The following is a 288,358-nucleotide window of genomic DNA, read 5'->3' as shown; positions in this document are numbered from 1 at the left end:
GGTGAGCAAGCTTTGGATAGTGTTAGGAACTTTTTTCGAGTACAGTTACAGTATGTTGGCTTGTTTAGATAAATGATATACCTGAGGAGATTGATGGTGTAATCTCATCATGCATTCAGCTCTCATTATAAATTTAACATGCATCAATCTGCTTCTTCTAGGTTTTGGTCACAAAATTCTTTTTTTAATGTAATCTTATATTTGTGTTATTTCCCACCCATCTTTTAATGATTTTACTGATTTTTACTGCTTTTATAATCGTTCACTGGTAAGTATTACCAGGGAAGGCCAAGATAAGTAGAAATGAACACCAACAATAAAAGCAATTTCTTTATCTTGGCCAAAATCCCTGGGTAATACCAGGCTCCCTACCCTTTTCCTAGTCCACCTTTTTGGCTGGACATCTCTAGGAAAGCAAAGGAGTGGTGCTCAAGGGTTACTTCTTTTAAGTAACCAGGGGAGTAGCCAGTTCTGTCCATGTCCCTTTGGGGGTGTCTCGTTTACTTGTAATACCCAGGGATGTGGGCCAAGATATAGAAATTTCTTATATTGTCGGTGTTAATTTCTAGTTATATATATACACACACATACAAAATAAATATATATATATTTAAAATCTTACTGAAATAAACGTATGCATATGTATAGACGTTGTTCCATATTTCTCAGATGTTAAATAAATGTCATTTATTGTATGTGACGCATCCCTCTTTATCTGAAAGGGATGCAATTCTTTGTTCTACCAAAAAGTCACTTCTGAAGAGATTGTTTGCTACAGGAACATACTTTATTCTGAAAAGAAAAACTTTCATCAAAAACAAAAAATGTTTTACGATCTTCATTTGTTAAAACACTGGCTGGTAAAAAATCTCATCCAGGAGTCAAAAGCACTCTATAGGAACTATTATTGCATGTTTGATGACCAAAGATACTCAGGGTTATGTAGTTGTACCACATGTGCTTTCAACAATGTACCCAGAATACCAATCTTGGGATTAATTCTGTCTCTACCCATTCCTAAAGAACACTTGTCATGCATTGTTCTTAACTTTATTAGTGATTTACCTTATTGGTTATTATGGATCATATTTCAAGACGACTAAATTATTTTCGATTAATGTGCTTCCTTCTAGTAATGAAATGGCAATGCTCTTTATTAAACACATAATCTGATTAAAGGGTATTCCAGTAGGCCCTGACTAGGACAGAGGCTCTCACTTATGGAAGCTAATCTCTTGTCATCTTGGTACAAAGTATTTGTTCTCTTCTAAGCACCCTCGCTCCATGAGCCAGACAGAGAGAACAAATAAAAAAACAAAATTTGGAGGCTTTTCTTTGTAACTACAGTTCAGCACTACAACACAACTGGTTTGCCATCCCTCTTACTTTGGTTGCTTACAATTCCTGGTTCCATGCCACCCATAAATCTACTCCTTACTTTGCTGCCCTAGGCTATCATCCTCAAACTCATCATCAGATTAAAGAAACTGTTATACTTGCAGCGGATAGTCAAGCATCCACTCTTTTGAGATTTTGATTGCAACATTTTGCAGTGGTGGTAATGAGTGTCTCTCAGCTAAACATCTTCATCTTAGACATCCTCTAAATTTGGCCCTAAATTTTGGGCCCTTTCTGTGTTTTGTGTTGGGTAAACACAGTGGTCTTATTAATTAGTTATTTCACCTATTATGCATATTCATCAACGGCTAGATTTAGAGTTTTGTCGGTAACGACCCGCGTATCTAACGCTGGCTTTTTTCTGGCCGCACCTTTAAATTAACTCTGGTATTGAGAGTCCACAGAATGGCTGCGTTAGGCTCCAAAAAAGGAGCGTAGAGCATATTTAACGCAACTTCAACTCTCGATACCAGAGTTGCTTACGGACGCGGCCAGCCTCAAAAACGTGCTCGTGCACGATTCCCCCATAGGAAACAATGGGGCTGTTTGAGCTGAAAAAAAACCTAACACCTGCAAAAAAGCCGCGTTCAGCTCCTAACGCAGCCCCATTGTTTGCTATGGGGAAACACTTCCTACGTCTGAACCTAACACCCTAACATGTACCCTGAGTCTAAACACCCCTAACCTTACACTTATTAACCCCTATTCTGCCGCCCCCGCTATCGCTGACTCCTGCATATTATTATTAACCCCTAATCTGCCGCTCCGTAAACCGTCGCTACTTACATTATCCCTATGTACCCCTAATCTGCTGCCCCTAACACCGCCGACCCCTATATTATATTTATTAACCCCTAATCTGCCCCCCACAATGTCGTCTCCACCTGCCTACACTTATTAACCCCTAATCTGCCGACCGGACCTCACCGCTATTATTATAAAGTTATTAACCCCTAATCCGCCTCACTAACCCTATAATAAATAGTATTAACCCCTAATCTGCCCTCCCTAACATCGCCGACACCTAACTTCAATTATTAACCCCTAATCTGCCGACTGGAGCTCACCGCTATTCTAATAAATGTATTAACCCCTAAAGCTAAGTCTAACCCTAACACTAACACCCCCCTAACTTAAATATAATTTTCTAACGAAATTAATTAACTCTTATTAAATAAATTATTCCTATTTAAAGCTAAATACTTACCTGTAAAATAAATCCTAATATAGCTACAATATAAATTATATTTATATTATAGCTATTTTAGGATTAATATTTATTTTACAGGTAACTTTGTATTTATTTTAACCAGGTACAATAGCTATTAAATAGTTAAGAACTATTTAATAGCTAAAATAGTTAAAATAATTACAAATTTACCTGTAAAATAAATCCTAACCTAAGTTACAATTAAACCTAACACTACACTATCAATAAATTAATTAAATAAAATACCTATAATTATCTACAATTAAACCTAACACTACACTATCAATAAATAAATTAAATACAATTCCTACAAATAAATACAATGAAATAAACTAACTAAAGTACAAAAAATAAAAAAGAACTAAGTTACAAAAAATAAAAAAATATTTACAAACATTAGAAATATATTACAACAATTTTAAACTAATTACACCTACTCTAAGCCCCCTAATAAAATAACAAAGCCCCCCAAAATAAAAAAATGCCCTACCCTATTCTAAATTACTAAAGTTCAAAGCTCTTTTACCTTACCAGCCCTGAACAGGGCCCTTTGCGGGGCATGCCCCAAGAAGTTCAGCTCTTTTGCCTGTAAAAAAAAACATACAATACCCCCCCCCAACATTACAACCCACCACCCACATACCCCTAATCTAACCCAAACCCCCCTTAAATAAACCTAACACTAAGCCCCCGAAGATCTCCCTACCTTGAGTCGTCTTCACCCAGCCGAGCCAAATTCTTCATCCAAGCGGAGCAAGAAGAGGTCCTCCATCCGGTAGAAGTCTTCATCCAAGCGGGGCAGAAGAGATCTTCTATCCGATTGAAGTCTTCATCCAAGAGGCATCTTCTATCGTCATCCATCCGGAGCGGCAGCATCCTGAAGACCTCCGACGCGGAACATCCATCCTGGCCGACGACTGAACGATGAATGACGGTTCCTTTAAATGTCCCTCGAATTCCGATTGGCTGATAGGATTCTATCAGCCAATCGGAATTAAGGTAGGAATATTCTGATTAGCTGATGGAATCAGCCAATCAGAATCAAGTTCAATCCGATTGGCTGATCCAATCAGCCAATCGGATTGAACTTGATTCTGATTGGCTGATTCCATCAGCCAATCAGAATATTCCTACCTTAATTCCGATTGGCTGATAGAATCCTATCAACCAATCAGAATTTGAGGGACGCCATCTTGGATGACGTCATTTAAAGGAACCGTCATTCGTCGTCTAGTCGTCGGAGAAGAAGGATGGATCCGCGATGGAGGTCTTCAAGATGGAGCCGGTCCTCATCGGATGAAGATAGAAGATGCCGCTTCGAAGATGATGGTTGCCGGTCCGGATCTACTCTTCTTCCCGGATAGGATGAAGACTTTGGAGCCTCTTCTGGACTTCTTCAGCCGTCGGATGATGGATGTCTAGCCCCCGCTTGGGCTTAGATGAAGATTTTGGAGCCAGGACCGGTCGGTGATACCCGGTGAGGTGAAGATAAGGTAGGAAGATCTTCAGGGGCTTAGTGTTAGATTTATTTAAGGAGGGTTTGGGTTAGATTAGGGGTATGTGGGTGGTGGGTTGCAATGTTGGGGGGGGTATTGTATGTTTTTTTTTACAGGCAAAAGAGCTGAATTCTTTGGGGCATGCCCCGCAAAGGGCCCTGTTCAGGGCTGGTAAGGTAAAAGAGCTTTGAACTTTTGTAATTTAGAATAGGGTAGGGCATTTTTTATTTTGGGGGGCTTTGTTATTTTATTAGGGGGCTTAGAGTAGGTGTAATTAGTTTAAAATTGTTGTAATATTTTTCTTATGTTTGTAAATATTTTTTTATTTTTTGTAATTTAGTTCTTTTTTATTTTTTGTACTTTAGTTAGTTTATTTCATTGTAGTTATTTGTAGGTATTGTATTTAATTAATTTATTGATAGTGTAGTGTTAGGTTTAATTGTAACTTAGGTTAGGATTTATTTTACAGGTAATTTTGTAATTATTTTAACTATTTTAGCTATTAAATAGTTCTTAACTATTTAATAGCTATTGTACCTGGTTAAAATAAATACAAAGTTACCTGTAAAATAAATATAAATCCTAAAATAGCTATAATATAATTATAATTTATATTGTAGCTATATTAGGATTTATTTTACAGGTAAGTATTTAGCTTTAAATAGGAATAATTTATTTAATAAGAGTTAATTAATTTCGTTAGATTTAAATTATATCTAACTTAGGGGGTGTTAGTGTTAGGGTTAGACTTAGCTTTAGGGGTTAATACATTTATTAGAATAGCGGCGAGATTCGGTCAGCAGATTAGGGGTTAATAATTGAAGTTAGGTGTCGGCGATGTTAGGGAGGGCAGGTTAGGGGTTAATAAATATAATATAGGGGTCGGCGATGTTAGGGCAGCAGATTAGGGGTACATAGCTATAATGTAGCTGGCGGCGGCGTGCGGACGGCAGATTAGGGGTTAATAAGTGTAGGTAGCTGGCGGCGACGTTGTGGGGGGCAGATTAGGGGTTAATAAATATAATATAGGGGTCGGCGGTGTTAGGGGCAGCAGATTAGGGGTACATAAGTATAACGTAGGTGGCGGTCGGCAGATTAGGGGTTAAAAAAATTTAATCAAGTCTCGGCGATGTGGGGGGGCCTCGGTTTAGGGGTGCATAGGTAGTTTATGGGTGTTAGTGTACTTTAGAGCACAGTAGTTAAGAGCTTTATGAACCGGTGTTAGCCCAGAAAGCTCTTAACTACTGACTTTTTTCTGCAGCTGGAGTTTTGTCGTTAGAATTCTAACGCTCACTTCAGCCACGACTCTAAATACCGGAGTTAGAAAGATCCCATTGAAAAGATAGGATACGCAATTTACGTAAGGGGATCTGCGGTATGGAAAAGTCGCGGCTGAAAAGTGAGCGTTAGACCCTTTTTTGACTGACTCCAAATACCGACGGTAGCCTAAAACCAGCGTTAGGAGCCTCTAACGCTGGTTTTCACGGCTACCGCCAAACTCCAAATCTAGGCCCAAGTCTTTTATTTGCCCTTATTAAAATGTGCTGCTTAGAATTGGTTCTCTATACTGTTACGTCACCCTTCATAGCTTGATGGACAAACGGAATACATTGTTATCAAATTCTGACCCATAAATGTCATGTTAGGGGTATTTTTCATTCTTATTAATTAGAAGGAATACCCCATCATGGAGCATTCCTGGTTTCCCATCCACAATTTGCATGCCCCAGTCCTGGTCTGTGCATCTCAATGTGCTCATCCTTCTAAGCCTCATTTGGTCCCCCAGAGGAAACCTTGAAGTGGGACATTTTCACACTACCTTGGTTTCCTTTGCCACCAAGTTTTCTGAGCTGCTTTATTATTTTGCACTACAAGGAAAGCACACACCTTTTTCCTCAGTGGGGCACTCATTTTCAAGCTTCTATACCCACTTTTCTTCTGGGGATAAGAAACCCAAATTTTTAGTTTCATGATTCAGATAGATCATGTAATTTTTAACAAATTTCTCATTTACTCCTATTATCAATTGTCTTCATTCTCTGGGTATTTTTAGTTGAAAAAGCAGGAATGTACGCTTAGAAGTCATTCCATTTTTGATTTAGCACCCTGGCTAGCTTTTGATGATTGGTGATTACATTTAGCAACCAATTAGCAAGCGTTACCCAGGCTGCTGAAGCAAAAATGGGACGGCTTCTAAGCTTACATTCCTGCTTTTTCACATAAAGATACAAAAAGAACGAAGGAAAAACATAAATTATGCTTACCTGATCATTTCATTTCCTTCTTTATGAGGAGAGTCCACGGCATCATTCCTTACTATTGGGAAATACTAAACCTGGCCACCAGGAGGAGGCAAAGACACCCCAGCCAAAGGCTTAAATACTCCCTCTACTTCCCTCATATCCCATTCATTCTGCCAAGGGAACAAGGAACAGTAGGAGAAATATCAGGGTATAAATAGTGCCATAAGAGAAAAAACTAATTTTAGTCCGGCCATCGGAGTATACGGGTATACGGGTGGGGGCTGTGGACTCTCCTCATACAGAAGGAAATTAAATTATCAGGTAAGCATAATTTATATTTTCCTTCTTAATATGAGGAGAGTCCATGGCATCATTCCTTACTGTTGGGAAAACTATGCCCAAGCTCTAGAGGACACTAAATGATAATGGGAGGGGTAAAAGAGAGGCGGACCCTAATCTGAGGGCACCACAGTCTGTAAAACCTTTCTCCCAAAAGCTGCTTCGGCCAAAGCAAAAACGTCAAACTCGTAGAATTTTGAAAAAGTATGTAAGTAAGACCAGGTAGCTGCCTTACAAATCTGATCCATAGAGGCCTCATTCTTAAAGGCCCAAGAGGAAGCCACCGCTCTAGTGGAATGAGCCGTAATTCTCTGAGGAGGTCTACTCGTAAGCTAATCGTATAGCCCTCCTCAACCAAAATGATAAGGAAGTCGAAGAAGCCTTCAGACCCTTACGCTTCCCAGAGTAGATAACAAACAAGGAAGAAGTTTGCCTAAAATCATTAGTAGCTTGAAGATAAAACTTCAAAGCTCGAACCACATCCAGATTATGAAGTAAACGTTCCTTCGAAGAAGAAGAATTAGGACATAAGGAAGGAACCACAATATCCTGATTGATGTTACGATCAGACACCACCTTAGGTAGAAAACCCATGCGGGTATGTAGGACAGCTCTATCAGTGTGGAACACCAGATAAGGAGGTTCACATTGCAAGGCAGCAATTTCAGAAACTCTGTGTGCCGACGCAATAGCCAATAGAGAAAGAACCTTCCAAGACAAGAATTTAATGTCAACTGAATGCATAGGCTCACACGGAGTCCGTTGCAAAAACTTAAGAATAAGATTCCAAGGTGGAGCATTAGATCTGAACACAGGTCTGATCTAATCAGAGCCTTAACAAAAGAATACACGTCAGGGAGCTCTGCAAGCCTCTTGTGCAGCAAAACAGAAAGGGCCGAAATCTGTCCCCTCAGGGAACTGGCAGAAAGGCCCTTCTCCAGACCCTCCTGGAGAAAGGAAAGTATCCTGTCAGCCTTAACCTTATGCCAGGCTAAACCACGCTCTTTACCCCAGAATAAGTAAGCTCTTCACACCAGAATAAGTAAGCTCTTCACACCAGAATAAGTAAGCTCTCCACACCAGAATAAGTAAGCTCTCCACACCTTATGATAGATGCGATGAGTAACAGGCTTACGAGCCTGAATGAGAGTGTCAATAACCCTCTCAGAGAAACCTCTTTTGTCTAGGACTAAGCGTTCAAGCTCCACGCAGTCAGCCTCAGAGAATCTAGATTTTGATGAACAAAAGGACCCTGTTCTAGCAGATCCCTGCGACAAGGTAACTTCCATGGAGGAGATGAGGACATCCCCACCAGGTCCACAAACCACATCCTTTGTGGCCACGATGGAGCAATCAGTATTACTGGTGCCTGCTGCTGCTTGATGCATGCCACTACACGAGGAAGAAGTGGTAACAGCGGGAACATGTAAATTAGATTGAACCTCCAAGGCACTGCTAATGCATCCATTAGCTCTGAGAGAGGATCCCTAGACCGCGACCCATATCTGGGTAGCTTGGAATTGAGCTGGGACACCATGAGATCTATCTCTGGTGTCCCCCATTTGTTGCAAAGCTCCGCTAACACCTCGGGATGGAGAGACCATTCTCCCGGATGAAAGGATGGTCTGCTGAGGAAATCCGCTTCCCAGTTGTCCACACCTGGAATGTGGATCGCTAACTGTGAGCAGTTGTGGGCCTCGGCCCACTCCAGAATCCAAGATACTTCCCTCATTGCTAGGGAGCTTCTCGTTCCCACTGATGGTTGATGTAAGCCACTGAGGTTATGTTGTCTGATTGGAATCTGATAAACTGGGACGAACCCAGAAGAGGCCAAGCCTTCAGAGCATTGAAGATTGTCCGAAGTTCTAGAATGTTGATCGGGAAGCAGGATTCCTCTCGAGTCCACAGGCCCTGTGCCTTCCTGGCACCCCAAACAGCTCCCCATCCTGCTAGACTTGGGTCCGTAGTCACAATCTCCCAGGATAGTCTCAAGAAGGATGTGCCTTGGGACAGGTGATCTGGACAGGGTCACCAGGAGAGCGATTCTCTCAACCGATTGTCCAGAGAAATCTGTTGAGACAGATCCGAATAATCGCCATTCCACTGTCTCAGCATGCACAGCTGTAGTGGTCTGAGATGGAATCTGGCAAAAGGAATGATGTCCATGCTGGACACCATGAGACCAATCACCTCCATAGACTGAGCCACAGAGGGCCTTAAGAAGGTCTGGAGGGCAAGACAAGCGGAAGTTATCTTGTATCTTGGAACCAGAATATCGTCCAAGTATGGAGCTACTGCTATACCTCTGGTTCTGGCAACTGATAGCAGAGCCCCTAGAACCTTCGTAAAAACTCTTGGTGCAGTAGTTAGACCAAACGGAAGTGCAATAAACTGGAAGTGCTGGTCCAGGAACGCAAACCTTAGGAACTTGAAGTGTTCCTTGTGGATTGGAATGTGAAGGTAAGCATCCTTCAGATCTATAGTGGTCACGAACTGTCCTTCTTGAACTAAGGGAAGGATGGACCTTATCGTCTCCATCTTGAACGAGGGGACAGATAGGAATTTGTTTAAACACTTTAGGTCCAGAATCGGGCGGAAAGTTCCCTCCTTCTTTGGGACCACAAAAATGTTTGAATAGTATCCCAGACCTCTTTCTGCCAGAGGCACCGGGACAATGACTCCTAGGGAGGAGAGATCCCTCATGCACCCCAGAAAGGCTTCTCTCTTTTCTGGCTTTGAAGACAGGTTTGATAGGAGGAATCTGCCCCTGGGTAGATGAGACTTGAAACCTATCTTGTATCCCTGAGTGATGACCTCCAGATCTTGCAAGTCCCCAAACCAAGCTTCTGAAAAGAGTGACAGTCTGCCCCCTAAGTGATCCAGAGCCGGATCGGGGGCCGCCCCTTAATGCCGACTTTGTCTTGGCAGGCTTCTTGTTCTGCTTGGATTTATTCCAGGACTGAGCCGGCTTCCAAGTCCCCTTGGATAGCTCAGGCTTTGTGGAGGGTTGCTGACATTGGTATTTATCAGAACGAAAGGAACAAAAATGTGAACCTTGTCCCTTAGGTAAAAAGTCACCTTTGCCTCCAGTAACCGTGGAGATAATTGAGTTCAGGCCTGCACCAAATAAAATCTTTCCCTTAAAGGGGAGGGAAAGAAGTCTGGACTTCAAAGTCATGTCTGCAGACCAGGACTTAAGCCAGAGTGCCCTATGGGATAAAACAGAAAAACCTGAAGCCTTGGCATTCAGGCAAATAATTTGCATATTCGCAATAGAATTAGCCACCCTTAAGGCCTTAATTCTTTCCTGGATCATGTCAAGGGGACCCTCCACCTCGATCAACTCAGATAAGGAGTCGCACCAGTAGGTAGCCACTCCAGCAATTGCAGCAACAGCCGCTGCCGGTTGAAACAAATATCCTGTATGTTGAAACACCTTTCTTAACAGAGTTTCTATCTTCTTATCCATGGGCTCTTTAAACGACGAACTATTGTCAAGCGGGATAGTGCGTTTAACAAGCGTGGAGAGATCACCATCCACCTTGGGGATGGAATCCCACAACTCCAATTGAGTCCAGGACCGGGAACAATTTATTAAAGGAAGAAGGGTAAAAAGAAAAACCAATCCTTTCCCATTCATTCTTAATAATGTTCACCATCTTTACAGGAATCAGGAAAGTTTGTGGTACAACCCTGTCCTCGTAGACCTTCTCTAATTTAGGAATCAAAGGTTCCTCAGGCAATTTGGGCTCTGGAACCTCTATTATAGCCAAAACTACCTTCAACAGAAAGCGTAAATGTTCAATACTAAATCTAAAGTCTGGTTCCTCCTCAGCTGGAGGTTTAGAGGCAGCAGATTCTGACCCAGAAAGAGCACCCTCTGAATTATCAGCGGCGCTTTCATCATCGGATAATCTTGTATCAGATAAATACAATAAGCTAGTAGATGACCCCTGGGAAGGATAACAATAGTTGACCTTTCACTTGCGCTTAGCAAGGTGAGGTAAAGCACTAAAGGCCGCAGACACTATTGTTTGTAACTGCTCAGTAAAGTCTGGCGGGAAAAGTCCCCCTCCAGATGGAGGATTAGGAGTGCTACGGGAAGCTGCATGTGTATTAGGAGATGACTGTAGGGTGCACACTTCACGGGACGGAGACTCCTCAGAGGTGGACGGCTCAGTGGTATCAAAAATATTAACCTTCTTTTGACATGACTGTAGGGTGCGCACCTCACGGGACGGAGACTCCTCTGATGTGGACGGCTCAGTGGTATCAAACATATTAACCTTCTTTTGACATAATTACTTTATCAAGGCATGTGAAACATAGTTGAGCGGGCGGGTATACCGTGGCCTCCTCACAATATAGACCAATATTAGACTTGGGTAAAGAGGGAGTACCCTCTAACGCATCAGAGTCCTCCATAGCTTGAGCTTGCAAAGCAGACTATTGATTAATAAGAAAAAACTGCACCTTTATACCCCCAATGGCTAGGGCACTCACCACCTCCTATGACCCAGGCCAAACCAAGAAAAGAGCAAATAAGTGTGACCATACCTGGTAACGTGGTGCGCAATGCAGGACCTCCCCTGTTATAATGGCAAAATAAAGCGCCAAGCCTTTCAGGCTGCGCAGCTCCCAAAAACGAAAGTAAATCCCTGTACATTTCAAAATCTGCCTGAGCCTCATCTCACATATGTTGCAGCATAATTAAATAAACTTATGTGATTAATCCCCACTGTTCAATAATCCCCCTCCGGAGATATTAACCCTTGATTCCATACAGATAAAAGGAGCCACACTGTGACCCTGTCTTCTTGCATTATCATATGTGTAAAAAAAAAAATGAAACGATCTTACCGGAATCTATGCCGTGGAACAGAAACACAGCCTCTCAAGTTTGACAGTCTTGTAGCATCACTCCTGACATGGACTTGAGTGATGGAAGCAGGCAGTGAAACTCGTCAACACTGATTGCATAGAAGCCGTTAATATGAGTCTGGATGCGTTCGCAGAAAGACTCTCCCTGCATCTCCAGACTCTAACTTTTGTCAATGCTCTCACTGAGAGGCTGACAAGACTACTTAAAACTCCAGTCCCATTTCGAAGGGTAGATACCCTTCATAAGGAACTACTCTGAATCTTCTGACACTTCTCTGCCAACCTCCTGTGACGAAAGGCGAAGAATGACTGGGATATGAGGGAAGTAGGGGGAGTATTTAAGCCTTTGGCTGGGGTATCTTTGCCTCCTCCTGGTGGCCAGGTTCAGTATTTCCCAACAGTAAAGAATGATGCCGTGGACTCTCCTCATATTAAGAAGGAAATTGATAACAGGAGTAAATTAGAAAGTTGCTTAAAATTGAATGCTCTATCTGAATCATGAAAGAAAAAAAATTGGGTTTCATATCCCTTTAGGTAGTTTAGCACGGATTCAAATTTGTTACTTAATACAGTGGGGCAAAAAAGTATTTAGTCAGCCACCAATTGTGCAAGTTCTCCCACTTAAAAAGATGAGAGAGGCCTGTAATTTTCATCATAGGTATACCTTAACTATGAGAGATAAAATGTGGAAACAAATCCAGACAATCACATTGTCTGATTTGGAAAGAATTTATTTGCATATTATGGTGGAAAATAAGTATTTGGTCACCTACAAACAAGCAAGATTTCTGGCTCTCACAGACCTGTATCTTCTTCTTTAAGAGGCTCCTCTGTTCTCCACTCATTACCTGTATTAATGGCACCTGTTTGAACTTGCTATCAGTATAAAAGACACCTGTCCACAACCTCAAACAGTCACACTCCAAACTCCACTATGGTGAAGACCAAAGAGCTGTCGAAGGACACCAGAAACAAAATTGTAGACCTGCACCAGGCTGGGAAGACTGAATCTGCAATAGGCAAGCAGCTTGGAATGAAGAAATCAACTGTGGGAGCAATAATTAGAAAATGGAAGACATACAAGACCACTGATAATCTCCCTCGATCTGGGGATCCACGCAAGATCTCACCCCGTGGGGTCAAAATGATCACAAGAACGGTGAGCAAACATCCCAGAACCACAAGGGGGAACCTAGTGAATGACCTGCAGAAAGCTGGGACCAACGTAACAAAGGCTATCATCAGTAACACACTACGCCACCAGGGAGTGGCCAGACGTGTCCCCCTGCTTAAGCCAGTACATGTCTAGGCCTGTCTGAAGTATGCTAGAGAGTATTTGGATGATCCAGAAGTGAATTGGGAGAATGTCATATGGTCAGATCAAATCAAAATAGAACTGTTTGGTAGAAACACAACTCGTCGTGTTTGGAGGAGAGAGAATGCTGAGTTGCAACCAAAGAACACCATACCTACTGTGAAGCATGGGGGTGGCAACATCATGCTTTGGGGCTGTTTCTCTGCAAGGGGAACAGGACGACTGATCCGTGTACATGAAAGAATGAATGGGGCCATGTATCGTGAGATTTTGAGTGCAAACCTCCTTCCATCAGCACGGGCATTGAAGATTAAACCTGGCTGGGTCTTTCAGCATGACAATGATCCCAAACATACCACCCGGGCAACGAAGGAGTGGCTTTGTAAGAAGCATTTCAAGGTCCTGGAGTGGCCTAGCCAGTCCCCAGATCTCAACCCCATAGAAAAACTTTGGAGGGAGTTGAAAGTTTGTGTTGCCCAGCAACAGCCCCAAAACATCACTGCTCTAGAGGAGATCTGCATGCAGGAATGAGCCAACATACCAGCAACAGTGTGTGACAACCTTGTGAAGATTTACAGAAAACGTTTGACCTCAAAGGCTATATAACAAAGTATTGAGATGAACTTTTGATATTGACCAAATACTTATTTTCCACCATAATTTGCTAATAAATTATTTCCAAATCAGACAATGTGATTGTCTGGATTTGTTTCCACATTTTGTCTCTCATAGTTGAGGTATACCTATGATGAAAATTACAGGCCTCTCTCATCTTCTTAAGTGGGAGAACTTGCACAATTGGTGGCTGACTAAATACTTTTTTGCCCCACTGTAAATTATTTAGCAGATATTTAAACAGACAGACATGTATTCCTTTCTAATCTCCATATAATTGCAAAACAAATATATTTTTATTTATACACAATAATATTCACACCTAAATTACCTAGTATGCCCACTGCAATTACATACTGGTATATTGCTCTTTCTATCATTGTTACTTCAAAACTGATAATCTCCCTTAAAAACAAATTACTACAGATGAGTTAGGAGGGGTAAACAAAAGATCACAGATAAATTAGCCAAAACTATTAAAGGGACACTGAACCCAATTTTTTTCTTTCATGATTGAGAGAGAGCATGAAATTTTAAGCAACTTTCTCATTTTACTCCTATTATCAATTTTCCTTCGCTCTCTTGCTATCTTTATTTGAAAAAGAATGCATCTAAGCTAAGGAGCCAGACAATTTTTGGTTGAAAACCCTGGACAGTACTTGTTTAATGGTGGCTGACATTTAGCAACCAAACAGCAAGAACAACACAGGTTGTGAACCAAAATGGGCCGGCATCTAAACTTACATTCTTGCTTTTCAAATAAAGATAGCAAGAGAATGAAGAAAAAGTGATAATAGGAGTAAATTAGAAAGTTGCTTAAAATTGCACGCTCTATCTGAATCATGAAAGAAAAATTGTGGGTTCAGTGTCCCTTTAACCCAATCCTCCCTCGAAGAAAGTGGAACAAGAAGGTATTTCTGATGTATTTTACAGCAAAAGGAAGCAAAATAAATAATTAATGTATATTGCAATAAAGTTTCACTTTTAATAATGAAACATTTTGTGCATTGTTGAAATGTTTAATGGTCCTTTAAAGACATCAGTAACAGCCATATTTGCCCATTTATTTTGATTTATTCCTGGATGCACTATTCCAACTTTGAATTTGTGCTGCTGACCTTTGTTGTTGTTTTTTTTTACCTCATTTGTGGATCCTGCTTTGTACCTCGTAGCCAGATTGTTTATGAATTTTGCTTAAATCCTGATGTTGTTTGGACTTAGTTTCTGTAATTGTATTGACCCTGTCTGACCTTGCCTTAGGATTTGTATCTGTTCCTGAGTTACTCTGCATTTACTGTCCTAGCCTGTCTGACCTGACTTTTGGGTCACCCTAATTGACTGCTCAGGTTTTGGGTAATATCCACTTTGCTGGGATAGCATAAATACAGCCAATTTCCACCCACTTGGTCCCTTTCCTGAACAAATTCTTCTGAACCTTACACTTATAATGAGCTGTAGCAGCAGCATTATTTACAGGAACATACAGTATAATATGTGGATGTAATTACCCACACTGTTAAAGGTTCTTAGCGTTCTACCTCTTTATATGCGACCCCAACAGCCCTCTTAGCCAATAAAGTAAACTTTACCATTAAACAGGGCATCAAAGGCCAAAATAAAATGTAGACCTTTGATGTGCAAAATGTTGCACATTGATGCCTCTTGTCATTGGTCCACTCAAAGACATCAGCTAGCTCCCAGTAATGCATTCTGCTCATTCAACAAAATATAGCCAGAGAATAAAGCAAATTTAATAATAAAAGTATATTGGAAAGTTGTTTAAAATTGTATGCTCTCTATCTGAATCATGAAATAGAAAAAATATGGGGTTCCATGTCCCTTTAAACTATAGCATAATGACACACAAGCACCTCTCACTTCATATTGGAATAATATACTGTATTCCAAGGACACAATCAAGGGCGTGAATTTAAACAATAAACCATAGTCAGCCCTTCCAAACTGTTCGTGCATACACCACACAGTTATAAAATGTCAATATTTCAGCCCAAAAAAAACCAAAAAAAAACATATTTTCCTGTTTAACACAGACACATATATCCCATCTTTTTGTTACAAAGAAAAATAATAATTATAATATTATACAATTTGGTACAAAAATTGCTTCACAGCAACTTAATAGTATTCATAAAATAATAATATACATGTGCACATTTAAAACTGACAACGACATATAGCCTCACAACACCTGAGTATTTATGGTAGCAAACTATCGTTCTATCTTTGCTGTGGACGCCATCTAACGGCCATCCTGCATATTACACTGTAGAAAAAAATCTATTGATGCTTTGTTAATTAAAGGGACAGTTAAAATAAAAAACAAAGTTAAAATTAAACTTTCATGATTACTATAGAGCATACAACTATAAACAACTTTCCGATTTACTTCTATTGGCAAATTTTCATTTTGTTGCTATCCTTTCTTAAAGATAAGACTAAGGAGCAAGATTGCATTAAGCTAAGCAAGCTTTACTGTCTATTCAAAGATGTTGTGACACTATATATATATATATATATATATATATATATATATATATATATATTGAAAGGGTAACATACTAGCAAACATGAGTTGTGTTCAGTGTTACCACAGTTTGTGAGCGGCCTATCAGTGAAACAGTTAATAAGGGAACTACACTTCGCTTCTCTCTCTTTTTTTTTTTTTTATTTAAAATTTTTATTCAGTTTTAAACATTACATATCACAACTGGGGACTCGCAGGACCCCTACATAAATTGGTACATAACGGAAGTACAAATATACCAGTTTAATATTGTGTAACAGTGTATTCAACAATCCCTCTATCTAAGGAGAGGGAACCAAAATAATGTACGAGGAAAACAAATATATTCAAAGACAAAACAAAAAAAAAAGAAAAAAGAGAATGCAGTCGATACATCATAGTATGATCACATGGGGGGGGGGGCTGGGGAAGGAAGGGGAGAATGAGGTTAAGGAAGGAAGGGAAAGGGGACTGTCTGGCCAATCAACCTAACTTGGACTGGAGCGGAGTTATTAATTACTTGGCCCGTGGTTTCCATAGAGTGTCAAATGTGTCCTTCCAGTCAGCCAGGCCAATTCAAATAAGTCAACTTTATCTAAACTGTAATAAATGTCTTTTTCCATTGTGTACAGATAAGCCATAGTATCTAGAATCTCAGTCCAACGTGGAGGGGACTCTTTCTTCCAAGACCTCGCAATATTAGTTTTGACCGAGGACAGGAGGTATATGCATAGTATTTTTTGGTGTTTGGGAAGAGAATATATATTTAAGTGGAGTAGCGCCATAGCTGGACTCCTAGATATCGTGATCTTAAGTGCAGATAGAGTATGGAAACATAAGTTCCATAAGGGCCTGATTTTTTGGCACTCCCACCATGTGTGAAGCATATCGCCAGGAAGGCCACATTGCCTCCAGCAGAGAGGGAAGTCTGCGGAAACATTTTGGATAATCGCGTAGGGACCAAGTAACAATGAGATATGACTTTGTAATAGGTTTCGAAGGTTGTTATGCAGTGTAGTGTTTTTTTAGTTAATGTAAAAGACTTTTGCCAGGCGTTTACAGGAATGTGGGTGTGAAGTAAGGTGTTCCACCTGAGTAAGTGTGGTGCCGGGTCAGGTGGTATGCTACCGTCAAGTAAGCCATAGCGTCTTGATAGAGGCTTAAGCAGTCTGTGTCCCCCATGCCAGATGGACTCCCATGGGGTTAACGGGCGAGAAGCATTGGGGAGGAATCCCCAGCTAGATAGGAAACTCTTAATTCTAGTGAGTTCAAAGAGAAGGAAGGATGGGATACTTTCACAGGATACATCTTGAGCCAACAAGATATACCCATCTTGACTAGTCCTTGACCAGAAGTCCGAGACTTGTTTAACTCCAAGTCGAGCCCACATATTTGGGTGTGTTTCTGCTAGGCCTGATAGGAGGCCCGGGACAGATGTAATCGGGGAGGGGTGAGGTGCAATCAACCCACGATGTCGAATTTTATCCCAGACAGCCAGACATTCAAGTATTACAAAGTTAGTTATGCCCAGGGTTCGACTATGGGGTCCAGATTAGGTCTTTAAGAAAGATGTTGGATGGCAACGAGGCTTGTTCTATATCCCTCCATCTATTTTGCGCCTGGAGCACCCCCATTGGGATATATGCGTAAGCATAGCCCCTTCGTAGTATTTGACTATGGATGGGGAGGCCAATCCACTCAGGTGAATAGGAAATTGTAAAGTTCTGTGGGCAACTCTAGAAGTCTTCCCCTGCCATATAAACTTTGTACATTCACTTTGAAATTGTAGTAAAAGGTGGGTGGGTATTCTGATAGGGAGACACCGAAAAAGGTAAGTAAGCCTAGGGAGGAAAGACATTTTAAGAGAGGCTATGCGGCCCAACCAAGATATAGACTTGTGATCCCATTCATTTTTATGAGAACGTAGGTCTGCCAATAAGGGGAGGTAGTTGTCTTTAACCATCTGCCCTAAACTATTAGAGCTCCTCACTCCAAGGTGAGTAACCTGCTTGTTTGACCATTTAAAGCAAAATTTAGCTTGCAGTTCCAGAATGTAATTTTGAGGATACCCCCACCAGTATATCTCAGTTTTGGGGACATTAAGTTTGTAAAAGGACAGGGCACTGAAGGCTTCCAAAATCTCCATGAGTCTGGGGATTGTATGGAGTGGATCTGCAGAAAACACAGTTACGTCATCTGCAAACAATGCAACTTTATGTTTAGATCCAGATAACGTGATTCCCTCCAAACCCTCGTCAGAATGCATTTTTCTGCCTAAGGTTCGATGGCTAGGGCAAACAATAATGGGGAGAGTGGGCAACCTTGCCTCATGCCGTTAGAGATTGGGAACGGATCATATTGGAATCCCAATCCCCTGACTACAGCCGTCAGTCTGGAATACAGGGCTTGTACCACGAGACATGTGTCAGAAGGGAAATTGAAAGCTTTCAATGTCTCCCAAAGGTAGGTCCATCTAACCCGATCAAAAGCTTTCTCAGCATCTAAGGAGATGACCGAGAAAGGTTTATTCATTCTCGTCGACTCGCAGACAACATTGACAAGGCGCCTTGTATTGTCTGGGCCCTTGTGATTGAATATAAACGCCACCTTATCCGGGGTTAATTAAACTGGGTAAGAGTTTGCAAATACGGTTGACTAACAATTTTGAATATATTTTGATGTCTGCATTAATCAATGAAATGGGCCAATAGTTAGGGCACAATGAGGGATCTTTGTTTGGCTTGGGAATCATGACTATGCTAGCTTCCAAAAATTCTTGTTTAAAATTCCCTTCCTGTCTCGCTAAACAAAAAAATCTAAGAAGTATTGGTCCAAATCCATGAATAAATACAGCACCACTGAGTGTGCACGGTGGTAAGGAAAAACTGCAATTCCTCAATATATAAATGTTATTCATGCAATCCACCAGCACTTGTAGGTATAAAAAGTATCTTTTATTGAAGATCAAGTTAAAACAAGCAACGTTTCGTGACCTTATGTCACTTAGTCATGCTTTCTCATGGCATGACTAAGTGACATAAGGTCACGAAACGTTGCCACCAAGTGCTGGTGGATTGCATGAATAAGAAGTATTGGTGCCAGTTCTTGGCAATAGGTCTCATAGAATTGTGCAGGGAATCCATCCGGCCTGGGGGCCTTAAAAGGTTTCAGATGCTTAATTACCTGCTTGAGCTCAAGCAGGGTAAATGGACTAGTTAGTGACTCTTGTTGTTCCGAAGTCAGAGTCGGAAGGTTTAGAGAACTTAGACATTGTCTAATGTGTTGTGTGGGGCCATGGAATTTGTTTTCATTTTTCTCAATATTGTACAATTTGGAATAGTAATCTGCAAAACATTCCCCTATCAATGAGGGCAGTCTAATCACCTCGTTGTTATATTGAATTTGGTGAATTCAGGATGTATTATTCCGATGCCGTAGTTTATGGGCTAGCATGGTGTCTGCTCTATTGCCTTTGTGGTAGTATAGCTGCCTAAGTTTTGTAAGATTTTCTTGGGTGCGAGGCAGTTCTAATTGGTTGATATGTGCCCTAACGGCCGAAATGTGTGTTAATGTTTCGTTAGTAATGTTGGCCCGATTAGTGGTTTCTAACAGTCTGAGTTTACAGTGGGCTTGGGCTAAGGTGAGTCCCGCCAGCTTTCTAAGGTGAGCTTGCTTGCGAATAATGTAACCCCTAATTACGGCTTTAATAGCCCCCCAGAGTGTATCATCTGCAGTTTGTCCGTTGTCATTATGTTGGATAAGTTCAATTATATCTCTGCGCAGCTCTTCCCTAAAGGGAGTGTCTGCCAGAATGTTGCGAGGTAAAGACCACTTGCCTTTACCTGGGTGGTGGTCACTAGGACATAAATCAGCAAGTACTGGGTCATGGTCTGACCATGAATAAAGGGAAATGCTAGTGTGAGAAATTGAGTCTAATGTTGCTGCAGAACAGAACAAGTGGTCTAATCTGGAATAGGTTTTGTGCGCGGGGGAGTAATGGGTGTAATCCCTGTCTGTCGTATGGAGTGACCTCCACATGTCAAAATAACCAAATTCTGACATGATAATTTGAAAACGCGTGGAAAGAAGACACAGTTGGGTATGAGTTTTAGTCGGGGTCAGGGTTTTACGGTCCATTTTGGTGTCCCATATCATATTGAAATCACCTGCTAGTAGAACCCTGCATTGTCTGTGTTGTTCTATTAACCGTAGGATTTTCCTAAGACACGCAGGTTGGATGGAGTTGGGTAGGTATATTGAGACTAGGGTGTGCAGAACATGGTCTAACTTACAGAAAAGTATTGTGTATCTAGCTTGGGGGTCTTTTATTACCTGTATTTGCTCAAAAGCAATCCTCTTATGTATCATTACAGCCATTCCTCTATCTTTCTTTGTAAATGGAGAGTATTCTATGGTTGTGTAGGAACGCGAATAAAATCTGTGGGGTGAGTCTAGCTGCCAGTGAGTTTCTTGTAAGAAAACAAGATTGGGGTTGTGGAACTTAAGCATATGGGTAAGTAATCTACATTTGAAGGGGGAGTTAAGGCCTCTGGAGTTGTGCGTAAGGATTCTAAGGCGACTCATTTTCCAGGTCTGTTCCTGAAGTAAAAAATAGAAAGAGAGTAGGGGAGAAGGGAGAGATGTAACTCGAAACCCTGTTAAGTGGAGGTCTCTGACTGGGGAGGAGGGAAGGTGGAAAGGGGAAGGGAGTCAATCAACACTTAAGTCTAAAAGATGTATCGACAGTATGAGGTGGAAGTAGTCCACCTGGATGGAACCCTGGTGTGGGCTACCCTTTATGGGGGGGGGGAGCTAAAAGCAGAACTATGCAAGTGGGAGCCGGAATTCCAGCCCCACTCCATGAAAAAGTAAATTAAACTAGTCGTGAACTGTTAATACTTGTCAACCAGTAGGGCCTCAAATGAGGCATCAACAAATTTTATAACAACACTATATAAATAATTAGCTTAAACATAACAAACATTTAACTGTAACTTGTCAAATGGAGAAATGACATACTCTGTAGTATACCAACCCTGCTCCGCAGCATATAAGACATTACATCATATCTGTAAGAGAGAGGGTAAAAAAAACACGTCTACATAGCTAGATCTATATATTAAAATGTTGCTCAGAGAACTAATTCTCCAAGTGACTCTGATACTTCCATGTCAACCTCTACGGAGTTCAGCATGGCTTCGCTGGATCTCCTTAGTTATTTAATGAGTTTGGTTTGCAATTTGCAAGTAGTTTTTTGAGGGAGGCTTCCGTGATAAAGTGTTGAGGCTTAGCAGATAACACATGGTCGGGCTGAGAGCCCTCACCCATTGACTCAGAGTCACTCTGACAGTCATTGGATTCACCTAAGCGCTCCTTGGATGATTGTGTAAAGATGGTCTAGGACTGTCTTTGTCACAGATCCAGGAGTTTTCGGGTGTCTTCTAGAAGTATGAGGCATTTTCAAGTAGAGTGTAGATAGCTTGAACTGAACAACTATTCCAAAGTTAGAGGCAGTAAATAAGGCACATAAACCCCTCTGGTTGACAAAAGTAAAGGAGTGAGAGAAGTTCACACACATATATACAATAGTGTACGGAGCAGGGCTGGGTGGCCTCTCCTGACCCCTATCCCCTCATGACGGCACTGGTCGAACCTCAAGTCTCCAAAGTATCTCCAAGCGCAGTATGAGAACCACTCAGCAAGCCGCAGTAATCAGTACTCAATGCTAAATACTAAATATGCCCCCTCTGAACTCACGGAAATGGGGATACGACCTGGCGGAAGGGGAAAGGGAAGGTGGAAGTGACCAGCTCACGCAGGTGGGCCGGAAAGGGAGAGTCTCGAGGGGGCTTTCACAAAATCAGCACACAAATTAAAGCACTAATTGGGGGCTAACTAGATGTAAATATCAATGTATACAGTAGGAGAGTATTATAATTAAGGAGTAGACCCCCCTTAGGATCTGATGTCTCGGTGGCTAATTGCTTAAAAACAACAGTTGGCTATGCAAATAGTATAAATACACTCCACTGTGCGTATGGTAAAAGAGGCACATATGCTGGCGCAGCAGCTTGAATATAACACAATGTAAATATATAAACACAAACAAGCAGTGTCCAACCAAATTATTGCATTGCTGATCCTTTTCCCCTTTTACTTTTTCAAGGTATTGTGTTGTCAAGGGAGAGCTGTGACCTGTACGGGGGGGTTCTGGGGACAGCTCCTGTTAGGGATCAGAGAAGGTGCTGCACAGAGTCAGTTGCCAGCAAAGCTTGGAAATAGGACTAGGTAAATAGCCCCACCAGGAAACATTAAATAGGGTAGTTCCACTGAAGGGCAGTAAGTAAAATGTAGAGTGCCACTGCAAACTACAACAAGTTCCTATGGTAGTTTATTATATATATATATTTTTTTTATTATTATTATTATTTTTTATTGTGGTTTGTACTTTTTTGTGTCCCAGAGATGGGTAGGCCTCAGAGCTGGTATCAGAGGTGCAAGTCAGTCAGCAGGGATGACACCCCGCTTGCAAATGATGAATAGAGGCCCTTAGGGTAAAAGATAACCAGGATTAGGCTCTGACCATCCTGGACCCCCACATCAGACTATGGGCTGCCTCAGAAGGTAGCACAAATCCCTTATGGCAAGAATTACTGAGAGGGCCCTTCCCTGAACCTGCATGACACAATCGGGGCTAAATCAGCTCAGGGGCGCCAGCCACCAGGATCACCCCCAAGATATGCAGGTTGTAGAGGGCTGAGAGTCCGGTAGTCCAGAAAATCAAGATGGCGGCCGTCGGCACCTTCCTAGACTCCAAACTTTGTTCCTGGCCAGATGCGGGACAATTGTTGCAGGGGCAGCCAGGCAGTGTAACCACTACGTAGGCTGCCCTGTGTTCCTCTTCCACAGAGACAGGTTCCGCTCAGCTGCAGATGCCGACAATCCGCGTCGGTAGTTCCAGGGAGGCCAAAAGTCATGTGGGTGCAATTTTGGGTCGGTCTGTCCCTCCTAGAACCCAGTCAAGAAGACGTCTGATGTGCTGTGGCTGCACCGGAGCGGAGCCCCGACCCTCCGGTGCAGTAGTTAAAGGTGCAGCTGGCCTTGTTAGGGAGAGTAAGCAGAAGAGGTACTCGCTTGTCGTCTGGATCAGGCTGCTCGGGAATCCGGCCTCAGGCCTCAAGGTATTAAGTAAAAGGTGTTACCGGCCAGAGTGCGCACCCTTAGACAGCTGGCCCCCGAAGCGGAGCCCTGACCCTCCGGGGGACAATATACCCAGCTGCGGGTCGATCAGTCACTCTATGTAAGGATCTCCTGTTGTCGGCTGTGAGGCCTAATGGTGGGTAAGAAGTGCCGCCAATGCACACCAAAGTTTCTCTGAGGGGTCACTCAATTAGAGTAACACAAGTTCAGGCAAAAATAAACAGACTTAGCCTGCACTAGGAGCAGATATCCTAATTTTAAACACTTTTCCTAGCTGAGCTCCACAAACATGTGACTGCTCTGAATGGCGGTTAGCTCCGCCCCCAGCTTCTCTCTTTTTATATATGCAAATTACGACCCTAAGGGACTCTAAAGGTGAAAGAGGATACCAGGTGTAGAATCGGGGATGTAACTGCACCTCACTGAGGGCCACACTAGGCCAAAACATACATCTATGGTTTTGACATTTCTCTCATTCAGAGAGGGCTTGCCTGGTATTTTGGGACTGGACTGTACTGTTTAGTCAGAACCAGACTGTTATACTACAGAAGATCCTCATGTTGAGCAAAAAGAGGCTGCTCTTAGGGTGGTAACTATCCATATAACAAGCTTTTATGCTATAGTTTGTTCCCAGGTTAAGTGTTTCTCTTTTGATATATGCAAACTACAACCTTGCTGTCTGCATTGCTTAGTGTTTGCTAACAGCAAGGTGTGGTCCCCTAATTAACCGTTTTACTGCTGGGTTGCTTACAAAATGTGTTCTTAGAGGGAACACTGGATGTATTTATTGTTTAATAATTAGTACCTGATATTAGTTCTATTAGTATGGTCCTGCTCAGGCTTCTATTAATGATCATGCATAAGTAGTCTAAATATTTTGCATGGGCCAAACATTACAGAAACTTCACAATACAAGACTGGAAAAAACCCTGTTTAATGACTATTTTTGGTTAAAGGGACAGTGAACCCAATTTTTTCTTTTGGGAATAGAGCATGCGATTTTAAGCAACTTTCTAATTTACTCCTATTATCAATTTTTCTTCGTTCTCTTGCTATCTTTATTTGAAAAAGAAGGCATCTAAGCTTTTTTTTGGTTCAGACCTCTGGACAGCACTTTTTTATTGGTGGATGAATTTATCACCAATCAGCAAGGACAACCCAGGTTGTTCACCAAAAATGGGCCGGCATCTAAACTTACATTCTTACATTCTTGCATTTCAAATAAAGATACCAAGATAATGAAGAAAATGTAATAATAGGAGTAAATTAGAAATTGCTTAAAATGTCATGCTTTATCTGAATCACGAAAGAAAAAAAATTGGGTTCAGTGTCCCTTTAAGATTACTGAGTTTAATAGAAAAGGCTACATAAAACGCTAACATCACAGTATACACAACCTACAATTAAACATGGTGCAGGAATGTTCATGTATGGAGATGCTTTGCCTATCCTAGCAGTTGTTGACTTGCACTCTGACCAAAGAGAAGCACTAATCTGCAGAGGAATGCCATCCCTTATGGCTTAAATATGCAAAGAAGATGATTAATTTTCCACCAGGACAACAATCCCAAACACACATCAAAGCTTTGCCAGACTTATCTGAGGTCTAAGGAAGAGCAATGTTTGCTAAGTTGCATGTCTCTCCCCCCACAATTGCTGCACATCAACCACAGTGAACATTTGAAATAGCAAAACACACTCTAACGCAGGGTTTCTCAACCGCGGTCCTCAAGTACCCCCAACAGGCCAGGTTTTTATTATAGCTGATCCAGTGCACAGGTGGAGTAATCAGCTGGTCAGTAACACCATGGTTACTAATCTGCTCTCACCCATCAGCTGATTATTTCATCTGTGCACTAGTTCAGCTATCATGAAAACCTGGCCTGTTGGGGATACTTGAGGACCGCGGTTGAGAAACAAAGCTCCCCTAAAAGGCAAGATTTTCAGGATTACATCAGGTGAGAGCAAATATAAATAACCATGTTTACTAATCGGCTGATTATTTCACCTGTGCTCAAGTTCAGATATCCTCAAAATCTGACCTGTTAGGGAGGCCTAAGGACATGTTTAAAAACCAATGCTATAAAGGAGTGCTTTAAACATGTGTATTGTTAAAGACTGCACAATGCGAGACAGAGTTATAGATATACTTTTTTGCCAAACAAATATGTTTATCAGAAATTCTGAAATAAAAAGGTAGATAATGGTAGTGTACTCAAACTTTTGTACCCTACTATACACACATGGTAGGCTCTCAATGTATCCTCCAAATGTATTGTCCAATAAACAAATCTGCCCATAATGTGAACCATTGGTTCCAAACATACAGTTGTTCTCTTTTTATCTTTCCTCCCCTACTTGTTCCCACCCTCTCCAATTTTAAATTGGCCTAAGAACATAGAATGTAACAAAGTAAGGGAATACACTATGTGTGTCCTATAAGAAATGTTCACAGTAGCAAAAACTTTGCAATGCATTAGGTGTGGTTTGTTCATTTCAATGAAGTATCTAGATATGAACATAAACTTGGCAATATGATACAGTACGAGTATTAGACATGTACTCGCATAAACCATGTAATAGCACAGAACATTGATGGCCAGCTTCTTAACATATGTGGGTTGCCACAGATCAATATATTAGAATGCATGCACATAAATGTATAGCTATTAAACACACAAATAATAACAACATGTTTCTTTAAAAAGTCAGAGAACCAGATTTAGCTAAGTTAGCAGGATTCCCCTCTGCTATTCTTTACTCATTGCCATTGCAGAGGGCACTTCTGAGTTTTGGCCAACTATATTTTCTTGCCTACTAGACATCCCCAAACCACGTATTATTAATTCCAAGGGCTGCCAAAACTAGTTCTGTTAGCATTGGTCATCCCTGGAACTGAATATGCTGGAAACGAGCAAGCAGCATGCATTACATCTGACGTTTTTATAAACACACTGTGCTAGTGTCTGATGTCCAGTACAACATAAATGATGCTGTTCATTAGTAGAAAGTAGGATGTGCCTTCTCTATAAATATAGTTGGATAACAGCAAGTTTTGCCAGCAGAGCATAAATAGCTAGCAAAACAAATACCAGTAACAAAAAAGGCTGCATGTTTTCAGGAAAATACAACAAAGCAGGCCAGAATTTGCAGCAGTTCTATGCTCAGTATAGCAAATAACTACTGAGCAGTCTTAGAAAAATGGCAGAAAGAAAGCAAACCCAATAGCCAGACCTTCCAATGTTCCATAAAAAGACATAAACAAATGTATTCTATGTCAGAGCAGTGCTGGACAGAGGTGCCTATGAAAATACCCATGAGTAATTCTGTTACTTTGCCATTGATTGTACTTGTACTAAGTAGAGGACATAGGAAACATAGAATTGGCCAGAAACGAGTCACTGCAGGCTGAGAGTACTACTCAGTTACTAGCCAATGTATCATCTTAAGTAGGAAAAGAAGTGTTTAATAGTAAAATGCTCTTACCCTTTAAGACTAATATTTTTCTAATACACACAGCTCTATCCTCTCTACAGTGGACAAATGAAGTTGTTCAACTTGGTAGTATTTTATATCAACTTTACAAAGTTACTAAATGGTTCCTTTTTTCTAGATCATCACCAAGTAAACTTTGAAGCTGAGAACATAACATTAAAACTACAAGTGTTGGGGGCAGAGCTAGCTCTGGAACAGAAAAGATGCATATACACACAGCTCTGATAGAAATTGTTATAAAACTAATAGTTCTAACTGTTTGATGTATCTCAACTTGCAGCCTGCAATTTGGCTATTTACAGACACTTGTCAGTGAATTTTTGACGTTAAACCAGCACTCTAGGGAGATGGCAACCTACAATTTCGGTGGAGATATTTGCGGAGGTGACCTAGAAGCGGCCATCTTATAGCCTACGCAGCAGTTTATGGATCTAGAATTGAGTATTGAAGCACAGAGCTGCTGTGAACAGATACAAAATAACTCTAAGTGGGAGCTAAATTCTCCTAGTGTACGCGATGTCTACAGCCGAATATATTGTAAATAGGCTGGGTGCTTTGTTGGATGCGTGCCATGTGGCGTGGGAGAATTCGCTATTGAACGAGTGCAATCCTAGTAATGCTGATACCCCAGCTGCCACCCTTACTGTAAGCCCTGAAGTCTGTGGAGTTACCGTGGGAGAGCCGTTACATAGCGATCAGCAGAAACAGGATATGGGACCCACTCTCATTAAACGGAGAAACCTGACCACATGGGTTGCGGTTGATAAGGGAGAGCAGACGCCCGACTACACACTTCGAAGAACAGAGGATTTAATAGTTGAATATGGCAACTCACGGGTCATCCTACCGTGCCTAACTCCCGCATACATGCTAGTGGGTAAAGGCCTGTATGGCGAGATCGTTGTTAGTCTCCGGGAGGATACTGAGAAAAATGTCAGCTCCGGTTTTATGGCCACTGGGTCGATGGGCTCGGCAACAGCCGGGAGAGAACACCAAATGACCAACAGATGTCCCAGGGCTATTCATGACCACTTTTTTCATGATGACAGTTCTCCTACATATACTTCAACCAGGCGGGGAATAGGATAACTCTTTCTTTATAGGGTGAACTTTGTTTCCACAGTCTGTTGATCTACTGTGCCCAAGTGAAGTTCCTAAATTTGAGACTTCTTATTTCCTCTTAAAAATTTAAAATATGATGACCACCAGCTGAATCCACAAGTTGCCCTATAAGTTTGTTGACTAGTTTCATATATGGTTGTTTATTTACAGGTTCAGGGTAGTTTACCCACTGCTATTTGTTAGCTATTACTGTTCTATAGTTTTATACATATGTTCTTTAGACAAATGGAGGTTATTATAAACATGTTGACGGACAGATTTCCTCTGTGCAACTCTATTGTTATTCTGTCTGAGATTATTAACTATATAATTATAGCAGTATATAACTCCTCTATATATTATCCCATTCCCTATTAGATATAAGTGTATTACTTCGGGAGATTTTATTTACTTTATATATTTTATCCTAGATTGCTTGATATTACAAGATAGACCTAACTGCATATATTACCTATTAAGACGTTTTTGATACTGCTGTATATGCGTTACTGTGCCCTGCTCATATAATAATAACCTCTCACATGGTATAAATATCCGCTCTGACATAAACTGCATTGACATATTGTTTAGCATATATGTATTTATATGTATTTTTTCCAACAGGAGGTTTTATTGTTTGTTTTATGTATATATTATAACAGGTTGCTTATTTATTAGACATTTTAAGTTGCAGCTTTTAGCGTAACTCAATCACTTAACTCGATAGCGTGGCTAGCGGAACACAATGACAGTGACCATATGAACCCAGAGTTTGGTCTGCTCAGAGAGGGACGCCCTAACTCCATTTAGGAAAGTATAATTACTTAGCTACCTAACATCTAGATGATAAGGTACATAATATGCCCTACAGGTTAATATTGAAGTTACTCCATTTTAGTCACTCTCTTTTATAAGTCTGTTGGGGTAAACTATACGTGGCCAAGAACTTAGCCGTAGGCTACCTTACTTTAACCATAAATAGTACATTGGAAATCTCCTATACATTGCTTTTTTATATAATGTAAACAACAAGGTGCATGGGTATAGGGCCCATACCCAAGGGATAAGATCCGTTGCTGACTTAATGTTAATAACTAGCTGGTTTACAATAATTCAAAGTGACAGCACTCCACCATACCTCTTATATCTGCAACACAATGTATTAGAGGGTTTTTTCATGGCAAATATAGGTAAGCTACATTTTATTAGTATATCAATAGGAAAGGTGAAGTAGAGAAAGCATATTATACCCTATGATGAATGATCAACATTGAGAATTTCATCCAAAAGTTGTGTAATATATTTGGTGACAAAGTATAGCTTTTGTTACGGTTGCCTCCAGGCTGGCTGGAAGTTGGACCGTAGAAAAGGATGCTCCTAGCGCTCACCAAAGGAGCAGCAGCACCGTGGACACTATAACTACTGCGTAGCCACCATCAGTAATGCAGACTATATGAACCACCGCTACTGGGCTGGTATCTCGCCCTCTGCTCTGCGCCCTGGACCTACGACCAGGCTCCAGTAGGCGAACCTCTTCCTTCTGTAGCAATCCCTGTAGCTAAGGGAGTATGAAAAACATAGCAATCCCTGTAGTGATTATAAGCTGTCCCCTATAAACATGAGTCAAAGCTGCAAGTTAGAGGGTCAAAAATAGGTCTGATGTGCTGGAGCACACAGCCTCCTTTTTATTGAGGTTACATGCAAACAGGACACTCTCAGGGGGAGGCATAAAATCCCCCATCACACATTTGATATTAGATAGAGAGACACTCCCTTTGACAGGCCACAACATTTACTTCAGCAGATAACATTACACACAATAAAACAATGCAGTCCACCTTATCAATACTAGTCTGATTAGACAATGGGAAAGTTGATCACTAAACCTAATTAGAGCTAATCCCAGCAGACTTGTATTTAGAATAGGTTTCTTGAAGCTGAACAAAATTTAACTCTTAATGGCACACAATGAAACTGAACCAAGTGGGAGAAAGCCAGGGACAAGTCATTTCACAGGTCTGGGGACATAGTCTTAAAGGGGGCATTGTTCACCAAAGTCACAATATGTCCCCAGACGGTTCCCAAAGGGCCACACACACCCAACAAAAGTCAATATACTCTCAGGGGCACAATCTTCCAGGGGCCATAGTCATGTGGAAGGAGGCTGGCAAATAGGCTTCTCCAAAATCCAGGGAAGCAGGGCAATTTTCCATTTAAAGGGCCAGTTACAAACAGCAGTTTGTAACATATCTCCCCTTTTGGAGGGAGACTAACCAGGCACCTGACCTTCTGCCGGTCAGGGCCTAAGTTAGTCTCGCAACCCACCCACAAATAATCGTTAGCAGCAAAGTAGCCCCCCCACAATACGTAGTACTGGCCTGTAAGTTCCAGGTTGTAGGATGAAAGTGTAGCATCCTCGGCCTTCCTGGCGCAGCTGGGCAAATAGCTGATGGTACTTGGGGGGCAGAGGCCAGCGGCACTCTGCCCTGGTGCCAGCGCTTCTGCTGGGGTGAGGGGTTTGCAGGCCAGTTCTGTAACAAGGACAAGGTCTGTAGGGCAGAGGCCAGCAGCGCTCTGTCCTGATGCCAGCTCTTCTGCTGGGGGAATTGGGGCATAGTCCTGCCCGGTGGCAAAGGGAATGTGGGGGTCAGTGGGGGTTAACATCTCCACTGTTAACCCTGGGCCCAAGTTAGGAGTTAGCTGGGGAGGGGGAGATTGGCTTACCTCCTCCTCCTGATACTCCGGCGGCCGTTGGGAAGGGAGGTCGATGCTCTCCGCTTCCTGTGGAACATGCTGCGGCTGGGGAGAGAGACCGGTTGTCTCCTCTCCCTGGAAGGCACACTCCAGCTGGGGAGGGAGGTCGATGCTCTCCCCTCCCTGTAGCTGGGTCTGTCGCTGGGGATCTGGGCCGCCTGCCCAGCATCCCTGTAGGGCCGGTAGAGAGACTGCGGTCCCATCTCCACCTGCCTGCTGGGGGTCCTCCCAGGACCAGTCTATGAGGCCTGCTGCCTCTGGTATCTCTGGTTGGGGTTGGGGAAGGAGACCGGTTGTCTCTTCCCTCTGCACAGTATACTGCCGCTGGGGAGGGAGGTCGCTGCTCTCCTCTCCCTGTGGAACATGCTGCGGCTGGGGAGAGAGACCAGGTGTCCATACCCTCAAACTCCACAGTTGGCGCTCAAAGGCTCGTGCCGCTTTGTTCTCCGTATCCAATTCCCGGATGATGCGACTGACTACCTCCTGCACAGGGTCTGGACCATATCGGACTAGCCGCCTCTTTACCTCTGGAACGAAATCCGTGCCCTCATAGCGACGGATCCGGTTGAGGTGCTCTTCACATGGTTCTGACCAGTATCTTGTCAGCTCCATGCTGCTGTAGGTAGGGACGGTGCGCAGTGGCTAGCGTTGCCCTCAATTACTCTCCTACGATACCAGTGCTGTTGTGGTGCTGCTCCTTGCGCTAGGACGCCAATCCCACCGCTGCCGCCAAATGTTACGGTTGCCTCCAGGCTGGCTGGAAGTTGGACCGTAGAAAAGGATGCTCCTAGCGCTCACCAAAGGAGCAGCAGCACCGTGGACACTATAACTACTGCGTAGCCACCATCAGTAATGCAGACTATATGAACCACCGCTGCTGGGCTGGTATCTCGCCGTCTGCTCTGCGCCCTGGACCTACGACCAGGCTCCAGTAGGCGAACCTCTTCCTTCTGTAGCAATCCCTGTAGCTAAGGGAGTATGAAAAACATAGCAATCCCTGTAGTGATTATAAGCTGTCCCCTATAAACATGAGTCAAAGCTGCAAGTTAGAGGGTCAAAAATAGGTCTGATGTGCTGGAGCACACAGCCTCCTTTTTATTGAGGTTACATGCAAACAGGACACTCTCAGGGGGAGGCATAAAATCCCCCATCACACATTTGATATTAGATAGAGAGACACTCCCTTTGACAGGCCACAACATTTACTTCAGCAGATAACATTACACACAATAAAACAATGCAGTCCACCTTATCAATACTAGTCTGATTAGACAATGGGAAAGTTGATCACTAAACCTAATTAGAGCTAATCCCAGCAGACTTGTATTTAGAATAGGTTTCTTGAAGCTGAACAAAATTTAACTCTTAATGGCACACAATGAAACTGAACCAAGTGGGAGAAAGCCAGGGACAAGTCATTTCACAGGTCTGGGGACATAGTCTTAAAGGGGGCATTGTTCACCAAAGTCACAATATGTCCCCAGACGGTTCCCAAAGGGCCACACACACCCAACAAAAGTCAATATACTCTCAGAGGCACAATCTTCCAGGGGCCATAGTCATGTGGAAGGAGGCTGGCAAATAGGCTTCTCCAAAATCCAGGGAAGCAGGGCAATTTTCCATTTAAAGGGCCAGTTACAAACAGCAGTTTGTAACAGCTTTCTATTTTCGTCACCAGAGGAGAATACAGGTTCAGTTATGGTTAGACTTTTGTTGCAGAATTCATTTAATTATATGTGGCTATAAGCTCTATATTGTGAGCTACCTCCTGTCCTCTTGGTTTACATGTAACCCTAAATTGATCCTCCCATTGCATAGATATACCGGGTAGATATAGGAATTAACTATATGTGGTTATAAATTCATATATAATTCTTAGTCCAATGCTATATTTCTTTAATGCCAATCCCACTCTAAAAATTATGTCTCTCGGCTTCGCCCCTCACCCCCTATCCCTCTACTCCCCATCTCCATTCTCCCCCTCCCCTGATATCAGTAACATTTTTACTGAACATCCCTCCCACCCTTTCTATATGTTTTCGCACTATATCGCTGCTTCTCAGTAATCCCAACTCTCAAGGCATATAGTTATACCCTTACCCTATTTCAATATACCTTTGCGCTTACTATGTAAGCAGAGGAAAATATATCCTTTGGAAACTCACTCTAGTATTTTATATATGTCTGTAGGTTTCATTTCCCAATGTTATTTCAACATTTACTAATTCCTGTTACCAATATGACATACAATTAATGTTTCTCACATATATCTCCTAATCTAGTGATCCTGATAATCCTATTCCCAAGCTATTGTTCTGTTATTCTTTTTGGTCCAAGAGTGACCAACTAATACATTGGGAAATATTCCGTTATAAATATAAAAAAGAAGTTGGTCATTGTTTATACAGGGCAATGTTTCTAAACTAGTTACACTTATACCTAGAGATATTATGCTCATCTTTATACTACAGGTATACCTCACTTTACAGCGCTTCACTTTACAGCGATTCGCTAATACAGCGCATTGTGGAGCTGAAGTTCAACCTCCAAGCATTTTGAAACAGTGCTGTAAATCATTGTGAGATTGCGAGAAAAGTGACTGCCACCATTTTGTTATGCACAGTTCACTCTGTTTACAGCATTACAGTGCAATCTGTATCTGTCTTGTATTCTGGCAAATTTTTCTACAGTAATTGTCACTATTTTACAGGTACAGTATTTATTGAATACTAATTGAATACTGTGCTGTGCTAGTGTTAAACTAAACGTAGCACTATTGCACCCCTAATATATGTTAGTTCAAACATGTTTTTAAGATTTTAAACACTGAAAAGAAAGCTAAAACTGCCTTGTTTCACTTTAAGGCGGTTTTCACTTTACAGCGGGGCTCCGGTCCCTAACCCGCTGTATGAGCGGGGTATACCTGTATATGATACTGAAGGTGTAAGGTCGGTATTTTTCATCATTTTTATGTTAAATTTGAAACTACTGTTTTACATGTCAATATTTCTGTATATCTTATGGACATTGTTGACAGTCTGATACATGGATGGACATATGCTTATGTCCATAATTATCTTGTAACATTACTTGTGTGTATATGCTTATAACCTCAATAAAATACTTTTAAAAATAAAAAAAAAACTACAAGAGTTTATGCATTTCTAGACGTGTGCATTCGGAGGTTTCAGAAAACCTTAGAACGCTGCGTACTTTCGTGCTTTTCTGCTTTTTTTTTTATAATGCAAATCTTTATTGAAAACTCAAAAAGGTTACAGGCAGGTAAATACAGTTACTATAATAAATACAGAGTCAAATGTTGAGGTCAAGACTTTCAAGATTTTGTGGGTGGGGTGGGTGCCCTCTGGTGGATAGAAAGTAACTAAAGTCTTTCAAGCGCCATGATAACTCTCCCCCGTGGAGGAGGCCATCTTCAAACCGGACTCATAGTGCTAGTAGTCTGAGATATATTTGCATTCTTTTTCACAATTTAAAACCATAAAGTCTGAACAGTAAATCTTAAACTTTTGAGGATGCAAAGTCTGTTTCCACTAGTGAGTTTAGTAAAAAGAGGGGGAGGGTGGGAAGGGGGAAGAAAGGGATTAGGTCCATTTCAGAATGGGGGGAAGGGGGGGTTGGAGAGCAGGGACAATATACTCCAGAATGTTACTATGTCATACTGACTATTCTATTAGAGGGGGATGCCTTCCCATGTTAGGAGCATGAGTTCATGTAGTTCAGGCTTGCCTATCTTAAGGTAATGAAATCTTTCAAGTTGTGTGGTAACGAAAGCCCTCCATTCTGAGAGACTAGGTATGGTCTCAGTTCTCCACTTTTTGAAATTAATGACTTAGCTCCATTTAGCATTATAATGAAGAGTGACGTGTTGTGTGTACTGTTAAATTTTGGGAGGTCATGATAGAGTAGGAGTGCAGGATTTGGCTTTATTGGTGTTGCTAGTTTTTTGCTTATTTCAGCGAAGACCTCCCTCCAGAAGCCTTCCAGCTTGGGACAGCTCCACCAAACATGCAGTAATGATCCTACCTGTCCGCAGCCCCTCTAGCACCTCCATGACATGTTAGGATATTGCTTTTTAACTCTTTGGGGGTTAAGTACCATCTACTCAGAAATTTGTACTGAGTTTCTTGCGTGTTTGCCGAGATGGAGCATTTTTTGGTGATGTTAAAGATTTTAGTCCACATTTTAGGCTCGATCTCTAGCCCTAGTTCTCTGTGTCAGCTCTGCACGTATGAGGGGAGGTTGTTAAGCCCATTATGTTTGAGCATATCGTATAGAAGCGATATAAGGTGCTTAGGCGGGTAGGATTGTATGCATAATGTTTCAAATGGTGTCAGAGGTCTGTGGAATGAGGATTTGTGCCTATGTGAAGCAATAAAGTGTGTAATTGGGCGCAGTGGAACCATGCGGTAAAGAGGTCAGGGTCCCAGTCTTTGAATTCTTGCTGTGCTTTAAGCTTATGTCTATGCAGGGTATTGTAGATAGCCAATCTACTTTTACAGTTACGTGGTAACTTGTCTTCTGTTAAGGATGAATAAGTTTGGATGCGCGTGGTCAGGTTACCATGTAATGGCATTAAAGGTGAAATTGGGGTTGAGATGCCGCTCTGTGTGGCAGCGATCTTGTCCCAAGTGTCTAAAGTCTCCTTTATTAATGGGTAAGAGATCAGTTGGTGGGAGCGATCTTTCTGTGAGATCCATGCCAAAGAATCCATGTTACTGCAATTAAGAATGTCTGTGTCAAGTTTTACCCATGTCTTGTGTGGAACATTTTGACACCATTCAATGATTCGTTGCAGTGAGATAGCCTGTCTGTATGAATGCAAGTTCGGCACTCCCGTTGACCGAGTTTTGTATAACGTGTGCCTATTAATCCTAGGTTTTATTCCTTGCCAAGTATATTTTTACATTGCGCTCTGTATGTGTTGGATATGTGGGTTGTTTGGTGCTATGGGAATAGTTTGTAGCACATACAGAACTCTTGGCAGGTATTTTAATTATGTTTATGCGCCCTAGCCATGAGATATGTTTCTTTTTCACGCTGGACAGGTCAGCTATTATTTCTTCTTTGAGTTTTTTTTATTAAGTCTGATAGGGAGGACTTGATGAAAAATATGAACAGGGAAGGGGAGCTTATTTGTGTACAATGTTCAGTACATAAAAACAAGTGATAAGGAATATAATACATGATGGCTAGATGTAATATTATGAACATATAATTAAGACAGTGTATAGAAAGAATCTTCTCAGTGTCAATGCATGTTCAATATGTAAAAGGAAGTAATATAAACTATTTATGTTCTAGACAAGATACAAATAATAATATTTAAGCTGCCTACAGCTAAGATACCCAGTTGTAGTAGGAGTAAAATCTAAAACTCGTTATAGTAGGAGTTAAATCTAAACCTCAAAAGGTGCAAAAAGTGAAAAAGGTACAAAATACAATAAGGAATGATACATATGATTGCATTGATTGATACAATATAGTAAGAAATACAGCTTTATTGCATAAAACAGTTTGATATAATTGAGCTCATTAAAAGAAACATATAAAGTTATATTAGAATATAAAAATGATCTCACTGCAGTGGATAAAAGGTTGAATAAAATGAATTATTTAAAGGGAAACTAAACCCAAATTTTTTTTTCATGATTCAGGTAGAGAATACAATTTTAAATAACTTTCCAAATTACTTCTATTATCTAATTTGCTTCATACTTAAGATATCTTTTGTTGAAGAAATAGCACTGCACATGGGTGAGCCAATTACACGAGGTATCTATATGCATCTACCAATCAGCAGCTACTGAGCATATCTAGATATGCTTTTCAGCAAAGAATATCAAGAGAATTAAGCAAATTAGATAATAGAAGTAAATTAAAAATTTGTTTAAAATGGCTTGCTCTTTCTAAATCATGAAAGAAAAAATTTTGGGTTTCATGTCCCTTTAAAAAGAATTGATTAAAAAACAATTTCAGTGACCGGGTCTCTAAATAAAAACCTCAATGAATAAATTGCTAGTGGCAATAGTCTTTAAATCGTGAGTGAAAAATACTTGTAGAGGCTTTTTTATGCTACAATTTTGGAGTAGTTTGCAATGCGATCCTTACTGTAAAAGGCTTGTAAATTACAGTCAGAGTATTTTCAATGCGGCACTTCTTTTCAATTATTTAAATTATATAAAATAACGGTACCTGTATGTAGTATCACTCGTTTGGGGTTCCAAGCAAACTTACTCACGATTGAGGTCAGAATATTATTGGTAGGTGATTCCGGGTCACAAATGTTGTGACCAGCCAATGGCAGAGATGTTGTGTGGCCTGATTGGTTGAAACCGCTCAACCTCTATAGTGAATGATGAAAGTTGTGGTATGTTGCAAATGCTATTAGTAATAGCTAATGTGTTACTCCGGATGCGATCCAAATGCTAATAGTATTAGCTGGCGTGTCAGTAGAAAAAAGTCAAAGCATTCATTAGGCTTATATGGTTTTCCAAAGTCCAGACAATCTGGATAGAGTGAAATCCACACAGGCTGCCATGTTCTACCTTTGTGAGGTTTGCAGGGGTTTCACTTTCCAAACAAGATTGCTATGCAATCTAGACGATCACAAAGTAGAAGTGTGTGATATTCTGATGCCTAAAACCAATGGCTTAGAGGGTTAAACTGTTTTTATAACCAACGATTAAAAAGCTACGATAGCTTATTTGGTATTGTGGAGTTTCTTTAAGTAGATAATCCAAATGATTTATCAGTAGTTATGGGCTGATAAGTCATTTGGATTATCTACTTAAAGAAACTCCACAATACCAAATAAGCTATCGTAGCTTTTCCCTGAGGGTAGATCTTTGATAGTTTCTATGATTTTGTTGAGTGTGAGAGGCTCATCTAGAGTTTCTTTCCTCCTGTGAGAGTGATGGCAGAGTAAACTTGGAAAGGTATTCCTGTGCCGAGGGAGAATCATGCAAATTAGGTGTGTTCTCTATGGGGTTTGTGGTGGTATTATGCAAATTTTATAACGCTGCAAAGTAGTCTCTAAAGGTCTTGGCTATACCTTTCGCATCGTAGTAGGATTTACCGCGTGAGTCTACAATCTCGTGAACAAAGGTTTTTAACTTTCAACGGGCAATTGCTCGGGCTAGCATTTTCCATGTTCTATCCCTTTGTTTATAAAACTTCTGTTTCAGGAGAAGCGCCTTTATTTGGTGTTCTTCCTGCAAATGGTTTAATAAAGTGGTTTTGGCCAGTTCACACTCAGCAAGGTGGATAGCGCTTGAAGGGTCTGCTTTGTGTAGTGCTTCTAGGTGCGAAAGTGGGTTAGCAGGGTTTGAAGTCTTTCTCTTTTAAGTCTATTTTGCTTGGCCCTAATTTTAATAATCTCTCCCCTAAGGACCCATTTGTGCGCTTCCCAGACTGTGGTTAGTGGCAGGTTGTCTAACGAGTTAATTTGGAAATATTCTTGAAGTAGTTTATCAATGTCGGCTTGGGTGATTGAGTTATTTATCAAAGTATCATCCAGTTTCCAAACGTAGGAGGAGACTGGGATAGTGGGCCACTGTATTGTGCAGGAGACTGGGGCATGATCTGACCAAGTGATGGGATTAATGGAACAATCTGATATGAGTGTTAAACCCATGGTGTCGGTGAAGATGTAATCAATCCTTGAGTATTTATTATGTGGGTGTGAAAAAAAGTAAAGTCTTTGGTGTTCGGGTGTGTAATTGACCAAACGTCATGGGCTGACAAGTCCCTCATGAGAGAACTAATTGTTTTAAGTGTCCTATGTGAAGCGCTGGAGGAGGCATCAGAGGTGTCATGGAGGGGGTTCAGTGAGACATTAAAGTCCCCTCCCAGTAGGAGGATTCCTTTTTGAAATTTGAGTATCTGTTGCTCTATTTTTTTAAAGAAGGGTGCTTGCAGAGAGTTTGGGGAATATAGATTTACAATGGTCACTGGCCTATTGTATAAAAGGCCTGTGATAATGATATAGCGACCCTCAGGGTCCCTGACAATCTGCTCAGTCTGAAACGAGGTCCTCGCATCAAACAATATTCCCACCTTATTTTTCTTAGTGGTGCCAGACGCAAAATACGCCTGTGTGTAGTGTTTATAGAACCACTTGGGTTCATGCCCTTTTCTGAAATGTGTTTCCTGTATAAGTATTATGTCTCCCCCCCATTCTTTGGAGGTCATTAAGTACAATAGACCTTTTCCCTGGGTTATTTATACCCTTGACATTTACTGTAATCAGTTATATACCGTGTGTTTTGTTCCTAGGTTTATGTGGTGCCAATTTCCCAGGGAGAGGAGTAGATTGTCTAAAGGGGGGAGGGGAAAAGAGGAGAGGGGGGTTGGCGAGTTGGGGTTTGGAAAGCTAGTGTAGGAGAGGGGGTATGGGAAATGAAGATTGTTACCCCTCTGTTAAGTGCAGTGGGGTAAAAAAAGAAAAAAATAACAATACTATACAGTGCACTAACAAGTACAGTATTAACTATCAGAATATTTTTGTAACAAAGTAACAGAAATAACACTAGGGGTAGATACCCTAGACTGAAGCCTGTGAAAAGTGTGAAATGTTGAAATATTATGAGCTAACATGTGCTGTGTGGACTGTAGCAGAGCGTAGTGACATGCAGTGTAGTGCGCAGGGAGGCGCGTGCAAGGATGTGTAGTAAACGTGTGTGAGTACAGACTCCTAGATTTATCTGGGTGATTTGTTCTTGTAGGCTATGTGTGGTATTTTAGTGCTTATGTCAGCCTGGCAGTAATATTGTTTATATTCCATTGGGGATGTAACAGGAATAGTAATGCCATCTTTACATTAAAAAACATAATTCAAATCTTCTATAGAAATATAAAGATATTCTATGTAAGGTTATAAATGCCTGATCTAACAAATGTTAAACATTTCAATACTATTCTTCACTTATCTGGTTCGCATAGCAGTTTATATCCTTATGGCCTTTTGGAAAATTCTTACCCTATCCCGGCCTAATCAGGACCCATTTCGTTAGAGTCATTTGCGGTCTGGGTCTAGTGAGGGGGCCTCTGGGAGGTGGTGAGCAGATGAAGATGTTTCATCCTGCAGATGGGAAAGTGAAGCTGGAAGTTGAATGTTAGGGCCAAGGTTTTTGTTAAAGGCCTCCAGGTCCGGTATGGTGCGGAAGACGGATGTGGTGTTGTCATTGGTGGCAATTATGCACGTTGGGAAGCCCCATCGGTAGGAGATGCCATTGTCTCTAAGAACTACTGTTATGAATCTCAAGTCCTTTCTTTTTTGTAGTGGGGCAAAAGTCTGAATAGACTTGCGTTTCTATGCCCACATGTGTAAGAGGTGACTTGTTTCTGGCCCCCCTAAGGATCTCTTCTTTGTCTCGGAAGGAGAGCAATTTCACAATTACATCCCTCGGAGGGGTTTTGTTGGGAGGCTTTGGGCGAAGGGCTCTATGCGCTCTTTCTATTGGGATTTCTGGAGCAGAGGGAGAGTCTTTTTTATAGTATGGAATAGGCTTTGTAGGTATCCCATGAGGGCCGCAGGAGACACTGACTCAGGGACACCCCGGATCCTGAGGTCGTTTCTCCTACTCCTATTCTCCAAATCCTCCATGCGGTCCATGAGGTTTTGTGAGTGTATTTGGGTATTTTCTGCCTGCTGGTGGAGTTCAGCTCGTTGGGTCTCATGTTTCTCTTCAAGCTTTAAAACTCTGTTTTCAACCCCCTTGATATCCTGCTTGAGTTCTCCGAATAATTCCTTAACCTCTTGCATAGCAGTTCTTAAATCCTATTTAGATAAGAATTTTAGGTCATCTTTAGTGACATAATTGGTAAATTCAGGACTCACATCTTGTACCAGAACTTCTACATTCTGCCGGACTTTATAATGGGCGTCAGCGACAGGAGCTGGGAAGGGGTCTACCGGTTTCAAATAGTTGTTCATCGTTGAGAGTTTGCAGTCTTTGGTAAGCTTAAAAGATCTTCTATTTGGCATTACAGTATTTATTGCCTGCGTGGTTGTTATGCCCGCTGTGCACTTGGGGCAATGGAAATGTTGTTTCTGTGTATTAGTTGGATGTCCTAGTGCCTCACACGAGGACTTCTATTCCTCTCCCCGTGTAGGGTTATACACTGCGGCCAGTGCAAAGTCTATGCGCTTGTAGCTTAGAGCCACTTGTGTGACTTATTAATTTACCAGCAGGCCCCACAATCAGGGGTAACGTTAGGTTAGTGGCTTTTATATTTAATTGTGGGAGTGCTGTGATCCCCAACCTGTGTAGAGTGCTGCAGGTTCTGCTGTAAGTTCCCGGGATCACCAGCTTTGTCGCCCCTAGCTCTGACAGTGAGGAGCCTCAGTATAGTTATGGGAGTTCTTAGCAGGTAGGCCTCCTTAGGACCAGGGGTAACCTCTTGGCCTATAGGATCCACCGCGTTAGATTTATTAATAAGCTGTCCCTTTTATTATTTCCCCCCTCACACCATTTCCTGGCCCTCCTCAAGCCCTTAAATAACTCTGGGGGTGCAAAGTGTTTGATCCCCCTTTTACTTATTTATATAAGTGTTCGTAGGTCGTGGGGCTTCTTCCGTAAGAACCTTTCCTTGCCCCTAAAGTGTAGGGCGGGATGCGTGGGGTCAGTCTATGAGGATGGGCACTAGTATACCTGGTACTCACTGTTGAGCCTGCAGGCCTGTCCCCTACTTGTGGTGTCTGTCTTAATGGCAAATAGTTGCGGCCCTCCACAAGGTCCATATGAGTCACGGGAGCTGATCAGAAGATATTCCTAGTCACCAAGAGCTCCGCATTAGAAGCTGCACTCTTCCGTGCCCGCAGTCTCCTTGAGCGTGTATCAGAGTAACGGTGATCTTCTCTGAAGTAGGCCCAATGGCACCAGCGGTATGTTCGGCCTGTACGTTGGAGTGTGCGCCTCCTTGTGCTGTTAGAGATGGGATCCGTGTAAAGGGGGTGCTCCCTTGTCTGCTACATCTCCGGGTTTAAAGGTTGTTAGCCCATAGATAGGCGGCTTACAGACTCAGGGCTACGGAGCAACTAAATTACGCAGCCATATCCCTGTCCGGCTAGGCTCCGCCCCCGCTTTTCAGCTATTTTTGTAGCTCAATTGATACTTGTGAAACAGCAACACACTAAAATCTGGATTTACACAGATTTTATTGAGTTGCTGTTTCACAAGTATCAGTTTTGCTTTGAAAAGCAAGGGCTGCCTTCTTCTGCATTCAAAGGTATCTGAAACCTAAGAATGCACAAGTCTACGATTTTACCAACTCAAAGCTGAGTCAACTCACAAGTGTGCTGAAGTAATATATACAGTTAGATTTGTTTTCTACATTTTATTTTTAAAAATAAATCACAATTTTTCTCTTCAGGGTGGATTTGATTTAAATCACTAGTCAGTAGGACTGATTTAAATTATGGTTTTTAGAAGAATAAGTTTTCAGATTATTTTTCTGGTTATATCAGACCATTACTGATTTGGTTATATATCATTAGATATGCATAGATAGATCTTGAAATTAATTATTGGGAGGTGAACTATCTTCAGTTTAATAAGTTAATCATTAAATCTATGATCAAAGTTTCATATGCTCTTTATTGGAAGGAGAAAAATAATAATTACCTTAATAATAACAATTTCAAATAGTTTTATTTAACTAAAACAATAAAATATTTCATTTTAAATGCTTGCCCCTCTTTCTCTCCTCACACTTTGGTCCTTGTGCAGATATATTCCACTCCAAAAAAACAAAATTTATGCTTACCTGATAAATTTCTTTCTTTTGCGATGTACCGAGTCCACGGATTCATCCTTACTTGTGGGATATTATCCTTCCTAACAGGAAGTGGCAAAGAGAGCACCACAGCAGAGCTGTCTATATAGCTCCCGAGTCCACGGATTCATCCTTACTTGTGGGATACCAATACCAAAGCTTTAGGACACGGATGAAGGGAGGGACAAGACAGAAGCCTAAACGGAAGGCAGCACTGCTTGCAAAACCTTTCTCCCAAAAATAGCCTCAGAAGAAGCAAAGATATCAAATTTTTAAAATTTGGAAAAGGTATGAAGCGAAGACCAAGTCGCAGCCTTACAAATCTGTTCAACAGAAGCATCATTTTTAAAAGCCCATGTGGAAGCCACCGCTCTAGTAGAGTGAGCTGTAATTCTGTCAGGAGGCTGCTGTCCAGCAGTCTCATAAGCCAAACGGATGATGCTTTTCAGCCAAAAGGAAAGAGAGGTAGCCGTAGCCTTTTGACCCCTACGTTTTCCAGAATAGACAACAAACAAAGAAGATGATTGACGAAAATCTTTGGTTACCTGCAAATAGAACTTCAAAGCACGAACCACATCCAAGTTGTGCAATAAACGTTCCTTCTTAGAAGAAGGATTAGGACACAGAGAAGGAACAACAATCTCCTGATTGATATTCCTGTTAGTAACAACCTTAGGGAGGAACACAGGTTTGGTACGCAAAACCACCTTATCAGCATGGAAAACCAGATAAGGCGAGTCACATTGTAATGCAGATAATTCAGAAACCCTTCGAGCTGAAGAGATAGCAACTAGAAACAGAACTTTCCAAAATAGAAGCTTAACATCTATGGAATGCATGGGTTCAAACGGAACCCCCTGAAGAACATTAAGAACTAAATTTAGATTCCCTGGCGGAGCAACAGGTTTAAACACAGGCTTGATTCTAACTAAAGCCTTACAAAAAGCTTGAATGTCTTGGACATCTGCCAGACGCTTGTGCAACAGAATAGACAAAGCAGATATCTGTCCTTTTAAGGAACTAGCTGACAATCCTTTCTCCAATCCTTCTTGAAGAAAGGACAAAATCCTAGGAATCCTGATCTTACTCCATGAGTAGCCTTTGGATTCACACCAAAAAAGATATTTACGCCATATCTTATGATAGATTTTCCTGGTGACATGCTTTCGAGCCTGAATCAAGGTATCTATGACCGACTCAGAGAAACCCCGCTTTGATAAAATCAAGCGCTCAATCTTCAAGCAGTCAGTTGCAGAGAAATTAGATTTGGATGCTTGAACGGACCCTGAATCAGAAGGTCCTGTCGCAGTGGCAGAGATGACATGTCCACCAGGTCTGCATACCAAGTCCTGCGTGGCCACGCAGGTGCTATTAAAATCACAGAAGCTCTCTCCTGTTTGATTCTGGCAATCAGAAGCGGAAGGAGAGGGAAAGGTGGAAACACATAAGCCAGGTTGAACGATCAGGGTACTGCTAGAGCATCTATCAGTATTGCCTGAGGATCCCTGGACCCAGTGACGTACGGTAAGGTCAGAGGCTGGTGAGGCAGTTGCTATGATACGCCCAAGAAACATATATATGAACCCGACAGAGGCAGCTTAAAATTACGATTAAATTGGCAGACTGCAGGTCCAATTTACTGTGATTATTAAATTTGCTTCATTCTATTGGTGTCCTTTGTTGAAAGATATGCAGCAATGCATTACTAGGTGCTTACTGAAGACATTAAATGAGCCAATGACAAGAGGCATAAATGTGCAGCCACCAATCACCAGCTGCTCCATGTAATATATTGCTACTCCTAAGCCTACCTACCCTAGACATGCTTTTCAAATTACACCAAAATAAAAAAGAAAATTAGATAACAAAAGTAAAATTTAAGTTTTTAATATTGTATGTTTTATCTGAAACATGAAAGAAAAATGTTGTGTTTAATGCTCCTATAATGTAAAACAAATTAACATCCTTTTTACTGTAGCTATTCAGAGGTTTGGATCTGGAGGGATTCTCATATGGTGCAGATGTTTGGATTTGGCATGGAGAGATAATCTGCAAGTTGATATAGTTGGGTGTGATACATTACAGTGAGATGCTCTGCACGCTATGAATAATAATAATGAATAATGTTTTTGCTATAATTCTGGTTAAGATACAAAACATAAGTAAAGAAGTTTTTTGATGTCTTAGTGTGTGTGTTTGTGAGTCTGAGTATATGTGTGTTTGTGTCTATGAGTGTATGTGCGTGTGTCTATGAGTATGTGCATGTTTGTGTCTATGAGTGTATGTGCGAGTGTTTGTGCCTCTATGTGTATTTGTGTATCTAGGCAGCACTAACCTTTGAAAGACAAGTGAACGCCCTCAGATCCACACTAACACTTGCATATACACAGACTCTAACACAAACTAACAAAGACTGTGCAGACTGATATTCCGGTGAAGGTTGCTACCCTGCGTGGGCACATGTTAAAATTTGTGTGCAGTTTAATGGAGTGTGGCTGAAGTGAAATCAGAACAGATACCCAAATAGATGCCCACTTATAGCAGGAGGGATCTTTGTAAAACTGAAACATCTATCTGCCCATGGCATTCTAGCCACAGCAGTATTATATTATAGTTTTACCCTCACACTATAGCAAAGATATTACACACAAGCACCTTTCCACTAAATAGAAAACAAATATGCAACATAGCTATTGTTTCTGCTGATAAAGTGCCCACTTTTCATATTTACTACTTGTCCTCCAATGATGGCTAGCTTTGAACTCCTAGTTAATTTATCTTATTGCTGAAACATACAGTGGATTTGACCCCTGAAATGCTGTGTATTATTATTCAGCAATATAAATAGCTCTTCAGCAGAATGTTTTAAAAGAAGCAGAGTGCAGATTTCATTAGGGAAATAATAAACTTACTCAGTTCTCAATATTTTAATGTGATTTACTACAAGGTTCTATGATTTATTTTAATATTTATTGTATTGATTTTTTTATAATTTATTTGTATATTAAAGTGATGACCAGTTTCTTTAAAATTATTAAAGTTGCAAGACACCTAATTTATTTATTTTTCTTTATGATGTAGTGGTTCAGAATTTAGCAGCCATGCATCCAAAAAACTCAATTTTTGTGAGTATCTGGACACACACACAAATATAAATATATATATATATATACATACATATATAAATGTGTGTGTATGTATATATATATATATATATATATATATATATATATATATATACACACACACACAAATACATATATATACACACACACACACACACACAAATACATATATACACACACAGACATGAACACACATATAGAAATATATATACACACAAACATATATACACACACAATTCATAAATTTAAATTATTATTTTACAATTCTGCATACAGGAGATTTGTGTGCATCAAACTTGTGAAAATGAAAAGCATAATGATGTGCCTATGGGGTCTTTATAAACCACTCTAGGCTGTCCAGTCAGTTGTTGCCCCTTTAAATCACACTGCCCTGTGTATATTACAGTCCAAGAAGCAGCAGTAACAGGTCAGACAGAAATCCCTTAACTTCTCTAATCTCTTAGCTGACAAACACAAGCTAATATTTACAAGGCTGGCTCTCTCCTCTCACATAGCAAACTGACAGCAATTGTCCCACCCCTCCCCCACTTGTCCCACTCGTTACCGGCAGCATCTCTTCAGCTCAGTGCTATAAATTCCTCCAGACACTGAAGTGGTTCTGAATTCCTAAACATTTTCCTCTGTGTTTCTGGTCACAGCCAGCACTGTGCTAATACACAAAAAGGTCTGTGAGCAGCAGAAGCACATGGTGTTAAATGCTTTGGAATTCAGGACCACATTGTTAAGTTGAGCTGTTGAGGGGTCTAAAAGTCAAAATTCAAGCTCCCCAGAAAATCAAATAGGTTAGCTAATCATTTTTTTTTTTACCAACCTTACTGCTGTCCCTCCATGCAGCACTCAGGCACAATGCAGACATGTGATCTAAGCACTAGTACCAATTAGTGTTCATGCCCTGCTTACTTACTTCCTACTTGGAACGATCCCTATTCAGCTTTTCATTAGCATGGTGTGTGTGTTAAGCTGGCAGCTGCATTCCAATAGGGATCGTTCCCAAGTAGTAAGTAATAGTGCAGGTGCTATGGAAGAAAGTGAGAACTTGAAGCAGCAGGCAGCAGCAGTCTGCAGAAGACACACACCACGCTCAGTCTCGATAATAATATTGCTTGCAACACGTACCTCAGCATGTGAAACAGGCAGCCCCAGTACAGTCACAACCACCTTCTCTGCATTTCATTTTACACATGTGCTCACTCAGTGCTGGAGTGGTGGGGGACATGATGACATCAGGACAGGTCCTTCTACTGCACAGTGCTACATAAACAATCTCACTGACTTACTGAACTTCGCGCCTCTCGGCTCTCTCTTCCCCACCTACTATTATCATGATGAAAGAGAGAGCCGGGCGCTGATTGGCTGGGCTGTGGCAGAGGCTACCAATAGACACAGCCTCTATTGAGCTGTATGGCCTGTGAGTTAAGCACCACTGGGTGGAAGGCTTTAGCAATTCTCCTCTAACACATCCATATTGTGCAAAGGAGGGGCAGCGGAACGGCTCACAGCCTCTCCTTTGCACAATATAGAATCTTGATAGATGGTATAATTGGCTACAAATCTAAGTATATTTTTGCATGGTGGCAGAGGGCTGGGGGGGTACATTAGTATACAAATATATATATATATTATAAATAAAAATTATTATTATTTTTTATTATTAATAAAGTGTAATTACACACATAGGACAGGGGAGGCGCTGCCTCCCCTGCCTCCTATGACTGCACGTCACTGCCTGGACCTGGATCCGTAACAAGGAAGTTTGGCGTTCTGACGAGACGGCATCAGATCCAATTCTGGTGTGCCCCATAGCTAAACCAGTTGAGCAAACACCTCCGGATGGAGCTCCCACTCCCCCGGATGAAAAGTCTGACGACTTAGAAAATCTGCCTCCCAGTTCTCTACCCCTGGGATATAGATCGCTGATAGATGGCAAGAGTGAGTCTCTGCCCATTGGATTATCCTGGAAACTTCTATCATCGCCAAGGAACTCCTTGTTCCCCCCTGATGATTGATATAAGCTACAGTCGTGATGTTGTCCGACTGAAATCTGATGAATCCGGCCGAAGCCAGCTGAGGCCACGCCTGAAGAGCATTAAATATTGCTCTTAATTCCAGAATATTTATCGGTAGGAGGGCCTCCTCCTGAGTCTACAAGCCTTGTGCCTTCAGGGAATTCCAGACTGCACCCCAGCCCAGTAGGCTGGCATCCGTCATCACTATAACCCATGCTGGCCTGCGGAAACACATTCCCTGGGGCAGGTGATCCTGTGACAACCACCAAAGAAGAGAGTCTCTGGTCTCTTGATCCAGATTTATCTGAGGAGATAAATCTGCATAATCCCCATTCCACTGTTTGAGCATGCATAGTTGTAGTGGTCTGAGATGCAAGCGAGCAAACTGAACTATGTCCATTGCCGCTACCATAAGACCGATTACCTCCATACACTGAGCCACTGAGAGCCGAGGAATGGAATGAAGAGCTCGGCAGGTGGTTAAAATCTTTGATTTCCTGACCTCCGTCAGAAAAATTTTCATGTCCACCGAATCTATCAGAGTTCCCAAAAATGGAACTCTTGTGAGAGGAATAAGAGAACTCTTTTTCACGTTCACCTTCCACCCATGAGATCTTAGAAAGGCCAACGCGCTAAGTCTGTGCGAGACTTCGCTAGTTGGAAAGTCGACGCTTGAATTAGGATGTCGTCTAGATAAGGCGCCACTGCTATGCCCCGCGGCCTTAGGACCGCCAAAAGGGACCCTAGCACCTTTGTGAAGATTCTTGGCGCTGTGGCCAACCTGAAGGGAAGAGCCACAAACTGGTAATGCCTGTCCAGAAAGGCAAACCTGAGGAACTGGTGATTATCTTTGTGGATAGGAATGTGTAGATATGCATCCTTTAAATCCACGGTGGTCATATATTGACCCTCCTGGATCATTGGTAAAATAGTCCGAATGGTCTCCATCTTGAAGGATGGAACTCTTAGGAATTGGTTTAGGATCTTGAGATCTAGAATTGGTCAGAAGGTTCCCTTTTTTTTTGGAACCACAAACAGATTGGAGTAAAACCCCTGCCCCATGGTAAAAAGGTCTTGTTACGGTTACCCTTAGTCTCGCTGAGAGATGGACCGCTTAGTAGCCTGGATCCCTATTGCTAAAGAGGGGAGAAGCTGCTTTCCATAGTATTCTATATGAGTCTCGCAAATATAGAATAATCTCCCTTAGCTGCAGTACCGCTAGGATACCCTTCTGCCCACAAAAACGAGTCAACGCTGCGATTGAGGGTCAAACAAGAACTCAGGACTGGGATGCCCAGCCTGCTTTTTATTAAGGTTACATGCACACAGGGCACTCCCAGGGGGAGAGGGGGGGAAGCACAAAATCCCCCATCACACATTTAGATAGAGAGCACTGTCCTTTGACAGGCCACAATAGGATTACAGTACTTAAGATAACAAGTTTACAAGTTCATCTTATCAATTAGCAGTCTGGCTCCAGAGGTGATTAGACAATAGTTTCTAAAAGCTGAAAAAAAAGAGTTAACTCTTTATGAAATGATACTTGTTACGGTTTTCTTGGAGCCCTTCTTAGGCGCTGGCTTGCTGGTTCAGGCATTGCTGCTGGGAAATAAGCTCTTCACAACAAAATAACTAATGCTTCTGTAACAGTGCTCCCTTTCTGTGGAACACTCTGGCAGACACGGTCTGACCCCTTTTCGGGGCAGACTAAGGCTGTCCAGACCGCTGATTATGCGGGGCTGAGGTCGGTTTGTCTGGACAACCCGTCGGCGTTGCCATTCTGTTTCCCAGGTCTGTAAGTAATGGTGAAATTGAAGGGTTGCAACGATAAGCTCCAACGTAATAGCCTGCCGTTATCTCCAGAGACCCGGTTCAGCCACACCAACGGGTTATGGTCGGTGACCAGAGTGAACTCCTGACCATATAAATAGGGAGTCAATTTCTTTAATGCCCACACCAAAGCCAAACACTCCTTTTCGACCGCTGCATAGCTGACTTCGCGGGGCAGGAGCTTCCGGCTGATGTAGGCAACTGGATGCTCCCCTCCATCTTCGCCTACTTGGCTGAGGACGGCTCCCAGCCCGAACATGGAAGCATCTGTATGGACGATAAAACGTTTGTTAAGGGCTGGGGCCGCCAAGACAGGAGCGTTAATTAGAGCATTTTTGAGAGCCTGGAAAGCCGTTTCACAGTGGGGAGACCACAGGACCTGTCGAGGTAAGTTCTTCTTGGTCAAGTCAGTCAGGGGTTTGGCAAGTGTGCTGTAGTCTGGTACGAACCGTCTATAGTACCCTGCCGTGCCCAGGAAGGCTAGGACCTGAGTCTTAGTGATGGGGGTGGGCCAATTGGCGACAGCTTCTATTTTGGCCGGCTCTGGTCGCTGCTTTCCACACCCCACCCGGTGACCCAGGTACTGTACCTCGGCCATCCCAAAGTGGCATTTTTCTGGCTTCAGAGTCAGGCCAGCAGCCCGGATCTGATCCAGAACCATTCCCACATGAGCTAAGTGGTCCTCCCAGGACTCACTGTGGATCGCTATGTCGTCCAGGTAGGCGCAAGCAAAACTCTGGAAGCCATCCAGGAGCCTATCCACCAAGCGCTGGAATGTAGCTGGGGCATTCTTCATCCCAAACGGCATTACCCTAAACTGATATAAGCCGAATGGGGGTGACGAATGCCGACTTGGGGATAGCCTCCGGGGCCAGGGGAATCTGCCAGTAACCTTTGCAGAGGTCAATAGTGGTCAGGTAATTTCCCCTGGCTATACGATCGAGTAGCTCGTCTACCCTGGGCATAGGGTAAGCGTCCGTCACGGTATTTTCATTGAGCCTCCGATAGTCTACGCAGAACCGGGTGGTCCCATCTTTCTTGGGCACCAAGACAACTGGGGAGGCCCAGGGACTATCGGAGGGCTCAATTACCCTGAGCTGGAGCATCTCATCGATCTCCTTCTTCATTCCTGTCCTAACTGCTTCGGGGATTCGGTACGGAGCCTGGCGCAAGGGAGCTTGTCCCGGAGTATCTACCTGGTGGGTGGTTAAAGTAGTGTACCCTGGCTTCGGGGAGAAGGTGAGGTGTTTAGACTGGAGGAGTTGGTTGAGCTGCTCCCTTTCAGTGGGGCTAAGTCGGTCCCCTATCTGAACCTGCGCCACTATACCTGTGGGGAGGCTCTTTTCTAATAGGTCTGGAATGGGTAAACTGTCGGGGTCTTCCTGAGGGGAACAACATACGGCCGTCACGTTCTCTGGCCGCTCAAAATATTCCTTGAGCATGTTTACATGGAATGTCTTTCTAAGATTGTTGTCGTGGCAGCTAGCTATCACATAAGTGGTGTCTCCCCTTTTCTCTACGATCTGGTAGGGACCCTGCCAGGACGCCTGCAATTTGTCTGTCTTCACCGGCTTAAGTACTAACACCTTTTGTCCTATGGTGAAGATTCTCTTTCGGGCCCCCCGATCGTACCATACTTTCTGTCTTCTCTGGGCCAACTGGAGATTAGCCCGCACGGATTTGGCTAATTGCTCCATTCGGTCCCTGAGTTCCAGCACGTATGGCACAATGGGGACACCGTCAGCCTCCATCTCTCCCTCCCAGTGCTCCCGGATCAGGTTTAGGGGTCCCCGTACCTTTCTTCCGTAGAGCAACTCGAAGGGAGAGAACCCTGTCGTTTCCTGGGGCACCTCCCGATAAGCAAATAGGAGGTGCGGCAGGAAGCGTTCCCAGTCTCGGTATTCCTGAGTGAACGTCTTGAGCATTTGCTTGAGGGTCCCATTGAACCTCTCACACAGCCCGTTCGTCTGGGGGTGGTATGGGGAGCTCAGGAGGGACTTAATTTTGCAAACCTGCCAGAGTTGTTGGGTCAATTCAGCCGTAAATTGGGTGCCTCGGTCGGATAGGATTTCTTTTGGAAATCCTACCCGGGAGAACACCTGTACTAGTGCATTCGCTACCGTATCCGCTTGTATGTTGGATAGGGCGACAGCCTCTGGGTACCTGGTAGCGTAGTCCACTACGGTAAGAATGTATCGCTTACCGGAGGGACTAGGGGTAGCCAGTGGTCCCACTAGGTCAATAGCAACCCGGCTGAAGGGTTCCTCTACAATGGGCATATTTACTAGCTGGGCTTTAGGGTGATCGCCTCGCCTTCCTACTCGTTGACACACATCGCAGGTGTTACAGTAAGTTCTAACGTCAGCGTGCACCCCTGGCCAAAAGAACGTGTGAGTAATGCGGTGTAGGGTACGGGTAACGGCTAGGTGGCCTGCTAAGGGGATGTCGTGGCCTATTTTGAGGATTTCTTGACGGTATTTGTGGGGCACTACCAGCTGTCGCCTACGCTGTCCCCTTTTCTCTGTCCAGCGGTATAGTTTCCCTTTTTCCCATAAGAATGTTTCGTTATCTGCCCCGCCCCCTCCGGTCTCTGCTCGTTCCCGGTACTTTTGTAAGGTCGGGTCAGTCTTAGACTCTGCCTCGAAAGCATCTGGGGTGTCCCAGGGTATGGGGCCTAACCTGTCAGGCAAGGTCGGGGTAGGTCTTACCTGTGTCTCCCGCACTGGTGAGAGCTCTCGCTCCGTCCGGGCTTGGGCCCGTGTAGTCACTGGGTCCGCCTCGTTGTTGCATACTGGAGCATAGGCAGAAGTCATGGGGCCCAAATCATTGCCCAGTAGTACTTCGGCAGGTAAATTATCCATTAGGCCCACGTTCACAGCCCCCTTTCCCGCTCCCCAATCAAGATGCACTTTAGCTGTTGGAATTTTGTACACATCCCCCCCCGCCACTCTAACGGCCACAGTCTGTCCGGATCGCTTGTGCTCTGGCACCAAATGACTCTGTACCAGCGTGATAGTAGCCCCTGTGTCTCGCAATCCCTCGGTAGATCGCCCCTCGAGCCATACCCTCTGCCGATGGTGCTGGCGGTTATCTGAGGCAGCATATACAGGGTCTGCCTCGTGAAGCGGCCCCACATATCCCTCCATAGGGGCCTCTTGGTTAACACAGAGGGCCCGGGCCGGACGATAGGACCCAGAGGGGTAATTGTAATTCCTGGGTGTCTGGTGCGTATTAAGGGGGCAGCTAGCCATGAAATGCCCTGGTTGCTTGCATCGGTGGCAAGTCGGTCTGGGACGCTCAGAGCTGTTATTGGGTGGTCCTGAGTGTCGGACGGGCCTTGTGGGCACCGGGGCTCGGAATTCAGTACGAGGGGGTGCACGGTAAACCTCTCTGGGTTCGACCCGTGCTGGAGCTCGGTAGTTCATGGGTTCGTGAAGACGGGAGTCATAATGTTCATCGGCCAATTTGGCTGCTTCTTCTAAGGTAGAAGGCCGCCTGTCTCGCAGCCATTCCTTCCCTTGCTGTTCCATGCCATTATAAAAATGTTCTAAGAGAAACAATTGTAAAATTTCCTCCCCAGTCACCGCTTTACTTCCGCTCAGCCAGTGATTTGCCGCTCTCCGCATTCGGTGCGCCCATTCCATATGGGTATCGTTAGGCTTCTTTTCCGTGCCCCGAAACTGTCGGCGATACGTGTCCGGAGTTACAGCGTACCGTCGCAACAGTGTCTCCTTAACTAGCTCATACTGTGTCACTTCCTCAGCACCCAGAGTACGAAAGGCTTCCAGGGCTCGCCCGGATAGTTTCCCAGACAATATCGTGGGCCACTCTCTGTTGGGAATCTGGTGCAGGGCACATTGCCTTTCGAAGTCCGCCAAATATTCATCAATCCCTGTCTCGCTCTCTAGGAAGGGTCGAAATGCCGCATAGGGTATCTTGGGCCTCCCAGCATTTTCGACAGGGATGATTACCTGCGGGGCTTCAGCATTGCGGTGTGCATTCGCTAGGTTGAGTTCGTGGGCTCGAGTCTCTCGTATATCCTCGTCCGCCTCTGCCATCAACTGCTGTACCAATTCCATGGAGGGGTTCGGCCCGTATAATGAGAGCCTTTCCCGAACAATCCTGGTTTTTTCGTCACTAATCGTGGTCGGTGTTTCCGCCATTGTGAAGCTCTGATCCAGTTCGGTCAATTCTGTGATCAGCTCTCTCCTCGGCCGGTTGCTGGCGTACCCCCCTCTGCTTTCAAGTAAATCCTTTTGGGTTGTACGCTTCAATTTTTCGTAAGCGCTCTCCATCCGTTCTGTACCTCTCCTAGGAAATCCAGGAAAATCCCGCCGCTGCCGCCAAATGTTACGGTTACCCTTAGTCTCGCTGAGAGATGGACCGCTTAGTAGCCTGGATCCCTATTGCTAAAGAGGGGAGAAGCTGCTTTCCATAGTATTCTATATGAGTCTCGCAAATATAGAATAATCTCCCTTAGCTGCAGTACCGCTAGGATACCCTTCTGCCCACAAAAACGAGTCAACGCTGCGATTGAGGGTCAAACAAGAACTCAGGACTGGGATGCCCAGCCTGCTTTTTATTAAGGTTACATGCACACAGGGCACTCCCAGGGGGAGAGGGGGGGAAGCACAAAATCCCCCATCACACATTTAGATAGAGAGCACTGTCCTTTGACAGGCCACAATAGGATTACAGTACTTAAGATAACAAGTTTACAAGTTCATCTTATCAATTAGCAGTCTGGCTCCAGAGGTGATTAGACAATAGTTTCTAAAAGCTGAAAAAAAAGAGTTAACTCTTTATGAAATGATACTTGTTACGGTTTTCTTGGAGCCCTTCTTAGGCGCTGGCTTGCTGGTTCAGGCATTGCTGCTGGGAAATAAGCTCTTCACAACAAAATAACTAATGCTTCTGTAACAGGTCTTCTACACAGCGTAAGAACGCCTCTCTTTTTGTCTGGTTTACAGACAATTGAGAAAGATGGAATCTCCCCCTTGGAGGAGAATCTTTGAAATCTAGAAGATACCCCTGGGTTACAATTTCTACGGCCCAGGAGTCCTGAACGTCTCTTGCCCAGGCCTGAGCAAAGAGAGTGAGTCTGCCCCCTACTAGATCTGGTACCGGATCGGGGGCTACCCCTTCATGCTGTCTTAGTGGCAGCAGCAGGCTTTTTGGCCTGTTTACCCTTGTTCCAAGCCTGGTTAGGTCTCCAGGTAGGCTTGGATTGAGCAAAGTTCCCCTCTTGCTGTGCAGCAGGGGAAGAGGAAGCGGGACCACCCGTGAAGTTTCAAAAGGAACGAAAATTATTTTGTTTGGTCCTTGTCTTATTTGACTTATCTTGAGGGAGGGCATGACCCTTCCCCCCAGTGATGTCTGAAATGATCTCTTTCAGTGCAGGCCTGAATAGGGTCTTACCTTTGAAAGGGATGGTCAAAAGCTTAGATTTTGATGACACATAAGCCGACCAGGACTTAAGCCATAACGCTCTACGCGCTAAAATGGCAAAACCTGAATTCTTTGCCGCTAACTTAGTGAGATGAAAAGTGGCGTCTGTAATAAAAGAATTAGCTAGCTTAAAGGACCAGTCAACACTGTAGATTTGCATAATCAACAAATGCATGATAAGAAGACAATGCAATAGCACTTAGTCTGAAGTTCAAATAAGTAGCAGATTTTTGTTAAATAAATTGCAAAGTTATGTCTATTTCCACTCCCCCTGTACCATGTGACAGCCATCAGCCAATCACAAATGCATATACGTATATGCAGTGAATTCTTGCACATGCTCAGTAGGAGTTTGTGACAAAAAGTGTAGATATAAAAAGACTGTGCACATTTGGTTAATTGAAGTAAATTGGAAAGTTGTTTAAAATTGCATGCTGTATCTGAATCTTGAAGTTTAATTTTAACTTGAGTGTCCCTTTAAGAGCCCTAATTCTGTCCAGAATATCATCTAGTGGGGTCTCCACCTGAAGAGCCTCTTCTAGAGCCTCAAACCAAAAGGCAGCTGCAGTGGTTACAGGAACAATGCACGCTATAGGCTGAAGAAGAAAACCCTGATGAACAAATATTTTCTTTAGGAGACCCTCTAATTTTTTATCCATAGGATCTATGAAAGCACAACTGTCTTCAATAGGTATAGTTGTACGCTTAGCCAGAGTAGAAATAGCTCCTTCCACCTTAGGGACCGTCTGCCATGAGTCCCGCATGGTGTCTGAAATGGGAAACATCTTCTTAAACACAGGAGGGGGAGTGAACAGAATACCTGGTCTATCCCACTCCTTAGCAACCATGTCCGAAATCCTCCTAGGGACCGGAAAAACATCAGTGTAAACAGGAACCTCTAAATATTTGTCCATTTTACACAATTTCTCTGGAACTACAATAGGGTCACACTTATCCAGCGTCGCTAAAACCTCCCTGAGCAATAAACGGAGGCGTTCTAGCTTAAATTTAAATGCCGTCATATCTGAATCTGTCTGAGGGAACATCTTTCCTGAGTCAGAAATCTCTCCCTCAGAGAGTAAATCTCTCATCCCTACCTCTGAACATTGGGAGGGAATATCGGCTACTAAAGCGTCAGAAGGCTCAGCATTCATTCTTAACCCAGAGCTACTGCGCTTCCCTTGCAACCCAGGCAGTTTAGATAAAACCTCTGTGAGGGTAGTATTCATAACTGAGGCCATATCTTGCAGGGTGAAAGAATTAGACGCACTAGAGGTACTTGGCGTCACTTGTGTGGGCGTTACTGGTTGTGACACTTGGGGAGAACTAGATGGCAAAACCTGATTTCCTTTTGTCTGAGAATCATCCATTGCCAACCTTTTATAAGTCAAAATATGCTGTTTGCAATTTATAGACATATCAGTACAAGTGGGACACATTCTAAGAGGGGGTTCCACAATGGCTTCTAAACAAATTGAACAATGAGTTTCCTCAGTGTCAGACATCTTGAACAGGCTGGTAATGAGACAAGCAAGCTTTGAAAACACCTTATTTAATGAAAAAATAACAATTTTCAAAAACAGTACTGTGCCTTTAAGAGAAAAAGACATACACAAACTGCAAAACTGCTTAAAATTACTTCAAATTTTTCGAAATTTTTGCAGTAGACACACTAAGCTATGGTAAGATTGCACCACAAGCAATTTAACATTTAACCCCCAAATAAGAAAACCGGATTGACAAAGTGACAAAAACCGGTAAAAACCCCTGTTAGCACCTTGCCACAGCTCTGCTGTGGAGCCTACCTGCCCTTAGGGATTGATAATGTGGGGATGAAGCTTCAATTAGGCCCAAGAAGTTCCCCAGGGCCCTCTGGTTGAAGTTTGCTGCTTGTCTATGGAAAACAACTGCGCAACTGAGGCACAAAATTAGGCCCCGCCCACCGCACTCGATGTTACTCAGGCCTTAGAAAAATCTACCAAGCGTTTTTTCAGCCATGTGGGTTATCAAAACCACAAAAAAGCCAAGTGTACCCTAATACAATTGTCCCTTCAGATAATAAAAAACGTTACTCCCAGAAAAACATAATTTATGTAAGAACTTACCTGATAAATTCATTTCTTTCATATTAGCAAGAGTCCATGAGCTAGTGACGTATGGGATATACATTCCTACCAGGAGGGGCAAAGTTTCCCAAACCTTAAAATGCCTATAAATACACCCCTCACCACACCCACAATTCAGTTTAACGAATAGCCAAGAAGTGGGGTGATAAGAAAAAAGTGCGAAAGCATATAAAATAAGGAATTGGAATAATTGTGCTTTATACAAAAAAATCATAACCACCACAAAAAAAGGGCGGGCCTCATGGACTCTTGCTAATATGAAAGAAATGAATTTATCAGGTAAGTTCTTACATAAATTATGTTTTCTTTCATGTAATTAGCAAGAGTCCATGAGCTAGTGACGTATGGGATAATGACTACCCAAGATGTGGATCTTTCCACACAAGAGTCACTAGAGAGGGAGGGATAAAATAAAGACAGCTAATTCCTGCTGAAAATAATCCACACCCAAAATAAAGTTTAATGAAAAAACATAAGCAGAAGATTCAAACTGAAAACGCTGCCTGAAGTACTTTTCTACCAAAAACTGCTTCAGAAGAAGAAAATACAACAAAATGGTAGAATTTGGTAAAAGTATGCAAAGAGGACCAAGATGCCGCTTTGCAAATCTGATCAACCGAAGCTTCATTCCTAAACGCCCAGGAAGTAGAAACTGACCTAGTAGAATGAGCTGTAATCCTATGAGGCGGAGTCTTACCCGACTCAACATAGGCAAGATGAATTAAAGATTTCAACCAAGATGCCAAAGAAATGGCAGAAGTTTTCTGGCCTTTCTAAAACCGGAAAAGATAACAAATAAACTTGAAGTCTTTCGGAAAGACTTAGTAGCTTCAACATAATATTTCAAAGCTCTAATAACATCCAAAGAATGCAACGATTTCTCCTTAGAATTCTTAGGATTAAGACATAATGAAGGAACCACAATGTCTCTACTAATGTTGTTGGAATTCACAACTGAAGTTCGCAACACCGCCTTATCCTGATGAAAAATCAGAAAAAGAGACTCACAAGAAAGAGCAGATAATTCAGAAACTCTTCTGGCAGAAGAGATGGCCAAAAGGAACAAAACTTTCCAAGAAAGTAATTTAATATCCAATGAATGCATAGGTTCAAATGGAGGAGCTTGAAGAGCCCCCAGAACCAAATTCAAACTCCAAGGAGGAGAAATTGACTTAATGACAGGCTTTATACGAACCAAAGCTTGTACAAAACAATGAATATCAGGAAGAATAGCAATCTGTCTGTGAAAAAGAACAGAAAGAGCAGAGATTTGACCTTTCAAGGAACTTGCGGACAAACCCTTATCTAAACCATCCTGAAGAAACTGTAATATTCTCGGTATTCTAAAAGAATGCCAAGAAAAATGATGAGAAAGACACCAAGAAATATAAGTCTTCCAGACTCTATAATATATCTCTCTGGATACAGATTTACGAGCCTGTAACATAGTATTAATCACAGAGTCAGAGAAACCTCTTTGACCAAGAATCAAGCGTTCAATCTCCATACCTTTAAATTTAAGGATTTCAGATCCTGATGGAAAAAAGGACCTTGAGACAAAAGGTCTGGTCTTAACGGAAGAGTCCACGGTTGGCAAGAGGCCATCCGGACAAGATCCGCATACCAAAACCTGTGAGGCCATGCCGGAGCTACCAGCAGAACAAACGAGCATTCCTTCAGAATCTTGGAGATTACTCTTGGAAGAAGAACTAGAGGCGGAAAGATATAGGCAGGATGATACTTCCAAGGAAGTGATAATGCATCCACTGCCTCCGCCTGAGGATCCCGGGATCTGGACAGATACCTGGGAAGTTTCTTGTTTAGATGAGAAGCCATCAGATCTATTTCTGGAAGTTCCCACATTTGAACAATCTGAAGAAATACCTCTGGGTGAAGAGACCATTCGCCTGGATGCAACGTTTGGCGACTGAGATAATCCGCTTTCCAATTGTCCATACCTGGGATATGAACCGCAGAGATTAGACAGGAGCTGGATTCCGCCCAAACCAAAATTCGAGATACTTCTTTCATAGCCAGAGGACTGTGAGTCCCTCCTTGATGATTGATGTATGCCACAGTTGTGACATTGTCTATCTGAAAACAAATGAACAACTCTCTCTTGAGAAGAGGCCAAGACTGAAGAGCTCTGAAAATTGCACGGAGTTCCAAAATATTGATCGGAAATCTCACCTCCTGAGATTCCCAAACCCCTTGTGCCGTCAGATACCCCCACACAGCTCCCCAACCTGTAAGACTTGCATCTGTTGAGATTATAGTCCAGGTCGGAAGAACAAAGAAGCCCCCCGAACTAAACGATGGTGATCTGTCCACCATGTCAGAGAGTGTTGTAAAATCGGTTTAAAGATATTAATTGAGATATCTTTGAGTAATCCCTGCACCATTGGGTCAGCATACAGAGCTGAAGAGGTCGCATGTGAAAACGAGCAAAGGAGATCGCATCTGATGCGGCAGTCCTAAGACCCAACATTTCCATGCATAAGGCTACCAAAGGGAATGATTGTGACTGAAGGTTTTGACAAGCTGATATCAATGTTAAACTTCTCTTGTCTGACAAGGACAGAGTCATAGACACTGAATTTATCTAGAAACCTAAAAAGGTTACCCTTGTCTGAGGAATCAATGAACTGAATGGTAAATTGATCCTCCAACCATGAAATTGAAGAAACAACACAAGTCGATTCGTATGAGATTCTTCGAAAATGAGAAGACTGAGCAAGTACCAAGATATCGTCCAAATAAGGAAATACCAAAACCCTATTCTCTGATTACAGAAAAAAGGGGCACCGAGAACCTTTGAAAAAAATTCTTGGAACTGAGGCTAGGCCAAACGGTAGAGCCACAAAACTGGTAATGCTTGTCTAAAAAGAGAATCTCAGACACTAAAAGTGATCTGGATGAATCGGAATATGCAGATACACATCCTGTAAATCTATTGTAGACATATAATGCCCTTGCTAAACAAAAAGGCAGGATAGTCCTACAGAACCATCTTGAATGTTGGTATCCTAACATAACGATTCAATAATGACAGATCCGGAACTGGTCTGAAGGAATTGACCTTCTTTGGTACAAATGAAGAGATAAAATAAAACCCCAGCCCCTGTTCCAGAACTGGAACTGGCATAAATACTCCAGCCAACTCTAGATCTGAAACACATTACAGAAATGCTGAGCCTTTGCTGTGTTAACTGGGACACGGGAAAGAAAAGAATCTCTTAGCAGGAGGCCTTAACTTGAAGCCAATTCTGTACCTTTCTGAAACAATGTTTCTGAAACCAGAGATTAAGAACGGAATTGATCCAAATTTCTTTGAAGAAAACGTAATCTGCCCCATACCAGCTGAGCTGGAATAAGGGCCGCACCTTCATAGGTACTTAGGAGCTGGCTATAGGTTTCTATAAGGCTTGGATATATTCCAAACTGGAAATAGTTTCCAAACTGATACCGCTCCTGAGGATGAAGGATCAGGCTTTTGTTCCTTGTAAGGAAAGGAACTAAAATGATTATTTACCCTGGAAAGAAAGGGAAAGCAAAGATGACTTAGAAGACATGTCAGCATTCCAAGTTTAATCCATAAAGCTTCTCTAGCTAAAATAGCTAGAGACATATACCTGACATCAACTCTAATGATATCAAAAGATGGTATCACCAATAAAATTATTAGCATGTTATAGAATAATAATAATGCTATAAAATTATGATCTGTTACTTGTTGCTCTAAAGCTTCTAATCAAAAAGTTGAAGCTGCAGCAACATCCGCTAAAAATATAGCAGGTCTAAGAAGATTACCTGAACATAAGTAAGCTTTTCTTAGAAAGGATTCAATTTTCCTATCTAAAGGATCCTTAAATGAAGTACTATCTGCCGTAGGAATAGTAGTACATTAGCATGAGTAGAGATAGCCCCATAACCTTAGGGATTTTTGTCTCAAAAAACTCTAATCTGTCAGATGGCACAGGATATAATTTGCTTAAACGTCTAGAAGGAGTAAATAAATTACCCAAATTATTCCATTCCCTGGAAATTACTTCAGAAATAGCATCAGGGAGATAAAACACTTCTGGAATAACTACAGGAGATTTAAAAACCTTATTTAAACGTTTACATTTAGAATCAAGAGGACCAGAATCCTCTATTTCTAATGCAAATAACACTTCTTTAAGTAAAGAACGAATAAATTCCATCTTGAACAAATACAAAGATTTATCAGCATCAACCTCTGAGACAGAAACCTCTGAACCAGAAGAACCATTATCAGTATCAGAATGATGATGTTCATTTAAAAATTCATCTGAAAAAAGAGAAGTTTTAAAAGACTTTTATGTATACTAGAAGGAGAAATAACAGACATAGCCTTCTTAATGGATTTAAAAAATAAAATCTCTTATGTTATCAGGAACACTCTGAAAATTAGATGTTGACGGAACAGCAACAGGTAATGCAACAGTACTAAAGGAAATTTTATCTGCATTAATAAGTTTGACATGACATGCAATACAAATAACAGCTGGAGAAACAGATACCAAAAGTTTATAGCAGATACACTTAGCTTGGTAGCTCCAGCACTGTGCAGTGACTTTCCTGAAGTAACTTCTGACTCAGTTGCAACGTGGAACATCTTGCAATATGTAAAAGAAAAAAACAACATATAAAGCAAAATTGATCAAATTCCTTAAATGACAGTTTCAGGAATGGGAAAAAATGCCAAAGAACAAGCTTCTAGCAACCAGAAGCAATAAAAAATGAGACTTAAATAATGTGGAGACAAAAGTGACGCCCACATTATTTGGCGCCTAAATGCTTTTTGGCGCCAAAAATGACGCCACATTCGGAACGCCGACATTTTTGGCGCAAAATAACGTAAAAGAATGACGCAACTTCCGGCGACACGTATGACGCCGGAAACGGAAATAGAATTTTTGCGCCAAAAAAGTCCGCGCCAAGAATGACGCAATAAAATGAAGCATTTTCAGCCCCCGCGAGCCTAACAGCCCACAGGGAAAAAGTCAAATTTTAAGGTAAAAAATGTTAAATTAAAATGCATTATCCCAAATATGAAACTGACTGTCTGAAAAATAAGGAAAGTTGAACATTCTGAGTCAAGGCAAATAAATGTTTGAATACATATATTTAGAACTTTATAAACAAAGTGCCCAACCATAGCTAGGAGTGTCACAGAAAATAAGACTTACTTACCCCAGGACACTCATCTACATATAGCAGATAGCCAAACCAGTACTGAAACGAGAATCAGCAGAGGTAATGGTATATATAAGAGTATATCGTCGATCTGAAAAGGGAGGTAAGAGATGAATCTCTACGACCGATAACAGAGAACCTATGAAATAGACCCCTTAGAAGGAGATCACTGCATTCAAATAGGCAATACTCTCCTCACATCCCTCTGACATTCACTGCACGCTGAGAGGAAAACCGGGCTCCAACTTGCTGCGGAGCGCATATCAACGTAGAATCTAGCACAAACTTACTTCACCACCTCCATCGGAGGCAAAGTTTGTAAAAACTGAATTGTGGGTGTGGTGAGGGGTGTATTTATAGGCATTTTAAGGTTTGGGAAACTTTGCCCCTCCTGGTAGGAATGTATATCCCATACGTCACTAGCTCATGGACTCTTGCTAATTACATGAAAGAAACACAAATGTTTGTTATAAATCCTTCAAACTGAGTGCCCTTTATGCAAGCTAGTAAAGCCCCTTCTAAGACTAGGGTTACTGCTTACCCTTCCCTTTATGGGGATACTGTCAGCCTTTCTGAGTTATCACAGTCTCTGCAGAAAAAACATATTTTATGTAAGAACTTACCTGATAAATTCATTTCTTTCATATTAGCAAGAGTCCATGAGCTAGTGACGTATGGGATATACATTCCTACCAGGAGGGGCAAAGTTTCCCAAACCTCAAAATGCCTATAAATACACCCCTCACCACACCCACAAATCAGTTTAACGCATAGCCAAGAAGTGGGGTGATAAGACAAAAGTGCGAAAGCATAAAAAATAAGGACAAATAAAAAGAGTGTGATATTAAATCATACAATAGGGTGCGCTATGTTATGCAAAAAGAGTAATGCGTGTTATATATACTTGTGTGTCTACAAAAATAAATAGAAGTAGTGAATCTGCTAGTGGTCATATAATGTTCATATTGTGATTGTGTTAGCACTTATGTGAAAAGATAAGATTTAGCGTTGCAAAAACGTTCTTTAGTGTAAATCAAAAAACTTGATGTGTCTAAATAAATAGATGAATGGAATACTCACAAAAATATATAGTGTGTACTCGAAAATAACTTCCAATTAAATGTCATCCAATAAAATGTACAAAGAATAAAGAAAGGGGTGATAAAATAATAATATATTAAGTATTAAAAATAAAAATACAAACGAATTTGAATTCACAGTAAAGTCCAAAGTATATAGGAGATAGGTAAAATAGACGCTGTCAGAATCTGTAATTCTGGAAGGCTGCTCCACTCCAAACCGGTGGTAAGTCGGGTAAACTGTAAAATTGAGAGCACAAAGAGAGAGCGCCTAATGGTGTAATATCGTCAAGAACCAAATTGATACAAACAAAAACAGTATCTGCCAAGTGGATACTCACAAAGAGATTGGCACTCGCAAGTAGTGCATACAGGCGGGCTGACCTTTGTACAGCAGTCAGTACGCTGAATGTGTGGAAGTCGTATCGGAGATCTGTTATGATAGAAAGGAAACACAAAAGACCAATGGTGCAATATCGTCTGAACCCAGATGGACACAAAAAAGACACAGTATCAGCAAGATGTATACTCACAATGGAGTTGGCACTCACAAGTAGTGCATTTAGGCAGGCTGACCTTAATACAGCAGTCAGTACGCTGATTGTTTATAGCCGTTATCGGCTCAGGCTTGTCCCCTGCACACGGCGTGTGCACTGGATTATCGGCTGTGGCTCAGCTGTTCTCTGGTGGGAGGAAATCCTCTAGGTGTGACGTAAACAAAACAAAATAATGCACCTGGAGCTTAGTGAAAGCTCAGAGCATACACAGTGCATACAAGTTGTTATTCAGATTTGTTAGTAACAGAGTAAAAACAAGTGACTAAAAAATATTTAAAATCACCAGTACGGATAAAGGAAGTCAGCGGACAAAATGCTGGGTAAAAATAATTGAAAGGGAATTTATTTGGAGCTAAATACAACGCGTTTCTCAGCCGATAATGCTCACTGGCCGTTTCATCAGGTAAGTATAAAAGTATAGCGGGAAAACAACATTTAAAAAACAGAATTTATGCTTACCTGATAAATTACTTTCTCCAACGGTGTGTCCGGTCCACGGCGTCATCCTTACTTGTGGGATATTCTCTTCCCCAACAGGAAATGGCAAAGAGCCCAGCAAAGCTGGTCACATGATCCCTCCTAGGCTCCGCCTTCCCCAGTCATTCGACCGACGTAAAGGAGGAATATGCATAGGAGAAATCATATGATACCGTGGTGACTGTAGTTAGAGAAAATAATTCATCAGACCTGATTAAAAAACCAGGGCGGGCCGTGGACCGGACACACCGTTGGAGAAAGTAATTTATCAGGTAAGCATAAATTCTGTTTTCTCCAACATAGGTGTGTCCGGTCCACGGCGTCATCCTTACTTGTGGGAACCAATACCAAAGCTTTAGGACACGGATGATGGGAGGGAGCAAATCAGGTCACCTAGATGGAAGGCACCACGGCTTGCAAAACCTTTCTCCCAAAAATAGCCTCAGAAGAAGCAAAAGTATCAAATTTGTAAAATTTGGTAAAAGTGTGCAGTGAAGACCAAGTCGCTGCCTTACATATCTGATCAACAGAAGCCTTGTTCTTGAAGGCCCATGTGGAAGCCACAGCCCTAGTGAAGTGAGCTGTGATTCTTTCAGGAGGCTGCCGTCCGGCAGTCTCATAAGCCAATCGGATGATGCTTTTAAGCCAAAAAGAGAGAGAGGTAGCAGTTGCTTTTTGACCTCTCCTTTTACCAGAATAAACAACAAACAAAGAAGATGTTTGTCTGAAATCCTTTGTAGCCTCTAAGTAGAATTTTAGAGCACGAACTACATCCAAATTGTGCAACAAACGTTCCTTCTTTGAAACTGGATTCGGACACAAAGAAGGCACAACTATCTCCTGGTTAATATTTTTGTTAGAAACAACTTTCGGAAGAAAACCAGGTTTAGTACGCAAAACCACCTTATCTGCATGGAACACCAGATAAGGAGGAGAACACTGCAGAGCAGATAACTCTGAAACTCTTCTTGCAGAAGAAATTGCAACCAAAAACAAAACTTTCCAAGATAATAACTTGATATCTACGGAATGTAAGGGTTCAAACGGAACCCCCTGAAGAACTGAAAGAACTAAATTGAGACTCCAAGGAGGAGTCAAAGGTTTGTAAACAGGCTTGATTCTAACCAGAGCCTGAACAAAAGCTTGAACATCTGGCACAGCCGCCAGCTTTTTGTGAAGTAAGACAGATAAAGCAGAAATCTGTCCCTTCAAAGAACTTGCAGATAATCCTTTCTCCAAACCCTCTTGTAGAAAGGATAGAATCTTAGGAATTTTGATCTTGTTCCATGGGAATCCTTTAGATTCGCACCAACAGATATATTTTTTCCATATCTTATGGTAGATTTTTCTAGTTACAGGCTTTCTAGCCTGAATAAGAGTATCAATGACAGAATCTGAGAACCCTCGCTTTGATAAAATCAAGCGTTCAATCTCCAAGCAGTCAGTTGGAGTGAGGCCAGATTCGGATGTTCGAACGGACCTTGAACAAGAAGGTCCTGTCTCAAAGGTAGCCTCCATGGTGGAGCAGATGACATATTCACCAGGTCTGCATACCAAGTCCTGCGTGGCCACGCAGGAGCTATCAAGATCACCGATACCCTCTCCTGTTTGATCCTGGCTACTAGCCTGGGAATGAGAGGAAACGGTGGGAACGCATAAGCTAGGTTGAAGGTCCAAGGCGCTACTAGTGCATCCACTAGAGTCGCCTTGGGATCCCTGGATCTGGACCCGTAGCAAGGAACCTTGAAGTTCTGACGAGACGCCATCAGATCCATGTCTGGAATGCCCCATAATTGAGTTATTTGGGCAAAGATTTCCGGATGGAGTTCCCACTCCCCCGGATGAAAAGTCTGACGACTCAGAAAATCCGCTTCCCAATTTTCCACTCCTGGGATGTGGATTGCAGACAAGTGGCAGGAGTGATTCTCCGCCCATTGAATTATTTTGGTCACTTCTTCCATCGCAAGGGAACTCCTTGTTCCCCCCTGATGGTTGATATATGCAACAGTCGTCATGTTGTCTGATTGAAACCTTATGAATTTGGCCTTTGCTAGTTGAGGCCAAGCCTTGAGAGCATTGAATATCGCTCTCAGTTCCAGAATGTTTATCGGGAGAAGAGATTCTTCCCGAGACCAAAGACCCTGAGCTTTCAGGGGTTCCCAGACCGCGCCCCAGCCCACCAGACTGGCGTCGGTCGTGACAATGACCCACTCTGGTCTGCGGAAGCTCATCCCTTGTGACAGGTTGTCCAGGGTCAGCCACCAACGGAGTGAATCTCTGGTCCTCTGATCTACTTGTATCGTCGGAGACAAGTCTGTATAATCCCCATTCCACTGACTGAGCATGCACAGTTGTAATGGTCTTAGATGAATCTGTGCAAAAGGAACTATGTCCATTGCCGCAACCATCAAACCTATTACTTCCATGCACTGCGCTATGGAAGGAAGAAGAACAGAATGAAGTACTTGACACGAGCTTAGAAGTTTTGATTTTCTGGCTTCTGTCAGAAAAATCCTCATTTCTAAGGAGTCTATTATTGTTCCCAAGAAGGGAACTCTTGTTGACGGGGATAGAGAACTTTTTTCTACGTTCACTTTCCACCCGTGAGATCTGAGAAAGGCTAGGACAATGTCCGTATGAGCCTTTGCTTGTAGCAGAGACGACGCTTGAATCAGTATGTCGTCCAAGTAAGGTACTACTGCAATGCCCCTTGGTCTTAGCACCGCTAGAAGGGACCCTAGTACCTTTGTGAAAATTCTTGGAGCAGTGGCTAATCCGAATGGGAGTGCCACGAACTGGTAATGTTTGTCCAGAAAGGCGAACCTTAGGAACCGATGATGTTCCTTGTGGATAGGAATATGTAGATACGCATCCTTTAAATCCACCGTGGTCATAAATTGACCTTCCTGGATGGTAGGAAGAATTGTTCGAATGGTTTCCATTTTGAACGATGGAACCCTGAGAAATTTGTTTAAGATCTTGAGATCTAAGATTGGTCTGAATGTTCCCTCTTTTTTGGGAACTATGAACAGATTGGAGTAGAATCCCATCCCTTGTTCTCCTAGTGGAACAGGATGAATTACTCCCATTTTTAACAGGTCTTCTACACAATGTAAGAATGCCTGTCTTTTTATGTGGTCTGAAGACAATTGAGACCTGTGGAACCTTCCCCTTGGGGGTAGCTCCTTGAATTCCAGAAGATAACCTTGGGAGACTATTTCTAGCGCCCAAGGATCCAGAACATCTCTTGCCCAAGCCTGAGCGAAGAGAGAAAGTCTGCCCCCCACCAGATCCGGTCCCGGATCGGGGGCCAACATCTCATGCTGTCTTGGTAGCAGTGGCAGGTTTCTTGGCCTGCTTACCTTTGTTCCAGCCTTGCATTGGCCTCCAGGCTGGCTTGGTTTGAGAAGTATTACCCTCTTGCTTAGAGGATGTAGAATTTGAGGCTGGTCCGTTTCTGCGAAAGGGACGAAAATTTGGTTTATTTTTAGCCTTAAAAGACCTATCCTGAGGAAGGGCGTGGCCCTTTCCCCCAGTGATATCTGAAATAATCTCTTTCAAGTCAGGGCCAAACAGTGTTTTCCCCTTGAAAGGTATGTTAAGCAATTTGTTCTTGGAAGACGCATCCGCTGACCAAGACTTTAGCCAAAGCGCTCTGCGCGCCACAATAGCAAAACCTGAATTTTTCGCCGCCAATCTAGCTAATTGCAAAGTGGCGTCTAAAGTAAAAGAGTTAGCCAATTTAAGAGCTTGAACTCTGTCCATAACCTCCTCATAAGAAGAGTCTTTATTGAGCGACTTTTCTAGTTCCTCGAACCAGAAACACGCAGCTGTAGTGACAGGAACAATGCATGAAATTGGTTGTAGAAGGTAACCTTGCTGAACAAACATCTTTTTAAGCAAACCCTCTAATTTTTTATCCATAGGATCTTTAAAGGCACAACTATCTTCTATAGGGATAGTAGTGTGTTTGTTTAGAGTAGAAACCGCCCCCTCGACCTTGGGGACTGTCTGCCATAAGTCCTTTCTGGGGTCGACCATAGGAAATAATTTCTTAAATATAGGGGGAGGGACAAAAGGTATGCCGGGCCTTTCCCATTCTTTATTTACAATGTCCGCCACCCGCTTGGGTATAGGAAAAGCTTCGGGGGGCACCGGGACCTCTAGGAACTTGTCCATCTTACATAATTTCTCTGGAATGACCAAATTGTCACAATCATCCAGAGTAGATAACACCTCCTTAAGCAGAGCGCGGAGATGTTCCAATTTAAATTTGAATGTAATAACATCAGGTTCAGCTTGTTGAGAAATTTTTCCTGAATCTGAAATATCTCCCTCAGACAAAACCTCCCTGGCCCCTTCAGATTGGTGTAAGGGCATGTCAGAACCATTATCATCAGCGTCCTCATGCTCTTCAGTATCTAAAACAGAGCAGTCACGCTTTCGCTGATAAGTGGGCATTTTGGCTAAAATGTTTTTAATAGAATTATCCATTACAGCCGTTAATTGTTGCATAGTAAGAAGTATAGGCGCACTAGATGTACTAGGGGCCTCTTGTGTGGGCAAGACTGGCGTAGACACAGGAGGGGATGATGCAGTACCATGCTTACTCCCCTCACTTGAGGAATCATCTTGGGCAACATCATTATCAGTGGCATCATTTTCTCTAAATTGTTTGTCACATACATCACATCTATTTAAATGAGAAGGAACCTTGGCTTCCTCACATACAGAACATAGTCTATCTGATAGTTCAGACATGTTAAACAGGCATAAACTTGATAACAAAGCACAAAAAACGTTTTAAAATAAAACCGTTACTGTCACTTTAAATTTTAAACTGAGCACACTTTTTTACTGAATATGCGAAAAAGTATGAAGGAATTGTTCAAAATTTACCAAAATTTCACCACAGTGTCTTAAAGCCCTAAAAGTATTGCACACCAAATTTGAAAGCTTTAACTCTTAAAATAACGGAACCGGAGCCGTTTTTACATTTAACCCCTATACAGTCCCTGGTATCTGCTTTGCTGAGACCCAACCAAGCCCAGAGGGGAATACGATACCAAATGACGCCTTCAGTAAGCTTTTTCTGTGTATCTGAGCTCCTCACACATGCATCTGCATGCCTTGCTTCCCAAAAACAACTGCGCATTAGTGGCGCGAAAATGAGGCTCTGCCTATGATTGGAGAAGGCCCCCAGTGAAAAAGGTGTCCAATACAGTGCCTGCCGTTTTTTTAACATAATTCCCAAGATTAAAATAACTCCTCAAAGCTATAATCTATTAAAAATGCTTATAAAGTAATCGTTTTAGCCCAGAAAAATGTCTACCAGTCTTTAAAGCCCTTGTGAAGCCCTTTATTCTTATAAAGAAAATGGCTTACCGGATCCCATAGGGAAAATGACAGCTTCCAGCATTACCAAGTCTTGTTAGAAATGTGTCATACTTCAAGCAGCAAAGTCTGCACACTGTTTCCCCCAACTGAAGTTACTTCATCTCAACAGTCCTGTGTGGAAACAGCCATCGATTTTAGTAACGGTTGCTAAAATCATCTTCCTCTTACAAACAGAAATCTTCATCTATTTTCTGTTTCAGAGTAAATAGTACATACCAGCACTATTTTAAAATAACAAACTCTTGATTGAAGAAAAAAACTACATATAAACACCAAAAAACTCTTAACCATCTCCGTGGAGATGTTGCCTGTGCAACGGCAAAGAGAATGACTGGGGAAGGCGGAGCCTAGGAGGGATCATGTGACCAGCTTTGCTGGGCTCTTTGCCATTTCCTGTTGGGGAAGAGAATATCCCACAAGTAAGGATGACGCCGTGGACCGGACACACCTATGTTGGAGAAATACACCTTCCTATGTATTTTTAAATGTTGTTTTCCCGCTATACACTGTGTATGCTCTGAGCTTTCACTAAGCTCCAGGTGCATTATTTTGGTTTGTTTACGTCACACCTAGAGGATTTCCTCCCACCAGAGAACAGCTGAGCCACAGCCGATAATCCAGTGCACACGCCGTGTGCAGGGGACAAGCCTGAGCCGATAACGGCTATAAACAATCAGCGTACTGACTGCTGTATTAAGGTCAGCCTGCCTAAATGCACTACTTGTGAGTGCCAACTCCATTGTGAGTATACATCTTGCTGATACTGTGTCTTTTTCGTGTCCATCTGGGTTCAGACGATATTGCACCATTGGTCTTTTGTGTTTCCTTTCTATCATAACAGATCTCCGATACGACTTCCACACATTCAGCGTACTGACTGCTGTACAAAGGTCAGCCCGCCTGTATGCACTACTTGCGAGTGCCAATCTCTTTGTGAGTATCCACTTGGCAGATACTGTTTTTGTTTGTATCAATTTGGTTCTTGACGATATTACACCATTAGGCGCTCTCTCTTTGTGCTCTCAATAAAAAATAAGGAATTGGAATTATTGTGCTTTATACAAAAAAATCATAACCACCACAAAAAAAGGGTGGGCCTCATGGACTCTTGCTAATATGAAAGAAATGAATTTATCAGGTAAGTTCTTACATAAATTATGTTTTCTTTCATGTAATTAGCAAGAGTCCATGAGCTAGTGAAGTATGGGATAATGAATACCCAAGATGTGGATCTTCCACGCAAGAGTCACTAGAGAGGGAGGGATAAAATAAAGACAGCCAATTCCGCTGAAAATAATCCACACCCAAAATAAAGTTTAAATCTTATAATGAAAAAAACTGAAATTATAAGCAGAAGAATCAAACTGAAACAGCAGCCTGAAGTACTTTTCTACCAAAAACTGCTTCAGAAGAAGAAAACACATCAAAATGGTAGAATTTAGTAAAAGTATGCAAAGAAGACCAAGTTGCTGCTTTGCAAATCTGATCAACCGAAGCTTCATTCCTAAACGCCCAGGAAGTAGAAACTGACCTAGTAGAATGAGCTGTAATCCTTTGAGGCGGAGTTTTACCCGACTCGACATAAGCATGATGAATCAAAGACTTTAACCAAGACGCCAAAGAAATGGCAGAGGCCTTCTGACCTTTCCTAGAACCGGAAAAGATAACAAATAGACTAGAAGTCTTTCGGAAATTTTTAGTAGCTTCAACATAATATTTCAAAGCTCTAACTACATCCAAAGAATGCAACGATCTTTCCTTAGAATTCTTAGGATTAGGACACAATGAAGGAACCACAATTTCTCTACTAATGTTGTTGGAATTCACAACCTTAGGTAAAAATTTAAAAGAAGTTCGCAACACTGCCTTATCCTGATGAAAAATCAGAAAAGGAGACTCACAAGAAAGAGCAGATAAATCAGAAACTCTTCTAGCAGAAGAGATGGCCAAAAGAAACAAAACTTTCCAAGAAAGTAAATTAATGTCCAGCGAATGCATAGGTTCAAACGGAAGAGCTTGAAGAGCCCCCAGAACCAAATTCAAACTCCAAGGAGGAGAAATTGACTTAATAACAGGTTTTATATGAACCAAAGCTTGTACAAAACAATGAATATCAGGAAGACTAGCAATCTTTCTGTGAAAAAGAACAGAAAGAGCAGAGATTTGTCCTGAAGAAACTGTAAAATTCTAGGAATTCTAAAAGAATGCCAAGAAAAAAGATGAGAAAAACACCAAGAAATGTAAATCTTCCAGACTCGATAATATATCTTCCTAGATACAGATTTACGAGCCTGTAACATAGTATTAATCAGAGAGTCAGAGAAACCTCTATGACTGAGAATCAAGCGTTCAATCTCCATACCTTCAAATTTAAGGATTTGAGATCCTGATGGAAAAAAGGACCTTGTGAAAGAAGATCTGGTCCTAACGGAAGAGTCCATGGTTGGCAAGTGGCCATCCGGACAAGATCTGCATACCAAAACCTGTGAGGCCATGCTGGAGCCACCAGCAGAACAAACGAGCACTCCTTTAGAATCTTGGAAATTACTCTTGGAAGAAGAACTAGAGGCGGAAAGATATAGGCAGGATGATACTTACAAGGAAGTGACAATGCATCCACTGCCTCCGCCTAAGGATCCCTGGATCTGGACAGATAACTGGGAAGCTTCTAGTTTAGATGAGAAGCCATCAGATCTATTTCTGGAAGTCCCCACATTTGAATAATCTGAAGAAATACCTCTGGGTGAAGAGACCATTCGCCCGGATGTAACGTTTGGCGACTAATATAATCCGCCTCCCAATTGTCTATACCTGGGATATGAAACGCAGAAATTAGACAGGAGCTGGATTCCGCCCATACCAGAATTTGAGATACTTCTTTCATAGCCAGAGGACTGTAAGTCCCTCCTTGATGATTGACATATGCCACAGTTGTGACATTGTCCATCTGAAAACAAATGAACGACTCTCTCTTTAGAAGAGGCCATGACTGAAGAGCTCTGAAAATTGCACGGAGTTCCAAAATATTGATTGGTAATCTCACCTCCTGAGATTCCCAAACCCCTTGTGCTGTCAGAGACACCCAAACAGCTCCCCAACCTGTCAGACTTGCATCTGTTGAAATCACAGTCCAGGTTGGAAAAACAAAAGAAGCCCCCTGAACTAAACGACGGAGGTCTGTCCACCACGTCAGAGAGTGTCGTACAATCGGTTTTAAAGATATTAATTGAGATATCTTTGTATAATCCCTGCACCACTGGTTCAGCATACAGAGCTGAAGAGGTCGCATGTGAAAACGAGCAAAGGGGACCGCGTCCAATGCAGCAGTCATAAGACCTAGAATTTCCATGCATAAGGCTACCGAAGGGAAAGATTGAGACCGAAAGTTTCGACAAGCTGAAACCAATTTCAGACGTCTCTTGTCCGTCAGAGACAGAGTCAAGGACACTGAATCTATCAGGAAACCTAAAAAGGTTACCCTTGTCTGAGGAATCAACGAACTTTTTGGTAAATTGATCCTCCAACCATGTTCTAGAAGAAACAACACTCATAAAAGACTGGAAAGGTTCTTTCTAGTGAAAATGAGCAAAGGGAATTGAATCCAATGCTGTGGCCATAAGACCTAAACTTCTATGCATATATAGCAACTGAAGGAAATAATAGAGACTAAAGGTACCGACAGACGGAACCCAATAGAATTATCCCTTGTCTGATAGAGACAAAGACAGTGACCCATACTATCTGGAAACCTAAAAAAGGTGACCCTTGTGTGAGGAATCAAGAGCTTTCGAAAAAAAGATCCTCTAACTATGTCCTGAAGAGCAAGTGAATCATATGAGATTCTGCATCCTCAGAAAATAATCTGAATGAAAACAGAAAAATGAAAATATGCATTTATTGTATCTAATGAAAACAAATAATGCTATCAATGACCATAAAAAGGCAAAATAGTTTGAATAAAACTCCAAACCCGGTTCCTAAAAAAGGAACTGGAAGAAATACCCCAGAAGATTCCAGGTCTGAGCAGAGCTTGAACCCCATGGGTGCCCAACCATGCTTCAACAGTACCCAAAATATATAGGACAGAAACACACTAAAAGAAAGTGTTAGCCTTACTGGAAAAGAAATTTGGACAAAATAGAACCAAATAAATTTCAAAGAAGTCTTAACCTGCCCTTTACCAGCCAAGCTGGAATACGGCACGTACATCGCAATATTAGGGAGCTGATTTCGAACCCCAATTATAAACATGTTACTTGGGAAAGAACTCAGGAATTCGTTCCTTAATAAGAACAACCAAACTAGTATAAGCTTAAAGTTTTAGTCTTAGAACTCAAACTTGAAGCCCAGAGTAACAGTTAAGAATTGAATCCAATTATAAAACAAATAATTGATTATCTTAGAACAAAAGAAATATGGATTTTTTTTTATTTATTTTTTTAAAAATCACAAAATTCTTCTAGCTAAAATAGCTAAAGACATAGATTAACCCTCATTTGCGAAAATATTCAATAAAATGAAGACACAAATGAAATTATTAGCATGATAGACCAGTTAAAGGAACAGTCAATACAGTGGACTTGCATAATCAATAAATGCAAAACAACAAGACAAATGCAACAGCACCTAGTCTAGTAAATGTTGTCCCTTAAGAATGCTAAAATAAATCATAATCTGATACTTGATCTTAAAGTAAACAGAACAAAAATGAAGCAATTGCAACATCCAAATAAATCACAGGACCAAGAAAAGTACCTGAAACTAAATAATTTTCCATAAATAAGATACAACCATCTAAAGGAAAATAAATACTATTTTGCTATTGAAACAATAGCATAATTAGTAGGAGTAGAGATAGCCCCAATAAATTGGACAACCCTCCAAACTGAATTTAACTGCTGGCAAAGAATATAGTTTAAAACCTTAGAAGAAGGAATAAAAGAAAATTCTCAGCCTATTCCATTCCCTAGTATGAGCAATTGGAAAGAAAACTTCTGAAAACACAGAAGAATAAATAAGCAGAAATAGTGTCAGCTAGTCTTAAAGAACTAGTTACCTTAATATCCAAAATAATCAACACCTTTTCAACAAAGAACAAATGTACTTTAATAATAGAAAAATAATAAAAAAGTAGATTTGTTAGTGTCAATATCTGATGAAGAAAATTCTGAAAGAGAAAAAACATCATCAGAGAAGGATAAAACAGTATGTTGTTGGTCATTTGAAACTTCAATAATTAAAAAAGAAGTGAAAGAGACCTAAATATTTTATTAGAAGGCACGAAGTCAGACAAAGCCTTTAAAATAGAATCAGAAAAATATTTCTTATAAATCTTTTAAATATTTCTTGTACATAAGATGTAAGAATGGCAATAAAGCATAAATACTAATGGATTCTGCATGTAAAAGTATATCATAATAACTTATTACAAACCATAGCTAAAGATAAACATTTATAACATTTAAAATAAATGAACTTAGCTTTGGTAGAACTGAACTCAGTTAAGCGTTTTTCCAGAAGTAGCTTTTGATCCAGGGTCAATCTGAGACATCTTGCAATATGTAATAGAAAAAACAACATATAAAGCAAAATTGATCAAATTCCTTAAATGACAGTTTCAGGAATGGGAAAAAAATGCCAATGAACAAGCTTCTAGCAACCAGAAGCAATAAACAGATGAGACTTAAATAATGTGGAGACAATAATGACGCCCATATTTTTTAGCGCCAAAAGAGATGCCTACATTATTTGGCGCCTAAATGCTTTTAGCGCCAAAAATGACGCCACATCCGGTAACGCTGACACTTTTGGCGCAAAAACGTCAAAAAATGACGCAACTTCCGGTGACAAGTACGACGCCGGAAATAACTTAGAAATTTTTTTGCGCCAAAAAAGTCCGCGCCAAGAATGACGCAATAAAATGAAGCATTTTCAGCCCCCGCGAGCCTAACAGCCCACAGAGAAAAAAAGTCAAATTTTAAGGTAAGAAAAAAATTGATTATTCAAATGCATTATCCCAAATAATGAAACTGACTGTCTGAAATAAGGAATATTGAACATCCTGAATCAAGGCAAATAAATGTTTAAACACAAATATTTAGAACTTTATATAAAAGCGCCCAACCATAGCTTAGAGTGTCACAAAAATAAGATTTACTTACCCCAGGACACTCATCTACATGTAGTAGAAAGCCAAACCAGTACTGAAACGAGAATCAGTAGAGGTAATGGTATATAAGAGTATATCGTCGATCTGAAAAGGGAGGTAAGAGATGAATCTCTACGACCGATAACAGAGAACCTATGAAATAGACCCTGTAGAAGGAGATCATTGAATTCAAATAGGCAATACTCTATTCCCATCCCTCTGACATTCACTGCACGCTGAGAGGAAAACCGGGCTCCAACTTGCTGCGAAGCGCATATCAACGTAGAATCTAGCACAAACTTACTTCACCACCTCCACGGGAGGCAAAGTTTGTAAAACTGATTTGTGGGTGTGGTGAGGGGTGTATTTATAGGCATTTTGAGGTTTGGGAAACTTTGCCCCTCCTGGTAGGAATGTATATCCCATGCGTCACTAGCTCATGGACTCTTGCTAATTACATGAAAGAAAATGACTGAACATACCTCATTGCTGTATAGCAAGAAACCGTTCCTCAAACTGAAGTTTTCCTGTACTCCTCAGCTTCTGTGGGAACAGCAGTGGACCTTAGTTACAAATGCTAAGATCATCATCCTCCAGGCAGAAATCTTCATCTATGTCCTGCCTGAGAGTAAATAGTACAACACCGGTACCATTTAAAGATAACAAACTCTTGCTTGAAGATAAAATAAAAACTAACAGTTTATCACCTCTTTCACTTTACCCTTCCTGCTTAGAGCCGGCAAAGAGAATGACTGGGGGGTGGAGTTAAGGGGGGAGCTATATAGACAGCTCTGCTGTGGTGCTCTCTTTGCCACTTCCTGTTAGTAAGGATGAATCCGTGGACTCGGTACATCTTGCAAAAGAAATATTTGATTTAGTTAGCTTCTTGAAACTTAGGGCTAGATTTATCAAGGGCTAGGAGAATTCTCGTTTGTATTCTCCTACAGTTTTTCTGCAGCTCAGCCTTTGGAAAGGCGCACTAGTGCGCCCAAATTTATAAAAAAAAAATTGCAGGTATTAATTTGCGCTGTTTGCAAGCTAGGGCAAATTATGATGAATTTGTCCAAGCAAAAAAAGGAAGTTCTCCTGATTTATCATTTCAAACCCGTGTTCTTTAGAGGCAGGGATGCGCAATTTATTTCGCCCAACACCCGGAACATGCAGTTTCCTGCATAGGGCAAGTGGATACTCCCCATCTTTAGCCCTGCTGCAGGCTAGGAGTTTGCTGCAGCCTGAGTTACTGCTCAATCAACCTACACTGTAATCATCTTGTGGCTACATCATGTTTTATTTAGCTGTGGTCTAGCAGTGCACTGGACCAAGAGCCTGACACCCAGAGGTGTCGACTGCCCCTCCGTACTGCCTCCTGAACAGGACAACCACGATATTGGTAAATTTCCAGGTGGGCAGGGCATCAGGGACCGTTGAGTTTTACGTATACAGGGCAGCTCTGGAAGCCAGCTAAGGGCGCGCTAAAAGTTTATTTATTATTGCAGATGCTACAATATCTTAGATAAAAAATATTCCCTCCCAGGTAGTCTAGTAAGGGAGCATTTGGTCGGCTCCTCTGTCTGGTGCAGACCATACTAATCGCTCCCCTCCTAGTTCCAGCTGTCAGTTTGAGTGCAGCATGACTTGAAATGCTTCCTGTTTCTCCCATGCTGGATATCCGACATGAAGCCAGCAAGTTTTCATGCAAAGTGATCAGGCTACCAAAGAATAAAAGTCGCAATCGCTATAGAGACGTCAGTCCTTGTAAGTGTATTTCTACATATGTGAATTATGCATTGACACATTAATTTCCTGATTGTTCATGATTTATATATATATATATATATATATATATAACTTGAAATACAAAATTAAAGACTTGGTATTCTCATTCTCTTGTTGTTAATTGGGCATTATTTTCAAGTGACTGCATTTTCATGTGTCAGATCAGCACTTTTTTAGGTTAGTTTTTGGATTCACTCTATTTCAGTTTTATCACTATGCATTAAAAAACAGAATTTATGCTTACCTGATAAATTACTTTCTCCAACGGTGTGTCCGGTCCACGGCGTCATCCATTACTTGTGGGAAATGTTCTCCCCCACAGGGAAAGGCAAGGAGAGCACACAGCAAGAGCTGTCCATATAGCTCCCCCTCTGGCTCCGCCCCCCAGTCATTCGACCGACGGTTAGGAGAAAAAGGAGAAACTATAGGGTGCCGTGGTGACTGTAGTGTATAAAGAAAAAATTTTTCAACCTGATTAAAAAAAAACAGGGCGGGCCGTGGACCGGACACACCGTTGGAGAAAGTAATTTATCAGGTAAGCATAAATTCTGTTTTCTCCAACATTGGTGTGTCCGGTCCACGGCGTCATCCATTACTTGTGGGAACCAATACCAAAGCTTTAGGACACGGATGAAGGGAGGGAGCAAATCAGGTTACCTAAACAGAAGGCACCATGGCTTGCAAAACCTTTCTCCCAAAAACAGCCTCCGAAGAAGCAAAAATATAAAATTTGTAGAATTTGGCAAAAGTGTGCAGAGAAGACCAAGTCGCTGCCTTACATATCTGGTCAACAGAAGCCTCGTTCTTATAGGCCCATGTGGAAGCCACAGCCCTAGTAGAGTGAGCTGTGATACGGTCAGGAGGCTGCCGTCCGGCAGTCTCATAAGCCAAGCGGATAATGCTTTTCAGCCAGAAAGAGAGAGAGGTAGCAGTAGCTTTTTGACCTCTCCTCTTACCAGAGTAAACGACAAACAAGGATGAGGTTTGTCTAAAATCTTTTGTTGCTTCTAAATAGAACTTTAAAGCACGAACAACATCTAAATTGTGTAATAAACGTTCCTTCTTTGAAACTGGATTCGGACACAAAGAAGGAACAACTATTTCCTGGTTGATGTTCTCGTTGGAAACAACTTTTGGAAGAAAACCAGGCTTAGTACACAAAACAACCTTATCTGAATGGAACACCAGATAGGGTGGATCACACTGCAAAGCAGATAATTCAGAAACTCTTCTAGCAGAAGAAATAGCAACCAAAAACAGAACTTTCCAAGATAGTAACTTAATATCTATGGAATGTAAAGGTTCAAACGGAACCCCTTGAAGAACTGAAAAAACTAAATTTAGACTCCAAGGAGGAGTCATGGGTCTGTAAACAGGCTTGATTCTAACCAAAGCCTGAACAAAAGCTTGTACATCTGGCAAAGCTGCCAGTCGTTTGTGCAACAAGACGGATAATGCAGAAATCTGTCATTTTAGAGAACTAGCTGACAATCCTTTATCCAAACCTTCTTGGAGAAAGGAGAGAATCTTTGGAATTTTAATCTTACTCCAGGAGAATCCTTTGGATTCACACTAACAGATATATTTTTACCATATTTTATGGTAAATCCTTCTAGTCACAGGTTTTCTGGCTTGGACCAGAGTATCAATCACAGAATTTGAAAACCCATGCTTGGATAAAATCAAGCATTCAATTTCCAAGCAGTCAGCTGCAGAGAAACTAGATTGGGATGTTCTAATGGACCTTGTACTAGAAGGTCCTGTCTCAAAAGGTAGCTTCCATGGTGGAGCCGATGACATATTCACCAGGTCTGCATACCAAGTCCTGCGTGGCCACGCAGGAGCTATCAGAATCACTGAGGCCTTCTCCTGTTTGATCCTGGCTATGAGCCTGGGGAGGAGAGGAAACGGTGGAAACACATAAGCTAGGTTGAACGACCAAGGCGCCACTAATGCATCCACTAGAGTCGCCTTGGGATCCCTGGATCTGGACCCGTAGCAAGGAATCTGGAAGTTCTGACGGGACGCCATTAGATCCATGTCTGGAATGCCCCATAATTGGGTTAACTGAGCAAAGACCTCCGGATGGAGTTCCCACTCCCCCGGATGGAAAGTCTGACGACTCAAATAGTCCGCCTCCCAGTTGTCTACTCCTGGGATGTGAATAGCAGATAGATGGCAGGAGTGATTCTCTGCCCATTGGATTATCTTGGTTACTTCCTTCATCGCTAGGGAACTCTTTGTTCCCCCCTGATGATTGATGTACGCAACAGTCGTTATGTTGTCCGATTGAAATCTTATGAACCTGGCTTCCGCTAGCTGAGGCCAAGCCAGGAGCGCATTGAATATAGCTCTTAGTTCTAAAATGTTTATCGGGAGAAGCGACTCTTCCCGCGACCATAGGCCCTGAGCTTTCAGAGAGTCCCAGACCGCGCCCCACCCCAAGAGGCTGGCGTCGGTTGTGACGATGACCCACTCCGGTCTGCGGAAACTCATTCCCTGAGACAGGTGATCCTGGGTCAACCACCAGAGAAGTGAGTCCCTGGTTACCTGGTCTACTTGAATTTGGGGAGACAAGTCTGTATAGTCCCCATTCCACTGATTGAGCATGCACAGCTGTAATGGTCTTAGATGAATTTGAGCAAAAGGAACCACATCCATTGCTGCGACCATTAGTCCTATTACTTCCATGCATTGAGCTATGGAGGGTTGAGGAATAGAGTGAAGAACTCGACAAGCTTTTAGAAGCTTTGTCTTTCTGACCTCTGTGAGAAAGATTTTCATTTCCACAGAATCTATTATTGTTCCCAGAAAAGGAACCCTTGTGGACGGTGACAGTGAACTTTTTTCTATGTTCACTTTCCACCCGTGAGATCTGAGAAAAGCCAACACAATGTCTGTATGAGCCCTCGCTTTGGAAAGAGACGACGCTTGGATTAGGATGTCGTCTAGATAAGGTGCTACAGCGATGCCCCTCGGTCTTAGGACCGCTAGAAGGGACCCTAGCACCTTTGTGAAAATTCTGGGAGCGGTGGCTAAACCAAATGGAAGAGCCACAAACTGGTAATGTTTGTCCAGAAAGGCGAACCTCAGGAACTGATGATGAGATTTGTGGATTGGGATATGCAGATACGCATCCTTCAGATCCACGGTAGTCAAAAATTGACCCTGCTGGATTGTTGGTAAGATTGTCCGAATGGTTTCCATCTTGAAGGATGGAACTCTGAGGAACTTGTTTAATATCTTTAAATCCAGAATTGGCCTGTAAGTTCCCTCTTTTTTGGGAACCACAAACAGGTTTGAGTAAAACCCTAGACCTTGTTCCCCGGAGGGGACTGGGTTTATCACTCCCATCTTTGATAGGTCTCTTACACAATGTAAGAATGCCGGTTTCTTTATCTGGTCTGAAGATAAGCGAGACAGGTGGAACCTTCCCTTTGGAGGAAGTCCCTTGAATTCTAACAGGTATCCCTTGGAAACTATCTCTAGTGCCCAGGGATCCAGAACATCTCTTGCCCAAGACTGAGCAAAGAGAGATAGTCTGCCCCCTACCAGATCCGGTCCCGGATCGGGGGCTATCCCTTCATGCTGTCTTGGTAGCAGCAGCAGGTTTCTTGGTTTGTTTACCCTTGTTCCAGCCTTGCATGGGCTTCCAAGCGGGTTTGGGCTGGGCCGCGTTACCTTCTTGTCTAGCGGCAGTGGAGTTATTAGCCGGTCCGTTCCTGAAATTGCGAAAGGAACGAAAATTAGACTTGTTCTTAGCCTTAAAAGGCCTATCCTGTGGGAGGGCATGGCCCTTACCCCCAGTGATGTCTGAAATAATTTCCTTCAATTCCGGACCAAAAAGGGTCTTACCCTTGAAAGGAATATTCAGTAACTTAGTCTTGGACGACACGTCTGCCGACCAGGATTTTAGCCAAAGCGCCCTCCGCGCTACTATAGCAAAACCTGAGTTTTTCCCCGCCAATTTCGTTATTTGAAAGGCGGCATCCAATATAAAGGAATTAGCTAACTTTAATGTGTGAATTCTGTCCATGACTTCTTCATAGGAAGTCTCTTTCTGGAGCGACCTTTCTAGTTCTTCGAACCAAAAGGACGCCGCTGAAGTGACAGTAATAACACACGTAGCTGGTTGAAGGATGAACCCTTGCTGAACAAAAATCTTTTTAAGCAATCCTTCCAATTTTTTTATCCTTAGGATCTTTGAAAGCGCAGCTGTCCTCTATAGGAATAGTTGTGCGCTTCGCTAGTGTTGAAACAGCTCCCTCAACCTTCGGGACCGTTTGCCATGCGTCCCTTCTAGGGTCTACTATGGGAAACATTTTCTTAAATATAGGAGGTGGGGCAAAGGGTACACCTGGCTTCTCCCACTCCTTTTCCACTATGTTCGCTACCCTCTTAGGTATTGGAAAAGCGTCGTCGTGCACTGGGACCTCTAAAAATTTGTCCAATTTGCACAACTTCTCTGGTACTACCATGGAATCACAGTCATCCAGAGTAGCTAATACCTCCTTAAGCAAAGCGCAGAGATGTTCTAGCTTAAACTTAAATGCCACTAGATCAGGTTCTGCCTGTTGAGAAATTTTTCCTGAGTCTGAAATTTGACCCTCAGACAGCCCTTCCCTCACAGCCAATTCCGATTGATGTGAGGGTAAAATAGATAAGGCATCGTCAGCGTCTGATTGTTCATCCTTTTTATCTGTATTTAAAACTGAACAATCACGCTTTCTCTGAAAAACTGGCAGTATGGATAAAAGATTTGCTATAGAATTATCCACTACTGCTGATAATTGTTGCATAGAAATAAGCACTGGCGCGCTAGGTGTCGCCTGCGCGGGCAAAGCTGGTGTAGACACAGAAGGAGAGGATGTAGAGCTATCCCCACTACCTTCATTAGATAAATCATCTTGGGCAACATTATGAAAAATAACAGAGCTGTCCTGATTTTGTTTGGACGCTATGGCGCAATTATCACAAATACTCGAAGGGGGAACCACATTTGTCTCTATACACACAGAACATAGGTTATCTGATGGAACAGACATATTAAACAGATTTAGGCAGGCAAACAATGCAATAAAAACGATTTTAAACAAAAACGTTACTGTCTCTTTAAATAATAAAATGACACATTTATTTCTGAATGTTCAAAAAACTATGAAGGCAATATCCGATTTTTCTGAAATTTGGACCCCAGTGTCTTAATGCTTAGAAAGTATTGCACAGCAAATATGGAGACTCTAGCTCTTAAAACAAGCAAACCGGAGCTAATTGTTGGATTTAACCGTTTTTACACACCACAATCCCAGCTACAGCTTTGCTGCAGCTTTTTACCTTCCTTAGAGGTCACCATTCACAGAAAAAAGCCTTTTGGAGTCACTTTCTGAACCACAGGACCCTCTCACATGAATCTGCATGCACTGCCTTGAAATTCAACTGCACAGCTGAAGTGCCAAAATGAGGCTTCCTCCCTCAGCACACTAGAGTGAAGGGGCCTTCCTGACTAGATTTAGGTGTCTAAAACAAGCCAGATCAATAAAAAACGTTCCCAAGTGTATGTGAGCTTATAAAATATTTCAAATGGTATAATATTGTAATAAAAACCAATCGATTTAGCCCCTAACAGTGTCTACCAGCATAAAAAACAAAAAGGGGAAGCCTGTTATCTTTTTTGCTGAGGTGAAAGAAAAATGGCTTACCGTTTCCCCTGAGGGGGAAAAATGACTGTCATCTAGCATTAGCCTGTGTTGTTAGAAGGAGACTAGTCATACCTGAAGCAGATGAGTCTGCAAACTGTTACCCCCAACTGAAGTTCTCTTGTTTCAACAGTCCTGCGTGGTAACAGTAATGGATTTTAGTTACTTGTGCTAAAATCACAGCCCTCTTAAACAGAAATCTTCATCACTTTTCTGTTATAGAGTAAATAGTACAAGCCAGCACTATTTTAAAATAACAAACTCTTGATAGAAGAATAAAAAACTACAACTAACACCACAAACTCCTCGCCATCCCCGTGGTAGATGCTACTTGTTCAGAGCGGCAAGGAGAATGACTGGGGGGCGGAGCCAGAGGGGGAGCTATATGGACAGCTCTTGCTGTGTGCTCTCCTTGCCTTTCCCTGTGGGGGAGAACATTTCCCACAAGTAATGGATGACGCCGTGGACCGGACACACCAATGTTGGAGAAATAAGGATAGATTTATCCAAACCGTATGAGTTTTTCTTGTACTCTCAGCCTTTTATTTTACTCCCTTATTGTATTAGTTTGCAAGTTCTATCATGGTGAGCCAAGGTAAATTAAATTTAATCTAACATGTTGTAACGTCCATATCTTGATTCAGTTCCCTAAGAAGCATTCATTCAACTTCCCTCCATTTTCTTTACTCTGATTTAATAATGTAACAGGTAGGTGTTGGAGTCGTATACACACCTGAAAATGTGAGGTTTCAGGCTTTTGTATTCTGTAGAGACCCACAAACTCTTTAGATAGTATTTTAGCAGATCTCCAAGTCCTCTGCAGACAAACAATGCGAGATCTTGGAAACACTAAAAATGACATTTCAGCAGATCTCTATGTTCCCATTTATCAGACACTGAGGTGATGCAGATGATTATGTAATAAAACTTTCCAGCAGGTCACTTGGTACCCAGTTATTTGACACTGCATGAATCTGGGAAGGTTATGTAATGCAATATTCTGGATTTGGCTGTGCTTGCAAGGGTAAATGACTGAGCATGTATGGGTAAATGTGTGCTTGCAAGGGTAAATGACTGAGCATGTATGGGTAAATGTGTGCTTGCATAGGTAAATGACTGTGAGCATGTATGGGTAAATGTGTGCTTGCATGGATAAATGACTGTGAGCATGTATGGGTAAATGTGTACTTGCATGGGTAAATAACTGTGAGCATGTATGGGTATATGTGTGCTTGCATAGGTAAATGACTGTGAGCATGTATGGGTATATGTGTGCTTGCATGGGTAAATAACTGTGAGCATGTATGGGTAAATGACTGTGACCATGTATGGGTAAATGACTGTGACCATGTATGGGTAAATGACTGTGACCATGTATGGGTAAATGTGCGCTTGCATGGGTAAATGACAGTGTAAGACACTGTGCGCACTTATAGGTAAATGACGGTGTATGTGACTGTGTGCATGTATGGGTAAATGACTGTGAAATCTGTTCTGTTTAATCTCACTACCTACTTGCATTTGTTGATTGTATTAAAGTATTGTTAGGTCTGTCTCCTTAGTTTTTATCAATAAAAACCTTATTTAAATAGTTTTGGTTAAAATTAGTTTTTTAAAAAAATTCCACACCCCTGAGAGGTAGTATTTTTTGCCCTCTTCCAGTAATCTATGACATTTGCATTTTACATGGGGCCAATTTGCGCATTAAAGGGCCACTAAACCCAAAATCTTTCTTTCATGATTCAGATAGAGAATATAAATTTAAACAACATTACAATTTACATCTATTATTTATTTTGCTTCCTTTTTAGATATCCTTAGTTGAAGAAAAATCGAAGTACATGGTGAGCCAATCACACGAGGCTTCTATGTGCAGCAACCAATCAGCAGCTACTGAGCATATCTAGATATGCTTTTCAGAAAAGAATATCAAGAGAATAAAACAAATTAGATAATATAAGTAAATTAGAAAGATGTTTAAAATTGCATTCTCTTTCTAAATCATGAAAGAAAAAATGTGGGTGTCATGTCCCTTTAATTTTGGTGTGTTACCACAATACATTTTTACTTTAACTTTGTTATAATAATGACTCTATATAACCATAACATATTTAAATTGTTAATAAAATTTTCGTTCTTAGTGGGGCAATTTTGCATTCTACATTTGGCATATGTATCTAGCCAAAGATAGACCTGCTAGAATCAGAAAGTACTTCATCAGGAATAGCTGTGAACATGACACAAGCTCAAAGACATAATGATTTCCATAGTACCTAAGGAGAACTATAATGCGTGTATTTGTAGAACTTTGTGCTCTCCAAAAGGTGCAAAAAAACGATAAATTGGTGCGACTAAAACTAGCAAATTGAATCCTTTTTTAAGTGCACCGGTGCGCCTTGCCGAACGAAGTGAGAGGAATGTATTTCGGACTTGCCCAATTTTAGGAGCACTTTGCATTAATAAATCAGAGGATTCAGTCGTATACAGATTTATAGGCGCAATTTTAAGAGAATCGCTTTAAAAAATCCTGCTCTTAGTATGGGTTCATTCTGTGTACATAGATTTGCAGGGAAGCAATTGCATTAAAGGGACAGTAAAGTCAAAATTAAACTTTTATGATTCAGAAAGAACATGCAATTTTTAACAGTTTTCCAATTTACTCTTATGTAATTTGCTTAGTTCTCTTGGTATCCATTGTTGAAAAGCATAGGTAGGCTCAGAATTAATGCACTACTGTGAGCTAGCTGCTGGTCACTTTCTCACCCAATGTGTTCAGCTAGGCCCCACTACAGCATTACTCACCTTCAACAAAGGATACCAAGAGAATGAAGTAAATGTGATAATAGAAGTAAATCTGAAAATGGTATGCTCTATCTGAAACCCGAAAATTTTCTTTAATAATTATGTCCCTTTAAGGTATATTTCTCAACTCTGTATGTTTATTCTATATTTTTTTTGTTGTGAAAAGGCATGTTATTTCTGCAGACACAAATTCACAGTTTTGAGAACTACAAAATCAATTATGTGATAATATCTTCAGGATAAAAAAATACCCAAAATAATCTGATTGAAACTTCTGGGAGTGAATGGATTAAACATTACAGCCATGAATATTATACAACAGTAACATAATTAAAAACTAATCTATATTTCAGGATGAATAACCATTAGATTATAATGTACCGTAAACATAAACTATCTTTACATAGATTTATTTTTACTCAAAAATATTTTTTTTTAAAAAATATCCTATTTAAATAAAAAATCTGATTTTTTTTTAAATCATTGATTTTTATCCCCCCTGCTTCATACACAATTAATAACATAATTTATGCTTACCTGATAAATTTATTTCTCTTGTAGTGTATCCAGTCCACGGATCATCCATTACTTGTGGGATATTCTCCTTCCCAACAGGAAGTTGCAAGAGGATCACCCACAGCAGAGCTGCTATATAGCTCCTCCTCTCACTGCCATATCCAGTCATTCGACCGAAACAAGCCGAGAAAGGAGAAACCATAGGGTGCAGTGGTGACTGTAGTTTAATTAAAATTTAGACCTGCCTGAAAAGGACAGGGCGGGCCGTGGACTGGATACACTACAAGAGAAATAAATTTATCAGGTAAGCATAAATTATGTTTTCTCTTGTTAAGTGTATCCAGTCCACGGATCATCCATTACTTGTGGGATACCAATACCAAAGCTAAAGTACACGGATGATGGGAGGGACAAGGCAGGAACTTAAACGGAAGAAACCACTGCCTGTAGAACCTTTCTCCCAAAAACAGCCTCCGAAGAAGCAAAAGTATCAAATTTGGAAAATTTGGAAAAAGTATGAAGGGAAGACCAAGTTGCAGCCTTGCAAATCTGTTCAATAGAGGCCTCATTTTTAAAGGCCCAGGTGGAAGCCACAGCTCTAGTAGAATGAGCTGTAATACTTTCAGGAGGCTGCTGTCCAGCAGTCTCATAGGCTAAACGGATTATACTCCGAAGCCAAAAAGAAAGAGAGGTTGCCGAGGCCTTCTGACCTCTCCTCTGTCCAGAGTAAACAACAAACAGGTTAGATGTTTGGCAAAAATCTTTAGTAGCCTGTAAGTAAAACTTCAAGGCATGGACTACGTCTAGATTATGCAAAAGACGTTCCTTCTTTGAAGAAGGATTAGGACATAATGATGGAACAACAATCTCTTGATTGATATTCTTGTTAGAAACCACCTTAGGTAAAAACCCAGGTTTTGTACGCAGAACAACTTTATCTGAATGAAAGATCAGATAAGGAGAATCACAATGTAAGGCAGATAACTCCGAGACTCTTCGAGCCGAGGAAATAGCCATCAGAAAAAGAACTTTCCATGAAAGAAGTTTGATATCAATAGAATGAAGGGGTTCAAACGGAACCTCTTGAAGAACTTTAAGAACCAAGTTTAAGCTCCATGGAGGAGAAACAGGTTTAAACACAGGCTTAATTCTAACTAAAGCCTGACAAAATGCCTGAACGTCTGGAACTTCTGCCAGACGCTTGTGTAAAAGAACAGACAGAGCAGAAATCTGTCCCTTTAAAGAACTATCTGATAATCCTTTGTCCAAACCCTCTTGGAGGAAGGACAATATTCTAGGAATCCTAACCCTACTCCATGAGTAATTCTTGGATTCACACCAATGAAGATATTTACGCCATATCTTGTGGTAAATTTTCCTGGTGACAGGCTTTCGTGCCTGTATTGAGGTATCAATTACTGACTCGGAGAAGCCACGCTTTGATAGGATCAAGCGTTCAATCTCCATGCAGTCAGTCTCAGAGAAAGTAGATTTGGATGATTGAAAGGACCTTGTATTAGAAGGTCTTGTCTCAGAGGCAGAGTCCATGGTGGAAAGGATGACATGTCCACTAGGTCTGCATACCAGGTCCTGCGTGGCCACGCAGGCGCTATCAATATCAACGATGCTCTTTCCTGTTTGATTTTGGCAATCAGACGAGGGAGCAGAGGAAACGGTGGAAACACATAAGCCAGGTTGAAGAACCAAGGCGCTGCTAGAGCATCTATCAGTGCCGCTTCTGGGTCCCTTGACCTGGATCCGTAACAAGGAAGCTTGGCGTTCTGGCGAGATGCAATGAGATCCAATTCTGGTTTGCCCCAACGGAGAACCAATTGAGCAAACACCTCCGGATGGAGTTCCCATTCCCCCGGATGAAAAGTCTGACGACTTAGAAAATCCGCCTCCCAGTTCTCTACACCTGGGATATGGATCGCTGACAGGTGGCAAGAGTGAGTCTCTGCCCAGCGAATTATCTTGGAGACTTCTGACATCGCTAGGGAACTCCTGGTTCCCCCTTGATGGTTGATGTAAGCCACAGTCGTGATGTTGTCCGACTGAAATCGGATGAACCTCAGTGTTGCTAGCTGATGCCAAGCCAGAAGAGCATTGAATATTGCTCTTAACTCCAGAATATTTATTGGGAGGAGTTTCTCCTCCTGAGTCCATGAACCCTGAGCCTTCAGGGAGTTCCAGACTGCACCCCAACCTAGAAGGCTGGCATCTGTTGTTACAATTGTCCAATCTGGTCTGTGAAAGGTCATACCCTTGGACAGATGGGCCCGAGATAACCACCAGAGAAGAGAATCTCTGGTTTCCTGATCCAGATTTAGTAGAGGGGACAAATCTGTAATCCCCATTCCACTGACTGAGCATGCATAATTGCAGCGGTCTGAGATGCAGGCGCGCGAATGGTACTATGTCCATCGCCGCTACCATTAAGCCGATTACTTCCACGCACTGAGCCACCGTGGGGCGCGGAATGGAGTGAAGAACACGGCAAGCATTTAGAAGTTTTGATAACCTGGACTCCGTCAGGTAAATTTTCATTTCTACAGAATCTATTAGAGTCCCTAGGAAGGAAACCCTCGTGAGAGGAGATAGAGAACTCTTTTCTTCGTTCACTTTCCACCCATGCGACCTCAGGAATGCCAGAACTATCTCTGTATGAGATTTGGCAATTTGAAAGCTTGACGCCTGTATCAGGATATCGTCCAGGTAAGGAGCCACCGCTATGCCTCGCGGTTTTAGGACCGCCAGAAGTGAGCCTAGAACCTTTGTAAAAATTCTTGGGGCTGTAGCCAACCCGAATGGAAGAGCTACAAATTGGTAATGCCTGTCTAGAAAGGCAAACCTCAGGAACTGATGAGGATTCTTGTGAATCGGAATGTGAAGGTAGGCATCCTTTAAGTCCACTGTGGTCATGTACTGACCCTCTTGGATCATGGGTAAAATGGTTCGAATAGTTTCCATCTTGAATGACGGAACTCTGAGGTACCATTTAAAAATAACAAACTTTTGATTGAAGTTAAAAAACTAACTATAATACACCACTCTCCTCTTACTACGTCCATCTTTGTTGAGAGTTGCAAGAGAATGACTGGGTATGGCAATGAGGGGAGGAGCTATATAGCAGCTCTGCTGTGGGTGATCCTCTTGCAACTTCCTGTTGGGAAGGAGACTATCCCACAAGTAATGGATGATCCGTGGACTGGATACACTTAACAAGAGAAACATTCTATTTTGTACTAAAAACATTTATTTGTCGATGTCCCTGACAAAATTCTTACATCTAGTATTTAAAAAAAAATATATATATATTTTTCATTGAAATCTGTAACATGTATATAATAAACAGTGTATGAGGCAATTGTTCTAAAGCTTTAAACAACAAATTAAAGACTATAAATTTATGATTTAAAAAAAAAAAAAAAAATCCTGTTTTTACCATAAAAATATTAAGGTAACGATTAGGAATAAAACATCTAACCCTACAATAATATTGATTTAAAAACTAAATTTATGCTTACCTGATAAATTGATTTCTTCTATGGTAACACAAGCCCACGGATTCATCCTTTACTTGTGGGATATTATCCATCCCTACTGTTAGTGGCAAAGAGCACCACAGCAGAGCTGTCTATATAGCTCCTCCCTTAGCTCCCCCCCCAGTCATTCCACCAAAGGTAGAGGAAGAAAAAGGAGAAACTACAAGGTGCAGAGGTGACTGAGTTTAAATCAAAAAAATATAATCCGTCTTAAAATGACAGGGCGGGCCGTGGACTCGTCTTACCATAGAAGAAATCAATTTATAAGGTAAGCATAAAGTTACTTTTCTTCTATAAAGGTAAGACGAGTCCACGGATTCATCCTTTACTTGTGGGATACAATACCAAAGCTACAGGACACGGATGAACAGGAGGGACAAGACAGATGGTTAAACAGAAGGCACCACTACCTGAAGAACTTTTCTCCCAAAAATAGCCTCAGAAGAAGCAAAAGTATCAAATCTGTAAAATTTGGAAAAAGGTATGAAACGAAGACCAAGTCGCAGCCTTACAAATCTGTTCAACAGAAGCATCATTTTTAAAAGCCCATGTGGAAGCCACTGCTCTAGTAGAGTGAGCTGTAATCCTTTCAGGAGGCTGCTGTCCAGCAGTCTTGTATGCCAAACGGATTATGCTTTTCAGCCAAAAAGAAAGAGGTAGCCGTAGCTTTTGACCTTTAAGTTTTCCAGAATATACAACAAACAAAGAAGACGTTTGACGGAAATCTTTGGTTGCTTGCAAGTAAAACTTCAAAGCACGAACCATGTCCAAGTTGTGCAACAGACGCTCCTTCTTAGAGGAAGGATTAGGACACAGAGAAGGAACAACAATTTCCTGATTGATATTCCTATTAGTAACAACCTTAGGAAGGAATCCAGGTTTGGCATGCAAAACAACCTTATCAGCATGGAAAACAAGATAAGGCGAGTCGCATTGCAATGCAGATAATTCAGAAACTCTTTGAGCCGAAGAGATAGCAACTAAAAATAGAACTTTCCAAGATAGAAGCTTAATATCTATGGAATGCATAGGTTCAAATGGAACCCCTTGAAGAACTTTAAGAACTAAATTCAAACTCCATGGCGGAGCAACAGGTTTAAACACAGGCTTGATTCTAACTAAAGCCTGACAGAACGACTGAACGTCTGGAACATCTGCCAGACGTTTGTGCAGTAGAATTGATAAAGCAGATATCTGTCCCTTTAAGGAACTAGCTGATAGCCCCTTCTCCAATCCTTCTTGGAGAAAGGACAAAATCCTACGAATCCCGATCTTACTCGATGAGTAGCCTTTGGATTCGCACCAATAAAGATATTTACGCCATATCTTATGATAAATTTTCCTAGTGACAGGCTTTCGAGTCTGAATCAAGGTATCTATGACCGACTAAGCTTTCAATCTCCAAGCAGTCAGCCGCAGAGAAACTAGATTTGGATGCTGGAACGGACCTTGAGTCAGAAGGTCCTGTCTCAGAGGCAGAGTCCATGGTGGAAGAGATGACATGTCCACCAGGTCTGCATACCAAGTCCTGCATCACCGAAGCTCTCTTCTGTTTGATTCTGGGAATCAAACGAGGAAGGAGAGGAAATGGTGGAAATACATAAGCCAGGTTGAACGACCAGGGTACTGCTAGGGCATCTATCAGTACTGCCTGAGGATCCCTTGACCTGGAGCCGTAACAAGGAAGTTTGGCGTTCTAAGGAGACGCCATCAGATCCAATTCTGGTGTGCCCCATTGCTGAATCAATTGTGCAAACACCTCCGGATGGAGTTCCCACTCCCCCGGATGAAAAGTCTGACGACTTAGAAAATCCGCTTCCCAGTTCTCCACTCCTGGGATATAGATTGCTGATAGATGGCAAGAGTGAGTCTCTGCCCATCGAATTATTTTGGTAACCTCTATCATCGCTAGAGAACTCTTTGTTCCCCCCTGATGATTGATATATGCTACAGTCGTGATATTGTCCGACTGGAATCTTATGAATCTGGGCGACGCCAGCTGAGGCCACGCCTGAAGCGCGTTGAATATCTCTCTCAGTTCTAGAATATTTATCGGGAGGAAAGCCTCCTCCTGAGTCCACAATCCCTGTGCTTTCAGGGAATTCCAGACTGCACCCCATCCCAATAGGCTGGCGTCCGTCGTCACTATGACCCACGCTAGCCTGCGGAAAAATATTCCCTTGGAAAGAAGATCCTGTGACAACCACCAAAGAAGAGAGTCTCTGGTCTCTTGATCCAGATTTATCTCAGGAGATAAATCTGCATAATCCCCATTCCACTGCTTGAGCATGCAAAGTTGCAGTGGTCTGAGATGCAAGCGAGCAAACGGAACTATGTCCATTGCCGCTACCATTAGACCGATTACCTCCATACACTGAGCCACTGACGGCCGAGAAATGGAATGAAGAGCTCGGCAGATGGATAAAATCTTTGATTTCCTGACCTCCATCAGAAAAATTTTCATGTCCACCGAATCTATCAGAGTTCCGAGGAATGGAACTCTTGTGAGAGGGATGAGTGAACTCTTTTTTATGTTCACCTTCCACCCGTGAGATCTTAGAAAAGCTAACACGATGTCCGTGTGAGACTTGGCTAGTTGGTAAGTTGACGCCTGGATTAAGATATCGTCCAGATAAGGCGCCACCGATATGCCCGCGGCCTTAGAACCGCCAGAAGGGACCCTAGCACCTATGTGAAAATTCTGGGAGCCGTGGCCGTGGCCAAACTGGTAATGCTTGTCCAGAAAGGCGAACCTGAGAAACTGGTGATGATCTTTGTGGATAGTAATGTGAAGATACGCATCCTTTAAGTCCACGGTGGTCATATATTGACCCTCCTGGATCATTTGCAAAATAGTCCGAATGGTCTCCATCTTGAAGGATGGGACTCTGAAGAATTTGTTTAGGATCTTGAGATCCAAAATTGGTCTGAAAGTTCCCTCTTTTTTGGGAACCACAAACAGATTGGAGTAGAACCCTTGCCCCTGTTCTGTTTCTGGAACTGGGCAGATCACTCCCATGGAATATAGGTCTTCCCTATTTCTAAAGCCCAGGAGTCCTGAACGTCTCTTGCCCAAGCCTGAGCGAAGAGAGAAAGTTTGCCCCCTAGTAGATCCGGTCCCGGATCGGGGGCTACCCCTTCATGCTGTCTTGGTGGCAGCAGCGGGCTTCTTGGCCTGTTTACCCTTGTTCCAAGTCTGGTTAGGTCTCCAGACTGACTTGGATTGAGCAAGATTCCCCTCCTGCTTTGCGGCAGGGGAAGAGGGACCACCTTTGAAGTTTCGAAAGGAACGAAAATTATTTGCCTTATTCGTCTTATCCTGAGGAAGGGCATGGCCTTTCTCTCCAGTGATGTCTGAAATTATCTCTTTCAGTTCAGGCCCGAATAGGGTCTTACCCTTGAAATGGATGGCTAAAAGCTTAGCTTTTGATGACACACCAGCAGACCAGGACTTAAGCCATAACGCTCTGCGCGCTAAAATGGCAAAACCTGAATTCTTTGCCGCTAATTTAGCCAATTGAAAAGCGGCATCTGTAATGAAAGAATTAGCTAGCTTGAGAGCCCTAATTCTATCTAGAATATCCTCTAATGGAGTCTCAACCTGAAGAGCCTCTTCCAGAGCCTCGAACCAGAAGGACGCTGCAGTAGTTACAGGAACAATGCACGCTATAGGTTGGAGAAAAAAACCTTGATGAACAAATATTTTCTTCAGGAGACCCTGATATGGCGTCTGATATGGGAAACATTTTCTTAAAAGTAGGAGGGGGAGCGAACTGAATACCTGGTCTATCCCACTCCTTAGCAACAATTTCCAAAATCCTCTTAGGGACCAAAAAAACATCAGTGTAGGCAGAAACCTCAAGGAATATGTCTATTTTACACAATTTCTCTGGAACTACAATAGGGTCACAATCATCCAGAGTCGCTAAAACCTCCCTGAGCAATAAGCGGAGGTGTTCTAGTTTAAATTTAAAAGCCGTCGTATCTGAATCTGTCTGAGGGAACATTTTCAGCAAATCCCTCACTTCAGAACATTGTGAGGGTACATCAGATATAGCTAATAAAGTGTCAGAGGGCTCAGCGTTTGTTCTCACACCAGACCTACTGCGCTTCCCCTGCAATCCCGGCAGCTTAGATAAAACCTCAGTGAGGGTAGTATTCATAACTGCGGCCATATCTTGCAGGGTGAAAGAATTAGACGCACTCGTCGTTTGTGCGGGCGTTAATAGTTGTGACACTTGGGGAGAATTAGATGGCATAACCTGATTCTCTTCTGACTGAGAATCATCCTGCGACATACTTTTAGAAGCTAAAATAAGTTCTTTACAATTTATTAACCTTTCAGTGCATGAGGGACGCATTCTAAGTGGAGGTTCCACAATGGCTTCTAAACATATTGAAAATTGACTTTCTCAATGTCAGACATGTTGAACAGGCTAGTAATGACTACAAACAAGCATGAAAACACTTTATTTAGTGAAAAAAATAATCTTAAAAAACGGTACTGCGCCTTTAAGAGAAAAAAAGCATACACGTTCTGCAAAACAGTCTAAACATGCCCCAAATTTTTCAAAATGTTGTATGTAGACCCACTATAGGTAGTTAAGATTGCACCATAAAAATTTTTAACAATTAACCCCTTAATGTCAAAACCGGATCGAAAATAGGCCCAGATGCGGAATAAGACCCCTCAGCATCTTGCCACAGCCCTGCTGTGGCCCTACCTGCCCTCTGGGATCGAAAGTGTGGGGTAAAAGCTTCAATTTGGCCCAAAACATACACCAGGGCCCTCAGGAGTTAGAGCTTGCTGCCAAACTAACTGCGCATCTGAGGCGCAAAAATAGGCCCCACCCATCTCACTCGATGTTTCCTGAGCCTAAAAGAACCGCACCAGAGCGGTTATAACTAGCCATGTGGGTTCCAAGACCCAAAAGTTAAGCCATGTGTGCCCTAATAAAGATGCCCAAAACGTTTATTGCCATCAAAACGTTAAAGCACTCCCATCCAAAAAAACGTTTGCTCACAAACATTTTGCATTCAGTATCAATCATATATGTAATTGGCCCCATAAGCAAGCTAAGCAATGCCCATCTTTTAGCTCTAGGATTACTGCTTACCCTTACCCTCCTGGGTATAATGCCAGTCTTTCTGAAATACACAGTCTCTCCAGAAAAAATATGACTGAACATACCTCATTGCTGCATAGCATGAAACCGTTCCTCACACTGAAGTTTCCTGTACTCCTCAGCTTCTGTGGGAACAGCAAATGGACCTTAGTTACAAATGCTAAGATCATCATCCTCCAGGCAGCAGTCTTCATCCATTTAAAAATAAACTCTTGATTGAAGAATTAAAAACTAATATTTTATCACCTCTTTCACTTTACCCTTCCTAGTACTTAGAGTAGGCAAAGAGAATGACTGGGGGTGGAGCTAAGGGAAAAGCTATATAGACAGCTCTGCTGTGGTGCTCTTTGCTACTTCCTGTAGGGAAGGATAATATCCCACAAGTAAAGGATGAATCCGTGGACTCGTGTTACCATAGAAGAAATCAATTTATCAGGTAAGCATAAATTTAGTTTTTAAATCAATATTATTGTACCTTTATAGAAGAAAAAATATTTGTAACCACTAATTTTTGCACCCTAAAAAAATGAAGGTTCTCTATCTAAATCTAGGGGTTGTGAGTTAGTTATTATATGTAAAAGGTATGTTAAAGATAAGGGCTCTCTTAGCTCCTACACCCATACAATATATTCCTAGTTTAGTAGTACATAATATGATCACTATTTTACGGCAATTATTTGTATTTTAGAGTGTCTTAAAAGGACAGTCTCCACCAGAACTTTTATTGTTTAAAAAAAAAATAGATAATCCCTTCATTAGCCATTCCCCAGATCAGCATAACCAACATAGTTATATTAATACACTTTTTACCTCTGTGATAACCTTGTATGTAAGCATCTGTTAACTGCCCCCTTATTTCAGTTCTTTTGACAGACTTGCATTTTAGCCAGTCAGTGCTGACAGCTAGGTAGCTTCACGGACGTGAGCACAATGTTACCTATATGGCACACATGAACTAAAGCCCTCTAGCTGTGTAAAACTTTCCAAATGCATTCAGATAAGAGGCAGCCTTCAAGGGTTAAGAAATTAACATATGAGCCTACCTAGGTTTAAATTTCAACTAAGAATATCAAGAGAACAAAGCAAAATCGATGATAAAAGTAAATTGGAACGTTGTTTAACGCCTTAATGACCGAGGACGTATGCCATACGTCCTCAGAAAAAATACAGTTAACGCCTGAAGACGTATGGCTACATCCTCGGTTTGGAATGCAGCTGGAAGCGATCCTGATCACTTCCAGCTTCTTTACGGTTATTGCAGAATGCCTCGATATCAAGGCATCCTGCAATAACAATTGTTACCCCTCCGGTGCAGAAAGAGACACTCTGTGGCCCTCTCTACCCCGGACATCGATGGTTTCTGAGCCTGAGAGGGGGGCGGGATCGGGATGGGACAGTCGGGGGCGTGCACGCGTGTACGGGGGGGGGGGGGGGGGGCGGCGGTGGGCGCATGGGGAGGGAGCGGGTGGGAACCGCTACATTACAGAAAATATAAAGTATAAGTGGGAGAAAGGGGGGGAGAATGTAATCTAAGGGATCTGGGAGGGGGTGGGGGTTGGTCTGGGGGGGAAGGGGAAAGCTGCACTACAGAAAAAAAACAAAAAAAAACAAAAAAAACAATACATTATATTGTAAACTGGGTACTGGCAGACAGCTGCCAGTACCCAAGATGGCTGCCAAGAAGGTAGAGGGGGAGGTTAGAGAGCTGTTTGGGGGAGGCAGGGAGGTTGGGGGCTAAGGGGGATCCTACACAGCAGCATATGTAAATATGCAAAGGAAAAAAAAAGAAAAAAAAGGATGCCTTTTATTTTAGTACTGCCAGTACTTAAGATGGCGGGGACAATTGTGGGGTGGGGGAGGTAAGAGAGCTGTTTGGGAGGGATCGGGGGGGGTGATGTGTCAGGTGGGAGGCTGATCTCTACACTAAAGTTAAAATTAACCCTACAAGCTACCTAATTAACCCCTTCACTGCTAGCCATAATACACGTGTGATGCGCAGCGGCATTTAGTGGCCTTCTAAATACCAAAAAGCAACGCCAAAGCCATATATGTCTGCTATTTCTGAACAAAGGGGATCCCAGAGAAAAATTTACAACCATGTATGCCATAATTGCACAAGCTGTTTGTAAATAATTTCAGTGAGAAACCTAAAGTTTGTAAAATAAATTGTGAAAAAGTGAACAATTTTTTTTATTTGATCGCATTTGGCGGTGAAATGGTGGCATGAAATATACCAAAATTGGCCTAGATCAATACTTTGAGATGTCTTCTAAATATATATATATATATATACATGTCATGGGATATTCAGGGATTCCTGAAAGATATCAGTGTTCCAATGTAACTAGCGCTAATTGTTTTAAAAAAGTGGTTTGGAAATAGCAAATTGCTACTTGTATTTATGGCCCTATAACTTGCAAAAAAGCAAAGAACATGTAAACATTGGGTATTTCTAAACTCTGGACAAAATTTAGAAACTATTTAGCATGGGTGTTTTTTGGTGGTTGTAGATATGCAACAGATTTTGGGAGTCAAAGTTAGAAAAAGTGTGTTTTTTTCCATTTTTTCATCATATTTTATAAAATTGTTTATAGTAAATTATAAGATATGATAAAAATAATGTTATCTTTAGAAAGTCCATTTAATGGCGAGAAAAACGGTGTATAATATGTATGGGTACAGTAAATGAGTAAGAGGAAAATTACAGCTAAACACAAACACCGCAGAAATGTAAAAATAGCCTTGGTCCCAAACGGACAGAAAATGGAAAAGTGCTATGGTCATTAAGGGGTTAAAATGACATGCCCTATCTGAGTCATGAAAATGCATTTTTGACTAGACTGTCCCTTTAAGACCCCTCATTAAAACTTTATCTTTGTTTCACAGATAGGTTACAAACCACTTTAAGCTGAGTAAAGGTTCCCTTTGTTCCTCTATCCATTGCATGAGAAGTATAGAAGTGTTTCCGTTGAATTGCATGACAAGATCTTGCATGTACATACTTGATCACAGCCTGTGGTGGAATAAATTTACATTCTAGCACAATTTATTAGTGCATTTAAAATATGATTATAAATATTTTAGCAATATATAGAATAGGAAAAGGGTTTCTAGTAAATGTTAACCTTGCTTTAGTGATTATTGAAATATATGCACATTTTTTGCAGAAAGATGTGTATGGACAAAGCAAATATCAAAGTATATTCTAAACATGAAATGAAAAGCAGCAACATTAACAAAGGTCATATTTAACCATTTAGTTTAGAAGCTGCCCTACAAAGTAATATATTGCCTGTTAAAATACAGACAATGTAACAAGGGGCAGCAATATATTAAACAAACATTTATACATTTTATATATAAAAAAATGGAGATTAAAATATCTTCCCTTATGTACAAATTGTTACTACAGACTAAGATTTTTTTAAACATAAAAACTAATTACAATGATGCATATGAATATTTGATATGCAAAGTACATCTCTGAAAAGCTAAATGTCATTTTAATATGCAGTACTGCTAACAAGTAACTTTTAAACACAAATTAATATGAATGAATGATAACCAAATGCAGCAGTTATTATAAGATGTAGGCACAGATTTGTGTTAATAATGAAAGCAAAAATACAACAGGCATTCTAAAAGAACTACTAACAGAAAATGTACATTAGATGCATTAGAAAATATTTTCAATTGACCCCCCTCAAAAAAAATATTTTGTCCTATACAGATCGTATTCCATAGAACTTTGTTTAAGCAACATGTTTGTGGTTACTGTACAGAAATCCTTATCCGTGATGAAAGGTATGAAGATTCAAATCAAACACCAGACTACTGTAAGAGCCGCCACAACACCATTAAGTATTGCCATGGTGTAGCCCATGTGGAAAGAATGTCCAGTCATTTTCCTAAAAAATATATATATATTTATTTATTAATGTCATTAGTTGCATTATATTACGCAATACATATTTCACACGCAATACAATTATATTTGGCATGCAGTTATTTTTTTAAGAAACTGATCCGCTTATATCTTGTAATATATTAAAGGGGAAAAAAGCTAAGACCGAGGCTTTAAATGCATTTTTCTTTGTGAAAAATATTATGGAAAATAATATATGTCTGAAATTAAACTTAGCAGTGGAAAGAGCTATTGAAATAGAAGCCACATTTACGTATCATTTCCCTTTACTCTATGCTAAGTACTATTAGTAACTTAATGACCAACAGAAAAATTCCCGCTGTCAATGGGAGGAGAAATGTACTGTTATGCGGACTGAAGTGTATTGGCTGAGCAAAAAGCATGCATTATAAAGACATTTCTTTATTCATACTTCTTGGTGTACTGCTTAATTGGCATTTGTATTGAGATATTGAACACTAATAAAATGCTTCTGCTGTAAACCCAAAGTGGGCCTGTTTTAGTCGACTGCTATGCATAACATTCAAAACTGAAATGGACAGGACAGTATTTCATTTTTATAAATAGAAGCATTTTTGCAATGCACATGTATTAGCACTTCCTCAGCATGCACATGCCATGTATATCCGAATATGCTCTCTTCACCTACATTCAAACGGGGTGGCTAATATCTCAGTAGCAATAATGCAGTCATCGCTGATGAGATATAAGCTACTGTCAGCTCTCTGAGCAAATGCAAAGTTTGAATGCAGAGTATTTCTACTTATGTTTGTGTAGCATAAAAGCTATCTATGAAACTGCTTTTGTTAGAAGTACATCTGCGAACACAAATATTCAAAACGGAAATGCCTTCATGTGTTTTCAGAGTTATATCCCTTTAACCCACATCTGCAAGTCTCTCTCTTGCTAATTATTAGTTGGTCATATACTGCACTTGATGCAATGTAATGAGAAAAACAGCAGGCTGGTCAGCACACCAGATGTCTGCAGAGGACACAGCTCTCTCGCTATTTATGTGATCAGACTTAATTGTTTATTTAGTTGCCATGTTAAGCCTACATTTTTAAATAAGGAGAATGTGATAGAATACTCAAAGGGAATGTACAAAGCTACAATTATATGAGGGATGTAAAACTTATGTGCAAAATATGTGATTTATAAAATAGTGCAGAATTATATAACATTATATTAGCAGCAGCTTTATAAAACCTAATATTCCCTGTGAATTTTTATAAAAAAATACTGTTTTCCAGACCCGCTCTCTGTGCTCTTCTGAGCGGGTCTGGTTTTTACACAGAGCGCATCTGGCCAGCTGTCTAGTCACAGCCCGGCCCGACCGCGCCATTACACTCCGTGCAGCTCGCTCCTGCTGTCAGACAGAGCATGAGCGAGCTGCACTGAGTATAATGGCGCGGTCGGGCCGGGCTGTGACTAGACAGCTGGCCAGATGCGCTCTGTGTAAAAACCAGACCTGCTCAGAAGAGCGGGTTTGGAAAACAGTATTTTTTTATAAAAATTCACAGGGAATATTAGGTTTTATAAAGCTGCTGCTAATATAATGTTATATAATTCTGCACTATGTGCAGAATTATATAACATTATTTTTTAGGTTTACTGGCCCTTTAAAAAGCTAAAAAAGTAAATGTAATTAATTTAAAAGATAGAAAAAAAAGACTAAGTCTAAAATGTGCATCACTGCATTTCAATTTTAAACACATTTGCAACATACTTATGTTAGCAAAAATGTTTCTAGTAACAGTTATTACGGTTTCATTGTGAGTAGAATATCAGGATTCAGAGAGCTGGCGATGGGGTGTATTGCATCACTGCAGACGTGTGTCATACAAGCCACTCACTCTCTGAGAAGGTGTGGTGTTTGAATGCTGGTGCACAGGCCACTCACGGCATATGTGCATATGCCGTTGAAAAACAGTAATAAATAATTTACAAGAAGCATATTTTGCTAATGGAAGTATATTGCAAAAATGCTTCTATTTAAAATTTAAAGGCACCCATGCACATTCCAATTTTGACCTTTCAATCCCTATTGTATAGCCCATACAGTTTTTTTTTGTTTTTTTTAAATGTATAGCTTTGCTTATTTGAAATAACATTGCTCTGATTTTCAGACTCCTAACCAAGCCCCAGAAATTTAGGAGAATACTGAGGTATACCTACTCCAGCTTTCTCCTGTTTGTGTAAAGAGTCTTCATTTGCAGAGGAAGGGGGGAGTGACTGTTATTTTCCACTTAAAGTGGGTGTTCTAGTTACCTTTGTAACAGAGCTAAACTGGATGCTTCTAAGTAAGTTTTTAAACGGTTTTATACTGAAATTTTATATATCGGTATCTTTGCATATTATTCTTTATAGTAGTGTCTATTACATGCAGTTAAAATTGGTGTATACCATTCCTTTAAGTCCAAAAACTTTCAGTATAGGTGGAAATACTACAGGCTAAATCAGATAAAAAGCTATTGCACTCTTTGTGGGGAGATTTTTATGTCACACACCCAGCTGTAAATTTGTAATACCTTTGGTATTTTTATTGTGTATAATAAAATACTAATGTTTTTACTTTTACATCAGTCTGGTGTTGTTGTGGTAGTCTCCATATCAGTAACCTTAGGGCAGCTGAGCCTCCCTTCCCCCCCTTTTCGCTCCAGTACAACCCCAGCTGAGGAGAAACAACACTCTGGGAACACCGGATAGAGGCAACACAACCAGCAAACTTCAGCGCTGACCACATTCGGTACAGACCTGCCACACAGCCAGCTGGTTTGCTGCAAATACCAGCCTGCCTCTGCCGGCACAAGAGAGTGCCGCCCTGCTTGTGAGTACCCTTATTCTGTCGCTAACTGGATCTTTTTGGTTTTATTGACCTACACATGTGGCGCCTCTGTGTTTGTTTTTATCTCATCTTTACAGAAGTACATCATCACCTTGGGTGACCACAGAGAGCTGCCTATCCAGTTTTGGGAAGTTGAAGACTCCCATTTTATGGTTATATTGTTTTACTCATATTTGTCAATTGTGCATCATCTGCCCCATTTTTTATTTTCATTACACCATTGTATTTATTGTTATTTTAACCACATAAGTTGCATATATAGGGAACCACATTATATTATATTATATATACCCTACGCCTGTTAGCGACTCCTATAGAAGCACTGTGATTTCTATATCACTGTTACTTCTTTATCTACAGGCTAAATCAGCTATTTTAAATACCAAAATATGGGTAAACGAGCTACTTGTAAACAATTCAATACACTCCAGCAGGTAAAATAGATCATTTTGGACAAATTAAAGAGAAGAGTTTTGGGTAAACTGTCCCTTTAACTACTTAACCCTTAACCTTGCTTATCGTACTTATCGTATCGCAGTCCCGGCTGTTAAGTTACAGCCAAAAGCTGGAGTTCCTGAGCTGTGTGTCACCTTCTGTAACAATTATCTGCTGGTGTCAGCAGGAGGTGTGGGAAGGAGAGGGAGGGAGTGGAATGGCCCCACAATACAGAAAAAAAATAAAGGGACAGGGAGGTATAGGGAGCTACACTACAGAAAAAGGACGGGGGACCACTACACTACAGAATGCTTTAAAGATACATTAAAAAATGGGTTTTATAGGTACTGGTATACAGCTGCCAGTACCTAAGATGGCGGACAATAGTTAGAGGGGGAAGGTTTAGAGAGAAGGTTGAAGGATAAGGGGGAATCCAACACTGCTGCAAATAATTTATTTTTTTTAATTAAAATGCCTTAAATCTTCATATTGGCAGACTGTCTGACAGTACCTAAGATGGTGGGGACCAGGGGGGAGTGAGGGAGGGTATAGAGCTAATTAGGAGGGATAAGGTAGGGATCAGGGGGTGTGAGGTGTCAGATGAGAGGGTATTCTCTACACTAAAGATAAAATTATCCTTTAAAGGGACATTATACACTCATTTTTTCTTTGCATAAATGTATTGTAGATCTATTTATATAGCTCATAAAGTTGTTGTTTTTTTAATGTATAGATTTGCTTATTTTTAAATAACATTGCTCTGATTTTCAGACTCCAAACCAAGCCCCAAAGTTTTATGGGAATACCTTCAGCTACCTTCTCCAGCTTGCTCCTGTTTGTGTAAAGGGTCTTTTTCATATGCAAAAGGGGGAGGGGAGGGGGGGGGAGTGTCTTATTTCCCGCTTGCAGTGGGCTTTCCAGCTACCTTTTCAACAGAGCTAAACTGAGAGCTTCTAAGTAAGTTTTTAAACAGTTTTATACTGGATTTTTATAGTAGTGTCTATTACATGCAGTTATATGAAAATGAGTGTATACTGTCCCTTGAAAGCTACCTGATTAACCCTTTCACTGCCTGGAATAATAGATGTTTGGTGCACAGCTGCTATTAGCAGCCTTCTCATTACTAAAAAGCAATGACAAAGCCATGTACAGTATGTCTGCTATTGCTGAACAAAGGGGATCTTAGAGAAGCTTTTACAACTATTTGTGTCATGATTGTACAAGCGGTATGTAAATAATTTCAGTGAGTTTGTAAAAAAGTTACTTTTTTCTTTATATATGATCGCATTTGGCGGGATATGGTGGCATGAAATATACCAAAATGGGCCTAGTTCAAATACCCTGGGTTGTCTACAAAAAAAAAAAAAAAAAAAAAATACAAATAATTATATATATATATATATATATATATATATATATATATATATATATATATATATATATATATATATATATATATAGAGGTTTGGGAAGTGTAGTAAATACTAAACGTAAAAACTAGACTGGAGGTGCTGAATAGTTGCTCAGTGAATCAAGGGAGGAGCTGCTGGAGTAAACCTAAGAAGTGTGTAGGAATTACCCTCTAATATCTACACACAGAATAATGAAATGTCTGGAAGAGTTAGTAAACTACCCAGCGCTGCACCCTAATTTGCATAAGAAATCAGTTGGATAAAAATAATAATGATAGTAATAATCTGCCACCCCAACATAGAATTATTATGCACGATGTACACACTTATAGCTCTATAGAATGCCATTCCCACAATACATAATCCGTATGTTAAATATTAAAAGAACGGATATAAAATGTAGCAACCAGTTAGATGAAAATGGAAGTGCACTCCGTATACAACTGTTACTCGGTTAGTGTAAAATACAAAGTACTAGTGAATAATTGCACTTACGTTGAGTGCTGCAATTACGTAAAAACAGAATTTATGCTTACCTGATAAATTACTTTCTCCAACGGTGTGTCCGGTCCACGGCGTCATCCTTACTTGTGGGATATTCTCTTCCCCAACAGGAAATGGCAAAGAGCCCAGCAAAGCTGGTCACATGATCCCTCCTAGGCTCCGCCCACCCCAGTCATTCGACCGACGTAAAGGAGGAATATGCATAGGAGAAATCATATGATACCGTGGTGACTGTAGTTAGAGAAAATAATTCATCAGACCTGATTAAAAAAACCAGGGCGGGCCGTGGACCGGACACACCGTTGGCGAAAGTAATTTATCAGGTAAGCATAAATTCTGTTTTCTCCAACATAGGTGTGTCCGGTCCACGGCGTCATCCTTACTTGTGGGAACCAATACCAAAGCTTTAGGACACGGATGATGGGAGGGAGCAAATCAGGTCACCTAGATGGAAGGCATCACGGCTTGCAAAAACTTTCTCCCAAAAATAGCCTCAGAAGAAGCAAAAGTATCAAATTTGTAAAATTTGGTAAAAGTGTGCAGTGAAGACCAAGTCGCTGCCTTACACATCTGATCAACAGAAGCCTCGTTCTTGAAGGCCCATGTGGAAGCCACAGCCCTAGTGGAGTGAGCTGTGATTCTTTCAGGAGGCTGCCGTCCGGCAGTCTCATAAGCCAATCGGATGATGCTTTTAAGCCAAAAAGAGAGAGAGGTAGAAGTTGCTTTTTGACCTCTCCTTTTACCTGAATAAACAACAAACAAAGAAGATGTTTGTCTGAAATCCTTTGTAGCCTCTAAATAGAATTTTAGAGCACGAACTACATCCAAATTGTGTAACAAACGTTCCTTCTTTGAAACTGGATTCGGACACAAAGAAGGCACAACTATCTCCTGGTTAATATTTTTGTTAGAAACAACTTTCGGAAGAAAACCAGGTTTAGTACGCAAAACCACCTTATCTGCATGGAACACCAGATAAGGAGGAGAACACTGCAGAGCAGATAACTCTGAAACTCTTCTAGCAGAAGAAATTGCAACCAAAAACAAAACTTTCCAAGATAGTAACTTAATATCTACGGAATGTAAGGGTTCAAACGGAACCCCTTGAAGAACTGAAAGAACTAAATTGAGACTCCAAGGAGGAGTCAAAGGTTTGTAAACAGGCTTGATTCTAACCAGAGCCTGAACAAAAGCTTGAACATCTGGCACAGCCGCCAGCTTTTTGTGAAGTAAGACAGATAAAGCAGAAATCTGTCCCTTCAAAGAACTTGCAGATAATCCTTTCTCCAAACCTTCTTGTAGAAAGGATAGAATCTTAGGAATTTTTATCTTGTTCCATGGGAATCCTTTAGATTCACACCAACAGATATATTTTTTCCATATTTTATGGTAAATTTTCCTAGTTACAGGCTTTCTAGCCTGAATAAGAGTATCAATGACAGAATCTGAAAAACCACGCTTTGATAAAATCAAGCGTTCAATCTCCAAGCAGTCAGTTGGAGTGAAGCCAGATTCGGATGTTCGAATGGACCTTGAACAAGAAGGTCCTGTCTCAAAGGTAGCTTCCATGGTGGAGCCGATGACATATTCACCAGGTCTGCATACCAAGTCCTGCGTGGCCACGCAGGAGCTATCAAGATCACCGAAGCCCTCTCCTGATTGATCCTGGCTACCAGCCTGGGAATGAGAGGAAACGGTGGGAATACATAGGCTAGGTTGAAGGTCCAAGGTGCTACTAGTGCATCTACTAGAGTCGCCTTGGGATCCCTGGATCTGGACCCGTAGCAAGGAACCTTGAAGTTCTGACGAGACGCCATCAGATCCATGTCTGGAATGCCCCATAATTGAGTTATTTGGGCAAAGATTTCCGGATGGAGTTCCCACTCCCCCGGATGGAAAGTCTGACGCTTCCCAATTTTCCACTCCTGGGATGTGGATTGCAGACAAGTGGCAGGAGTGATTCTCCGCCCATTGAATTATTTTGTTCACTTCTTCCATCGCCAGGGAACTCCTTGTTCCCCCCTGATGGTTGATATATGCAACAGTCGTCATGTTGTCTGATTGAAACCTTATGAATTTGGCCTTTGCTAGTTGAGGCCAAGCTTTGAGAGCATTGAATATCGCTCTCAGTTCCAGAATGTTTATCGGGAGAAGAGATTCTTCCCGAGACCATAGACCCTGAGCTTTCAGGGGTTCCCAGACCGCGCCCCAGCCCACCAGACTGGCGTCGGTCGTGACAATGACCCACTCTGGTCTGCGGAAGCTCATTCCCTGTGACAGGTTGTTCAGGGTCAGCCACCAACTGAGTGAATCTCTGGTTCCCTGATCTACTTGGATCGTCGGAGACAAGTCTGTATAATCCCCATTCCACTGTCTGAGCATGCACAGTTGTAATGGTCTTAGATGAATTCGTGCAAAAGGAACTATGTCCATTGCCGCAACCATCAAACCTATTACTTCCATGCACTGCGCTATGGAAGGAAGAAGAACAGAATGAAGTACTTGACAAGAGCTTAGAAGTTTTGATTTTCTGGCCTCTGTCAGAAAAATCTTCATTTCTAAGTAGTCTATTATTGTTCCCAAGAAGGGAACTCTTGTTGACGGGGACAGAGAACTTTTTTCTATGTTCACCTTCCACCCGTGAGATCTGAGAAAGGCTAGGACAATGTCCGTATGAGCCTTTGCTTTTGACAGAGACGACGCTTGAATCAGTATGTCGTCCAAGTAAGGTACTACTGCAATGCCCCTTGGTCTTAGCACCGCTAGAAGGGACCCTAGTACCTTTGTGAAAATCCTTGGAGCAGTGGCTAATCCGAATGGAAGTGCCACAAACTGGTAATGCTTGTCCAGAAACGCAAACCTTAGGAACCGATGATGTTCCTTGTGGATAGGAATATGCAGATACGCATCCTTTAAATCCACCGTGGTCATGAATTGACCTTTCTTATAATAAAAGATTTATAATCCCAATTGATTAATTTCTTTTTTTGGCAGGACTGTGGTGTAAAAATCAGTCACATCCACTCTCTACATAGGCTTTCTAAGGGGCTAGACTTCAAGATTGTCATTACTATATGAACTAATTTAACCATTTCACAGATGGATTAAAAACAAAAAAGGTAAACATATACTTTTTTAATGCCAAAGATTACACATATGGCATTTGATTAGTTAAAGGAACATTCCACCCAATATTGGAATCCACATGGATGCATTTCAGTTTTGAACAGAAGCATTTTTGTAATATACATGTATTATCAAAAACTAGAGCTATTTAAAAAATGTATTTAAGTATGCAGTTGCACCGTGCACCAAAACTGTAAACACAGCACTTGCTCAGAATGGCTAAGGTCCTTGTACCATATGATAATGACTCAATTTGTTAAAGGGACACTGAACCCAATTTTCTTTCATGATTCAGATAGAGCATGCAATTTTAAGCAACTTTCTAATTTACTCATATTATCAATGTTTCTGTGTTCTCTTGCTATCTTTATTTGAAAATCATGAATGTAAATCTTAGCAGCCAGCCCATTTTAGGTTCAGCACCATGGATAGCGCTTGCTTATTGGAGGTTGACATGTACCCACCAATAAGCAAGCATAACCCAGGTTCTGAACCAAAAATGGGCCGGCTCCTATGCATCACATTCCTGCTACATGTGGGCAACATCATTATCAGTGGCATCATTGTCCCTACTTTGTCCGGACACTAAGTCACATTCATCACATATATTTAAATGGGGAGGAACCTTGGCTTCCAAACATACAGAACATCGTCTATCTGATGGTTCAGACATGTTAACAGGCATAAACTTGATAACAAAGCACAAAAAACGTTTTAAAATAAAACCGTTACTGTCACTTTAAATTTTAAACTGAACACACTTTATTACTGAATATGCGAAAAAGTATGAAGGAATTGTTCAAAATTCACCAAAATTTCACCACAGTGTCTTAAAGCCTTAAAAGTATTGCACACCAAATTTGAAAGCTTTAACTCTTAAAATAACGGAACCGGAGCCGTTTTAACATTTAACCCCTATACAGTCCCTGGTATCAGCTTTCCTGAGACCCAACCAAGCCCAGAGGGGAATACGATACCAAATGACGCCTTCTATAAGCTTTTTCAGTGGATCTTAGCTCCTCACACATGCATCTGCATGCCTTGCTTTCCAAAAACAACTGCGCATTAGTGGCGCGAAAATGAGGCTCTGCCTATGACTAGAAAAGGCCCCCAGTGAAAAAGGTGTCCAATACAGTGCCTGCCGTTTTTTTTAATACATCCCCAAGATTAAAAGAACTATTTATAGTTAACATCCATTAAATATACTTATAAAGTAATCGTTTTAGCCCAGAAAAATGTCTACCAGTCTTTAAAGCCCTTGTGAAGCCCTTTATTCTTATACTAAACTAAGAAAATGGCTTACCGGTTCCCATAGGGAAAATGACAGCTTCCAGCATTACCAAGTCTTGTTAGAAATGTGTCATACCTCAAGCAGCAAAAGTCTGCCCACTGTTTCCCCCAACTGAAGTTAATTCATCTCAACAGTCCTGTGTGGAAACAGCCATCGATTTTAGTAACGGTTGCTAAAATCATTTTCCTCTTACAAACAGAAATCTTCATCTCTTTTCTGTCTCAGAGTAAATAGTACATACCAGCACTATTTTAAAATAACAAACTCTTGATTGAAGAATAAAACTACATTTAAACAACAAAAAAACTCTTAGCCATCTCCGTGGAGATGTTGCCTGTGCAACGGCAAAGAGAATGACTGGGGTGGGCGGAGCCTAGGAGGGATCATGTGACCAGCTTTGCTGGGCTCTTTGCCATTTCCTGTTGGGGAAGAGAATATCCCACAAGTAAGGATGACGCCGTGGACCGGACACACCTATGTTGGAGAAAAGACACTCAAGTTGCACTTATGATATTATATACAATTTAGACATAAAAGATTATCCAAGGCAATAGCTAGCACAAAGTTGCATGTAGCATGTAGAGCAAGTAATGGTATATTGAAAATGCTGAATCTTGATCTATGGGTTAAATATACTGGCACTAAATGATTAGAGTGAATAGTCCATATGTAGGCCAAACGGTATTTAAATGTATCACTACGGTATTCAAAACAATGGTAGTTGAAATATATGTCAATATTCAGAATAACCAGTTCAAGAAGATTCCTGTGTATTTAAGATAGAGAGACCTACCTGAAGCGTGCAGGGGAGAGCGGTGTTGGAGGAAACATCCCAGGTTCAAAAGAGTCAAAATAAGTCACTGTCCAAGAAAAGCTGCAACATGAGAGTCCTGCAATAAGGGACAGTACTAGAAGACTCCAAAACCCTTTATCAGTGGAGAAAAAAAATATATATATAGCGATTGCTATTAGCATTAATCCTTCTGATTATATATTAACATGTACAAACAATACGTAAACATATTTTTCATACCAAAAATACTTGTTTTAACGTCATCTTCATTGAATTCTTTTGTAGCTTGTGTATCTATACATTTAAAAAAAAAGAAAAAAAAAAAGAGAGAAATAAGCATGAAAAATAAGCTTTAAGTATTGTGAAAATTTATAATTACATGATCAACAACAAATTCTTATTCAGCACCCAAATGGCACTAAACACAAACTCCAAAACTATTTGTGTCCCATGAACTATATGATACAGTAATTATGGGAAGAGGATGTGCTTTAGAAAACATTCTTAAAAAGGGACAGTGTACCCAAATATTCCCTTTAATTTGTTCCCAATTATCAATTTTACCCAACTGAGTGTATTAAATTGTTTACAAATAGCTAATTTACTTTTATTTTGGGATTTGAAATAGCTGATTTTGCCTATAATACCCCTGCCTATACTGATATATAGATATAGATATATATATATATATATATATATATATATATATATATATATATATATTATAATAAAAGATTTATAATCCCAATTGATTAATTTCTTTTTTTGGCAGGACTGTGGTGTAAAAATCAGTCACATCCACTCTCTACATAGGCTTTCTAAGGGGCTAGACTTCAAGATTGTCATTACTATATGAACTAATTTAACCATTTCACAGATGGATTAAAAACAAAAAAGGTAAACATATACTTTTTTAATGCCAAAGATTACACATATGGCATTTGATTAGTTAAAGGAACATTCCACCCAATATTGGAATCCACATGGATGCATTTCAGTTTTGAACAGAAGCATTTTTGTAATATACATGTATTATCAAAAACTAGAGCTATTTAAAAAATGTATTTAAGTATGCAGTTGCACCGTGCACCAAAACTGTAAACACAGCACTTGCTCAGAATGGCTAAGGTCCTTGTACCATATGATAATGACTCAATTTGTTAAAGGGACACTGAACCCAATTTTCTTTCATGATTCAGATAGAGCATGCAATTTTAAGCAACTTTCTAATTTACTCATATTATCAATGTTTCTGTGTTCTCTTGCTATCTTTATTTGAAAATCATGAATGTAAATCTTAGCAGCCAGCCCATTTTAGGTTCAGCACCATGGATAGCGCTTGCTTATTGGAGGTTGACATGTACCCACCAATAAGCAAGCATAACCCAGGTTCTGAACCAAAAATGGGCCGGCTCCTATGCATCACATTCCTGCTTTTTAAATAAAGATAGCAAAGAGTACAAAGAAAAATTGATAATCGGAGTAAATTAGAAAGTTGCTTAAAAATGCTCTGAGAGAAAAATTGCGTTTAGTGTCCCTTTAATGTCTGACATGATACAAGACCCACTGTTTCTCTGAGAAGCTGCAGTATTTAAAGTGCAGGTGCACTGAGAATATCTAGCTTTGCTTTAAATGCATGTGCAGAGAAAAAATGTTAAAACTAAAACAGTGATAACTTTTACTGGAAGCATTTTTGCCAATACATGTATATTGCAAATATATTTCTATTCAAATATGTAATTCAACTATATACATTTAAATTTTACTGGAATGTCCCTTTAAAGTTTACCATCACTTTAAGGGTTTGATTTATCAAGCCCTTTGCCTCTCTGCGACTGCAGGTTCTCACAAAAGAACCTGCAGTCACAAATTATCAAGCAGCGGTCATCAGACCATTGCTTCCTAGCCACTTCTCCACTTCTTAGGTGAAGCATTTTAATCTCCCCACACACCTAGGTCTAAGGTGATGTAGGTATTTTACTTTCTTCCTGTTGCACCTTTCACCAAATACATCCCATCTCTTCCCTAACATTTTCTGCCTTCGAAATCCACATGATTCGCTTATTCTCTCCCCTCTCTATACGTGTTGTAGTCATTTAAGGGCTCGATTTATCAAGCCCTTTGCCTCTCTGCGACTGCAGGTTCTCACAAAAGAACCAGCAGTAACAAATTATCAAGCAGCGGTCATCAGACCATTGCTTCCTAGCCACTTCTCCACTTCTTAGGTGGAGCATTTTTATCTCCCCAGTCTCATTTAACCGGGGAGATATGACAGTTCCTGCATGCACGTGATTGGCTTGCATGGCCAGGGGGCGACATTGCACGCGAGCAATGATAAATTCCACCAGCGGAATTCTGTCCCCCAGATGCGAGCTGCCGTGGACAGGGGCGCATATGTAGGCCCCTGTCTGCCGTAGCTTAATACATTGAGCACTAATTGCTGGCTATAGAAAAGCTATGTAAACATAACCAGCAGAAGAAATTCAACTCCCATTGGGAGATAAGAGATAATAAAATGTTAATTTTCAATGGTTTCTCTATTGGCTTGGACATACAGAGATAATATAAAGAAGCATGAGTGAGGAAAGAAAGTGATTTAGAAGAACACAACCATCTATTAAATATATAAAAATAAACCTAAAGAAGCAATTTCTCATACATTTTATACTCTGCAGCTGGTATAACAAGTAATTCGAAACACATTAAGAGAAAACAATTTTACAGTGCGCTATCACTTTAAATTTAATTCCAATTAAGGGGACATCAAAGCCAAAATGCAATTTGTTTTAAATTAATTTAGTAAGTGAAAATAAAATGCTGTGATATACATTAATTTTTGTAAAATATCAGAAAATTGTGCTTTTCACATGCTTCCTAGAAAACCAAAAATACTCTTAATACTGCAAATCAGTATCTCATCTTATATCGCTCTCCCTCTTGCTCATACTAGCGACTGGTGATATTTCCCCTAATCCTGGTCCCCAACAACTTCCTAGCCTCTCCTATCCATGTGTGCCTTCCCATAGACATAGACATCAAAATCCTGGAAACCTTACTCAAATACCTTCAAAAAAAGGTTAACTGCAAGGAAAACAGAAACAGAGGCGCCACATGTGTAGATCAATCAAAACTGACAAAATCCAAGCAAGATGAGATACAGGATACTCACAAACGTGAAGGCACTCTCTTGTGCCTGTAGGGGCAGGCTGGTATTTAAACAGCAAACCAGCTGGCTGTACCAAGGGATCCCCGTCAAGATATCCTACAGTTGTGGTGAATCTCACACCAGCAACCCTTAACTAGGTTACTTCCAGCAAAAAGGAAAAATTGTCCAGAGGGGAGGTAGGCTAAACAGCCTTATGGTTACTGGCAAGGGAAATGCCACACGAACACCAGATTTGTTAAAAAAGTTTCAAGTATTTTATTTTTCAAAAGATAAAAAATACCATCAGTAACAAATTACAGCTGAGTGTGTTAAATGGCAAGTCTCCTTGTATATGCAGAGATAATAGCGACGCGTTTCTCAGGGAAGACCCTGTTTCATCAGGCTTGTATACTCTAAAACAGTTTAAATCCCCTTTATATAGGGATCAGTAACCATATGTTTGCAATAAACCCTCCCCTTCCTTAACATCAACCAATAAAACCTTTTCTTTCCAAAAACTCCCACTTGTTGCCTTAATTAGAAGTTTATTATAATTTTTTCTTATGTACTATGTTCACTTGATAAGTAATCTATGAGCCATAACCCTAATGTGGTTGTCTGTGAAATTAGATCTAAATAATGATGTATCGATTATGAGATAATTATAAGTGTGTAAATGTAAACAAACTCCGTAGGTAATCGTTCCCTGACCAATTGTAAGCCATCTTAAGGAGGCTTGTATAATTTAAGGCATCTAAATTGGTTTATGTGCTCCTAGTCTGATGACTGCAAGTACCATCGTGCCTCTATGCCGGAATTACGAGGAAATTGTGTCTGCATGATTGTATGTTGTTCTCTAACCGGCTAATCTAAGTGACTACAAGTACCATCATGCTTCTATATTCTATACCGGAAGTACCCGGATAATGTGTTCGCGTGACTGTTACTTTGTAGTCCTTTTGTTCCTGGAGGGGGCGAACACATTATCCGGGTACTTCCGGTATAGAATATAGAAGCATGATGGTACTTGTAGTCACTTAGATTAGCCGGTTAGAGAACAACATACAATCATGCAGACACAATTTCCTCGTAATTCCGGCATAGAGGCACGATGGTACTTGCAGTCATCAGACTAGGAGCACATAAACCAATTAGATGCCTTAAATTATACAAGCCTCCTTAAGATGGCTTACAATTGGTCAGGGAACGATTACCTACGGAGTTTGTTTACATTTACACACTTATAATTATCTCATAATCGATACATCATTATTTAGATCTAATTTCACAGACAACCACATTAGGGTTATGGCTCATAGATTACTTATCAAGTGAACATAGTACATAAGAAAAAATTATAATAAACTTCTAATTAAGGCAACAAGTGGGAGTTTTTGGAAAGAAAAGGTTTTATTGGTTGATGTTAAGGAAGGGGAGGGTTTATTGCAAACATATGGTTACTGATCCCTATATAAAGGGGATTTAAACTGTTTTAGAGTATACAAGCCTGATGAAACAGGGTCTTCCCTGAGAAACGCGTCGCTATTATCTCTGCATATACAAGGAGACCTGCCATTTAACACACTCAGCTGTAATTTGTTACTGATGGTATTTTTTATCTTTTGAAAAATAAAATACTTGAAACTTTTTTAACAAATCTGGTGTTCGTGTGGCATTTCCCTTGCCAGTAACCATAAGGCTGTTTAGCCTACCTCCCCTCTGGACAATTTTTCCTTTTTGCTGGAAGTAACCTAGTTAAGGGTTGCTGGTGTGAGATTCACCACAACTGTAGGATATCTTGACGGGGATCCCTTGGTACAGCCAGCTGGTTTGCTGTTTAAATACCAGCCTGCCCCTACAGGCACAAGAGAGTGCCTTCACGTTTGTGAGTATCCTGTATCTCATCTTGCTTGGATTTTGTCAGTTTTGATTGATCTACACATGTGGCGCCTCTGTTTCTGTTTTCCTTGCAGTTAACCTTTTTTTGAAGATACACCATCGTTTGGGTGAAGGCCGAGAGCTGCCTTATCTATCTTTCTCTGGACTCATTTGGACTTCATTTGAACTTTTCCATTTGACCATTTGATAAGTCTGTATATACATATATTTTAACTATTTTTTATATTTTATATATTTTTTATTATTATTATTATTTTTTAATTTTTAGATTTATAATTCTATCCACATATATGGTATTACCAGGGGCATATTGATTGTATTACCATTCCAGTACTATACTCTGCCCGTAGTTATTAGCGCCTCCTATAGGGGATTTGTGGTATTACATCAGTATCACAATATCCCTGATAATATATTTTACTCAAATACCTCTTGTTTCTAAAGCCAACACCCCCTTCACTTGTGCACTCTGGAACGCTCGCTCTGCTTACAACAAGCTCACTTCTATCCTTGACCTCTTTATCAGCCACTCCCTCAACATTCTGGCTCTCACAGAAACCTGTCTCTCTACTTCAGACACAGCCTCCACTGCTGCATTTTTACATGGGTGTCTCCACTTTAGCCACACACCTAGGTCTAGAAGCAGACAAGGAGGTGATGTAGGTATTTTACTTTCCTCCCATTGCACCTTTCACCAAATACAACCCATCTCTTCCCTAACATTTTCTGCCTTCGAAATCCACGATTTGCTTATTCTCTCCCCTCTCTATACGTGTTGCAGTCACATACCACCCCCCCACCCCCCGCTCCTTAACTAAATTTCTAGATTATTTTGCTGCCTGGCAACTTTATCTGCTCTCTTCAGACACCCCAGCCATCATTTTTGAGGATTTCACCCCTCCTGTTGACAATCTCACTGCAAAAAATGTCTGCACCTCACTTCCTATTTTGGTCTATCACAATGGACTGACCTCCCACTCACAAAGATGGACACTCCCTGAATTTCAGCTATCAATGCTCCGTCTCAAACTTTACAAATTCCCCTTTTCTCTTTTCTGACCATTATATCCTCACATGTAATTTCACAGCACTTCCTACTTCTCTCCCTCCATCCAACCCTCACACCAAACTCCACAGAAGTCACTAGATCTGCAACACCTCTCAAGCCTCTGCTCTCTTCCATCTCCTCCTTTTCATGCCCTGACCAATCTGTCACTAACACTCCACTCTTACTTCAGTCCTTGACAATTTGGCATCTCCTACCATAACTATGAAGTCACACACTCATCCTCAGCCCTGGTATACTCCTGACACGCCACCTACGCAGATGTTACCGCACTGCTGAGTGACACTGTGTTCAGCTGACTTTCTTCACTACAAATTCATCTTATTTTGCACTTAAAGGGACACTGAACCCATTTTTTTTATTTTGTGAATCAAATAGAGCATGCAATTTTAAGCAACTTTCTAATTTACTCCTATTATCAATTTTTCTTCGTTCTCTTGCTATCTTTATTTGAAAAAGAAGGCATTGAAGGGGTTTTTTGGTGCAGTACTCTGGACAGCACTTTTTTATTGGTGGATGAATGTATCCACCAATCAGCAAGAACAACCCAGGTTGTTCACCAAAAATGGGTCGGCATTTAAACTTCCATTCTTGCATTTCAAATAAAGAAACCAAGAGAATGAAGAAAATTTGATAATAGGAGTAAATTAGAAAGTTGCTTAAAATGTCATGCTCTATTTGAATCACGAAAGAAAAAAAATTGGGTTCAGTGTCCCTTTAACCTATCTAAGCAAGATTACTTATCTACTCTCAAAAAATCTGTTCTCCACTTTCAAGACCTTTCACCACCACCTACTACAACTTCTCTCTCTGCTCAAGATTTTTCCAGTCACTTCAACATCAAAAACAAAATCATCTCTCAACATACTACCAGTCTCCAATCCCCTCACCTCGAAATCATCCAAAACTCTATTGCCCCTGTTTTTGCCCTTATATCGTCGTCTCACCTCACTACCTCTCCCCTTGCTCCCATCCCCTCACAACTATTCCCTTTCCTCTCTCCTACCCTTACCCCATTCTCATACACATTTTCAACCTCTCCTTCTGCACCAGTATATTTCCACCATCTCTTAAACACGCACTAGTCACACCTATACTCAAAAAACCTTCTCTTGATCCAGCATCCCCATCCAACTACTGCCCTTTTTTCCTACTCCCCCTTGCCTCAAAACTTTTTGAAAGGCTAGTATATACACATTTCCTCACATTGAAATCCCTTCTCTTCTCAATCTGGACGTCATCATTAGTTTCCATAATAAAGTCCCACAGGTTTCAATATTATTTGTATGCTGAGGACACCCAAATCTACCTTTCTAAACCAGACCTAGCCTCTTCCTTGCTAACTCATGTCACTGTCTGTCTCATATTTCATCTTGGATGTCCTCTCTTTACCTTAAGTTAAATCTTTCCAAAGTCCCGACTCCCATCTTTCTATAACTGTTGATAAAAGTTTCATTACCCCAAACCCACACACCCAATGCCTTGGGTTAAACTTTACTCATATCTCATTCACTCCTCACATGCAGTCTTTTGCTAATTCCTGCCATTCCCACCTTAAAAAACAAATCCAAATTTGCCACTTCATTACACAAGACACAGTGAAGATATTAATCCTGTCTCTCATCATTTCTCACCTTGACTTTTGCAACTTAATCCTCTCTAGTCTCCCTAGTTGCCATCTATCTCCTTTACAATTCATAATGAATGCCTCTGCCAGGCTGATTTTCCTTATATGTCACGCTTCTTCTGCCAATTCCTTCACTGGCTTACTATAGCCTCCAGAAATAAACACAAAATTCTGACTCTGACATTTAAGGCCCTCAAAGGCACTGACCCCCCCTATATCTGTAACCTTGTCTCCATATACTCTCCCTCCCATCCCCTTCACTATACTCCTGTTACCTCCTCATATTCCCATCTACAGGACTTCTCCAGACTGGCCTATTTTGTGGAACTCTCTGCCTCACTTCACAAGACTCTCCCATAGTTTTGAAAGTTTCAAGACTCTACTGTTCAGGAATGTATACAATATACGCTAACCTTTTCTAACTTTAGTTTTCCTATCCTTTGTTATCCCTGTGAACCCCTTAGCATGTAAACCTACAAGCCCAGCTGTTAGTAAATCACCTTCATGAGAGATGATTTACAACAGCGCAACTCTTGGCAGGGCCTTTTACCCACTTGTTCCCTATAAGAGTTAACTTGCATATCATACCTTGGTTAAATAATTGTTGCATAAACTCTGTACTGTAGTAGTGATTTTAACATTTGCTTGCCAGAAACACAAATAAATCAGTTTACTTGTATGGAACACAATGTGGTGGACTCAGAGAGCACTGGTCTGACTGTTCCAGGTACCTATGGCTGCATGCACCATACTTTGAATTGTGTACTGATGGAAAATGTAGTTCCATTGTTTGCAAAGGATCTAAAAAAAGGTTGACTACAATGCCCCCTTAAGGTAGGAAAGATTCACTACATTATCACAAAAAAAAACACACAGAATGCAACTTCTCTTTTAAAGGGACATTCTACTGTAAATTCTTCTCCACTTTACCTGCTGGGGTGTATTAATAAACTGTTTACAAATTGATCCTTTAAATTTATTTTGACAATTGAAACAGCAGAGTGTAACCTGTTACCGCCACCACCAATACTGAAAATAAAAATACTTTTCTACTCTCTACAGAAAACCTATGTAAGCAAGAATCAGCAGCAATCTATGGCGGTGGGAGAGACGGGTACTAAAATGGTAAACTTTCTATTTCTTGCTCTCTATGAGAGATTATCTAAGAAGTCTCATCAGTACTGCAGGGTACCTCAAAGAATTGTGTAAAGAACTGTATAAAGGCAAATTTTAACTTGAGAGTTGTTTATCTTGCTATACAGGCTTTTGGATGTGAAGAAGAGACATATACATTACAAAATAATACTCAAAACATCCCACTAAGTTTTTGCAGGATTCCTCTCCATGCTGGCAAGTTTTTGATCAACAGGCCCCAAGTAGCAGCCTTTGTGTACAGACAAAGAGATAAGGATATATTTTGTGTTCTTTCTACACTCTCAGACAATTTAAATAGATTGTGTTTTCAATTAGCAAAAACAGCAATTTCATTTACAAAAAGGAGCAGTTTCCCATACTCTGCAGCTTATTGGAAACACATTAAGGGGAAACCAATTTTACAGTACAGTGTCCCTTTAACATCACTTTCTACTAATAAATAATGTGTGAGAACACCTATGTTTATACCTTGCACAATGAGATAGAGGAAGGCAAGCAGGAATGCGAGAAAGCAAACAATCACCAGACAGCACAACATCGAGAAGACTCTTGACGGCCATCTTTTACTCCTTTTAGAAGTGACCACCTGTGACAGAACAGTTCCATTCTGTCCCAGTTGCTCTGAAACTGTATAAAGCTGTGACTCATCCCTGAGAATGTGTGTTGTTGGTGCAGCGGCCTCAAGCAGTTCAGTGTTCAGATTTTTAACCACTTTCTCATGTTCATCTCCTTGTGCACTCTCACTATGGGTGGTAAAGCTCCCAGACACAACAGATTTGTGACTGTTGCTCTTCAGCCTCCTGGTGACTCGAGCAAAGGACATATCCAATAAGGAACCTAAAAAATAAACTATATATCAAACATAACATCAAGCATCAGCCCATGAATTTGTTCGCGTGCACAGTTGCATCACAATTTAACCAGTTTAGGAAAATGTTAAAAAAATTAAAAAGAACAAATAAAAAAATAAAATAAAAGGCAACTAGAAACATAGCACCCAAAAAGATTTACCGGTGGACAAGGTTCAAAAGCTGTCATTGCCCTTCTCTAAGTTCCAGCCAGCTCACACACACATAGGGCTCGGTTTATCAAGCCCTTCTCTTCCCATTGACTGCAGGTTCACACAAGAGAACATGCAGGCAGGCTTTATCAGGTTGTGTTCATCAGACCGCTGCTTCCCTACCCTGTTCTCCACCTCTTAGGTGGAGAATTTCAATCTCGCCAGTTTCATCCGACCGGGGAGATTGACAGCTCCTGACCGAACATGATTGGCTGTGCGCGGGCAGGGTTGCACACGAACGCAAAGGAGCGCTCGTGTGCTATGTTAAATTCGGGCATCTACTGCCCGCCAGAGGAGAGCTTGGGCAGATATGTACACCCATGTCCGCCATGGATTGATAAATGTTTAATTTTGAAAAATGAAACAATTTTGGAATATATTTTCATTATTTATTTTGCTCCTTTTCATGTAATTTAGTTCTGACAACCTAGAGGCTGATGCAATAAAAAGGTAGCCCTTGCAAATATGAGTTAGCCTTCAGGAAGAGAGAACAGGGTCATCAATCTGCCAAAGTGTTCTGAGACTGCACACAGCTTTACAGCTACCAGTAAAGCCAGTGGTATACTGCTTTACGCAGTTCATCTTAGTTTAGAAGTTGTGATGCTTTGCCAGCCTCATGAGGAAGTGCTGGCTGTGGTAATTGCTACTAACAAGAAAGGAGCTGTTGTCATGCAAGCACAGGACTGCAGAACAACTATTTATTTTCTTTGCTATCTACAAATGCTATTTTATAACATAGATTGTGTTTCCAGGGGGAAGGTTGTTGAGAACAGTCAGAGGGCTCCATTTAAAAGGAACAGTAAACACCTTGACATTTGTATATAAAAATGTTTAATTTTGAAAAATGAAACAATTTTGGAATATATTTTCATTATTTATTTTGCCCCTTTTCATGTAATTTAGTTTTGACAACTGAACAACTTCTAATTCTCAGAACATGAAATGCACCCTGCTGACAGGCTAACTCTGCCACATTTCTGCCCCTAATTGGCTTTATCAGATTTGGCTTGGCTTTTGAAAAATAATTGCAGTAAAAAGGTTTAAAAACATCAAGACTTGGCTGATATGTTATTATATAGTAACTCAACAGAAATGTCATGTAATTGCAAGGTGTTTACTGTCCCTTTAATAAGCTGTGTTTGCAGTCTTGGAGCCCTTGTCCAAGGAAAAATGTTATGAGTTTAGCTAATGTTTTGAAGCAGATTTTTAGGACAAAAATAAAGGGACACTAAAGTCAAAATTAAACTTTCTTAATTCAGATAGAGCACACAATTGTAAACTACTTTCATTATCTAAATGTGCGGGTTTTTTATGCACACTTTAAGGCACCAGCTCCTACTGACCATGTGTAAGGAATTACTAAAGTATATGCATATTGTGACTGGCTGATGGGATGAGAGAAGGAAATGGAACCAACTCTGAAGCAAAATCTACTCATCTGAAATCAGAATAAATGACCTTTCATTATGCATTTGTTGATTATGCCAAATGCTAGACATATTGGGGTATTCCAAAGAATTAGTCATATGTATTCAAATTAAAGGGACAATCTAGTCAAAATTCAACTTTCATGATTCAGATAGGGCATGCAATTTTAAACAACTTTCCAATTTACTTTTATCCTCAAATTTGATTTTTTTTTCTCTTGGTATTCTTTGTTTAAAGCTAAACATAGGTAGGCTCATATGCTAATTTCTAAGCCCTTGAAGCCTGCCTCTAATCTCAGTGAATTTTGACAGGTTTTCACAGCTAGACAGTGCTAGTTTATGCGATATATGTAGATAATATTGTGCTTACTCCTGTGGGGTTATTTATGAGTCAGCACTGACTGGCTAAAATGCATGTCTGTCAAAAAAACTGAAATAAGGGGGCAGTCTGCAGAGGCTTAGATACAAGGTAATCACAGAGGTAATTCAACTTGTATGTTATCTCTTCTGCTGAGGCCAGTTAGAGATTAATATATATTAGTTATTAGAAGGTTTTGTAGAATGTAGCAATGATAGATTTGTTTATTGTACCGTGTGCACTTCCAGTTCCCAAGAGATTTTGAATTCTGCAATTTTCAGAGTTAAATTACAGAAAAATCAATAAATAATGAAGGTACATTGCAATGCTTTTACTATGCATATAAAACATTTCACATTACAATTTCAATGTGTTTAATGTCCCTTTAAGCTATTTTCTGGGTATACAAGAGGAATTTGTGTAACAGAGAGTGGTCTCATTTATACAGATCTTTATCTGCTTAAATGACATGAAACCCAAAATAATTATTTCATGATTCATACAGAGCATACAAATTTAAACAACTTTCCAATATACTTCTTTTATCTAATTTGCTTCGTCTCTTGGCATCCTTTGTTGAAAAGCATATCTAGATAGGCTCAGAAGCTGTGAGCTAGCTACTGATTGGTGGCTGCACATTTATGCCTCGTGATTGGCTCACCAATGTGTTCAGCTAGTTCCAAGTAGTGCATTGCTGCTTCTTCAAGAAAGGATTACAAGAGAATGAAGAAAAATTGATAATAGAAGTAAATTGGAAAGTTCTTTACATATGTATGCTCTGACTCATGAAAGAAAATGTTTGGGTTTAATGTCCCTTTAATGTTTGCCCTGAAGGGCATTAGTACCTGAGCTAAGGAGGAATGCTTCAGAACCTGTATCTTATAATTGCAATATAAACATGTAAGCATAACAGAATTGCAGATCTGTATGTGTATATGGGAGGATTTGGCTTTGGTTCACACATAGTCCTTTAGATCAACTGGCAAGGATCCGAAAGAGTCCGTTGTGCAATTACATATAGTGTGCAAAAGGTGGTCTTGAACAAAGTATCCGCTATGTTGCGGTTTGAAAGTTACCACTTAGTGACAGGAATACAGGTGCCGGTGAGGGACAAAAATCATAGGTATAAAGAGCAACCCATTCCAGCCGTTCACTGCCTTTTTCAAGCTCTCAGAAACTAAGCCAAATCCTCCTGGTGTAAGTACTTTAAAGCACCTTAGATTTGTTTTTTCTTCCAATTTTGATTGGGATCTTTTTCCAATTTCAGCGTCTTCTTATCATTTGGAGTCCGCTCACCACACTCAGGCCTCCTTTTGTGGGATTTGTCCATTTCATGGATATGAACTTTATTTGCTCTTATGTGTTATTTTAACCAATTGTGCATTCTGGAGTGTATGAGAATCTCATTGTTTCTTATTGTATGCACTTCATTTCTGTTTAATTTTATTCTCTGATACTACATTATAAGTTCTTTAATTTTATTGATGGTTTTTATTAAAATGCATTTTTATTACATACTCTCATGTATAGCTAATTAAGCTGCTACATACAGCGCAACAATGTTTTTTCCTTTTTAGAATTTTATATTGTGTAATATGAATATATATTAGGACAAAGCTCACAGATGGTGGATTTCTCACTATTTTGCCCTCTAAAAACAAACATTAAAATATTATTCCCAAAACTGTATTTGGGCCCTGTAACCATTTTGCATAGCTAGATAAAAGGGGCACAGAACACATTTTAATTACAAACATAATTCTACAGCTGTGCAGTAAATAACTAAAAGGGACAGGACCCCCCCCCCCCCCCAAAAAAAAATAATTTAAAAAAATTATGATTTGGATAGAACATACAAAATTACAAATACTTTCCAATTGACTTCTATTTTAAAATTGGCTTCATTCTCTTGTTATCCTTTGCTGAAGGAACATCATTGCACTACTGGCAGCTACATGAGCACATCTATTTAGCCAATCACACGAGACAAATGCGTGCAGGCAGGCACCAATCAATCAGCAGCTAGCTCCCACTAGTGTAGGATATGTGTGTATTTATTTTCAACAAGGGATACCAAGAGAACGAAGCACATTTGAAAATAGAAGTGAATTTAAAAAGGGGTTTTAAAAAGAGATGCTCTATCATGTGAGTATAATTTTGACTTTCCTATCCCTTTAATAGGCAAGTGTGAAACATTTTTAATTCATTAACTTTTTGCTGCTGTTTTTCAATAGCCAAACTAACCCCACCTTAAAGGGATATAAACTTAAAAATATATATTTTGTGATTCAAACAGGGCATACAATTAAAAAAAAAAGTTTCCAAAGTACTGCTATTATCAAATTTGCTTTGTTCCCCTGGTATGCTTTGTTGAAGATACCTATGTCTGGAGCACTACATGTTAGGAAAAAGTGCTGCCATTTAGTCAGGGTCAGCTCCAAGGAGGGGCAATGCCCACCCAAATGGAAGGCTGTGCAACCTCAAAAAAATATTGATATGATCATGCGCTTTAAAAATAATAAATAAAATAATGAATTGTTATGTAATGCTGCATGCTGGGGGCGGAGTTAGCTGCCGGACTGTGAGGTTGCATCACGCATGTGCAAGGAGCTCCGTGTCTTAACCTCTTATTTAGAATTGGAAGTTACAGATTTTTTGGATTTGTCTTTAACCCTTTTCATTTTACCTAACTATTGCGAGTTACTCATTTTCTTAAACAATAGACCATGATAAGAATATGATTGTATCATATAACTCTATAATTCACTACCGACTTCTATCGATGCCTCAAAAGTGCACTGTGATCTTAGGCCGGGCCTAAGATCACAGTGCACTTTTGAGTCGTAGCCATTTATAGACATATTTATATGATACAATCATATTTTTAAAGGGTTAACAGTACATGGGTTGTATTAAGTAGCCCGATATCTCTTAGTTATTGCGAAACAGGTATTGCTAAATCTAATCTAAAAAATTACCAGTACCTGAAAACCTAGTATCCTCACTGCTATTGCAAACAAAGGCGCTAATTGCATTGGGGCGTTTGAGGTGCATGATTGAGATTTGAGAATGAGTTTAAGGGTTTTGGATCATGGTGATTAAGGGGTGAATTTTTTTTAAGGAGCTATTGCACTGGGGGTCTGGAGTTTAATGGCTCTGTTTTAGTGCACTGCATAGGATTTAGACTTCATTCTTTTACCTAGTGATTTAGCATATATTCTCTAAATGTTAAAGGGACAGTATACACTCATTTTCATATAACTGCATGTAATAGACACTACTATAAAGAATAAGATGCACAGATACTGATATAAAAATCCAGTATAAAACTGTTTAAAGCACAGTGTTTATACCTGCTGCAAAAAAAAACAATCTGCAAACAGTCATGCAGGTAAAAACTGACTTTATTTAAAGTCACAAACTTGTAAGGGTACATGCAAGCTCGGGAGAGAGCTAGGAACAGATGGGAACGTTAATAATATTACCTTTACAATATAAAACGAGTGCAAATCGTAAATTCAGTGTGCAGATAGCGTATTTTGTTGAATGTGTAAAACTGTTTAAAAACTTACTTAGAAGCTCTCAGTTTAGCTCTGTTGAAAAGTTAGCTGGAAAGCCCATTGCAAGTGGGAAATAAGACACTCCCCCCTCCCCCTTCTTTTGCATATGAAAAGACCCTTTACATAAACAGGAGCAAGCTGGAGTAGGTATCTGACGGTATTCTCATAAAACTTTAGGGCTTGATTAGGTGTCTGAAAATCGAGCAATGCTATTTAAAAATAAGCAAAACTATAATTTTTTTTAAATAAAAAAAACTTTATGGGGTATATAAATAGATCATCTACAAAACACTTATGCAAAGAAAAAAATGAGTGTATAATGTCCCTTTAATAGTGGGGGACAAGCCAGTCTGAAGCTACATTTTCCTGCAAAATATGTAGGTCTGCTCTTATTTTGACTCTCATACATGCTTTGTAAATGTGTGCCCCCTCGTAAAAAAAAAAATGCCCCCCCCCCGCCATTTCATTCGTTCTGGAGCTGACCCTGCATTTAGTGCTCTTGCAAAACTGCTGCCATATAGTGCTCCAGACAAGTGCATGCTCCTGAGCTTATGTCCCTGTTTTCAGCAAAAGATACCAAGAGAATGAAGAAAATTTTATAATAAAGGTAAATTGCAAACTTTTTTTAAAAAAAAAACTGTGTGCGCTGTCAATCATGGAAGAAAAACTGAGTTTAATGTCCCTTTAATTGGAGAAGCTGAGCTGGACTTGTTACTGGACTAGGGTTGCCACCCGCCACGGTTTCACCAGGACAGTCCCGGTCTGAGGCTCTGTGTCCCGTGTCCTGGAACTAGTCTCAAATGCCCCGGGCTAACAGACCAAAAGCTGCAAGAAAACTCGTTACTCAACACCTGGTTAGCTAAACGTTTTACCAGAGCAGGCTGGGAGTTGTGGTATTTGCTGTAAGAACTATAGTTTCCTGCCAGTACAACATGCGCGTCTTTTCCTTTCTGCAACACATTTACAACTACATTTACCAGCATGCTCTGTATGGACTGCAATTTAACCCCCTGCGCTCTCCGCTGATTACCTGTGTTCCGCATGGAGCAGAAAACCGTTTCCCAGCACCCTCATGCTAATAAGGTACAATTGTTTACCTGAAGCTACGTTCTTGTCATCGCTTCTAATGGCAGGAGGTTGGGTTTACAATAAAAACATAGTGTGCACTTTATGTTATATAAAATGTTTTAACAAATAGTTTCTTACGCTTTCTCACTGCCACTGAGAATATGTTTTTTTATTATAATAAATGAATGGAGATTATTTTTAACGGCTCTATGAATTACACATATACTAAGTGACATAAGTTATCGGTATCTATACAACTCAGTCAACTTGAATGCATTGCAATAACATAGGGACAAGATCAGCTTGCTTGGCGTTTTCTACAGAGGCGGTACAAGCTCCTCCCATAGTTCTAGCGTTTCTAGCCAATCCATTGCCAGGCCTGTCAAGGCGGTTTCTGTGAGGAGCAGGGGAAGCCTATGTATAACGCAAAGCATGATGGGACTTGTAGTTGTGCTATTCCTGATTGTTCACTACTGATAAGGTGAGGACACATAGTCCATACAGGCTGAATACGGGGTGCAGCAGACTGTAGTAGTGTTCAAGGGTACATGGATTATTTTCTCAAGGACACGTTATACTGTGATATTAAAAATTGCACGCTCACAAGGCCCCTGCTAGTGCAGTACAGTACTGTGGCATTTGATGTTCTTTCTAATCATTGTTTTCATATGGCTCGGCGCTTGCATAAATGTCCACATCGTCAAATTTATTAATAATAGTCCACAATAAACAGAAGTGGTGACACCAAGCAATAGTGCATTACAGGGTAAAATGCAGCTCTAATTTGTTAGATTATACAGTATTTGCACTGTACACTCCAACTCTGGAACAGAGGATTCTGGGCAAATGGGGCTCCACAATGCCACACATTTTTGCTTCCAGTATCAGTTTTTCTTATGCCAGTTCTAATCTAGAGAGTTTTGAATCACAACAGAGATTGGTATAGTGTCTGCTGGTCATTTTTTTGTGGGGCTTAATTATGTGTAAACATAATTTTATATATATATTATATAATGAATTTAAAGGTCGTGAGAAGCCACGCCCCAAACCACATCCAGGCCACACCCACATAAAAAGTGTCCAGGAATTTTCTGGGCAAAAGGTGGCAACCCTATACTGAACTAGGCATTGCTAGCCACTGCCATTTTGTTAACAAAAATGTCATTGTTTTGCATATCCTTATCTAATCATTTCTGTTGAGAACAATTACGGACAGATATATGGCAAGGTTAGGACTTGTGAAAGTCTGCAGTGTGCACTTTCAATTGTCAGCAGAGGAGAACCCAAATATTTTCAAACTTTAACCCCTTAAGCCACCTGGCCATAGCTAAGTCACAGGATACTGTGCCCAGCGTACCCTGTTAACGTAACATCTATGTCCTACCTTCTTCCCATGCTGCGGTCCCAGCTGTCCGCTCAGACAGCTGGGAACACAGCCAGAGGCAGATTGTGCTCACATTACCATATGACGGTAAATTGTCAGATTGTTACAGACAGTGACACTTTAGACTACAGAAAAAAAAAAGTAAATATTAAAAAAAAATAAAAAAATAACATAGAAACACAAAAAATAGTTACTAGCAAGACAGCTGCCAGTACTTAAGATGGCGGGGGTTAGAGAGCTGTTGCGGGGGGGGGGGGGGCGTTACCTTCCTACAAGCCATACATTTAAAAAAAAAAAAAAAAAAAAAAAAAAACTATGTATCATCCCTACACTGCACACTGGTCACTCTTTTTGGGCAAGTTTTTTCTCTGATAAATTACAGAGGAAAATATTTTGTAATATTTATGGGATGTGTCCTTTTCTACCAATACAACTATGGGAGTTAACCTCGTCAACCAGAAAGCATCTGTCCCTATATGTATGAGCTGTGACAGTGCAGAACACCACTTTCTGGAAATTTCAAAATCAATTTAAACCGCATAAACTTAATTATTTTCAAGAAAAGGGAAATGTTAAATTGAAATGAGAGTTCTGTTTTATACTGTATATCGAATAATGCAGATAAAATACAACCACCAAAGCGAACACACTGCTTTTTAAGAAACAAACACCCGCGCAATACAACCTAAACGCGACTCATTGATAATTAACCCCTTGACCCAGCAAATGCTATACCACATACAAAATACTACAGAATAAAAACGCAAAACCGAATGCAAGAATCTAAACAATCTGAAACCGTAATACCAAACACCAAACCCTAGCGCGTTTGGTAAACTTTATTATATAATCTGCACTTATCTCTCTATACATTATATTTCAACCCAAAAATGAAGAGGCATTTGTAAAATAAACTTACAGATAAATCCTTGTGTTTCGCCAGTCTGAGTTGTTTCATTAAGAAACAAACAATAAATGCACCTTATATTCTGTGCTGCCGCTATATTGATTTATTAGTGTTACGATTTTATATTTAACAATAAACACAATTGGTATTGCTCAATAGCAACTTAGCAAGTAACAACAATACATGCCTATTATTATTTTTTTTGATATAGTACTAAACCTGTCTCCCCGGTCGCCAGGCCCGCCGATGGTTTTACAGAACAATAGCCAATAGGAAGGCGGCTCTTAGGCCAGCTAAACAAGACCGGGCGCCATTTGCCAGTCAGATCCCTCCACCCCGTTCCGCCCAGGGCCTAGCGTCATCCTGCTTGATCCCCCTCCTTACTGGCTCTGCTGTGACTGTCCAATACCGGTGTCCCTTACTGGCAGGCTGCGGAGGAGGCCGGGACCGGGAGAGTAGAGAGACATCATGGTGAGGACAAGTGTTTACATGGATAACAAACATGGAGTTAGAGTATATGTTAATGCCCGCTCTAATGCTTCGGGCTGGTTCGCGGTATCGCTTTGCTATCAGTACATTGTTCTGTGCTTACTGTAGGCGGTGGGTTAGCGAGGCATTGCTAGGCCCTGGCTTTGCTTGTCTCTGGTGATTACAGCGGTACAACAAACTTTAGTCCCCAGTTGGTTAACTGTATTGCTAGTTTGTGCCATATCTTTACACTTATTTTACTTAGAAAGTTCCAAATCACATCTAGGTTCAACTAAGCAAATTCACTGGCCAGTTAGATGTGTTTTTTGCCTAGTGACTAGTACATTACTTTGTTGAGAGAACAATAAAGTTAGTAGCCAGAAATAAACTTCATTTGTTATTGTCTCCTGAGATTTGTCAAACCCGTTAGTTTTCGTCTCTCAGGCTGAAAACACACCTGTTATGAAAGTAGTTTATTTTGTATCACCTCACTTATATACATGGTTATGGTGGAAAATTATGCATTTTGTTATCTGAATGGCAACAAAGTACATTGGCATGGATAGAATATAGGTAAAGAGAATATATTGACATGGTGTTGTTTACAACCTGTCACTGTGTTCTTTAACACGGTTCTGTGGCTAAGTGCTTCCTGGACTTTGCCAGCCCTGTTATAAAAACAGATGCAAATGTCATTAAAAAAAAAAAAACTTAAAATCCATGTGTGTTGTTTGAAGTCATCACTTAAATGCATTTTTGTATGTTTAAGCTTTTCATTAAATATATCACTAATGTAGGTCAACTCAAGCACTGAGGTTCATTCTAGCTACTTATAGTAGCTGCTATTGAACTGTTTAGTTGATGACAGGTACATGTACAGTTATATCAAATTTATAAGATAGACTGTTTAGAAGCCACAGAGAATTGTACAGTCCCATTAAATGTTGTTGTTTTGTTATTGCTTTTGTCCATATAGTTTAAAACAATTTGTGAACTGTGAGAAGTTACTGCAATGTTAATTTACATTAAACCTGGATTTTCTCCCAAATTTTTATTTTATTCTGTATGGTATTATAGGGCCGTTATAATAATTTTAAATCTTTTCAGGTTGTATTTACATATTTTTTTTTTTCCTTGTAGATTTATTTTTATTGGACACATATTTCACTAGTTTACAAGTGTATAAAACGATAAACCTTTTGTAGTATAAAACTGTGTAGGGAATCTGTCAGTGTAAAAATATGTTTCCACTTTTTATTGTAGTCATCTAGTGATGGTACAAATGGACCAAGTCAACCAGGACTTTTCCCTAATGGGCCACAATTGATGAGAGCACCGTTTGTAAGTAATTACTTCTTGTACATAATGATAAAAAAAAAAAAATTAAATAAAGGTAGCGTTCTATAAAAATCTTATATTGTTAAGAAAACAGGTGTAAATGTTATGGGTAATCCTAGGATTACCTGGGCAAAACAGACATTACCCAAGCGGCTGTAGGTAAAGCCCAATGTATGTTAGTAAATAATTTCCAGCAGAGTGCGAAGTCACTGCATCAAACATATATAGCATGCAGTTTTATTCCCCCATCTTCACTATATGTTTCGCCTCTGCCTGGGGGGGGGGGGTTCGAGGGGGCGAAGCTCCCCTTGTAAACCTCATTCCCCAAGGTTCACTTGGGGTGGATGCCAGAGGATCGGCAGGGCGCCTTCCTTGAACCCCCCAGGTGGAGGCAAAATAAATAGTGTACATGGGGGAATTACAGTACATCAGGGTTTACCCACAGCCGCTTGGTTAATGTCTGTTTTATCCGGGTAATCCAAGGATTACCTGGATTTCTTACTTTACCCTTAACATATACATAACTGTCCCATCTCTTTCATATGCAGAACATTTTTTAGATATATTGCTACATATAGTTACAACTTATATTATTATATAAAAGAGTGGTTGACAAATATTAATAAGAGAAAGCTATTTTTAGACAATTAAGGGTATTTTTGTTATATACATAATTTACTATCAATAGTTTTTATGATCAAAATGGATTTCGAGATTCATTTTTCACTAAATGATTAATATCTACAATACAGTATGTCTATTAGCTTCTAAATAATGATACACTTGCATATGTTAAAAGCCTAATTAGAATAGTTAGAAATGTATGTTCTGTCTACAACCTGAAGAAGTAGAGAAAATACTGCTTCAGAGTTTCAGTAATAATAAATATATATCAGCATGCTAGCTTATACCTGCATATGATACTAATCTTTCAGTAAGAGTAAATGTTTCTGCTACAATATATGGGTTCTCAAAGACATTGCTATTGTAACCTGACACATTTTTTTATGATTAAAATACTTGAAGGGACATTGTACACTGAAAATTAAAAATTGTCCCATCTTTTGTATGTTGAATGTAAAAGTGCTTGCACTGCGTCCAGTCTAACAGCTGGTATATATATTCTTCTTTAAAAGTAAAGTTTCCAATTTAGAAGGAACTTACCAAACCCTTCACTCCTGTATGTATACTCTTGTAGTTATTCTCTTGGTATGACTAGCGCAAGTGTGCATGCGCAGGATTTTCTAGTGATGTAAGATTACTTTGTAGCATCATCAAGTAATATTATCTATATAATAAATGTAGAATTAATAACCTGTCACTTACATTTACTCCCTAGTCCCTTGCAGTAACGCTGTGGCAGATGGTTAATATCAAAATCCCATATTCCCAGAGACCAGCAATGTATCCTTTGTGCATCAGCTGCATATCACCTACGGCACAGTTTAGATAAGGACTATGATTTACATTCCATGGACGTCTTGCAGCATGGTCACTTGCAAGATCCCATATACCGGAGAAATGCTGTGCTGGTGAGTTATGAGGTTACACATGCTGTGCACGGATGCAGGGGCAGGTCTGTGCAAGGAGACCACAGAATGTAAATCATAGTCCTCCTCTAAGCTCTGTCGTATGTGATACGCCGCTGATGCATAGAGCACACATTGCCTGTCTCTGGGAATATGAGATCTTGCGAACCGCCATCTGCCACAGCGTTACTGCAAGGGACTAGGGAGTATATGTGCAGCAGATTCTGGACATAGTAGCAGATCTCTGCAATGTGCTGCAGATCTCTTGTAACCCTGTGCAATGCACTGTACGGACATGTGAGTCAATAACATAACTGTAAGGTGCTGCAGGTACCTGGGGCAGTAGGAGATGTGTGGAATGTGTAACAGGGAGCTAGTGCAGTAATAGATGTTTGCAATGAGCTTCAGCATCTCAGAGTAACCTATAAATTGTGCAATGGCCTGTGGAACTTACAGGGGCAGGTCTGTGCAAAAGAGCCCACAGAAACGGTAATACTGGGACCTGGTGGTTAGCCGTATGATAGCTACAGTGTAGATTGTGTGCACCATACGTAGCATAGGATCTGCCTTCAACTAGATGAGCACAATAAACGCGACTAAAATAAATTACTTTGATTCCACAAATAACAAAAATATTAAGTATCAAGCTGCAAAACACATATCATGACAGCCTGCAGACTGTCAGGTTTTCAGCTTTCACTGTAAACTGTACACTGTCTGTCTAAAGCAGAATTATCCAAACTTTTCATGTTGGTGACACACTTTTTAGACCTACATCATTTTGCGACACAGTAATTCAGTTGTACTAGCAAACGGGAGGTTAAACCAACTTGTTTTAAGAGATACAGACACAATCATAAATTATATAACAATGTATTTACAAGTAACAGTATGTATCTGCAAGAATTAAAAATAATTTCAATAACACCAATAGCTACTTACTATTTTAATGGGATGTATGAGGTTGATAGGATGAACACAATTTCTGAATATTTAGTGGAATATTAGATAAAGACACATTTCATCATCAAGCATTTTTAAGCTTCCACTTCCTATCCATATATTAAGAGCAGGAGAAGCAATGCACTACTGGGAGCTAGCTGCAAAAAAACCACTTTGACTTCTGACTTCAGCTCAGCGTTTAAGCTGCTGTCCTCCAGAGCTCTGCGAGTCAGACTGAATACTGCCCGCGCTGCAAACACACTGCTGTCCCACTCACTGACTACACGTGCAGTCTTGAGCCGATTGAGGAGACTTCACGTGCAGTCAGAAGCCAATGTGCCGCCAATGGGAATAGTTTCAGTTCCCACTAAGCTGCGCCAATAGGTTAAGATGATCTGTGACCCACTAGGTATCAATCACGTGTCAACCATGTGATATGCGTAGCAGGAATGCGGAAAGTCGGAAACCTTAAAAAAAAAAATTCAAAAGAATTTTAAATTAAAAAAAAAAAATTGTGCTGAAGCAGGGACACGCTGACACACTGTGTCGCGACACACAGTTTGGTAAGTACTGTTCTAGAGTAATACCAGGAGAGGGAAATAGAAATGCAAAAATTGTTTTATAATATTTCTTTATATGTCTCATTACATTAGTTAGTGCATTTACTATTGGTATATAGATCTGTGATATCAGTGTATACTGTCCCTTTAAGTTCTGTAAAACATGTTTTAGGTCCCACTTATTATTTTATTTTTTTAATATAGACTAGTTGTTGATAATGCAGTCTTTTTTCATTAAGCCTTACATTTATTTATCATAGTGAGCTTTCTTTGAAATGGGGATATATATATATATAAGATGGACAGGATTTAGACAGAATATAGACCGAAAGCATTTTTTGTCCAAATATCCCCTAGATTATTTATTTTTGTAAATATATTTCTTCTAATTCTAAGATGAATCCAGTTGCCCACTTCCCAGGTGTGGGAATGGCGGGAATGGCAGGATTAGCAGGACTGGCTCCGCGAGCAAGTGTGGTGCCTCCTGGGATGATCCCTCCTTTGATGGGACCATTAGGACATCAAATGGGACAGGTAATTATATGCACTTCATGTTATTACGGTATATCAATTGTAACTTGTCACTTTAGTAGATCGCAGGAGAAGTATTGTTTCCTAACTTGCATTTAAATAAGACCTCTTGTGTTCTTACAAAATCTTTCTTTGGTTGCCATACATTCATATGATTATTTGTTGTACATTTGAGTGTCTTAATTGGTTAAATTCAGCTCCTTCTGTATGTTGCAGATGCCTTCATTGCTACCTCCTCCACTCATGTCAGGAATGATGATGACCACCCATGTTTCGGCAGGGGGTTTACAAACAGGCATGCAGGTGATTTTTGTTTTTCATAACTGATTTTTTTTTTCTGAGCTCTTCCTAATTCAAGCTGTTCTAACAAAAGTGGTATGAAAGTGATGCTTTGACAGTAATGCTTCACTTCCACAACAGTTTTAGCAAGAATTATACATTTTACATTTTTTTTTTCTAGCTACATAAATGATGCAGTGTTGAGCATTATTATCTCCTACTTACACCCCTCACATATAATTATTTCCTCTTACACAGCTCTTCTCTGTACAGCCTTATTAGTCCTGTTCTTTTGATCAGTACTACTATTTACCCATATCTTTGCCTATGGTTGCAATGAGTAAAGCTGAGTATAAAAGGGGAAAAACCTATTGAATGTGGACCAATCATTAGATGGGTACGCTTTTATATATTTAGTGGGGCCATTTAACATTGTTTCATCTTCATAATTTTGTATGTTCTACCTGTTCCACTTTTAATACTTATACAATTTACTACCAGTTTATTCCTAGCTTTCACATTTCTTTAAGTTAAACTGGAGTTAGAAGAAGTTGTAAAAAAATATATTGGCCACCTGTGAAATCGGCACAAATTCTAACGGGACAGTAAAGTCAGTTAAACTTTCAGCTTGCACTTTTAAACAACTTTATACAACTTAGACTTGGTGGTTAGTACTTTGTTATCCCATTGTAAGCTTGTTAGTGTAAATTTACTTGTGCATATTGTACTAATATTTTACAGAAATAAATTTGCCTAGGAGAAAATACCTAGTATATTCAAGGAGTTTCTGTAGGTTTCTTCTATGTGGGTAGTACAATGAGGTGCATAAGCTGCTTTATTGAATCTTATTGGTAACGCTGAGCCTGATGGATAGATTGCTTGCTCAAGCAATGTACATAACTCTCTAGAGGTGTTAAAGGGACATAACCTTTTCTCTGTTCTATCTCAAAGATAATGTTTCAAGAATGTATTGCAGCACTTTGTTTATTGATTATAGAGGTGGTCGTGCTAAATAAACCAACTTTATGTGGAAGATAAGCCAATGAGTAATAGATTACCATGATCCAGTTGTGCACAGTCAGACGCTTCCTGTTATATTTATGTTCAATTTAGACAGCTTTTACTTAAAATATTTTGTGTCAAAAAAGATGAACATGTATAATAGCTGCACTTCCATGTGCATTTATAAGTTTCTTAGCTGTAATGAAAAAGGAGGGGGGTATATTGGTAAAATGGACCTCCCAGGCCCCTAAACATTGGTCGTTTTCTGTAAATGTTTTAATGACCTACTCCTCCTTTTTAGTTTTTAATAACTAATCCGCTTCTGTGACAAAAAGCTTTGTGCATTGATATTGTTTTGTATTTAAAATTGTTAACGGGTTATTGAATCCATCAGTATGTGTTTGTTTTTACAAAATACAGCTACCCTGTATGAATGCAGCTACGCAGACTTGCAGGCAGATAATAAGAATGAGAGAAAGGGAGGAGATGTGGTATAATATTACTGAAAAAAAGTGCAGCTTTTAACGTTTGTCACTCTGGCCATGTATGTTACATTTCTGTCATTCTCCAACTCATGTTTGTCTTCCCTTGTTAAAGGGTCAATGAATGGTTTGTTCTTTGCCGCATGCAAACCAATAGCATTTTCAAAAATATTGCAAAATTATTTTTTTTTAAGCATTTATGTTCCTGAATACATTTTTTTTTTCTTCTCTTCGTGTTTCTGAAGATGAGTCCCTATGTAGCACTGTGGTAGTTCTTATTTGCCTGCGAGAAATATCAATTGTGCGTGAAACATGCATTTCTGGTGCAGTTTGTATTGGTCACAAACATTTGTTAGCCTGTTCTTGATATACATGAATATAGTAAATAAAAAATATTATTTGTTCATTTTAACATATGTTTGTTAAAGGGACATGTAACCCAAAATTGTTCTTCCATGATTCAGAGGACATACATTTTTAAGTTTCCAATTCTGTTTTCAAATTTACTTAAAGGGGCAGTCTACTTGAAATTTTTTTTTTAAAAAAGTAAATAATCCCTTTATTACCTAGTTTTGCATAACCAACAGTTATATTAATGCACTTTTTACCTCTGTGATTATCTTGTATCTAAGCCTCTGCAGACAGCGTTTTACAAACTTGCATTTCAGCAAATTAGTGCTGACTCCTGTATAACTCAATGGGAGTGAGCACGTTATCTATGACACACATGAACTAGCACTATCTAGCCATGAAAACTAATAAAATGAGATAAGGTGGTTTTCAAGGGTTTAGAAATCCACCTATAAACAAACCTAGGTTTAGCCTTTAACACAGAATGCCAAGAGAACAAAGCAAATTTGATGATCATAGTAAATTGGAAAGTTGTTTAAAATGGCATGCCCTATCTGAATCATGAAAGTTTAGTTTTGACTTTACTGTCCCTTTAATCAGAAGGTATTTTTGTTTAAGAGCACACCTCTGTAGGCAGTGTGCATGGCAGCAGTTTGTGCAAACACCGCTGTCTAATTCTCTTGAAAATGTATAACACTTATAACGTTGTTAAAAGTATTCTTGCAAAACTGCTGCCACATAGTGCTCCAAACACATGCACACTCATGAGCCTACCTACTGCTTTTCAATGAAGGATACCAAGAAAACAAAGTACATTTTATAATCGTTTATTTCTATCTGAATCATGAAAGAAACATTTTGTGTTTCACTTCCGTTTTAACATTTGATGTTTGTTTTGTGAAAATGTACATATTTGATTTAAAGAAATACAAGTTATTAATCAGCAACTGAAGGGGCATGAAAGTTAATTTTAATGATATTTAGAAGTAAATTAGAAAAATATTTTTATCTACATATTTACATTCTGTGGTATCCTTAGTTTTAAATAGTGTATATGATAATGTGTGTGTATGTGTATGTGTGTATGTATGTGTGTATATATATATATATATATATACTGAACGCTTGCTGCTGATTGGTGGCTGCACATACTGTATATGCCTCCTATCATTGGCGTACTGATGTGTTCAGCTAGCCTCCCAGCAGTTGCTCCTTCAATAAAGGATGTAATGAGAATGAAGCAAAATTGATCATAGAAATAAATTGGAAAGTTGTTTAAAATTGTATTCTCTATCGGAGTGATGAAAGAAAAATGTTTGGTTTCATGTCCCTTTAACTGTAAAAATTAAAAACCAAATAATATCTTGCTTGCATCTCAAAAGATGCAAGTCCAAACTATCATTCTGTAAAACTGATGTCATTCTTTTTCTTTTTTTCAGGCTGCTGTAAACAGTATGGATGCCCAACTTGGTATGTATAATGGTAGATAATTTTTGTATATTTTATTTGGTCAGTATTCAAACAAATAAATAACTAACTGGAATTTTGCACTTTTTTCCTAATAAATCCAGCACCAGAAAGAGAGCCATTTTCCAGACTAATTTAATAACAAATTGCAGTTGTCTATAAATAGATTTGTAATAATAGTTTGTGTAATTTTTTTTTGTGTTGCGGGTAAAGTCAGATATTGGGTAAAACAGACATTACCCAAGTGGCTGTGGGTAAAGCCTGATGCAAGATCATAAATCCCCTTTACACATTCATACATAGATCTACAGTCATAACATTACATTATCTTTGCTATTTTTTCTATGTTAAACTGCATCTTTTTTTTTCTCTCTCTTTAGCACAAACATCTGTTACACAGGTAAGTGATATATTTTAATCCTTTAAATGTAGCGTCTGAGATCTTTTCTTTTTACACCTGTATAACCTGTCTGATTTTCTTCTTTTGTGATTTTAATTTTTTACTTTTTGAGAATTATAATATTTGAAGGGAAAAAAAAACCACCATTTGATATAGTAATTAGATATTACTGTCCCAACTTATTTAGTTTCTTTGCCAAGTCTCCCAATAATTTTAATAACTGACTTGCTAGTCATGTTTGAGAGCTTGATAAAATATTAGTGGGCTTTCTCAAAAACTCTGTTTAAAAGATCTGATAAATATTATTATTTAAAGGAAAATTCTAATGCATTTATAAAATGCCCACATTTTCTGAAGCATTTTATTGTTGCATATATTCTCACAGGTACTTTTATTTAACCCATACAAAGGTTAATGAACAGAGTTATTCTAGTCCTGTGCAAAACACTGCTAGTGATTGGTTGGCTGTGTATGTAGACTGTAGCTTATACAAGTATTCTCACACCTATTATTTTTATTTTACAAATTTTAGTTTTTTGGCATTTCATTAAAAAAAAATGCACTACAGACAGGTTTTTAAAATATTGGGCTTTAAACTGAATTCCCCATCTTCAAAACACCTTGGAACAAGTTTACCGTCAGTCAGAATCAACCTATGGTGCTAGTCCCAGGCTTGTGGGCTTGCTATTGTTATTACTGGCACTCACAACAAAATGGACAACAGCAAAAAAAAAAAAAAAAAAAATGTTTACACCCTATTTACTTTGGCCTAAAAGCTTTTATGGGTAATTTTAGCACATACTAGTAACATAAATCATATTACCAGTGTTTACCAGTATTGGCAAAATAAATCTCTGTGTATTTCATGCATAGCTTCTGGACACATTGAGCATCATATCTCTGTGTAGTTTACATTGCTTTCAATTTATGTTCATGAGGACTTTATTTATGCATAGCAGAAACACCCAACGCTTTTTTTTTTCTGATCAGATTTGCGTTTTGTGCGGAATTTAAGAATGTAACAATTGTTTTTTTGTTTCGTTTTTTTTAAGGCAGCACACCCTAGTGTTGCAGCACAAGCCATTATGACAAATAACTCGGCCAATGAAGAACAGACTAAAAAGGTATAAGTACCGTTAATTATTTTTTTTTTTATTTGTTCTCTTGGTTATTTGATTTTGTTTTCACAATTTGAAAAACTTTTTTTTTTTTTTCCCTTGGCAGAAGTCTGTCTGGACTGAACATAAATCACCTGATGGTAGGACATACTTTTATAATATTGAGACAAAACAGTCTTCATGGGAGAAACCTGATGACCTAAAAACGCCTACTGAGGTAAATTGTTTCATTACGTTTATATAACAGAGTGAAATAAGGCATGTTGTTATATTTTCACACTGTTCTTGTAAGCAATGTTCCCTGGAAAATATTACCACTGTGTATCAGCTGAGTTGTTTTGCTTTCTAAGCCAGCAATAGATGCTTTAAAGACTTTGTGTATCCTATTTTTAATACTATATTGAGAAGTAGCTGAAGATTTTTACATGATATTGTATTTTTTTATTTTTTTTAAATCAATTTTTTTATTGAAGAAATACAGAACAGATAAAGCAACAACAAAGCATACATTTTGTATACATTTGACGAGTGTTACATAAGTTAAAGCAAATTACTCATACTCATCTCTCATCTATTATGATAAAACAAAATAATTACGTCTAAACATTTAATATGAATAATAGTTATGCTCCTGTACTTCCTCTTTTTTCAATATATCATACATTATAACACTTTAAATTAGTTAAAGTTTTTACATCCAGAAAAACCTATACAACGTGAAAATGTTATCAATGTATTAACAATCAAATAACATAGTGTAGGAAGCTAAATCAAGTAGCCCTTATTATAACCTAAGAAGGTAAATCAATAAGTGTCATTTTTCTTTCTCCTCTCAATTTGTCAAAGAATGGGAGAAAAAAAAAAAGGGGGGGGGGGGGAGGAAGAAGAGTAATAGGGATAGGAAATTTAGGGGGGTAAGGATGCTGGATGCACTATCTGAGTTACTGTTAGCTATTATTAGTTGTGCTTACTCAATCAGTTGCCAAACAATGCTATCCAACCCTCCCATATCATGAAACGTAGGTCAATCTTCCCGGCTAAGTTATATACATATTGTTCCTTGTGTTTCATGTGATTGAGTTGTTCGATGACATTCTGAATGGAAGGAGGTGACTCCTGTTTCCATTTCCTAGCAATAATCAATTTGTAAGAAAATCAGGAAATTTTTTCTCGGTAAAGGCATTCTAGGAGAGCCCAAGTGTAACAAGACAAGGGCCGGTGAGAAGGGTAGATTATAATGTAAATCCCCTAGAAGTTTCATACAGGTCCTCTAAAATAGCCTGATCCTAGGGCACTCCCACCACACATGCATCCATGAACCTATCTGTCCACAATTCCTCCAACAAGCAGGAGAAGAATTCGGATAAAATTGGTGAAGTCGCTTGGGTACTAAGTGCCATCTGTGGACTATTTTATAGTGGAGTTCCCAAAGAGTAGCACAATGGAGATATTTTTTGGCTAACATCATCTCTCTGTACCAAACATCAAGGTCAAAAGTTTCACGTAGATCTCTCTCCCATGCTAATTGGGAAATGGCTTTCATTGGTGTTTGTTCTCCCGTCAATAAAGAGTACAAAAAGGACATCATCCCCCCAGGTTTACTATTTGTGGACCAGCATATTTCCCATTTAGTTCTTTCTCTCCAGTTGCTTATTTGCAGTCCCCAACTTCTTAAAAAACAGAGTAGTCTAAGTGTTTCTAAATAATATTTTTTAGGGATGCAGTATTTTAGCATAAAGGAATCGAGAAAAGATTGATCTGTCCCTTCACTGATGTCTTCAGCCAAAATACTACCGCGTTCTAGCCAGATATTCATGTGTGACTCTTGAAGACACCACGCGACGCTAACTACCGGGTGGATGGGAGACGGATGTGGAGCTATATGTGTTCTATGTCTATTCCTATCCCAAAATTTAAGGGCGTCTAAAATTATTGGTTGTATTATTCCCAGTTTGCTTCGATAGTGGGCAGGAATCCAGATTAGGTCTGTCAATTTCATGTTCAGCGGAATAATGTCTCTTTCTACATCTTGCCATCTGGAGCTGGAGTCTGCAGTACTCCACCCCAAAATATGCGAGAATCTAGCCGAATCATGATATGCTAGGATGTTAGGTAATGCTAAGCCTCCCTGTTTATACACTCTTTGCATAATATTTCCCGAGACCCTTAGTTTCTTACCCCTCCATATATAGGCTGAGATCATACTCTGTAGTCGGTTGATTATTGATCTGGGAATTTGAATAGGAATACATCTAAAAAGATATGTGATTTTCGGCAAAAAGGACATTTTTATGGAGGCAATCCTACCTATCCACGAAATTTCCGAATACTCCCATGACCCCAGAAGCTTTTTAAACTCTTGCATTCTATCTGTAAAGTTTCTTTTTACAACTGTGGCCATATCTGGGCTCAAGTATACTCCCAAGTGTTTTATACCATTATCCATCCATTTAAAGTCAAAACTTCTTTTAATACTTAAAACTACTGAATTCGGAATCTCGATTGCTAATGCTTCTGTTTTAGACATTTTATTTATAAAAGCTTATTTCACCAAATAATCTAATGATCTCCATGAGGGGTGGTAAAGATGTCTCACGGTAGGTCAATACTAGGGTGACATCATCTGCAAAAAGCGCAATTTTATGTGTGGAGTCTCTAAAAGTTATACCTTCAATTTTTTCATTTCTTCTGATTGCCTGGGCTAGTGGTTCGATGGCTAATGCAAACAACAGGGGTGACAAGGGGCACCCCTGCCTAGTTCCATTAGATACCAAGATTTTCTCTGACTGAAAACCGACACCTCTTACTACCGCTGTAGAGTGAGAGTACAAGGCCCTCACCGCCCTAATGAATTGAGTTGGGACACCAAAACCCTCCATGGCTTCCCACAAGTAGCCCCACCTCACCCTGTCAAACGCTTTTTCCGCATCTAATGACAGGGCGAGGAGGGGAATCCTTCTCCTCTTAGCCTCCGACATAATATGTACCAATCTTCTGGTGTTATCGGGTCCCTCCCGACCTGGTAGTAATTTTTTTTTTTTTTAATATATTTTGTTTTATTGGTAGACTAGAAATCCATATTGCACTTGCTTTATAAGTCAAGGAAAGTCCCCTGAAACTCTTACAGAGTTATACAATGTCAGGATTTTGTAATGCCATGTCAAAGCTATGGAGCCATAAGGCTGTTCTGTAACCTGGAAACTAAAAAAGTATATTACATATATTAGCCAACTTGAAGAGGTTTGTTTTCATCATATAGATGTGAAAGCAAATATGTGATATTAAACTTAAAAAAAAAAAAAAAGACATTCAACAGCACATTCTTTAATTCCCTACACGCCACTTCATTATCCACATATTCACCATTCTTCCACTGGCTAACTTTATTTTCTAGACCTCCATTGGTTCTCCTTTGTCCAGTAGTGGACATGTTTAATCATCCTGGATATAAAGATAAAACCAATTGTTATCCCATCTTCCTGCACTCATTATCTATCAAATCATTCCTCATAGCCTTATTCCATTCTCCCTAATGCTAATACAACTGCTTGGAGAGGTCCAGGCATTGCTCACAGAGATCTTAGAGCATGACTATACAATTCCTGGATCTCTCCAACAACCTTCACCAACTTGCATACTTCATTACAGAAACTTAATATTCTAGACTTTGGTTGTGAAAGCAACATGCTTCTCATGAGGTAAGGAAGCTTTCCTGTTGAAGAGCTGATACTTGTAACTAAATTGTGATGCAAGTGGCCAAGAGCTGGCACCTCAACTAAACTATTGTCCACCAAACAGGGTGGATAAGAATGAATTATTTAAAAAAAAAAAAAAATCTTAATTTAAATAATTTTGTTTTTAATTAAATGCTTTTTGAGAAAAAACAATCTAATTTAAATGATATTTTTTTTTTCTGTTTTAATGTACATTATAATTCAAAGGATGTTCATGTAGTATGTTTATTGCTGCAATGTGTATTTTGTTTTGTTAAAAGAATCCCATTAATCTATTCACAATTCATAATGTCCTAGAGGTATCTAAGATTATTTTAAGCAATTATTTGTTTAGAGGATAATATTATAGATTTGTGGTTTGCATTTCTCAAAATCTAAATGAATTTGTGTCTGCAGAGATAGTTATTAATATACATACAGAGAAAAATACCTTAATTCCATAGTTCCTCTGCAAATCTATGTACATAGAATCAACCCCTAACCTCTTAAAGAGATACTACATTTTAAAATGAAACTTTCAGATTGAGCATTTAACTTTACAGAAAAAAACAACAACTTTAAATCAAATCCACCCTGCCACCATCTTTATCCTTGCCGCTTGATTCCCCTTGACGTTTTGGAGCAGTTCTCTGAAATGCCAAAATTTTGAAACAGCAAATAATTGAATCTTGATCTCTATTTTGCTGAGGAGATAGTAACATCAATGGGTATATGGGCATCTCCACCAAATATGCCACATAATATAAATAAATAGGATGCTTGCTTCAACCAGAGGTTGCTATTTTGCGTCTTAACACGTGAGCCACCTTCAAAAAGTTAAACAATATATCTGCCAAGCAATTCTTTCTTAACATCTGGATCAAGTTAGACTTCTGGAATATTATTTCAATATTTCTTGCCTATGGCATGGAGAGTCCACGATTTTATCCCAATTACTAGTGAGATTTAAAATCCTGGCCAGCAGGAGGAGGCAAAGAGCACCCCAGCAGAGCTGTTAAGTGTCCCTTTTCTTACCCATAATCCTCAGTCATTCTTTGCCTTTATCATCGGGAGGATGTGCAAAGATGTGTCTGAAGAATTTTAATCCTTTATTTGGTACTTTTCCCTGCAAGCAAGGATTGGGGCTTTGCTGTGTCCATGTAAATCACTTTAGTAAGAGTAATGGTTGCGTTTAGCAGTTAGAAGACGGCGAGGTGGTCTTTGCTTAACTTATAACATTATTGCTTCCCCTATTATAGAAAACCAGGGTTGGTTACTCTGTTTATTCTTTTCTACAGGTCCCTGTCAGAGGTGTTTTATCTGGCACACCTAAGAATCCGTTCCCTGTCCTAACCAGGATCCACAGGTAAGTGCTTTCCTGTCTAGGTTTGAAGGAACCAGCACTTAAGGGGTTAAATCCCTTGTGGATTTTTTTCTGGGGTCGTATACACATATTCCTATCACAGGAAGAGATTTATCAGGCTGGGGCTTATTATGGATATCAAGGGTTCTGACTCTGGTAAAGCTGCGTTAGTCAGTCTCTATTATCTGATGAAGATGATACCTCAGTAGCTCCTGAGGGTGAGATATTTGACTCTGAGACTGTAGTGGCCAGTACTGCAGATTCAGATGAGGTTAATTTTAGATTTTTAAGCTGGAACACCTCCGTTTACTATTGAAGTAGGTCCTTGCTACTTTTGGGGAACTCCTACTCGTCTGTCGCTGAGAACCCAAAGAAGCCTAGTAAACTTAAGAGTATTTCATGTCATAACTTCATCTCTGGAAGTTTTTCCAGTTCGACTGTATGTCAGAAATTATAGCTCAGGAATGGGAAACACGTTTTTAAAATTTTTTTCCCGTTGCTGACTCGGTACGTGGCGCACATTTCCCAAGGTAGAGGGAGCTATTTTTACACTAGCCAAGAGAACTACTATTCCTATTGAGGATACTTGTTCTTTCAAGGATCCCATGGCTAAAGAAGCTGGAGGCTTACTTAAGAAAGATGTACATTCATCAGGGATTACAGTGGCAACCTGTTGCATGTATTGCTACGGTTGCAGGGGCAGCATCTTATTGGTGTGATGCCTTGTCTGACCTGATTTCAGAAGAGACTTCTATAGAGGAGATCCAGTTTAGGACTAAGGCTCTTAAATTGGTCAATACTTTGATCTGTGATGCCATGCAAGTGGTTAGACTTGGAGCCAAGATTTCTTGTCTTGCTGTTCTAGCCCGCAGAGCTCTGTGGTTGAAATCTTGGTCTGCAGATGTATCATCCAAGTCCAAACTCCTGTCTTTACCTTATAAGGGCAAGACTTTATTTGGTCCTGGTCTAGCTGAGATCATTTCTGAGATTACGGGTGGAAAGGGATCCTTCCTTCCTCTGGACAAGAAGAATAGACATAGGGGTCACCGGAATTCTAATTTTTATTCCTTTCGCAGTTTCAAAGGACAAAAGTCTTCCTCTTCCAAGCCGAAACAATCCAGAACCTCATGGAAGTCCAGTCAGCATTGGAATAAGGGGAAGCAAGCCAAAAAGCCTTCAGCTGATTCGAAATCAGCATGAAGGGATCGCCCCCGACCCAGTCTTGGATCAAGCGGGGGGCAGACTTTCCATTTTTCAGGCATGCTTGGATCCACAACGTTCCAGAACCTGGGCTGTAGAGGTTGTATCTCAGGGATACAGAATAGGATTCAAGTCTTGTGTCCCCAGGGGCAGATTTATCCTGTCAAGGTTATCTGCAAACCAGGTATAGAGCAAGACCTTCTTAAATTGTGTAAAGGACCTATCTTCCCTGGGAGTGATTGTTCCAGTTCCCATAGAGGAACAGGGTCAAGGATTCTATTGAAATCTGTTTGTTCCCAAAAAAAGAGGGAACTTTTCATCCCATTTTAGACCTAAAGTGTCTCAAAAATTCCTCAAGGTTCCGTCCTTCAAAATGGAAACTATTTGTTCCATTCTACCTTTGGTTCAGGAAGGTCAGTTCATGACTACCATAGACCTGAAGGATGCGTATCTTCATGTTCCCATTCACAGGGAACATCACCAATTCCTACGGTTTGCCTTTCTGGACAAACATTTCCAGTTTGTGGCTCTTCCCTTTGGCCTTGTCACGGCTCCTCAAATCTTTGCAAAGGTCCTAGGGGCCCTTTTGGTGGTGGTCAAATCTCAGAGAATAGCGGTGGCACCTTATCTGGACGACATCTTGGTTCAAACGCCATCTTTTCAGTTAGCAAGATCTCATACAGAGATGTTGTTGTCTATTCTATGTTCCCACGGGTGGAAAGTGAATCTGGAGAAGAGTTCCCTGGTGCCAGACACCAGGGTGTGTTTCTTAGGAATAATTTTATAGATTCTCTGTCCATAAAGATTTTTCTGACGGAGGTCAGAAAATCGAAACTTCTGGCTTGTTGCCTTTCTCTTCGGTCCTCTTCCCATCCATCTGTGGCTCAGTGTATGGAAGTAATTGGTCTATTTGCTTCCATGGACATCATTCAGTTTGCTCGGTTCCATCTGAGACCCCTACAGTTATGCATGTTCAGACAATGGAACGGAGACCCCTAGGACCTATCGCAGAGGATAGCTCTGGATCCCCTAACGAGACTCTCTATGTTAGTGGATTTTGCAGGACCATCTTTCTCAGGATACATGCTTTCTGAGACCATCCTGGGTAATTGTGACCACGGATGCTATCCTTTCAGGCTGGGGAGCAGTTTGGGGTTCTTTAAAGGCTCAGGGTCTTTGGACTTGAGAGGAGTCTTCTATTTCCATAAACATCCTAGAGTTGAGAGCAATTTACAATGCCTTAAAAGCTTGGCCTCAACTAGCTTTAGTCCGGTTTATCAGATTTCAATCTGACAATATCACCTTGGTGACATACATCAATCACCAGGGAGGAACTCTGAGTTCCATAGCAATGAAGGAGGTGACTCACATTCTCCAGTGGGTGGAGTCTCACGATTTCCTCCTCTCTACCATTCACATCCCAAGGGTGGACAACTGGGAAGTGGATTTTCTGAGCAGGCAGACTTTTCATACAGGGGAGTGGGCTCTCCACCCAAGAACAGCTCTCAGGTGGGGCGTTCCCGAGTTGGATCTGATGGCGTCAAGTCTAAATGTCAAGCTTCCAAAGTACGGTTTAAGATCAAGAGATCCAGAAGCCGCTCTGACAGATGCTCTGGCGGTGCCTTGGAACTTCAGTCTGGCGTACCTGTTCCCCCCCCCCCCCCCCCCGTTTGCTCTCCTTTCTCGAGTCATTGCTCGTATCAAGCAGAAGAAGGGGGTCTGTGATTCTAATAGCTCCTTTCTGGCCTCGCAGGATCTGGTGAAGATATCATCTCTTCCCCCTTGGAGGTTACTCCACCCAAATCTGGATTATCTGAAGCTAGTCTTGGCTAGGCGTAATTTTTCTGAGAAGGTCATTGATACTATGCTTCATGCTTGTAAGATTTACCATAAGGTATGGTTTCTCTTGGAGTCGGGTGAGGGTTCCTTGCATTCTGTCTTTTCTTCAGGAGGGCCTGGAGAAGGGTTTGTCAGTCAGTACTCTGAAGGGTCAGATTTCTGCACCGTCTATCCTTTTGCACAAACGTTCGGCAGTTATTTTGTTCAGGTTTTGGTCAGAATCTGGCCTGTGTTTAAACCTGTTGCTCCTCCCTGGAGCCTTAACCTTGTTCTTAAAGTTTTGCCACAGGCTCCGTTTGAGCCTATGCATTTGGTTGATATTAAGTTATCATGGAAACTTTTGTTTCTACTTGCTATTTCGTCTGCTCGCAGAGTTTCCGAGCTTTTGGCTCTGCAGTGTGGTTCCCCTTCTCTTATTTTTCATGCAGATAAAGCAGTCCTTCGTACTTAATTGGGATTTCTTCCCAAAGTGGTATCGGATCGCAACATCAATCTAGAAATTGTTGTTCCTTTTGTCTGAATCCTTCTCAGAAGGAACATCTGTTGTACAACCTGGATGTTGTGTGTGTGCTCTAAAATTTTATCTACAAGCAACTAAAGATTTTCGTCAGTCTACTGCTCTGTTCGTTGTTTTCGCTGGTAAGCGTAAGGGTCAGAAGGCCACTTCTACTGCTCTTTCTCTCTGGTTGAGAAGTGTTATCCGATTAGCATATGAGACAGCTGGACAACAGCCTCCTGAGAGAATTACGGCTCATTCCACTAGGGCTGTCTCTTCTTCGTGGGCTTTTAAAAAATGAAGCTTCTGTAGAGCAAATCGGCAAGGTGGCCTCTTGGTCCTCATTGCATAATTTTTCCAAATTCTATAAATTTGATACTTTTGCTTCGGCTGAGTCTTCTTTTGGGAGAAAAGTTCTTCAAGCGGTGGTGCCTTCTGTTGGGTATGGGAAGTGACACTTAACAGCTCTGCTGGGGATGCTCTTTGCCTACTCCTGCTGGCCAGGAGTTGAATTCCCACTAGTAATTGGAATTAAATTGTGGACTCTCCATGCCCGGAAAGAAAGACATTTATCAGGTAAGCATAAGTTTTTGGTTTTCCAGCTCTGATCCTATATAGTGTGATGAAATCTAGTCATAGTGATACCTCCAACCCATAAACTTCCATCCTATAAACCTGAACTGGAACAATGCTCTTCCTGCCTCATATTTTCATTTCATTATTTCCGTCTTACAGCCTACTCCTCATCCGTACAATTTTAACAGCTGATCAGTAATTTTTGTTTTTACTTTTTGTTTGATTTATATCTATTATTTGATTATACCTGTAGCTAAGATAGTATTATATGAACACTGTTTGAATTAATATTTTCGTTTTTTTTGTATTAAGAAGATTGAAAAATCTGTTTCACTTAACCATTTTGTTGCATTGTAAAATTAAAAACAAACTTTTTTAACTTACCTTAAAGGTACATGAAACCCAAAATGTTTCTGTTATGATTCAGATAGCGAATACAATTTTAAACAACTTTCTAATTTACTTCTATTATCTCATCTTTTTCATTCTCTTGGTATCATTTGTTGAAGGAGCAGCAATGCACTACTAGTTTCTAACTGAACAAATGGGTGAGCCAATCACATTCAATATACAGTATATATGCAGCCACCAATCAACAGCTAGAACCTAGTTTCACTGCTGCTCATGAACTTGCCTAGATAAACCTTTCAGCAAATAACAAGTGAAGGAAGCAAATTAAATAATATAAGTAAATTGGAAAGTTGTTTAAAATTGTATTCTCTATCTGAATCATGAAAGAAAAATTTTGGGTTTCATGTCCCTTTAACCCCTTAATGACCGGACCATTTTTCAATTTTCTTACCCTTAAAGGGACAGTATACTGTAAAATAGTTTTTCCCTTAATGTGTTTACAATTGCTTTTTTACCAACTGCAAAGTAAAAAAATTATGAAAATTAACTTTTTAAGGTTTATTTGTGTATATTAAAGCTCTGATTTTGTGTTTTGAAGCCACAGCCTAATAAAATGGGTTGAGCTTGTAGGTATAATCAGATCTCATTACTGTATCACATTGTGTAAATATACCTGCTTCTTTATTTTATATCTGTCCATAAAACAATCACCAGTACTTTTAGAGAACAATGGAAAATCCACATTGTATTACCTTATCTCTGCTATAGCCCACTGGGAGTGTAATTTCTTCTGCTGGCTGTGTTTACAAAGCTTATCTATAGCTTGGACCTGCGGCCACAAACTTTCAGAATAGGTGGGGATACCACATGCTAAATCAACTATTTCAAATGCCAATATAAGAGTAAAGGAGCTACTTGTAAACAATTTAATACACTCCAGCAGGTAAAGTGGATCATTGGGAACAAATTAAAGGGGAGACAATTTTTGAGTAAACTGTCCCTTTAATGACAATGGCTATTTTTACATTTCTGCAGTGTTTGTGTTTAGCTGTAATTTCCCTCTTACTCATTTACTGTACCCACACATATTATATACCGTTTTTCTCGCCATTAAATGGACTTTCTAAGGATACCATTATTTTCATCATATCTTATAATTTCCTATAAAAAAAATATAAAATATGAGGAAAAAATTGAAAAAAACACACTTTTTCTAACTTTGACCCCCAAAATCTGTTACACATCTACAACCACCAAAAAACACCCATGCTAAATAGTTTCTAAATTTTGTCCTGAGTTTAGAAATACCCAATGTTTACATGTTCTTTACTTTTTTTGCAAGTTATAGGGCCATAAATACAAGTAGCACTTTGCTATTTCCAAACAACTTTTTTTCAAAATTAGCGCTAGTTACATTGGAACCCTATCTGTCAGGAATACCTGAATATCCCTTGACATGTATATATTTTTTTTTAGAAGACAACCCAAAGTATTGATCTAGGCCCATTTTGGTATATTTCATGCCACCATTTCACCGCCAAATGTCATCAAATAAAAAAAATAGTTCACTTTTTCACAAATTTTGTCACAAACTTTAGGTTTCCCACTGAAATTATTTACAAACAGCTTCTGCAATTAAGGCACAAATGGTTGTAAATGCTTCTTTGGGATCCCCTTTGTTCAGAAATAGCAGACTTATATGGCTTTGGGGTTGCTTTTTGGTAAGTAGAAGGCCGCTAAATGCTGCTGCGCACCACACGTAAATTATGCCCAGCAGTTAAGGGGTTAATTAGGTAGGTTGTAGGGAGCTTGCAGGGTTAATTTTAGCTTTAGGGTAGAGATCAGCCTCCCACCTGACACATCCCACCCCCTGATCCCTCCCAAACAGTTCTCTTCCCTCCCCCACCCCACAATTGTCCCCGCCATCTTAAGTACTGGCAGAAAGTCTGCCAGTACTAAATAAAAGGAGTTTTTCCAACCTCCATGATCCCCCCCCCCCCCCCCAGCTCTCTAACCCTCTCCCCTACCTAATTGCCGCCATCTTGGGTACTGGCAGCTGTCTGCCAGTACCCAATTTGCCCCCCAAAAAAGTGTTTTTTTGATCTTTTATTGCCATTTTAAATGTTTTCTGTAGTGTAGCAGCCCCCCACAATACCCCAACCCCCTCCCCCTCCCAGATCCTTATATATTTATTTTTTCCCCCCTCTTCCCTCCTCATTGGTGTCAGTGTGGGTAGCTAATCGCGCGCGCACGCGCACCCCCGCACGCTCCCGGCACCCGGCGTGCACATTGCACTTACAGGAGCCGGATGCCGGGTAGCGATGGGCCGCCCACCCGCCTCCCTGTTGCGCTCCCACCCACCAACGAACCGGCACCATCGCTACCGGTGCAGAGAGGGCCACAGAGTGGCTCTCTCTGCATCGGAGTCTTCTGAAAGGGTATTGCAGGATGCCTCCATATGGAGGCATCACTGCAATACCCTGAGAGCTGCTGGAAGCGATTGCGATCGCTTCCAGCACTCTCTTAGACAACTGACGTACCAGGTACGTCTATTGTCATTAACTGTAAGTTAATGCATGACGTACCTGGTACGTCAGTTGTCATTAAGGGGTTAACTACTTCAAGTAACTAAGTATTCAAAAGTTCTGCATACTTAACTTTAATGGATTCTTAGTGCCATTGGGCTCTCGTTAATCATGAGTCCTAGTTGTTGTTTTTTTTAGTTATTTAGATGTTATTTTAAAGTCAAATGATCTACCTTTTAAAGGGACAGTGTAGTCAAAAATAAAAATTGATTATTTAAATAAAGCATTATTATGTAAAGTCTGCCATATACATGTATTACATATGTAATGTTCACTGTAAGCAGAGCTGGAGTTTCCCTTACTCCCTAACTAGTGTGCTCACAGCCAGGAGTAACTAGCTGACATGCCTGGCATTTTGAAGCAGGATGTACACAGTATAATGTGGAGACCTAACAAACCTTCATATTTTTTATTTTAATCAGTACAGCTCCATAAATGATCACTTAAAGGGACAGTCTAGTCCAAAAAAAACTTTCATGATTCAGATAGGGCATGTAATTTTAAACAATTTTCCAATTTACTTTTATCACCAGTTTTTCTTTGTTCTCTTGGTATTCTTAGTTGAAAGCTTAACTTAGGAGGTTCATATGCTAATTTCTTAGACCTTGAAGGCCGCCTATTTAGAATGCATTTTAACAGGTTTTTCACCACTAGAGGGTGTTAGTTCATGTTTTTCATATAGATAACACTGTGCTCGTGCACGTGGAGTTACCTGGGAGCCATCACTGATTGACTAAACTGCAAGTCTGTCAAAAGAACAAATAAAGGGGCAGGCTGCAAAGGCTTAGATACAAGATAATCACAGAGGTAAAAAATATCTGTGTTGGTTATGCAAAACTAGGGAATGGGTAAACAAGGGATTATCTATCTTTTAAAACAATAACAATTCTGGTGTAGACTGTCCCTTTAAAGAGGGATAAAATCAAGCAGACCTGCCTCTCTGCTCATTAGTTTGTACTTCCCCCTGCAAAGCTGTGTCGGTTACCACGGTAGTTAAAGGGACAGTCTACACCAAAATTGTTATTGTTTAAAAAGATAGATAAAGCCTTTATTAACCATTCCCTAGCTTTGCACAACCAACATTGTTATATTAATACACTTGACTACTAAAATGCAAGTCAATTGATAATAAATAGCCCTGAGATAAGGGGACTGTCTGCAGAGACTTAGATAAAAGGTAATCACAGAGGTAAAAAGTATATTAAAACAACCGTGTTGGCTGTGCAAAATGGTCAATAAAGGGATTGTCTATCTTTTTTTAAACAATAAAAATGTTGGGAGTAGACTCCCTTTAACTAGCCTCTTCATACCCCGCAGCTGATCTAACTTCTCAAACCCTGCTGTATAAAACCATCTCCTAAAAGCAGGGGCAGATTTCTCAGAGCAGTGTGTGAGAAGTTAAATCATCTGCTCCGGTGTGTGCAGAAGCTAATAAACTACCGTGGCAACCCTGGCAGGGGAAGCGCAAACTAAGAAGCAAGTAAGCAGCCAGGGCTGCTTGACTTTAGCCTTCTTTTAGTTTTCATTTGTGCTGCTGTTGTGCAAAAAAAAAATGTTTCTTAGCTCTTCACATTACACTATGTACATACTGCATCAAAAAGTCAGGCTAGTTACACCTGGCTGTGAGCACGCTAGTTAGGATATGATGGAAAGCCCCTAGGTCTGTTTAGAGTGAAGGTTACGTATGTATTCATACTAAATACAAACACAGCTAAGTTTTACTCAAAAAACGCATACACACAATGCTTTGCATAACCAATATTGTTATAGTAATTATATTTTATAACATCTAAAACTCTAATTATCTGTTTGTTTTTAAGCCCCTGCAGGCTGCCTTTATCTATGTCCATTTTATAAGCTTTTCACAGCAAAACAGAGCTAGATAACTGAGCTCACTGGGCTGGAGATGTGATCTATATAACTTACATAGAATAATATTTAATTTAAACCAAAGATTAAAGTACTTGTGTCTAAATTAAGTAGCGCAATTGCTGTAGTTTAGTGTTTATTTTTTTTTTTGTTTCTCTCATTCCATAAAAACTATAGAAAAATTCCTTTGTCATTCTCCTAATAACATTATCTATTTGTAGCTACTGTTATCCAAATGCCCCTGGAAAGAATTCAAATCCGATTCTGGGAAACCATACTTTTACAATTCTCAAACAAAGGAGTCACGATGGGCTAAACCCAAAGAACTTGAAGACCTTGAAGGTAAATTCCCCTTTTTCTTCTGAAAAAAACAATTAACAGTTTGCCCCTGTAAATAAAGCTGAATTAAAGTGAATGTCAACTTTCATGAATTAGTGCCTGGTTTTAAAAAAAAACTATTAAAAACAGGGGCACTTTCATTCATGAAAATTACATTGCACCGGATTTTACAAATACCTTCTTCTCCTGGAACACAGTATCACTGCTGTACTAACACAGCAATGACGAAACCGGCTTCCTCCAATCACGGTGTGGCCTCACCAGATGAATGTTCCTGGGGGGGAAGCCGTGATTGGAGAGAGGCGATTTCGTCATTGCTGACGAGATACAGAGGAGCTTTTTTTTTTTTTTTTTTTTAAACGGGCACTGATTCATGAAAGTTGACATTCACTTTAAGTTCTCTTTATGTCTAATTGGCAACTTCACTGTTTAGCTATTCTTGTGCATTAATCCGTGTTGAGTGCGTTTTTTTTTTTATTTTTTTATTTTATTTTTTTTTTATAGTCATTGTATATTTTGTTATAAATCAGTAGTATTTTAATTTCCTTTTTGTTCTCTCAACAGCATTGATTAAAGCTGAGGAAAGTAGGTATGTTTTTTTGCAACATTTTATTTTAATATAATTTTTTTTGTTTGATAGGCCAGGTGTGTTGTGTATGAGCATAAAACTTAACATGATACATAAATAAATGTTTCAACAAAGCTATCTTCTATTCTGTTTTTGTTTTTGTTTTTTAAAAAGTCTACACCAGAATTTTTATTGTTTTAAAAGATAGATAATCCCTTTATTACCCATTTGTTAGTTTTGCATAACCAACACGGTTATATTAATATACTTTTTACCTCTTTGATTACCTTGTATCTAAGCATTTTCTGATGGCCCCCTGATCACATGACTCTTTTTTTTATCTATTGACTTGCATTTTAATAAATTAGTGCTGTGTTATGCTGACTCTTAAATAACTCAACGGGTGTGAGCACAATGTTATCTATATGGCCCACATGAACTAGCAGTATCATGTTGTGAAAATAAAAAAAAAAGCTTCTGATAAGAAGCTGTCTGTAGTGGCTTAGAAACAGGCAGAAATTGATTTTAAATGTTATAAAGTATTTTAATATAACAATGTTGGTTGTGCAAAGCTGGGTAATGGGTAATAAAGGTGTTGTCTATATTTTTAACAATAACAATTTTAGTGTTGACTTCTAAAGCTTAGTTTTTTTTAAAGGGACAGTCTACATTTTTTTTAAAAGGGACTGGCTCTATAGACAGCCTCTTAATCACATGCTTTTGTATTTGCTTTTCACAACAAGAGACTGTTATCTATATGGCCCACATGAACTATCAATGTGTTCACGCCCGAGAAGTTATTTAAGAGTTAGCACAACACAATACTAAATGCAAGTCAATAGATAATAGTCACAGTCATGTGATCAAGGGGCTGTCAGCAGATGCTTAGATACAATGTAATCTGTTTGTGCAAAACTAGGTAATGGGTAATAAAGGGATTATCTATCTTTTTAAAACAATAACAATTCTATTGTAGACTGTCCCTTTAACTTAAATAAGGGAAGGATTTAAGGATCAATTTACTGACACTTCAGGGTGTTAAGCCCCTGATTTAGAGGACCTGTGAACATGTAGAGATGATTAAAGTACTATGGAAGATTTGCTTTTTACACCCATGCTTATACTCATATTCAACAATACCCATGCTGAAGCTGATTTGAATAAAAAGGGTAAATTTGTTTAAAGAACATTGTGGATTAACCTTTATCCAACATTTTGGCTTTTTTTTTTTTTTTTTTTTTGTAACTTCAAGGAACATGGGATCAGCAAGCATTCTTTGTAGTACAGTATATATATATGCCTGTATATGAAAATATGTTAATACTTGCTTTGTGTGTGTGTAATTGTATGGTTAACACAGTTTTATCTCATGTCTGATCTATAAATAATTTTCAAACATGTAATGTGTTTAATAATGTAATTTTAACATTAATAATTTTGTTAAATAATCATGTCAAATATAGTGTACTTTGTTAATACCTGTTGTTTTAATAACCCAGCACTGTTAAGGAAGATGCAGCAGCCATCCAGCCTGTCCCTGTAGCTGCCCCTGAAGTAATTGTAGCCCCCAATGCTGTAGTGATTGCTGAACCAGAGGTCCCTGTTGCTGCTCCTGTAACGACAGCTGTAGAACTTGAGAACCAGATTGCAGAATCTGCTGAAGAACAGTCCCATGCAGTCACTTCTTCCATCCAAGAAAAAGATGCAGAAGTTAGCAGCAGCGGTGTAGTAGAAGAGGTTGCTAAACCAGATGCAGAGTAAGTATGTGCATGACATCCCAGTATATAGCAATTTTAGGGTTGTGACTTTTCCATAGCATTCCTTAACTTATAACATTTTAAATTTGGTTTCTTTTAATGTGAGGCTTATTAATTTCTTCAGGCCTGCTCCCACAGAGGAGAAAGAAGAAGAAAAACCTGTTAAAAAGACCTACACCTGGAACACAAAAGAGGAAGCAAAGCAAGCTTTTAAAGAACTTCTTAAAGAAAAGGTGCGTGTAAACTTTTTTTTTTTATATAAAAACACATAATTTGATATATATATATATATATATATATATATATATATATATATATATATATATATATATATATATATATATATATAATCTATATATCAATGTCTGCACTTAATTTTTTGAGATTACAGCCAATTATTTCAGTATCCTTTTTAGAGGTATGCATATAGATAGCTGTTTTTGTTTCTCTAAATTATTTGTCCTCTTGCATTATTCTAGCGTGTTCCGTCAAATTCTTCTTGGGAGCAAGCTATGAAAATGATAATTAACGATCCTCGATACAGGTATTTAAACGTATTTTCTTTAGTAATCTCTCCACATATATTTTTGTATAAATGATATTTTAAATATTTATATTTTAAAGGGACATCAAACTCATGATTTTATATGTACAATACATATAAACATTTAAGCAATGTATTACAAAAGTATGTTTGCTACACAAAATTGCACATTTTATGTGAAAATTATTATTTATTTTGTTTTGTTTTTTTAATCCATTTCAAGGTTCATTGACTATTGTTTGAAAGGAAATTGACAATTCAGTTTTCCCTCCTTAAATGTTTATCAATGGCTTTGTTTATACTTTTCCTTCTCAAATCTATTTAGTACAACACATATCCTGGTATGGTTCTTGTACTTAGCTCAGTTAGCAATGTATCATGTTGTCAAATCCCCATAACCTGGAGATTAACCAACACAAATAGTGGCTTAAAGGATTACTTTCTGTTATAATTTTTAAGCTAAACAACTAACATATTAAAGTTAATAAACATTAATTAAAACCTACTGACCTATATTTTCTCCAAAACTAAGTTTCATAACGTTCTAAAAGTTATATCTTTTATTCGCCGATGATGTCACGTTATCCTGCCCACTATTTTCAGCACTGAGTGTTCAAAATACTTAAACCAATAACTTTGTGTTTAAAGCGCCATTTTGAAACCTAGGTATTGTAAACGGATTGGTACAGAGCAAAGGATACCGACGGAGTGGGTTTGGAAAACAATTAAATTTGCAGACAAGATTTCTGATATACGGTAGAGATATGTTAATGAAATGCTATTGATAAAAAGCGTATTTGGGGTAGTTAGTTAGTAACAGGCATAGAAAATATTTACTTACAGTGGCCCTTTAAAGACATGTAGTTTAACATTTTTACAAAATAAATATATTGTATGAAAATCCTTTTTTCCTCTTTAATTTTCTCTAGTGCATTAGCAAAATTAAGTGAAAAAAAACAAGCATTTAATGCCTACAAGGTCCAGACAGAGAAAGAGGAGAAAGAAGATGCAAGGTTAAAATATAAAGAAGCAAAAGAAGCTTACCAGAGATTTCTTGAAAATCATGAAAAGATGACCTCTACAACCAGATACAAGTAAGTTGTGTCTTTGGTTTTCTTTAGTGTTGTTTTTATTTTTTTTATTATCATATATTTTAAAAATCCAAGTGCGATAAAGAGTTTGCCTGAGTTATGTTGATCTATACATGTATTGAGTAGTTGAGGAGGAGCTTAACCTCTAACTTGTTTATAAGTTTAAATATGTAGGTTGCTGGAGTTTATAAGCTAAATATAAGAAAATGTGCAGAACTCTAGATATAGGTACTCCTCAATAATGGCATATGGACTTCTTACAATGCGTTTTTTTAATGTTTGTTTATTTATAAAAAAAATTTTTTAATAATATTTAAAGTCTGAGTGAAACAACCTTATGAAATTAAGATAGCAAGCAAGTCTTAAATTTTTTTGCCCTGAATAAATGTTTTTGGCATTCTAGAAAAGCAGAACAGATGTTCAATGAATTTGAAGTATGGAATGCCATATCTGAACGTGACCGTCTCGAGATCTATGAAGATGTTATGTTTTACCTTGCAAAAAAAGAAAAGGTAGTTATGTAAATATATATTTTAATATTATACAGTCATATACACATAGATATGAAAAAATTCAGGGTGGATTTGCACTCGCACCTCAAAAAGCAACTGCCAGGGTGTAAGGAAAAGTACATTTCCATTCATATAAAGCAAGATCCGCACTCACTGGACTTGTATCAATTGTGCAGTTTATTGCTGTCACAGCAATAATTATATAATATTTTTTTTTTCATTCCCTATTATCAATTTAAAAAAATAATTTAAGCGTATGCTACATTTTTTTTTATTGATTTATTATTCATTTTCGGTAAGGGATCCTCTGAGTAATGGCTTGTAGTGTGCTTTAAACTTTAGATTTAAACTATTCTTTCTTCTGTTAAGTGTGATCAGTCCACGGGTCATCATTACTTGTGGGATATTAACTGCTCCCCTACAGGAAGTGCAAGAGGATTCACCCAGCAGAGTTGCTATATAGCTCCTCCCCTCTACGTCACCCCCAGTCATTCTCTTGCACCCAACGACTAGATAGGATGTGTGTGAGGACTATGGTGATATATTTAGTTTTTATATCTTCAATCAAAAGTTTGTTATTTTATAATAGCACCGGAGTGTGTTATTCCTTCTCTGGTAGAATTTGAAGAAGAATCTACCTGAGTTTTTCTATGATTTTAGCTGGAGTAGTTAAGATCATATTGCTGTTTCTCGGCCATCTGAGGAGAGGTAAACTTCAGATCAGGGGACAGCAGGCAGATTAATCTGCAAAGAGGTATGTAGCAGTTTATTATTTTCTGACATGGAATTGATGAGAAAATCCTGCCATACCGTTATAATGTAAACTCAGCCTTGAATGCAGTAGATGTAGCTGATATCAGGCTGTCATGTATGTATATTTTACACTTCAGTTTTCTGGGAAATGGTACTTCTCTGGCTTTTAAACTGTATACATAGTCTTAACCTATTTTGCAGGGACTTGCAATAGGTTTTAAATGACAATTAATTATTGAGGTAAAACGTTTTTTTGCTGGCATGTAAAAACGTTTTTTTCTCTGAGGTACTGAGTGAAAAAATGTTTTGGGCACTTTTTTTTCCACTTGGCAATAGTTTTGATTTAAATTAGAGCAGTTCACTGATCCCTCTCACTGTTATGTGTGTGGGGGAGGGGCCATTTTTGGCGCTTTTACTATGCATCAGAAAAACTCAGTCAGAGGTTCATTTTCTTCCTGCATGATCCGGTTCATCTCTACAGAGTTCAGGGATCTCAAGAGTCTTTTTTGAGGGAAGTAATCTTTACAGCAGAGCTGTGCTGATTGTATTGACTGTGATATAAAAAACGTTTATTTGTGTATTTTTTTTCTGCTGCCTGGGTTAGTTATCATTTGCTGAGGGGAACAATCCTTTGCTAAAACTGTATATTCTGACAAAGATTGATGCTATAACTTAATTATTTTATCTGTTATAATATTTTCTGTGCTTCTTAAAGGCACAGTTTGTTTTCATATTATTTGTAAATTACTTTGAAAAGTATTTCCAAGTTGCTGTTTATTTGCTAGTGTGTTAAACATGTCTGATTCAGAGGAATATCTCTGTGCTATATGTGTTAATGCCAAAGTGGAGCCCAATAGAAATTTATGTACTAAATGTATTGATGCTACTTTAAAAAATAGTCAATCTGTACAAATTGAACATATTTCACCAAACAACGAGGGGAGAGTTATGCCGACTAACTCGCCTCACGTGTCAGTACCTGCATCTCCCGCTCAGGAGGTGCGTGATATTGTAGCGCCGAGTGCATCTGGGCGGCCATTACAAATCACATTACAAGATATGGCTACTGTTATGACTGAAGTTTTGGCTAAACTACCAGAACTAAGAGGTAAACGTGATCACTCTGGGATGAGAACAGAGTGCGCTGATAATGCAAGGGCCATGTCTGATACTGCGTCACAGTTTGCAGAACGTGAAGACGGAGAGCTTCATTCTGTGGGTGACGGTTCTGATCCAAATAAACTGGACTCAGACATTTCAAATTTTAAATTTAAGCTTGAGAACCTCCGTGTGTTACTAGGGGAGGTATTAGCGGCTCTGAATGATTGTAACACATTTGCAATCCCAGAAAAAATGTGTAGGTTGGATAAATATTTTGCGGTACCGACGAGTACTGACGTTTTTCCTATACCTAAGAGACTTACTGACATTGTTACTAAGGAGTGGGATAGACCCGGTGTGCCTTTCTCACCCCCTCCTATATTCAGAAAAATGTTTCCAATAGACGCCGCCACACGGGACTTATGGCAAATGGTCCCTAAGGTGGAGGGAGCAGTTTCTACTTTAGCTAAGCGTACCACTATCCCAGTGGAGGATAGCTGTGCTTTTTCAGATCCAATGGATAAAAAATTAGAGGGTTACCTTAAGAAAATGTTTGTTCAACAAGGGTTTATATTGCAACCTCTTGCATGTATTGCGCCTGTCACGGCTGCAGCAGCATTTTGGTTTGAGTCTCTGGAAGAGACACTTCAATCATCCACACTAGATGACATCACACACAAACTTAAATTCCTTAAGTTAGCTAATTCATTTATTTCAGATGCCGTAGTACATTTAACTAAACTTGCGGCTAAAAATTCAGGATTCGCCATTCAGGCACGCAGAGCTCTGTGGCTAAAATCCTGGTCAGCTGATGTTACGTCTAAATCTAAATTGCTTAATATTCCTTTCAAAGGGCAGACCTTATTCGGGCCCGGCTTGAAAGAGATTATTGATGACATTACAGGAGGTAAAGGTCATGCCCTGCCTCAGGACAAGGCCAAAGCCAAGGCTAGACAGTCCAATTTTCGTTCCTTTCGTAATTTCAAAGCAGGAGCAGCATCAACTTCCTCTGCACCAAAACAGGAAGGAGCTGTTGCTCGCTACAGACAAGGCTGGAAACCTAACCAGTCCTGGAACAGGGGCAAACAGGCCAGAAAACCTGCTGCTGCCCCTAAGACAGCATGAATTGAGGGCCCCCGATCCGGGACCGGATCTAGTGGGGGGCAGACTTTCCCTCTTCGCCCAGGCTTGGGCAAGAGATGTTCAGGATCCCTGGGCGTTAGAGATCATATCTCAGGGATACCTTCTGGACTTCAAATCCTCTCCCCCAAGAGGGAGATTTCATCTGTCAAGGTTGTCAACAAACCTAACAAAGAAGGAAGCGTTTCTACGCTGCGTACAAGATCTTTTGTTAATGGGAGTGATCCATCCAGTTCCGCGGTTGGAACAAGGACAAGGGTTTTACTCAAATCTGTTTGTAGTTCCCAAAAAAGAGGGAACCTTCAGGCCAATCTTGGATTTAAAGATCCTAAACTAATTCCTAAGAGTTCCATCGTTCAAGATGGAAACTATTCGAACAATTTTGCCCATGATCCAAGAGGGTCAGTACTTGACCACAGTGGATTTAAAGGATGCTTACCTTCACATACCGATTCACAGAAGTCATTACCGGTATCTAAGGTTTGCCTTTTTAGACAGGCATTACCAGTTTGTAGCTCTTCCATTCGGACTGGCTACGGCTCCAAGAATCTTCACAAAGGTTCTGGGCACTCTTCTGGCGGTACTAAGACCGCGAGGAATTTCAGTAGCTCCGTACTTAGACGACATACTGATACAAGCTTCAAGCTTTCAAACTGCCAAATCTCATACAGAGATAGTACTGGCATTTCTAAGGTCGCATGGATGGAAAGTGAACGAAGAGAAAAGTTCTCTCTTTCCACTCACAAGAGTTCCCTTCCTGGGGACTCTGATAGATTCTGTAGAAATGAAGATTTACCTGACAGAGGACAGGTTAACAAAACTTCAAAATGCATGCCGTGTCCTTCATTCCATTCAAGAGACCAGAAATTCTCTTCTATGGTGGCTTTATCGGCCACATCTGTCCAGGGGAATGCCATTCAGCAGGCCAGACTGGTCAATTGTAACAACAGACGCCAGCCTACTAGGTTGGGGCGCTGTCTGGAATTCTCTGAAGGCTCAGGGACTATGGAATCAGGAGGAGAGTCTTCCAATAAACATTCTGGAATTGAGAGCAGTCCTCAATGCTCTTCTGGCTTGGCCCCAGTTAGCAACTCGGGGGTTCATCAGGTTCCAGTCGGACAACATCACGACTGTAGCTTATATCAACCATCAGGGAGGGACAAGAAGCTCCCTAGCAATGATGGAAGTATCGAAGATAATTCGCTGGGCAGAGTCTCACTCTTGCCACCTGTCTGCAATCCACATCCCGGGAGTGGAGAACTGGGAGGCGGATTTCTTAAGTCGTCAGACTTTTCATCCGGGGGAGTGGGAATTTCATCCAGAGGTCTTTGCCCAAATACTTCGACGTTGGGGCAAACCAGAGAGAGATCTCATGGCGTCTCGACAGAACGCCAAGCTTCCGCGCTACGGGTCCAGATCCAGGGATCCGGGAGCGGTCCTGATAGATGCCTTGACAGCACCATGGACTTTCAGGATGGCTTATGTGTTTCCACCTTTCCCGATGCTTCCTCGATTGATTGCCAGAATCAAACAGGAGAAAGCATCAGTGATTCTAATAGCGCCTGCATGGCCACGCAGGACTTGGTATACAGATCTGGTGGACATGTCATTCTGTCCACCTTGGTCGTTACCTCTGAAACAGGACCTTCTGATTCAGGGTCCTTTCAAACATCAAAATCTAACTTCTCTGAAGCTGACTGCTTGGAAATTGAACGCTTGATCTTATCAAAGCGTGGTTTTTCTGAGTCAGTTATTGATACCTTAATACAGGCTAGGAAGCCTGTTACCAGAAAGATTTACCATAAAATATGGCGTAAATACCTATATTGGTGCGAATCCAAAGGTTACTCTTGGAGTAAGGTTAGGATTCCTAGGATATTGTCTTTTCTACAAGAAGGTTTAGAAAAGGGGTTATCCGCTAGTTCCTTAAAGGGACAGATCTCAGCTCTGTCCATTCTGTTACACAAGCGTCTGTCAGAAGTCCCAGACGTTCAGGCTTTTTGTCAGGCTTTGGCCAGGATTAAACCTGTGTTTAAAGCTGTGGCTCCACCATGGAGTTTAAACCTTGTTCTTAACGTTTTACAGGGTGTTCCGTTTGAACCCCTTCATTCCATTGATATAAAGTTGTTATCTTGGAAAGTTCTATTTTTAATGGCTATTTCCTCGGCTCGAAGAGTCTCTGAGTTATCAGCCTTACATTGTGATTCTCCTTATTTGTTTTTTCACTCGGATAAGGTAGTTCTGCGTACTAAGCCTGGGTTCTTACCTAAGGTAGTCACTAACAGGAATATCAATAACAGGAGATTGTTGTTCCATCCTTGTGCCCAAATCCTTCTTCGAGGAAGGAACGTCTTTTGCACAATCTGGATGTAGTTCGTGCCCTTAAATTTTATTTACAGGCAACTAAAGATTTTCGACAAACGTCTTCCCTGTTTGTCGTTTACTCTGGTCAGAGGAGAGGTCAAAAAGCTTCTGCTACCTCTCTCTCTTTTTGGCTTCGTAGCATAATTCGTTTAGCTTATGAGACTGCTGGACAGCAGCCTCCTGAAAGAATTACAGCTCATTCCACTAGAGCTGTGGCTTCCACTTGGGCCTTTAAGAATGAGGCCTCTGTTGAACAGATTTGCAAGGCTGCAACTTGGTCTTCGCTTCATACTTTTTACAAATTTTACAAATTTGACACTTTTGCTTCCTCGGAGGCTATTTTTGGGAGAAAGGTTCTTCAGGCAGTGGTTCCTTCTGTATAAAGAGCCTGCCTATCCCTCCCGTCATCCGTGTACTTTTGCTTTGGTATTGGTATCCCACAAGTAATGATGACCCGTGGACTGATCACACTTAACAGAAGAAAACATAATTTATGCTTACCTGATAAATTCCTTTCTTCTGTAGTGTGATCAGTCCACGGCCCGCCCTGTTTTTTAAGGCAGGTAAATATTTTTTAAATTATACTCCAGTCACCACTACACCCTTGGCTTTTCCTTTCTCGTTGGTCCTTGGTCGAATGACTGGAGGTGACGTAGAGGGGAGGAGCTATATAGCAACTCTGCTGGGTGAATCCTCTTGCACTTCCTGTAGGGGAGCAGTTAATATCCCACAAGTAATGATGACCCGTGGACTGATCACACTACAGAAGAAAGGAATTTATCAGGTAAGCATAAATTATGTTTTCTGTCCGCCCTTAACCAGTTTCAGTTGAAGTAGACCAATATGCTGCTAATCACAAGACGAGCTTTAAATGTTATGCAATAACTGTCAATCCGCTGTGTTACTTCACTATTTATTTATTTATTTATTTATTTATTTATTAGCAAGTTTGAGATGCTTTAACACTATTGCCTCTTGGAGAATAAAGCACTGTTTCGAAGTACAATAAAAAGTAGCATAGCTTATACACCCTTCTCAAAGATATTCAAGAAGGTTGCCCACGGCCATTAGTGGTTGCATCTAAAACTTAGAAATAACACATTTTGTTTTAGATTTATAAGCGTGATCGGTTACAATGTCTACTTCTTTTTCATTTAACTAAAGAATGTTTTCACATTAATTCCACACGTGCAGGGGGAAAACAAACATATTTTCCACACTGTAGAGGATATAAAGGAACAGAAGCGCAACATGGCCTAGCACTGTATATACTCTTGTGAGATAGTTTATAAGATGTTTAACACTCATATTTGGTGAAGCACCCCTTTTGGTGCAAGTGATGTGAACTGGAATCAAACAGTCACCCAGCAGACTGACCTCCGGTGAGACTACAACTCCAGTGGCACAGGATACGATATCCCAGCAAACGGTGAACAGGCAGGGAATGGCTCAAAATCCAGTCATAAAGGATACGATTTCCCAGCAAGAAAAACACCCGATAGGTGCACAGCAAAAAAAGATAGTATAGAGGCAAGAAGTGTAAAAAAAAACTTACTTTATTAACACAAAGGTAAAAACAAGCAACGGGTTTCTCAGTCAACGATTGACTGTTTTATCAGGCTTAATATAAAAGTTTTAAAACACACGCCATATATACCATCAAGACAATCCTATACAAAAAGGTACACCTGGAAGGGGTTGTATTCATCAATTACATGTATCATAGCAACCAGCATATACAATCCATATGAATACAATTAAAAACGACACCTAACATTAATGGAATAAAACATACAGAAAATAATCAAGAAATCGTATTCTGTATGACTAGATTTTGAGCCATTCCCTGTTTGCTGGGATATCGTATCCTGTGCCACTGGAGTTATAGTCTCACCGGAAGTCAGTCTGCTGGGTGACTGACTGACTGATTCCAGCTCACATCACTTGCTCCAAAAGGGGTGCTCCACCAAATGTGAGTGTAAAACATCTTGTAAAATATCTCACAAGAGTATACATGTGGCGCTTCTGTTTCTTTATATCCTCTACAGATTGCTGATTTTGGATCCTGACCTTTAGATTCCACCACAGATAGTTGCCTGGACCTGGATCCACCATTATTTCACAGGGTTGTAAATTTAAAACAATTCACAGGGAAGAAAGCACCTCGCTCCAGGTCTTGAGGCACGGAAATAGGGTTAGCCAGACCCTAACATCATAGTCAGATTCCAAGAAGATTTTCAGCCTCCAAATGATGAATAAAAAACCTTTATTTACACAGGGTCCATAATACAGCAACAACAACAACATTTCAAACCAGCAATTGGTTCTTAGTCATGTCGAAGAATGAATGCACAGGTGTGCCTTTTATACCTGTTTAAATAATTATCAGGCTAGACCTTAGAAAATATATTGATGCATGACTGAAATTTTATTGTTTGTTTAGGTGTGTTTTAAATATATATATATATATAAATATATATATATATATATATATATATATATATATATATATATATGAATATATATATATATGAGAACCTTTTTTTAAAATGTATATAAAAATGGCTTTTCTATGTCCATTGAATTATGTTTTATTTTGTACACATGTATTTTGATAAATATCCACAAGATGGCAGTGTTATCTAGCCTGATAATTATTTAAACAGGTATAAAAGGCACACCTGTGCATTCATTCTTGGACATGACTAAGAACCAATTGCTGGTTTGAAACGTTGTTGCTGTATTATGGACCCTCTGTAAATAAAGGTTTTTTTTATTCATCATTTGGAGGTTGGAAATCTTTTTGGAATCTGTTGTAGATTTAAAACCCTTTCATTCTGATCCATGGGACTTTAACATTTTGATTATTTTTATTGTTTCAACAATTATAACTTGTAAAGTTTTTCATTTTGTGCTTTAGATACCTTGTATCACAGTATATTTTTATAGCTATTTAATATTATTTATAACATTTTTGCGATAATACGATATTCTTTGCTCAAGATTGCCACCCTATATATATTTTTTCTCATATTTTCCACACTGTGGGCCTCCATCCATGAATAGTCCCTTTCCAAGGTCCTCTGTGCTCGTGCTCACTACCACACTGTACTTAAAGGGACAATAAATGCTAGACATAATTACGTATTCAAAGCAAAGATTGGCCTTAAAATAATATGCATTAGTAGTTTTTTGTTTTCTTAAATTTATGTTAAAAAATTTAGGGGAATAAGTTTGTTTTTATCAAGTAATTAGCATTAACATGTTGTAGCCCAGATTTCCCTATGTTTAAAAGCTTGTTCTCCTTATCTCCTCTGATTATGCAGTTAAGGACAGTTGTAAATTAACTGCTGAAGTAACAATCTTATTTAATGTGCCTTTCACCCCTTAGTCACAATTTTATCACAGCTGCAGGCCTTGAGCATAAGTTTTAAAATTGGAGCACAGGAAAAGGAAATCCTAGTAAATGGAGAATTGTAATAGTTAAATCATAAGTGCAAGTAATACCCCATATTAAACCCCCTCTATTTGAATTCTTATCAAGTCTGTGCTGTTCTCCTATCATGCATGATCACCATTGGCTGTAATGTGGCTTTTACAAACATACACACTTTCATCCTTGTTAAATGCTAAAAATTGTTGTTTTTTTGCATAAAACTATAATCTTAAATGCAGATTGTGTATTAAAACTTTCTGTAAATGTTATTTATTTGTATTTCATAGGAACAAGCAAAACAGTTAAGAAAGAGGAATTGGGAAGCCTTGAAAAATATATTGGATAATATGGCAAATGTAACATACTGCACCACATGGTCAGAAGCTCAGCAATATCTAATGGACAATCCAACGTTTGCGGAGGATGAGGAGCTTCAGAGTAAGTATACATTTTTAGATCTGTCCTGTTGATTGGTTGTACTGTATAACTGCTCACATCTCAGATAATCACTCAATAAGATGCTGTTTTCAGTTGTTTAAAGGGACATAATGCTAATACTCATATGCTAAATCACTTGTACCTGATGCAGTATAACTGTAAAAAGCTGACAGGAAAATATCACCTGAGCATCTCTATGTAAGAAATGAAGATATTTTACCTCACAATTTCCTCAGCTCAGCAGAGTAAGTTCTGTATAAAAAGTTATACTTCAGCTGCTGCTTAGCTGCAGGTAAAAAAAATGAAGAAATGAACCGCAGCCAATCAGCATCAGCAGTGCTGAGGTCATGAACTCTTTTACTGTGATCTCACGAGATTTCATAGTTAACTTCCTTAAAGGGACAGTCTACACCAGAATTTGTATTGTTTTAAAAGATAGATAATCCTTTTATTACCCATTCCCCAGTTTTGCATAACCAACACAGTTATATTAATACACTTTTAACCTCTGTGATTATCTTGTTTCTAAGCCTCTGCAAACTGCCCCTTTATTTCAGTTCTTTTGACAGACTTGCAGTTTAACCAATCACTGCCTGCTCCCAGATAACTTCACGTGCACGAGCACAGTGTTATCTATATGAAATACGTGAACTAACACCCTCTAGTGGTGAAAAACTGTTCAAATGCATTCTGAAAAGAGGTGGCCTTCAAGGTCTAAGAAATTAGCATATGAACCTCCTAGATTAAGCTTTCAACTAAGAATAACAAGAGAACAAAGCAAAATTGGTGATAAAAGTAAATTGGAAAATTGTTTAAAATTACATGATCTATCTGAATCATGAAAGTTTATTTTCGCCTAGACTGTCCCTTTAAACTGAATAGGGAAATAAGATGAGTGTGCACGAAGCTCACTCCCTTGTCTAGGGTTGCCACCCGTCCCTTACAATACAGAACACTTATAAGTTACACATGCTGCAGGGTGTGCAGGGAGGAATATGAATAGTGTTGTCCAGAAACACAATACATGTTCCTCCCTGCACACCCCGCCGCATGTGTAACTCATAAGTGTCCAGGAAAACATGGCTGAAGTGGCAACCCTACCCTTGTCAGACATACTGATTTGCTGCTTTAAAGTACTTTGCAATGGGTTTTGAATACTTAGGACATTTTAAGGTAAAATATCTTTCTTTTTTACATAGAGATGTTCAGGTGATATTTTCTAGTCAACTACTTCTTGTTTGAGGATACATACTATGTACAGAAACAGGGAACAGCAATGGGGTCCAACGTCGCCCCTACCTATGCCAATATTTTTGAAGAGAGATTCATGTACGAAAATAAACTTTTTTTCCTATGTGGCGCCACCTGGTGGCGTTACATAGATGATATATTTGTCATTTGGTGGGGCGACGTTGGCTCCAGCAATTTGTGCTGGAATTGAATTCTGCTACAAGGAGTATGAAATTTACACTAACTTGGAGTGAGGAGTCTAACTTTTTAGACACTAAGGTATATAAAGATAGGGGTGTTCTAAAAACAGATTTGTATAGGAAGGATACAGATAAGAATAGTCTCCTTCACTATACTAGTGCGCATGCCCCATCATTAAGTCACATTCTTTTAGTCAAATGCTGAGGGTAAGAAGGATTGTGAGAGATGATGTAGTACCCCTAATAAGACTAAAAGAGATGGGATATAGATTTGTGGTGCAAGGATATCCTTAAAGCATGATAGAGGAGGTCATCAAAAAGGTATTGGAACTACCAAAAGGAATGGTTAATAAGGAGAAAAATCAAAATAAGAAAGACCCTGACAGAATGGTATTCATTTTAGAATATAATGCCTTTAGCCCAAAGATTCAAAAGGTATTACATAAGCACTGGCACATTTTAAGTGAGTGTAACCCAGAGGTTAAAGCCTTTTAGACAGCTACCTATGCCTGCATATACTAGACTCCCTAGTTTAAGAGGTAAGCTAATTAGGGCTGATGTAGGGAGTGTAACGAAAGGTAAACAGGGTTTTATAACTTCAAAGAATGATGGCTGTTTCCCCTGCCTCAATTGTTCGAATTGTAATAATTTGATTAAAGGAGATAAATGTACCCATCCCTTAACAGGTCAGAATTTCAGGATAAAATGGTACTATAATTGTAATGCTACCTTTGTAATATATCTAAGTGTCCATGTGGTCTAATTTATATTGGTTAGACGACCCAACGGTAGGGTTGCACCGATACCCATACCAAGTATTTGCATGGGTACTTGTACTCGTGCAAATGCACCGATACTTAAACCGATACCTCTACTTCCTACCAAAGTGCTATCTTGTGGTGTTTTTTCAAACTGCATGTTCCCATTTCATTTTAAACTGGTGTGGAGACTAAACTAAAAATTGTTTAGTACTATTCTGCCAATACAAATTGCTGTTATTTGTATTATCGTAGGAGAGATCACTGTACCTCGTTCAGACAAACCCCTGAAGTACTGGGCAGTTGTTAAACAGATTTCCAGCTCTGGCTAAAATGGCCCAAAAATATCTTTCTGCACCTTGCAGTAGTGTGGAAAGTGAAAGACTGTTCAACTTCGAGTCGAACCTCCATACAAATGTCAGATTGATGTTATATAACAGCCCTACAACCCAATTGCATCACCGCTTTAAATGTAATATTTTATTGTAATATTTTTTATTTATAAACCTGTTCAGTGAACTTTGTGAATTACAGTCCTTTATAATTATAAAGAAGTCATCTTAAATAATTAGTCTGTATTGTGCTTGGTAAACTATCACATGACATAAAAAAAAGGGATTCTCCTGGAGTAAGATTAAAATTCCTAAGATCCTCTCCTTTCTCCAAGAAGGTTTGGATAAGGGATTGTCAGCGAGTTCTCTAAAAGGACAGATTTCTGCTTTATCTGTCTTGTTACACAAACGACTGGCAGCTGTGCCAGATGTAGAAGCTTTTGTACAGGCTTTGGTCAGAATCAAGCCTGTTTACAGACCCTTGACTCCTCCTTGGAGTCTAAATTTAGTTCTTTCAGTTCTTCAAGGGGTTCCGTTTGAACCTTTACATTCCATAGATATCAAGTTACTATCTTGGAAAGTTCTGTTTTTGGTTGCTATTTCTTCTGCAAGAAGAGTTTCGGAATTATCTGCTTTTCAGTGTAATACACCCTATCTGGTGTTCCATTCAGATAAGGTCGTTTTGCGTACTAAGCCTGGTTTTCTTCCGAAGGTTGTTTCCAACAGGAATATTAACCAGGAAATAGTTGTTCCTTCTCTGTGTCCGAATCCAGTTTCAAAGAAGGAACGTTTGTTACACAATTTAGATGTAGTTCGTGCTTTAAAGTTCTATTTAGAAGCAACTAAGGATTTTAGACAAACCTCATCTTTGTTTGTCGTTTACTCTGGTAAGAGGAGAGGACAAAAAGCTACGGCTACCTCTCTTTCTTTCTGGCTGAAAAGCATTATCCGATTGGCTTATGAGACTGCCGGACGGCAGCCTCCTGAACGAGTCACAGCTCACTCCACTAGAGCTGTGGCTTCCACATGGGCCTTCAAGAACGAGGCTTCTGTTGATCAGATATGTAAGGCAGCGACTTGGTCTTCTCTGCACACTTTTGCCAAATTTTACAAATTTGATACTTTTGCTTCTTCTGAGGCTGTTTTTGGGAGAAAGGTTTTGCAAGCCCCGTGGTGCCTTCGGTTTAGGTATCCTGATTTGCTCCCTCCCTTCATCCGTGTCCTAAAGCTTTGGTATTGGTTCCCACAAGTAATGGATGACGCCGTGGACCGGACACACCAATGTTGGAGAAAACAGAATTTATGCTTACCTGATAAATCACTTTCTCAAACGGTGTGTCCGGTCCACGGCCCGCCCTGGTTTTTTAATCAGGTTTGAAAAATTTCTTTCTCTATATACTACAGTCACCACGGCACCCTATAGTTTCTCCTTTTTTCTCCTAACCGTCGGTCGAATGACTGGGGGGCGGAGCCTGAGGAGGGGCTATATGGACAGCTTTTGCTGTGCTCTTTGCCATTTCCTGTTGGGGAAGAGAATATTCCCACAAGTAATGGATGACGCCGTGGACTGGACACACCGTTGGAGAAAGTAATTTATCAGGTAAGCATAAATTCTGTTTTTTTTCTGCAGACTTAGTATTGTATTCACAAGAAGAGTTTTTGCCCACTAATGTTAGTGAGGCTACTCCCTCAGTTATAAGTTTGTTTCAACTTTTATGCATCAGTACATACCCTCCCTGAGGTATATAAGTCTCTACAATCTTAAAGTGACAGTGTGTCATTTTAAATGTTTGTATATGTTTTTAAATAATTTAATTTCCAAAGATTATTTTAGCCTCATGTCTCTCTGGATGATGCTGTTAGGCTGTGCCACAGCTTTCTTCTCAAACGTCCCAAGCCTTTGTATGGTGTCGCATGCAGTGCCCTGCGGTTCCTCTCATTTTCCTGGAGGAGTTAATTGCTTACAGAATTGTCTCCCCAGGTATCTTCGGGTATCTGTGGCATTATTTGCTTTTCCTATCTTAAAGGGAAATCGCAAGAGGAAATTTAACGAATCAGAAAGTTTTCTGCTCCGCTTGCTGCTACACATATTGCCCCCTTATAGTCTGATAAGGAGCATAGTCTGTAGCATCTGTGGGTTAAAGCTCTGATTCGGATAGTATAATCCCTTCATCTGGTGCTGAAGTAGTTTTCTTCAGATTCAAGCCTGGACACCTTTGTGTATTATTTAGGTTGGCTGCTGGATAGACCTCGGCTCCCCTGTCATGGCAATCCTCAGAATCTAGAGATATACTAGGATTTATCTGTGAGCATTTTTCATGTTCTCACCCGTGCTAAGAGAATTTTCTCAGGCATGGGAGAAGTCAGATTCCTTTTTCCCCATCTTCTGTCAGTAATAAGCTGTCTCCTTTAAATTTCATGGCACATGGTGCTTAAAGTAGTAGGGGCCATTGCTATTCTGGCTAAGAGGTCTTCAATCCATATAAAGGATAGATGCCCTTTTAAGGATTAAAGCCTTTATGGACAATTGCGAGATCTTTTTGGTGCGACGCCTTGTCTAATTCCATTGGAGGTCTCCATGAGGAGATCCAGGAAAGAAAAGCTGTTAGGCTAGACTTTTACCTTTGTTTTCCAAGCAGGGGCAGTTCAAGTCTTCTTGGAATCCCAGTCAGTCTTGGATCAGGGGGAAGTAATTAAAGAAACCACAGCTAATTCTCATGGAATTCAACTCCTTCCTTCCTGGAACAGGTTCCTCCTTCTCTAGATTTTTCTGTAGACAAGATAAGGAGAGGCATTCTGAAATGTATTCAGGATCTTCCACCCTGGGAGTGATTGTTCCAGCTCCAGTTTTGGAACAGGGTTTAGTTTCTTTTTCATGCTGTTCCTGAAAAGAGAGGGATCTTTTTGTCCTAATTTAGAATGTCTAACCAAGTTTCTCAGAGTACCGGTCTTCAAGATGGAGTCTATTCGCTTCATTCTTCCTTGGTGCAAGAGGGTCAGTTTAGAACGACCTTAGACTTTAAGGATGTGTACTAGGGCTGGGCGATATGGACAAAAAAAAAATCACGAAAAAATGGCTAACACCTTCATTTAGCATTAAAAAATTTATTTAACACTACAGAATCTTAATGTACATTTTCTCAATGTCCAATACACTCTTGGAGCATAAAAATATTTATTTATGACATACAAGTTCACAACATTGTCATGTTTTATTGGACAGTCATTCTAACTGTGGACACAGTGGTATGATTAACATATGAAGCAGTGTAAGCATGGAGAAACCTGAACATTGCTGTCTTTACAGCAGTATGACTTGTGAAGTTCTGTATATAAATATAAGTGCAGTAAAGTAAGTACAATGCTGCATGTGTTATTCATTTTAGGAGTGACTGTCCAGGGAAACATGAGGGATGTGGCATTGACAAGGTCAATCCTGACATCCTGCAGCCTGTCATATTACATCACACACTAGTCACAGCTATTCTGTAGTAGTAGATCTACTATATAAAAGACCACTAAGAACAGTTATATACAGGAGGTTAGTACAGAATACAAACATGGGAACTCAACACATACAAACAAAACTAATTTAAATGAAATTAGCTGGCCAGTTCTTACCACATTGCCCATGTTTTATTGGGCAGTCAGCCTAGCTGTGGTAAGAGTAACATATGAAGCAGTATGTGCAGCATGTAGAAAGAAACATAAAAAGTGCTGACTGAGGACTATCCAGCTCCAGCGGCATGATTTGTGTTTCTAAATAAAGGTAGTACAATGCAGCACACTGCTGCATGTGTTAGTCATTTAGTGACTGTCCATGAAAACATGGGGGATATGGCATTGACAAGGCCTATCATATTACATTCATTTTTACAGCTATAGCTGTAGTACAGAACACTGAGAAGTAGAACACCAGTTATAGTTGGAGTAACTAGTACAATACATAATACAAACAATTGAACTCACCACACACACAGCTAATTGAAATGAAAATAGCTGGCCAGTTCTTACCACATTGTCCTTTTGTTTTCTTGGGCACTGGGCAGTCAGTCTAGCTATGGTATGAGTAACATATGAAACAGTGTATGTATTGCATGCATGGAGAAACCTGAAAAGTGCTGAGTGTGCAGCAGCTTGATGTGTGTTGTGTTTCTAAGTACAGTAAAGCTATTACAATGCACACTGTTGTATGTGTTAGGTATTTAGCTGAGTGAATGTCCACTGTCCAGGAAAACATGGAGGATGTGGCATTGACGAGGGCAATCCTTACATCCTGCAGCCAGTCATTACATTCATTTTTACAGCTATAGCTGTAGTACAGAACACTTAGAACATTGGTAGTAAGAGTACAACTACAATACATAATACAAACAAGTAAACTCAACACACACAACAGCAAATTGAAATTAAATTAGCTGGACAGTTATTACCACAGCACATTGGCCATCTTTTCTTGGCCAGTCAGTCTAGCTGTGGTATGAGTAACATATGAAGAAGTATATATGGATAGAGAAACTTGCAAAGTGCGTACTCTACAGCACTGATTTGTGTTTCTAATTGCACAATAAAGATAGTACTTAGTACAACGCACCCTGCTTCATGTGTTAGTCATTTAGCTGAGAGACTACTATCCAGGAAAACATGAGGAATGTGGCATTAACAAGGGTAAATCCTGCAACCTGTTTTTAACATCCATGCATCAACTAATAGCAGCAGCACTGCAGCATAGTACAGTAAGAGTACATTATTCAAAATTAAAACGGGGAATACAATAGAAAAACATTGGAATTTGGAAGCTGGCCATCGATACAGACTACAGTCAGTGCACAAAGTGCATGTGCATTTCTTTCATGTAATTGGCAAGAGTCCATGAGCTAGTGACGTATGGGATATACATTCCTACCAGAAGGGGCAAAGTTTCCCAAACCTCAAAATGCCTATAAATACACCCCCACCCCACCCACAATTCAGTTTTACAAACTTTGCCTCCTATGGAGGTGGTGAAGTAAGTTTGTGCTAGATTTCTACGTTGATATGCGCTTCGCAGCATGCTGAAGCCCGTTTTCCTCTCGGAGTGTAGTGAATGACAGAGGGATGTGAAGGGAGTATTACCTATTGAATGCAATGGTCATCCTAACGGGGATCTATTTCATAGGTTCTCTGTTTTCGGTCGTAGAGATTCATCTCTTACCTCCCTTTTCAGATCGACAATATACTCTTATATACCATTACCTCTGCTGATTCTCATTTCAGTACTGGTTTGGCTATCTACTATATGTAGATGAGTGTCTTTGGTAAGTATGTTTTATTTTATTTATGACACTCTCAGCTATGGTTTGGCACTTTATATGTAAAGTTCTAAGTATATGTGTTATACTTGTATTTGCCATGATTCAGGTTAATCAGTATATTTCCTTCTTACAGACTGTCAGTTTCATTTTGGGAAATGCATATGAATAAAAAAATTTCCTTACCTGAAAAAGTTCAATTTGACTTTTCTTCTAAATTGCGGGCTGTTAGGCTCGCGGGAGCACAAAATGCTGTAATTTATTGCGTCATTTTTGGCGCAAGACTTTTTGCGCAAGAATTACGTTTGTTGATGTTATGACGTCATTTCCGGCCGAGAGTTTTCCCTGTAGTTGCGTCATCTGACGCTCGTGTTTGTTGCAGACGTTTTTGGCGCCAAAAAATATTTTGTCAATTGTGGGCGTCATACTTGGCGCCAGTATTTTTAGACATTATTTAAATCATTGTTTCTTTTTGCTTCTGGTTTCCAGAGGCTTATTCTGTTTGCATTTTTTCCCATTCCTGAAACTGTCATATAAGGAATTTGATAATTTTGCTTTATATGTTGTTTTTTCTATTACATATTGCAAGATGTCTCAATCTGACCCTGTATCAGAATCTACTTCTGGAATGCTGCTGCCTGATGTCGGTTTTGCCAAAGCTAAGTGCATTTGTTGTAAACTTGTGGTAACTGTTCCTCCGGCTGTAGTTTGTGTTCGTTGTCATGATAAACTTTCAAAAGCAGACAATATTTCCATTAGTAGTAGTCCATTACCTGTTGTTGTTCCTTCAACATCTAATGTTCAGGATATTCCTGTTAATGTAAGAGAATTTGTTTCTAATTCTATTCAGAAGGCCCTGTCTGTTATACCACCTTCTAATAAACGTAAAAGGTCTTTTAAAATTTCTCATAAATTTGATGAATTTTTAAATGACCGCCAGCATTCTGATTTATCTATCTCTGATGAGGATCTATCTGGTTCCGAAGATTCTGCCTCATATATTGACACTGACGAATCTTCATATTTATTTAAAATGGAGTTTATTCGTTCTTTATTAAGAGGTGTTGATTGCATTAGATATGGAGGAGTCTAGTTCTCTTGATATTAAAACCAGTAAACGTTTAAATTCAGTTTTTAAACCTCATGTAGTTATTCCTGTGGTTTTTCCAGTTCCTTACGCTATTTCTGATGTAATTTCTAGGGAATGGAATAGTTTGGGTACTTTATTTACTCCTTCTTCAAGGTTTAAGAGACTTTACCCTTTGCCGTCTGATAGATTGGAGTTTTGGGAAATAATCCCCAAAGTTGATGGGGCTATCTCTACTCTTGCTAAACGTACTACTATTCCTACGGCAGATAGTACTTCTTTTAAAGATCCTTTAGATAGGAAGCTTGAATCTCATCTAAGGAAGGCTTATTTATGTTCAGGTCATCTTCTTAGACCTGCTATTTCTTTGGCTGATGTTGCTGCGGCTTCAACTTTTTGGTTGGAGGCCTTAGCCCAACAAGTACCAGATCCTAATGCGTATAGCATTGTTAAGCTAATTCAACATGCTAATAATTTCATTTGTGATGCCATTTTTTATATCATATATCATTATATCATAAGTCAGTTGCTCCCTTGGAGTCTTAACCTTGGTCCTAAAGTTTTTCTTCAGACTCTTTTTGAGCCTATGCATTCCATAGATTTTAAGTTGTTATCTTGGAAGGTTATTTCTTCTCTTCGGAGGGTTTTCGAACTCTCAGCTTTGCAGTGTGTTTTTCCTTATCTCGTATTTAAGGCAGATAAGGCAGTTTCTTAAATATTAACAACTTAAAAGTTGTGCGGGCCCTTAGATTTTATCTTCAGGCTTCAAAGGGTAAGGGCTTTCGTCAGTCTTCTGTATTGTTTGTTGGCTTTCTGGAAAGACATAAAGGCCAGAAAACTTCTGCCACTTCTTTCTCTCTGGTTGTAAAGTATTATTTGTAGGGCTTATGAGCCTACTGGACAGCAGCCTCCTGAGAGAATTACAGCTCTCCACTAGGGCAGTGTTTCTTCTTGGACCTTCAAGAAAGAGCCCTCTATAGAACAGATTTGTAAGGCGGAGACTTATACTACTTTGTTAATTTTTTATTTTTTTTTTCTAAAGTCTATACATTTTATACTTTTGCCTCGGCTGAGGTTTTCTTTTGGGAGAAAGGGTCTTCAGGCAGTGGTGCCTTCTGTGTAGGTTACCTGTCTTGTCCCTTCCGTATCATCTGTGTTCTCTAGCTTGGGTAATAATTCCCAACAGTAATTGATGATGATCCGTGGACTCCCCGTGTCAAGAGAAATAAATGTATCAGGTAAGCATGAATTTTGTTTTTTACACAAGATCTCTTGCGTTAAACATCTGAAGCTCTCTTTAAAGGGACAGTTTACTGTAGCACTTTATTTCTCTTATTGTCAGTGACTTGTTATACCAGCTGCAGAGTATAACATGTATGATAAATTGCATTTTCAGGTTTATTTGTGTATATGAATTAGCTGCTTATAAACCACAACCTATTGAAATGGGTTGAGCTTGCAGCTAATATTAGATCTCATTATGTTATCACTTTGTTTACACATACATGCTACATTGCTACCTTTATCTTTTATATTTGTCTGGAAAACCAAAGCTCAGTACTTAGAGAGGACAATGGAAAATAAACCTATTATTACTTAACTATCCTGCACCCCACTGGGAGTGTAATTTCTTCTACTGGCTGTGTTTACATTGCCTGTCAATAGCCTGGTCATAAGACCAGAAACTTCAGTATAGATGTTGATACCGCAGGCTAAATCTGCTATTTCAAATGCCAAAAAAGGGTATAGGAACTACTTGTAAACTATTTAATACACTCCGGTAGGTAAAATGGATAAAATAATGTACGTTTTAATAGCCAGGTGATCACTATGGTAAGTGCTCATTTGGGGTGAATAAATGTGCATATATTTCAGTAGAGACCCATAGGGGCCCCCAAGTGGACATCAGTGTTCTATAACTATATCCGAAGGATCTTGTTAAAAAAAAAAAAAAAAAAAAGAGAGGATAATCCCTTCTTCTTTTAAATATAGTTTAACCCTTTGGCTGCTAAGCCATTTCCCACCTGGGTGCTAATATTTTATTTATTTTTTTGTATTTTTGAAAAAAATTTTTTTTAACTTTTCTATTTTTTTTTACAGACCCCCAAGACTGTTGGGAAGGTTAGCGATTACCTTTCTAACAATGGGTCTTGGGGGTCTGTAGCTGCTTAGATGCCTGAGATACAGGCTTCTAAGCGGCATGGCCCCCCCCCTCCTATACTTAACATTGTTAAGTATAAATAAAGTTGCGCGGTGACGTCATCACGTAATTGCGTGTGACGTCACCGTGCATCACGTGAAGCCCCGGCGATGCCTGTCACTCTACAGGCACGATCGCTGGGGTAGGAGCAGTAAGGAGCCCCCAGATCTCCCTCAAGGTGGGAGACTGCTCATGACGGCTCTGAGCCGTCATTAGCACCAGAGTGAGAAACTCTGTGACGGCTCAGAGCCGTCGTTAGCACTCAAAGGGTTAAAGAAGTAAGAAATAGTTATTTCTTTTGCAAGATGTACCGAGTCCACGGATTCATCCTAACTTGTGGGATATTGTCCTTCCTGACAGGAAGTAGCAAAGAGGGCACCACAGCAGAGCTGTCTATATAGCACCCCCCCAGTCATTCTCTTTGCTGGCTCTAAGCAGGAAGAGTAAAGAGAAGAGGTGTTAAAATTCTCTGCAACTGACTGCTTGGAGATTGAACGCTTGATTTTATCAAAGCGGGGTTTCTCTGAGTCGGTCATAGATACCTTGATTCAGGCTCGAAAGCCTGTCACCAGGAAGATCTATCATAAGATATGGCGTAAATATCTTTTTTGGTGTGAATCCAAAGGCTACTCATGGAGTAAGATCTGGATTCCTAGGATTTTGTCTTTTCTCCAAGAAGGATTGGAGAAAGGATTGTCCGCTAGTTCCTTAAAGGGACAGATATCTGCTTTGTCTATTCTGTTGCACAAGCGTCTGGCAGATGTCCCTGACGTTCGGGCTTTTGGTCAGGCTTTAGTTAGAATTAAAAAGAAAAAGTTATGGCAGCACATAGTAGTGATAAAATTTTCCACTTTATTAAGCAATCTTACAAGCACACAGGTACATCATGGACTGAACGTGTGTGTGCTTGTAAGATTGCTTAATAAAGTGGAAAATTTTATCACTTCTATGTGCTGCCATAACTTTTTCTTTTTGGACATTATTGGCAAGTAATCCGTTGCTTCATGGGCATTGCACCTGATCACCGCAAGCAATAGTGTGTGTAAACTGAAATTCGGAAGCGTCAGCGTTAGTGACGTCATCCCTGGGAGTCGATCACCGGAGTATGCTGTGTAAGCTTTAGTTAGAATTAAGCCTGTGTTTAAACCTGTTGCTCCGCCATGGAGTCTCAATTTAGTTCTTAAAGTTCTTCAGGGGGTTCCGTTTGAACCCATGCATTCCATAGATATTAAGCTTCTATCTTGGAAAGTTCTGTTTCTAGTTGCTATCTCTTCAGCTCGAAGAGTTTCTGAACTATCTGCATTACAATGTGACTCGCCTTATCTTGTTTTCCATGCTGATAAGGTGGTTTTGCGTACCAAACCTGGGTTCCTCCCTAAGGTTGTTTCTAATAGGAATATCAATCAGGAAATTGTTGTTACTTGTCTGTGTCCTAATCCTTCTTCTAAGAAGGAACGTCTGTTGCACAACTTGGACGTGGTTCGTGCCTTGAAGTTTTATTTGCAGGCAACCAAAGATTTTCGCCAGTCATCTTCTTTGTTTGTTGTCTATGCTGGAAAGGGTAGAGGTCAAAAGGCTACGGCTACCTCTCTTTCCTTTTGGCTGAAAAGCATCATCCGTTTGGCTTATGAGACTGCTGGACAGCAGCCTCCTGAAAGAATTACAGCTCACTCCACTAGAGCGGTGGCTTCCACATGGGCTTTTAAAAATGATGCTTCTGTTGAACAGATTTGTAAGGCTGCGACTTGGTCTTCGCTTCATACCTTTTCCAAATTTTACAAATTTGATACTTTTGCTTCTTCGGAGGCTATTTTTGGGAGACAGGTTTTGCAAGCAGTGGGGCCTTCCGTTTAGGTTCCTGTCTTGTCCCTCCCTTCATCCGTGTCCTAAAGCTTTGCTCCCACAAGTTAGGATGAATCCGTGGACTCGGTACATCTTGCAAAAGAAAACAGAATTTATGCTTACCTGATAAATTTCTTTCTTTTGCGATGTACCGAGTCCACGGCCCGCCCTGTCTATTCAAGACAGATGGTATTTTCTCCAACATTGGTGTGTCCGGTCCACGGCGTCATCCATAACTTAGTTTCTCCTTTTCTTCCTTGGCCTTTGGTCGAATGACTGGGGGGTGGAGTTAAGGGGGGAGCTATATAGACAGCTCTGCTGTGGTGCTCTCTTTGCTACTTCCTGTCAGGAAGGACAATATCCCACAAGTTAGGATGAATTCGGTACATCGCCAAAGAGAGAAATTTATCAGGTAAGCATAAATTCTGTTTTTTTATTTTTTTTTTTTATTATATTTTTAATCAAAATATATTTTTTTCACACATCTTGTCGTAGAGTTCTTTTGTGTCATAATATACCTAAAATAATGTTTTAGTTTGAATCTCTTAAAAACACTATTTAAAACCTTAAGCCCATCGGACGTAGGTACTACATCTCAGGGTACATTGCTCAAAGTAACCTGTTTATGTAGTACCTACGACCAAACCTTCTGCCACATGATGCGGGTCCCCGCTGTGTCTGCTTTGACATCTAAGACTGCATAAAGAGGCAGAAAGCATCAGCCATCATATGATAAGGAAGAACTAATCATTCTTCTTTTGCCATATGAAGGAAGATCGCCGATGCAGACTCTGACACTGTGTCACTTTCTTTGCCATTGCTTTTTGGTAATAGCTCAACAGTTAGACTTAGATGTTGAATTATCAATGTGCGGGCGGACATGATCCGCTGTAGCGGATCATGTCCACCGCACATCGATAAATGCCGACAGCTTATGCTGTCGGCATTTATCATTGCAAAAACATTTCTCTAGAAATGCTTGTGCAATGCCGCCCCCTGCACATTTGCGGCCAATTGGCCGATAGCAGGGGCTGTCAATCAACCCGATCGTATGCGATCGGGCGGATTGCTGTTGCCTGAAAGCTCGCGTGGAAACAGCTGCATAAGGCAGAATACGGCCCTTAATAAATCTGCCCCATAATCTGTAATTTATAATCAAGAAGAATAAAACATTTGCATATTCAGTATTTAATTATTTTGCCTGCTTTTGCTGAACATTCCACTCAGCAGATGGATTTGCTCCATCAAGGGAGATATAAATATATATATATATATATATATATATATATATATATATATATATATATATATATATACTGTATATATATATATATACTGTATATATTTACATGCTCTAATCGGTTCGAGCATGTAATTTAAAGGGACACTAAACCCAATTTTTTTTCTTTCATGATTCAGAGCATGCAATTTTAAGCAACTTTCTAAATTACTTGTATTATCAATTTTTCTAAATTCTCTTGCTATCTGTATTTGAAAAAGAAGTCATCTAAGCTAATGAGCCAGAAGATTTTTGGTTCAGAACAATGGACAGCACTTTTTTTATTGGTTCTGTCCAATCAGCAAGGACAACCCAGGTTGTTCACCAAAAATGGGCCGGCATCTAAACTTATTCCTGCTTTCAAATAAAGAAAGCAAGAGAATGAAGAGAATTTGATAATAGGAGTAAACTAGAAAGTTGCTTAAAATTGCATGTTCTATCTGAATCATGAAAGAAAAAATGTGGGTTCAGTGTCCCTTTAAGGCTATCCACCCTGCAGAACTGTGTGTTTAACCCCTCCAATGGGATAAACACACAGTAGAAATAGCATTTTCCGCTCGGGACCGGCAGTGCACCACAAGTGCCGTGCAGTATATCTGCTGTGTGTTTAACAGGGGGTTAAACACACCGCGTGTAATTTATCCACCCTGCAGCACTTATGGATTGGTCCATGTCATTTTTAGACTATAATGGCTCTTTTTAAAGGGATAGTTAAGTCAAAATTAAAATTTCATGATTCAGATAGAAGTAAACTAGAAAGTTGTTTTAGATTTAATTTTCTATTATCTAAATTGATTTTGTTCTTTTTGTATACTCTGTTGAAAAGCATACATAGGCAGACTCAGGAGCTAGCTGCTGATTGGTCGTTGTAAATATATGCATCTATACTCAACCAGTGTGTTCAGAGAGCTCCTTGTAGTGAACTGCTGCTCCTTCAGCAAAGGAGATCAAGAGAATTAATCAAATTAGATAATAGAAGTAAACTGGAAAGTATTTTAAAATTGTTTGTTCTGTCTGAATCAGGGCTTTGTGTCCATTTAAATGGACATTGTACTCTAAAAATGTTTTTTCCAATAATGTATTCACGGTTACTTGTTATACCAGCTGCAGTGTCTTAAAGGGACAGTTAAGTCTTCCATCGTTCAGATAGAGCATGCAATTGTAAACAATTTTCCAATTTACTTCTTTTATCTGTCTCTCAGTAGTGCATTGCTGTTCCTTTAACGAGCAATACTAAGAACAAATTTAAAATTTTGTTTAAAAATCTATGGGATTTGTTTGTTTATTTTTGTATTTGAAATGACTTGTTATGCAGTTGAAGCCATCACCCATTGTTCTTAGTGATATGCTATTTTAAATGAGCCGAGCTTGCAGAAATAGCAGACCTGCTCATGTTATCTCTCCTATGCACAAAGGCCAATAGGTGTTGAACTGTTAATTATGTGTGAGGGGTTCAGCTACAAAGAAATAGCTATTAACAAAACATCTCACTCCCAACGGACGGCTGATTTCTCTTGCTACCTCGTTTTTTTATGTAGCTTTTCTAAATCAAATACCTAAGTAATCATGTTTTCAGTATACCTGGTGGTTTCAACACGTAAATAAATTTATTTCAAATGACAAAATAAATGTAAAGGAGCTATTTGAAAACCATTTAATAAACTCCAGCAGGTAAAATGGATTATTGGGCACACATTAAAAGGAAAACAATTTTACAGTTCACTGTCCCTTTAACGGTCAGTAAAGTCAAAATGTTCATGATTCAGATAGATCAAACAGTTTTAAACAAATTTCCAATTTACTTCTGTTGTCTAATTTGCTTTGTTCTCTCTGTGTGTCTTGTTGGAAAGCATGCATAGTTAGGCTCAGGAGCAGTAATGCACTACTAGCTGCCGATTAGTGGATACACCGATTTCTGATGTCATTGGCTTACCTGATGTGTTTAGCTAGCTCCCAGTAGTGCATTGCTTACTCTTCAGCAAAGGATATCAGAAGAATGAAGAAAATTTGATAATAGATGTAAATTGGAATGTTGTTTAAAATTGTATTTTCTATCTGAATAATGAAAGACAAATTTTTGATTTTTATATCCCTTTTTAAGTCTGATATATTTTCTTGAGCTGCAACATTTTAGGCAGTGACCGGTTGGCTCAGAGTACGTTTATATCTGCCCCTAATTGACCACAGTAGAGGAGACAGGGCATTTAAAGGGACTTATCCAAGAGACCCAAACAGCCTAGTCATAACAGAGGTTGCCTTAACTTCACAGATATGTTATTATTTTTAGTATTATTATTATTATTATCATCAATTATTTGTAGAGCGCCAACAGATTCCGCAGCACTAATGTTTGTTTTGTTTCTTATGTTATTATTCTATGCATTTTTTTCTAATATGTATTTTAACATTTTTTGTTTAAATATATGCGTTGCTGGTAAATAACTGGACCCTGAACTTTCTTGGACATACAATACAACACAACTTACGCCTGTTTAAATGCTGACATGTTTTGTCTAATTACTTTATTTTTAGATATGGATAAGGAAGATGCACTTATTTGTTTCGAACAACACATAAGGGCTTTGGAAAAAGAAGAGGACGATGAGAAGCAGAAAGGATCGCTCAGGGATAAAAGGCGACAGCGCAAAAACAGAGAATCTTTTCAGGTTCGGGCTACTTTCTGTAATTTATTCTTTGCTGGCAATATAAACTCTTTGTAACATGTAACAGTTTTTATTTTCTAGCAGAAATAGCCCATGTATTATATTTAACATATTGCTTATAGTTATGTGTTATGTTCTCCTAGGTATTTTTGGATGAATTACATGAACATGGACAGCTACATTCCATGTCCTCTTGGATGGAATTGTACCCTACTATTAGTTCAGACATCCGGTTTGCCAACATGCTTGGTCAGCCAGGTAAGTTCTTTAACTTCTTACATATTGAGTAAGTCTAAGGGTAGCTGAAACAGATTTCTAATTTAACAAAAACTGACTGAAGCATTTATAATAAAGGGACAGTCAACACCAGCATTTTTTTTGTTTTAAAAGATAGATAATCCCTTAATTACCAATTCCCCAGTTTTTCATAACCAACACAGTTATAATTATACACGTTTTACCTCTAATTACCTTGTATATAAGCCTCAGCAGACTGCCCCCTTATTTCAGTTCTTTTGACAGACTTGCATTTTAGCCAATCAGCTGTCTCCATGCTAAATTCACGTGCATGAGCTCAATGTTATCTATATGAAACATGTGAACTAATGCACCCTAGTGGTGAAAAACTATCAAAATGCATTTAGATTAGAGGTGGCCTTCAAGGTCTAAGAAATTAGCATATGAACCTCCTAGGTTTAGCTTTCAACTAAGAATACCAAAAGAACAAAGCAAAATTGGTGATGAAAGTAAATTGGAAAGTTGTTTAAAATTACATGCCCTATTTGAAACATAAGTTTTTTTTTGGACTTGACTGTCCCTTTAAATGTTTATTTAAACAACATACAGGGAGGGGAGTGCTTGGGAAGCGGCCATGCTTACAATATTAGAGGCTTCCGGTGTAACCCTGATAATCTGTAGATTACCGCTGGCTATTTACAGTAGCCTTTGTTATAAACACTAGTTACAATTGCATCTATATTTTGCTTGCCATTATGGTAACTCACATTGTATTTCTGCAGAATTGAGCTCTTGCCTACTTAAAGGCACATGAAACCCAATACATTTCTTTAAAATTGTATTCTCTTTCAGAATCATGAAACAACTTTACAATTTACTTTATATTATTTGCTTCTCTTGTTATCCTTTGCTGAAAGGTTTATCTAGGTAAGCTCAGGAGCAGCAAAGAACCTAGGTTTTAGCTGCTGATTGGTGGCTGCATATGTATACCGATTTGTCATTGGCTCACCCATGTGTTCAGTCAGCAACCAGTAGTGCATTGCTGCTCCTTCAACAAATGACAGTAAGCGAATGAAGCAAATTTGATAATAGAAGTAAACTGGAAAGTTGTTTATAATTTTATGTTCTACTACCTAAATCATGAAAGAAAAGTTTTGGGTTTCATGTGCCCTTTAATACCTTCCTTTTTCCTCTGCCTGCTTTTTATATTTTGAATCAACAGTCTCCAGTGACTGATGATACCACTCTGTCTGCATCTAGGACAGCATGAAATCCTTATTCTCCTTTAGGATAAAGAGGGTTAATTTAAAGCCTCAGACTTGATGGAACTAATAACTGACATTTATTAGTAGAGGACTTACCTGAACTTTTTTGCAAAAATCAATCTAAAAACATTGTACTATTATTACCAGAATCTTCATTAATATGGGGGAAAATTAGACAAAGGCGAAACTTAAAGGAATATTTATTATGAACAAAAAAGAGTCACAGTGCATTTATTAAATAAAAGAAGTTAACACAATTACACAGAAAAGCAAAATAGGAGTAAAAACTGAGCCTAATACTGTACTAGCTTAGATATCTGCACCAAGGGATCTTTGCGAGGAAAGATGGTCACTGCTGTTTAATGCAGCCTTCCTTGTAGAATGACATTTATGTTGCTGAAATCACAGTTAAATGCGTTTTTCTGAGGCCAGGTTTCTGACCAAATTCCTTCCAGAGTGGGCAAGGAAGGTAGCCTTCCCCCTTTTTATGGCAGGCCATAAGAAGCCCAGCCGCCCTGGCTTAAGTTATTGAATAATTTATAATTGTTAGTTATGTAAATTATGTATACATACAGTATCTTTATAAGCAATCCCATTGTAACATCAAGAGGATTATTTTGATATCAAATATGACATGTCTGTCATCTTTGGTCACCCTCTAACATAAGTTATAAAAACATGTCTCAATATTGGAGTGGTTTGACCTCCAGTGTTTGTCTTGATACAGGACATTGTTTTCTGTCACCTTCTGATGACATCTTTTGCCTGATAAACTGACTTGAGGCACCAGGTCTCAGTTTATAAGTAATAGTTTGGTCAAGTAAAACTTAGAAATTATTTCTAAGTTTCACTTGACCAAACTTGCTTTCTTATGACACGGTGAGTCCATGGAATCATCAATTACTGTTTGGAATATCACTCCTGGCCAGCAGGAGGAGGCAAAGAGCACCACAGCAAAGCTGTTAAGAATCACTTCCCTTCCCACAAACCCCAGTCATTCTCTTTGCCTTCAGTGCAAGGAGGAGGTGAAATTATAGGTGTCCTGTATAAGACTCTTTTATCAAGATTTTTTTTGTTTTGAAGCCAGGGCTTGCTTGCTCTGATCTTCCCTATCTATTGGTTTTAGCTGTACTCCACATCATTCTCTTCAGCAGGGCAGTGGTGGCTTTAAAGCAGTTGTGAACTTGTAAGATGGGCCTTGCTGCGTTTTGCTAACATTGTGCTGCCCTAGTATAGAAAGCAGGAGTTGGTTTACTCTGGTCTTTCTTTTCTACACAGGTCTCTGGGAGGAGTGGCATCCTCTCATATCGGGTGTTCCGTCCTGCCAGACGGCTAGATGCAGGTAAGTGCGTTGGTCTTCTATGTCTGCAACAATATTTGGGACTTTTATATCCTTGATGAAATATTTCAGGCAGGATGCAGGCACTGTGTGACAGGAGACTTCTACTTTGGCTCAGAGAACTTCGATCCCTATGGAGGATTGTTGCTTCTTTAAGTTTTATTGATCATCTAGAGTGATGTTTTTGTCTAATTAGACTTGCTTGTCCGTGGGGTCTTCTCAGCGGATTTGAGAGTGGGAAAAAGGGTTTTCTATCACTCATCAAGTGGAAAAGACTTAAGGACAGTTTTTCTTACTCCCTTTCTACAGGGTCAGTCCAGTTTTTGTGTTTTGTGTTTAGATCCTGTTTGAGATCAACCAATCCGGGTCCAGAGGATAGCATTGTTTCCTCCCAGGGGCAGATTTTTCCTTTCTAGAGTATCTGCTACCCTGTTTTGATGAGAGGTACTCTTGAACTTAGTTCAGGGCCTTTCTCTCAGGGAGTGATAGCTCCAGTTCCAATCAGGGAACGGGACCTTGGTTTCCTTCAAAGTAGTAGTAAATATTTGTCATCCTAGAAAGACTATTTTGGTCTTGGGGATTGCAGGGTGCCATCCTGGACAATATATAGTTTGGGTGTCACTTTTTCTTTTGAGTATTTTCTCTTTAGAGATCTTGTCCCCTTTAGGTTCCATAGATGGGAAAGGTATCTGGAGAAGTTACCTTGTTTCATTACAAGGGTTTGTTTTTTTGTTTTGTGGTTTTTTTTTTAGGGATTTTAAGGAATCTATCTTCTCTCTACAGTGTTCTGTTCGGGCCACAATTAACTCCAGTAGCCTGGTAGTTAGCTTTAGCCATTGGCTTCCAGAGGATCTGGTTTTTCATTTCAGCTGTTGCTGATTTTTCCTTCTCTTCTGTGGCTCTTTGTTTGGCGGTAATTGGCCTGAGGGCCCAGAGATGTCATACCTTTTTTCTCGAATTCATTGAGAGCTCTGCAACTTTGCAAGTTCAGTTAATGGAGCAGTGAACCCTCGGGTCTCTCTCTCAGAAGTTAGATCTGGTTTAGATTTTAAGATATTCTCAGGAATATCTGTCTCAGGATGCATGTTCTGGAGACTTCCGGGGTGATTGTGTCCAAAGACGCCAGCCGGCTGGTGTACAGTTTGGAGCTCGTTTATAGGCGCATGTCCTTGAACTCGGTATGAGTCTGTTCTCCCTATCAACTTCTTGTAGTGGAGAACGATTTTTAATGCTCTGAGGACTTCAGTTCTCCTAGCCAGTTTATCAGGTTCCTGTTTGTCTTTTATCTTCAGTGACTTGGAAAGGAACTTTGGTTCCTTAGCCATGAAGGAGGTGGCTTGGTTTCATTCATGGACGGTACCCTTAATGGCTGTCTATTTACCATCCTCGTCTACGAGTGATCTTCTGGTTCGAGGACGTTCTGAGCAGATAGATTTCATCCCGGGGAGTAGATTTCTTCTGAGGTGTTCTCCAGGTTAGCCCTCAAATGGGGGTGCTGGAGTTGGATATGATGGCAGTTCCCCAAACGTTTTTGTTATGGTTAAGGTCAAGAGATCTGCAGACTACTCTGTTAAGCTCTCTGATGGTCTCTTGGAATTCTGTCATTCGTCCTTGTTATTCAGTTTGCTCTCCTTCCACGACTCTGGGCTCATTTCTAATAGGAGTGAGCATCGTTTTTTTTATTAGTTCCTGCATAACGATGTATCTCTTCCACCTTGATGGTTGTTCCTGAGGGAGGACCTTCTAATTCATGGTCAATTCCTTTGTTTCTCTGAAGCTTATATCCTTATTAGTGTGAATCCAGGGTTACTCCTGAAGGGGGTCAGGATTCCTAGGTTCTTACTTTCTCCAGGAAGTCTGGAGATGGTTTTGTCAGCACCCTGTAGGGTTACTTTTCCTTTTTTATTCTGAAGCATCTGGCGGACGTTCCAGTAATGCATTTTTTTGTCAAGCCTTGGTCTGGATCAGGCTTGTGTTTAAGCTGTTGTTCCTCGTTGAACTTTAATTTGTTCTTCAGGTTGGCAGCTGACTCAGTTTGAGTCTGGACATGTCATAGATATTGATTTGATATTTAAGTTTTTTAATTCTTTTGCTATCTTTTCTGCTCGAGAGTCTCAAATCTTTCTGCTTGCAGTGTTATTCGCTTTATCTTTTTATTCATGTTGATAAGGCGGTTCTTCGTTCTGAGTTCGGAATTGTTGTTCCTTCTTTAAGTCCTAATCCTTTTTCTCTTAAGGATTGTTAGTTGCACAATTTAGCTGTTGTGCGCGCTCTTTTTTGCCAGTTTCTGCCCTGCTGTTTATGTCTACTGCTTCTTCTCTCTTTTTCTGAGGAGATTTTTTTTTTTTTTTTTTCTTTTGCTTATGAGACTGCTGGACAGCAGATTCTGGGAAGATTTACAGCTCATTTCTCTAGGGCTGTCTTTTCTTCTTGGGTTTTCAATAAGGAATCTTCTGTGGAACTGGTTTTCAAGGCCACATCTTGGGCCTCCTTTCTTTCCTTTTTAGCCAAGATTTCTCCAAATTTGATTTTTTTTTTTTTTTTTTTTTTTTTTTGTGCTAAGGCTTCTTTTGGGAGAAAAGTTCTGCAAGTAGTGGTGCCTTCGGTTTAGGTTACCTGTCTTGCCCTCCCTTATCTGTGTCCTCTAGCTTGGATATTGATTCCCAACAGTAATTGATGATTCAGTGGACTCACCGTGTCATAAGAAAACAAAATTTATGCTAACCTGATTTATTTATTTATTGACACGATGAGTCCACGTCCCTCCCTGTTTTTTTTCAGACAGTTTTTGTTTGAATAAACCTCTGGCACCTCTGCACCTTGTGTTATTTCCTTTCTCTCCTTTTTCTTCGGTCGAATGACTGGGGTTTGTGGGAAGAGAAGTGATTCTTAACGCCTCCTGCTGGCCAGGAGTGATATTCCCAACAGTAATTGATGATTCAGTGGACTCACCGTGTCAAGAAATAAATACATTTATCAGGTAAGCATACATTTTGTTTTTTTAAAGATAAACAGAGGGAAATAAATACTCATATGGAAAAACAAAATTAACACACACAGAAAAAAATTAACCCCTCACAATCTAAAATCATAAAGTCTTCATGATTTATTCTCCAAAAAAGAGGATCCTGTACTTAAAAAAAAAAAAAAAAAAAAAAGTTGTAATGGTTGTGATGTATATGACTAATCACCAGTGGAGCCGTGGGAGTTTTCTTTTATCAGCCATTGAGATTTTATCATATAGACCAGTTGTGTGCAAGACTACATGTTAGTTTCAGTATTATTTATATACCATTTTTTATAAACACTTTTTCCTTTTAAACTATATTAAAAAAAAAAAGTTTTTAAAATAAATCTTTATTAGTTTATACTTTAAGAAAAAAAACGTGGCTATACTTAATTTTTACAACTTTTGTACAGGGTCAACAGCACTAGACCTTTTCAAATTTTACGTGGAGGGTCTTAAGGCTCGATACCACGATGAAAAGAAGATCATAAAAGATATTTTAAGGGTAAGTGGAATTGGTTTTTAACCAATGTGCAGTTTAATTTACTGTCCCTATGTACCATCAAGATATCTATTTGGGAAATAACTGCATACAAATAAAACCTTTTCCTGTAATTATTATTTGATAAACTGTGAAATGTGAATATTGTATGTTTTCTCTTTTAGGATAAAGGTTTTAATGTTGAGCTCAGTACCACTTTTGAAGACTTTGTAATGGTCATCAGTTCAACCAAAAGAGCTACTACCTTAGATGCTGGCAACATCAAACTCTCTTTTAACAGTGTAAGTGTTGTTAGCTATCTTGTTCTGTATGAATTCTCAATAGAATATGAAGCCTGTTACAGCATTATAAAAAGATACCATGAAGCATAATACTATTAATTATTGTATAATAATAAGTGGGTGTAAAAGGTTTAATGTATATTATTCTATTTATGCAACATCATATATTATTTTTGAGAAAGAAAACTGAATAGTGTCTATATCAACTTCAAAATTCAGTCATGTCATTGAGTATGCAATTTTATTTCTGTATTGAACAAAATAATCAGCAAAAATTTTTAAAAAAAAATCTAAAACCCACATTTCTTTCATGTAATTGGCAAGAGTCCATGAGCTAGTGACATATGGGATATACAATCCTACCAGGAGGAGCAAAGTTTCCAAACCTCAAAATGCCTATAAATACACCCCTCACCACACCCACAATTCAGTTTTACAAACTTTACCTCCCTATGGAGGTAGTGAAGTAAGTTTGTGCTTGATTTTCTTCTGTGATATGCGCCTCTCAGCATTTTGAAGCCCGATTCCTCTGAGTACAGTGTGTGTCAGAGGGATGTGAAGAGAGTATCACCTATTGATTCTACGGTTTTACTCATGGGAAATCTTTTCAAAGGTTCTCTGTTATCGGTCGTAGAGATTAATTTTCTACCTCCCTTTTCAGATCCTCGATATACTCTCATATTCCTTTAACTCTACTGATACTGTTTTAGTACTGGTTTGGCTATCTGCTATATGTGGATGGGTGTCTTTCGGTAAGTATGTTTTCATTACTTAAGACACTCTCAGCTATGGTTTGGCACTTTATGTATTAATATAAAGTTTTAAATATATGTATTGTACTTATATTTGCCATGAGTCAGGTTTATGTATATTTCCTTTTGCTGACTGTCAGTTTCAAAATTGGGAAACCTATTTAGGAAGTTATTTATTCTTACCTGGGGTATAGTCTTTTCTTCAAATTGACTGCTTTTTCATACATTTTCACGGGAAAAATTAGGCTTGCGAGGTCGCAAAATGCTGATATTTATTGCGTCATTCTTGGAGCGAGAATTTTTTGGCGCGAAGGTACGTTCGGTGACGCAAATTCGTCATTTCCGGCACCTTATTTGATGCCAGGTTTTCTTGCAAAAGGTTGCGTCTGCCATGACGCGAGTTGCATCATTTCCGGATGTTGTTAGCGTCAAAAAAATTAATTTTGCATTGTGCATCATACTTGGCGCCAAATTATTTATTTATTTAAACCCCACTTCCTATATGCCTCTTGCTCTTTTTTATGCTCAGAGGGCTATGCTGTTTGCATTTTTTTACCATTTCTGAAACTGCCATATAAGGAAATTGATCATTTTGCTTTATATGTTGTTTTTTTTTCTCTTACATTTGCAAGATGTCTCAATCTGATCCTGTCTCAGAAACCACTGTTGGAATCCTGCTGCTTGATAACAGTTCTACCAAAGCTAATTGTAAATTTGTGGAGATTATATCTCCAGCTGTAGTATGTAACAGTTGTCATGACAAAGTTTTGATTGCAGAGAATGTATCCATCAGTACCAGTACAATGCCTGTTGTTCCTTCAACATCTGATGTACATGATATCCCTGTGAATATTAAAGATTTTATTGCTGATGCGATTCAGAAGGCTTTGTCTGCTATTCCGCCTTCTGATAAATGTAAAAGGTCTTTTAAAACTTCTCATAAGATTGATGAAATTTCAAATGACCGACAACATACTGAATTATCCTCCTCTGATGAGGATCTATCTGGTTTAGAAGATCCTTCTTCAGATATTGACACTGACAAATATACTTATCTCTTTAAGATGAAGTATATTCGTAAAGAAGTGTTAGTTACTTTGAATATTGAGGGATCTAGTTCTCTTGATACTAAAATTAGTAAACGTTTAAATTATGTTTACAAACCTCCTGTGGTTACTCCAGAGGTTTTTTCCAGTTCCTGATGCTATTTCTGATATGATTTTTAAGGAATGGAATAGGCCTGGTACTACTTGTATTCCTTCTTCTAGGTTTAAAAAGTTGTATCCTTTGCCAGCAGCTAGATTGGAGTTTTGGGAAAAAATCCCCAAAGTTGATGGGGCTTTTTCTACTCTTGCCAAACGTACTATATTCCTATGAGAGAGTACTTATTTTAAGGATCCTTTAGATAGGAAACTTGAATCTTATCTAAGGAAAACTTCTTTTTTTTTTCTGGCTATATTCTTAGGCCTGCTATATCCATGGCTGATGTTGCAGCTGCATCAACGTTTTGGTTGAAAAGCTTAGCACAACGGGAAACAGATTCTGATTTTTCTAGCATTGTTCGCTTGCTTCAACATGCTAATCATTTTATCTGTGATGCTATTTTTGATATTATAAAAATTGATGTTAAATCTATGTCTTAAACTATTTTAGCTAGAAGAGCTTTGTGGCTTAAATATTGGAATGCTGACATGGTATCTAAGTCTAGATTGCTATCTCTTTCTTTCCAAGGTAATAATTTATTTGGTTCTCAGTTGGATTCAACTATTTCAACTATCACTGGGTGGAAGGGAGTTTTTTTGCCTCAGGATAAAGACCTAAGGGTAAATCTAAAGATAATAATCGTTTTCGTTCTTTTCGACAGATTAAGGAAAAGAAAGCCAATCCTTCCCCCAAAGAATCTGGTTCCAATCGAAAACCTTCTTCAAGTTGGAATAAATCCAAGCCCTTTAAGAAACCAAAGCCAGCCCTTAAGTCTGCATGAAGGTGCAGCCCTCATTTCAGCTCAGCTGGTGGGGGGCAGATTGAACTTTTTCCAAAACATTTGGACAGATTCTGTCCAAAATTTGTGGATTCTCAGAGTATTGTCTCTCAAGGGTATCGAATAGGATTCAGAGTAAGACCTCCTGTGAGAATATTTTTTCTCTCACACATCCCAGTTCAAATCTATTCATTGTCCCAAAGAGAGAAAATTTATTCGGGCCTGTTCTGGATCTGAAAATTTTGAATCGTTTTGTAAGAGTGACAACTTTCAAATAGTAACTATAATGACTATTCTGCCTTTTGTTCAGCAAGGTCATTATATGTCCACGATAGACTTACAGGATACATATCTTCATATTCCGATTCATTCAGACCACTATCGGTTTCTGAGATTCTCTTTTCTAGACCAGCATTACCAATTTGTCGCTCTTCCATTTGGCATAGCAACAGCTCCAAGATTTTTCTCAAAGGTTCTCGATGCCCTAATCTCTGTATTCAGAGAACAGGGTATTGCAGTGTTCCTTATTTGGACTATATCTTGGTACTAGCTCAGTTTTTACATTCTGCTGAATCTCACACAAATCAACTAGTTCCAGATAGATTGTGTCCATGACTCTGTCTCTAACAGACAAGCGACAAATGAAATTTGTTTCAGCTTGTCAAAAGTCTCGATCATTCCCTTTGCTCGTTTTCATATAAGACCTCTTCAGCTTTGTATGCTGAATCAGTGGTGCAGGGATTATACAAGGATATCACAGTCAATATCCTTAAAGCCCAACATTCAACTCTCTCTGACTTGGTGGTTAGACCACCATCGTATAGTTCAACCGGCCTCTTTTGTTCGTCCAACCTGGACAGTAATCACGACAGATGCAAGTCTTTCAGGTTAGGGAGCTGTCTGGGGATCTCTGACAGCACAAGGAGTTTGGAAACCTCAAGAGGCTAGGTTACCAATTAAGTTTTTAGAACTCCATTCTATTTTCAGGGCTCTTCAAGTTTGGCCTCTGTTGAAGAGAGAACCATTCATTTGTTTTCAGACAGACAATATCACAACTGTGGCATATGTCAATCATCAGGGTGGGACTCAGTCCCCTAGCTATGGATACTTTCTTGGGCGGAATCCAGCTTTTGTCTAATTTTTGCGGTACATATCCCAGGTATAGTCAATTGGGAAGCAGATTATCTCAGCCGTCAGACTTTACATCCGGGGGAGTGGTCTCCATCCAGATGTTTTTTTTTTTCAGATTGTTCAGATGTGGGGTCTTCCAGAAATAGATATGATGGCTTCCCATCTAAACAAGAAATTTCCCAGGTACTTGTCCAATTCCAGGGATCCTCAGGCGGAGTCTGTGGATGCGCTAGCAGTTCCTTGGTTTTTCCAACCTGCTTATATCTTCCCACCTCTAGTTCTTCTTCCAAGAGTGATCTCCAAGATCATCATGGAACAATAGTTTGTGTTTCTGGTAGCACAAGCATAGCCTGACGGGTTTTGGTATGTGGATCTTGTTCGGATGTCCAGTTGCCAACCTTGGCCACTTCCTTTGAGACCAAACCTTCTGTCTGAAGGTCCGATTTTCCATCAGGATCTCAAATCTTTAAATTTGAAGGTATGGAAATTGAACACTTAGTCATAGAGGTTTCTCTGACTCATAAATCTGTTTCTAGGAAGATTTATTATAGAGTTTGGAAGACTTTTATTTCATGGTGTTCTTCTTATAAATTCTCCTGGCATTCTTTTAGAATTTCTAGAATTTTAGTTTCTTCAGGATGGTTTGTATAAAGATTTGTCTGCAAGTTTCTTTCAGTTTTATTTCACAGAAAGATTGCTAAGCTTCCTGATATTCACTGTTTTATACATGCTTTGGTCCGTATCAAGCCTGTCATTAAATCAATCTCTCCTTCTTGGAGTCTTAGTTTGGTTTTGAAGGCTTTACAGGCTCCTCCTTTTGAGCCTATGCATTCTTTGGATATTAAACTACTTTCTTGGAAAGTGTTGTTCCTTTTGGCTACCTCTTCTGCTAGAAGAGTTTCCAAATTATCTGCTCTTTCTTGTGAGACTCCTTTTCTGATTTTCCATCAGGATAAGGCAGTTTTGTGGACTTAATTTGAAATTCTTCCTAAGGTTGTGAATTCTAATATCATTAATAGGGAAATTGTTGTACCCTCTTTGTGTCCTAATCCTAAGAATTCTTTGGAGAGATCCTTACATTCTTTGAATGTTAGAGCTTTGAAATATTATATTGAAGCTACTAAAGATTTCAGGAAGACTTCTAGTCTATTTGTTGTCTTTTCTGGTTCTAGGAAAGATCAGAAAGCTTCTGCCATTTCCTTGGCATCTTGGTTAAATATTTTGATTCATCCGGCTTATTTGGAGTCGGGTCAGGCCCCGCCTAAGAGAATCACAGCTCATTCTTCTAGATCAGTCTCCACTTCCTTGGCCTTTAAGAATGATGCTTAAAGGGACATTATACACTCATTTTTTCTTTGCATAAATGTTTTGTAGGTGATCTATTTATATAGCCCATAACGTTTTTGTTTTTTTAATGTATAGTTTTGCTTATTTTTAAATATTGCTCTGATTTTCAGACTCCTAACCAAGCCCAAAGTTTTATTTGAATACCGTCAGCTACCTACTCCAGCTTGCTCCTGTTTGTGTAAAGGGTCTTTTCATATGCAAATGAAGGGGGAGGGGGAGTGTCTTATTTCCCATTTGCAGTGGGCTTTCCAGCTACCTTTTCAACAGAGCTAAACTGAGATTCTAAGTAAGTTTTTAAACAGTTTTATACTGGATTTTTATATCAGTATCTGTGCATCTTATTCTTTATAGTAGTGTCTATTACATGCAGTTCTATGAAAATGAGTGTATACTGTCCCTTTAAGTTGATCAGATTTGCAACGCAGCAACTTGGTTGCATACATTTACCGAATTCTACCGTTTTGATGTGTTTGCCTCTGTGGAAGCAGTTTTGGTAGAAAAATTCTTCAAGCAGCTGTTTCAATCTGATTCCTCTGCTTATGTTTTAAGTTTTTTTTTCTTTTCAATTATGAGAAAAATTTATTTTTTGGATGTGGATTTAATTTTTTCAGCGGAAAATGGCTTTTTATTTTTATCCCTCCCTCTCTAGTGACTCTTCTGTGGAGTACCACATCTTGGGTATTAATATTCCATATGTCACTAGCTCATGGACTTCTTTCCTATTGGCAAGAGTCCATGAGACCCACCCTGTTTATGGTGGTTATGATTTTTGTATAAAGCACTATTATATTTCCAGTTCCTTCTTTTTTTTTTTTTTTTTTTTAAAGCTTTATTATAAGGTATTCAAGTTACAACCAATTATAGAAACAGTAGATGAACATAAATCTCCCGATCTTATCGTCAAACAGTGGAATATACACAATCAGGAGGTGTATAAACTAAACAGCATCTGGTATACAATAATGCGTTGTGGAACATGGTCTATGAGGTCATTGTATTGTCTGAAATCAACCTTATAAGTCAAAAACATGTTATATAATGAAAAACTTATATTTAAAGGGACACTATACCCAAACATTTTCTTTCATGATTAAGGTAGAGAATATAATTTTCAACAACATTCCAATTTACTTCTATTACCTAATTTGCTTTATTCTTTAGATATACTTTAAAGGGGCAGTCTAGTCAAAATTAAACTTTCATGATTCAGATAGGGCATGCAATTTTAAACCACTTTCCAATTTACATCTATTATCTAATTTGCTCAATTCTTTAGATATCCTTTGTTGAAGAAATAGCAATGTACATGTGTGAGCCAATCACACAAGGCCTTTATGTGCAGCAACCAATCAGCAGCTACTGAGCATATCTAGATATGCTTTTCAGCAAGTGATATCAAGAGAATGAAGCAAATTAGATAATAGAAGTAAATTAGAAAGTTGTTTAAAATGACATGCTCTTTCTAAATCATGAAAGAAAAAAATTGGGTTTCATGTCCCTTTTAATGAAGAAATAGCAATGCACACAGTTAACCAATCACAGGAGGTATCTATGTGCAGCTACCAATCAGCAGCTACTAAGCATATCTAGATATGCTTTTCAGCAAAGAATATCAAGAGAATGAAGAAAAATAGATAATAGAAGTAAATTAGAAAGTTGTTTATAATTGTATGCTCTTTCTAAATCATGAAAGAGAAAAAAATTGGGTTTCATGTCCCTTTAAGTTGCCGACAAATTTGAACAAAAATCAAGTAAAAACAGGAACTTCTGTGGCCAATATATTGCAATGATGGGAATCTACAAAGATTCCTGGCTATAAAACTTCTGAATGATCAACTCTGCTTATAATATCAGGCGGGGAATAAGGGACAGGAGTTCTAGGGGAAGGGGGGGACATATCGTGGGAAGGAGAAAGGTAGGAAGAGGATGATATATAGGAGCCAAGACTGAGGAATCTTCTGACAGCGAAATTGAGTCCAGTTCCTTTTTTGATGCTTTCTACTCCTTTTTATATCACCCCACTACTTGGCTATTCATTAAACTGAATTGTGGGTGTGGTGAGGGGTGTATTTTTAGGCATTTTGAGGTTTAGGAAACTTTGCCCCTCCTGGTAGGATTGTATATCCCATACGTCACTAGCTCATGGACTCTTGCCAATATGAAAGAAATTAATTTATCAGGTAAGTTCTTACATAAATTATGTTTCTCCTACATTGGTGTATCCGGTCCACGGCTTCATCCTTATTTGTGGGATATTCTCAATCCCTACAGGAAGTGGCAAAGAGAGCACACAGCAGAGCTGTCCATATAGCTCCCCTCAGGCTCCGCCCCCCCCAGTCATTCTTTTTGCCGCTCTAACTAGTAGCATCTCCACGGGGGTGGTAAAGAGTATGTGGTGTTTAGTTGTAGTTTTTTATTCTTCTATCAAGAGTTTGTTATTTTAAAATAGTGCCGGCTTGTACTATTTACTCTGCAGTAGAAAGTGATGAAGATTTCTGCCGAGAGGAATATGATTTTAGCACCAGTAACTAAAATCCATTTCTGTTCCCACGCAGGACTGTTGAAACCAAAGAACTTCAGTTGGGGGGAACAGTTTGCAGGCTTAACTGCTTCGGGTATGATCAGTCATTTTTCTAACAAGACCTAGTAATGCTAGAAGACTGTCAGCAATCCCCTCTGGGATAGGTAAGCCATTTTTCTTAGACTGTATAAAATTATGGCTTATATTAAGGGCTCTATGCTGGTTGACACTATTGTGGGCTAAATCGATTGCTTTTTAGCATGTTTTCACTATAAATAAGGTGTTTTTTCAGACTTTAAAACACTTTTGGGGTTTTATTTTGCGCCTGGCACTTATTTGGACACCTATTCTAGTCAGAAAGGCCCCTCCACTCTGGAATTAAGAGGGAGGAGGCCTCATTTTCAGGCCTCAATTGCACAGTTGTTTTGCTTAGGCAGTTCATGCAGCTTCACGTGGGGAGTCCAGAGGCATCAGAAAAGACTCCAGAGAGGCTTATTTCCTACTAAAATAATCCCTAAGGAAGGTAAAGGCCACAGTGGAAGTGTACTGTAGTACTGTAGTGTTTTTAACAGGTTAATTGCTGTTATTAGCTCCGGTTTGGGCATTAAGGGGTTAATTGGTCTGAAAATTTGTGTGCAATCATTTCAAAGCATTAAGACACTGTGGTGAAAATTTCATTAAAATCGGATGTTTATTTGATGGTTTTTTGATGTTTTAGTAATAAAGTGTGCACTTTTATTATTTAAAGACACAGTAACATTTTTGTCAAAAATAATTTTTTATTGCATTGAAGATCTGTTTAAGTCTGTCAAACATGTCTGACCCTTCAGATAACCTATGTTCTGTATGTTCAAAGGCCAAGGTGGTTCCCCCATTAAATTTATGTGTGAAGTGTGCCATAGCGTCCAAACAACTTAAGGACCGTACAATCACGCTTAAAGATATAGCCCAAGATGATTCTTTAGCTGAAGGTAGTGAGGATAGCTCACTATCCTCTCCTTCTGTGTCAACACCAGCTATGCCCGCGCAAGCGATGCCCAGTACATCTAGCGCGCCAATTGCTATTACTATGCAACAGTTAGCAGCAGTAATGGATAATTCTTTCGCAGCATTTTTATCCAAACTGCCAGCTTTTCCTAGGAAGCGTGATTGCTCAGTTTTAAATACAGAAAATGAGCAAGCAGACGCAGAGGATAATTTATCTGTAGTGCCCTCACATCAATCTGACTTGGCGGTGAGGGAGGGCCTGTCTGAGGGAGAAATTTCTGACACAGGAAAAGTTTCTCAGCAGGCAGAGCCTGATACCATAGCATTTAAATTTAAGCTTGAACACCTCCGTGCTCTACTTAAGGAGGTCCTAGCTACTCTTGATGATTGTGACCCTTTGGTGGTCCCAGAAAAATTGTGTAAAATGGATAAATTCTTAGAGGTCCCAGTACACACTGATGCGTTTCAGATACCTAAGAGGGTGGCGGATATAGTGAATAAGGAGTGGGAGAAGCCATTGTTGACCCCAGAAGGGACGCGTGGCAGACGGTCCCTAAGGTAGAGGGGGCAGTTTCAACCCTAGCTAAGCGCACAACTATACCAATAGAAGACAGTTGCGCTTTCAAAGATCCTATGGATAAAAAATTAGAAGGTTTACTTAAGAAAATTTTTGTTCAACAAGGTTTTCTTCTTCAACCAATTTCTTGCATTTTTCCTGTAACCACTGCAGCTGCTTTTTGGTTTGAGGAATTAGAAAACTCGCTCCAGAAGGAGACTTCTTATGATGAAGTCATGGATAGAATTCACGCCCTGAAGTTGGCTAATTCTTTCATTACAGATGCCGCTTTTCAGTTAGCTAAATTAGCGGCGAAAAATTCTGGTTTCGCAATAGTGGCGCGTAGGGAGCTTTGGCTAAAATCGTGGTCGGCGGATGTGTCGTCCAAAACAAAATTGCTTAATATTCCTTTCAAGGGTAAGACCCTATTCGGGCCAGAGTTGAAAGAAATTATTTCAGATATCACTGGGGGAAAGGGCCATGCCCTTCCACAGGATAGACCTTTCAAAGCTAAAAATAAGTCTAATTTTCGTTCCTTTCGCAATTTCAGGAACGGACCGGCTTCTACCTCTACAGCCACTAGGCAAGAGGGTAACGCACCCCAGCCCAAACCAGCATGGAAACCATTGCAAGGCTGGAACAAGGGTAAACAGGCCAAAAAGCCTGCTGCTGCTACCAAGACAGACAGCATGAAGGGGTAGCCCCCGATCCGGGACCGGATCTAGTAGGGGGCAGACTTTCTCTCTTTGCTCAGGCCTGGGCAAGAGATGTTCCGGACCACTGGGCACTAGAAATTGACTCTCAGGGGTATCTTCTAGAATTCAAGGACCTTCCTCCAAGGGGAAGGTTCCACATGTCTCGCTTATCTTTAGACCAGATAAAGAGACAGGCATTCTTACATTGCATAGAAGACCTTTTAAAAATGGGAGTGATAAACCCAGTTCCAACAGCAGAACAAGGACTGGGATTTTACTCAAACCTGTTTGTAGTTCCCAAAAAGGAAAGAACTTTCAGGCCAATTCTGGATTTAAAGATCCTAAACAAATTCCTCAGAGTTCCATCATTCAAAATGGAAACCATTCGGACAATTTTACCAATGATCCAGGAAGGTCAATATATGACTACCGTGGACTTAAAGGATGCGTACCTGCATATTCCTATCCACAAAGATCACCATCAGTTTCTGAGGTTCTCCTTTCTGGACAAGCATTACCAGTTCGTGGCTCTTCACCTTCAGATTGGCCACTGCTCCCAGAATTTTCACAAAGGTGCTAGGGTCCCTTCTAGCGGTGCTAAGGCCAAGGGGCATTGCAGTAGCACCTTACCTAGACAACATTTTAATACAGGCGTCGTCCTTTCACAAAGCAAGGGCTCATACGGACATTGTTCTAGCCTTTCTAAGGTCTCACAGGTGGAAGGTGAACATAGAAAAAAGTTCTCTGTCCCCGTTCACAAGGGTTCCCTTCCTGGGAACAATAATAGACTCGGTAGAAATGAAAATCTTTCTGACAGAGGTCAGGAAATTAAAACTTTTGAACACTTGTCGAGTTCTTCAATCCATTCCTCAACCCTCCATAGCTCAGTGCATGGAGGTAATGGGACTAATGGTTGTGGCAATGGACGTGGTTCCTTTTGCTCGAATTCATTTAAAACCATTGCAACTGTGCATGCTCAAACAATGGAATGGGGATTATGCAGATTTGTCTCCCCAGATTCAGATGGACCAGCAAACCAGAGACTCACTCCTCTGGTGGTTGTCTCAGGATCACCTGTCTCAGGGAATGAGTTTCCGAAGACCGGAGTGGATCATTGTCACGACCGACGCCAGCCTCTTAGGCTGGGGCGCGGTCTGGAAGTCCCTGAAGGCTCAGGGTCTATGGTCTCGTGAAGAATCTCTTCTCCCGATAAACATTTTGGAATTGAGAGCGATATTCAATGCGCTCCAGGCATGGCCTCAACTAGCGGAGGCCAAATTCATCAGATTTCAGTCGGACAACATGACTGTAGCGTACATCAATCATCAGGGGGGAACAAAGAGTTCCCTGGCGATAAGGGAGGTATCCAAGATCATCAAATGGGCAGAGGATTACTCCTGCCATCTATCAGCAATTCACATCCCAGGAGTGGACAACTGGGAAGCGGATTATCTGAGTCGTCAGACTTTCCATCCGGGGGAGTGGGAACTCCACCCGGAGTTTTTTGCTCAGCTGACCCAGCTATGGGGCATTCTGGATCTGATGGCGTCACGTCAGAACTCCAAAGTTACACGTTACGGGTCCAGGTTCAGGGATCCCAAGGCGACATTGGTAGATGCCTTAGTAGCGCCTTGGTCGTTCAATCTAGCTTATGTCTTTCCACCGTTTCCCCTTCTCCCCCGGTTAGTAGCCAGGATCAAACAGGAGAAGGCTTCGGTAATTCTGATAGCTCCTGCGTGGCCACGCAGGACTTGGTATGCAGACCTGGTGAATATGTCATTGGTTCCACCATGGAAGCTGCCTTTGAGGCAGGACCTTCTAATTCAAGGTCCATTCGAACATCCAAACCTAGTTTCTCTGCAACTGACTGCTTGGAGATTGAACGCTTGATTCTAGCTAAGCGTGGGTTTTCGGAATCAGTTATAGATACTCTGATCCAGGCTAGAAAGCCTGTCACCAGGAAAATTTACCATAAGATATGGCGGAAATATCTTTGTTGGTACGAATCCAAGGGTTACTCATGGAGTAAGATTAGGATTCCAAGGATACTATCTTTTCTCCAAGAAGGATTGGAGAAAGGTCTGTCAGCTAGTTCTTTAAAGGGACAGATATCTGCTCTGTCTGTTTTGTTACACAAGCGTCTGGCAGCTATGCCAGATATTCAGGCGTTTGTACAGGCTTTAGTCAGAATCAAGCCTGTCTACAGACCTGTGGCTCCTCCATGGAGTCTAAATTTAGTTCTTTCAGTTCTTCAAGGGGTTCCATTTGAACCTCTACATTCCATAGATATTAAGTTACTATCTTGGAAAGTTTTGTTTTTAGTAGCTATTTCTTCTGCTAGAAGAGTTTCTGAATTGTCTGCTTTGCAGTGTAATTCACCCTATCTCGTGTTTCATACAGATAAGGTCGTTTTACGTACCAAACCTGGTTTCCTTGCAAAAGTGGTTTCCAATAAGAATATCAACCAGGAAATAGTTGTTCCTTCTCTGTGTCCTAATCTAGTTTCTAACAAGGAACGTCTGTTACACAATCTTGATGTGGCTGAAAAGCATCATCCGGTTGGCTTATGAGACTGCTGGAAGGCAGCCTCCTGAACGAATTACAGCTCACTCTACTAGAGCTGTGGCTTCCACATGGGCTTTCAAGAATGAGGCTTCTGTTGAACAGATTTGTAAGGCAGCGACTTGGTCTTCACTGCATACGTTTGCCAAATTTTACAAATTCGATACTTTTGCTTCTTCGGAGGCTATTTTTGGGAGAGAGGTTTTGCAAGCAGTGGTGCCTTCCGTTTAGGTTACCTGCTTGTTCCCTCCCTTCATCCGTGTCCTAAAGCTTTGGTATTGGTTCCCACAAGTAAGGATGAAGCCGTGGACCGGATACACCAATGTAGGAGAAAACAGAATTTATGTTTACCTGATAAATTTCTTTCTCCTACGGTGTATCCGGTCCACGGCCCGCCCTGGCATTTTGGTCAGGTTTAAATTTATTTTTTGTAAACTACAGTCACCACTGCACCCTATGGTTCTCCTTTTTTCTCCTAACCGTCGGTCGAATGACTGGGGGGCGGAGCCTGAGGGGAGCTATATGGACAGCTCTGCTGTGTGCTCTCTTTGCCACTTCCTGTAGGGATTGAGAATATCCCACAAGTAAGGATGAAGCCGTTGACCGGATACACCGTAGGAGAAAGAAATTTATCAGGTAAACATAAATTCTGTTTTTTATGGTTTTGTATTTAGCATCAGTTCATCTTCCCAAAATACCATAAGTTCAGATTCTATACCAATACAGTATTTGAAATCTAAGAAACAAAATGTAATCTTCAGTTATTTTGCATGTATGCAACATTTGCTTTACCAGTAGGAATGAGATATCTAACCATAAAAATATTATCTACATTTTAAACTTTAAAGAACTGATTTCACCAGAGTGATAACTCATTTTCACGTGTGTTCTTCCATTAGTACAAAATCACTTGGCAAAACATTATTTTTTTTAAAGAAGCACGAACTATCTTCACTAAAAAAAAAAAATCAAATCTTAAAGGGACAGTCTAGGCCAAAATAAACTTTCATGATTCAGATAGAGCATGTAATTTTAAACAATTTTCCAATTTACTTTTATCACCAATTTTGCTTTGTTCTCTTGGTATTCTTAGTTGAAAGCTTAACCTAGGAGGTTCATATGCTAATTTCTTAGACCTTGAAGGCGACCTCTTTTCAGAATGCATTTTAACAGTTTTTCAACACTAGAGGGTGTTCATGTATTTCATATAGATAATACTGTGCTCGTGCACGTGAAGTTATCTGGGAGCAGGTACTGATTGGCTAAACTGCAAGTCTGTCAAAAGAACTGAAACAAAGGGGCAGTTTGCAGAGGCTTAGATACAAGATAATCACAGAGGTTAAAAGTATATTAATATAACTGTGTTGGTTATGCAAAACTGGGGAATGGGTAATAAAGGGATTATCTATCTTTTAAAACAATAACAATTCTGGTGTAGACTGTCCCTTTTAAGAGAATTTTACCAAATGTCGATGAACCCCCAAAAAAAACACAAAAAAGAGAGGCTAGTGTTAACTGCACAGTGATGATTGTTGTTATGACCAACAGTTATTCGGATGTGTGAAACCCCTTATCTGAATAGTTTGTCAGATTCTTTGTCAAGTGAGGTGTTTTATAATCTAGTTATATTGCGCCCCCCCACATTTCACTATTTCTTTCCTAAGACATGGAGAGTCCATGAAGTCATTCCAATTACTATTATTCAACTCCTGGTTATCATTAAGAGGCAAAGAGCACCCCAGCAAAGCTTTTAAGTGTAACTTCCCCTACCCATAACCCCCAGTCATTCTCTTTGCCTCTGTCAATGGAGGATGTGCGAAGCTGGTGTCTGAAGATCTGTAATCCTTTTTATAGGTACTTTTCCCTGCAAGCAAGGATTGGGGCTTAGCTGTGTCCACGTCAATCTCTTCAGTAAGAGTAGTGGTGGCTTTTAAGCAGTTAAAATGCGGTGAGGTAGTCCTTGCTTTTATTTTAACACTTTACTTCCCCTTTGAAAAAAGCCAGAGTTGGTTACTCTGTTCTTTATTTTCCTACAGATCAATGGTAGAGAGTAAAGTACCTGCCAAACCCAAGGAGCAGCATCTGTGCTGCAGGACCTAAAGTAAGTGCCTTTGCCTTCTTGGTACTGAAGTACAGCAGCACTTGAGGTTAATCCTCTTATGGATCAATTTCTGGGACAAGTTATCTTTTTCTAGTTGAAGGATGCAATTTTGGAGACATATTGACATTAAGTGTTTAATATGAGACATAAGGTTTACAGTTTGAGATTACGTTACTTGGGACTTTTTGCAGAGATTTTGCTTAGCAGTTTTTATTTATAAGCACTCCTCTGTTTGTTTATCGTTGTCAGTTGCGCTGGTTTTATGATGTTACTGGACATGTGGGGACCGTTTTTTTTGTTTTTTTTAGAGAGAGTTTGTTTAACGGACGTTATTAAGCCTTTTTTCTCTCTGTTGCGCGCGTTTTCAGTGGCGCAGTGTATTTCCTCACAGCTCATTTGACACCCGCACTTCCGCTATTCCTGGAACGGAGCTCAGTGAGTTTGTGGTGTGTAGGAGTGCCTCGCATCGAGAGTTTGTGTCGGAGCCTTGGTCGCAGCTAAGCTGATCGTTAGAGGATCAGTGTAATCATCAAGTCAGCCTTTCCAATTACTTTTTTTCTCTTGTACGGTAGGAACCTCAGGCATCTGAGGTGGTTTTATTTTTGGCTATTTATTTTTTGTGGTTAAATAGGATATTAACCTCAAATTATTTTGATATTTTAAATAATTGGGTTCTATTTTTCTGTGGCTGTGACTATAGTAATAGATCCTAATTTAGATCAGTCAATGTGGACAAGTGCCTACTATGTTTAGAGGCACAAATTTTCCTGCCAGTGCAATTTTGTTCCTCATGCTTATCAAAACTTTAAAATTTAAAGATAAATTACTCCCTTCTGAGCCAAGTGTCTCTAAGAACGATGCTGTGCGTGACATGCCTCGGCTTTCTCCTCAAATGTCCCAAGCATTAACTGTGTCTCATTCTGTGCCTTCTGTGTCTTCTCTGTCTTCTCAACCTCCCAGGGGTTTTTATTTACTTGGGGATTTTGCCGCTCAGATTACCTCTGCACTAACGGTGGCTTTTTCAGCTTTCCCTTTTTCTTCCTAAATGGAAATAGTCCACAGCTGCATTCATTACTTTTGGGAAATAAGAATCTGGCCACCAGGAGGAGGCAAAAACACCCCAGCCAAAGGCTTAAATACTCCCCCACTTCCATCATCCCCCAGTCATTCTTTGCCTTTCGTCCCTGGAGGTTGGCAGAGAAGTGTCAGAAGTTTGTCTCTTATGGAGGGTAGTACTCATCGACATGAGACGGGAGTTTTAAGTAATCCTATCAGTCTCTCAGTGAGGGCCTGGATGAAAATTAGAGTCCGGAGATGCAGGCAAAGTCTTTCTGCAAAACCATCCCGACTCATACTAAGAGCTTCACAAGCAATCAGCGTTGTCTAAATTCGCTTCGCTGCCTGCTTTCTTCTCTTAAGCCCATGGCGGATGCGCTGCTACTATTCGTCACACTTGAAGGGCCGTGTTCCTGTTCCATGGCGTAGATTCCGATAAGATTGTTTCATTTTACTTCATCAGAATGTACTGTAACTTATTTGTTTTCCCATAAGGAACTATCTTGCGGGACTTAAGTATATTTATAGGGCCTCAGTGAAGCTCATTTGGTATCTTGGAATTGAGGGTTAATATCTCCCAAGGGGGATTATTGAACAGGGGGGTTTTTAATCATGTTTATGTGATTCAATCTGCTTATGTATAGTGCTAACTGGGCTCTTGGCTTAGAACATAAAGGCCTTTGGAAGTGATGCAATCTTATGGTTTCGCGTGCTTTTTTTGGACTGTATGGTTCACCTTGTGACTGGACGTGTTTACGTTCTGGTCTTCCATTTCCACATTCCTGACCGTGTGGCAACTGAAAAATTAGAGTCTGCTTGTGTCTGGTTCTAGGAGGTGGTGAGTGCCCCAGCCATTGTGGGTGTCAGGTGCCATTTAAGTTTTTTCTTGGTTAATATTATTATATTCTCTATCTAATTATGGAGGATTCTGATGCTGAGACTGTTCAAAATTCAGATTCTTCGACTTGTGAAGAATGTGAATTGGCCCCGTTGACACAGGTCAATCAGTTATGTTTGATATGCTGTATTAGAGTGCCTACAGACGTTTATTTGCATTTGTGCTCGTGCTCGATCGTCCCGGGTCTGCCAAACTTGGGTGTGCCTATACAGTTCCCTGCGGGTTTAGCTGTCCATGAGTGTTGTGCCTTTCGTTACAGAATAGCACGTCTTCGCGTTTTACTCACACGTTTTTGAGTTATTAGAGGATCCTATCCTTAATGGATACGGGAATCCGCAGTCTTCTACTTTGAATGGTTCACCTCATTAGACATGAGGGGATGATGTAATTTTCAAATTGTCTGATTATTTAGATTTTTCCCAGTTTTTTGTTGGGAGATCAGGGTTCCGTTTGGCTGGTCCTGCGGGTGTGCCTGCTTTCTTCCTAGGCGTTAACCTACAGGTTGCCTTATATTTTCTTTTATCCGGTTCGGATGTCTCTTAATTTCGATCATGTGCTTCCTTCAAGAACTTCTGGGATCGATTCTCTCTGGTTGCTTCTTCTAAAGTTTGTTAAGGGACACGTTAGTCCTAGGTTTGTCTGTTTTACCTTCCCCTTTGAGGGAGGATTTAGCCAACTTGACAGTTATGACCCCAGCTGCAGCTGGTCCTGCTGGGATTCAGATCTTCTGTCCTGTGGCTTAAAAGGACACTTGGCGCCTGTTCTGCCTGGCTGGTCTGGTGGGGCGCTCACTTTATTATTTGTGTGTTTTCTTGTTTTTCTTTACAAGTTCAGCTAAACACTCTAAAAGGATCCATATGGCTGGGAGGATTGTGTCAGTCCTTTTTCAGCATTCAATCTGGTGACTGGGTCAGTGGAGTTCCACTGCTTCACTCTCTTGGCTCCGATTTCCTCAGGGTCTAGAGTTCCCTTCCTCTCTTGGGAGGATTGGGGGCTTAGCGCCTCCTTACCGCTGTTTTGAGCAGTTTGGCCTTCTAAGGCTCTGGAATTGTCCTTGGACTTGTTCCTGCTGTGGTTCTCTTCTTGAGACCTTTCAGACTTCACCCGCTCCTCGGGTTCATTCGGGGTACCTGGTTCCCTTCGGGAGTTGGTTCCTTTGTAGGGACATGGACAGTGTGATCTCCTTGATCTCTGTTTAGGGTTTCTTCCCTGGAGCTGGGGTATGCTCGGCATCCTTCTTTCATCTTCTCCTCTGATTTTTTTGGGGTGATGTGGAGACTAGCCTTTGTTCGAGTGACTTTGTCCTTGTGGTATCCCCTTGTTCTTGGTTGTAGTGTGGCTATTGCACCTAGGGCTCTAGTGACCTTGTTTCTGTCTTTACTTCCTTAGCTCCTTGGAGCGTTGGACTCTGGTAAGGGGGGGTGGTCTCGTCTTCTGGTTGGGACTTGCAAGTTTTTCTTGTTGTCCATTTTACTTTGGACATTGAATTTTATCTCCCGGGGGTCTGGTTTTATATCAGATGGGGGATTTCAGTTTCCGGGTACTTCTTTATTTAGGGGTTCGGACCTCTCCTCGTTCTGGTTCTTTCGATGGCTGAGGTTTTTCTCAGTGTTTCCTTTGTGGATCCCGTTGCGGGTTGTACCGGACTGTACTAGAGCTGGTCCGGGGTTCCCCAGTTCCAGGAAACTTGTGCGGTGTCCTTCGGTTGGGCTACTGAGCTTGTTCAGTTGACCAGGTTTTTCTGGGTGCTGATGCCCCCTGGGCTTGCCTTTCGCCTTGGTCAGCTTTCTGAAAGAGTGTGATGGCTAGCCTGCTCTGCAAGCAAAGGGTTCACTGTGGAACCTCTGCATCTATGGCACCTTGATCTGTTTGCTAGCCAGTTAAATTCTTCAGGGGGTTCCTTCCAGGTCAGGGCATTGGAGAATTGTTCTCTTGGTTCAGCCTATCACTGTATCCTGGAGGGCAGGTGATCTGTCCTTCCGGCCCGTTTGCTGGCCCCCTTTGTCTTGGGGGGGGGACTTATATCCTTCTTTTGGAAGTGTGGTCCCTATCTTAGGGCTTCTCCTGGCTTCAGGAGGTTAGGACAGACGGGTTAACTTATTTCAGAGAGAGGTACGCTCTCTGGGTTGTTCTGTCCATTTGGAGAGTCTGTTGGGCCTTTAGCTAGATCACTAGGTCTACGGCCTTGTCGACGGTCTCCATGTGGTATTTCGGGTTGGCAACTGAGCACTATTGTTATCGCTGTGCCATTTTTTCCCTTCGTTGTTTGTGCCTGGGGTTTTTCTGGTCCCCTGATTTCAGACCTGCCGATGCTTGGGCTGGCCCGGCTGGAGGTAGGTCCTGAGATCCGTTGTTCTCTCTGATCTTAGGGGCGCAATGGTCCACCTTGTGTAGGTCTGGCAGTTTTGGTTGCCTAGAGTGTTCCTTCTGTAGTGGAGGTTTAGACTCTACATTTTGGTAGCTGCATCTAGCAAGTATTCTTCTGTGTCATCCTGAGGATGACTGCGTGTTCTTGACTCAATTCCTCAGGGTTCTGAGTTCGGATGATGTTTGGTCTCCGTTTTCAGTTGTTCCTAGGCGTTGGTTGACTTGCTTCCTGGGAAGTGATGGGTTGCTCTTTGAAACCAGCTACAGCTGTTTGTGCCTTGATAGAGTGCTAGCTAGCTATTCCAATCCTTGCAGGATGTTGGGAGAACTTTTTCTCTGTTTTGCTACCGGTTCTAAACCTTGTGTTTTCTATTTGGATTGGGCGTTGCCTCCCCTTGTTGTCAGGACCCATTTAGGTCTTGCGAGCTTGGTTTGATGGGGGGTTTTCCTTTAATGGAGTCTGTGGTAACTGTTATGTTCTCTGTGTAGTCAGGATTAGAACATTCAGTTGTGTGCTGTTACCTTGTGTCTGATGTCTCTTGCACATATCATGAAGACTCTGCAGCAGGAACTTTAGATCACTTTTATTCAGCTACAACCACATGGCTTATTATTCACTAGCAGTTTCCATCAGTAAAACTAACATGGCCTCTGATGATGTCACAGAGACCCAGACACACCCAGAGGGTGTGGTGAGCTGAGCTTAAAGCTGCAGCACTTCTAACATATAATTATGAGACAAGGTTAGTGCAAAGATACAGTAAAAGCTGCAGTCATCTTAACATCCCCTTTTTTCTCAAAAAAAATAATAATAAAAATATAAAAAATAAATAAATAAAGAACAGACAGTGGATAATATTGTAACATACAACAAGTAACTAAACCATACACTTGAACTTAGAACAGTTTATCTCTATAGTCTATAGATTTTAGTCAGTTATGTTTTCTGCGATAAGTCCGCCTTCGGATTAGGTAATTCCTTGCTGAATAATCTCTCACTGAATCCTCACATTGCCATCTAGAAGGTGGCCTTCTGTTTCTAGAGGGCCGTAGAGTATTTGGTTCAGGAGAAATTGTCTGTGGAGGAGTACCCAATGGTTGTTGATCACCTGTGATATTTTGTTGTTGGACAGAGTCATTCTGAGGTTGATCTGTTTCAGTTGTGTTCATTGCATTTTCATCCTCAGAAGACTCAGGTGGGCACCACACTCCATGCCAGATATCCTCACCATCTGAATCATTTGATATTTGTGTAGCTGGTTGAGATCTATGTCTCATTTGTTCTACATGGCGGGAAACTGTACCACCAGCTTGTAGTTGAACTTTAAACATTCTGTTGCCCATGCCTTGTATTATGACAGCTGGAATCCATTTATTTGGGCCACGGTAGTTTCTAACCCATACTCTGTCATGAAGAACAAATTCTGAAACGCTAGAAGTGTTCAACTCTTGTTTGGGATGTTCTGGTCTAACTTTATCCAGTGGAGTTCTCAGGCGTCTTCCAAACATTAACATTGCAGGTGATAGCCCAGTAGTGGCATGGGGTGTGTTTCGATAGTTAAACAAAAAATTAGAAAGGGAGTTTGGATTAAATTTTTGATTTGTGAGAGACAGCTAAGTGGCGTTTTAAAGTTTGTACAAATCTTTCAGCCTGTCCATTAGAGGCTGGAAAATATGGAGCTGTCTTACAGTGTTTGATGTTATTTGTATCTAGAAATGTTTCAAATTCATGTGATATGAACTGTGGACCATTGTCTGAGACTAAAGTTTGTGGCAGTCCAAATCTTGCAAACATACTGGAAAGAACGACAATGGTTTGTTGTGTTGTAGTACTTGACATTTGAACTACTTCTGGCCACTTGGAATGAGCATCCACAGCCACCAAATACATTCGTCCATCCACTGGCCCTGCAAAATCAACATGTATTCTTGTCCAAGGTTCATTTGGCCATGGCCAAGTTTTTGAGGTGTCCCTGCTGGGATTCCGCTGTGTCTGTGCACATGCATTGCAAGCAGCTACATAAGAAGCAATATCTGTATCCAATTTAGGCCACCAAAAATATTCTCGTGCTCTTTGCTTCATTTTTACTACACCCTGGTGTGAGCTGTGTAGTAACTTTAACGCAGTAAGTTCGGAATTATCACTCGTGACCCCCATAACAGACAGCCTGAGTCATGCACAATTTCCTTCTTTCTTGTAAAATATGGCTGAAGGTCAGAGCGAACTACTTTAGGCCACCCATGTTGAACAAAGGACTTGATTTCCTGTAAGGTAGAATCAGAACATGTATAAGTAGCAATCACTTTGGAATTTAGATTTACAGGCTGTGGAGGGGTTTCTATGATTTTAGAAGATGTTGTCATGTGATGTACCATTGGTAATCTAGAAAACATATCCACATTCGTATGATCACTGTGGCATCGATATTTAATGGAGTAGTTGTAAGCCGCCAGCTGAAGTGCATAGCGCTGAAGTCGAGCAGCTGTTGTGTTGGAGATACCCTTCTGAGGGTGCAGAATGGACAAAAGTGGTTTATGATCCGTGATCAGAGTAAAAGGTCTGCCATATATATAAATGTGGAATTTCTTCACAGCCCAAATTATTGCTAAAGCTTCCCGATCAATCTGGGCATAATTTCTCTCCGATGGAGTTAAAGATCTGGACGCAAAAGACACAGGACGTTCAGAACCATCGGGCATAATGTGTGAAAGTACTGCGCCTAAACCATATGGTGAAGCATCACAGGCTAGTACTAAAGGCTTCTTAAGGTCATAGTGGACAAGGAGTCTTGATTCCAGAAGAAGTTGCTTAGAGCGTTCAAATGCTCGTGTACATAAGTCAGTCCAGGCCCACTGGTTTTTACTATCTAAAAGACGGTGTAGTGGATATAGTAAATGAGCCAAATTTGGTAAAAAACTGTGATAGTAATTGAGCAACCCCAAATAAGAACATAGCTGAGATACATTAACAGGGGTGGGAGCATGAACCAGCGCTTTCACTTTTTCAGCAGTTGTGTGGAGACCAGTCTTGTCCACTACATGTGCACAATATTCTAAACTCTTGCAGAAGAACTCACACTTTTCCATGTTAACTTTCAGTCCGAATTCCTGTAGGCGTTGTAAAACAGCTTCAACATTGGCTTTATGAGCAGCATCATTTTCACCAGTGATAAGCATGTCATCTAACATACAGTGGGTATGTGGAATACCTGCCAAGATCTCATTCATTATCCGTTGCCACACTGCAGGTGCTGGGGCAATGCCAAACACCATCCGCGTATACTGAAAAAGTCCTTTGTGAGTGTTAATAGTTAACAGGTGTCTGGAGTCTGGATGCACCTCTAATTGTATGTATGCTTGATGCAAGTCAATTTTTGTAAATTTTTCACCCCCTGCCAGAGAACTAAACAATTCTTCAATCCGTGGTAAAGGATACTGATCCACAAGTAATTGAGGGTTAAGGCCCACTCTGAAATCTCCACAGATGCGAATGTCCTCATTCTTTTTTCTGACAGGAACTATTGGGGAAGCCCATTCACTGCTAGACACTGGAACAATAATCCCCTGATTTCGTAGTCTTTCTAGCTCTGCTTCAATTTTAGGTTTAAGTGCAAATGGTACAACTCTTGGTTTACAAAATTTTGGAATAGCATTTTCTTTTAGGTGAAGCTGAATCTGCTTGTCTTTCACTAAACCTAGGTTCCCATCAAATACAGTTTTATATTTGTGCTTTAGTGAATTAATCCAAGAAGAATTTGAATTGCCACTTTGGTCCAGCAGTTTGTTAAGCGGTAACTGTTGTGGTAACTTTGGCATGCCCAATGCTTGGATCCAGGATCTACCAAACAAAGGTGGTCCTCCTTTAGGTAAAATGTAGAGGCGTAGCTTTTTAGTTATCCCATTAAATGTCACTGTAGGTGATACACACCCAATAGGCTTTATTATTTCATTTGAATATGTTTGCATGGTGACAGCTGTTGGAACAATTGGTTGCCTTAGTCCCAGGCGGTTCCAATCAGCAGCTGTGATAACAGAGATGAGATGATTCTACCATCTATATTCACCTTTGCTTGCAGTTCTGGAATTTTATTCTCAAGGCTGTAGATCTGTAATGTGTATAATGGTTTGTCTTCCTCTGAATCAGTATGTGGTGTATCTACTTGCACATGAAAAGCTGCACGTGACTTGCTGCCTTTCTTACTTTTATCTCTGTCTAAGGAACTTCTGCACACTCTCTTTGTATGACCAATCTTCCCACACCCATAGCAGGTGCTGTTCCTAAACCTGCAGGCATTTGCTGTGTGATTTGTGTCACCACATCTGTAACAAGCTGTCTGTGACCCTTGTCTAGCTGGATACTGTTTATTAAGGTGCATACTTATGTATGAAAAACATCTTTTTCCTTATCACAAACTGCCTGTGCTGGGGCCTGGAGCATTTGTGCATCTTTAGCAGCAAGTTCCATGACTGTAGCTATCTCTATAGCACGCTTTAGTGTTAACTCATCCTCTGCTAATAGTCTTTTTTGTACTGTACAGTCCATGAGTCCAATAACAAACATATCACGTAAAGCAGTGTTTAAATAATCACCAAATCTGCAGCTACTTGCTAGTTTCTTTAAACTGATCACATAAGTTTTAATGTCCTCATGCTGCAATTGCTTGCGTGTGTAAAACTTAAAGCGTTCTGATATCTCTAGAGGCTTAGGTAGGTAGTGGTCAGATAACGGGCAGATCAGGTCAGACAGAGGTTTAGCATTAGGTTTATCTGGTGAGAGAATGTCCCTTAATGTAGTGTAAGCTGCTGAGCCTATAGTTGTCAGAAACACAGCCACTTGCTTATCAGCTCCTAGGTTATTTGCTGTACAATATAGCTCAAACTGTTCAACCCATGTGTCCCATCTGTCTGTGTCTGCTGCAAACACAGGTAAGGTGCCAATAAGTGCCATTATAGGGTCAGACCACAGATCCTCGTCGCCAGCTGTTATGTTCTCTGTGTAGTCAGGATTAGAACATTCAGTTGTGTGCTGTTACCTTGTGTCCGATGTCTCTTGCACATATCATGAAGACTCTGCAGCAGGAACTTTAGATAACTTTTATTCAGCTACAACCACATGGCTTATTATTCACTAGCAGGTTCCATCAGTAAAACTAACATGGCCTCTGATGATATCACAGAGACCCAGACACACCCAGAGGGTGTGGTGAGCTGAGCTTAAAGCTGCAGCACTTCTAACATATAATTATGAGACAAGGTTAGTGCAAAGATACAGTAAAAGCTTCAGTCATCTTAACAGTAACCTTTCGGTTCCCATTTGGTTCTTCCTTGCCTTGTTTCTTTGGGAGTTTCGATGGGTGTTCCCTTAGCTAGTAAAGGGTGTATGGTGGGAGACCGATGGTTGGGCGATGGTGTATCCCGGAGGACTGTTGTGTCTGATGTTTCGGTCTCTAGCTAGTCTTCCGGGCTATCTGCTGGTCAGTGTCCTTTGGGCCTTTTCCCTTTTTTTTTTTGGCTTCGGACGAAGCTGGGATTTTTTTGTTGGCTAGTGGTTTCAGGCCTGGTGCCCTCAGAATGGGCCGCCTATTGTGCCCTGCCGTTTTAGCATTCAGTGTCCTCTATAACTTTGGTATTGTTTTCCCAAAAGTAATGAATGCAGCTGTGGACTCTTTCTATTTAGGAAGAAAAACATAAATTATGCTTACCTGATAATTTTCTTTTCTTCCGATAGAAAGAGTCCACAGCTCCCCACACGTCTCTTTTTATGTGGGGCATCTTTTCTTCTGGCACCTTTTCACCCAGATATTTCTTCTACTGTTCCTTGTTCCTCGGCAGAATGACTGTGGGATGAGGGAAGTGGAAGGAGTATTTAAGCCTTTGGCTTGGGTGTCTTTGCCTCCACCTGGTGGCCAGGTTCTTATTTCCCAAAAGTAATGAATGCAGCTGTGGACTCTTTCCATCGGAAGAAAAGAAAATTATCAGGTAAGCATAATTTATGTTTTTCGGGTAAGCATAAAAGAAAATCTAAACATTTGATCGCTAGTAAGGTTTCTGACCCCTCTAAGTCTGCGTTGATCAACCTTTCTCAATTGTCTGATGAGGAAAATACTTCAGTGGCTTCTGAAGGTGAGATATCAAACTTTGACTCCTTGGCGGTAAAATCTTCAGAATCTGAAGACGTTAATTTTAGATATAAACTTGAACATCTTTGGTTAATACTGAAAGAAGTTCTAGCTACTTTAGACGACTCTGAACCTCTGGTTGTTGTCAACCCCACAAAGTATTCTAAATTGGATAGAGTTTGATTCCCCATCTTCTGAGGAGGTTTTTCCTGTCCCTAGGAAGATGTCTGAAATTATTGCTCAGGAATGGGATAAGCCAGGGGTTCCTAGTTCCCCTTCCCCTGTTTTAAGAAGATGTTTCCTGTTGCTGACTATTCGTGACTCATGGCGCACTGTTCCTAAGGTAGAAGGAGCTATTTCTACTCTGGCTAAGAGAACTACCATTCCTAAAGAAGATAGTTGCTCTTTTAAAGGCCCAATGGATAAGAAACTAGAGGCTTACTTAAAATAGATGTACATCCATCAGGGGTTTCAGTGGCAACTTGCACGAGTATTGCTACGGTTGCAGGAGCAGCATCTTATTGGTGCGATGCCTTGTATGATCTTATTATAGAGGAAACTACAGTGGAGGATATCCAAGATAGGATCAAAGCTCTCAAATTGGACAATACCTTTTATCTCTGATGCCAACATGCAGATAATTTGTCTGGGAGCAAAAATGTCTAGTTTCACGGATATAGCCCGCAGGGCTCTGTGGTTAAAATCTTGGTTGGCCGATGTCTCGCTTTTCGCTTTACCTTATAAGGGAAAAACTCTGTTTGGACCTGGTCTGGCGGAGATCATTTTAGAGATTACGGGTGGAAAAGGATCTTTCCTACCTCAGGACAAGAAGAATAGACCTAGAGGGCCTGTGGTCTCAGGAAGAGTCCTCTCTTCTCATAAACATCTTGGAGTTGAGAGCCATCTTCAATGTCCTATCAACGTGACCTCAACTGTCTTTGGTCCGGTTTATCAGATTCCAGGCAGACATCACCTCAGGTGCTTACATCAACCACCAGGGAGGGATTCGGAGTTCCTTAGCCAGGAAGGAGGTGACTCGCATTCTACAGTGGGCGGAAGCCCACAATTGTCTTCTATCTGCCCTCCACATTCCAGGAGTGGACAACTGGGAGGCAGATTTTTTGAGCAGACAGACTTTTCATCCCGGGGAATGGGCTCTCCATCCGGAAGTGTTCTCTCAGATAACTCTCAGTTGGGGGGTTCCAGAGCTGGATCTGATGGCGTCCTGCCAAAACGCCAAGGTTCCAAAGTACGGTTCAAGGTCAAGAGATCCTCAGGCCGTTCTGATAGATGCTCTAGCGGTTCTTTGGAGTTTTTTTCTGGCATATCGGTTTCCTCCATTTGCTCTCCTTCCACGAGTCATTGCTTGAATCAAAAAGGCCGGGTGAGGATTCCCCGGATTTTGTCTTTTCTTCAGGATGACCTGGAGAAGGGTTTGTCAGTCAGTACCCTAAAGGGTCAGATTTCTGCGTTATCTATCCTTTTGCACAAACATCTAGCAGACTTACCAGAAGTTCAAGCCTTTGTACAGGCTTGTGTTTACACCTGTAGTCCGAGTGTCTGAGCTTTCTGCTCTGCAGTGTGATTCTCTGTACCTTATTTTTCATGCTGATAAGGTGGTCCTTCGTACTAAATTGGGATGTCTCCCTAAGGTAGTATCGGATCGAAATATTATTCAGGAAATTGTTCCTCCTTTTTGTCCTAATCCTTCTTCTCAAAAGGAACATCTTTGGCATAACTTGAATGTTGTGCGGGCTCTCGGATTTTCGACAATCATCTGCCCTGTTTGTTGTCTTTTCTGGAATGCGTAAGGGTCAGGAGGTCACTTCTACTTCTCTCTATCTCTCTCTCTATCTCTAATCTATCTATCTAATCTATCTATCTAATCTATCTAATCTATCTATCTATGTATATTACAGGCTTGATGAAAAGTGCGGCTCCAGATTTAATTTCAGCCATCATTGTTTAGTCATGAAGGGGCTCTCAGGTAATCCTATCTAAATCAGAACCCAGCATTTGCATGGTGGCTAAGAACTTGCACTGTACACCACTTTCCTTTGAAATAACACTTAATCCTGCATTTTCCCTGAATCTAACAGGGGTAGGTCTGTTGCAGGCTGATACACATCTTCTAGCACACTATGGGATGCTAAGTACGTTGCTTTTGTGCGCTGGGGTGCTGTGCCACGTAAGGGGTTAATGGATTTTCTCTCCTGATATATAGGGAGTTAAAATATAGGGCATCTGTGTCAAGCATCCAGCTTACTTTTTTGGAAAGTCCTATACGCTTGACTTACGCTTGACTTATCTGTACACGAGTGGATTATCCTGCATTGCGGTCCGTTCTGACACGCACAAAATTAACAGGGGTTACAGCCTTTTCTGTTTTTTTATTATTTGATTCTCAAATGCTATTTGGTGCATATACTATGATATCTTAAGACCGGCGGCGGGGTTATTTGGCACAAACTCGCTGGCTCAGAAGTGGGACTTGGAGCGTGCTATTCCCTATACACTGTATGTCGCTTTTCCACATGTTATGTGTGTTTTAGCGATTTAGCTTTTTATTTATTATTGGGGTTATATGACTTATTTTTTGTGCACTTGTATGTGTATTAAACTTTATTTTCTGCAACAGCTCAGTCCTTTGCTGTTTAGCAGAGATTCCCGGTTATTTACTACCATCTAGTGGTGGTTACAGGCATTACATGTTTAATTCCTTTCCTACAGTAGAAACTGTATATTATCTGACATTGTTATAAGCAATATGTCTGCTTAGCTTATCTTTTTCTACTATACATATTAAATGTGTGGGGGGGGGGGGTAGAGATTCTTGGCATTTACATATTTTATCCCTCTTTCTTAAGTAGAAGATATATATTTGACATTTGTTATAAGCATTATTGTCTGCTTATCTTTTTTTTTTTTTTTCTTCTACTGTACATATTAAATGTTTTCATGGATTCTTAGCATTTACTTGTTTTATCCCTCTCCTTTCTACAGTAGTTCTGGTGGAAGCGTTTGTGGTTCTGTGGGAGTTCACACTTATATGTCTGTTCCTTCCGTTTGCCCTTCTTCCCAGGAGCAGGCCCCAGTGATCCTAATTTCTCCAGTTTGGCCTCGCAGGACTTGATTGCAGATCTGGTGATAATGTCATCCTCCCCTCTGTGCAGGTTGCCACTGAGGATGGACCTTCTACTTCAGGATCTGTTCCTTCATCTATATCTGAATTGTATGAGGCTGACTGGGTAGAGATTGAACGCCTAGTCCTGTCTAAAAGTTTTTTTTTCAGACAGGGTCATTGACACTCTGATCTGTGCGCGTAAGTCTGTGACATGTTGGATATATCTTAAGGTCTGGTGCGAGTCTCAAGGTTTTCCTTTGCACTAGGTGAGAATCCCTCAAATTGTATTTTTTCCAAGAAGGTTTGGAGAAAGGTTTGTCAGCTAGTTCCCTGAAAGGACAGATTTCTTCCCTTTCAGTTTTTTTGCTCAAGGAGTTAGCTGTTCCTCCAGACATTCTGTCTTTTGTTAAGTCGCTGGTCAGAATCAGGCCTGTGTTTTTAGCTGTTGCTCCTCCTTGAAACCTTAATCTAGTTCTCTGGTTCTGCAACAGGTTCCGTTTGAGCCTATGCATTCAGTTGATGTCAATCTTTTTTTCTTGGAAGGTTTTGTTTTTGTTGGCTTTTTCTTCTGCTCATAGTTTCAGAATGATCTGCTTTACAGTGTGATCCCCTTTGTCTTATCTTCCATGCGGTTAAGGCAGTTCTCCGTACAAAGTTGGGTTTGCTTCCCAAGGTGGTCTCTGACCACAATATAAATAGGGTCAAAAAGCTTCTGCAACTGCTCATTCCTTTTGGCCAAGGAGTGTCATTCGTTTGGTTTATGAGGAAGCTGGGCAGCAGCCTCCTAAAAGAATTACAGCCCTCTCTACCGTGCTGTGTATTCTTCTTGGGTTTTAAGAATAAGGCTTCCATGGATTAAATCTGAAAAGGGACTACTTGATTTTCTTTACAAATCTTTTCTAAATTTTATGTTTTTGCCTCAGCTGAGGCTTCTTTTGGGAGAAATGTTCTTCAAGTGGTAGTGCATTCGGTTTAGTTCCTCATGCCTTTAGTTCTCCCTCCCTATCCATTTTGTGTCGTCTCTGGCTTGGGAATTGGTTTACCAACAGTAATGAATGGAATCGTGGACTCTCCATGCCATTCCACATTAGATAGGATAGTTTGACAACTTATATGGTGTTTAACTTTAAAATGGTTAACAGCAGAGCATTCATTTTATTTATATATATATATATATATTTATATATATATATATATATATATATATATATATATATATATATATATATATATATATATATATATATATTCGTATGAATACCCTTTTAACTCAGTTTAGATTTTGTGATGCACACCTTTGCATTTATATGTTTTTATGCTTCCTAATATGGAAATTGTATAGACACACTGTTATTGGAAGCAAGGCAAGGTAGGAGATACAACTTGATGGTATTGTTCGTTCCAGAAAAGTAACTGTGATTTAAAAAGATCGGATTTTTAAGAAACATGCAGCCTGCAAAAGTTTAAAGAACTACTTTTAAATGTAAAAAGTACTTTTTAATATAGTCTATTGCAAAGTAATAATGCTGCCATTTGTCTTTATATCCTCTACTTGGCTAAGACGGTTTGAAAATAAAGTTGTGGATTTTTCTTCATATTGTAGCTTCTGGAGAAAGCAGAGGCACGTGAACGAGAGCGAGAAAAGGAAGAGGCTCGAAAAATGAAACGTAAGGAATCTGCTTTCAAGAGCATGTTAAAGCAAGCTGCACCTCCTATTGAAATGGATTCTGTGTGGGAAGAGGTAATTACCTATTTTATTACAATTTCTTTTTAGGATACTTATCATAATTACTCATGTAAAACTGAATAAATCTCTCCAAACAAAGTAATATATTTCTGATGTTTATATTTTTGCTTGTTTTTTAAGGTTCGGGAGAGGTTTGTTAAAGACCCTGCATTTGAAGATATTACATTAGAATCTGAGCGCAAGAGGATATTCAAAGACTTTGTTTATATGCTTGAGGTAGATATGTACTGTCTGTGCTTTTGTAAACCTTCTGCATAGGCTTTTTTCTTAGCTATGTATTCGCTCCAAAGCTTTATCTATTAGCAATAGAATGAAATTAGTTACTTTTATATTTTGAGATTTGTGTTTTAGAACAGCATAAGCCAAGGCAGGAGCTTCTTGAATTTGACTTGTGGTTTCTAACTTTTTGGATTATTCTAAAACATCATGACAGGTTATGAAACAGTGCCTTTAAATGGCCTTTGCCCAGCACACTTCAGCATTCATAAATAAAAAGAGAGAAGCGCTCAACCTGGGAACGAACAATAGCATAAAAGCTTGTTCTATAGCTAGTTACCACCCTAGATGCAGCCTCTTTTTGCTCAATATGTGCCTTTCACAGAGAAGAACTTTTCTGTAGCATATCAGTCTGATCCTGACTTCACAGTACAGTCCAGCCCCGAAATACCAGGCAATTCCTCTCTGAACAAGAGAAACAGCAAAACCCCAGACGTACGTTTCGGCCTATTGTGGGCCTCGTCAGTGAGGTGCAGCCATATCCCTCTAGGCACACTGAGCAATGGGTCCATGTCTGGATTCCCACATCACACTTAGGGAGACTTCCCTAAGTGTCATAATTTGCATAAATAAAAAGAGAGAAGCGCTCAACCTGGGAACGAACAATAGCATAATAGCTTGTTCTATGGCTAGTTACCACCCTAGAGAGATACAACTGCACCTCACTGACGAGGCCCACAGAAGGCCGAAACGATCGTCTGGGGTTGTTGCTTCCCTTGTTCAAAGAAGAATTGCCTGGTATTTCGGCGCTGGACTGTCATTGGGCAGGATCAGACTGATATGCTACAGGATATATTTTCTCTGTGAAGGGGCATAGTGTGCTAAAAGAACCTGCACCCTGAGTTGTAAATATAAATGAACAGGCATGGAAGTTATTCTAGCTTTTGTTCTAGCTCAGGAGTGCTGTTTTCTTTCTCTTCTAACATTTATGTAAATTACTCTTGGGTCTCCCTAAGAGTAATGGGTAAGCCAAATGTGGAGCCCGTGCACACATGCCCTTAGAGAGATACAATTGCACCTCACTGACGAGGCCCGCATAAGGCCAAAACGATTGTCTGGGGTTGTTGCTTCCCTTGTTCAGAGAAGAATTGCCTGTTATTTCGGTGCTGGACTGTCATTGGGCAGGGTCAGACTGATATGCTACAGGATATTTTTTCTCTGTGAAGGGGCATAGTGTGCTAAAAGAACCTGCACCCTGAGTTGTGAATATAAATGAACAGGCATGGAAGTTATTCTAGCTTTTGTTCTATCTCAGGAGTGCTGTTCTCTTTCTCTTTACACTTCAGCATTCATCAACTACCAGGGTGCATTATCAGTTTAATGATAGAAAGTCCAAGTTAGAAAGCACTCACCGGATTTGCAAAATGATTACTTTATTCATATGAACGTTTTCAGGGTCTCCCCCATCCTCCGATACACAAAACAAACAAATGTTACTTACCACCCTTAAATACCTCCTAATCAAGAGCAGTGCCGTGGCGTCCAACCCGCGCTACTGTGCATGCGTGAGTGGAGTTGCGGATACCCACACAGGCCAACTGAAAAAAGCAAAGTGACAATTAAAAACATTGTTAAAATAAACATTGTTGCTATAAATAAGCAGGGCTGAAGCATCGCTCAATATTTCTAAGTTGTGGTATAATTTAAATATATTATATTGCTGCTAGCACTGTTATCTACACATTGAATATTTTAATTAGCACTATGTATAGTCTTTAACCTCTTAATACATATATACAATATATTTCGTTGTACATGTGACCCTGTACCTGATCTAATACTTTTTTGTTCTCCATGGGTGTACAAAGAATTTACTTTGTGCCAGTCCTCCGCAGGTAGTACACCCGCTGTATCGTTAGCACCCATTCCTGTTAGATCCCAGCCAGGTTTTGGTTATAGCTCGGTCTGTAGTCTGGTCTCAGCAGCATATCCTTGATGGATCTGCCTCTTCTATACTCAATCATTGGTGCTTCTGACTCTTTGAAATGAAAGTGTGCTATCCGACTAGTGTGCTATCTTTCATTATACCTGAAAATTTCACTTTGTCATATGTAAATTCTGTTGAAAAGATTAGCCTATTCATTTTTTTTCTTCTCTTTTTTTCCAGTAGTGTTTCATCCTGTGTCATCACTTGGCATTCCTCCAGGGCAGTTCTTAGCTGTGCTGTGCCATATCCCCTCCCTTCAAACTTCAAATACATATCCTGTAGTTGGCTATCCTTTATATGTTCACTTGTGTTATTTTGCACAACCCTCTTAAATTGTGATTTGAGAAGTGCCTTTTTGAGGCTTGGGGGGTGGCAACTCGTTGCCTCCAGGAGTGAGTTACAATCAGTTGTTTTGTAGTACAGTGATATCTGTAGATTGGTATCCTGTTTGGAAATCCTGAGGTCAAGGAAATCTATAGACTCATGGCTGTGCGTCATTTTGAATTTCAAATTTTCATTCTCGTCGTTCAACATTGCAAACCACGCTTCCAACTCGTCTGCAGTGCCTCTCCAAATAATGAAGAGTTATATACCGTTTAAACAACCTTACTCTTGGATCTTTAAATAGCACCATTCCATGCTCCTCAAAGGATGCCATGTACAGGTTGGCATAGGATGGGGCCACATTGGACCCCATTGCTGTGCCGGACGGATACCTGTAAGTAATAGTCCAACTCAAACTTGAAATAGTTATACTGAAGGCAAAATTGTAACAGCTCCAATGTCACATCCAAGGATGGGCCAATATAAGGATCTTTTTTTCAGATTTTCTTTGATGGCACTTATTCCATCATGCATTATAACGGTATACAAGCTTGTGACATACAGAGTCACCAGAATGTCACTAGCCTTTAAACCCTGCCAATCTCTCAGAAGTTCAATCAGCTGGATGGAGTCCAGAAGGAAAGATTGACAATTTCTTACAATCGGTTGTAACAGGCTGTCGACAAATGTAGCCAAAGGTTGAAGAATAGACCCTCTGGCACACAATAGGTCTGCCCGGTGGTTTAGTTTGATGCTTGTGCACCTTCGGCAGGGTATATAAAACGGGCACAATTGGAAAATCGACTATTAGGTATTCCCCAGTGCGTTTGGAGACTTGACCCTGTGAGATTAATTGGTGTACATACAAGTCAATCTCTTTCTTAAAACCCTTAGTAGGATCTCCGCTTCATTTCCTGTATGTACTAGCCTCTGAGAGTTGTGACCAGATTTCATTTTTATAGTCCACATAATTCTGTAGGACAAGGGCACCACCCTTGTCTGCCTCTCTAAACACTATCCAGGGATTATGTCTCAGATCACATAGTGATATTCGTTCATCTTTAGTTAAATTCAATGCAATAGTTTTATTGATGCATTCCTTGAAATCCTTGCCCACCATTCTCATATACGTATGTATGCTAGGATTGTGACTCTTGAGTTCAAAGGTTGCCTTTTGTCTAAATCCCTCAATCTCATCGGTTGGATTACCAAAGAACTCCTTGAGTTTTAATATTCTCTGGAACTTATATTGATCCACTTGCAGAGATAATTTATCCACTCTTGTGGTTGGTACAAAAGTGAACCCCTTTTCTAGCTCACTTTGTTCAGTTGGTTTAAGTTGGTGGTCGCTTAGATTCATGATGGTGCTCTCACTTAGTTCCTCCTCCAGGCCCGTGGGGGTTTCCTCTTGTTCATATTCCCCCCTCTCCGTGTCTGCCTTCTCCACGTCCTCCATTTTTTTTATTGTGTAGCCATACCAGAACTTGGTATACTGATGTCACCTGTAGCAATTGTAGCCTGTGTGTTAGTTGGTTAATTATCTGATGTGTTATCCGAGCTATCAACCGTGGTCAGATTTCTGGGTTTGAACACACGGTTGCGTCTTGGTCTGAAAGGGGGGCGTTTCTCCATATTGTAACAAGATTGCCACTTATAGATCCGCTGTTCTTTATAATCATTGACTAGTGCATCCCACTTCTTTGAAGTCAATCCGTTCATTTTCATAGGCATCTACCTGTTGATTTAATTTTGTGAGCCAATCACCTTCCTCCAACTTGTTCAAATGTAGTTGTTTAAAAGTTTTAATCTCTCCCTCTACCTGTTGCAGTACCTGGCTTACTTCAATTACAAGTACTACCAGGTCAATGGAGCATTTATTAAGGATGCCACTCCATTTTTTTCCAAAGGATGGCATTATTGCATCCAATAGATGGTATGTTTCTGATGAGGAATCCCTTTGGAATATACATCTTCATATGGTATTCTGATAGGTAACAGCTGTGTAATTTGAAGTCTATCCCCTGTTTCCTTAGCTTTAAAAGCAGATTAAAGAATTGCTCTGGTTGATCCTTTTCTCTTGTAAGATGTATCGAGTCCACGGATTCATCCTTACTTGTGGGATATTCTCCTCCCCCACAGGAAGTGGCAGAGAGCACCCACAGCAGAGCTGCCCATACAGCTCCCTCCTCAGCTCCACCCCCCAGTCATTCTCTTTGCCTACTCTAAGTAACTAGGAAGTGCAGAGCGAGTGTGGTGACAAAAATGTTAGTTTTTTTAATTCTCAAGCAAAAGTTTATTTTAAATGGTACCGGTGTGTACTATTTACTCTCTGGCAGAAAAGGAATGAAGATTTCTGCAAGGAGGATTATGATCGTAGCACTTTGTAACTAAGATCCACTGCTGTTCCCACTGAGGCTGAAGAGTACAGGAAAACTTCAGTTGGGGGAACGGTTGCTTGCTAAGCTGCATATGAGGTATGTTAAGTCTATGTTTCTTTCATGTAATTAGCAAGAGTCCATGAGCTAGTGACGTATGGGATATACATTCCTACCAGGAGGGGCAAAGTTTCCCAAACCTCAAAATGCCTATAAATACACCCCTCACCACACCCACAAATCAGTTTTACAAACTTTGCCTCCTATGGAGGTGGTGAAGTTAGTTTGTGCTAGATTCTACGTTGATATGCGCTCCGCAGCAGGTTGGAGCCCGGTTTTCCTCTCAGCGTGCAGTGAATGTCAGAGGGATGTGAGGAGAGTATTGCCTATTTGAATTCAATGATCTCCTTCTACGGGGTCTATTTCATAGGTTCTCTGTTATCGGTCGTAGAGATTCATCTCTTACCTCCCTTTTCAGATCGACGATATACTCTTATATACCATTACCTCTACTGATTCTCGTTTCAGTACTGGTTTGGCTTTCTACTACATGTAGATGAGTGTCCTGGGGTAAGTAAGTCTTATTTTCTGTGACACTCTAAGCTATGGTTGGGCACTTTTTTATAAAGTTCTAAATATATGTATTCAAACATTTATTTGCCTTGACTCAGGATGTTCAACGTTCCTTATTTCAGACAGTCAGTTTCATATTTGGGATAATGCATATGAATAAATCAATTTTTTTCTTACCTTTAAAATTTGACTTTTTTTCCCTGTGGGCTGTTAGGCTCGCGGGGTCTTTTTTGCGCAAAAGTGTCGGCGTTCCGGATGTGGCGTCATTTTTGGCGCCAAATAATGTGGGCGTCTTTTTTGGCGCCAAATAATGTGGGCGTCACTATTGTCTCCACATTATTTATTGCTTCTGGTTGCTAGAAGCTTGTTCACTGGCATTTTTTCCCATTCCTGAAACTGTCATTTAAGGAATTTGATCAATTTTGCTTTATATGTTGTTTTTTCTATTACATATTGCAAGATGTCCCAGATTGACACTGAGTCAGAAGATACTTATGGAAAAACGCTGCCTGGTGCTGGATCTACCAAAGTTAAGTGTATCTGCTGTAAACTTGTGGTATCTGTTCCTCCAGCTGTTGTTTGTAATGCAGATAATATTTCCTTTAGTAATGTTACATTACCTGTTGCTGTTCCGTCAACATCTAATACTCAGTGTTCCTGTTAACATAAGAGATTTTGTTTCTAAATCCATTAAGAAGGCTATGTATGTTATTCCTCCTTCTAGTAAACGTAAAAGGTCTTTTAAAACTTCTCATTTTTCAGATGAATTTTTAAATGAACATCATCATTCTGATTCTGATAATGGTTCCTCTGGTTCAGAGGATTCTGTTTCAGAGATTGATGCTGATAAATCTTCATATTTATTCAAAATGGAATTTATTCGTTCTTTACTTAAAGAAGTCTTAATTGCATTAGAAATAGAGGATTCTGGTCCTCTTGATACTAAATCTAAACGTTTAAATAAGGTTTTTAAATCTCCTGTAGTTATTCCAGAAGTTTTTCCTGTCCCTGATGCTATTTCTGAAGTAATCTCCAGGGAATGGAATAATTTGGGTAATTCATTTACTCCTTCTAAACGTTTTAAGCAATTATATCCTGTGCCATCTGACAGATTAGAATTTTGGGACAAAATCCCTAAGGTTGATGGGGCTGTCTCTACTCTTGCTAAACGTACTACTATTCCTACGGCAGATAGTACTTCCTTTAAGGATCCTTTAGATAGGAAGATTGAATCCTTTCTAAGAAAAGCTTACTTATGTTCAGGTAATCTTCTTAGACCTGCTATATCTTTAGCGGATGTTGCTGCAGCTTCAACTTTTTGGTTAGAAGCTTTAGCGCAACAAGTAACAACAGATCATAATTCTCATAGCATTGTTAATCTTCTTCAACATGCTAATAACTTTATTTGTGATGCCATCTTTGATATCATTAGAGTTGATGTTAGGTATATGTCTCTAGCTATTTTAGCTAGAAGAGCTTTATGGCTTAAAACTTGGAATGCTGATATGTCTTCTAAGTCAACTTTGCTTTCCCTTTCTTTCCAGGGTAATAAATTATTTGGTTCTCAGTTGGATTCTATTATCTCAACTGTTACTGGAGGGAAAGGAACTTTTTTACCACAGGATAAAAAATCTAAAGGTAAATTTAGGTCTAATAATCGTTTTCGTTCCTTTCGTCACAATAAGGAACAAAAGCCTGATCCTTCACCCACAGGAGCGGTATCAGTTTGGAAACCATCTCCAGTCTGGAATAAATCCAAGCCTTTTAGAAAACCAAAGCCAGCTCCCAAGTCCACATGAAGGTGCGGCCCTCATTCCAGCCCAGCTGGTAGGGGGCAGACTACGATTTTTCAAAAAATTTTGGATCAATTCAATTCACAATCTTTGGATTCAAAACATTGTTTCAGAAGGGTACAGAATTGGCTTCAAGATAAGGCCTCCTGCAAAGAGATTTTTTCTTTCCCGTGTCCCAGTAAATCCAGCGAAGGCTCAAGCATTTCTGAAATGTGTTTCAGATCTAGAGTTGGCTGGAGTAATTATGCCAGTTCCAGTTCTGGAACAGGGGATGGGGTTTTATTAAAATCTCTTCATTGTACCAAAGAAGGAGAATTCCTTCAGACCAGTTCTGGATCTAAAAATATTGAATCGTTATGTAAGGATACCAACATTCAAAATGGTAACTATAAGGACTATCCTGCCTTTTGTTCAGCAAGGGCATTATATGTCCACAATAGATTTACAGGATGCATATCTGCATATTCCGATTCATCCAGATCACTATCAGTTTCTGAGATTCTCTTTTCTAGACGAGCATTACCAGTTTGTGGCTCTGCCGTTTGGCCTAGCAACAGCTCCAAGAATTTTTACAAAGGTTCTCGGTGCCCTTCTGTCTGTAATCAGAGAACAGGGTATTGTGGTATTTCCTTATTTGGACGATATCTTGGTACTTGCTCAGTCTTCACATTTTAGCAGAATCTCATACGAATCGACTTGTGTTGTTTCTTCAAGATCATGGTTGGAGGATCAATTTACCGAAAAGTTCATTGATTCCTCAAACAAGGGTAACCTTTTTAGGTTTCCAGATAGATTCAGTGTCCATGACTCTGTCTCTGACAGACAAGAGACGTCTAAAATTGATCTCAGCTTGTCGAAACCTTCAATCACAATCATTCCCTTCGGTAGCCTTATGCATGGAAATTCTAGGTCTTATGACTGCTGCATCGGACGCGATCCCCTTTGCTCGTTTTCACATGCGACCTCTACAGCTCTGTATGCTGAACCAGTGGTGCAGGGATTACACAAAGATATCTCAATTAATATCTTTAAAACCGATTGTACGACACACTCTGACGTGGTGGACAGATCACCATCGTTTAGTTCAGGGGGCTTCTTTTGTTCTTCCGACCTGGACTGTAATTTCAACAGATGCAAGTCTGACAGGTTGGGGAGCTGTTTGGGGGTCCCTGACAGCACAAGGGGTTTGGGAATCTCAGGAGGTGAGATTACCAATCAATATTTTGGAACTCCGTGCAATTTTCAGAGCTCTTCAGTTTTGGCCTCTTCTGAAGAGAGAATCGTTCATTTGTTTTCAGACAGACAATGTCACAACTGTGGCATACATCAATCATCAAGGAGGGACTCACAGTCCTCTGGCTATGAAAGAAGTATCTCGAATACTGGTATGGGCGGAATCCAGCTCCTGTCTAGTTTCTGCGGTTCATATTCCAGGTATAGACAATTGGGAAGCGGATTATCTCAGTCGTCAAACATTACATCCGGGCGAATGGTCTCTTCACCCAGAGGTATTTCTTCAGATTGTTCAAATGTGGGGACTTCCAGAAATAGATCTGATGGCTTCTCATCTAAACAAGAAACTTCCCAGGTATCTGTCCAGATCCAGGGATCCTCAAGCGGAAGCAGTGGATGCATTGTCACTTCCTTGGAAGTATCATCCTGCCTATATCTTTCCGCCTCTAGTTCTTCTTCCAAGAGTAATCTCCAAGATTCTGAAGGAATGCTCGTTTGTTCTGCTGGTGGCTGCAGCATGGCCTCACAGGTTTTGGTATTCGGATCTTGTCCGGATGGCCTCTTGCCAACCGTGGACTCTTCCGTTAAGACCAGACCTTCTGTCGCAAGGTCCTTTTTTCCATCAGGATCTCAAATCCTTAAATTTAAAGGTATGGAGATTGAACGCTTGATTCTTAGTCAAAGAGGTTTCTCTGACTCTGTGATTAATACTATGTTACAGGCTCGTAAATCTGTATCTAGAGAGATATATTATAGAGTCTGGAAGACTTACATTTCTTGTTGTCTTTCTCATCATTTTTCCTGGCATTCTTTTAGAATTCCGAGAATTTTACAGTTTCTTCAGGATGGTTTGGATAAAGGTTTGTCTGCAAGTTCCTTGAAAGGACAAATCTCTACTCTTTTTGTTCTTTTTCACAGAAAGATTGCTAATCTTCCTGATATTCATCGTTTTGTACAAGCTTTGGTTCGTATAAAACCTGTCATTAAGTCAATTTCTCCTCCTTGGAGTTTGAATTTGGTTCTGGGGGCTCTTCAAGCTCCTCCGTTTGAACCTATGCATTCATTGGACATTAAATTACTTTCTTGGAAAGTTTTGTTTCTTTTGGCCATCTCTTCTGCTAGAAGAGTTTCTGAATTATCTGCTCTTTCTTGTGAGTCTCCTTTTCTGATTTTTCATCAGGATAAGGCGGTGTTGCAAACTTCTTTTAAATTTTTACCTAAGGTTGTGAATTCTAACAACATTAGTAGAGAAATTGTGGTTCCTTCATTATGTCCTAATCCTAAGAATTCTAAGGAGAGATCATTGCATTCTTTGGATGTAGTTAGAGCTTTGAAATATTATGTTGAAGCTACTAAGAATTTCCGAAAGACTTCTAGTCTATTTGTTATCTTTTCCGGTTCTAGGAAAGGTCAGAAGGCCTCTGCCATTTCTTTGGCATCTTGGTTGAAATCTTTATTTCATCATGCTTATGTCGAGTCGGGTAAAACTCCGCCTCAAAGGATTACAGCTCATTCTACTAGGTCAGTTTCTACTTCCTGGGCGTTTAGGAATGAAGCTTCGGTTGATCAGATTTGCAAAGCAGCAACTTGGTCTTCTTTGCATACTTTTACTAAATTCTACCATTTTGATGTGTTTTCTTCTTCTGAAGCAGTTTTTGGTAGAAAAGTACTTCAGGCAGCTGTTTCAGTTTGATTCTTCTGCTTATAATTTCAGTTTTTTTCATTATAAGATTTAAACTTTATTTTGGGTGTGGATTATTTTCAGCGAAATTGGCTGTCTTTATTTTATCCCTCCCTCTCTAGTGACTCTTGCGTGGAAGATCCACATCTTGGGTAGTCATTATCCCATACGTCACTAGCTCATGGACTCTTGCTAATTACATGAAAGAAAACATAATTTATGTAAGAACTTACCTGATAAATTCATTTCTTTCATATTAGCAAGAGTCCATGAGGCCCACCCTTTTTGTGGTGGTTATGATTTTTTTGTATAAAGCACAATTATTCCAATTCCTTATTTTTTATGCTTTCACACTTTTGTCTTATCACCCCACTTCTTGGCTATGCGTTAAACTGATTTGTGGGTGTGGTGAGGGGTGTATTTATAGGCATTTTGAGGTTTGGGAAACTTTGCCCCTCCTGGTAGGAATGTATATCCCATACGTCACTAGCTCATGGACTCTTGCTAATATGAAAGAAATGAATTTATCAGGTAAGTTCTTACATAAATTATGTTTTTTCTAGACAGACTGTGTTTGTTCTAGAAAAGGCTGGCAATATCCCCATGGGGAAAGGGTAAGCTGTATTCAGACATTTAATAGGAATCCCAGCTTGCATAAAGGGCTCATTAGTTACTGGTGACACTGTTAGGAAAAAACGTTTTTGTTTGTTCAGTAAATGATGCAATTATAACGTTTTTTGAAGGGACTAAAGGGGTCATTGTGGCTTGTGTTAGGGTTTTTTAACCCACATGGTTAATTAAGAGACACTCAGGTGTTTTTCTAATAGGCCTCAAAACATCGAGAGAGGTGGGAGGGGCCTATTTCTCCAACATAGGTGTGTCCGGTCCACGGCGTCATCCTTACTTGTGGGATATTCTCCTCCCCAACAGGAAATGGCAAAGAGCCCAGCAAAGCTGGTCACATGATCCCTCCTAGGCTCCGCCTACCCCAGTCATTCTCTTTGCCGTTGTACAGGCAACATCTCCACGGAGATGGCTTAGAGTTTTTTAGTGTTTAACTGTAGTTTTTATTATTCAATCAAGAGTTTGTTATTTTAAAATAGTGCTGGTATGTACTATTTACTCAGAAACAGAAAAGAGATGAAGATTTCTGTTTGTATGAGGAAAATGATTTTAGCACCGTAACTAAAATCCATGGCTGTTCCACACAGGACTGTTGAGAGCAATTAACTTCAGTTGGGGGAACAGTGTGCAGTCTCTTACTGCTTGAGGTATGACACATTCTAACAAGACGATGTAATGCTGGAAGCTGTCATTTTCCCTATGGGATCCGGTAAGCCATGTTTATTAAGATAGTAAATAAGGGCTTCACAAGGGCTTATTAAGACTGTAGACTTTTTCTGGGCTAAATCGATTCATTATTAACACATATTTAGCCTTGAGGAATCATTTAATCTGGGTATTTTGATAAGATTATATCGGCAGGCACTGTTTTAGACACCTTATTCTTTAGGGACTTTCCCTAATCATTGTCAGAGCCTCATTTTCGCGCCGGTATGGCGCACTTGTTTTTGAGAACAATGGCATGCAGCTGCATGTGTGTGGAGCTCTGATACATAGAAAAGTCTTTCTGAAGGCATCATTTGGTATCGTATTCCCCTTTGGGCTTGGTTGGGTCTCAGCAAAGCAGATTCCAGGGACTGTAAAGGGGTTAAATATAAAAACGGCTCCGGTTCCGTTATTTTAAGGGTTAAAGCTTCCAAATTTGGTGTGCAATACTTTTAAGGCTTTAAGACACTGTGGTGAAATTTTGGTGAATTTTGAACAATTCCTTCATACTTTTTCGCAATTGCAGTAATAAAGTGTGTTTAGTTTAAAATTTAAAGTGACAGTAACGGTTTTATTTTAAAACGTTTTTTGTGCTTTGTTATCAAGTTTATGCCTGTTTAACATGTCTGAACTACCAGATAGATTGTGTTCTGACTGTGGGGAAACCAAGGTTCCTTCTCATTTAACTATATGTATTTTATGTCATAAAAAATTTTAGTAAAAATGATGCCCAAGATGATTCCTCAAGTGAGGGGAGTAAGCATGGTACTGCATCATCCCCTCCTTCGTCTACACCAGTCTTGCCCATACAGGAGGCCCCTAGTACATCTAGTGCGCCAATACTCCTTACTATGCAACATTTAACGGCTGTAATGGATAATTCTATCAAAAACATTTTAGCCAATATGCCCACTTATCAGCGAAAGCGCGACTGCTCTGTTTTAGAAAATTCTGTAGAGCATGAGAACGCTGATGATATGGTTTCTGAAGGGCCCCTACACCAGTCTGAGGGGGCCAGGGAGGTTTTGTCTGAGGGAGAAATTTCAGATTCAGGAAACATTTCTCAACAAGCTGAACCTGATGTGATTACTTTTAAATTTAAGTTGGAACATCTCCGCGCTCTGCTTAAGGAGGTGTTATCCAATTTGGATGATTGTGATTATCTGGTCATTCCAGAACCACTATGTAAAATGGAAAAGTTCTTAGAGGCCCCGGGGCCCCCCGAAGCTTTTCCTATATCCAAGCGGGTGGCGTACATTGTTAGTAAAGAATGGGACAGGCCCGGTATACCTTTAGTACCTCCCCCCCATATTTATAAAATTGTTTTCCTATAGTCGACCCCAGAAAGGACTGATGGCAGACAGTCCCCAAGGTCGAGGGGGCGGTTTCTACTCTACACAAGCGCGCCACTATACCCATAGAAGATAGTTGTGCTTTCCAAGATCCTATGGATAAAAAATTAGAAGGTCTGCTAAAGATGTTTGTTCAGCAAGGTTCCCTTCTACAACCAATTGCATGCATTGTCCCTGTCACTGCAGCCGCGTGTTTCTAGTTTGATGAGCTAGGAAAGGCGATTATTAGTAATTCTTCTTCTTATGAGGAGATTATGGACAGAATTCGTGCTCTTAAATTGGCTAATTCTTTCACCCTAGACGCCACCTTGCAATTGGCTAGGTTAGCGGCGAAAAAATTCTGGGTTTGCTATTGTGGCGCAGAGCGCTTTGGTTAAAATCTTGGGCAGCGGATGCGTCTTCCAAGAACAAATTGCTTGACATTCCTTTCAAGGGGAAAACACTCTTTGGCCCTGACTTGAAAGAGATTATCTCTGATATCACTGGGGGCAAGGGCCACGCCCTTCCTCAGGATAGGTCTTTTCAAGACCAAAAATAAACCTAAGTTTCGTCCCTTTCGCAGAAACGGATCAGCCCCAAGGGCTACGTCCTCTAAGCAGGAAGGTAATACTTCTCAAGCCAATCCAGCCTGGAGACCTATGCAAGGCTGGAACAAAGGAAAGCAGGCCAGGAAACCTGCCACTGCTACCAAGACAGCATGAAATGCGGGCCCCCGATCCGGGACCGGATCTGGTGGGGGGCAGACTCTCTCTCTTCGCTCAGGCTGGGGCAAGAGATGTTCTGGATCCTTGGGCGCTAGAAATAGTCTCCCAAGGTTATTCTCTGGAGTTCAAGGGGCTTCCTCCAAGGGGGAGGTTCCACAGGTCTCAGTTGTCTTCAGACCACATAAGAAGACAGGCATTCTTACATTGGGTAGAAGACCTGCTAAAAATGGGAGTGATTCATCCTGTTCCATTAGGAGAACAAGGGATGGGGTTCTACTCCAATCTGTTCATAGTTCCCAAAAAAAGAGGGAACGTTCAGACCAATCTTAGATCTCAAGATCTTGAACAAGTTTCTCAAGGTTCCATCGTTCAAGATGGAAACCATTCGAACACTTCTTCCTTCCATCCAGGAAGGTCAATTCATGACCAAGGTGGATTTCAAGGATGCGTATCTACATATTCCTATCCACAAGGAACATCATCGGTTCCTAAGGTTTGCATTCCTGGACAAGCATTTCCAGTTCGTGGCGTTTTCTTTCGGATTAGCCACTGCTCCTAGGATTTTCTCATAGGTACTAGGGTCCCTTCTGGCGGTGCTAAGACCAAGGGGCATTGCTGTAGTACCTTACTTGGACGACATTCTGATTCGAGCGTCGTCCCTTCCTCAAGTAAAGGCTCACACGGACATTGTCCTGGCCTTTCTCAGATCTCACGGATGGAAAGTGAACGTGGAAAAGAGTTCTCTATCTCCGTCAACGAGGGTTCCCTTCTTGGGAACTATAATAGACTCCTTAGAAATGAGGATTTTTCTGACAGAAGCCAGAAAAACAAAACTTCTAGACTCTTGTCGGATACTTCATTCCGTTCCTCTTCCTTCCATAGCGCAGTGCATGGAAGTGATAGGTTTGATGGTAGCGGCAATGGACATAGTTCCTTTTGTGCGCATTTATCTAAGACCATTACAACTGTTCATGCTCAGTCAGTGGAATGGGGACTAATCAGACTTGTCTCCGAAGATACAAGTAAATCAGAGGACCAGAGACTCATTCCGTTGGTGGCTGTCCCTGGACAACCTGTCACAAGGGATGACCTTCCGCAGACCAGAGTGGGTCATTGTCACGACCGACGCCAGTCTGATGGGCTGGGGCGCGGTCTGGGGATCCCTGAAAGCTCAGGGTCTTTGGTCTCGGGTAGAATCTCTTCTACCGATAAATATTCTGGAACTGAGAGCGATATTCAATGCTCTCAAAGCTTGGCTTCAGCTAGCGAGGGCCAAGTTCATACATCAACCATCAGGGGGGAACAAGGAGTTCCCTAGCGATGGAAGAAGTGACCAAAATCATTCTATGGGCGGAGTCTCACTCCTGCCACCTGTCTGCTATCCACATCCCAGGAGTGGAAAATTGGGAAGCGGATTTTCTGAGTCGTCAGACATTGCATCCGGGGGAGTGGGAACTCCATCCGGAAATCTTTGCCCAAGTCACTCAACCGTGGGGCATTCCAGACATGGATCTGATGGCCTCTCGTCAGAACTTCAGAGTTCCTTACTACGGGTACAGATCCAGGGATCCCAAGGCGGCTCTAGTGGATGCACTAGTAGCACCTTGGACCTTCAAACTAGCTTATGTGTTCCCGCCGTTTCCTCTCATCCCCAGGCTGGTAGCCAGGATCAATCAGGAGAGGGCGTCGGTGATTTTGATAGCTCCTGCGTGGCCACGCAGGACTTGGTATGCAGATCTGGTGAATATGTCATCGGCTCCACCATGGAAGCTACCTTTGAGACGAGACCTTCTTGTTCTAGGTCCGTTCGACCCACTCCAGCTGACTGCTTGGAGATTGAACGCTTGATCTTATCAAAGCGAGGGTTCTCAGATTCTGTTATTAATACTCTTGTTCAGGCCTGAAAGCCTGTAACCAGAAAAATTACCACATAATTTGGTATATCTGTTGGTGTGAATCTGCAGGATTCCCTTGGGACAAGGTTAAGATTCCTAAGAGTCTATCCTTCCTTCGAGAAGGATTGGAAAAAGGATTATCTGCAAGTTCCTTGATGGGACAGATTTCTGCCTTGTCTGTGTTACTTCACAAAAAGCTGGCAGCTGTGCCAGATGTTCTAGCCTTTGTTCAGGCTCTGGTTAGAATCAAGCCTGTTTACAAAATTTTGACTCCTCCTTGGAGTCTCAACCTAGTTCTTTCAGTTCTTCAGGGGGTTCCGTTTGAACCCTTACATTCCGTTGATATTAAGTTATTATCTTGGAAAGTTTTGTTTTTGGTTGCAATTTCTTCTGCTAGAAGAGTTTCAGAATTATCTGCTCTGCAGTGTTCTTCTCCTTATCTGGTGTTCCATGCAGATAAGGTGGTTTTGCGTACTAAACCTGGTTTTCTTCCAAAAGTTGTTTCTAACAAAAACATTAACCAGGAGATAGTTGTGCCTTCTTTGTGTCCTAATCCAGTTTCAAAGAAGGAACGTTTGTTGCACAACTTGGATGTAGTTCGTGCTCTCAAATTTTACTTAGCAGCTACTAAGGATTTCAGACAAACTTTGTCTTTGTTTGTTGTTTATTCTGGTAAACGGAGAGGTCAAAAAGCAACTTCTACCTCTCTCTCCTTCTGGATTAAAAGCATTATCCGATTGGCTTATGAGACTGCCGGACGGCAGCCTCCTGAAAGAATCACAGCTCACTCCACTAGGGCTGTGGCTTCCACATGGGCCTTCAAGAACGAGGCTTCTGTTGATCAGATATGTAAGGCAGCGACTTGGTCTTCACTGCACACTTTTTCTAAATTTTACAAATTTGATACTTTTGCTTCTTCTGAGGCTATTTTTGGGAGAAAGGTTTTGCAAGCCGTGGTGCCTTCCATTTAGGTGACCTGATTTGCTCCCTCCCTTCATCCGTGTCCTAAAGCTTTGGTATTGGTTCCCACAAGTAAGGATGACGCCGTGGACCGGACACACCTATGTTGGAGAAAACAGAATTTATGTTTACCTGATAAATTACTTTCTCCAACGGTGTGTCCGGTCCACGGCCCGCCCTGGTTTTTTTTTTAATCAGGTCTGATAATTTATTTTCTTTAACTACAGTCACCACGGTAACATATGGTTTCTCCTATGCAAATATTCCTCCTTAACGTCGGTCGAATGACTGGGGTAGGCGGAGCCTAGGAGGGATCATGTGACCAGCTTTGCTGGGCTCTTTGCCATTTCCTGTTGGGGAGGAGAATATCCCACAAGTAAGGATGACGCCGTGGACCGGACACACCGTTGGAGAAAGTAATTTATCAGGTAAACATAAATTCTGTTTTTCACGCCTCAGTTGCAGAGTTTCTTTTCCTTAGTCATCCAACTGCTTCTCTAGAGGTTCCTGCTGTGTTTGAGGGCTGTAAAGGAGGTTTTTTTTCCCCACAAATCGTTCTGAAGGGCAGGTAGGCGCCACAGCAGAGCTGTGGCAAGGTGCTGAAAGTCTTTTTTACCGGTTTTGACATTTTTTTAATCCTGTTTTGCCATTAAGGGGTAAATTGTTTATTTGCATAGCTGTGCAAAGTTACTAAGGCTGTAAGATACTACTGTAAAAATTTCGTTAAGTTTACTGCTTTTTTACACTGTTTTGCAGAACTTGTGCAGCTTTTTTTCTCTTAAAGGCACAGTACCGTTTTATTTCTAAGTGTTTTTTACTTTCATTACAGTGTTTTCCAAGATTGATTGTTACATTACTAGCCTGTTTAACATGTCTGACACCAAGGAAAATCCTTGTTCAATATGTTTGGAAGCCATTGTGGAACCCCCTCTTAGAATGTGTCCCAATTGTACTGATCTGTCTATAAACTATAAAGAACATATATTAGCACTTAAAAATAGAGCAATAGATGATTCTCAGTCAGAAGTAAATGAGGGTTCGCCATCTAGCTCTCCCCAAGTGTCACAACCAGTAACGCCCGCACAAGTGACGCCAAGTACCTCTAGTGCGTCACATTCATTTACTTTACAAGACATGGCCACAGTTATGAATACAACCCTCACTGAGGTTTTATCCAAACTGCCTAGTTTACAAGGAAAGCGGGACAGCTCTGGGTTAAGGAAAAATGCTGAGCCGTCTCACGCTTTAGTAGCCGTATCCGATATGCCCTCACAATGCTCTGAAGGGGCGAGGGATTTGTTATCTGAGGGAGAAATTTCTGATTCAGGAAAGACGCTTCCTCAGACAGATTCTGATATGACGGCCTTAAAATTTAAGCTTGAACACCTTCGCTTATTACTTAGGGAGGTATTAGCAACTCTAGATGATTGTGACCCTATAGTGGTCCCAGAGAAATTGTGTAAAATGGATAGATACTTAGAGGTTCCTGTTTACACTGATGTTTTTCCAGTCCCTAAGAGGATTGTGAATATTATTGCTAAGGAGTGGGATAGACCAGGTATTCCGTTCACTCCCCCTCCTGTTTTTAATAAAATGTTTCCCATATCTTATACCATAAGGGACTCATGGCAGACAGTTCCTAAGGTGGAGGGAGCTATTTCTACTCTGTCTAAGCGTACAACTATACCTATCGAGGACAGTTGTGCTTTCAAAGATCCTATGGAAAAAAAATTAGAGGGTCTCCTGAAGAAAATTTTTGTTCATCAAGGTTTTTCTCTCCAACCTATTGCGTGCATTGTTTCTGTACGACTGCAGCTGCTTTCTGGTTTGAGGCTCTAGAAGATGCTCTTCAAATGGATACTCCATTAGAGGAAATTATGGACAGAATTAAGGCATTTTAGTTGGCTAATTCTTTTATTACAGATGCCGCTTTTCAACTGGCTAAATTAGCGGCAAAGAATTCAGGTTTTGCCATTTTAGCACGCAGGGCGTTATGGCTTAAGTCTTGGTCTGCTGATGTGTCATCTAAATCTAAACTTTCCTTTCAAAGGTAAGACCCTATTCGGGCCTGAACTGAAGGAGATTATTTCAGACATCACTGGAGGGAAAGGTCATGCCCTCCCTCAGGATAGATCAAATAAGATGAGGGCCAAACAAAATAATTTTCGTTCCTTTCGGAACTTTGAGTGGTCCCGCTTCAGCTTCCTCTGCTACAAAGCAAGAGGGGAATTTTGCCCAATCCAAGTCAGTCTGGAGACCTAACCAGGCTTGGAACAAGGGTAAACAGGCCAAGAAGCCTGCAGCTGCTTCTAAGACAGCATGAAGGGGTAGCCCCCGATCCGGGACCGGATCTAGTAGGGGGCAGACTCTCTTCGCTCAGGCTTGGGCGAGAGATGTTCAGGATCCCTGGGCTTTAGAAATTGTGTCCCAGGGATACCTTCTGGAATTCAAGGGCTCCCTTCCAAGGGGGAGATTTCACATTTCTCGATTGTCTGTAAACCAGACAAAGAGAGAGGCGTTCTTACGCTGTGTAGAAGACCTACATACCATGGGGGTGATTCGCCCAGTCCCAAAGGAGGAACAGGGGCTAGGGTTTTATTCAAACCTGTTTGTGGTTCCCAAGAAAGAGGGAACTTTCAGATCAGTTTTGGATCTCAAAATTCTAAACAAGTTCCTCAAAGTTCCATCATTCAAGATGGAGACTATTCGGACAATTCTACCTCTAATCCAGGAGGGTCAATATGTGACTACCGTGGACTTAAAGGATGCGTATCTACACATCCCTATTCACAGAGATCATCATCAATTCCTCAGATTCACCTTTCTAAACAGGCATTACCAGTTTGTGGCCCTTCTCTTCGGGTTGGCCACGGCTCCCAGAATTTTCACAAAAGTGCTAGGGTCCCTTCTGGCGGTTCTATGACCAGTGGCGCCTTATCTAGACGACATCTTAATTCAGGCGTCGACTTTCCAGCTAGCCAAGTCTCACACAGACATCGTGTTGGCTTTTCTGACATCTCACGGGTGGAAGGTGAACATAAAAAAGAGTTCTCTCTTCCCTGTTACAAGAGTTTCCTTCCTAGGGACTCTGATAGACTCGGTAGAAATGAAAATATGTCAGCTTGTAGCAAATAGTATCCATTTAAGCTATTCAATTTAACATATTCATCCCGAGTAGCAGGTAACACACAGCAATTGCAACGCTGGTTATTTAAAGTAAAGGCATTTACTACACTTTTTGAATTCAAGATTGATACCTAATATTGGTGGGACCTATATACTTAAAACCTAACAATTACCAGTAGCAATACTGGGAATAACAATTATAGCGCAACCTTCACCTATTTTGTGAATAAAATATTAATATATTTAAGTTTGTGCAGGGACAGCTAACTAATGCTCTAATACCCAGCACTTTAAATCATACAGTATTTTGTTTATTCCTCTTTGTGCAGGTTTGCTCCTATGGAGGACTAACTAATTTAGCAGACATTTTCTCTTGCTGTCTATAGTCAATTGCACACTGCCAGGGATTAATTATTAAAAATACTATAACAGTCAAGATCCCTTGACAGTAATTAATTATTGATTTTTTGAGTGCTATTTGATAAACAAACTATTATTTCCTGAGTTTCAGCTAGTTTTAATTGTATGTGTGTGTGTGCATGAGTATGAGTCCAGTCGGACTTTCAAATATTTTTCTCTAATAAAGTTATCTAGTATAAATGAGTATGTTTGTGTGACATAATCCACATATTTATCTATCTTTACCTGTCTGACCTTAATCTTTAGTGGGCCGAATTATTATATAATCCAGTAACCTGCAGTCTTTCCTTTCGTGTTGCAAATCTCTTTGCATACATTTTTGTACATTTTCATGTATATTATTGCATAATGTTCTGGAATTCAGGGACTACAAGTATTATACAAGGTGATTTAGCCCCTGAATCTAAGAATTACAACCCACTTCTTTTCCCTCACCATCCCCAGTCAAGCCCTAAAGACAGCCAAATCCTTCATATGTGATGACATTATTCGAATTGTCCGGAATAATGCCAAGAATTCTAGCTTTGCTGTATTGGTGAGGAGAGCTCTCTGGACATGGTTTCCAAGTCTAGACTTCTATCGTTGGCCCTTAAGGGTAAATCCCTATTTGACCCAGGCCTGGATTCTACCTCTCATTCAATAGTGTCAATTTCTCTTGTTAAGTGTGTTCAGTCCACGGGTCATCCATTACTTATGGGATATATTCTCCTTCCCAACAGGAAGTTGCAAGAGGATCACCCAAGCAGAGCTGCTATATAGCTCCTCCCCTCACATTTCATATCCAGTCATTCTCTTGCAACCCTCAACAAAGAAGGAGGTCGCGAGAGGAGCTGGAGTTTTTACTTAATTATTCTTCAATCAAAAGTTTGTTATATTAAATGGCACCGGAGTGTGCTGTTTTTCTATCTCAGGCAGTATTTGGAAGAAGAAACTGCCTGCGTTTTCTATGATCTTAGCAGGCGTAACTAAGATCCACTGGCTGTTCTCGACATTCTGAGGAGTGGGGTAACTTCAGAAAATGGGAATAGCATGCGGGGTCTCCCGCAAATGAGGTATGTGCAGTACAATATTTTCTGGGAATGGAATTGACTAAGAAAACACTGCTGTTACCCGTATGATGTAAGTACAGCCTTAAATGCAGTAGTAGTGACTGGTATCAGGCTGATAAATGTATGCACAGTAAAGTTATTTTCTAGGGACTAGAAATTGACTGAAAAAATACTGTTAATACTCATATAATGTGTGAGCCTTAACTGCAGTAGAAGCGACTGGTAGCAGGCTTAGTAATAACTTTACACAGCATCTGAAATGTTGTTTTTTAAAACGTTTACTGGCATGTTAATCGTTTTGTGAGGTACTTTGGTGATAAATCTTTTTGGGCATGATTTTTTTCCACACGGCTAACGTATATTTCTGCATAGAAACCGTTATATCAGGTCTCCCACTGTTGTAATAGGAGTGGGAGGGACCTTTTTTTAGCGCCTTGTTGCGCAGTTAAAATTCTAGCACAGTCTTCCTGCTTCTTCCTCTTTGATCCAGGACGTCTCCAGAGAACTCAGGGATCTTCAAAATTCGTTTTTGAGGGAGGTAATCAGTCACAGCAGACCTGTGACAGTGTGTTTGACTGTGATAAAAGCGTTAAATCTTAATTTGATATCCGTTTTGGGTACTGAGGGGCTAATCATCCTTTTGCTAATGGGTGCAATCCTCTGCTAATTAATACATTTAAAGAATTGTTGACTATAACTGAACTAGTTCTTTGTTATTCAATTGTGTTTTTAAAAAAAAAAAAAAAAAGCGCTGCAGCGTTTTTTATATTGCTTGTAAACTTATTCAAGTAATTTCCAAGCTTGCTAGCTTCATTGCTAGTCTGTTTAAACATGTCTGATACAGAGGAATCTGCTTGTTCATTATGTTTAAAAGCCGATGTGGAGCCCAATAGAAATATGTGTACCAATTGTATTGATATTACTTTGAATAAAAGTCAATCTGTACCGATAAAGAAATTATCACCAGACAACGAGGGGGAAGTTATGCCGTCTAACTCTCCTCACGTGTCAGTACCTTCGTCTCCCGCTCGGGAGGTGCGTAAGATTGAGGCGCCAAGTACATCAAGGCCCTTACAAATCACTTTACATGATATGGCGAATGTTATGAAAGAAGTATTATACAATATGCCCGAGTTAAGAGGCAAGCGCGACAGCTCTGGGTTAAGGACAGAGCGCGCCGATGACACGAGAGCCATGTCTGATACTGCGTCACAATTTGCAGAACATGAGGACGGAGAGCTTCATTCTGTGGGTGACGGTTCTGATTCGGGGAGACCGGATTCAGAAATTTCAAATTTTAAATTTAAGCTTGAGAACCTCCGCGTGTTGCTAGGGGAGGTGTTAGCGGCTCTGAATGATTGTGACACGGTGGCAATCCCAGAGAAATTATGTAGGCTGGATAAATACTATGCGGTACCGGTGTGTACTGACGTTTTTCCTATACCAAAGAGGCTTACAGAGATTATTAGCAAGGAGTGGGATAGACCCGGTGTGCCTTTTTCCCCTCCTCCGATATTTAGAAAAATGTTCCCTATAGACTCCACCACACGAGACTTATGGCAGACGGTCCCTAAGGTGGAGGGAGCAGTTTCTACTTTAGCCAAGCGTACCACTATCCCGGTGGAGGATAGCTGTGCTTTCTCAGATCCAATGGATAAAAAATTAGAGGGTTACCTTAAGAAAATGTTTGTTCAACAAGGTTTTATATTACAGCCTCTTGCATGCATTGGGCCTGTCACTGCTGCAGCGGCATTCTGGTTTGAGTCTCTGGAAGAGGCGATTCGCACAACACCATTGGATGAATCTTTGAGCAAGATTAGAACCCTTAAGCTGGCTAATGCGTTTGTTTCGGATGCCGTAGTGCATTTAACCAAACTTACGGCTTAGAATTCCGGATTCGCCATACAGGCGCGCAGAGCGCTATGGCTTAAATCCTGGTCAGCAGATGTAACTTCTAAGTCTAAACTACTAAACATTCCTTTCAAAGGGCAGACCTTATTCGGGCCCGGCTTGAAGGAAATTATTGCTGACATTACTGGAGGTAAGGGCCACACCCTTCCTCAGGACAGGGCCAAATCAAAGGCCAAACAGTCTAATTTTCGTGCCTTTCGTAATTTCAAGGCAGGAGCAGCATCAACTTCCTCCGCTCCAAAACAGGAAGGAACTACTGCTCGTTACAGACAGGGTTGGAAAGGCAACCAGTCATGGAACAAGGGCAAGCAGGCCAGAAAGCCTACTTCAGCCCCTAAGACACCATGAAGACAGGGCCCCCTTTCCGGAGACGGATCTAGTGGGGGGCAGACTTTCTCTCTTCGCCCAGGCTTGGGCAAGAGATGTACAGGATCCCTGGACGTTGGAGATTATATCTCAGAGATACCTTCTGGATTTCAAAACTTATCCTCCACAAGGGAGGTTTCATCTGTCAAGGTTATCAACAAACCTAGTAAAGAAAGAGGCATTTCTACAATGTGTACAAGACCTCTTAGTGATGGGAGTGATCCACCCAGTTCCGCGAACGGAACAGGGGCAAGGGTTTTATTCAAATCTGTTTGTGGTTCCCAAGAAAGAGGGAACTTTCAGACCAATCTTAGACTTAAAGATCTTAAACAAATTCCTAAGGGTTCCGTCGTTCAAGATGGAAACCATTCGGACCATCCTACCCATGATCCAAGAGGGTCAATATATGACCACAGTGGACTTAAAGGATGCCTACCTTCACATACCGATTCACAAAGATCATTATCGGTACCTAAGGTTTGCATTTCTAGACAGGCATTACCAGTTTGTAGCTCTTCCCTTCGGGTTAGCTACGGCCCCGAGAATTTTTACAAAGGTTCTGGGCTCACTTCTGGCGGTACTAAGACCACGAGGCATAGCGGTGGCTCCGTACCTAGACGACATTCTGATACAAGCGTCAAGTTTTCAAAATGCAAAGTCTCATACAGAGATAGTTCTAGCATTTCTGAGGTCGCATGGGTGGAAAGTGAACGTGGAAAAGAGTTCTCTGTTACCACTCACAAGGGTCCCTTTTCTAGGGACTCTTATAGATTCTGTAGAGATGAAGATTTACCTGACTGAGTCCAGGTTATCAAAGATTCTCAATGCTTGCCGTGTCCTTCACTCCATTCCAAGCCCATCAGTGGCTCAGTGCATGGAAGTAATCGGCTTAATGGTCGCGGCAATGGACATAGTGCCATTTGCATGCTAAGTCAATGGAACGGGGATTACTCAGATCTGTCCCCTTTGCTAAATCTGGACCAGGAGACCAGAGATTCTCTTCTCTGGTGGTTGTCACGGGTTCATCTGTCCAAAGGAATGACTTTTCGCAGACCAGATTGGACAATTGTAACAACAGATGCCAGCCTACTAGGCTGGGGAGCAGTCTGGAACTCCCTGAAGGCTCAGGGATCGTGGACTCAGGAGGAGAGACTCCTCCCGATAAACATTCTAGAATTAAGAGCAATATTCAATGCTCTTCTAGCTTGGCCTCAGTTAGCAACACTGAGGTTCATTAGATTTCAGTCAGACAACATCACGACTGTGGCTTACATCAATCATCAAGGGGGAACCAGGAGTTCCCTAGCGATGTTGGAAGTCTCGAAGATAATTCGCTGGGCAGAGTCTCACTCTTGCCACCTGTCAGCGATCTACATCCCAGGCGTGGAGAACTGGGAGGCGGATTTTCTAAGTCGACAGACCTTTCATCCGGGGGAGTGGGAACTTCACCCGGAGGTATTTGCTCAACTGATTCGTCGTTGGGGCAAACCGGATCTGGATCTCATGGCATCTCGCCAGAACGCCAAGCTTCCTCGTTACGGATCCAGGTCCAGGGACCCGGGTGCTGTGCTGGTAGATGCACTAGCAGCCCCTTGGGTTTTCAACATAGCTTATGTGTTTCCACCTTTTCCGTTGCTACCTCGACTGATTGCCAGGATCAAACAGGAGAGAGCATCGGTGATTCTGATAGCGCCTGCGTGGCCACGCAGGACCTGGTATGCAGACCTAGTGGACATGTCGTCCTGTCCACCATGGTCTCTACCCCTGAGGCAGGACCTTCTAATCCAGGGTCCTTTCAACCATCCAAACCTAATTTCTCTGAGGCTGACTGCTTGGAAATTGAATGCTTGATTCTATCAAAGCGTGGGTTTTCGGATTCGGTTATTGATACATTAATACAGGCTCGGAAACCTGTTACCAGAAAAATTTACCACAAGATATGGCGTAAATATTTATATTGGTGTGAATCCGAGTTACTCATGGAGTAAGGTTAGGATTCCTAGGATATTGTCTTTTCTACAAGAGGGTTTAGAAAAGGGCTTATCCGCTAGTTCGCTAAAGGGACAGATTTCTGCTCTGTCTATTCTTTTACACAAGCGTCTGGCAGAGAATCCAGACGTCCAGGCTTTTTGTCAGGCTTTGGCTAGGATTAAGCCTGTGTTTAAAACTGTTGCTCCTCCGTGGAGCTTAAACTTGGTTCTTAAAGTTCTTCAGGGTGTTCCGTTTTTGAACCCCTTCATTCCATTGATATTAAGCTTTTATCTTGGAAAGTTCTGTTTTTGATGGCTATTTCCTCGGCTCGAAGAGTCTCTGAGTTATCTGCCTTAAATTGTGATTCTCCTTATCTGATCTTTCATTCAGACAAGGTAGTCCTGCGTACTAAACCTGGGTTTTTACCTAAAGTTGTTTCTAACAGGAATATCAATCAAGAGATTGTTGTTCCATCGTTATGTCCTAATCCTTCTTCAAAGAAGGAACGTCTTTTGCATAATCTAGACGTGGTCCGTGCCCTGAAGTTCTACTTACAGGCAACTAAAGATTTTCGACAAACTTCTTCTCTGTTTGTCGTTTACTCTGGACAGAGGAGAGGTCAAAAGGCTTCGGCTACCTCTCTCTCTTTTTTGCTTCGTAGCATAATACGCTTAGCCTATGAGACTGCTGGACAGCAGCCTCCTGAAAGAATTACAGCTCATTCCACTAGAGCTGTGGCTTCCACCTGGGCCTTTAAGAATGAGGCCTCTGTTGAACAGATTTGCAAGGCTGCAACTTGGTCTTCACTTCATACTTTTTCCAAATTTTACAAATTTGACACTTTTGCTTCTTCTGAGGCTGTTTTTGGGAGAAATGTTCTACAGGCAGTGGTTCCTTCTGTTTAATGTTCCTGCCTTGTCCCTCCCATCATCCGTGTACTTTAGCTTTGGTATTGGTATCCCATAAGTAATGGATGACCAGTGGACTGAACACACTTAACAAGAGAAAACATAATTTATGCTTACCTGATAAATTTATTTCTCTTGTAGTGTGTTCAGTCCACGGCCCGCCCTTTCTTTTTGAGGCAGGTTCTAAATTTTAAATTATAACTCCAGTCACCACTGCACCCTATAGTTTCTCCTTTCTCGTCTTGTTTCGGTCGAATGACTGGATATGACATGTGAGGGGAGGAGCTATATAGCAGCTCTGCTTGGGTGATCCTCTTGCAACTTCCTGTTGGGAAAGAGAATATATCCCATAAGTAATGGATGACCCGTGGACTGAACACACTACAAGAGAAATAAATTTATCAGGTAAGCATAAATTATGTTTTCTGGCTACCATAGATCTGAAGAGTGCATACTTTCACATTCCAAACCACCAAGATCACTACCAACATCTTTGGTTTGCCTTCTTACAGGCTCTACCATTTTGCCAAGCTACGGCCCCCAGAATTTTTACAAAGGTGTTGGGGGCTCTACTTGCTGTAGTTCGACTACAGGGCATTGTGGTAGCGCCATACTCTGTACGACATCTTGGTCCAGGTGCCATCTTTACATTTAGCAAGATCTCACACAGAGAAGCTGCTTTGGTATCTTCAGATGCATGACTGGAAATTAAATCTGGAGAAGATATCTCGTTTCCAGCACGAGCTTGAACTTCCTAGGGATCATCATAGATTCCATCAGCATGCATATTTATCTCATAGATAAACACAGGGAGAAGCTTCAGGCTGCTTGTCGTCTGCTTCAATCCATTCCCTGGCCTTTGGTGGCTCAATGCATGGAGGTGGTAGGTCTTATGGTTGCAGCTTCGGATGCTATTCCATTTGCTTGCTTTCATCTGAGACCTCTACAGTTATGTATGCTCAGGCAATGGAATGGAATGGAGATCATGCAGACCTTTCTCAGATAATATCTCTAGATCCACAGATGAGAGAGTCTCTCTTGGTGGCTGTCAGAGGAACTCATTCATAAGGGTATGTGTTTCCTACGCCCATCCTGGGTAATTATATTTGTGTCAGAATTGTGCTTTTTCCCATACTTCATAGACCACAAAGCAAAATCTGTGACCTATGTTTTTAAAAAGTTTGCAAATAACCTAAACAAGCTATTTCATTGGCAGGTTACATAATTTAGCTTTTTGGCATTTTTAAGCACTGGATAAGTGCAATTTTTGCACAGGTGCAATAAATGTTTAGTGTCCTTTCAAATTACAGGGAAGGAGGCACAATAAATCATGAATATATATTGGAAAAGTATGAGGAATTTCTTTTTAAGTTTTATGTGCATGTAAGATTGGTTGGAAAAGGGTTTTCATAATACTCCTTTAGAGGCAGATAATGAAGAAAATGTTTTCTAAAGCACCTGGTTAAGAATACAGCTAGCATTCGTGCAAATAACAGCTACTAAGGTTAACCAATTACTTTCTGGAGAGCACTGTGACAAATACAATTTGGTGTTGATCTGCTTCAAATTATGTATGCTGTATTAATACTTCAAATGAAACACTTGGTTTTGTTTATGGAGTTGTTTTTTCACATACATTTTTATTTTTTTACAGCATGAGTGTCAGCATAATCATTCAAGAAATAAAAAACATGCAAAGAAAGCTAAAAAGCATCATAGGAAGAAGTCGCGATCACGTTCGGTATGTATGCATAGTATCATCGTACTTTTTTGAAATCCTCTCTTTATTAATCATTCTTTAACAATGACTTTTGTTTTTATATTCTGACTTTCTAGGGCTCTGAATCTGAGGATGATGACGAAAGCCACACAAAGAAAAAAAGGCAAAGATCAGATTCTCGGTCAGGATCTGAACATTCCTCAAATGGAGAATCTGGTAACGTAGAAGTTTCTCTCTAACAGGGATGTTGAGACATACATGTATTTTTCATTTTGAATTTACTTACTGTGCCCTTGGATTTTGTCAGAACAATTTAGTATATATGATATTTCCTCTGTACATGTGGGAGGTTTTTGCATAATTGATTATATCCCCCTTTTTAAAATATTGTGACATTTCTTTGCAAGTACAATGTGTATTGGGATACAAGCACTGTCAGTTGAAATTATTTACTGCCTTAATTTTACCACATTTAATTGCTTTTTTGTGTCTTTGCTGTGCAGAAAAAAGCTATAAAAAGTCAAAAAAGCACAAGAAGAAAAGCAAAAAGAAGAGACACAAGTCTGTGAGTAATTTGTTTACATTTGTGGCTTTAAACCCTTCACTACCTGGAATTTCTTGCTCAAAATACCAGCAAACTATTAGCATTTTTGCTATCACTCAGTTTAAACAGAAATAGAGCCTTAGTTGTTTTTTTTTATTTATCTATGAACATAGTACGGTGGGCAAAGTGCACTCTCTTTACTGCAATTATTTTCTCTTGTTAAGTGTATCCAGTCCACGGATCATCCATTACTTGTGGGATATTCTCCTTCCCAACAGGAAGTTGCAAGAGGATCACCCACAGCAGAGCTGCTATATAGCTCCTCCCCTCACTGCCATACCCAGTCATTCTCTTGCAACTCTCAACTAAGATGGAGGTCGTAAGAGGACTGTGGTGTTTTATACTTAGTTTATTTCTTCAATCAAAAGTTTGTTATTTTTAAATGGTACCGGAGTGTACTGTTTATCTCAGGCAGTATTTAGAAGAAGAATCTGCCTGCGTTTTCTATGATCTATAGCAGAAGTAACTAAGATCCTTTGTTGTTCTCACATATTCTGAGGAGTGAGGTAACTTCAGAGGGGGAATAGCGTGCAGGTTTTCCTGTAATAAGGTATGTGCAGTTAAAATATTTTTTTCTAGGGATGGAATTTGCTAGAAAATGCTGCTGATACAGAAGTAATGTAAGTAAAGCCTTAAATGCAGTGATAGCGACTGGTATCAGGCTTATTAATAGAGATACATACTCTTATAAAAGTGTATTTTAAAACGTTTGCTGGCATGTTTAATCGTTTTTTACATATGTTTGGTGATAAAACTTATTGGGGCCTAGTTTTTTCCACATGGCTGGCTTGAATTTTGCCTAGAAACAGTTTCCTGAGGCTTCCCACTGTTGTAATATGAGTGGGAGGAGCCTATTTTAGCGTTTTTTTGCACAGCAAAAATTACAGACACAGACATCCAGCTCCTTCCTGCATGATCCAGGACTTCTCTGAAGGGCTCAAAAGGCTTCAAAAGTCGTATTGAGGGAGGTAAAAAGCCACAGTAGAGCTGTGGCAGTTGTTGTGACTGTTTAAAAAACGTTTTTGTCATTTGTTATTCCGTTTTTGGTATTAAGGGGTTAATCATCCATTTGCAAGTGGGTGCAATGCTCTGCTAACTTATTACATACACTGTAAAAATTTGGTTAGTGTAACTGCATTTTTTCACTGTTATTTCAAAATTTGGGAAAATTTGTGTTTCTTAAAGGCGCAGTAACGTTTTTTTATATTGCTTGTAAATTTGTTTTAAAGTGTTTTCAAAGCTTGCTAGTCTCATTGCTAGTCTGTTTAAACATGTCTGACACAGAGGAACCTACTTGTTCATTATGTTTGAAAGCCATGGTGGAGCCCCATAGGAGAATGTGTACTAAATGTATTGATTTCACCTTAAACAGTAAAGATCAGTCTTTATCTATAAAAGAATTATCACGAGAGGGTTCTGTCGAGGGGGAAGTTATGCCGACTAACTCTCCCCACGTGTCAGACCCTTTGCCTCCCGCTCAGGGGACGCACACTAATATGGCGCCAATTACATCAGGGACGCCCATAGCGATTACCTTGCAGGACATGGCTGCAATCATGAATAATACCCTGTCAGAGGTATTATCTAGATTGCCTGAATTAAGAGGCAAGCGCAATAGCTCTGGGGTTAGGAGAGATACAGAGCGCGCAAATGCTGTTAGAGTCATGTCTGATACTGCGTCACAGTATGCAGAACATAAGGACGGAGAGCTTCAGTCTGTGGGTGACATCTCTGACTCGGGGAAACCTGATTCAGAGATTTCTAATTTTAAATTTAAGCTTGAGAACCTCCATGTATTGCTTGGGGAGGTATTAGCTGCTCTGAATGACTGTAACACAGTTGCAATTCCAGAGAAATTGTGTAGGCTGGATAGATACTATGTGGTGCCGGTGTGTACTGACGTTTTTCCTATACCTAAAAGGCTTACAGAAATTATTAGCAAGGAGTGGGATAGACCCGGTGTGCCCTTTTCCCCACCTCCTATATTTAGAAAAATGTTTCCAATAGACGCCACTACACAGGACTTATGGCAGACGGTCCCTAAGGTGGAGGGAGCAGTTTCTACTTTAAAGGATGCCTACCTTCACATACCGATTCACAAAGATCATCATCGGTTCCTAAGGTTTGCCTTTCTAGACAGGCATTACCAATTTGTTGCTCTTCCCTTCGGGTTGGCCACTACCCCGAGAATTTTTACAAAGGTTCTGGGCTCACTTCTGGCGGTTCTAAGACCGCGAGGCATATCGGTGGCTCCGTATCTAGACAACATCCTGATACAGGCGTCAAGCTTTCAAATTGCCAAGTCTCATACAGAGATAGTTCTGGCATTTCTGAGGTCGCATGGGTGGAAGGTAAACGTGGAAAAGAGTTCTCTATTACCACTTACAAGAGTTCCCTTTCTAGGGACTCTTATAGATTCTGTAGAGATGAAAATTTACCTGACGGAGTCCAGGTTATCAAAACTTCTAAATGCTTGCCGTGTCCTTCATTCCATTCCACGCCCGTCAGTGGCTCAGTGCATGGAAGTAATCGGCTTAATGGTAGCGGCAATGGACATAGTGCCATTTGCGCGCCTGCATCTCAGACCGCTGCAATTATGCATGCTAAGTCAGTGGAATGGGGATTACTCAGATTTGTCCCCTCTACTAAATCTGGATCAAGAGACCAGAGATTCTCTTCTCTGGTGGCTTTCTCTGGTCCATCTGTCCAAGGGTATCACCTTTCGCAGGCCAGATTGGACGATTGTAACAACAGATGCCAGCCTTCTAGGTTGGGGCGCAGTCTGGAACTCCCTGAAGGCTCAGGGATCGTGGACTCAGGAGGAGAAACTCCTCCCAATAAATATTCTGGAGTTAAGAGCAATATTCAAGGCTCTTCTAGCTTGGCCTCAGCTAGCAACACTGAGGTTCATCAGATTTCAGTCGGACAACATCACGACTGTGGCTTACATCAACCATCAAGGGGGAACCAGGAGTTCCCTAGCGATGTTAGAAGTCTCAAAGATAATTCGCTGGGTAGAGTCTCACTCTTGCCACCTGTCAGCGATCCACATCCCAGGCGTAGAGAACTGGGAGGCGGATTTTCTAAGTCGTCAGACTTTTCATCCGGGGGAGTGGGAACTCCATCCGAGGTGTTTGCTCAACTGGTCCATCGTTGGGGCAAACCAGAACTGGATCTCATGGCGTCTCGCCAGAACGCCAAGCTTCCTTGTTACAGATCCAGGTCCAGGGACCCGGGAGCAGCGCTGATAGATGCTCTAGCAGCTCCTTGGTTCTTCAACCTGGCCTATGTGTTTCCACCGTTTCCTCTGCTCCCTCGACTGATTGCCAAAATCAAACAGGAGAGAGCATCGGTAATTCTGATAGCGCCTGCGTGGCCACACAGGACCTGGTATGCAGACCTAGTGGACATGTCATCTCTTCCACCATGGACTCTGCCTCTGAGGCAGGACCTTCTAATACAAGGTCCTTTCAATCATCCAAATCTAATTTCTCTGAGACTGACTGCATGGAGATTGAACGCTTGATTCTACCAAGGCGTGGCTTCTCCGAGTCAGTCATTGATACCTTAATACAGGCTCGGAAGCCTGTCACCAGGAAAATCTACCATAAGATATGGCGTAAATATTTTTATTGGTGTGAATCAAAGAGTTACTCATGGAGTAAGGTTAGGATTCCTAGGATATTGTCCTTTCTCCAAGAGGGTTTGGACAAAGGCTTATCAGCTAGTTCTTTAAAAGGACAGATCTCTGCTCTGTCTATTCTTTTGCACAAGCATCTGGCAGAAGTTCCAGACGTCCAGGCATTTTGTCAGGCTTTGGTTAGGATTAAGCATGTGTTTAAAACTGTTGCTCCCCCGTGGAGCTTAAACTTGGTTCTTAAAGTTCTTCAGGGAGTTCCATTTGAACCCCTTCATTCCATTGATATTAAACTTTTATCTTGGAAAGTTCTGTTTTTGATGGCTATTTCCTCGGCTCGAAGAGTCTCTGAGTTATCTGCCTTACATTGTGATTCTCCTTATCTGATTTTTCATTCAGACAAGGTAGTTCTGCGTACCAAACCTGGGTTTTTACCTAAGGTGGTTTCTAACAGGAATATCAATCAAGAGATTGTTGTTCCATCATTGTGTCCTAATCCTTCTTCAAAGAAGGAACGTCTTTTGCATAATCTGGACGTAGTCCGTGCCTTGAAGTTTTACTTACAGGCTACTAAAGATTTTCATCAAACATCTGCCCTGTTTGTCGTTTAATCTGGACAGAGGAGAGGTCAAAAAGCTTCGGCAACCTCTCTCTTCTTTTGGCTTCGGAGCATAATACGCTTAGCTGGACAGCAGCCCCCTGAAAGGATTACAGCTCATTCTACTAGAGCTGTGGCTTCCACCTGGGCCTTTAAAAATGAGGCCTCTGTTGAACAGATTTGCAAGGCTGCGACTTGGTCTTCGCTTCACACCTTTTCAAAATTTTACAAATTTGACACTTTTGCTTCTTCGGAGGCTGTTTTTGGGAGAAAGGTTCTACAGGCAGTGGTTCCTTCCGTTTAAGTTCCTGCCTTGTCCCTCCCATCATCCGTGTACTTTAGCTTTGGTATTGGTATCCCACAAGTAATGGATGATCCGTGGACTGGATACACTTAACAAGAGAAAACATAATTTATGCTTACCTGATAAATTTATTTCTCTTGTAGTGTGTCCAGTCCACGGCCCGCCCTGTCCTTTTAAGGCAGGTCTAAATTTTAATTAAACTACAGTCACCACTGCACCCTATAGTTTCTCCTTTCTCGGCTAGTTTAAAACACCACAGTCCTCTTACGACCTCCATCTTAGTTGAGAGTTGCAAGAGAATGACTGGGTATGGCAGTGAGGGGAGGAGCTATATAGCAGCTCTGCTGTGGGTGATCCTCTTGCAACTTCCTGTTGGGAAGGAGAATATCCCACAAGTAATGGATGATCCGTGGACTGGATACACTACAAGAGAAATAAATTTATCAGGTAAGCATAAATTATGTTTTTTCGATATCCAAACTCCACTCATTATTTACCTTATTACATTGAGCCAATCTGGGCTTCGTTCCACTGACAGTAAGGTGAACCACAGTCATAAAGTTAAAGGGACAGTCAAGTCCAAAAAAAAACTTTCATGTTTCAAATATTGCATGTAATTTTAAACAACTTTCCAATTTACTTTTATCAACAATTTTGCTTTGTTCTCTTGGTATTCTAGTTGAAAGCAAACATAGGAAGGTGCATATGATAATTTCTAAGCCCTTGAAGACTGCCTCTATTTTATTTACTTTTCACAGCAGGGGAGAGCAAGCTCATGTAGGCCATATAGATAGAATTGTGATCACGCTTGTGGCTAGTGGCAGACACTGCACTAATTGGCTAAAATGCAATTCAATAGATAACTAAAAGTCATGTGATTAGGGGCGGTCAGAAGATGCTTAGATACAAGTTAGTCACAGAAATAAAAAGTGTATTAATATAACAGTGCTGGTTTTGCAAAACTGGGGAATGGGTAATAAAGGGATTATCTATCTTTTTAAACAACAAAAATTCTGGTGTTGACTGTCCCTTTAATATAAAGCAAATTGTTTTGCTGTTAAAGCCAATTAGGGACAGGTCGGAATATGTACCAGAGTTACACTTGAGAAGTCAGCAGGGTGCGTCTCAAGTGTTGCGAATTAGAAATTGCTTAATTTCGTAAGCTAATTTACATGAACGGGGGCAAAATAAAAAATAATTAAAACATATGGCATAGTTGTTTGATTATGCATAACTAAACATTTTATATAAATCGCAAGGTGTTTAGTGTCAATTTAAGTTAGTAGTAAATAATTTTGATGTATAAACCAATATGTTGCACTTGTTGCACTAATTGTGTTGCTAATTTTATTTTTGTCTTTGTAGAATTCCCCAGAAAGTGATGGAGAAAAGGAAAAAGACAAAAAAGAAAAAGAGAGGGAACGAGAGCGAGATCGAGAAAAGGAAAGAGAGAGTGAAAAGGACAGAGCAAAGCAAAGGTCTGATTCAAAACACAGATCTCCCAAAAGAAAAACAAGAAAGGACTCTGTAAGTGATTTTAAAAATTTTTATATATATTTTAATTTGATTTATATATATATATTTTTAAATCTTCTATAAACACACATTGAAATGATACTCTATGACTGGACAAAAAGAGGAAGAGAGTATTTACTGACATGCTATTTAAAAAAAAAAAAAAAATTGTGTTAGAGATACAGAACCAAATGTTTTTTCTTTCATGATTCAGATAGATCATGCAATTTTAAACAACTTTCTAATTTACTCCTATTATAAATTTTTCTTCGGTCTCTTGGTATCTTTATTTGAAATAGCAGGAATGTAAGCTTACGAGCCGGCCCATTTTTGGTCCAGAACCCTGGGTAGCAATTGTTGATTGGTGGCTATATTTAGCATTTGGTGGCTACATCATTTCGGTTCAGTATCCCTTTAAGTAAGTTACATCTACTTAATATCATTTTACAACATCGGTTAAATCATTACTACTTTGGTGATTTGGCCAATCAAGGAGTTAATTCACTACCATGTTACTTTTGCAGCAATTATTTAACTCTAATTTACTCATTGTCTTCTAGCATCCAAGTGACCGAGTCATTTTTCATTATGTGTGACAATAAAAACAAAATAGCACATTCTGTTAAGGAACTTTGAATACAATAAGATACTATGACTTAAAATTAGATTGTAAAGTAGTATTCAGTACTCATTTTTACATTATGTACAGAATAGACTGATTTATTATTATGATTATTATTGCTAGACATTTATGGAGACTGTGGGGTTCATTTATGAACGTGCTGGTGCAGTTTCAGACCCTTTCATTGCAGGCCGTTAAGAACAGTGCTTCTAAGCCTTGATCTGGCAAATTTAAATCTCGGACTGAGATACCCAGCAGTGGTTAAATATGAATGCCGGATTCCCCCTTTCTTTCTTATGACACGGTCGTGAGTCCACGGGATAATCAATTACTGTTGGGAATATCACTCCTGGCCAGCAGGAGGCGGCAAAGAGCATCATCGCAAAGCTGTTAAGTATCACTTCCCTTCCCACCAACCCCAGTCATTCTCTTTGCCTCTAGTGCAAGGAGGAGGTAAGGAACATGAGGTGTCCTGATTAAGATTTTTTTTATTTATTTTGAAGCCAGGGCAGGATTGCTATGGTCTTCTATCACAATTCGGTTATAACTGTACTCCACGTTAGTCTCTTCAGCAGGGCTGTGGTAGCTTTAAAGCAGTTAGGAACTTGTAAAGTGGGCTTTGCTTTTTCCTAACAGGTTGCTGCCCTGGTATAGAAAGCCTGAGTAGCTTTACTCTGTCTTTCTTTTTACACAGGTCTCTGTGAGCAGTGGCATCCTCTCATACTTTGTGAGTCGTCTGACTGCCGGACGGCTAGAATGCAGGTAAGTGCCTTTTATCTTCTAAAAGATTAGGAACTTGGAGATTGTGCACTTTTATATATTCTGCAACTCTGATTGGGACGTTATATACCCTAGTTTGGGTATCCTTAGGCAGCATGCAGGCACTTATTGTGATTTTTAGAGACAGTCTGTTTCTCCTTCAGGGATTGAAGGGGTTATTCAGTGTGTAGGGCTTTTTCTTTTACAAGATATAACGAGTCCACGGATTTCATCCTTACTTGTGGGATATCGCCTCCTGGTCAGCAGGAAGTGGCAAAGAGCTGCATATATAGCCCCTCCCTTCCCTCCCCCTCCAGTCATTCTCTTTGCCTGTGTTAGTGATAGGAAGAGGTAAAGTGAGGTGTTAGTTTAGATTCTTCTATCAAGAGTTTATTGTTTTTTAAATGGTGCCAAAGTGTACTATTTTATTACAGAGCAGCTTTAAGTAGTCTTTCAGACTGTGGGAACTGGTGGATTTTTGTCTCCACTGTGCCTCTCAGAATTATGATGCGTTTTCTGTACAAAGTCTTGGACATCTTAACTAAGACTTCTCTGTTTTCACAGGACCTCAGGAGGATAAAGGTGGATCTCTTGACACTGAAGTGTTTTCATGCTGTTACTCAGCATGAAGGTAAGTGCAGTTCTTTTTTCTGGGACAGACACACAGAATCTCAGATGGACTGTATATTCACTAGGCTTGACTATAAGTTTGTGACTAAACCAGACACTCTAGCAATTTTATCTAGAAGCACTGGGATATATACACAAGGGGACAGTACCTATCTCTCTCAAGGAAACATTTATTGGGGAGCTGGACTAATGTGTATTTATTTTTCCAGACACTCAGGCATTTTTTAGTATGTGTCCTGAAGTGCTGGAATGTGGTGTGTACCTTTAATAATTTTGGGGCTGGAGACGCAAGGGAGCGTGTTGTGTAGTGCTTATACTTTTTCAGCACACTAAGGAAGACGCATGTGTTTTTCTTCTATCCTCCGGTTAATGGCGGAGGTTACCGGTGATTGACGCCCATGAAGGGCGGAGCTTGGGACTCGCACGCTTTCATAGCGCTCTCTGTGTTACCATTGCAATTGTTTTCCGGTCTAGACGCCTGCTGTTCCGGTTTGCTTTCTTGTTAGTTTGGCGGGCTCAGGAGCAGGTAGGAGCCGCAGCAGAGCTGCGGCAAGGTGACAAAGCAGTTTTTAAGTTTAAAGATACCGGGGTGTTAAACTTGTGGGTTATTGCCTCAGCATATTAACAGTTAACAGGGAAAAAGGATTTAAGAGCTTTTCTCTTGTTCAAAAAGTTTTTTGCTTATCTTGTTTAATTTTAAGAAGCACAGATTGCTGTGTGAATCGAAACCTTCAAGACACAGTATTTAGCACTTTTATTTTTTCAGTCAAAATCCTGTAATTTAAATTAGCTTATTGTTTCTCATTATTTAAAAATGGGTGAGCACAATACATGCCTTTTGTGTTTAAATGCCATTGTGGAACCCCCTGTTACACTTTGTCCTTCATGTATAACTAGGGCATTACAGTGCAAAGAACAAATTTTCTTATCTGATGATAATGATGATTGTACTCAGAATGATGAGGTTCAGGATAAAGTTCAATCCCAAGCGTCTCAGCCCATAACGCCCACACAGGCGACGCCATGTTCTTCATCGGTGTCTGCATCATTCACTCTGCAGGATATGGCTACTGTTATGTCATCAACACTTACAGAGGTGTTATCTAAGTTACCAGTACTACGGGGTAAACGTAGTAGAATAGAGACCCAGGTAGTTCAGGCGACTTCTGATTCCTTGATGGCGATCTCCGATCTTCCCTCCCAGGTCTCTGAAGGGGGGGTAGGGAGGTTTCATCAGAAGGAGAACTGTCTTACTCAGGTAGTGCATTACCCAAGGCAGATTCGGACGTGATGTCCTTCAGATTTAAGCTTGAACACCTTCGCCTGTTATTGCGGGAGGTTTTGCTAACTCTGGACGACTGTGACTCTATTGTAGTCCCTCCAGAAAAATTGTGTAAGATGGACAGATATTTGGAGGTTCCTACTTACGCGGATGTTTCTCCGATTCCTAAAAGAATTTCAGAAATTATTAACAAGGAATGGGAAAGGCCAGGTATACCTTTTTCTCCTTCCCCTATATTTAAGAAAATGTACCCTTTACCTGACATTGTTAGGAATGTTTGGCAAACGATTCCCAAGGTGGAGGGAGCTATTTCTACTCTAGCAAAGCGTACGACTATTCCTATTGAGGACAGTTGTGCTTTCAAAGACCCTATGGATAAAAAGTTGGAGGGTCTTCTAAAGAAGCTGTTTGTTCATCAAGGGTTTCTATTGCAACCAACGGCCTGCATTGTACCAGTTACAACTGCGGCTGCCTTTTGGTTTGATGCCCTAGAAGAGTCTCTTAAAACTGAGACTCCTTTGGAGGAAATATTGGATAGAATTAAGGCCCTTAAGCTAGCCAATTCTCCTTTGTTACCGAATCCGCTTTTTAGATTGCCAAGTTGGCGGCTAAGAATGCAGGGTTAGCCATTGTAGCACGCAGAGCCTTATGGTTGAAATCTTGGTCTGCGGATGTTTCCTCTAAATCTAAGCTATTAGCTATCCCTTTCAAAGTAAAAAGACTGTATCTGGGCCTGAATTGAAAGAGATTATCTCTGACATTACGGGAGGTAAGGGTCATCTCCTCCCTCAGGAGAAGACATCCAAACAAAGGAGACAGAGTAATTTTTGTTCCTTTTAAAATTTCAAGGGTGTCCCTTCTTCCACTAAACAGTAAGGGGACTTCACACAGTCCAAGTCCGTCTGGAGACCCAATCAGGCTTGGAACAAGAATAAACAACCCAAGAAGCCTGCTGCTGCTCCCAAGACAACATGAAGGGACGGCCCCCGGTCCGGGAACGGGCCTAGTAGGGGGCAGACTTTCTCTCTTTGTCCAGGCTTGGGTAAGAGATGTTCAGGATCCCTGGACGCTAGAAATCGTGTCCCAGGGGGGTACCAACTGGAGTTAAAAAAATTCCCTTCCGAGGGGAAGGTTTCTTCTTTCACGATTGTCTGTAGACCAGATTAAGAGAGAGGTGTTCTTACGTTGTGTAAAAGACCTCTCTACTATGGGAGTAATTTGTCCCGTTCCAGAACAGGGACAGGGGTTTTACTCAAATCTTTTTGTGGTTCCCAAAAAAGAGGGAACATTCAGACTCATTTTAGATCTCAAGACTCTAAACAAGTTTCTCAGAGTCCCATCTTTCAAGATGGAAACGATTCGGACCATTCTTCCATTGATCCAGGAGGGTCAATATATGACAACCGTGGATTTAAAGGATGTATATCTTCACATTCCTATCCACAAAGATCATCACCAGTTTCTAAGGTTTGCCTTCCTAGACAAACCTTTTCAGTTCGTGGCTCTTCCCTTCGGGCTGGCCACGGCACCCAGAATGTTCACGAAAGTTTTAGGGTCCTTGCTATCTAGAAAATATTCTAATCCAGGCGTCTACTTTTCAATTGACAAAGTCCCATACCAACATGGTCCTGTCTTTTCTAAGGACTCATAGGTGGAAGGTGAATCTAGATAAGAGTTCACTAATTCCACAGACAAAAGTTCCTTTTCTGGGAACTCTAATAGATTCCGTATCCATGAAAATCTTTTTGACAGAAGTCAGAATGTTAAAGAATCTGGAGACATGCCGAACCCTTCAGTCCACTCCTCGGCCATCGGTGGCTCAGTGCATGGAGGTAATTGGATTGATGGAAGTGGCTATGGACATCATTCCGTATGCGTGTCTTCATCTCAGACCTCTACAACTGAGCATGCTCAGACAGTTTAATGGAGATTATGCAAATTTGTCTCCTCAGATAGACAAGGGACTCTCTTCTTTGGTGGTTGTCGCCGGATCATCTGTCCCAGGGGACGTGCTTCCGCAGACCCTCATGGGTGATAGTGACAACGGACGCCAGTCTACTAGGTTGGGGTGCAGTCTGGAATTCCCTGAAGGCTCAGCGTGTGTGGACTCGGTCGGAGTCTCTACTTCCAATCAATATTCAATGCTCTCCAGGCTTGGCCTCAGTTGGCATCAGTCAAATTCATCTGGTTTCAGTTGGGCAACATCACGACTGTGGCTTACATCAATCATCAGGGAGGAACAAGGAGTTCCTTAGCGATGACAGAAGTATCCAAGATAATTTAGTGGGCGGAGGCTCACTCTTGTTATCTGTTGGCAATCTACATCCCAGGAGTGGACAACTGGGAAGCGGACTTTTTGAGCAGACAGACGTTTCATCCAGGGGATTGGGAACTCTATCCAGAGGTCTTTGCCACTCTGATTCTCAAATGGGGCAGACCGGAGTTGGATCTTATGGCATCTCGTCAGAATGCCAAACTCCCGAGATACGGATCCAGGTCCAGGGATCCTCAGGCCGAACTGATAGATGCCTTGGCAGTGCCCTGGTCGTTCAACCTAGCTTATGTGTTTCCACCACTTGCTCTCCTTCCCCGGGTGATTGCTCGGATCAAACAGGAGAGGACTTCAGTGATTCTCATCGCTCCTGCGTGGCCTCGTGGAAGCTTCCATTGAGCAGGACCTTTTCATTCAGGGACCCTTCCATCATCCACATCCAATTGCTCTCCAGCTGACTGCTTGGAGATTGAACGCTTGATCTTATCTAAGCGGGGGTTCTCCGATTCGGTCATTGATACCTTGATCCAGGCACGTAAGTCTGTTATTAGAAAGATTTACCATGATATGGCGTAAATATCTTTATTGGTGCGAATCCAAGGGCTACTCATGGAGTAGAGTTAGGATTCCCAGGATTTTATCTTTTCTCCAAGAAGGATTGGAGAACGGGTTATCAGCGAGTTCCTTAAAGGGACAGATTTCTGCTTTGTCCATTTTGCTACATAAACGTCTGGCAGATGTTCCAGATGTTCAATCTTTTTGTCAGGCTCTGGCTAGAATCAGGCCTGTATTTAAACCAATTGCTCCTCCTTGGAGTTTGAATTTAGTTCTTAAAGTTCTTCAAGGGGTTCCGTTTGAACCCATGCATTCCATAGATATTAAGTTATCTTGGAAAGTTTTATTTTTGGTTGCTATTTCTTCTGCTCGCAGAGTTTCTGAGCTTTCGGCTCTACAATGTGATCCACCTTATCTTATTTTCCATGCTGATAAGGTGGTGTTACGTACCAAACTTTGTTTTCTTCCTAAGGTTGTTTCTAACAAAAATATTAATCAGGAAATTGTTGTTCCTTCATTGTTTCCTAACCCTTCTTCTAAGAAGGAGCGTCTACTACATAACTTGGATGTAGTTTGTGCCTTGAAATTTTATTTGCAGACGACCAAAGGATTTTCGTAAAACATCTTCTTTGTTTGTGGTTGTTGCTGGGAAACGTAGGGTTCAGAAAGCTATGGCTACCTCTCTTTCCTTTTGGCTGAAGAGTATCATCCGTTTGGCATACGAGACTGCTGAAAGAATTACGGCTCATTCTACTAGGGCTGTAGCTTCCTCATGGGCATTTAAAAATTATGCTTCTGTTGAACAGATTTGCAAGGCTGCAACTTGGTCGTTCCTTCATACTTTTTCCAAATTTTACAAATTTGATACATTTGCTTCTTCTGAGGCTGTTTTTGGGAGAAAGGTTCTTCAAGCAGTGGTGCCTTCCGTTTAGGTCCCTGTCTTGTCCCTCGCTTTCATCCGTGTCCTATAGCTTTGGTATTGTATCCCACAAGTAAGGATGAAATCCATGGACTCGTCATATCTTGTAAAAGAAAAGGAAATTTATGCTTACCTGATAAATTTATTTCTTTTACGATATGACGAGTCCACGGCCCACCCTGTTATTTTTCTAAAGACAGGTTTTTATTTTTGTTTAACTTCAGTCACCTCTGCTCCTTGGCCTTTCCTTTCTCTTCCTAACTTTGGTCAAATGACTGGAGGGGGAGGAAAAGGAGGGGCTATATATGCAACTCTGTGTAGAGCTGTTTGCCACTTCCTGCTGACCAGGAGGCGATATCCCACAAGTAAGGATGAAATCCGTGGACTCGTCATATCGTAAAAGAAATAAATTTATCAGGTATGTATAAATTTCCTTTTTCCTTAAATTGTTTATTTTAAAGACAAATGAGATATGGGCATGTATGTTTGACATTGCCTAGTCGGGGAGTTTTTTTCGCTATCGGCTGGGAGCGCGCGCTTTATTAAGCACTGCGTACTCTGTCGGTTTTTGCCTCTCCCTCATGTATCTTCCGTTTCCTAGTTGTAGCGGTGGCTGCGAGGTAGTCTGTCCGTTGAGAGGAGGAGTAAGCTTAGTAGGCCGGGGTTTTTTTGGGGTGGGTGGTTTCTCTCTAAACCTGGTATGTCGCTCTCCCTTGTATATCAGGCGCCATGTTGTCTCGCCTTTTCATTTTCCTCAGGGAGCTAGCGGCCGCGCCATTTTCTCTGCACTCGGTTCCTGGTCACATGACTCTGCCTCCTTTCTCCGAGATCGGAGCAGTGAGCTTTCTTTCATGTAATTGGCAAGAGTCCATGAGCTAGTGACGTATGGGATATACAATCCTACCAGCAGGGGCAAAGTTTCCCAAACCTCAAAATGCCTATAAATACACTCCTCACCACACCCACAATTCAGCTTTACAAACTTTGCCTCCTATGGAGGTGGTGAAGTATGTTTGTGCTAACATTTCTACGTTGATATGCGCTTCTCAGCATTTTGAAACCCGGTTCCTCTCAGAGTACAGTGAATGTCAGAGGTATGTGAAGGGAGTATCACCTATTAAATGCAATGGTTTTCCTCATGGGAAATCTATTTCATAGTTCTCTGTTATCGATCGTAGAGATTCATCTCCTACCTCCCTTATTCAGATCGACGATATACTCTCATATTCTATTACCTCTACTGATCACCGTTTCAGTACTGGTTTGGCTATCTGCTATATGTGGATGGATGTCTTTTCAGTAAGTATGTTTTTATTACTTAAGACACTCTCAGCTATGGTTTGGCACTTTATGCATTAATATAAAGTTCCAAATATATGTATTGTACTTATATTTGCCATGAGTCAGGTTTATGTATATTTCCTTTTGCAGACTGTTAGTTTCATATTTGGGGAAAAACATATTTAGGAAATATTTTTCTTACCTGGGGTTTAGTCTTTTTTTCCAATTGACTGTTTTTTTCCATTAAATTTCGCGGGCGAAATTAGGACTGCGAGGGCGCAAAATGCCAAAGTTTATTGCGTCATTCTTGGCACGAGAATTTTTTGGCGCAAAGGTACGTCCGATGACGCAAATTCGGCATTTCCGGCGTCTTAGTTGACGCCGAATTCCTTGCACAAGATTGTGTCGTTAATGGCGCGAGTGTGTCATTTCCGGATGTTATTAGTGCCAAAAAAAATATTTGTTACGTTGTGCGTGATACTTGCCGCAAAATAATTTCATTATTTCAAACCCCATTCCTATATGCCTCTTGCCTTTTTCTATGTCAGAGGGCTATGCTGTTTGCATTTCTTTCCCATTCCTGAAACTGCCATATAAGGAAGTTGATAATTTTGCTTTATATGTTGTTTTTTCTCTTACATTTTGCAAGATGTCTCAATCTGATCCTGTCTCAGAAACCACTGTTGGAACCCTGCTGCCTGATAATAGTTCTACCAAAGCTAAGTGCATTTGTTGTAAATTTGTAGAAATTATATCTCCAGCTGTGGTATATAATAGTTGTCCTGATAAGCTTTTACATGCATGCAGAGAATGTTTCCATTAGTAATAGTACTATGCCTGTTGTTCCTTCAACATCTAATGTACATGATATACCTATGAATATAAAGGATTTTATTGCTGATGCAATTCAGAAGGCTTTGTCTGCCATCCAGCCTTCTAATAAACGTAAAAGGTCTGAAAACTTCTCATAAAATTGATGAAATTTCGAATGACCGACAACATACTGAATTATCCTCTTCTGATGAGAATCTCTGATTCAGAAGATCCTTCCTCAGATATTGACACTGACAAATCTACTTATTTATTTAAAATGGAGTATATTCGTTCTTTGTTAAGAGGTGTTGATTACTTTGGATATTGAGGATACTTGTCTTGATATTAAAACTAGTAAACGTTTAAATTCTGTTTATAAACCTCCTGTGGTTACTCCAAAGGTTTTTCCAGTTTCTGATGCTATTTCTGATATGATTTCTAAGGAATGGAATAGGCCTGGTACTTCTTTTATCCCTTCTTCAAGGTTTAAAAAATCATATCCTTTGCCAACAGTTAGTTTGGAGTTTTGGGAAAAGATCCCCAAAGTTGATGGGGCTATTTCTACTCTTGCTAAACGTACTACTATTCCTATGGAAGATAATTCTTTTAAAGACCCTTTAGATAAGAAACTTGAATCTTATCTAAGGAAAGCTTATTTATATTCTGGCTATCTTCTCAGGCCCGCCATTTCTATTGCTGATATTGCAGCTACATCAACCTTTTGGTTGGAGAGTCTAGCGCAACAGGAAACAGATCCTGATTTGTCTAGCATTGTTCGCTTGCTTCAACATGCTAATCATTTAATCTGTGATGCTATTTTTGATATCATTAAAATTGATGTTAAATCTATGTCTTTGGCTATTTTAGCTAGAAGAGCTTTGTGGCTCAAATATTGGAATGCTGACATGGTATCTAAGTCTAGATTACTATCTCTTTCTTTCCAAGGTAATAAGTTATTTGGTTCTCAGTTGGATTCGATTATTTCAACTGTCACTGGGGAGGAAGAGAGTTTTTTTTAAATCTAAAGCTTCTAACCGTTTTCGTTCCTTTCGACAAAATAAGGAACAGAAATCTAATCCTTTCCCCAAAAGAATCTGGTTCCAATTAGAAACCTTCAAGTTGGAGTAAATCCAAACCGTTTAAGAAACCGAAGCCAGCTCCTAAGTCTGCATGAAGGTGCGGCCCTCATTCTAGCTCAGTTGGTAGGCGGCATTTTAAAGGGACAGTCTACACCAGAATGTTTATTGTTTTAAAAGATAGATAATCCCTTTATTACCCATTTCCCAGTTTTGCATAACCAACACAGTTATAATAATATACTTTTAACCTCTGTGATTATCTTGTATCTAAGCCTCTGCAAACTGCCCCTTTTTTCAGTTCTTTTGACAGACTTGCAGTCTAGCCAATCAGTGCCTGCTCCCAGATTACTTCACGTGCATGAGCACAGTGTTATCTATATGAAATATGTGAACTAACACCCTCTAGTGGTGAAAAACTGTTAAAATGCAATCTGAAAGATGTGGGCTTCAAGGTCTTAAGAAATTAGCATATGAACCTCCTAGGTTAAGCTTTCAACTAAGAATACCAAGAGAACAAAGCAAAATTGGTGATAAAAGTAAATTGGAAAATTGTTTAAAATTACATGCTCTATCTGAATCATGAAAGTTTATTTTGGCCTTGACTGTCCCTTTAAGATTCTTCCAAAACATTTGGGCAGATTCTGTTCAAAATCAATGGATTCAGAGTATTGTCTCTCACGGGTACAGAATAGGATTCAGAGTAAGACCTCCTGTGAGAAGATATTTTCTATTTCATGCATCCCAGCAAATCCAGTAAAGGCTCAGGCTTTTCTGAAGTGTGTTTCAGACCTGGAGCTTTCAGGGGTAATCATACCAGTTCTGTTTCAGGAACAGGGTCTGGGGTTATATTCAAATCTATTCATTGTCCCAAAGTAAGAAAATTAATTCAGGCCAGTTCTCGATCTGAAAATTTTGAATCGTTATATGAGACTACCAACTTTCAAAATGGTGACTATGACTATTCTGCCTTTTGTTCAGTAAGAGCATTATATGTCCACAATAGACTTACTACAGGGTGCATAGCTTCATATTCCGATTCATCCAGATCATTATCAGTATCTGAGATTTTCTTTTCTAGACAAGCATTACCAATTTGTCGCTCTTCCATTTGGCCTAGCGACAGCTCCAAGAATCTTTTCAAAGGTTCCCGGTTCCCTACTCTTTATAATCGGAGAACGGGGTATTGCGGTGTTTCCTTATTTCGACAATATCTTGGTACTAGCTTAGTATTTACATTCTGCAGAATCTCACACAAATCAACTAGTGTTGTTTCTTCGAAAACATGGTTGGAGGATCAATTTACCAAAAAGTTCTTTGATTCCTCAGACAAGGGTCACCTTTTTAGGTTTCCAGATAGATTCAGTGTCCATGACTCTGTCTCTTACAGACAAGAGACGAATAAGATTGGTTTCAGCTTGTCGGAACCTTCAGTCTCAACCATTCCCTTCAGTAGCTATGTTCATGGAAGTTTTAGGTCTCATGACTGCAGCATTGGACGCGATCCCCTTTGCTCGTTTTCATATAAGACCTCTCCAGCTTTGTATGCTGAACCAATGGTGCAGGGATTATACAAAGATATCACAATTAATATCCTTAAATCCCAATGTTAGACTCTATCTAACTTGGTGGTTAGATAACCATTGTATAGTTCAAGGGGCCTCTTTTGTTCGTCCAACCTGGACTGTGATCACAACAGAGGCAAGTCTTTCAGGTTGGGGAGCTGTCTGGGGATCTCTGACAGCACAAGGGGTTTGGAAACCTCAAGAGGCGAGGTTACCAATCAATATTTTAAAACTCTGTGCTATTTTCAGAGCTTTTCAGGTTTGGCCTATGTTGACGAGAGAACCGTTCATTTGTTTTCAGACAGACAATATCACAATTGTGGCATATGTCAATCATCAGGGTGGGACTCACAGTCCCCAAGCTATGAAAGAAGTAACTTGGATACTTGCTTGGGCGGGAATCCAGCTCCTGTCTAATTTCTGCGGTTCATATCCCAGTTATAGACAATTGGGAAGCGGATTATCTCAGCCGTCAGACTTTACATCCGAGAGAATGGTCGCTCCATCCAGATGTGTTTTCTCAGATTGTTCAGATGTGGGGTCTTCCAGAAATAGATCTGATGGCTTCTCATCTAAACTAGAAACTACCCGGGTACCTGTCCAGGGATCCTCAGGCGGAAGCGGTGGATCCGTTAGCAGTTCCTTGGTCCTTCCAACCTGCTTATATCTTCCCGCCTCTGGTTCTTCTTCCAAGAGTGATTTCCAAGATCATCATGGAACAATCATTTGTGTTGATGGTGGCTCCAGCATGGCCTCACAGGTTTTGGTATGCGGATCTCATTCGGATGTCCAGTTGTCAACCTTGGCCACTTCCATTAAGGCCAGACCTTCTGTCTCTGGGTCCATTTTTTTCCATCAGGATCTCAAATCGTTAAATTTGAAGGTATGGAAATTGAACGCCTAGTGCTTAGTCATAGAGGTTTCTCTGACTCAGTGATTAATACTATGTTACAGGCTCGTAAATCTGTTTCTAGGAAGATTTATTATCGAGTTTGGAAAACTTATATTTCATGGTGGTGTTCTCATAAATTGTCCTGGCATTCTTTTAGAATTCCTAGAATTTTACAGTTTCTTCGGGATGGTCTGGATAGGGGTTTGTCTGCAAGTTCCTTGAAGGGACAAATCTCTGCTATTTCTGTTTTATTTCACAGAAAGATTGCTAAGCTTCCTGATATTTACTGTTTTGTACAGGCTTTGGTTTGTATCAAGCCTGTCATTAAATCAATCTCTCCTCCTTGGATTCTTAATTTGGTTTTGAACGCTTTACAGTCTCCTTCGTTTGATTGAGCCTATGCATTATGCATTCTTTGGACATTAAACTACTTTCTTGGAAAGTGTTGTTCCTTTTGGCCATCTCTTCTGCTAGAAGAGTGTCTGAATTATCTGCTCTTTCTTGTGAATCTCCTTTTCTGATATTCCATCAGGATAAGGCAGTATTGCGAACTTCATTTAAATTTCTTCCTAAGGTTGTGAATTCTAACAACATTAATAGAGAAATTGTTGTCCCTTCTTTGTGTCCTAATCCTAAGAATTCTTTGGAGAGATCCTTACATTCTTTGGATGTGGTAAGAGCTTTGAAATATTATGTTGAAGCTACTAAATATTTCAGGAAGAATTCTGGTCTGTTATCTTTTCTGGTTCTAGGAAAGGTCAGAAGGCTTCTGCCATTTCCTTAGCATCTTCGTTAAAGCTTTTGATTCATCAGGCTTATTTGGAGTCGGGTCAGGCCCCGCCTCAGAGAATTACAGCTTATTCTACTAGATCAGCCTCCACTTCATGGGCTTTTAAGAATGAAGCTTCAGTTGATCAGATTTGCAAAGCAGCAGCTTGGTCTTCTTTGCATACATTTACTAAATTCTACCATTTTGATGTATTTGCTTCTTCTGAAGCAGTTTTTGGTAGAAAAGTTTTCCAGGCAGCTGTTTCAGTTTGATTCATCTACTTATGTTTAAGTTTTTTCATTTCATTATGAAAATAAACTTATAATTTGGGTTGTGGATTAATTTTTTCAGTGGAAAATGGCTGTTATTTTATCCCTCCCTCTCTAGTGACTCTTCTGTCACTAGCTCATGGACTCTTGCCAATTACATGAAAGAAAACATAATTTATGTAAGAACTTACCTGGTAAATTAATTTTTTTCATATTGGCAAGAGTCCATGAGGCCCACCCTTTTTATGGTTGTTATGATTTTTTGTATAAAGCGCAATATTTTCCAAATTCCTTTGTTGATGCTTTCTACTCCTTTCTTTATCACCCCACTTCTTGGCTATTCGTTAAACTGAATTGTGGGTGTGGTGAGGGGTGTATTTATAGGCATTTTGAGGTTTGGGAAACTTTGCCCCTCCTGGTAGGATTGTATATCCCATACGTCACTAGCTCATGGACTCTTGCCAATATCAAAGAAATTAATTTATCAGGTAAGTTCTTACATGAATTATGTTTTTCTACCTGCGTGTGCTATGCATCAGTAATAAATGAAAACATAAATTATTTAATGTGTCTTTTTATCTAGGGAATTCAGCCAGATTTAGAGATCTGAGGAATCCTGCAGTTTGTGGAATTCTGTCTCCTAAAAGCCCTTAAAGGGATAGTATATTAGTATATCAGTATATTTGTACTTATAGCCCTTTATATATGTTATGGGCAGTTTTGTATAAGACCCTTAAAGTGACAGTTTTGTGTATTTTAGGAAAATCCTTAATCCTTACTATAAGCATAGTATAGATAGTATGCTTATATATATTATTTTTATACATGCTTATTTGTACTATAAGCATAGTATACTATACTATAGGCAGTTTCTTATATAGATTCTGCTTTAGTTCTAGACTTTTTTTTTTTTTAAAGTGTCAAAACAATTTTCTCTTATCGTCCCAAGTCTCTATGACGTCACATGCAGTGCTCTGTGGTTCCTCTCAGTCTCCTGGAGGAGTGTATTTGCATACATAATTTACAGTTCTGGTATCCTCTGCGGTATCTGCGACTGGTCTGTTTCTCCCTGTTTCCAGGGAAAATGCAAGAGGACATTTAATGTTTCAGATAATAAGGTTTCTGCTACACAGGTTTGCCTTCTTCTAAGTTGAGGAGGATTTCCCGGTAGTTTCTGAGGGCGAATTCTCAGATTTGGACAGTATAACTCATTCATCAGTGTGACCCCCCTTATCTTATTTTCCATTTGGATAAGGCGGTCCTTTGTACTAAATTGGGATTTCTTCTTAAGGTGGCTTCGGACCACAATATCAATCAGGAAATTGTCCTTCGTTCTGTCCTAATCCTTCTTCCATTAAGGACCGTCTGTTACATATCCTGTATGTTGTGCGCAGTTCTATCTGCAGGCTACTAGGGTTTTTCGGCAATCTCCTGCCCTTTTTGTTGTGTTTTCTGGTAAACGTAAGGGCCAGAAGGCCTCTTCTTCTACTCTTATTGGTTGAGAAAGGTCTTTCGGTTGGCCTATGAGACAGCTGGTCAACAGCCTCCTGAGAGAATCTTGGCTCATTCCACTAGGACTGTCTCTTCTTCTTGGGCCTTTAAAAACGAGGCTTCTATGGAGCAAATCTGCAAGCCACTTGGTCTTCGTTGCCTTCTTTTTCCAAATTCTACAAATTTGATATCTTTGCCTCTGCTGAGGCTTCTTTTGGGAGGAAAGTTCTTCAACTGGTGGTGCCTTCTGTTTAGGTTCGCCTGTCTTGTACTCTTTCCCTCCCTTTCTGTGTCCTCTAGCTTGGGTATTGGTTCCCACTAGTAATTAGAATGGATTTGTGGACCCCCTCCATGCCATTGGAAAGAAAACAAAATTTATGCTTACCTGATAAATAATTTTCTTTCCTGGCATGGAGAGTCCACGTCCTGCCCATATCTAAATTTCTGGGACTGCTATTTGTTTTTGTCATTTAATAAACTTCAGGCACCTCTATACCCTTTGTGTTCTCTTTCCATATTCCTTCGGCTGAATAACTGGGGGATTGTGGGAAGTTGGAAGATACTTAAAGCTTTGCTGGGGTGTTCTTTGCCTCCTCCTGGTGACTAGGAGTTGAATTCCCACTAGTTATTGCAATGGATTAGTGGACTCTCCATGCCAGGAAAGAAAATAATTTATCAGGTAAGCATAAATTTTGTTTTTGTCTATATGCATTTCATTTAAAGAATATTTTTGTGCAAGCTATGTAATTTTAAATCATAGCTACTTTTTTGAAGCATGTAGATCACAAATGCACTATGATAACATGAAAATAATTTGGGATACATATTTATAGTAAACTTAGAGGCATTGAAATGTATAATGTTGGTACAATTTGTTTTTATTACATCTTCCTTGGTTGTGTGTCTTTCAGGGTAATTGGGACACTTCTGGAAGTGAACTAAGTGAAGGAGAATTAGAAAAACGGCGAAAAACCCTCTTAGAACAACTGGATGATGATCAATAAGAATGTTTCAAAACCAAATAAGTTTACATGTAATAATTGCCTAATATGAATTAATAACCGGGAATTGTTCTGTTAAGTAAAAACACTTGGCTTAAAACTGCTGCTGTTTGTACAAACAAAAAACTCCATTGGAGAGGACTTGGACGTCTTTCCAAAGTATAAAAACCCAGCTGTAAATCTTAGTTTTCAAAGTGTTGCCTTAAGAACTTAATAATGGAATGTGCCACACAATTTTATGTGACTGGTGCAATGTACTTGTCTAGAACCTAAAAATTTGGCTTTGAATGGGGGCGGATGAACTGTAATTGAAACACAATCCTATTTTTTTATTTGTTTTGTTTTATTCACAGTATATTCCACTTGTTTCAGTTATTTCTGTGTAAACATTTCTGATTTGGAATATTTTTGTACATTTTATGAAGTATTAAAACATTGTCTTTTTAGTTTTGTGCTAGTATTTATTCAGGAATTGACCAGAATGTAACATCATCTAAGCAACCGGTCTTCGAATAAAAAAACAATGGTGTCCAATGATATGTTGACTAAGTTAAATGTTCATTTATGTCTCAGTACTGGGAGTGGCTTTTAAGTCATACTTCCACTGCCAGTGACACGATTTAAAAATGCAGATGACCAATTATTGCCATTTTATGCATTTATAAACTGTTTAATTTGATGCCAAACTATATATATTTGGTCTTTTTGTTACTGGAAATACAATATATAATTTGCTCTGTGTTTTACATGGATGTATATATGAATACAAAGCACAGCAGATTTACCTGTATTCTTTAATACAGTTTTCAATAATTTTTGTTGAAACAATTATTAAAATGGAAGACCTCTTTGTAATAGTTTTGTGTGTGGATCTCTTTATATTTCTTTGGTTTTTATAATTAAAAATATGCTATATTTATGCTGTTATCATATGCAATATGATTAAATGTATGGTAGCCTGGACATATGTTGTTAGCTCCCCACTTATACTGTAGGTATCCCATATGTCTCAAATCGTTTGGTATAGGCTCAGCGGATTTTTGTTGTATTAAAAGAGGAAAGGCAAATTGTTTGGAGGCTGCTGTGCTTTGTGTAAGATACAATTTTACAGTAAAGGTAATATTCCTAGCATTATGGTTTGTATTATTGTTCTGGAAAACATTGTACCTTCTATTTGTATGACCATTATTCTTAAAGAAGGTTTCTAAAGATATCTTGAGAATTAGCTTCCTAAACAAGAATCAAAGTCTGCAATTTTGTTTATATTGATCAATAACATCCATCTATACGTATATGGTGAAGCAAAAACCACAATTATATTCTGAGTATGCTGGTAAAGGTGTAGATATAGATGTCCCAGATTACAGTGAGATCAGAATGCGGTGACTTAACACGGCCAGCGTTAGCTCCAGTTAAGCTCCTCCTATAGCCCGTTAGCTTCCAGCAATGCGCTATGATTCTTCGTAAGATCTGTAACTCCCAGTAATTAAAAAGCATGTAGCATTAGTTATTAGGGTGTATGCACAGATCCAAAGTGTAACCGTATGTCCTTGATAAGTATCCAGTCTCACTGATGAACCGTTACTGTTGTAATGGCGGCGGTAACAAAGCTGAGTCGGCTAAGGGCTTCTCCAATCTGCCTTCAAATTTGTAACAAAATTGTAGCAAACAGAATTGCAAACTCAGCAGTCAAACCAACAAATAGGAGAGAGGAAAGTCCATTTTATTTGTTGTAACTGTAAAAACATAAAGGGCACAGCAGAACAGACCTGCACATCTGACGCGTTTCCTGCCTTTAACGGCACTTCATCAGAGCAGTTGAGCAGGTGTATCTCACAGATTTAGATTACCAGAGGAGGTTATTAATAAAAACTAATCAGATTCAAAGTTGGAAAATAAACCTTTACGATCTCCTCGGTATTGAAAAATGACATACAAATAAATATAAAAAGGTAAATGTAGTTTGGGATCAGATAGAAGATAGATCAGGAAAGTTTCTTTCTTTTTTATGACACGATGAGTCCACGGATCATCTTAATTACTAATGGGATATTCACCTCCTGGTCAGCAGGAGGCGGCAAAGAGCACCACAGCAAAGCTGTTAAATAGCTCCTCCCTTTCCTCCCACTCCAGTCATTCTCTTTGCCTACATTAGTGCTAGGAAGTGGTAAAGTTAGGTGTTAGAAAAGATTCTTCAATCAAGAGTTTATTATTTTTAAAGTAGTGCAAGATTGTGCTGCTTTGTTCTAGGGTGTAGCCGTAGTCCATATCAGTCTCTTCAGTAGAGCATTGGTGGCTTTAGAGCAATGGGAACTTGTGGGACATAATTCTCACTGCGCCTCCCATATATTGATGCTGCCCTAACCCTGAAAACCTGAGGGATTCTTACTCAGGACTTTCTTTTCATTCAACAGGTTCATGGGAGGGAGAGGACCTCTCAAACCTGAGAACTGCCTTGCTGTCGGGCAGCATATGAGGTAAGTGCTGACTTTTTTTCTGGGGGAAGGTTAATCTCAGAAATAAAGGACACTTTATTTATTGTATTCCTCATTATTACTCTACATAGTCTCCCCTACAACATAGGGGACATTTAGGCAGCATTGAAGCAGGCACTGGGGCTGATTTTACTTTACTGTGGTTCCACATCTCCCGGCGGGTTTGTGAACTAATAACCAACCGGTAGAGTTACTTGGTCACGCCCACGATGGGAGGTACCGTTGGTAGTGTAGACTAATTGCGTGCCATTTCTTTTACAAGATACGATGAGTCCACGGATTTCATCCTTACTTGTGGCATATTGCCTCCTGGTCAGCAGGAGGCGGCAAAGAGCTCCACAGCAGAGCTCTATAAATAGTTCCTCCCTTCCCTCCCAACCCAGTCATTCTCTTTGCCTGTGTTAGTAAGATAGGAGCTGGCAAAGTGAGGTGGGTTAGTTTAGTTTCTTCAATCAAGATTTTATTATTTTTAAAGTAGTGCCTCTGAGTACTGCTTTGTGCTGTGGTGTAGCCTTGACCAGATCAATCTCTTCAGTAAAAAAAGAAGCATCTGGTGGCTTTAAGGCAATAGGAACTGGTGGGATTTTATTCTCGCTGCGCTTCCTATACATATTTCTTTCATGTAATTAGCAAGAGTCCATGAGCTAGTGACGTATGGGATATACATTCCTACCAGGAGGGGCAAAGTTTCCCCAACCTCAAAATGCCTATAAATACACCCCTCACCACACCCACAATTCAGTTTTACAAACTTTGCCTCCCATGGAGGTGGTGAAGTAAGTTTGTGCTAGATTCTACGTTGATATGCGCTTCGCAGCAGGCTGGAGCCCGGTTTTCCTCTCAGAGTGCAGTGAATGTCAGAGGGATGTGAAGAGTATTGCCTATTTGAATACAATGGTCTTCCTCTAGGGGATCTATTTCATAGCTTCTCTGTTATCAGTCGTAGAGCTTTCTTCTCCTACCTCCCTTTTCAGATCGACGATATACTCTTATATACCATTACCTCTACTGATTCTCGTTTCAGTACTGGTTTGGCTTTCTACTATATGTAGATGAGTGTCTTAGGGTAAGTAAGTCTTATTTTATTTATGACACTCTAAGCTATGGTTGGGCACTTTATATGTAAAGTTCTAAATATATGTGTTTAAACTTATATTTGCCATGATTCAGGATAATCAGTATTCCTTTATTCAGACTGTCAGTTTCATTTTTTGGGATAATGCATATGAATAAATATTTTTTCTTACCTTAAAATTATTTTCGATTGACTTTTTTCCCTGCGGGCTGTTAGGCTCGCGGGGGCTGAAATGCTTCAATTTATTGCGTCATTCTTGGCGCAAACTTTTTTTGGTGCAAAATTTTGTCATTTCCGGCGCCTTAATTGACGCCGGAAGTTTATTCGTTGGTTGTGTCATTTTTGACGTTTATGTATTTTAGACGTTCTTTTACGCCAAAAAATGTGGGTAGGATGTGGCGTCATTCTTGGCGCCAAAAAATATGGGCGTTGTACTTAGCGCCAATAATGTGGGCGTCATATTGGCGACAAAAAATGTGGGCGTCATTCTTGTCTCCACCTTTTTTCCACATTATTTAAGTCTCACTTTTTCATTGCTTCTGGTTGCTAGAGGCTTGTTCATTTGGCATTTTTTCCCATTCCTGAAACTGTCATTTAAGGAATTTGATAATTTTGCTTTATATGTTGTTTTTTCTATTACATATTGCAAGATGTCTCAACCTGACCCTGGATCAGAATCTACTTCTGGAAAGACGCTGCCTGATGCTGGTTCTACCAAAGTTAAGTGCATTTGTTGTAAACTTTTGGTATCCGTTCCTCCGGCTGTAGTTTGTGTTAGCTGTCATGATAAACTTTCTAATGCAGATAGTGTTTCCATTAGTAATAATCCTTTACCCATTGTTTTTCCTTCAACATCTAATGTTCAGGATGTTCCTGTTAATGTGAAAGAATTTCTATTAGGAAGGCTCTGTCTGTTATTCCTATTTCCAGCAAACGTAAAAGGTCTTTTAAAACTTCTCATATTTCAGATGAATTTTTAAGTGACCACCATCATTCTGACTTATCTGTTTCTGATGAGGATCTATCTGGTTCAGAAGATTCTGCCTCAGATATTGACACTGATAAATCTTCATATTTATTTAAAATGGAATTTATTCGTTCTTTACTTAAAGAAGTATTGATTGCATTAGATATGGAGGAGTCTAGTCCTCTTGATACTAAATCTACTAAGCGTTTAAATTCGGTTTTTAAACCTCATGTAGTTATTCCAGAAGTTTTTCTAGTTCCTGTTGCTATTTCAGAAGTAATTTCTAGGGAATGGAATAGTCTGGGTATCTCATTTACTCCTTCTCCAAGGTTTAAGAAATTGTACCCTGTGCCATCTGATAGATTAGAGTTTTGGGACAAAATCCCTAAAGTTGATGGGGCTATCTCTACTCTTGCTAAACGTACTACTATTCCTACGGCGGATAGTACTTCCTTTAAAGATCCTTTAGATAGGAAGCTTGAATCCTTTCTAAGGAGAGCTTATTTATGTTCAGGTAATCTTCTTAGACCTGCTATTTCTTTGGCTGATGTTGCTGCAGCTTCCACTTTTTGGTTGGAGGCTTCAGCGCAACAAATGTCAGACCATAATGCTTATAGCATTGTTAAACTTCTTCAACATGCTAATAACTTTGTGATGCCATTTTTGATATCATTAGAATTGATGTCAGGTATATGTCTTTAGCTATTTTAGCTAGAAGAGCTTTATGGCTTAAATCTTGGAATGCAGATATGACTTCTAAGTCAACTTTACTTTCTCTTTCTTTCCAAGGTAATAAATTATTTGGTTCACAGTTGGATTCAATTATTTCAACTGTTACTGGGGGGAAAGGAACCTTTTTGCCTCAGGACAAAAAATCTAAAGACAAATACAGGGCTGCTGATCGTTTTCGTTCCTTTCGTCAGAATAAGGAACAGAAGCCTGACCCTTCCCCTAAAGGAACGGTTTCCGTTTGGAAACCATCTCCAGTCTGGAATAAATCCAAGCCTTTTAGAAAGTCAAAACCAGCTCCCAAGTCCACATGAAGGTGCGGCCCTCATTCCAGCACAGCTGGTAGGGGGCAGGTTACGATTTTTCAAAGATATTTTGGATCAATTCGATTCACAGTCTTTGGATTCAGAACATTGTTTCACAAGGGTACAGAATAGGTTTCAAGGTAACACCACCTGTGAGAAGAATTTTTCTCTCTCACATTCCAGTAAACCCAGTGAAGGCTCAGGCATTTCTGAAATGTGTTTCAGACCTAGAGTTGGCTGGGGTAATTGTGCCAGTTCCAGTCCTGGAACAGGGTCTGGCGTTTTATTCAAATCTATTCATTGTTCCAAAGAAGGAGAATTCCTTCAGACCAGTTCTGGATCTAAAAATATTGAATCGTTATGTAAGGATACCAACATTCAAAATGGTGACTATAAGGACTATTCTGCCTTTTGTTCAGCAAGGGCATTATATGTCTACAATAGACTTACAGAATGCATATCTTCATATTCCAATTCATTCAGATCACTATAAGTTCCTGAGATTCTCTTTTCTAGACAAGCATTACCAGTTTGTTGCTCTTCCGTTTGGCCTAGCAACAGCTCCAAGGAGTTTTTCAAAGGTTCTCGGTGCCCTTCTCTCTGTGATCAGGGAACAGGGTATGGTGGTATTTCCTTATTTGGACGATATCTTGGTACTTGCTCAGTCTTTACGTTCTGAAGAATCTCATACGAATCAACTTGTGTTGTTTCTTCAAAGACATGGTTGGAGGATCAATTTACCAAAGAGTTCATTGATTCCTCAGACAAAGGTAACCTTTTTGGGTTTTCAAATAGATTCAGTGTCCATGACTCTGTCTCTAACAGAAAAGAGACGTCTGAAGTTGGTTTCAGCTTGTCGAAACCTTCAGTCTCAATCATTCCCTTCGGTAGCTTTGTGCATGAAAATTCTAGGTCTCATGACTGCTGCATCGGACGCGATCCCCTTTGCTCGCTTTTACATGAGACCTCTTCAGCTTTGTATGCTGAACCAGTGGTGCAGGGATTATACAAATATATCACAATTAATATCCTTAAATCCCAATGTTCGATCTTCTCTGACTTGGTGGTTGAATCACCATCGTCTAATTCAAGGGGCCTCTTTTGTTCGTCCAACCTGGACTGTAATCTCAACAGATGCGAGTCTTTCAGGTTGGGGAGCTGTATGGGGGATCTCTGACAGCACAGGGGGTTTAGGAATTTCAGGAGGCGAAATTACCAATCAACATTTTGGAACTCCGTGCGATTTTCAGAGCTCTTCACTTCTGGCCTCTTCTGAAGAGAGAATCGTTTATTTGTTTTCAGACAGACAATGTCACAACCGTGGCATATGTCAATCATCAAGGGGGGACTCACAGTCCTCAGGCTATGAAAGAAGTATCTCGGATACTTGTATGGGCGGATTCCAACTCCTGTCTAATCTCTGCGGTTCATATCCCAGGTGTAGTCAATTGGGAAGCGGATTATCTCAGTCGCCAGACGTTACATCCGGGCGAATGGTCTCTTCACCCAGAGGTATTTCTTCAGATTGTTCAAATCTGGGGACTTCCAGAAATAGATCTGATGACCTCTCATCTAAACAAGAAACTTCCCAGGTATCTGTCCAGATCCAGGGATCCTCAGGCGGAAGCAGTGGACGCGCTGTCGTTTCCTTGGAATTATCAACCTGCTTATATCTTTCCACCTCTAGTTCTTCTTCCAAAAGTGATTTCCAAAATTCTAATGGAACGTTCGTTTGTATTGCTGGTGGCTCCAGCATGGCCTCACAGGTTTTGGTATGCGGATCTCGTTCGGATGGCAAGTTGCCAACCTTGGACACTTCCGTTAAGGCCAGACCTTCTATCTCAAGGCCCTTTTTTCCATCAGGATCTCAAATCATTAAATTTGAAGGTATGGAGATTGAACGCTTGATTCTTTGTCATAGAGGTTTCTCTGACTCAGTTATTAATACTATGATACAGGCTCGTAAATCTGTGTCTAGAAAGATTTATTATCGAGTTTGGAAGACTTACATTTCATGGTGTTCTTCTCATAAATACTCTTGGCATTCTTTTCGAATTCCAAGAATTTTACAGTTTCTTCAGGATGGTTTGGATAAGGGTTTGTCTGCAAGCTCTTTGAAAGGTCAAATCTCTGCTCTTTCTGTTCTTTTTCACAGAAAGATTGCTAATCATCCTGATATTCATTGTTTTGTTCAGGCTTTGGTTCGTATCAAGCCTGTCATTAAGTCAATCTCTCCTCCTTGGAGTCTTAATTTGGTTCTGAGGGCTTTACAGGCTCCTCCGTTTGAACCTATGCATTCTCTGGATATTAAATTACTTTCTTGGAAAGTGTTGTTCCTTTTAGCCATCTCTTCTGCTAGAAGAGTTTCTGTGTTATCTGCTCTTTCTTGTGAATCTCCTTTTCTGATATTTCATCAGGATAAGGCAGTGTTGCGGACTTCATTTCAATTTTTACCTAAGGTTGTGAATTCTAACAACATTAGTAGAGAGATTGTTGTCCCTTCATTATGTCCTAATCCTAAGAATTCTCTGGAGAAATCTTTACATTCTTTGGATGTAGTTAGAGCTTTGAAATATTATGTTGAAGCTACTAAAGGTTTTAGAAAGACTTCTAGTCTATTTGTCATCTTTTCTGGTTCTAGAAAAGGTCAGAAGGCTTCTGCCATTTCTTTGGCATCTTGGTTAAAGTCTTTGATTCATCATGCTTATGTAGAGTCGGGTAAGTCCCCGCCTCAAAGGATTACAGCTCATTCTACTAGGTCAGTTTCTACTTCCTGGGCTTTTAGGAATGAAGCTTCTGTTGATCAAATTTGCAAAGCAGCAACTTGGTCTTCTTTGCATACTTTTACTAAATTCTACCATTTTGATGTTTTCTCTTCTTCAGAAGCAGTTTTTGGTAGAAAAGTACTTCAGGCAGCTGTTTCAGTTTGATTCTGCTGCTTATTATTTCATTTTTTGATTTGGGTTGTGGATTATTTTTTCAGCGGAATTGGCTGTCTTTATTTTATCCCTCCCTCTCTAGTGACTCTTGCGTGGAAGTTCCACATCTTGGGTATCTGCTATCCCATACGTCACTAGCTCATGGACTCTTGCTAATTACATGAAAGAAAACATAATTTATGTAAGAACTTACCTGATAAATTCATTTCTTTCATATTAGCAAGAGTCCATGAGGCCCACCCTTTTTTTGTGGTGGTTATGATTTTTTTTGTATAAATCACAATTATTCCAATTCCTTATTTTTTTATGCTTTCGCTCCTTTCTTATCACCCCACTTCTTGGCTATTCGTTAAACTGAATTGTGGGTGTGGTGAGGGGTGTATTTATAGACATTTTGAGGTTTGGGAAACTTTGCCCCTCCTGGTAGGAATGTATATCCCATACGTCACTAGCTCATGGACTCTTGCTAATATGAAAGAAATGAATTTATCAGGTAAGTTCTTACATAAATTATGTTTTGCCGCCCTAAATACAGATAGCCTAAGCACTTTTAACTCAGGCTTATCTTATTCCACAGGGCTATGGGAGGGAGAGGACCTCTGAAAACCTGCCTGATGGATTGCTATGCTGTGTTGAGATAAGTGCTAACTTTTTATTCTGGGTCATAGATCTCCGAGAAGTTGGAGCACTGTACTTAAGGGTAAGAACTCCTGTATTCTAAAGAAGAGACCTTTCGGACAGTGTTTCCTTAGCAGGGGCTACAGGACAATGTGCAGCAGGCTGGTATTAGATACTGACAGCTGCATATTTTTTATTATACTTATTGCACTGTTATGAGTGAGTTGGTTTTCATTGAGCTGTGTTGTGGAAAAGAGACACAGTAGAAAACTTGTCCCCATGTTTTTTTGACGGCTCCGTTGGCCTTTTAACTCAGTCTAAGGCTATTAGTCAGTTATTATTAGCATCAGGGAGTGTTAGTTTGATGGGCTAAGGAGCTCGCTTTTTCCTTGGGGGGATCACTCAAGCTGTGGGTAATTTATTTTCAAAAGATATAATATCAAAGCGCCAAACAACAATGGCAGGGTCTGGATAGTCTACTATGAGTGTTAATCAAGTAATAGTTTTAAAACAATGTGACATTTATGACAATTTATTGTGATAAAACAAAAATGATACAACAATATAAAACAATGTAGGTTAAAACAATGTTACATTAAAAACAAATAATCAAGGATCCAAGATTTTACAAGAGATGACAAGATTACAATACAAAAGAAAGGCTTGCTGTGTCGGCCTATGGGCGTGATGGAGCGGTGTAATATATAACTGATGTCTATGGATAAGAAGTATCTTTTCTAGTGTTGAAAAGCATATAATATTCAATAGGTAAGCAGGTGTAAAGAATGTTTGTGTCAAAATCAAATTCGTGAAAAACCGAGGTAAACAATATTGTCGTGAAAAATTGAAGGCAAACAATATTTTGAGAAGTGTGAAAAAAAAACTGCTCTAAAAAAGGATAAGCAGAGAACAGTGTAAACAAAAAAATTTTTCAGAAAAGATGCAAAAAAATGGTGCTATTCTAAATGCAAACTGTCTTTATAACCGGTTAGAGTAATGTCAATAAGAAGTGAATCAACAGTCTTCACAAATTATGCAGATATATCCAGTGAGATGCAAAAAAATCGAGTGAAAATCAAATGAAAATCAAGTGAAAAACAAGTGAAAAAAGGAAGATAGTCTGTTCAAATTGGTGTGAATTAGTCACACGGCCCAAACATAAAATCAAATGTTAAATGTGTGTGTGATAGTTTTCCTCCAAGGTTGAGGGTGCAAATGTGTCTTCAAAACAATAGATTCAACTTGTTGCAGATGAAAGTCCTTCTGCCAAAAAAGAAATAAACAATAGTGTAGATGGTTTTTAAAAGAATAATAATATCAGAATGTCACTCACCAGTCGACGCGTTTCGGTCATCCACTGACCTTTATCAAGACTTGGAGGAAAACTATCACACACACATTTAACATTTGATTTTATGTTTGGGCCGTGTGACTAATTCACACCAATTTGAACAGACTATCTTCCTTTTTTCACTTGTTTTTCACTTGATTTTCATTTGATTTTCACTCGATTTTTTTGCATCTCACTGGATATATCTGCATAATTTGTGAAGACTTGATTCACTTCTTATTGACATTACTCTAACCGGTTATGAAGACAGTTTGCATTTAGAATAGCACCATTTTTTGCATCTTTTCTGAAAAAAAATTTTGTTTACACTGTTCTCTGCTTATCCTTTTTTAGAGCAGTTTTTTTTTCACACTTCTCAAAATATTGTTTGCCTTCAATTTTTCACGACAATATTGTTTACCTCGGTTTTTCACGAATTTGATTTTGACACAAACATTCTTTACACCTGCTTACCTATTGAATATTATATGCTTTTCAACACTAGAAAAGATACTTCTTATCCATAGACATCAGTTATATATTACACCGCTCCATCACGCCCATAGGCCGACACAGCAAGCCTTTCTTTTGTATTGTAATCTTGTCATCTCTTGTAAAATCTTGGATCCTTGATTATTTGTTTTTAATGTAACATTGTTTTAACCTACATTGTTTTATATTGTTTTATATTGTTGTATCATGTAGTAGGCGCTCAGTGACACACTCCATTCACCGGTAATTTATTTTCAGTGGGGATCGATACTGATAGCCGAGTTTCGTTTACAGCTGTCAGTTCCCGGTGACGTAGTTGTTAAATCAATGATACTTATAGAAAGACCGGGAACTGCTGGTGGCCATTTTATTATGATGCGCACTTTGTTCTCTGCGGCTATTTTCAGTGTAAACATAGACACGTGACTGCAAAGGGACACTGCGTGTTATGAGTTGGGCTCTAGGCATGAGCCAGCAGCTTGTTCTTTTACTCCCGGTCGTTTAGTAACAATGGCGACCGGGAGGTGAAGTTGACTAAAAATGTTGAGACAGTAACGCCCACGAGGAGCGGAGTTATCTGTGCATAGTTGCGATTCCTTCCTCCATCAGATACCGAAGGGTAGAGCGTTGCAGTGGCTAAGGATGAATCTATCTCACGCTCTAGATAAACTGTGCGACATATGGCTTAACAAGAGTCAGTATCGCACATTGTATATAAATTCTCCTGTGTTTGTGACTAAGGTCATGTTGATATAAACATGACACTCTACGTGGACATTTTATTATTTAGAATGTCAGTGGTTGATCTGTTGCTTGAGTGCTGCAGTATTTCCTTTTTACAAACAGAAAATAAAGCCTTTCTTTTTAAAGAGACAGTAGCACATATAAAATAACGTTCTTTTTCTGTGGTTAAGAGACAGTAACATTTCTATTTGATGTCTTTCAGCTGTTTAATGTATTTGCTGTTTAATATTTCAATATGTGCACACAAAGTATGTTTTCAGGCTCCCATGCAGTGCTCTGCGGTTTCTTGCATATGGAGTTGTGGGCGGAGGACATGGTTGATTTATGTACATCGCAATGGCTATTTCAAGTAAAGCCAGCCGGTGTATCCTCTTGGGCCGCACTGCTGCCCCACATGTCAAAGGCTGAATGCTCTACATTTAGAAGGTTCTAATTGGATGATATCAGAGACCTTAACATGATAGTAACAGCTTTCTGTGTAAGCTTTCTTTATAGGTTTACGGCTGTTTTTTGGTTACTCCATCCTTTGTGAAGTAGGATGGTACACTATAACACAGAAATTAGTTACTTTTAGATTTAAAGAGACAGTAACGTTCTGTTCTGTGCACCTTTATGAATACATGTATTTTGGCTGGTTGCGTGTTAGTTCATCTTTTGTGACTAAGGATGGATCAAATGCACACAGGAAAAGGGTTGTTTTTCTACAGAAACAGTATCGTTCCTATGTAACTTGGGGACAGATAGCTCAGCATGCTAAGGTACTGTGGCTCAGCTCTGGGTCATCCCTAGGGTTGCAGGTTCGATCTCCGGCAAGGTACACTCAGCCTTTCATCCTTCCAAGGTTGATAAAATGAGCAGCGTCTTGAGACATGAAACACATTTTAAACTGTTGGAGACCCCCTTGGTGGAGATTCAAGACAAGACAGAGGCTATGAAGCTTGCTACTGCCTTTATTATAGGCGCTTATTTGCAGGTCTTTAACTGGCAAATAAGAGTTCGGGTTCTAGCCCGCAGGGCCTTATGGCTATGGCCTGGGTCCGTGGATGTGTCTTCTAGACTAAACTTCTTATTATTCCTTACAAGGTTAAGACCTTGTTCGGACTTGCTCTGCAGGTGATCATTTTTTGATATCCTGAGCGGTATGGGCCATCTTCTCCCGCAATAAGATGATTAAACTTGCGGGACGACGGATTCCTTTCGGAATTCCTCAGGAATTGTTGATTAAACTTGTGGGACGACAGATTCCTTTCGGAATTCCTCAGGAATTGTTTCCTCTTCCTCCGCTAAGCAGGAATAACCTAAGTTTGCATGGAGGCCCAACCTTATTGGAATCCCAAGCAAACCAAGAAGCCTGAGATTGTTCCAGGGGTAAAGATTTTCCCTCTATCTGCAGGTTCCTTCCTTCTAGATTATCTGCAGATCAGATACAAGGAGAGGCGTTCTACGTTGCGTAGAGTGATCATTCCTGTTCCAGCACAGAAACAGGGTCAGGTTTTTTTTGCTCATATCTGTTTGTGGTTCCCGAACACCTTCAGACCAGTCTTGAACCTCAAGAGTCTACACAAATTTCTAGAGTTCTGTGCTCACGATGGAAACTACTCGTTCCATTCTACCACTGCTTTAAGAAGGTCAGTTCATGACCACAATGTATCTAAAGGATGCATTCCTACATGTTCCCTTTCACAGGGACCATTCCAAGTTTCTAAGGTTTGCATTTTAGCAAACACTTCAGTTCATGGCCTTACCTTTAGGCCTGGCCACTGCTCCAAGAATATTTACAAAGGTGTGGGATCTCTTCGGATGGTTCTTAGACCGCAGGGCATGGGAGTGGCGCAGTCTCTGGACAACTTTCTAATTCAAGCGCCATCATTTCAACAAGCCAGATTCCATACTACCCTGGTATTATCCTTCCTTTGTACTCATGGATGTGCGATAAATCTGGAAAAAAGGCTCCTTGTTTCCAAATACAAGGGTAACCTTTCTAGGGACCATAATAGATTCCCTGTCGATAAGAATTTTTCTGACAGAGTTCAAACAATCTAAATTGTTACATACCTGTCGTGCCCTTCAGTCCACTCTCCGACTTTCGAATCAATGTACAAAGGTAATTGGGCTGATGGTGGCGACAATTTATATCATCCCCTTTTGCTCGGTTCGATCTCAGACCTTTACAACTAAGTATGCTCAGGTAATGGAACGGGGATTATACAGACCTTTCTCCTCTGATAACTCTAGATCAGGAGACAAGAGATTCTCTTCAGTGGTTATCTCTGGATCATCTATCCCAGGGAACCTGCTTTCGCAGGCCGACTTGGGACAACAGACGCCAGCCTTCTGGGGTGGGGTGGGGAGCTGTCTGGAACTCCCTGAGGGCTCAGGGACTTTGGACTCAGTCAGAGTCGGTTCTCCCTATAAACATTCTAGAACTGAGAGCGATTCATTGCATTTCTGGCTTCGGTTAGCCGCGGCCAATCTTGTCTGGTTCCAGTCGGACATTATAACTTCTGTGGTTTCCGTTGATCATCAAGGGGGAACAGGACGTTTCCTAGTGATGACAGAAGTATCCAAAATGATTAAATATGCGGAGATCCATTATTGTTGCCTGTCAGCGGTCCACATCCCGGGAGTAGTCAATTGGGAGGCGGATTTCTTGAGCAGACAGACGTTCCATCCGGGGGAGTGGAAACTCCATCTGGAGTTGTTTTCCAACCTGATCCTCAAATGGGGACAGCCGGTTTTGGATCTGTGGGCATTTCGAAAGAATGCCAACTTTCTAAATCTAGAATTCCTCTGTTTGCATTTCTTCCTCAGGTAATTGTCCGACTCAAACAGGAGAGGGCGTCGGTGTTGCTCATAGCACTGGCATGGCCTCGAAGAATTTTAGAGATGGCATCTCTACCACCTTGGAGACTGTCGTTGAGGATGGATATTCTCATTCAGGGTCTCTTCCTTCTTCCAAAATCTAGCTTTCTGAAGCTGTCTATGTGGAGCTTGCATGCTTCATTTTATCCAAGCATGGGTTCTCTGATCCGGTCATAAAGACCTTGATGCAGGCTCGTAAGCCTGTACCTAGAAAAATCTACCATTAGGTTGGGCGTAGATACTTATATTGTTGTGAATCCAAGGGCTACTCTTGAATTAGAGTTAGGATTCCTAGAGTTTTGTCTTTTCTCCAGGAAGCTCTGGAGAGGGGTATTTGTCTGCTAGTTCCCTAAAGGGTCAAATTTCGACTCTATCCATTTTTGGTTCACAAATGTTTAGCAGGTGTTCCCAGTGTACAATTTTTTGTCAGGCCTTGGTAAGAATCAGGCTTGTGTTCAATCCAGTTACTCCTCCATGGAGTCTTATTCTAGTTCTCAGAGTTCTTCAAGGGACTCCGTTTGAACCTATGCATTCCTTAGTTATCAGGCTGCTATCTTGGAACGTTCTTTTTCTGGTTGCTGTTTCTTCTGCGCGAGGAGTCTCAGTGCTCTCGGCGCTATGGTGCAAATCTCCGTACCTTATTTTCCACTCCGATAAGATAGTGTTTAGAACAACTTAGGTTTTTCTTCCTATAGTTGTTTCGGATAGGAACATTAACCAATAAGTTGTTGTTCCTTCCTTGTGTTCTGATCCTTCTTTCTGGAAGGAGAGACTTCTTCACTATTTAGATGTGGTTCGGGCCCTGAGGTTTCTCTTCAGGCGGCTAAGTCCTCTTCTTTATTTTGTATTTTTTTCTGGCAGTCGTAAGGGTCAGAAAGCTACGGCTTCTTCTCTTTCTTTGTGGAGGAAGAGTTTCATATGTCTTGCATATGAGACTGCTGGGCGGCACCCTCCTGAGAGAGTTTCGACTCATTCCACTAGGGCTGTGGCTTCTTCATGAATGATGCTTCTGTTGTACAGATTTGCGATGCTGCAACTGGGTCCTCTCTTCCCACTTTTTTCGAGTTTTACAACTTGTATACTTTTGCCTCTGAGGAGGCGGCTTTTGGGGAAGTTTTTTTCAAGCAATGGTGCCTTCCGTTTCGGTTCCCTGTCTTGTCCCTACCCTTTTATCCGTGTACTATAGCTTTGGTATTGTATCCCACAAGTAAGGATGAAATCAGTGTACTCATCGTATCTTGTAAAAGAAAAAGAAATTTATGCTTACCTGATAAATTTGTTTCTTTTACGATACGATGAGTCCACGGCCCGCCCTGTTCTATGTGACAGGTTATTTAATTTTTTGTTAAACTTCAGACACCTCTGCTCCTTGGCTTTTCCTTTCTCTTCCTAACTTCGGTCGAATGACTGGGTTGGGAGAGAAGGGAGGAGCTATTTATACAGCTCTGCTGTGGAGCTCTTTGCCTCCTCCTGCTGACCAGGAGGCGATATCCCACAAGTAAGGATGAAATCCGTGGACTCATCGTATCGTAAAAGAAACAAATTTATCAGGTAAGCATAAATTTCCTTTTTTTACGTTTACTTAGCTCCATGATAAGATTATCATAGCTGCGTAGAAAGCGCTACGCTTGAATATATCATAGCTGCGTATGATAGACAGTAAAACTGACAGGACAAAAGTCTTAATCACGACTCCTGCTCAGCACCTCAGCAGAGGGTTGCTGAGCTAGAGAGATGTTTTTACAAATTTAGCATAGCTGCATATATCTATCAATGCAAGAGTTTTATTCTACAGTGCAAACGTCGTAAATTCAACGACTCCTGCTCAGTACCTCAGCAGAGGGTTGCTGAGGTGGAGTGATATTTTACAAATATATCGTAGCTGTATATATCTGGCAATGCAAAAGTCTTAATCTACAGTGCAAAAGTCTTATCTCGCGACTCCAGCTCAGCACCTCAGCAGAGGGTTGCGGAGGTGGGCAAATGTTGACTCCTATAGAGTCTGAAATCGCTCAGACGTTCATAAAAAAATAAATAATTACTGTTTATTATTTAGAGACAGTAACGTTTTTTTTAGGCGCTTGCATTTTTAATAAAAAAAATTTAACCCTTTGATAATTAAACTGTTTAGTTGGATGTTAGAATGAACCAGGAGGTTTTATAAAGGGTCTCTTGATCACTATGATTTAATACCAATGTGGAACCACCAATCCCTTTCTGTTCCTCATGTATGGAGAGAACTTTAGGCTACAGGAATAGACTTTTTTCTGAGCCAATATTTTCTGATGAGGATGCTGTTCAATATATACTGCAGCTTTATGTGAGGGCGGAAATTTTTTGGGACGCCTGAGGACACAGTGCCCTGTGGTTCCTCTCTAGGTCTTGCTGGAATTACTTTCAAAGACATCGCTTCTCTCATGTCTTCTGCAGTTTCAGATGCGTTGTCTGTTGTCCCAATATGGCAGGGAAAGCATAAGAGGAAAATCAGACATTCAGCAAGCAAGGTTTCTGACGCAGTTGTTGCTATTCAAATGTCCCCTCACAGAGCCTGAGGAAGAGGGTAACGTAGTAGCATCTGAAGGTTCTCAGATTCTGACAGTGTAATTCCTCTTGCTGATTCTGAAGTTATATCCTTCAGTTTAAGCTAGTTCACCTCCGTCTGTTATTTAACACGGTCGTTGTTGTTCCTAAGAAGTCCAGTAAGCTAAACAAATATTTGAGGTTCCTTCTTCGGTAGAAGAGACCGAATATACCTTTCTCTACATCTCCTGTGTTTAAAAGGATGTTTCCCATAGCAGACTCAGTTAAGGAGACTTGGCAAATAGTCCCCAAGGTGGAAGGAGC

The 288,358-nt window shown here is 40.3% G+C and overlaps 2 protein-coding genes across 4 annotated transcripts; one reads left to right on the top strand and one right to left on the bottom strand.

The window, feature by feature from the left end:
* Positions 1-98,281: 98,281 nt before the first annotated feature.
* ARL6IP6 (ADP ribosylation factor like GTPase 6 interacting protein 6) lies at positions 98,282-128,591 on the bottom strand. 3 transcript variants are annotated; one of them, XM_053698307.1, is made up of 5 exons: positions 128,440-128,591; positions 118,957-119,325; positions 109,837-109,890; positions 109,597-109,729; positions 98,282-99,170 (listed from the first exon to the last, which is right to left on the bottom strand). In XM_053698307.1, exons 2-5 carry the CDS (start codon positions 119,309-119,311, stop codon positions 99,077-99,079), a joined length of 636 nt encoding a protein of 211 aa, XP_053554282.1. In that variant the 5' UTR covers positions 119,312-119,325; positions 128,440-128,591; the 3' UTR covers positions 98,282-99,076. The 3 variants fall into 3 exon arrangements, with proteins under 3 accessions (XP_053554282.1, XP_053554283.1, XP_053554284.1); XM_053698308.1 differs by having other exon boundaries at positions 128,265-128,514; XM_053698309.1 differs by lacking the exon at positions 128,440-128,591 and adding an exon at positions 127,346-127,371.
* A 6-nt stretch (positions 128,592-128,597) lies between these two features.
* On the top strand, positions 128,598-271,815 carry PRPF40A (pre-mRNA processing factor 40 homolog A). Its single transcript, XM_053698306.1, has 27 exons — positions 128,598-128,723; positions 129,984-130,061; positions 133,486-133,623; positions 133,837-133,923; positions 137,174-137,204; positions 137,582-137,601; positions 138,654-138,725; positions 138,826-138,936; positions 152,933-153,053; positions 153,615-153,639; positions 155,118-155,375; positions 155,500-155,608; positions 155,855-155,919; positions 156,849-157,013; positions 157,414-157,522; positions 166,604-166,754; positions 183,506-183,639; positions 183,780-183,894; positions 189,898-189,989; positions 190,151-190,267; positions 220,068-220,205; positions 220,332-220,427; positions 248,039-248,125; positions 248,221-248,320; positions 248,608-248,669; positions 254,613-254,774; positions 270,869-271,815. Exons 1-27 carry the CDS (start codon positions 128,721-128,723, stop codon positions 270,959-270,961), a joined length of 2,739 nt encoding a protein of 912 aa, XP_053554281.1. The 5' UTR covers positions 128,598-128,720; the 3' UTR covers positions 270,962-271,815.
* The last annotated feature ends 16,543 nt before the right edge of the window (positions 271,816-288,358 follow it).

The sequence above is a fragment of the Bombina bombina genome, chromosome 1 (genome assembly GCF_027579735.1).
Source record: "Bombina bombina isolate aBomBom1 chromosome 1, aBomBom1.pri, whole genome shotgun sequence".
Taxonomy (NCBI): domain Eukaryota; kingdom Metazoa; phylum Chordata; class Amphibia; order Anura; family Bombinatoridae; genus Bombina; species Bombina bombina.
This window is presented reverse-complemented; position numbering and strand designations above follow the sequence as displayed.

Excerpts from the sequence above, each read along its gene's own strand:
- PRPF40A (XM_053698306.1), top strand. Across the intron at positions 133,924-137,173 it reads GTTTACAAACAGGCATGCAG|GCTGCTGTAAACAGTATGGA; the intron begins GTGATTTTTGTT and ends TCTTTTTTTCAG. Across the intron at positions 137,602-138,653 it reads CACAAACATCTGTTACACAG|GCAGCACACCCTAGTGTTGC; the intron begins GTAAGTGATATA and ends GTTTTTTTTAAG.
- ARL6IP6 (XM_053698307.1), bottom strand. The coding sequence starts at position 119,311 with ATGTCCTTTGCTCGAGTCACCAGGAGGCTGAAGAGCAACAGTCACAAA. Across the intron at positions 109,730-109,836 it reads CGTTAAAACAAGTATTTTTG|GGTTTTGGAGTCTTCTAGTA; the intron begins GTATGAAAAATA and ends CCACTGATAAAG. Across the intron at positions 99,171-109,596 it reads CTCTCCCCTGCACGCTTCAG|GAAAATGACTGGACATTCTT; the intron begins GTAGGTCTCTCT and ends TATATTTTTTAG.